Genomic DNA, 275,539 nt, shown 5'->3' on the forward strand with positions numbered 1-275,539 from the left:
TTTTAAAATTTTCTCCACCATTATTTGTAGCCAGAACTCTCAGACATCTTGCAATATAAGAAAAAACTTTATTTTTGAGGCAGGGTGTGTTGAGTTTTTTAGTTCTTTCAAGCAAAAAAATCCTAATACACACACACACACACACACACACACACACACACACAATTAGTTCACAATGTGTAAACTGTAATGTCAAGAACATCTGGGGTGAGGGGTGGGAAACCCCACAACTAGAACTATTTTCTGTTCAATTTGGCCTAAATTAAACTAGAAGTCAATTTAACCGGAGGAAGAAACATGTATGACTGTTTTACTTATAGGTAAAACTATTTACAAAGTGTTCCACAGTATTTACAAATGAAGAAGGAAACAAATGGAAACATTATTACCTTTACACAGAGGAGCGGCACTACTCCATTTGCCAGGTCCAGAACAAATAAGCTTGCTCTCTCCAACAAGTGAGTATTCATCTGATCCATTTGAAGGATTACAACTATAAGTTACTAATTCATTATATTCAAATATATTCCTGTAGCTATTGGTGTGTTTTCCATGTTTTATTTTTGGAGGTCGTCCACAAAAAATCTCTTAAAAAGGGGTAAAAAGAGAAAATAAAGGTAAAGGGAAGGTGAAAGAGTAAGACAGCATCAGTAAAGTCCTATGAACTACCTTCAATAAGTTCTTTAACATATGATTTCTAGAAGTTAGTTGTGAATCCTTTATCCATTTAGAGGAGAGTTTCCATGAGAAGATGTATTATCCCAAATTCAAATCATGTAGAAATAAACTTTTAAGAACCAAACTCATTTTCTTAAATACCTATATAAAGTACCTATATGAAATACCTATATTTATCTATAAGGACATGCTAAGTTTTGTTCTAATCATCATAAGAGATGGAAATTTAATGAGAAAATATGCTTGTGATTAAAAATAAAATTCACTGCTAGCTAAGAAATGCATATTTATAATTTATAAACATATCCATTCACTACATCCATGGTTCACAATAATACCAAGATATGGTCTTATTTCACTGTCATCCTTGTAAGTTTATGGTGAAATTTTCCAGAATCTACAAATTGTGTGATTTTGCCACAGACTGAATCCAGATGTCTTCCTTTAAGCCAGATATTGAAGAGATTTGCAAAAATGTAAAACAATGCCACTATTCCCACTGTTGGTTTGGGAAATTTTTAATTTTTTCATAAAAATATGTTGTATATATTAACATGTATTGACTTTACTGTTCCTAAAAATGATTTAATAATTAACTATTTTAAAAACTTTTGTTTTAATTCCAATATAATGAATACCAATAGACATAACCCACATAAAGAAAAGCTCTTTGGAATCGTTGTTGATTTAACAGCATAAACAGGTCCTGAAGCCAAAAAGTTTGAAAATTCCTAATCCAAATTATAAAGTGAGAATTAACTTACTTTCACAATGTGGTATCAAATCACTCCAATGCACATTATCTCCAATAAGGTTACAAGTTAGAATTTTTTTTCCTCTTAAGTAATAACTAAATGAAAAAAGAAAAGGTTACTGTTTCTTTAATAGCACATAATACTGAAAATTTTTATATGGTTGTTTTTCTGCACTACAGTAGTTTGAGGGAGAAGTTTCTTAAATGACATGATATAATGAAAGTGCTAACCAAATCTGCAATTTTAATCAAATAAAGAGTTTCTGCATGTGGACACACACTGTCCCACAGCAAAATGTCTAAATTACTATCATGCCTGTCAGTGTGGCCTCTTCACCATCTCTGGCAAATGCATCACACATTCACTTCTGTGCTTTTGCTCACACCATTCTGCTCAGCAAGGACTGAGCAGAGACATCAGGCCCTAGAGCTTGCCTGCCTGGATTCAAGTCCCAGCTCCATGAATGACTTGTTATTTAAGCTTGGGAAAGTCTCTTACTGTTTCTCTTGCTCAATTTCCTCATCTATGTAAAAGAGATAATAGTACATACTTCATGGGGTTCTTTTGAGAATAAGTTAGCATCTGACACATAGTGAGTGCTAGGTAAGTTTTAGTTCTTTTTAATATTCTTTAGATCAGAATATCTTGCCAGGAATAGCTTGGGAATACTACTTAATGAAATTTTCTCTGATGATTTAAACTCACAGTACTCTCTTCTCCTTCTGGATTCTCATTGTAATGATCATAAATAATGGTATGTATTTGGCACTTCTTATTTACTATTTTGATTTAATATATTATGTTAGTATATATTGTGTTTCTAACCAGGCTACAGCTTTTTTTTGAGAAGAGTCTATGCTTTAAGTTTTTGGTACCTTTCAAAGTGCCTAATAGGCTCTCTATATCTATAACAGGATGTTCTAATATTTTTACTTGATCAGTTTAAAAATAATCAGTGAAACTGCTTGTACAAGGTTCCAGTTGACTTTTCCATTAAGCTGTACTCATTTTCTGTATATTAGTGTTTTAGGAGAGGATTTTGGGAAGGTGGTAGAGTTGGAAGTTCTAGGAATCTGTCACCATAACTAGACAAAAACTGCAATGGCAGAATCTGTCTGATGTTACTGTTTTGGAACTCTGGAGTCTGTTGAAGGCTTGCAAGTTCTAGAGGAAAACTCAGACAGGTAAATTGCATTAATTTCAGTCAATTTCAGCTCTTAGGAAAACAGCAGCAACTTACCCCTACCCTCAGCAGTGTGGCAGGCAACTGTGCGTGTGCTTCTGAAGCAGGTTACACACAGGTTGCAGGAGGTACTATAGCCAAAAAGACTGTCTTCCAAGTACCAAGGATCTGTACTCTGATTGCTGACTGCTATTTCTGATCACAGAAAGTGGTGGCAGCCATTGTTGTCACACCTTGCCGACTCTTGCAAGCCCTATCCTTGTTGGCTGAAGTGACTTACACGGGATTTAAAGATCCAGCAACATTTGCTTCCACTTTCATTTTTCATGTTTCCACTCTCAGAAGCCAGGCACTAAAGACTAGGACATTCAAAAACAACTGCATATGTGGGGAAATTTAGAAAGTGAGTGTGCATGTTCAGGGAAAAAACACAGAAACAGCCTGAGAAGACCTTCAGTTTACATCTCAGGTGATCCCTGCCACAGAAACATGATACAAAAATCAATAAACAAAAACAATAACAAAAACTGCAATGTCTAGGGAAAGGGGAGAATCTGATTTGCAGAGTTACACATTATTAGATTCCAATATCCAATATTCCACAAAAAATCACCAGGCATACAAAGAAACAGGAAAGTATGGTCCATTCAGAATAAAAAAACAAATGAACAGAAACTGTTCCTGAAAAAATCTGATGACAGATATATTAGATAAAGACATCAAAATATCTTAAAGATGCTCAAAGACCTAAAGGAAGACTTGGAGAAAGTCAAGAAAATGATGTGTGAACAAAATGGAAGTATCATAAGGAGCTAGAAAACCTAAAAAGGAACCAAAAAGAAATTATGGAGCTTAAAAGTACAATACCTGGTATTAAAAATTCAATAGAGGGATTAAAGGCAAATTTGAGCAGCAGAAGGAAGGATCAGTGAACATGAATATAGAATGGTGGAAGTTACTGAGTCTGAGGAACAGAAAGGAAAAAAGAGTGAAGAAAAGTGAGCAGAGCCTAAAGGACCTGTGTGATATCATCAAGTGGATCAACCTACACAGTGTGGGAATCTCAGAGGGAGAAGAGAGATAGAAAGGGGCAGAGAGAATATTTTAAAAAAATAATGGTGAGCAACTTTGCAAATTTGATGAAAGACACAAATATAAACATCCAAGAAGCTCAACAACCCCCAGGTAAAATGAACTTAAAGACACCCACACTAAGTCACATAATAACCAAACTTTCAAAAGACAAAGACAGAGTGGCTAAGATGGCCGAGTAGAAGGACCCTAAGCTCACCTCCTCTCACAAGAACACCAAAATCACAACAATCTATAGAGCAATCATCATTGAAAAAGACTGAAACCTACTAGAAAAGATCCCCTACCGCTAAAGACATAAAGATGGAACCACAAGGAGACTGGTAGGAGGGGCAGCCTTGCAATATAATCAAATCCCATACCCCCCAGTGGGCACCCCACAAACTGGAGAATAATTATATTACAGAGATTCTCCCACAGGAGTGAGTTCTGAGCCCCACATGAGGCCCCACAGCCCAAGGGTCTAGCACTGGGAAGAGGAGCTCCCAGAGCATTTGGCATTGAAGGCCAGTGGGGCTTGATTGCAGGAGTTCCACAGGATTGAGGAAAACAGAGATTTCACTCTTAAAGGGTGCAAAGAAAAACCTCACACACACCAAAGGACCAAAGTTAAAAGCAGTAACTTCATAGGAGCCTGGGCCAGAGCTACCTACTCATCTTGGAGGGTCTCCTAGGGAAGTGGGGGTAGCTGTGGCTCACTCTGGGGATATAGACATTGCGGCAGATATATCAGGGAGGATTCATTTGTGTGAGTTCTCCCAGAGGCTGATATCTTGGCACCAAGACCTGGCCCCACCCAACAGCCTGTAGGCTCCAGTGCTGGGACATCTCAGGCCAAACAACAAACTGGGAGGGGATACACCCCCACCCATGAGCAGACAGGCTGCTTAAAGACTTCCTGAGTCCACAGCCACCTCTAAACACATCCCTAGACATGGCCCTGCCCACCAGAGGACCAAAACCCAGCTCCAATGGTTAGGGGGCAGACACCAGAAGCAAGAAAATTACAGTCCTGCAGCCTGCAAGCCAAGTCTGCAAACGCAGGCCAGAAACTACCCTGGGACCAGCTGGCCCCTGGCCCTTGGGTAATGAGAGGGGAGTGCACTGCTGGGATGCATAGGATGTCTCTTACAGAGGGTCACTTCTCCAAGGTCAAAAAAAAGTAACCAACCTACTACATACATAAAAATACAAATAGCAATTTAGAGAAAATGAAGCAACAGAGGAATATGTTTCAGATGAAGGAACAAGATAAAACCCCAGAAGAACTAAGTGACATGGAGATAGGCAATCTGCCCAAGAAAGAGTTCAGAGTAATGATAGTAAAGATGATCAAAGAACTCAGGTGGAGAATGGATGCACGGAATGAAAAATTAGAAGTTTTTAACAAAGAATTAGAAAATATAAAGAACAACCAAACAGAATTAAAGAATACAATAACTGAAATGAAAAATACACTAGAAGGTATCAATAGTAGAGTAAATGAGATGGAAGAACTGATTAGTGAGGTGGACGACAGAGTAGTGGAAATCACTGCCACTGAAGAGAAAAAAAAAAAGAATGAAAAGGAATGAGGACAGTTCAAGAGACTTCTGGGACAACATCAAGCATGCTAATATTTGCATTATCAGGGTCCCAGAAGGAGAAGAGAGAGAGAGAAAGGACCTGAGAAAACATTTGAAAAGATAATTGCTGAAAATTTCCCTAATCTGGGGAAGGAAACAGTCACCCAAGTCCAGGAAGTGCAGAGAGTTCCATACAGGATTAACCCACAGAGGAATACACCATGACACAGTGTAATCAAAATGATGAAAATTAAAGATAAAGAGAGAATATTAAAAGCAACAAGGGAAAAGCAACAAGTAACATACAAGAGAACTCCCATAAGGCTATCAACTGATTTTTCAGCAGAAACTCTGCAGGTCAGAAAGGAGTGGCATGATATACTTAAAGTGATGAAAGACAAAAACCTACAACTAAGAATCCTCTACCCAGCAAGGCTCCCATTCAGATTTCATGGAGAAATCAACAGCTTTACAGACAAGCAAAAGCTAAAATAATTCAGTATTACCAAACCAACTTTACAACAAATGATAAAGAACTTCTCTAGGTGGAAAAGAAAAGGCCACAAATAGAAACAAGGAAATTATAAAATGGAAAAGCTCACTGGTAAAGGCAAACTTACAAGAAAGGTAGGAAATCATCCATTAGTAGGGAGGTTAAAAGATGAAAATAGTAAAAATCATTTGTATCCACAATAAGCAGTTAAGGGATACACAAAACAATTAGATGCAAAATATAAAATCAAAAACAGTAATTGTGAGGGGAGGAGAGTACAAATGCAGGGTACCTAAAATGCATTTGAAATTAAGAGATCAGCAACTTAAAACAAGCATGTATAAATATAGGCTCTAATACAAAAACCTCATGGTAACTGTAAAACAAAAATATATAATAGATATACGTACAAAAAGAAAAAGGAATCCAAACATAACATTAAAGATAGTCATCACAAGAATAGAGAATGAAAGAAGAAAGGGGAAACAAAAAGACCTAAAAAAACAAAATTCAATTAACAAAATGGCAATAGGAACATACTTATCAATAATTACCTTAAATGTAAATAGACTAAATGCTCCAACCAAAAGACAGACTGGCTGAATGGTTACAAAAACAAGACCAATATATACACTGCCTACAAGAGACTCACTTCAGATCTGGAGACACATACAGACTGAAAGTGAGGAAATGGAAAAAGTATTCCATGCAAATGGGAATCAAAAGAAAGTCACAGTTGCAATACTTATATCAGACAAAAATAGACTTTAATAAAGACTGTTACAAGAGACAAAGACACTACATAATGAGCAAAGGATCAGTCAAAGAAAAAGATTATAACAATTGTAAATATATATGCACCCAACATAGGAGCACCTCAATATATAAGGCAAGGGCTAACAGCCATAAAGGAAAAATTGACAGTAACACAATGATAGTAGGGGACCTTAACACTCAACTCACATCAATGGACAGATCATCCAGACAGAAAATCAATAAGGAAACACAGGTAACACCTATCCTTCTGAAACTATTCCAAAAAACTGCAGAGGAAAGAACTCTTCCAAACTTGTTCTCTGAGGCCACCATCACCCTGATACCAAAACCAGACAAAAATATCACACAAAAAAAGAAATTTATAGGTCAATATCACTGATGAAAATAGATGCAAAAATCCTCAACAAAATACTAGCAAACCAACTCCAAAAATACGTTAAAAGGATCATACATCATGATCCAGTGGGATTTATCCCAGGGAGGCAAGGATTTTTCAATATTCACAAATCAATCAATGTGATACAGCATATTAACAAATTGAAGGACAAAAACCATGTGATCCTCTCAACAGATGCAGAAAAACTTTTTATAAAATTCAACATCCATTTATGATAAAAAACTCTTCAGAAAGTAGGCATAGAGGAAACATATCTCAACATAATAAAGGCCATATATGACAAACCCACAGCTAACATCATACTCAATGGTGAAAAGCTGAAAGCATTTCCTCTAAGATCAGGAACAGTACAAGGATGCTCACTCTCACCATTTTTATTCAGCATAGTTTTGGAAGTCCTAGCCACAGGAAGCAGAAAAGAAAAAAAAAATAAAGGAATCCAAATCGGAAAAGAAGTAAAACTGTCACTGTTTGCAGATGACATGATGTTATACATAGAAAATCCTAAGGACACTACCAGAAAACTACTAGAGCTCATCAATGAATCTGGTAAAGTTGCTGAATACAAAATTAATATACAGAAATCTGTTGCACTTCTATACACTAACAACGAAAGATGAGAAACAGAAATTAAGGAAACAATCCCATTTACCACTGCATCAAAAAGAATAAAATATCTAGAAATAAACCTACTTAAGGAGCAAAAGACCTGTACTCTGAAAACTGTAAGACACTGATGAAAGAATCTGAAGATGACACAAACAGATGGAGCGATTTCCCATGTTCTTGGATTGGAAGAATCAGCATTGTCAAAATGACTATACTACCCAAGGCAATCTACAGATTCAATACAATGGCATTTTTCACAGAACTAGAACAAAAAAACTTTAAATTTGTATGGAAACACAAAAGACTCCTATTAGCCAAAACACTCTTGAGAAAGAAGAATGGAGCAGGAGGAAACATGCTCCCTGATTTCAGACTATACAATAAAGCAACAGTCATCAAAACAGTATGGTACTGGCAGAAAAGCCAGACATATAAATCAATGGAGCAGGATAGAAAGCCCATAAATAAACCCATACACTGATGGTCAATTAATCTATGACAAAGGAGGCAATAATAGACAATGGAGAAAAGACAGTCAATAAGTGGTGCTGGGAAAACTGGACAGCTATAAAAGTAAAAAGAATGAAATTAGAACATTCTTTAACACCATATACAAACGTATACAAAAATAAACTCAAAATGGATTAAAGACCTAAATATAAGACAGTATATTATAATACAGAGGAAAACATAGGCAGAACACTCTTTGACATAAATTGCAGCAATATTTTATTTGGATACGTCTCCTAGAGTAATGGAGATAAAAACAAAAATAAAAACTGGGACCTAATTAAACTTAAAAGCTTTTGCACAGCAAAGGAAACCATAAACAGAATGAAAAGAAAACCTACAGACTGGGAGAAAATATTTGTAAATGATGCCACCAAGAAGGGATTAATTTCCAATACATACAGCTCATCCAGCTTAATATCAACAACAACAACATAATCAAAAAATGGGCAAAAGACCTAGGTAGACATTTCTCCAAAGAAGACATACAAATGGCCAACAGGCACATGAAAAGATGCTCAACATAACTAATTATTAGAGAAATGCAAATCAAAACTACAATGAGATATCACCTCACACCAGTCAGAATGGCCATCATTAAAAAGTCTACAAATAATAAATGCTGGAGAGGGTGTGGAGAAAAAGGAGCCCTCTTACACTGTTGGTGTCATTTCTGTGAGCCCTCCTTCAACTCTGAGAGTTGGCCATTTTTACTAGGGTGCACTGTGTTGTTAAGGATAAAGTCACCATGATTACTACATTTTCAATGCTTCCAATAGGCTTATTATCACATATAATAAGTATTTGATTTTGCTTTTCTTCAATTTAAATTCCTTTCTATTAATTACACATCATTTCATTCTCCATAAAAAGCCCAAGAGTTGTTTGGCTACAAGTGCAACTTATGACCTAGAAAGAAAAATGAAATCAACTTCAAGGGAATGATTAAGCTGAGAAGCAAAGAAAAATGGAATTCATAACATTTAACTTATTTCCTCTAAGGAGTAACTTACTTACCCCTCATTACAAGAAATGTGAGCTTCTGATTCAAACTCAAAGGTTTTATTTGGGGCATATACTTCACCATGTTTTATTTCTGGATTTGGACATGATTTTCCTAAAAGAAAATTTTCAAATTTGTTTTTTCATACCAATTTCAAAACATTTAAATCAAGATCAAAATTCTACACTGCTCTTTTCTATTGATTAAATATTATTTTCTTTCTTTAATTATTATAAGGGCAAACTTAACATTCACATTTACTGAGGAACCAATCACCAATAAAGATTCCCTGGAGATTTCTCAAAGCCTGAAAAAATGCATTGCTATCTAAAACCTAGTTTTGCATGAGAAAATCATTATTGTTGCAGTGGAACATTGACCCTAAAATGTGTAAAAATCTCTACAGAAAGCAAAAAACAACAAAAATGGTTTTGTTTCCTTACTTAAACATGCTTCTTCAATAGGGCTCCATGAGCCATTAGGCTCACAAGTAGATGCGAGGAGATAAGGCCACACATAAAAGTATCCTCTGTGACACTCATAGTCTATTCTGTCCCCAGGATAATAATGGCGTTTAATGACACCCTTGAGCTTCATACTCTCCAATACTGGTGGATCAATACAGGGACCTAGGAATAAAAATAAAAACAGAAAATTAAGGATTTAATCTCTTTCGCCAGCCACTTGTGGCCTAGCAGCAAGTAGGCAGTACAGAATAAATGGAAAGGTTCTTAGCAAGATTTTAAGTGATTGTCACATGCTTTTACCCAAGTGATGGTAGTAGCGGAGGATGTGTCTTGCTTACTTTAAATAACATCCTATTAGCTTTTAATTTGTTGAGGAATAAGCTAAATTTTCATTCAACAGTAAATTAAAGGAGACAAAATCTTTTTGGTATTGACTAAATATATATATATATAGGTACATATCCTTACATACTTTTTTCTAAATTCATTTCAAAACTCACCTCTCTTCTAAAAAGTCTTCCATTGTATATAGCACTCTGCTCAGATTACTCTTCCATAGTTTGAAACACAAGCATATGATCACTTGTCACTCAGTTTCCTCTCAGAAGGCAAGGTCTTAGAGGGCAGGGATCATATGCCTTCTTTTTCTACTACACTCTGTACACACTGGGTGCTCAAGACATGCTATGGTAAGAGGTGACTATTAAATAAACATTGTGGATTTCAAAGATCAAAATAGATATGGACTAAGTATTTCAAAGTATGACTTCATTTCATATATTTCATATTTGTGAACTAAAGAATTTTATGAATGAATAGATAACATTTAAATATCAAAATTTACCATTTTGAATAGACTTACATTGAAAAAAATTTGTTTTCTTGATATTACCTTAAATGTAATTTAATTTTTCTTCTCTGATCAATAGAGCATGCATATCCTCAGAAGCTCCCTGAGGTAGCTGTTTGGCCTATTTATCTAATATACCCCAACAGTAAAGCTACTTTATTGCTATACTTTTATAAGTTTTTATTCTTTTTTTTTTTTTGGTGGTGGGGAGTCCCTCCCTAGAAGAGTGTAATTCCTACTTCAACAATTTCTCTTCCTTTTAATTATCTGTGAGCTCGATAACCTAACAAATCTGTTAGAAAAATTATGTAAAATAATATTATGGAGACACATCAAGTCCTAAAGTGCTAAAGGAATGCAGAGGCCACACCTATAAGGTTAAGGATCTAAGGAGAAAGAAATAGCCCTATTTTGGTCCCTGAGGAACCTTTTCTTTATTACTCCCTGGATCTTGGTCTTACTGCAGATTGAGAGACTGGTCAAGAGAGAACTCTAAAGAGGTGAAATATTACCCTCCTTTCCTATCATATTCTAAACTCTAAACTCCTCTCTTGATACACCATCCAACATTTCATTTACATCATGTGCTGAAACTGTTTCAACACTTAGCAAATGTTTTCAACATTTCTACTATGCTGATCTTGTTACATGAATGCTCCTCAATTAACTGCCCAAAACAAAACAAAAGCAAAAAGCAAAAAAAAAAAAAAAAAAAAAGAAAACCAAAACCAAAACAAAAAACCCCAAAAAACAAAACAAAACAAAACCCTTTAGTATTAAAAGCATTGCTTAAAAAGAAAATTAGTTGACTTGAATTTTATTAATAATATTAAATTTACTCAATACCCTGAGCCAGACGTTCTCATTTTAACATAGGAAAAAAACAAACAAAAAACACAGGATAGAAATGCTATATAATTTCGTACTGGATACAAATGTATTACATCATTCTAGAATTTCCTGGAACCACCAAGAAAGAAATCAAGTTAACAGCATGCCCATAATTAAATTACACAAGTGTTCTTTGTTTATGCACTCAACTTCAGTAACTATCTCGAAAGTATAAAAAAGAAGAGAAAATTCCTAAAGTAACTCTCACACATAGTGCTCTGAATGGAAAAAGACATGTCAATTGGACAGTTTAATCCATTCAACTAATGAAGGATTTCTTCCTACCAATATACATCATGAAATGAGTGCTTTTAACAATGTGCAGTTTAGAATGTTTGCTTTGTCAACCAGTTGATCACAAGCTTTATACACTGTAATAATTGAGTCCAATGTCACACATTTTTATAATCAAATTTCTTCTTTTGCTCAGAACATTGAATTTTTTTCCTATGAGGATTTTGAAAGTAAATGTCCCTAGCTCCAAAAAAATAACATCTTAACTTAGTTTTTTCTAAATAGTTTACAACATAATTATTATTAGGCTGTAATGCTATACTTTAACAATGGATGCTATTACATAATAAGACAGGCTGCATTCAGAAAATTCCCCAGTGTTCCAGGTGAGTGTCAGGAAAGTGAAATAATGCTCTGCTGTGAATCAAGAAAACTGTTCACTTTCTATACACTTGCAAAAATTGTGCAAGCACTCTCTACTTGCTTGCAAAATTAAAAATAACTCCTTGACACAAGCGCACGCCACACCCCTTCCCATGTGGTTCCCTTCAGAAAATCATGGTCTCTGACCCAAACTGGAACTTCCCGAAATCTGACCACCCCTCCCCTTCTCTCAATGTCCACACAACCTATTTTTAAACTTTCTTTGCTTCTTCAAAACACAGGCTCTAACATCTAACCTATCAATTTTATTTCTCAGTTCCCACTCATTTATAAGCCACTTAAATTATTTTCAAGTCATTAAGTAGCCTCCCTCTTGGTAAATTCACCCTAACACTCTCTCCCTCAGTAATTTTAATTACCCTGTCTCAACATCTGGAGCTATTGTTCATTCTCTTTGCTCCCTTGTGCCTGAAAATCTCTTTTCCTTGGTTTCCAGGTAGCAAACCAGCCTAGTTTTCAGCCTGTCCTCTGGCTGCTCTTCCTTCTCTGCCTGATTGCATAATGTGACGTTCCTCATGGGTTATTCTACGAGCTCTCCTTATTTTCATTCTGCAAATCCCCCTGGGTCAGATGTATACTCTCATGACATCATTACAACTGATGAGAGCTGCCTCCCAAATCCCTCTCTCCATCCTAGATCTTAGCTGGGGTGCCAAGTCTGTATGTTCAACTGCCTCCCCACAGCTCCACTTGGAATGTGTCACCCTATCTCAAATAACATAATGAAGCCAGCAAACAAGATACATGGTTTCCACAACTGAAATGCCTGTTCCCTCGCTCTGTTTCCACCTTTACTTCTAATTCAAGCCACTATCATTTCTTATCTGGATTGCTATAAGAGTTTCTGAATAGGTCTCCTTACTGGTCTCCCCACCTTTCATTCAGTTCATTTTCACATTGCCACCAGAGTAATACTGATATGATACTAGCACCAAGGTCCTTCCAAGTCAGATACGTTTCAATGGCTCCCTGTTGCCCTCATGATAATGTCTAAGGCTTCCTCACATGGCTAACAGAGATTTAATGTCTGCTCACTCTTGCACAGTCTTCTAAGCCATATTCAATCCCACTAGTAGTGCCCATTAAATTACTCAACTTACTGTAGCGCTCTAGACCTCCATGCATCATATTACTTCAGCTTTGACCAGAGACCCTGCCATTCCTCTCACCCACTCATCCTTCATTTTCATCTTAGATGCCACTTCTTCCTTGAGGCTCTTGACATCTCTCACTCAAAACACTGGGTTAAGTGTCCTCATGGTGCCCCAATTTACTTCTTTCACAGCACTTTTCATACTGTAATTATTCATTGCTTACTTCCCTAGGAGACTGTAGCCTTCTTGAGGACCATGTCTCATTCATCACTGCATTTCTAGTTCCTAGTGCCAAAGCTGAAGGAGTACTGTTATCAGTTTTATACATTCTTGGGTCAAAATTCAAATTCTTTACTGTTCAGCCAAACTGCTCCAGAAATATCTTCAAATCATCACTTTTTTCACTGCTGTTTCTGTTCCTATTTTCCATTTCTTTCATTCATTTATTTACAAACATTTCACTTTATCAGAATTTTTAATTTCTTTCTTGTCAAAATATTTGTTTTAGTATTTTATTATAAACCCATTTTATATTACTTCTATGACTAGAAATAGTATTTTAACATTATTAAAAGTGAACTCCAAAGACTGTGGGTTATATTTTTTCCTAAAGATTAGCAATGAACAATTCTAGAACTTGTTTCTTAAAACAGTGGTGATATTAATCATTTTAGAAATACCAAATTAAACCTGTGCCTATCATTATTTTAGTGTTTTTTAACTAACTTATTCTTGACAATCTTCCTATGAGTTGTGTACTATTTCCCATTCTTTAAGATGAGCAATCTGAACCATGGTAAGGTGAAGTAACTTGCCCATGAATACATTCCCTGTAGGTAGCAGACCCAGGGTCAAGCCAGGAAACCCGGTTCCACTACCCACATTGCTTTCCATCACTGTCTGTCATCCAGAACCCTTGTATGGTTATGACAACAACGTTTGTCTGCAATTTAGTCCTTAAGCAATGGTATTCTACTGAGCCTGGGGAGATTAAAGCAACGTTAGTTTAGATTTGCATTGTGCTAGGGCAAACGAAAGGCCTCAAGGTGCCCAAAAAGAACAGGTAATAACATCATAGTCTGATTTTTATGATAGTAATTTTTCATTCCTAACTATCCTGCTCTTCCATAATAATTCACTCTGTGATCTACACCGCTGCCTTCCTCTTGCGTCCTTTGCCCTACTGCTGCCACACTGGGTAGCTAGGCAGTCCATGACTGCCCTGAGCCATGTCACATCTCTGAGCCTTTGCTCACACTGTTTTCTCTGCTCTGAACACCTTTCTTCCTGCTCAGGAGAACTCCTTCAACTCTTGTCTTCCTTGACTTAATTCACTCAACATCTCCTCTAGGAAGTAGTCTCTGCTTCCCTGGGGAGGCACTGACCAGTCCCCTTCTCTTGTGTAAGCAGCTTTTTGTAGGAAAGAGCTATTTGCAGGAGGTTCCTTTTGTCTTGTCACTTTAGCAAAACTATACTTTAATTAACCTCTGGCCCAAGCACACCTTTCACATCTTTAGATCACACAATACTTTGCCTAACCTGTTGGTTCTCTTAGATCAAAGAAATAGAAAGGAAGAATAATTAACAGATGATCAGATCTTTCCCCCAGCTTTCCCTTCAGTAACCTCCAGAGCAAACTGTGTGAAAGAGATAACATCTAAAGAAATATCACAAGGAGTCGACAAGTCTGCAGGCAATGAGAGATGTCAATAAATATGACTCCCTATCTCAATGATTAACTAAGATTACTTCCCCTTTTTCCCTTAAAAAACTTTCATGGCCAAGCAGAATCTTCAGAGTTAGTTCTGGGACAGGAGTCTGCCTTCTCCGCAGATGCCAGCCTTCTGATTAAGCCTTTCCATTCCTACCAGCACTTGTCTCTCAAGTATTGACTTTTTGAGCAGTGAGCAGCCAGACCTGAGTTCGGTAGCACTCGGACTCTCCTCTGCATGGATCTCTCAGCTCACCATCACATGTTTTCGTGTTTAACACATGATATTGTGGACTCCATTCAGCCATGTGGCCACAACACCTCACACAGTACATGCCTCATAGTCACTATTCAAAACACTTTGGTTCTCAAAGTTACACTGCTGTCAAACAGAAACCAATAGTAAAGAATACAGTATAATTAATCTAACATTGAAAATAATCATCTTAAAACTTTATGCACTGGAGAAAGATTTGACCACCTAATTTCTTTTGTTCTCTATCTCCCAGTATTATGGTAACCTAGCAATGGACCAATAAGGACTATTCTTCTTGCACTGTAATATGCAGAGTAAGAAACTAAGAAACTACTGTGTAAGCACTTATTCATCTTGGCTTCTTTCAAAAGAAAAGACCTAAAATAGGCAGAAGAGACCACCCATAAAAGGAAATTGTAGGCTTTGTCCCACAAAGCAGACTCATTCTGGATGAATGAGACTGGTCCCTTCTGTGATCTTCTACCATTTGGCAACTACCTCTGAGATGGCAGGACTCCCAAGGCACAACACTGCCCACTTACAAAATCTTCTCCTCATGAGCCGCTTCAGCACATGTTTATTATATTCACATACTTTCCCTGCCCAACATAGTGAGTTCTCATTTGTACCTTATCTAAGTTTCTTACCTATCCTGATTTTACCTTTCAATCTTAAACCTAACCTTGTTTTTCCTCCTCTTCATTTCTAGCTGTTATCTTCCCTGATACATCCTATTCATTTTACTTATCTATTTTCCTCTATTTTGAATAGTTTTCATCATCTCCTTCAACTTCTAGCTTTAAGCCTATTCTAAACATTATTATTCTTTAAAAAATTCCTTTTAATTTTTTGTTAGCACTGCTGTTCCATCACCCACAACTCTCTTGCAGAGAAATAAACTTTCAAAATGATCCGTAACAAGCAAGGCTGGAGTATTGAGAACCCTGAGGAGTCTACAGTCAGGAGAAGATAGATCCTTTCTGACCCCCAGCTGTCCCTGCCTTAGCTTTTTAGGCACCACAGAAAGTCCATCTTAAGCATGGCTTTTTAGAGAACCTTCCTCCTGGAAGCAAGAGAAGTTGTTCCTGGGCTCTAAGCCTCAGCCGAATGTTACTTTTAATTTTCTGGTACTTGATAGTTATACAATAATGTTGACACTGAGGCAAAAAAATGGGCATTTGAAACCACAAGTGTGACAAGACAGCCAAGATCTCTGCATTCTAGTGAGGAGAGAACAGAACACATAGTTTGGGAGGGTGACTACCAGTTGGGGGGAATTGAGCTGAAGTGTGTGTGGCTACCGGAAACAGTGGGTCAGAGAAGGTCCCTCTGAGGGGATAACATCACAACTGACTTTAAAGAATAAGAAGGAGCCAATTACGCAAGAGGCAGAAGGAGAATGTCCCAAGGCCAAGGGAACAGCAAGTACAGAAGGCAAAGTGGCAGAGTTTGGCCTGTTTGATGAGCAGAAAAGTCTTCCCTTCCACCAGTCATTTGTTAAACGCTGTCAGAGAATCATGCTCCTTTCCTCCTGGGTACTTCTCTTGGGTTATAACGTATTCATTAATATTATGTTTTGGCTACTGTCTACCACTCCCAATAAATTGTAGCAAATATTTGATTTCCTAACATGTGCCTGGCACTGGGGACCCAAGACCAGCACAGGACCTGGCATATAGAAGGCAAGTATGTATTGAATGAATGCTGCTAAGAAAAAATGCAGCATACAAACTGTATATGTAATAGATCCTAAAAATAACTTGGACATGGAAACACACGTGTATATAAAGACAGAAGGAAATATACCAAAGTATTAAATATGGTTGTCCTTTGATTGTGTATGTTTTATACAATAAGCATGCCTTTTTTTGGGCATATATTTAAAGTATTTTTTCGATTCAATGAAACACGGAAAAGAAAATAAAAAGAAGTGAATGGGCCTCAGCTCTAGTTTATGAGCTGTATGGGAAAACCAGATGAACACCATTTATAGTTCATTTTCAGGATGCTCATTTTTCACTGTGTTTGGCTACCAATGTTTTTTAGGTTTCTTTGGTAAGCCCCATACAAAGCAGCTTCCTTGTCCCACACTGGGCACCACTGGGCTGGCGACTTCCACAAAGCGTATACCAGGGTACATTCGCCCAGGCTCCCCCAGCGGGGCACAAACACCCCACACACAAGGCATCACCGGCCTAGAGAACACAAGGCAACCCCTCCCCCAGGGCACAGCACCAGACTAGCAGCATCCCCAGACACAGGGGGCACTTAAGGGCAAGCCGTCCCCACCAGCACCGGGTCCCGCTCCTGTTCCAACTTGGCTCAGTCCTGGAAACACCCTACAGACTTTTGCTAGGGACACAGCTTGGCCCGGGGTAAACCCCGGCCAAGCCCACCACCCCTCACCGCTCAGTGCCCACCACCAAGCAAGCCTTCTCCTCGGCCACTACGTGTTCTCCACCCCGGTGGGTCCCCGCACAGCAAGACCCAGGACATTCCGGCCACGCCTTCAACCCTAACTCCGCACGATCCCGGGTGGATCCAGCTTCGCGCCTCCGCCCCGAGCCAACAAGCAAAGCTCCCCCGGTCCTCGGTTCTGGCCTGCCTGCTCCCCGACCCACTCCAGTTCGCCACCAGGGCGCACACTCTCTCCAGGCTCCTACCGGAGAATATGGGCAACGGGAGCACTAAAGACAGCAAAAGAATCCCGCCGCAGCACCAAGGAAAAGGGGGACTCTCTGGGCGGCCGGGAGGCGCCCGGCGAGGCGCGCAGGACGCCGTCATTTTCGGGAAAATCAGCGGGAAACCCGAGACCAAACCAGGAGAGAACTTTTACATAGAGTTCAGTTACAGGACGCAATAATCCCCGGATTCACAGTGTCAAGTGCGGTCACGCAGGTGGGCGTGGCCTAGAACACTGCAGTGCGAAGGAGAGGGCCTTGCGGGGCCAATGGGCGGGCTGCAAGGTGGGGCCTCGGCGCCCGGGGCGGCCCTCTGGCCTGGAGAGGCGGGGCGAGGCCCTTGCGCGGGGCTAACCCTCCCGGTGGGCGGGGAGCTTTGCGCCTCCTGCTTGGACCCGGACTGTCTCTGACTCCTCAGTCTGCAGACCTGAAGGCGAGCCGCGGCGGCTTGCGGGAAATGGTTGGCCTCTACGTAAACAGACTGTTACCACCCTACGCGGGAAGGGTGGAAAGGAGTCAAGGGCTGGTGCGGTCATCACTGTCCCTTTTCCGGAAAGCTGGACTAAAGAATCAAGCGCATCGACCCGAAAATAGAAACCTAGAGCCCAGCCAGTGGGTCACTGTGGGGCAGACACCCCTCAGGACTCCACTTTGGACCTGGGGCACTCCAGATGGTCCGACACCTGGACCCTTGCTCAATCTTTAGCATTAGTCAGGCATAATTCGGGACAATAGTTGAGGTTTCCGTGGTTGAGCCTCTGCTTCTGAAGCCTCTCATGGCCTGATTTCAAAATCACGAAAGGTTTGGTCATTGCTCTCCCAACTGCTAAAGTCAATTAGCCTTCTCTGTGTTCCCAGGAAAGGACCCCTGGGAAGGTAAATTGTTAACACCGGGCCATTAGCATAATGGGTTCCAACGCTACAGGGCCTTTGTCCTTGAGCCACTAAATGTTTTATTGAAGATGAAATATACATGCATGAAAAAGGCAAGGACGGGGGTGCATTAAGTGCCAAATTTCTTGGAAGCAGTAAATGTCAGAGTTGGGAGGGGTAGGAATTGGTCAGCTGAAGTGGATAAGGGGGAGAGCTTTTCTGTTGAAACGATCTTGCAAACAATGCTGGAAAATTAACAATGAGCAAGATTTATTTGTAGAATTGTAAGTAAACCTGTATGACTAGTAAAAGAAATATAAAAGTTACCTGACTGGTATTAAAGAGCAAACAAAGGAAGTTGACATTTTCTTATTAGTTGGCAAAGAATAAGAAGGTCAACCAATGTAAGTAAACATATTTGGGGAACAAGTACCCTCAAATTTTAGTATTTAACATAACTTTTCTGTATGTCAAAAGTTTTAAAATGGACATGACTTTTAAACCACCAGTTCCATTTACAGTTTATCCCAAAGAAATCATCAGAGCTGTGAGCAAAACTGTATAGTTTTGCAAAAAAAATTTAAATCCATGTGTCTAGAAAAAATATTAAGGATTTTATGGTAGGTAGTTTATTGTTTAAAAAAAAATCAATGTGAGAAACTATGATAAATTCCTGAGTGGAAAAAGCAGACTCCAAATCAGTGTGTACTTTTTTTCATTCCTTTTATTAAAACAAAAGTAGTATATTGATACACACACAAAAAAGATTAGTTGGGAATATACCAAAATTAACCAATAGTTGATAGGATTATGCATATTTAATTTTCTTTGTGCTTTTCAGCTTTCTATACTGACACTATGTTACCTTTGGAATCAGGTAAAGAAAAATTTTATTTACATCCAACCTATATTTCAATTGCTATTTCATTCATAGAATGGTGGGGATAGAACCTGTATCACACAGAGTTAAGATATGAGAGGATGGTGAGGAAATGGAAATTCTCCGTATAAACTTCAAATGCATCATCTGGAATTACAAAACTTTATATATATATATTTTTAAATTTTTAAAATTTTTATTGGACTATAGTTGATTTATAATTTTGTGTTAGTTTCTGCTGTACAGCAAAGTGAATCAGTTATACATATACATATATCCACTCTTTTTTAGATTCTTTTCCCATATAGGTCATTACAGAGTATTGGGTAGAGTTCCCTGTACTATACAGTAGGTCCTTATTAGTTAACTATTTTATGTATAGTAGTATGTATATGTCAATCCCAACCTGCCAATTTATCCCTTTCCCCCTTTCCCCCCGGTAACCATGTTTGTTTCTTACATCTGTGACTCTATTTCTGTTTTGTAAATAAGTTCATTTGTACCATTTTTTTAGATTCCAGATATAAGCGATATCATATGATATTTGTCTTTCTCTGTCTGACTTACTTCACTCAGTATGACAATCTCTAGGTTCATCCATGTTGCTGCAAATGGCATTACTTCATTCTTTTTTATGGCTGAGTAATATTCCATTGTACCACATCTTCTTTATCCGTTCCTCTGTCAATGGACATTTAGGCTGCTTCCAACAAAACTTTATATATTTTTAAACAATTTTATATGTGAGACGTACTAAAGCTATTCTGGGATGAACAAACCATGGAATTTCCTCTTCCTCCCAGACCAATACAATTTTTTGAATTCTTGGCAGAGCATATAAAACACAAAGTGTGGATGTGATGTATAAAATACACACCTTAGTACTGGGGGTTATAAAATCCATAATTTTATAATTAAGGGGACAGTGAAAGGAAATGCAATGAGGGGGAATTATTTCTTTTAATTCTTTCAGTTATGAAGGACTGATATAACAGAAATATTCTGTGGCTCACTGTTGGCGTTTACTTATGAAAACAGAATTTATTTCTTCTGCAACTATCTGTACATAATATTGTATGTCAACTATAACAATAAGCTGAAAAAAAACTTTCCCATTTATTTTTGGGCTTGAAAGTAAGGTTTTTCTTTCTTTTTTTTTTTCTCATGAGAAAATTTAAAAGGTAGGGAAAGAAGTAGGCTAGTTTTTGCTAGATTAGATTCAAGGATTGGGGTTCTACTGGAACTTGTTTCAGTGAAATTTCTGTACCTGGGGCTCATCAAATCATCCCAAATATAATTGAAGAGTTTCACATAGATTTCTTTAACTTATTTTGATTTGACCCAACTGAGGCTCCATTTGAAAGGTTCTAAGTCTTGTTCTCTATTTTTCTGGACAAGTTCCATGAGGCAGGGATAGTTTTCTTGCTGTATCTCCAGTGCTGAGACAGTTCTAGACCTACACTAGGTGCATAATAAATACGCATTAAATACTGAATGAAATAAATGGGCGTTGCTGTCAAGTGCATTTAACATGTTTCTGCCAATCCTCCCCCAGTGCAGATTTACCAAATGTTGGGAAGGTCCTGAGAGAATTTGATTTTAGTAATTTTAGCCACTAGGAACAAAGCAGGATTTGTCTCTGAAAGGAATGTCTCCGAAAGGATTTGTCTACAACTGTCTGCAGAGAAAACTTTCCTAAATCAGACATGGCAAGCTGACCTATGAAGTGGATCTACTGTCTAACCCTTAACCTTGAGATCATTTTAGTGACTGAGTTCAAAGGGAGAGTATTGACTGTGAACTTCCTAAGGTGCTGAGAGGAATAGAACTCAAGAGTCGAGGCTGAGTGAAGTAGGGGCTTAAACACTAGTGGTTCCTCCAACTCTCCCTAAAGATTTTGTCAAGCTGCCAGTGATAAAATGAGGAGAGAATGGAGAATATGATTGTTTGTAGACCAGGTTTTGAGCTATGTAGTAGCTCTCCTGTAAGCTTTAGGAATGGCGGTAAGGTGGACGGAGATGTCTGTGGATGTCATTAAACCTAGGGGGACTTCATTGAATAAAACAATGTTAGATGATCCTTTGCCTCCTAAATTGGTATATTTACATTTTGCTGTTCAGAGGTGAGGGTAGCAGCATGAAGGGGCCTGTGAATGTTCTTAGAAGAGGCTTTCACCTGTCATGGTGCTTTACAGGTTAGGTGTTTGTGAAAACCTGAAAGAGAATGGCTAAACAGAGGATAGTTAAGCCACCTTTTTGAGGCTGGTCCTGGGAGCTCTGCCACCTCTACTTGCACCTGGTAGGCACCTGCCAGCAAATTGACCTTACTTGGCTGTTACCTCAAGAGCATTACTGTGGTGCCACTTCCAACACAGGGATTCTGAACCCAGTCAAGTACAGAAAGGAAGGCATTTCTCATAAGGATCACATATTCATTTTGTTGCCTCTTGGCTTTTGAAATCTTTACACAGTAAATATATTACAAACCATATTCTACAAGTTGATTTGGGAAGATAAAATCTCTTATTCCTTTCTTATTATAATGCTGAGACAAATTACATTTAAACATCATGTACTTTTACATCTCACATTTAACTGTACAAAAAGGCAAGTGAAACAAAACAATATTAGAATGTTAGCACTAGGAATAGCTTTGGAGATCAATTGGTCCAGCCCCTGCTTTTCAGATGAAATATATAAGGTCAGAAGTGAACAGAAGTGCTCAGTAATACAAGTTAGGCAATATAGTATTTTACCCATAATTAGTAATGTGAAGGAAAAAAATGTTGCCTGCTATTCCAGTTCTGCAAGGATTAAGCCATTAGCTACTGCAGTTGCTCATGGACAGTGCACCCCGAGGGGAATTCAAGATGGAGAAAAACAGGAAGTATGCTGTGCTTTGGATATATAGGTCCCTAGATAGTTAAGATGCATATCTAAGGAAAAATATCTTTCATACTTAGAAAAGCAATAAAATCATTAACTTGAGATGTCTGTTCTTTGGGATTAGCAGTAATCTTTTGATGTTCAACTACATGTCTGCTTTTTTTTTCCAGCAAAATATTCACGTATATCCTGACTGCTGCCTTACCTCCTCAGAGCCATTCCTCAGAGCTGAGAGACTCTTTCCTGGGCTGTAGTCCTCAGAAAGGTCCCAGAATAAAACTTAACTCACAACTTTTACCTTGTGAGTTTTTCTTTCAGTGGACAGTATATACATTATTACATAGTATATATATAGTTAATATATACATAATTTAAACATATATTTCCCATAGATAACTGATGTTTAGAGAAACGCACATATTTCTTGCAGTTAGAAAGTCACACACATCAAATACTTTTTAATCACATTGTTCACTGACATACTCCATTCTGGGGGGGGAAAAAAGAGATGAGAATTTTTTTCTTGTGATGGGAAATTTTGATTCTAAGAATGGTTGATTCCCAAGCAATTGATTTCTGTTCTCCTTTAAAATTTACTTCCTCAGAAACCCAAGAAATAATAGAGATTGCTAAAATTTTAGCTAAGCAAAACATTGAGCAACTTTTCATATTTTCAGGGGCTACTTGTCTTTCTTTTTTGTTTTGTTGACATAGGTGTATGTCCTTTGCCTGTATTTTGTGAGGTGAGCAGCAGTTGTCTTTGAATTTTCAAGTCTCAAGCCATTTACCCTTTGCCTGTGATATAAGTTGCAATTTTTTCTTTCATTTTTCTTTGCTTATACTGTTTTATTTTTCTATCTTGTATGATTTTAAATTGAAAGTCAAGTTGATGTCCAGTTCACTCTTTATATTTATCAAGGTAAATGTGGAAGAATATACTTTAAAACCCAGAATTACACAGAAATTAGCAGTAGTCTTATACAAATCTATTGTTAAATATCCAGAAAGATTTGATATTTTTTAGAGATCATTAGAGTGGCCGATAATATTATACCAAATAAAGTTTTGATCTGTAAGGATGTGGATGCATTAAAGATTCCAGGGCTACTTATTTAGAAGGTGTCAGTATATGTTTATTGTAGGGGAATAAAATGTGCCACCTGGAAATGTGTCTCATTGGCATGAGGATTATTAGGCTGATTATTATTATTTTTTAAATAAAGTTATCTATTTATTTTTGGCTGCATTGGATCTTCGTTGCTGCGCGCGGGCTTTCTCTAGTTACGGCGAGTGGGGGCTACTCTTCGTTGCGGTGCGCGGGCTTCTCATTGCGGTGGCTTCTCTTCTTGCAGAGCACGGGCTCTAGGTGCATCGGCTTCAGTAGCTGTGGCTTGCAGGCTCAGTAGCTGTGGCTCGCAGGCTCTAGAGCACAGGCTCAGCAGTTGTGGTGCACAGGCTTAGTTGCTCCACGGCATGTGGGATCTTCCCGGACCAGGGCTCGAATCCGTGTTCCCTGCGTTGGCAGGCGGATTCTTAACCACTGCACCACCAGGGAAGCCCTAGGCTGATTATTTTTAAGAAACAGAAAGCTCAGGAAGTTTTTTCTTGTTACCACCCTCTTAGCTGCTTAAAAAAAATTAGATAAAGTGATTGTTCCTGGAATAGGACTATAACCAGAGATATGTGCAAAGAATATGGGCTAAAGTGGTGGGAGTGGTGTGTGGGGGGGAACTTGGCAGGGCCTAGAGATCAGAGTCTACTCTGAGTCTCATTGTCTCTGCCTGGCCCAGCAAGCATTTTTCAAACATTTGTTTTTCCACCTCCATGTAAATTACCTTCCTCCCCTTTAAAGTCCCAAACCACTACCCCCAACATCCTCCTTCGTCTTTAGCTGAAAATGGTATTTAAGGGGAGTGCTCTGACCATTTTGGGAGTTACTCAGTTTTCCTGGGTTTCTCCCACATAAACATGTTATTAAAATTGGTTTGGTTTTCTCCTGTTAATCTGTCTGATGTCAATTTAATTCTTAGACCAGCTATAAGAATTTCCAGAGGGAAATTTTTCCTCCCTGACATTATTAGCTTGATAAATTATTAAAAGTCATGCTTTCTTAGTTAATTTAGTGTACTCTGAATTAATACAAAAGTAAGCTAGTTACTTTTATGATAAAAATTATTTTTATTTAAATTTTAGTATTTTAAAATTAATAACATAGGTCAAAGCGCTTTTGAAATAGAGCTTAGGAAATATCCAAAGCTTAATTTTTTTCCCAGCTATTTCTCTTGAATAGTCTTGACCCATCTCCCCTATAATCATTTAATACATTTATTTAAAAATTTATTTATTTATTTGGCTGTGCTGGGTCTTTAGCTGCAGCATGCAGGATCTTCATTGCCTCTTCGTTGCGGCATGCAGGATCTTTGGTTGTGGCATGCAGGCTCTTTGTTGTGGCATGCGGGATCTAGTTCCCTGACCAGGGATCCAGCCTGGGCCCCCTGCATTGGGAGCATGGAGTCTTAACCGCTGGACCACCAGGGAAGTCCCAATGCCTTTTTAATAAACAGAAATTAATTTATTTTTCTTTGAGAAAGTGAAAACTGATATACCATATATTTTTCTCCAAACTGTCTAAAATGAGTGGATTCTATTCAATAAAAAAGGAAGTATTTAAGAAAGAAAAACATATGTGTGTATAAAGAAACATATATAAAGATTAGCAGAACATGAATTAAAATATTAACAATGGTTACCACTGGGTAGTATAATTAATGTGACTTTTTTTCATATCTTCTCCCTGCATTTTCCATATTTGCCCTAATGAGCCCATTCTTATTATAAACATTTGAAAAAAAAAAACTGACCAACTTATAAACAGAAATCCTAGGCAACACTTTTTTTCCTTTAAATAGTTGAGACTATTATAAAATCCTAAGTGTAGCTTTCACCTGACTAGATAATGTGCGCTTTCCGCAGAAGAGAAGAGGGTGAAGGGGTGACTGTAATCCAAGCTAAGAAGAGGGTGCTTCACTAGGTACTGGTAGAGCTTCAGCATCTTCAAGTGCACATGTTTGCATCTCTGTGAAGTCACTTCAAAGATTTTATGAGTCTCAGATTTTATTCTGTTGAAATGAATTGGCTCCTTCCCAATCAACATTTTAATTGGAGGTGTTCTCCAGCTTTATAGTACTTTGTCAAGGAAGGACACTGAAATAACAAGATATTTTTATTTAGATGACAACGTGGTCGACAACTGAACTACCCAGAATTTATATGCTGATAATCATGATGCTAGCATTGCGCATAAATTACAAGTTTTAAAAGAAGTGTTTACTTGGACTTCCCTGGTGGCACAGTGGTTAAGAATCCACCTGCCAATGCAAGGGACACAGGTTCGAGCCCTGGTCTGGGAAGATCCCACATGCCGTGGAGCAACTAAACCCATGCACCACAACTACTGAGCCTGTGCTCTAGAGCCCGTGAACCACAACTACTGAGCCTACACACCTAGAGCTCATGCTCCACAAGAGAAGCTACCGCAATGAGAAGCCTGTGCACCACAACAAAGAGTAGCCCCCGCTCACCACAACTAGAGAAAAGCCCACATGCAGCAATGAAGACACAACACAGCCATAACAAAAATAAATAAATAAATAAAAGAAGTGTTTACCGTCCTCTGTTGTGGCTGCTGTTTTGGGCACAAAAAAGTATAGTATTGCCAACTACCAATTGGCATTTGCCATCTACCTCTAGAAGGATTAAATCATGAGCTGCTGCAGCTGCTGACTTTCAACATCCCCTGAAAGGAGTTCAGGTTGGAGATCGGGAATGAGGCACTGTGCTTTGGAAAAAGCTTGCAGAACAGGACTTCAGATAGTTAGATATTTTCAGGAGAAGATTATATGAGATTTTATTTTTATTCTTGCATCTCCTCCTATCTAGGTAAGTACTAAAAGTTTTCATGGTGATGTCTGCTCCTTGTAACTAGCAGCAACCTTCACAAGACTAGCAGCAACCTTCTGCAAAAATGTGGGCTTGACTGCATATACACCCCCACCACCAAAATCACATATATACTGATCTTCCCCCCTGCTCTTCGTAGCGATTTCTCAGAGATATCTGAATGCTGTCTCCCGGGTTATAGTCCTCATTTTGCCCCAAATAAAACTTAACTCACAACTCTCACGTTGTGCGTTTTTTTTTCAGTCGACAGCATAAATCGATAAGAGATTAACAATAACTTGACCTTTCCTTATTGATTCTTTTGTCAAAGGAAGAGTTCTCAGAATTACGCAACTGGGCTTCCCTGGTGGTGCAGTGGTTAAGAATCTGCCTTCCAATGCAGGGGACACGAGTTCAAGCCCTGGTCTGGGAAAATCCCACATGCTGTGGAGCAACTAGGCCTTGCGCCACAACTACTGAGCCTGCACTCTAGAGCCCGCGAGCCACAACTACTGAGCCCATGTGCCACAACTACTGAAACCCATGTGCCTAGAGCCCGTACTCTGCAACAAGAGAAGCCACCGCAATGAGAAGCCTGTGCACCGCAGCAAAGAGTAGGCCCTGCTCGCTGCAACTAGAGAAAGCCCACGTGCAGCAACGAAGACCCAACGCAGCCAAAACTAAAAAAAATTTTTAAAAAAGAATTGAGCAACTAAATAAAAAGAGCCTCATTTTGGAACACACACAGGTCCCTCATAACACAAAAAATGATTCCTTGCGTCTCTTTTCTGATTGATGGTTTTGTTAGAGGAAATAAACAGGAGCTCGAGGTTTGGAGGAGGGTCAGCTTCAGATAGCATGTCCTCCTCCCCTACTCGCAGTAAGATTGAAAGAAGTTACTGTAGAGTTCAAGGTATCCAAATGCTCCCTTGGCCATGCTGAAGCCTCTCCTGTTTCTCAAGGCCAGGAACACTGTTCTTGTACTGATGGACACCCCTGATGAGGCTCATCAGCTCACCTGTCACTCACAGTTATTACTGCCACTGGATCCCTCATCATTGTTCTCCTTCCACCTCACAAGACTTCCCAACATCATGTGTTACCTGCATTATTGAATATTCTCATGTCCTTTAACATGGGGCTGTGACACTGGAGATGGCTATATTGCCCTCTCTGCCCCTGCACCTGGTCTGGGTGTACAGGTCTGAAGCTTTATACAGACTCTAACTCACTCCTTGTCAACCATGTGTTGCCACAAATGATTAACCTTACTCCTGTGAAATACTATGGCCAAAATTCCAATTTTAAAAGGGAAATTTGAGACAATTTCATTAAGGAATTCCTACCTGTTTTTAAAAAGGCAGTCAACAGTCAATGTGCACAGATTGAGATGCACCTTGAGCAAATGCTTGGGTTCCAAAAGAAACAGAAAAGCTTACTATTCTCAAAGGTTCATAGCATAAATGCACAAAAGTGTAGGAAAGCTTTGAAAAGAAACTGCCTGTGCAGAGCACTGACAGTCCTCACCCCAAAAACACTGGAAACAACAATCCAAGAAGAAAACCACAAAGGCGTTTCCAGCTCCTGAAGTCCATTCCATCTCCTTTGGTATCAGTGATCCAACTAGTGCCATAGCATATTCAAATCCTACTTTCATTTTCAACATTTGAGTTGTTGAAAACGCTTTGAATTCAGTTTATGTATTAGGTACCTGATATTTTCCTGATTTGTTTGCAGAGTATGAGGATGGACACCACTGCCTTCTTTGGGATGCAAATGGATAACTGCTTCTTTCAATTTTTCATCTGTATTGTTGCTAATTTACAATGGAGAAAAATAGGAAAAAATATTTTAAATATATAACTTTCAGTGTTGAAAGAAATTAGTAGCTTTCATTTTGAAATTTAGGCCATACTTTGCTTCAAGTTTCTCAAATCTTTGAAGATATCTAAAAAGAAAAACCAAATCCCACATTTCAAGTCTAAGTAAAAACTTGCATTAGGAAATAATAATAAAACCATCCTATACATTGTGTCAGAAGATTCTAAATTGTGTCAGAAGATTCTAAATTGCTTATAGACAAGTGTCCATACTTAAAATAACACATTTCACTATTTCCAACGTAATTTTGATGAGTAAATATTGTTCACCACAATACTGTGACACTTAGGCTTCACAATGTGAATGGCTTTGCACTGCAATTTTACACAAGGCTTCTTTCTTTCCGTGTAGTGAAGATGTAAATTTTGTTTTCTGTACTGTTAATACCCACAGTTAGGAGAGCAGCAGTAGTTTTCATGAGTTTATATGAGAACTGACAGTATGCAGAAGTACTTAATTACTTTTAAATGTCAATAATAACAATCATGTGTAAATAAAAATAAATAGTTAACTTTTCTGACATTCACCATATGTGAGGCCCTGTGTTAAATGAGGTAGAATCTATTATTTTCCCTATTTTGTAGGGAAGGAAAGTAGAGTTTAGACAGGATATGTATTATCTTGTTGAGGGTCTCATAGTAGTAAGTGAGTGTGAACACAGGTCTTACCCATTGCAAAGCCCAGGGTCTTACCGGGTATGCTCCTCTGCCTTTTGGTGGGTCATTTAATCAGCACTTCATTTTACATAAATGAAATGATGAATCATACAATACCAGTACTTTTAGACTTCAAGTCTAGGTTGGTATTAGGGATTTAAGAAAGGAAGCACAAAGAGTTCAGTCACTCCACCACTTCCCAGTACTTCCTCATTATCCCTCTTTACACTCTCATGGAGGTTAGATGGTGGCACCACTTGAGACAAAGAGGAGACTGTGAGTCAGGAGCAAAGTGTCCACAGGATGAGGAAGGGCAACTTGAGATTCATGCATGAGGAAGCGTAGAGGGCTGGACAGCCACGCTGGATGGGCGTCCAAGGAGCAGTGACTAGGTGGTTAGGTGAGTAATGGCCTGAAAGTGGTATTGGATGCTGAGTGGTACATGGGGTACGATAGGATACAACCTTAGTGAGTATGTGTTCAAAGAATGGCTGTGCAAGTGGTTGATGGTGGCTAATGTGAATATAGGGTAATGCAGCGAGCCTTTCCAGAGAGCGGCCTTAATAATTTTGAACTCCATGCATAATACTAATGAAGACTTAAGGCTTTATCTGAATGTGGACAAGGGGCTGTTCTGTATAGAAATTGGAGCGAATTAGAGGCAAAAACAACAGGTAAGGATTATTGGGCTCTGAATGGAGGAATCTATTATTTCTCAGTGATCAGTGCATGACTTATCTTGCTTAACATTTGTCACAAATTATTGAGGTAGTAAATACATAGTAAAATACCAAGTGTGCAGATAAGACCTTTTTTAAAAAAAAACTAGTGAAATGTCAAGCCAGTGAGGTTATATCACAGAAAAAAACTTTGCATGAACAAATAGGAAAATTGTCACTAAACCTTAATAAGACAGAGGCCCTTACAGAAATATTATAATTCTCTTGTAGGCTAATAACTCAAAATAGAGTGAAAAATGAGAGTTTGCCTACCATTCTCTAGAAAGATACTGACTCATTATACCAGAGTAGCTAAGACAAATCCAATAAAATAGAGGGAGAAAAAAAGGATTATTGAAAGAAAGAGGAAATATTTCAACCCTGTACTATACACAGTTCTAGATACTGAAATTCAGTGATACAAAAGCAGATTCAGAAATGGGCAAAGAAAATTATCAACAGAATGTGGGAAAGGGTTCATGATTTTGCTTCAGATAACTCGGACTAGAGCCTTAACTCTTAACAACTTCCCACTGATATGATTTTAAGCAAGTCACTGAATTTCTCTGCATCTCAGAGGCTTCTCTGCTTTGGGTTAATAATATTATAGGGTCTACCTACTTCACAGAGTTGCTTTGAGGGCCAAAGAAGACCACAAATGGTAAAGCATGTTGTAAACAACGTGTTAGCTATTGCTATTCTTACTACTAGTCTTGACTACTGTAAAAGTGGAGATCAAAAGTCATTAAATAAAATTATTTTGAGTCCCTTGTAGGTGGTCCCTGTTCACAAGTAGCTCATCGTCTGGGGAAGGGCATAGTGAGGAGTGTAGTGAAGACCAAGAAGACAAGAGAGAATTTAAGGAGTGTGAGAAAGGACAATGCAGGGAGAGGCAGGAAATGGCTAGATTGTTTGCAACAAGTTCTGCTGTGATACTTTGTTTTTTTTAAAGTTTATATTGGCATCCGCTGTGCATATCAAAACTTCAATTTCTGTAAAGCTTCTTTAGGACACTGTATTTGCTGAGAACGTTTGCTATAGAAAACTCTTCATTTAAAGTTCAAACTGTTTCTCGTGGATATAGTTTGCTCATATCTCACTGATTTTGACCTCACTGATTTTGTTATAATTAAATCAACTAGTACACAAGCTGTGTATGTTCTCTTCCCAGTCAAAAACATTTCTTTATTTAGATCTGAATCCTTGCAAGGTTTTGGCAAGTTTAAAAAATAAATGGTGTTTATAAAAGATTATTATTAGTTTTATTTTATTTTATTTATTTATTTATACAACAGGTTCTTATTAGTCATCAATTTTATACACATCAGTGTATACATGTCAATCCCAATCGCCCAATTCAGCACACCACCCCCCTGACCACCCCCGCCGCTTTTCCCTCTTCGTGTGCATAAGTTTTTTCTCTACTTCTAAGTCTCAATTTCTGCTCTGCAAACCGGTTCATCTGTACCATTTTCTAGGTTCCACATATATGCGTTAATATACGTTATTTGTTTTTCTCTTTCTGACTTACTTCACTCTGTATGACAGTCTCTAGATGCATCCATGTCTCTACAAATGTCCCAATTTTGTTCCTTTTTATGGCTGAGTAATATTCCATTGTATATATGTACCACAACTTCTTTATCCACTCGTCTGTCAATGGGCATTTAGGTTGCTTCCATGACCTGGCTATTGTAAATAGTGCTGCAATGAACATTGGGGTGCATGTGTCTTTTTGAATTATGGTTTTGTCTGGGTATATGCCCAGTAGTGGGAATGATGGATCATATGGTAATTCAATTTTTGGTTTTTTAAGGAACCTCCATACTGTTCTCCATAGTGGTTGTATCAATTTACATTCCCACCAACAGTGCAAGAGGGTTCCCTTTTCTCCACACCCTCTCCAGCATTTGTTGTTTGTAGATTTTCTGATGATACCCATTCTAACTGGTGTGAGGTGATAACTCATTGTACTTTTGATTTGCATTTCTCTAACAATTAGTGATGTTGAGCAGCTTTTCATGTGCCTCTTGGCCACCTGTATGTCTTCTTTGGAGAAATGTCTATTTAGGTCTTCTGCCCATTTTTGAATTGGGTTCTTTGTTTTTTTAATATTGACCTGCATGAGCTGTTTATATAATTTGGAGATTAATCCTTTATCTGTTGATTCGTTTGCAAATATTTTCTCCCATTCTGAGGGTTGCCTTTTCGTCTTGTTTATGGTTTCCTTTGCTGTGCAAAAGCTTTGAAGTTTCATTAGGTCCCATTTGTTTATTTGTGTTTTTATTTCCATTATTCTAGGAGATGGATCAAAAAATATCTTGCTGTGATTTATGTCAAAGAGTGTTCAGCCTATGATTTCCTCTAAGAGTTTTATAGTGCCTGGTCTTACATTTAGGTCTCTAATCCATTTTGAGTTTATTTTTGTGTATGGTGTTAAGGAGTGTTCTAATTTCATTCTTTTACATGTAGCTGTCCAGTTTTCCCAGCACCACTTATTAAAGAAGCTGTCTTTTCTCCATTGTATATCCTTGCCTCCTTTGTCATAGATTAGTTGACCATAGGTGCGTGGTTTTATATCTGGGCTTTCTATCCTGTTCCATTGATCTATATTTCTGTTTTCGTGCCAGTACCATATTATCTTGATTACTGTAGCTCTGAAGTATAGTCTGAAGTCAAGGAGTCTGATTCCTCCAGCTCTGTTTTTACACTCAAGACTGCTTTGGCTATTTGGGGTCTTTGTGTCTCCATACAAATTTTAAGATTTTTCGTTCTAGTTCTGTAAAAAATGCCATTGGTAATTTGATAGGGATTGCACTGAATCTTTAGATTGCTTTGGGTAGTATAGTCATTTTCACTATATTGATTCTTCCAATCCAAGAACATGGTATATCTCTCCATCTGTTGGTATCATCTTTAATTTATTTCGTCAGTGTCTTATAGTTTTCTGCATACAGGTCTTTTGTCTCCTTAGGTAGGTTTATTCCTAGGTATTTTATTCTTTTTGTTGCAATGGTAAATGAGAGTGTTTCCTTAATTTCAGTTTCAGATTTTTCATCATTAGTGTATAGGAATGCAAGAGATTTCTGTGCATTAATTTTGTATCCTGCTACTTTACCAAATTCATTGATTAGCTCTAGTAGTTTTCTGGTGGCATCTTTAGGATTCTGTACGTATAGTATCATGTCATCTGCAAACTGTGACAGTTTTACTTCTTCTTTTCCAATTTGTATTCCTTTTATTTCTTTTTCTTCTCTGATTACCATGGCTAGGACTTCCAAAACTATGTTGAATAATAGTGGTGAGAGTGGACATCCTTGTCTTGTTCTGATCTTAGAGGAAATGCTTTCAGTTTTTCACCATTGAGAATGATGTTTGCTGTGGGTTTGTCATATATGGCCTTTATTATGTTGAGGTAGGTTCCTTCTATGCCCACTTTCCGGAGAGTTTTTATCATAAATGGGTGTTGAATTTTGTCAAAACCTTTTTCTGCATCTATTGAGATGATCATATGGTTTTTATTCTTCAATTTGTTAATATGGTGTATCACATTGATTGATTTGCATATATTGAAGAATTCTTGCATCCCTGGGATAACTCCCACTTGATCATGGTGTATGATCCTTTTAATGTGTTGTTGGATTCTGTTTGCTAGTATTTTGTTGAGGATTTTTGCATCTATATTCATCAGTCATATTGGTCTGTAATTTTCTTTTTTTGTAGTATCTTTGTCTGGTTTTGGTATCAGGGTGATGGTGGCCTCGTAGAATGAGTTTGGGAGTGTTCCTTCCTCTGCAATTTTTTGGAACAGTTTGAGAAGGATGGGTGTTAGCTCTTCTCTAAATGTTTGATAGAATTCACCTTTGAAGCCATCTGGTCCTGGACTTTTGTTTGTTGAAAGATTTTAAATCACAGTTTCAATTTCATTACTGTGATTGGTCTGTTCATATTTTCTGTTTCTTCCTGGTTCAGTCTTGGAAGGTTATACCTTTCTGAGAAATTGTCCATTTCTTCCAGGTTGTCCATTTTATTGGCATAGAGTTGCTTGTAGTAGTCTCTTAGGATGCTTTGTATTTCTGTGGTGTCTGTTGTAACTTCTCCTTTTTCATTTCTAATTTTATTGATTTGAGTCCTATCCTTCTTTTTCTTGATGAATCTGGCGAATGGTTTATCAATTTTGTTTATCTTCTCAAAGAACCAGCTTTTAGTGTTATTGATCTTTGCTATTGTTTTCTTTGTTTCTATTTCATTTATTTCTGCTCTGATCTTGATGATTTCTGTCCTTCTGCGAACTTTGTGTTCTGTTTGTTCTTCTTTCTCTAGTTCCTTTAGGTGTAAGGTTAGATTGTTTATTTGAGATTTTTCTTGTTTCTTGAGGTAGACTTGTAAAGCTATAAACTTCCCTCTTAGAACTTCTTTTGCTGCATCCCATAGGTTTTGGATTGTCGTGTTTTCATTGTCATTTGTCTGTAGGTATTTTTTGATTTCCTCTTTGATTTCTTCAGTGATCTCTTGGTTATTTAGTAACATATCGTTTAGCCTCCATGTGTTTGTGTTTTTACGTTTTTTTCCCTGTAATTGATTTCTAATCTCATAGCATTGTGGTCAGAAAAGATGCTTGATATGATTTCAATTTTCTTAAATTTACTGAGGCTTGATTTGTGACCCAAGATATGATCTTTCTTGGAGAATGTTCCGTGTGCACTTGAGAAGAAAGTGTAATCTGCTGTTTTGGGATAGAATGTCCTATAAATATCAATTAAATCTATCTGGTCTATTGTGTCATTTAAAGCTTGTGTTTCCTTATTAATTTTCTGTTTGGATGATATGTCCATTGGTGTAAATGAGGTGTTAAAGTCCCCCACTATTATTGTATTACTGTCGATTTCCTCTTTTAGAGCTGTTAGCAGTTGCCTTATGTATTGAAGTGCTCCTATGTTGGGTGCATATATATTTATAATTGTTATATCTCCTTCTTGGATTGATCCCTTGATCATTATGTAGTGTCCTTCCTTGTCTCTTGTAATATTCTTTATTTTAAAGTCTATTTTATCTGATATGAGTATTGCTACTCCAGCTTTCTTTTGATTCCCATTTGCATGGAATATCTTTTTCCATCCCCTCAGTTTCAGTTTGTATGTGTCCCTAGGTCTGAAGTGGGTCTCTTGTAGACAGCATATATATGGGTCTTGTTTTTGAATCCATTTAGCAAGCCTGTGTCTTTTGGTTGGAGCATTTAATCCATTCACGTTTAAGGTAATTATTGATATGTATGTTCCTATTTCCATTTTCTTTATTGTGTTCGGTTTGTTTTTGTAGGTCCTTTTCTTCTCTTGTGTTTCCCACTTAGAGAATTTCCTTTAGCATTTGTTGTAGAGCTGGTTTGGTGGTGCTGAATTCTCTTAGCTTTTGCTTGTCTGTAAAGCTTTTGATTTCACCATCGAATCTGAATGAGATCCTTGCTGGGTAGAGTATCTTGGTTGTAGTTTCTTCCCTTTCATCACTTTAAGTATATCATGCCACTCCCTTCTGGCTTGTAGAGTTTCTGCTGAGAAATCAGCTGTTAACCTTATGGGAGTTCCCTTGTATGTAATTTGTCATTTTTCCCTTGCTGCTTTCAATAATTTTTCTTTGTGTTTAATTCTTGCCAATTTGATTACTATGTGTCTCAGTGTGTTTCTCCTTGGGTTTATCCTGTATGGGACTCTCTGCACCTCCTGGACTTGGGTGGCTATTTCCCTTCCCATGTTAGGGAAATTTTCCACTCTAATCTCTTCAAATATTTTCTCTGGTCCTTTCTCTCTCTCTTCTCCTTCTGAGACCCCTATAATGCGAATGTTCTTGCGTTTAATGTTGTCCCAGAGGTCTCTTCAGCTGTCTTCATTTCTTTTCATTCTTTTTTCTTTATTCTCTTCTGCAGCAGTGAGTTCCACCCTTCTGTCTTCCATGTCACTTATCCATTCTTCTGCCTCAGTTATTCTGCTATTGATTCCTTCTAGTGTAGTTTTCATTTCAGTGATTGTATTGTTCATCTCTGTTTGCTTGTTCTTTAATTCTTCTAGATCTTTATTAAACATTTCTTGCGTCTTCTTGATATTTGCCTCCATTCTTTTTCCGAGGTCCTGGATCATCTTCACTAACATTATTCTGAATTCTCTTTCTGGAAGATTGCCTATCTCCATTTCATTTAGTTGTTTTTCTGGGGTTTTATCTTGTTCCTTCATCCGGTACACAGCCCTCTGCCTTTTCATCTTGTCTATCTTTCTGTGAATGTGGTTTTTGTTCCACAGGCTGCAGGATTGTAGTTCTTCTTGCTTCTGCTGTCTGCTCGCTGGTGGATGAGGATATCTAAGAGGCTTGTAGAAGTTTCCTGATGGGAGGGACTGGTGGGGGGTAGAGCTGACTGTTGCTCTGGCAGGCAGAGCTCAGTAAAATTTTAATCTTCTTGCCTGCTGATGCATGAGGCTGGGTTCCTTCCCTGTTGGTTTTTTGTTCTGAGGCGACCCAACACTGGAGCCTAGCTGGGCTCTTTGGTGGAGCTAATGGTGGACTCTGGGAGGGCTCACGCCAAGGAGTACTTCCCAGAACTTCTGCTGCCAGTGTCCTTGTCCTCATGGTGAGGCACAGCCACCCCCCGCCTCTGCAGGAGACCCTCCAACACTATCAGGTAGGTCTGGTTCAGTTTCCTATGGCGTCACTGCTCCTTCCCCTGGGTCCCAATGCACACACTACTTTGTGTGTGCCGTCCAAGAGTGGAGTCTCTGTTTCCCCCAGTCCTGTCAAAATCCTGCAATCAAATCCCGCTAGCCTTCAATGTCTGATTCTCTAGGAATTCCTCCTACCATTGCTGGACCCCCAGGTTTGGAAGCCTGACGTGGGGCTCAGAACCTTCACTCCAGTGGGTGGACTTCTGTGGTATAAGTGTTCTCCAGTTTGTGAGCCACACACCCAGCGGTTATGGGATTTGATTTTATTGTGATTGCACCCGTTCTACCATCTCATTGTGGCTTCTCCTTTGTCTTTGTATGTGGGGTATCTTTTTTGGTGAGTTCCAGTGTTCTCCTGTTGATGATTGTTCAGCAGTTAGTTGTGATTCCGGTGTTCTTGCAAGAGGGAGTGAGAGCATGTCGTTCTACTCCTCCATCTTGAACCAATCTCCAAGATTATTATTTTTTAAAAATACCCATGCAAAACCTTAATTCTTCCACACTGGCAGCCTGGGTATGTGTGCCAGTGGGACACACTTTCTAACTTCTAGTGCCCTGATAGGGTCAGTGTATAGAGGTCGGAGTCTGAAATGTTTTAGCAAAACAAGGATACCAACATTCTCATCAACACACTTTAAAAATTCCTTCTATTTTCTCTTTTGCAAAATTTGAGTCCTTCATAAATTCTAAGCTTTTAAAGAAAGTGTTCTTAGTATCATATATATTTCTTTAAAGAAAGTAACAGACCCAAAATGGAATCATTTGATCCCAAGACTTAATTGCAGTTTTGACCTTCTGCAGAAATTAATCTTAATCAACCAGTCTGAAATTTTCTGTTCAACATCAGTGAGGTAATCTGTTATGTAGGTCCTCTCCACTTCCCAGAGGAAGAAGAGGCAATCAATTTCATAAATCCTTGCTGTCTAACACCTCTGCCCTGCCCCCAAGGAAGATGTCCTGATTTTAAAATAATCCTTTTTTCCCCTAATAGCTCCTTTGCCCCACTCTTCTTCCTATGAAAACCTTCCATTTGTACAACTCCTCTGTGCATCTTTCTAGTTACTAAATGGGATGCTGCCCAATCCATGAATCTTTTAATAAAGCCAATTAGATCTTCAAATTTACCCAGCTGAATTTTGTTGTTTATAATAGTGTGAATACTTCTTTATGCCTAATATGTGTCATCAGCCTTCTTTATAAGAATTATCACCTCTGTTTATGTAGTACTCCTTTTTTGAGGTTTCCTTTGTAAAAGATTAATTCCCCAAAACCTCAAATAAATAGAGTTGGGGGACCAGAAGGGGGAGTTCTCCTGCACTGGGAAGACAACAGAGACCAGCAGGAAAAAGAAAGACTCCTCTTCTTTCCTGGCATGGGCTCAGCCAATGAAAAGCCATGGACTCTTTGTTTACTACATCCCTCCCAACTTCCTTTTCCTCCCAAGAAAAGCACTCTCCTTCCCTTGCCGTGCAGGGACTTGCATATGACTCTCCGTTGTTGCAGACCTCAAATTGCTATTCTCTGCTGATCCCAAATAAACCCATTTTTGCTGGAGAAATAACTGGCAGTCTATTTGTTTTAGGTCAACATCTTTTACATCTCTTTGGCTTCCAAGAAGCAGCAAATAGAGTTATAAACATATTCTAGGAGAATATGGCTGTACTTACCCTTTTTTGCACTTTAGAATTATCAAACAGGAAGCAATGATGGGTAAAATCAAGAGGATCATACCAAGGAACATGCCTAGGCAGTAAAACATGGTAATTAAATGCATGGAAAATACAACCTGTAGGTTTCAAACTGTGTCTTAATGAGTTTTTAAAAAGTAAGTATAAATTCTGTTTTTAAAAAACACCCCCACAGGCTTATCTTTAAGATTGCCCCTCTTTTCCTGGTTTAATCTAGCATATTAGTCTTATTACCACAGGGTTACAAATGATCAGTGAGAAAGCAGTTTGTGACCTTTGTCCAACAGCAGCATTTCAACAAGTGGGTGAGAACAAGCACTGGAGCGCCTCTGCTCAGCTTGCCATGACCCTACACACATCTCTTGTGTGAGGCACAAGGCGCGAGTTACTCTATGCAGCAGACTCTACTGAATCTCTTAGAAATTCTACCACAAAACTATTCCTCTCACATAGGCAGATCACAGAAATGGGCTTAGAAAATTGGTCTTTGTGGCTTTCAATTTATGCAAATGGGCACGACTACCATCCTGAAGACTATTCCCAGGTTATAAACTAAAGAGCAAGTTGCCTTCTCCAGACACATTAAAATAGGAAGAATGGTTCTTTTTTTATAATGGTTCAAAGATAGCATAGAAACTTTGATAAAGGACACTCACTCTATATGCATATAAGGATACCAGTTTTGCTACACTATGGCCTGAATTCATTATTCTTTTCTTTCTAATTAAAATTGCAGTCTAGGATATTTTGATCTCTCTTTTTACATTTCATTTATTATCAGTGGATACCTACTGTTAAGGATGTTTCCTCAGCAAACCCTTCATAAAACTTACCAACTATGAGATCATCACTCGTGCCTAAAAGGAAGCAAAAGCCACAAAAAACATCAGTCTGGCACACAACACGATCAAACAGGAGCTCTCAGCCAGTTATAATTCATCCTGATTTTCTTCTGTACAGATTCTTAATTTTTTTCTAATATAAAAAGCCATTGATTTTACTCACACAATCTCATATTATTTTGTGTACTCAGCAAAGTCTGTTTTTTTCTTTAAAAATTGCTGTTTTGTCATAAAAGTAGTATAATTAGAGCAGAAAGTTTATAAAACAGAACAAAAGAAAAATATCATCCATAATCCTACTATCCTGAAATAGTTTAGTACATTCCCTTCTAGTACATTTTCTCATGCATGTAAGTTTTTACATAGTTATAGAATATCTATTTAATCTTTGAACAGTTGAATTAAGTGCTCAACATATGTTAACTTTTACAACCTTTATTATTACCACAACCACCACTACTGCTACGTGTATAACACTATTAACCCTTCATTATATTTTAAACATATTTCTCATCTGTCTACTGCTTTCTTATTTACTTTTCAAAGTTCATAAGTTCTAAGTCAAATTTGTTGCCCTTTTATAATTTTCTCTATCATATCAAAAAGTTCCAAAAGTTGTTTTTCTTTTTCTAGCTGTTTTATCTTCTTTTTTTTCCTTTTCTACTTTAGCTTTCCTATGTTGACTTTTAAAACTTTTAACTATTTATTACATCTGGTATTTATTGTAAGATAAAAAGAAAGGTTCCAAATTTTTTCAGTGCTACGTATACTATTTGATCATCTTTTTCTTCCCCTTGGATTGATGATGTCTCCGTTATTAGATTGTTTTCTGTAAGATACTTTAATTTCTATTTATACTGAGCTCTATTTTATTAATATCTACTTTATTCCATTTTTAATAAAGATAAGTCTATTTTCGGTGATATAAAATGATTTATGTATTGTGACTTTCTATTTTAATATCTGGCAGGTCAGTCCCCCCAAATTATGTGAATTTTCTGTCTCTCACAGCCACATGGTTAGAATACTCAAAAGGCATTCAGATAGGCAGTGATCTTTTTTGCCAAAGAAATGAATATAATTTGATATTAAGGGAGTGTCAAGTTTATAATTCAGAAATATTATTTGTGAGTGAGCTTTGTTATTGCATTTAAGGCATTAACTGTAGAAAAATTGTATCTTGAACAATTTTGGTGTTCAACCACATATTTTAAGTAAGAGTGATAAGAATGGGGGAGAAGAGAAGGCTAAGACTAATTTAGATTAAGGAAGCTTATTCATTATTCATTTTGCCCATCTGTTACTTGATGTGTACAAGTTTAAGGTTTAGGATTTTCTATTTTACATCACCCTCTAGTTGCTAGCAGAAGGCTACCCTTCTACAGATCTCAATGACACATGATTCCTAAATCACTGTATCCAATGTACCAGGTTAAAATCCTGTAGTCTACACCAGTGCGGGAGACCGACCAGCTAGTCTCTGCAAGTTGGAAGGTGATCCTCGACTCATGCTGAAAACATTCTTGAAGGCCTGCTCTACCACAAATCTGCTACTGAATTTTAAGACCCATAGGATGTAATCAAATTATTACTGTGCAATGTATGCAGCAATAGAGTGATAATGGGCAAAAAGGTTCAGAGGGGGGCCTGAGGAGAGATGGATGGGTTAAGAAGTGTGAGGAGCAAGGCTTGCCTTATTCTCATTGCTAAGGGCTTTGGTGGAAGAATTAGGGACTCTTACTGCACTCCTTAGCTCTTAGCTAATGCACACCATATGGCACACCACTACATTCAGTGTCAGTATAGATGAATGAATGAACAGTAACCATGGCTGGGAAGGACCTACATTCCTTGCACTTGCACTTACGAGAGGTACATATGGCCAGAGGAGGGTCCCACAGGTCATCTTCCTGGCACTGACTCCAGGGACTGCCTTCCAGAGTATACCCATCTTCACACTCCAAAGTTACATTATCTCCAGAGTGATATACTTTTCTCATTTTCAATTCCTTCTGGATTCCATTCATAATCTGTGGGAGGCTACAATTTACTTCTGAAATTAGAAAAATAAAAAAAGAAATTGATATTTTATTGTTAATTGTTAGTTGAAACTTTGCTTTTAGCAAAGATGAGTCATGTCTTCCATCAAAAATTATTGATACCTCTCCTACAACATCTTATTATTTAAAATTCTCTGACTTCCCTTTTTATGTAAAGCAAGGGAATATAAATGTATTGCTTATAATTATTTTAAATTATCATACTTTAAAGTATTGTTAACTCTTCAACAGGAAAGTTGTGGAAAGGTTAGGAATTAGGATAACCATGTTCCAGCCTTGGAACCACTTGGGCCACACCATAAGAAAACAGGAATATCATTTTAACTCTCTTTAGGTATACAACTAATACGGGTATTTTGTCTCTTGAATAAATGCATATTTCTGGCTCATTTCTATACATAGAACAAAGCAATTAATAAATTATGATTCTGAATTTAAGGTATTAATTTTCTACTTAATTTTATCTCATTTACCTTGTAAAAATTAATAAATAGAAACCTTAAATTAAATAATTAAATAGAGTCTGGAGACCAGAAGGGGGAGCTTTCACACCCTGTGATGACAACAGAGCTCAACAACAAGAAGAAAGACTCCTCTTCTTTCCTGGCAGCAAATCAGCAAGGAAAAGTCATGGACTCTTTGTTTGCTAGAGCCCTTACAACTTCCTTTTCCCTTCTGTTAAAAGAGTTCTCCTTCCTTTGCTATGCTGGGACTTGCATGTGGCTCACCATGGCTGCAGACCTCAAACCACAATTCTCTGCTGATCCCAAGCAAGACCATTTCTGCTGGAGAAATAACTGGCAGTCTATTTGTTTTAGGCCAACAAGCCCATCCTTTGTTTTGCTTTCCTTCTCTGCCTTGCCACTGATACCTTCCAAGCAAAGCCTGCTTTTCAGTTGTAATGGTCTCAAAATTAGCCTAAGTTCTCTTTTTAAAATAAGAACCAACAGGGTAAAGTGGCATTTCTCAAAATATGGTCTGTGGTCCTGCTACATCAAAATATTCTGATGGGTTTGTTAAAAATAGACCTCTGGACTCTGCCTCAACATGTCAGAAAGAGAGTTCTTGGGAATGGAATTTTTTATTTTTTTTAAATTTTTGGCTGTGTTGGGTCTTCGTTTCTGTGCGAGGGTTTTCTCTAGTTGCGGCAAGCAGGGGCCACTCTTCATCGCGGTGCGCGGGCCTTTCACTGTCGCGGCCTCTCTTGTTGCAGGGCACAGGCTCCAGACGCGCGGGATCAGTAGTTGTGGCTCACGGGCTTAGTTGCTCCGCAGCATGTGGGATCTTCCCAGACCAGGGCTCGAACCCGTGTCCCCTGCATTGGCAGGCAGATTCTCAACCACTGTGCCACCAGGGAAGCCCTTGGGAATGGAATTTAAGAATCTGTCTTTTTAGGGAAAGGTGTCCAAGATGGTAGCATAGGAAGACCCTGAACTCACCTTCTCCTATGGACACACCAAAATTACAACTACTTACAGAGCAACAAACTATGAAAATGACCTGAATACTAGCAGAAAAACAAATTTCCATAACTAAAGAGATAAAGAAGGAACCATAATGAGATGAGTAGGAGAGGCAGAGATATGGTATAGTGAAGACCCACAGCCTTAGTTGGTGACCCACAAATGGGAAGAATATCACAATCATAAAGGTCCTCCCCGAGGAGTGAGGAGTCTGAGCCCTTCACTGGGCTCCCCAGCCAGGGGTCCTGCTCCAGGGAGATGAGCCCCCACAACACCTAGCTTTGAAACCTAGTGGGGCTTATGTTCGAGAGTGCCAGAGGGTTATAGGAAACAAAAATGTCACTCTTATAGGGCACGTGCAAAGTCTCATATGCTCCGAGTCCCAGCACAGAGGCAGTAGTTTGAAAAGAGCTTCAGTCCGACCTACTTGTTGATCTTGAAGAGCCTCCCAGAGAGGCAGCAGGCAACTGGGATTCCCCTTAGACACTGTTAGCAGCCATTCTGGGGAGCTCATTCTACTGAGATAACACCAGTGCTAGCAAATGCTATTTGGAAATCCTCCCTCTAGCCTATTAGTGCTGGAAGCTTACCACCACCAGTGGGCCTGTACCAGCCCAACCCAACCCAGACATGTACACAGCCATGTGGGGACCTGGCCCCACCCACCAGCAGGTCAGCACCTGCCCTGAGTCCCTCTGGGCCATGCAGACAGCCACACAGGGACCTGGTCCTGACCTCCGGTGGGCTTGCATGAGCCCTGAGCCCCCAGGGTCATGTAGACAGCCCCATGGGGACCCAGCCACTCATACCAGTGGGCCAGCACCAATGCTGAGCCCACCACCACCACCAGACAATGCAGACAGCCACACAGGGACACAGTCCTACCCTTCAGTGGGCCAGCATCAGCCCCACATCCCCCTGGGTGTGCAGCCAACCAGAAAGGAACCTTACCCAGCCCTCCAGTGGGCCCACAGCTACTGTACAAAGCATGGCCTAGCAGCCAACTTGGCTAGCTGTCAGCCTCACATACCAGTATGCCCACAGTAGTTGGTACCACCACAAAAGAAGGGCACAAGCATCGCACATAGGGGGCACCCATAGAACATATAGCTTTCATGACCAGAGGGGAGCATGCTGATGGAACCACAGGATGTTTCCTACCATGGGCACTTCTTCAAGATCAGGAAACAAAATGGACCAACTTAACACACAGATATAAACACTGAATATTGGGCAAAATGAAGAAACAGAGGTGTATGTTCCAAATGATTGAACAAGACAAAATTTCCGAAAAAGAAATAACTGAATTGGAGATAAGAAATCTACATGATAAAGAGTTCAAGGTAATGGTCATAAAAATACTCACTGAACTCAGAGGAAGAATGGATGAGCACAGTGAGAAGTTTAACAAAGGAATAGAAAATATAAAGAAGAACCAAACAAAGCGGAAGAATACAATAACTGAAATAAAAAATACACTAGAAGGAATCAACAGTAGATTAGATGATGCAGAGGAATAGATCAGTGATCTGAAAGAAAAAGTTATGGAAATCTCTTAAGCTGAACAGAAAAGAGAAAAAAGTTTTTTTAAATGGGGATAGTTTAAGAAACCTCTGGAACAATATCAAGCATACTAACATTCACATGGTGGGGGTCCCAGAAGGAGAAGACAGAGACCAAGGGGCAGAGAACTTATTTGAAGAAATAATAGTGGAAAACTTCCTTAACCTGGGGAAGGAAACAGACACCCAAGTAAGGAAGTACAGAGAATCACAAACAAGATGAACCCAAAGAGATTTGCACCAAAACACATACTATTAAAATGGCAAAAAGTGAAAGATTAAGAGGGAATATTAAAAACAGCAAGAGAAAAGCAACTAGTTGTGTACAAGGGAACCTCCATAAGAATATCAGCTGACTCTTTAACAGAAATTTTGCGGGCCAGAAGGGAATGGCACAATATAATCAAATGATAAAAGGGGAAAATCTACAAACAAGAATACTCTACTTGGCAAAGTTATCACTCATATTTGAAGGAGAGTTTTACAGACAAATAAAAACTGAAAGAGTCAGCACCACTAAACTGGTTTTACAAGAAACGTTAAAGGAACTTCTTTAAGTGGAAAAGAAAAGGCCACAATTAGAAATGTGAAAATTATGAAAGAAAATATCTCACTGGTAAAGGCAAAATAGTAGATCAACTATTTATAAAGCTAGCAGGAAGGTTAAAAGACAAAAGTAGGGAAATCATCTATATACAAAATAAGTAGCTAAGGGACACACAAAACAAAAGGATGTAAAATATGACACCAAAAATATTCAACATTGTTGGGGGGGGGAGTAAAAATGCAGGGTTTTAGAATACATTCGAACTTAAGAGATCATCAATTAATCATATATACATCTATATGTAATCATAGATGATAGATAGATAGATAGATGATAGATAGATAGATAGATAGCTATTATAGATGAACCTCATGGTGGCCACAAACCAAAACCTATAATAGATACAAACAAAAAAAGAGAGAAAGGAATCCAAACATAATGCTAAAGAAAGTCATCAAATTGCAAAAGAGGAGAGGAAAAGAAGAAAGAAGAACTACACAACAAAACAATCCCCCAAAATTAACAAAATGGCAATAAGTCCATATCTATGAATAATTACTTTAAATGTAAATGGACTAAATGCTCCAATCAAAAGACAAAGAAAGGGTGAAAAATACAAAGAACTCATACAACTCAACATCAAAAAAACAAACAATCAGATTAAAAAATGGGCAGAGGATCTGAATAGACATTTTTCCAAAGAATACATACAGATGGCCAGCAGGCATGTGAGAAGATGCTCAGCATCATTAATCATCAGAGAAATGCAAATCAAAGCCACAGTGAGCCGAGACTGAACCAGGAAGAAATAGAAAATATGAACAGACCAATCACAAGCACTGAAATTGAAACTGTGATTAAAAACCTTCCAACAAACAAAAGCCCAGGACCAGATGGCTTCACAGGTGAATTCTATCAAACATTTAGAGACGAGCTAACACCTATCCTTCTCAAACTCTTCCAAAATATTGCAGAGGGAGGAACACTCCCCAACTCATTCTACGAGGCCACCATTACCCTGATACCAAAACCAGACAAGATGTCACAAAGAAAGAACACTACAGGCCAATATCACTGATGAACATAGATGCAAAAATCCTCAACAAAATACTAGCAAACAGAATCCAACAGCACATTAAAAGGATCATACACCATGATCAACTGGGGTTTATCCCAGGAATGCAAGGATTCTTCAATATACACAAATCAATCAATGTGATACACCATATTAACTAATTGAAGGAGAAAAACCATATGATCATCTCAATAGATGCAGAGAAAGCTTTCGACAAAATTGAACACCCATTTATGATAAAAGCCCTGCAGAAAGTAGGCATAGAGGGAACTTTCCTCAACATAATAAAGGCCATATATGACAAACCCACAGCCAACATTGTTCTCAATGGTGAAAAACTGAAACCATTTCCACTAAGATCAGGAACAAGACAAGGTTGCCCAATCTCACCACTATTATTCAACATAGTTTTGGAAGTGTTAGCCACAGCAATCAGAGAAGACAAAGAAATAAAAGGAATCCAAATCGGAAAAGAAGAAGTAAAGCTGTCACTATTTGCAGATGACATGATACTATACATAAAGAATCCTAAAGATGCTACCAGAAAACTCCTAGAGCTAATCAATGAATTTGGTAAAGTAGCAGGATACAAAATAAATGCACAGAAATCTCTTGCATTGCTATACACTAATGACGAAAAATCTGAAAGTGAAATTAAGAAAACACTTCCATTTACCATTGCAACAAAAAGAATAAAATATCTAGGAATAAACCTACCTAAGGAGACAAAAGACCTGTACGCAGAAAATTATAAGACACTGATGAAAGAAATTAAAGATGATACAAATAGATGGAGAGATATACCATGTTCCTGGATTGGAAGAATCAACATTGTGAAAATGACTCTACTACCCAAAGCAATCTACAGATTCAATGCAATCCCTATCAAACTACCACTGGCATTTTTCACAGAACTAGAACAAAAAATTTCACAATTTGTATGGAAACACAAAAGACCCCGAATAGCCAAAGCAATCTTGAGAACGAAAAATGGAGCTGGGGGAATCAGGCTCCCTGACTTCAGACTATATTACAAAGCTTCAGTAATCAAGACAGTTTGGTACTGGCACAAAAACAGAAATATAGATCAATGGAACAGGATAGAAAGCCCAGAGATAAACCCACACACATATGGTCACCTTATCTTTGATAAAGGAGGCAAGCATATACAGTGGAGAAAAGACAGCCTCTTCAATAAGTGGTGCTGGGAAAATTGGACAGATACATGTAAAAGTATGAAATTGGAACACTCCCTGACACCATGCACAAAAATAAACTCAAAATGGATTAAAGACCTAAGTGTAAGGCCAGACACTATCAAACTCTTAGAGGAAAACATAGGCAGAACACTCTATGACATACATCACAGCAAGATTCTTTTTGACCCAGCTCCCAGAGAAATGGAAATAAGAACACAAATAAACAAATGGGACCTAATGAAACTTAAAAGCTTTTGCACAGCAAAGGAAACCATAAACAAGACCAAAAGACAACCATCAGAATGGGAGAAAATATTTGCAAATGAAGCAACTGACAAAGGATTAATCTCCAAGATTTACAAGCAGCTCATGCAGCTCAATAACAAAAAAACCAACAACCCAATCCAAAAATGGGCAGAAGACCTAAATAGACATTTCTCCAAAGAAGATATACAGATTGCCTACAGACACATGAAAGAATGCTCAACATCATTAATCATTAGAGAAATGCAAATCAAAACTACAATGAGATATCATCTCACACCGGTCAGAATGGCCATCATCAAAAAATCTAGAAACAATAAATGCTGGAGAGGGTGTGGAGGAAAGGGAACACTCTTGCACTGTTGGTGGGAATGTAAATTGATACAGCCACTATGGAGAATAGTATGGAGGTTCCTGAAAAAAACACAAATAGAACTACCATACGACCCAGCAATCCCAATACTGGGCATATACCCTGAGAAAACCATAGGTCAAAAAGAGTCATGTACCAAAATGTTCATTGCAGCTCTATTTAGAATACCCAGGACATGGAAGCAACCTAAATGTCCATCGACAGATGAATGGATAAAGAAGATGTGGCACATATATACAATGGAATATTACTCAGCCATAAAAAGAAATGAAATGGAGGTATTTGTAATGAGGTGGATGGAGTTAGAGTCTGTCATACAGAGTGAAGTAAGTCAGAAAGAGAAAAACAAATACAGTATGCTAACACATATATACGGAATCTAAGGGAAAAAAAAAAAGGCCATGAAGAACCTAGTGGCAAGACGGGAATAAAGACACAGACCTACTAGAGAATGGACTTGAGGATATGGGGAGGGAGAGGGGTGAGATGTGACAGGGTAAGAGAGTGTCATGGACATATATACACTACCAAATGTAAAATAGATAACTAGTGGGAAGCAGCTGCATAGCAGAGGGAGATCAGCTCGGTGCTTTGTGACCACCTAGAGGGGTGGGATGGGGAGGGTGGGAGGGAGGGAGATGCAAGAGGGAAGAGAAATGGGAACATATTGTATATGTATAACTGATTCACTTTGTTATAAAGCAGAAGCTAACACACCATTGTAAGGCAATTACACTTCAATAAAGATGTTTAAAAAAAAAAAAAGCCACAGTGAGATATCTCCTAGCACCTGTCAGCATGGCTAATAGCAAAAGAAACAAATAACAAGTGTTAGCAAGGATGTGGAGAAAAGGGAACTCTCATGCATTGTTGTTGGGAATGTAAATTGTACCCACTGTGGAAAACAGTATGAAGATTTCTCAAAAAACTAAAAACTAGGGACTTCCCTGGTGGTGCAGTGATTAAGAATCTGCTTGCCAATGCAGGGTACGTGGGTTTGAGCCCTAGTGTGGGAAGATCCCACATGCTGCAGAGCAACTAAGCCCGTGTGCCACAACAACTGAGCCTGCACTCTAGAGCCCACGAGTCACAACTACTGAGCCTGCGTGCCACAATTGCTGAAGCCCGCATGCCTAGAGCCCGTGCTCCACAGCAAGAGAAGCCACTGCAATGAGAAGCACGTGCACCACAACAAAGAGTAGCCCGTGGTCTCTACAACTAGAGAAAGCCTGCACGCAGCAACGAAGACCCAATGAAAGAAAAAATAAATTAATTAATTAATTAAAAAAAATTAAAACTAGAACTACTGCATGACAGCAATTCCACTCCTGTGCATTCATCTGAAGAAAATGAAAACACTAATTAGAAAAGATATATGCACTCCTATGTTCATTGCAGCATTATTCACAAAAGCCAAGATATGGAAGCAACCTAAATACCCATCAATAAATGAATGGAAAAAGAAGATGTGGTATACATACACAATGGAATATTACTGAGGCATAAAACGAATGATATCTTACCATTTACAACAACATGGATGGACCTCGAGGTACTATGCTAAATGACATGTCAGACAGAGAAAGGCAAGTACTACATGATTTCACTTATTGTGTAATCTAAAAAAAAAACACAAATGAACAAACATAAGAAAACAGAAACAGAGTTATAGATACCGAGAACAAACAGGTGGTTGCCAGAGGGGAGGGAAATGGGGTGAGGAAAGAAATATGTGAGGGAGATTAAGAGGTACAAACTTCCAGTTGCAAAATACATGGAAAAAAAAAGACACAGAGTGGCTGTAGATAGATAGATTAGATAGATAGATAGATAGATAGATAGATAGATAGATAGATAGATAGATAGATATAGATATAGATATATAGATAGATGCTGCCTATAGGAGACTAACTTCAGATGTAAGGACACACACAGACCAAAAGCAAGGGGATGGAAACAGATACTCCATGCTTATGGAAATGAAAAGAAAGCTGGGTGGCAATACTTATATCAGAAAATATAGACTTTAAAACAAAGACTGTAACTAGAGACAAATAAGGACATTACACAATGGTAAAGGCATCAATCCAACAAGAAGATATAACAATTGTGTATATATATATACACACACATACCACAAAGAGGAGCACCTAAATATATAAAGCAAATATTAACAAATATAAAAAGAGAAATTGACAATAATACAATAATGGGGGGGGGACTTTAGCATCCTACTTATATCAATGGACAGATTATTCAGACAAAAAATCAATAATGAAACACTGGCCTTAAATTACACATTAGGTCAGATGCAATTAATAGATATATACAGAGCATTTAATCCAAAAGTGGCAGAATACACATTCTTTTCAGGTACACGTGGAACATTCTCCAGGATACATCACACATTGTAGGTCACAAAAAAGTCTCAATAAATTTAAGAAGACTGAAGTCATATCAAGCATGTTTTCAGACCACAACACTATGAGATGAGATATCAACCATATGAAAAAAACTGCAAAAACCACAGACAGGTGGAAGCTAAACAATATGCTACCAAACAATGAATGGGTCACTGAGGAAATCAAAAAATACCTGGAGACAAATGAAAATGGAAACACAATGATCCAAAATCTATGATATATATCTAGAACTATCTAAAGAACTGCAGAAGCAGTTCTAAGATGGAAATTTAAAGCAATACATGCCTACCTCAGGAAACCAGAAAAATCTCCAATAAACAAGCTAACCTTATACCTAAAGGAACTAGAAAAAGAAAAAAGAAACAAAACCCAAAGTCAGTAGAAAAAAAGACATAATAAAGGTCAAAGCAGAAATAGATGAAATAGACATTTAAAAATATATAAAGGATTAGTGAAACTAAGAGTTGGTTCTTTGAAAAGATAGACAAAATTGATAAGCCTTTTGCCAGACCCATCCAGAAAAAAAAAAGGGCCCAAATAACTATAATCAGAAATGAAAGAGGAGTAGTTAAAACCAACAACATAGAAATACAAAGAATCATAAGAGATCACAGCAACAAATAGACACCAATAAAACGGACAACCTAGAAGAAATAAAGTTCTAGAAATGTACAATCTCCCAAGATTGAATCAGGAAGAAATAGAAACTAGGCACAGAATGATTACTAGTAATGAAATTGAATCAGTAGTCAAAATATTCCCAACAAACAAAAGTCCAGGATCAGACTGCTTCACAGGAGAGTGCTACAAAACATTTAAAGACTTAACACCTATCCTTCTCAAACTATTCCAAAAAATAGAAGAGGAAGGAATACTTTTAAATTCATTTTACAAGGTCAGCATCACCCTGATACCAAAGCCATGCAAAGATACCACAAGGAAATTAAAAGACAATATGTCCAACACACATAGATGCAAAAATCCACAACAAAATATTAGCAGACTGCATTCAACAATGCAATAAAAGGATAATTTACCATTATCAAATGGGATTTATCTCAGGGATGCAAGGATGGTTCAATCTGAAAATCAATCAAAGTGGCACACCATATTAACAAATTAAAGAGTAAATATCATATGATCATCCAATAGATGAAGAAGAGGCTTTTGACAATATCTGACATCCATTTATTAAAAAAACGCTGAACGAAGTGGGTATAGAGGGAATATACTGCAACATAACAAAGACCATATATGACAAGCTCACAGCTCACATCATACTCAATGGTGAAAAGTTGAAAGCATTTCCTCCAAGATCAGGAAGAAGACAAGGGTGCTCACTCTCATCACTTTTATTCAACATAGGTTTGAAAGTCCTAGCCTCAGTAATCAGACAAGAAAAATAAATAAAAGGTATCCAAATCAGAAAGGAAGTAGTAAAGCTGTCACTGTTTGCACATGACATGATGCTATATGTAGAAAAGTTTAAAGATGTCACCAGAAAACTATTAGGACTAATGAAAGAATTCAGTAAAGTTGCAGGATACAAAATTAATACACAGAAATCTCTTGCAATTTTATACACTAATATGAACTATCAGAAGGAGAAATTGCAAAAGCAATCCCATTTTCAATTGTGTCAAAAAGAATAAAATAAAAAGGAATAAATCTAACCAAAGAGTTAAAAACTTGTACTCTGAAAACTATAAGACATTGATCAAAGAAACTGAAGACAAAACAAACAAATGGAAAGATATACCATTCTCATGGATTGGAAGAATTAATATTGTTCAAATGACCATATTACACAAGGCAATCTACAGATTCAATGCAATCCCTATCAAAATATCAATGGCATTCTCCACAGAACTAGAACAAATAATTCTAAAATTTATATGGAAACACAATAGACCTTGAAGAGCGATGCAATTTTGAGAAAGAAGACAAAGCTGGAGGTATCATGCGCCCTGATTTCAAAAAATACTAAAAAGCTACAGTAATAAAAACAGTATGGTACTGGCACAAAAAGCAGACATATATATCAATGGAACATAATATAAAGCCAAGAAATAACCCACACTTATATAACCAATTAATTTATGACAAAGTAGGCAATAATGTACAACTGGGAAAAGTCAGTCTTTTCAGTAAATGGTGTTGGAAAAACTGGACAGCAGCATATAAAAAAATCAAACTGGACTACTTTCTTACCATATACAAAATAGACTCAAAATGGATTAAAGAATTAAGTGTAAGGCCTGAAACCATAAATCTCCTATAAGAATATATAGGCAGTACACTTTTTGACATCAGTCTTAGCAACATTTTTTTGGATATGTCTTCTCAGGCAAGGGAAACAAAAGCAAAAATAAACAAATGGGACTACAACAAACTGAAAAGCTTTTGCACAGCAAAGGAAACTATCAACAAAATGAAAAGGCAGCCTACTGAATCGGAGAAGATATTTGCAAATGATATATCTGATAAGGGGGTCAATATCTAAAATATACAAAGAACTCACACAAATCAACATAAAAATCCCCAAATAACCCAATTAAAAAATGGTCTGAGGACCTGACATACAGATGGCCAAAAGACAGATGAAAAGATGCTCAACATCACTAATCATCAGGGAGCTGTAAATCAAAACCATATTGAGATACCAATGCATACTTGTCAGAATGGCCATTGTCAAAAAGACAACAAGTAACAAGTGTTGGCGAGGATGTGGGGAAAAGGGAACTTGTACACAGTTGGTGGGAATGTAAGTTGGTGAAATCACTATGGAAAACAGTATGGAGGTTCCTCAAAAAATTAAAAATAGAACTGTCATGTGATCTAGAAATTTTATTTCTGGGTATTTACCCTAAGAAACCAAAAACACTAATTTGAAAAGATATATGCATACCCATGTTCATTGCAGCATTATTTACGATAGCCGAGATATGGAAGCAACCTGAGTGTCCATCAATGTATGAATTCTTCATCCAAAGAAGATGAGGTATACATATATACACACACACACACAATGGAGTATTCCTCAGCCATAAAAAAAGAAATCTTGCCATTTGTGACAACACAGATGGATCTAGAGGGTATTATGGTAAGTGAAATAAGCCATACAGAGAAAGACAAATATCATATGATATCACTTATATGGGGTATCTAAAAAAATAGAACAAACAAACAAAACAAAATAACAGACTCATAGATACAGAGAACAAATGGGTGGTTTCTAGAGGGGTGGGTGGGAAAGGTAAAGGGAATCAAGAGATACAAATTTCCAGTTATGAAATAAATAAGCCACAGGGATATAATACACAGCATAAGGAATATGGTCAATAATATTGTAATAAATTTGTATGGGGACATGATTACTAGATTTATTTTGATGGTCATTGAATAAAGTATGCAAATGTCAATGTAGTACATGTGAAAGTAACATAATATGGCACATCAATTACATTTCAATTTTCAAAAAAAGACTCCATATTTTTAGAAAGTTCCCTGGCTGATTTTGCTAATGATAAAGACAGAGAATGACTGCTAAAAACCATGTTTAAAGAGGACAGTTATTAAGACAAAATGAATTTTATTTACATGAGAAGAAAGCAGCTGTCAAGAGAATGGAATATTACCCTCTTATTTTCAGGAGAAGAACTATCACAGAGTCTTAATTTTTATAATTCATCTTTGAACTATTCCCTGAATCTTCATATTTCTTTATGTAACTAAAGCAAGGAGGGACGAGCTTTCCAGTTTCTGCAGAGCCATGGGGACTCTGATTTTGTGCAGTCCACTCTTGCAAATAAACACAGGAGCGTCTCTGTGGCGGGCCTAATTTTCTCTATCTCTTAAATCAGAGGGCTAGGAGGACAAGAAGGATTTAGGTTGGGGAGAGCCCTAAGATCCTATAACCACAGCAGCCATAGGACTAACTGCTCCTCAACATTAGAAACACATGCATGTCTGAAATCTCTCTTGCCTCATCCCTGACCTTAGTCTAGTATTTCTAAAAAGCAAGAATAGAAAAGAAACAAACAAAGCAAAATCACTTAACTTATAGTTTTGCAAAATCAAAAGAACTACATTTGAAAGGAGACAGTGTTCTGAAAGCAGAACGTACACCAGAATTTCGATTCTTGCCTTACAACTTTCTTCAGTGTCTGTAATTTACCACAATCTTTATTGCTGAAAACTATATAATTTTATTACCCAAAGTGTTTTAGAAAGTCATCATTTGAAAAAAGTTTTTAACTAATTAAAAATTCACCACTGTAATGCATTATGAAACACATTGAGAGAATACATTTTATAGCTAGAGTTGTTATGGCTTGTCTAACCAAGCTGTACTTTGTAATTTGCATCTTTCTGTTACAGATTTGGATAGGTCCTGGCAAATCTCGGGTTTTATTTATTTAAGTTTGAAGATGAATTAGTAAGTGGTGCAAACAATCTCTGCTGTATGTTTCCTGTGGTAACTTGCCTCAAATCCTAATTGGTGTTAATTTTGTGTATTGTAAATGCTTGAATTTAAAACTTAAAAATGCGTGTTTAAGGTTCTTTTTGTAATTATGAGATATAGTAAAGTGTGAATCCATTAAAAAAAGGAGACAGTGTTCAGTGCAGTGTTCAAATGCAGGGGCTGAGCTGGGGTCCAGTCCTAGCACCACCACTGCTGAGCTGCGGATCACGGACTAGTTACTGGATCTCTCTTAACCTCAATTTCCTCCTCTGTAAGATCACAGAAATAATAATCCCACCTCATCAGATTGTTTTGGAGACTAACACCAATAACTTTCGTAAAGACCTCAGCATCATGCCTAGTCACAGAATATTATTTTTATTTCCACACTTTGTAGCTTTTTAGAATATTGCCAACAAAGATTTTAAAGTCAGATGTCATTTTTATAAACAGACTTGCTCCAGGGAAGAGAGGAAATAAACACCTCACCTTTAGCCCTGGAGATTGTAATGAGGCTTTGTACCCAGTAATTCTAGGAATTAATTGCTTTTAACCATGCTTCAGGTTCAATATTCCGCACAACAAAGTGTGCTTCTAAGTCTCCTATTAATCTCCTAAGGGTTTTTGTGAGGACCACCTGTGATTCTCTCAGGTCCTTTAGAGCTGAAATATTTTATTAGTTAGAAGCCCATAAAGCATTTAAAATTGGTGTTTGATGTCTATTGTACTACTGGAAATTCCAAAAGTTCTTCCTACTTATTTGGGAGAGTTGAGGGTGCTTGGACAGCCTTGCTTCCTACCTTTTCTTCTGTTTTTCTCCAACTCTATTGATACTCATTTTATGATCCCCTCAGAAGTGATCTCTCAGCCTTATTAGCCTCATGCATCAGTATTTAATAAAAATCAGGCAAGAATACCAAATACCTTTGCAATAAAGATCAAACAGGCTCCAGGTTCCCTGGTGTGTACAGAAAATGAAGGCCTTTCCCACCAACTTGTAGCCTGGGTCACAGGTGTAGTTGACTGTCATCCCAGGAAGATATGGAGAGGCATGTCCTGCAATGTGGTGGCCATTGTTGATCTTGGGTGGATGTGGACAAGCTAAGAACAAATTCCCTCCAAAACACAAGAAAAGACATTCAGTTAAACTTAGAAGTATGAACACTCCAACACAACTAATAATATCTCTGTCTATTAGAATCACAAGAAAACCCAAGGCAGGCAGGTCCCAACGCACTAAATGTTTGCTGATCAGTGGGAAAACCAAGTCTCTAAAGCCAGACTTCTCAGCCTTTAAACAGGACCATCTGTAATCTCTACCTGTAAACTGCATCAGCTGGGAATACCACTGGGATCCACAAACTACCAATTCAGTGCATTCTGTCCTCACTGGAGGACGGAGCTCGTGTGGATAATCACAGCCACAAGTGCACCTGATTGTCTGGTACTGTCGTTTAAAGCCAGACTAATATGTAAAAGGAATGAGCTACAGAGGTCAAGAGCACAACCTTACATTCCACTTCTCCAGGGCATCCTGAGTTCCCTTGGCTAAAGGTGAGATGAAGGGTCAACAAAATACAGTCACATGCTGGAGCAGAACTCAGAAATAACAAAAGTAGGATAAATTCCTATATCAGAGTTTCCTTAATTATTTCTACAACATCATCAATTCTGAAATATATTACTAACATCAACATGTGCTTTTTGCTCTGCACACCCATCCATCTAGTATAAAGACAACTCAGTAGAGATGGCATAACAATGTTTTCTTTGGCATTTGTTTTCAGTGCTTTGAAAATATTCCCTATAAAATCTAGGCTTCACTGATTCTCTCCACTCTCTCCTCTCTTCACCATCCCACAATCATCACTCCAGAGGGAAGGGTCATCAGAACACCCCCAACTGGGACAGAGTGTGGCACATCTAAAGCCATCTGTTATTCACCTGGCAGGTAATTCTGTCCCATATTTATAACAAAGCTATATTCACAAGCAAAAAGGACTGTCACTACAGAAATATGGAGGTTTGGCTTAGACATACTGATCCTTCTAGGGCATGGGGAAATGTGCACTGACCATTAGGAACAGAAAGTTCACAGCGAGGGGCAGGGCCACTCCAAACCCCATTTCCCTGACTGTCACTGGTGCAGCGGATGGTGCTCTCCCCAGTGAGGCTGAAGGTCATCCTTCTGTCTGGGTGGGAGTCACATGTGTAACCAATTTCTTCTCCATAAGGAATGTCTCCCAGAGAAGTTCCTGTGTGTTTCCCATTAAGGATAGCTGGAGGATTTGGACAAAAGATTTCTAGAAAGAACACGAAAGTTTTAGGTTCCATTAGTTTCAATCAAAAGGATTATAAAATAATTATGCCCTGTGATTGTTGTATTAATACATTTTTTCTATGACAACGTACTTAAATTGGATGGAACTGAAATATGTAAGGCTTCCTCTGAGAAGGATCTAACTCAGGTGAGACAAATTACAGTTTGATATGAAAGTACAAAATGCTCTTCAGGTAGCTAAATATTTAATCCATTTGGAGTTAATTAATTTTTTTTCCAGCAACTATTTTATTGACTAATTTATGTCAGGCATCATAAGAATCCTGGGTTGACAATGGGGTACAACACAGACAAGATTTTTCCCTCAAAGATTTGAAATTCTAGGGAAATCTGGGTTAAGTTTATTAAACATGGACTATCATTTTCAGCAGATGAATATTTTTCTTGATGACTCAAGACAATTATCATCAGTACCAATACCAAATATACAACAGTGTCATCAGAATACATTGATTCCCATAGGGCTCTTTATAGCCAGATTAAAGGGCCTCAGGGAGCCTGTTTTTCTTCTTCATTTTTGTTTTTTCTTTCTTTGAAGCTATCAGCTGACATTTCTTTCTGTCAAACAGTGTATCTGTTTCTAGCAGTTCCAGCCCTGAAACTAATTTGATGCTCTTAATCTGGTACCAATTTAGGAAGAGATATCAGATCTTGTCAGAAACGTGTATAAAGTGAGGGTACACTAAAGATTGACTTCTCATATCTGGATTATAACTAGGTGCTTGTTTTTCCAGTTTACTTATATATTTATTTTCAGCTTTATGTGTCACAGGAAGGTTGAGCTTGCTTGATATCTGCGTTTAATACATATTGAATGTTCTTGTAAAGCTCCACCATAATCCCATAAGATGTTCAAACAGACTTCTAGCAAAGCATTTTAACAAAATCCAAAATAAAATGAACAATCTAGTCATCAGGAAAAGGCATTTTAAAAAGTCTTAGTAAACAGAGTAGGACAAATCAGTATTGTTTTTGTACATAGAACACTTTTATATATTTATCAATTTCTGAATCTTTATTTGAGTTTTATTGAAATTTAGGGCACCTCACCTAATCATTTCAAATATTGACTCACCTTCCTGCACCACACTAATTTATCCTAAAAATGTTTTCTTTTCTCTGTAACACTTACCACTTTTTGACATACTATTTTACATATTCTATTTTTAAATTTGTTTACTGGTTTATTTTCATTGTCTGCCTCCTTGAACAGAAAATGAACCTCGTGAGAGCAGGGATAACACTATTCAGCACTCTCTCTAGATTCAAAGTCCTGGCACATGGGAAGCCTTCCTCAATAAATACCATGAACAAAATGAGAGGCTGAATAAATAGTTCAGATATGTGAGAAGATAAAAGGACATAAAAATTTAAGAGAAATTACTCCTTGGTGATAAAACTGAAAAAGTAAATGAATAAAGAAATTTTGGTGTACTGTTATGTCATCTACTTTCTCCCCACATATTCCCCACAAAATTCAACACTGACATTAAACTAGTGACTTACAGATTAGTAATATGAACACATGATGTATAATACCTGCCAGACCTTTTTTGAAATTCTGCCAACAAAGAAGTATTTTACCAGTAATTTGTTAAATAAAGATCCAGACAACAGGTGATTCCATGAGGTGAAACATACTAGAAAAACATAAGGGGAGATATCCAGACTGCAGAGTTATTCTTTCTACTCACGTTCACACACAGGAATACTGCTGTTCCAAAGGCTCTTCATTCCAACCAAGACACAATGAGAAGCAGAGCTGCCTTTTAATCGGAACCTAAGGAAAAAAAAAAAAGGTAGCAAGTAGGGGAGAAATTCCCATTTCTCCATCTCTTCATTGATAGATGGTCAGCTTTCTCACTTCAGCCTAAATACCATTAAGTCTCAGTTCTTTAGGAACCTGAATTCAGTAGTTGCCAGAAATTCAGAAGCCAAAGTATTGTAAAGTATTACGGGGTCCTGTGACAGACAAAGCAAGCAGAACTTGTACACTTAATAGTCAAACAAACAACATAGCCCAGTGTCACCTCAAAAGTCCCTGAACAAAGAGGTGGACTCTCCCCTGTGCCCTAGACCCACACCCATCTCTCACTGACAGTCCTCTGACATTCCTCTTATCCTCATTAGTGGGTCATGAGAAAGAACAGCTCCTGATCTGGGGAAGCAAAGCAGGGAACATCTGAAAAGAACCGACACTTCTTCTTGCCACTACAGCTGTAATGGCCAGAAGGAGGCTAACAGAGGTCTCTGCCACTGAAATGCCCAGATTATTATTAGATCCTAGGGTCCTTATGAAATCTGCTCATCATTATTGGGTGGCAGACTTTGTAAAAGTCAAAGATTCCTGGAAATTATTAAAAATAACTACTATATTGCCCAGTCTTGTTACCTCCCACAGACAGTGCATTCTACTGAGAGTCCTAGATCCACATGAATAACTAATAATATTACCTGAAACAATAATATTGGCCATTATGATTCCAATGTCAAAGATTTTACTGATGCAAACAGATGTGATTGGATTAAAAATACTTGCCCATATACTATTACAAAGTCCACTATTGATTAGTTTTTAGTTTCCTAAAACAACCTTTGCCTGATTATCACATTGCAAACAATTCTTGTCTTATACATTAAACTTTTTGTTAGTAAATTTCCCACAGAACTATAATTATCTGCCTCCAAACAACTATTTCCCCATTTACTTGAAGCTCCAACCATGAATTCAAGATTAGTGTCTATATTTATGTTTGTATTCAACATTGAATTGCATGTGCCAATTTCTTTATCTCCTGATAGTGGTGCCCCTGGGTCCTGACACATTTCAAAACTGCTCAGAAGTCAGTCTCCCCAGGTACTTCTATTCCACAGGTCAGCCTTACTTTTTGGATTAACTCCTGAACCCAAGAGAGTCACTACCCAGCACTGTGTTCCTGTTCTCTATTCCAGGTCACACTTACCCCTCATTACAGATGAAGGATACTTTTGCTCCAAGCTGGAAATTAGGTGGAAAGAGCACACGTCCATTAGGAAGTTGGTCCAGGAAGTCAGCACATGATTTCACTAGGAATGAAAACACAGGAGTGAGATGTCCATGTGAGGGACAAAGAGATTGATCCGCAAACCAGATGAAAGTATAGGCACCTGCACATCTGGGAGTTTCTGGGCTCCAGTCTCCCTGGGATGTACAGTGCAGAGAAGCAGCCCCTTTGAGATCATAGCCAGGCTCACAGCTGTAGAACACTTCCTGGTCAGAGGAAAAGTCATCCTTGTGGCTTGGGATGTGCTTACCATGCAGGATTTCTGGAGGTGGTTGACATACTGAGGAAAGAACAGCAAGATACATGTCAATTATGGAGAAATATCTTTTACTATATCCTGTGCCTACCAGGGAGTTTAAAAATCTTATTTATACAGTGTGGATTTTAAAAGAAAAGATTTGCTAATTCAGTACCCACAGTTTACTGATGAGCAAACTAAGGCCACAGGGCAGAGCTATGAGTAGAATGAATCTTTCTCCAACACCTTCTCTGTTTTTTCTACTAAAACATTCCTAAGACTACAAGCAGAATGTTCCTTTTGCTTTCTAGGATTGTCCATCCAGTACAGAGCTGTGAGAGCTGGTGGACTGTTCCACTCTTACACTTCCTAGAAAGCTATCCTTTCTGGCTTCAACAAGGAATACCTTTGCCCAAGTGTCATCCAACAGACCCCACACCTAGCTTATCGTACAGTTAGTCACCCATCCCCCTTCATCTTTTTTCCCAGATCCTCCTTGAGAACTGTAAGCTTCTGCTTGGTCCCTATGTGCCAGTCTGGAATCTTCCCATTCCACTGCTAAGCCAGGCATTTCAGCATAAAAAGACAAGAGAAGCCACCAAGAACAAAATCCCCTTAAAAGAAAAAAGCCATAGACTTTTAAAAGAGAGAACATATTGTTTAGAGCATATTTTGACTCAAAAGTTTGGCTGCCTCCATCCACAGACCAATTGGTGTGTTCTCAGGGAATCAGAACACACTTGAGCCTCAATCTGAACTGTATACAGTGGAATAAAAATGAAAACATTTGCTTGGATTTGAGCAAGTCGTTTCCACTTCCTGAGCCTCAAGGTTTTCAGTAATAACATAGGGGAGTTGGAACAGAATGACTGATGTCTAAGGCTTTTTAATCTGATGCTATCATTTCGGAACCCATGGCTCATTTGCCTTCTGACCTTCTCCAATGATAGATCAATGTCATTGTTATCATACATTATTGTTCATAGTACACTTCACTACACATTATCATTGAGCTCTGCAATCAGAAAGGCTCTTGAATTCTAGGCCTTACTCTGTTATTTACTAGTTCTGTGACCTGGGTATAGTTCCCTAACATCCCTAAGACTCAGTTTTCTCAATGCAAATAGGAATAAGTATAGTTCCTACCTTATATGCTTGCTTAAGTATTAAATTAAACAATGTATATAAAATGGGTGCATTACAGATGGGACACAGTAAGCAGTACTTGACAATTATTATTATCAGAGGTAACAGATAGTACAGCTAGTATTATGTTTAGAGGGTTTATCCCAATTTCATAGGCTTGCATGCCTATACACACACATGCATACCCTTTCCTTAGTTTCAACAACTCCTACAATTTATACTCCCTACACCCCCAGCAGAGTCTCAGTGGATGAAACTCACCCCTGGAGCAGCTTGGCAGCTCAGGTACCCATGTGTTGTTGGCCCGGCATTGCACAGTGTTGGACCCTCTCATGACAAAGCCAGGCTGACAGCTAAATCTCACAATCTCATTTAAGGAAAGTGAACTCTTATTTCCCGACACTCTAATTCCATTTTCAACTTCTGGAGTTGTGCATTTATTAGCAGAAATACACTGAGGAGGAAGGCTGCTCCAAACACCAAGTTGATTGTCTTTGCTGGTACAGTATATTGACTGTTCTCCCACGAGGTCAAACAGCTTTTCTCCATCTGGCCCAGTGTGACACTGATAAGTTACCACTGTTGCATATTGATAAACGTTTCTATTGCTGCTGTAGAAGTCTCCATTGGATATGGCTGGGGGTGGTTCACAATGTATACCTGGGATAAGGGAGAGTGTGGTAAACAGCTTAACTTTTTATTTTTTAATACAACTTTTAAAGAGAAGTTTTAGTTGCAGAACAAAATTGAAAGGAAAGTACAGAGATTTCTCAAACAACTTCTGCCCCTACAAATGCATAGTCTCCCCCATTATCAACATCCCCCAGCAGAGTGGTACGTTTGTTACAATTGATGAACATACATTGACACATAATAATCACTCAACATTACAGTTTACATGAGGGTTCACTCTTGGTTTGCAAAATTTGTGGGTTTTAACAAATATGTAATGACATGTTTCTATCATTATGGTATCATGCAAAGTATTTTCATTTCCCTAAAATTCCTCAGTGCTCTGCCCATTAATCCCACCCCCAACCCATCCCCTGGCAACCACTGATGCTATTCCTGTCTCTGTTATTTTGCCTTTTCCAGAATTATTTTTTTTTACTATGAATTATTTTACTATGAATTTAAATAACAAATACAAAGAATCAAGTCACTTCCTAAACTGTAAGTAATTACAGTACTGTTCTTTTGTTCTAATATTTGCTAATATCATGTTATTTACATAGTTGAAATTTAGTTGTGTATGATTGGGTTCTGTCCATAATAATTTCATGTAAAATATCCATGTATTATTAAGGTTTACATACTTATGATTTTAAATGGATAATCTATGTGATTTTATCATAGATTCTTAAGTTATTTACTTACTGCTGGGCTATTTTTCTATTGTTTATTCAATAACATCTTTGCAGGTTAAATATATTACCTCTGCCACTACTCATCAAGTAAAGACCAAAAAGAAAAGAGTCATGTCAGTATGTATTGATACTTTTTTCTCTCCCCTTTTATTAACAATGAATTGGTCATTCATATCTGAACAAAAGTGCCTCTGCACATTACACCAGAACACCCAGGAAATTTTTATCCATGCATGCTTCAGGAAGTGGGTTGGTAGGACCTTGGATGGGGTGGGTACAGATCCACTCTCACTTGCTGTAATTGGAGAAGAAGCAAAACTGAAGAGTACAAAACAGGGTGGACATACAAGGAGACAGAGAATTTGTGGAAGTCTAACCAGCCTGATGGGAGAATCAGGCACAGTATAAGAGGAGGATAGAGATGAGTTTGGAGGCAGAGGAAAGGGATTGAGTTCCCCTGCCCCAGGTGACCCTGGCAGGGGCTGGGCTTTCCCCTCTGGTGACAATAGCAAGTTCCCTCACAGAAGAGGTGAAAAGCAAAAGTGTTGAATGATTTACTGCCTGGCTACCTAGTTGCAACTGGAGGGAGCCATTGCTCTCCAGAAGCATGAATTTCTGAGAAGGGACTTCCTTGACTTGGGGGAGGGAGAGGAAAGGGAAAGAGGTGGACATGAATAACAAAGAGCATTGAAGGAATTCTTTGCCTGCTGTCTGCTTTGAGATTTTAGCTCTACTGGAGGATCCTCTTACTGCTCAGTGGTGCTTACATAAGCCACAGTTGCTAAGCCCACACCTCTCCTCACTCTGCCACTAGCTTTTCCTATGTCATGTTTTTTGTTTGTTTGTTTGTTTGTTTGTTGTACCCTTCCTCCGAAATGCAGCCCCAGAGCCAACTCAGGTAAAAAGAAACCAAAGCTTGAGCTATAGTGCCACCTGTTGAATTGCAATAATCAAAGTAAACAACTAAGAAAAGTATGCTGTACTTCAAATGCACATTTTATCAAACATTATGAAAAGTCACAGTAATATGGTACCACAAAAACCCCAATAATTCTCTAGCAACCAAATCCAAAGGCACAGAATATTGCAATCTGACTAAAAAAGAATTCAAAATAGCTGTTATAAAGAGATTCAATGAGCTACAAGAAGATTCAGAAAGGCAATTCAGTGAACTCAGGAATAAAATTAATAAACAAGAAGAAGTTATTTACCAAAGAGACTGAAATTTTTAAAAAGAACCAGACAAACTCTGGAGATGAATAATTTAACGAATCAGATGAAGAATGCATTAGCAAGCTTAGGAAATAGGGCAAATTAGGTCAAAGAAAGAATTAGCAGCCTGGAGGATAGGAATTTAGAAATGACTCAGAAGAGGGGAGAGAACTAAGATTTGTAAAAGGTAAAGAAGACCTATGAATCAATTACAGGAAAAAAAAACTGTAAATAATACATACACAGGTAAAGAAGACCTATGAATCAATTACAGGAAAAAAACTGTAAAAAATATAAACACATGGAGGCTAAACAATAAACTACTAAATAACCAAGAGATCACTGAAGAAATCGAAGAGGGAATCAAAAAATACCTAGAAACAAATGACAGTGAAAACACGCTGAACCAAAACCTATGGGATGCAGCAAAAGCAGTTCTAAGAGGGAAGTTTATAGCAATACAATCCTACCTCAAGAAACAAGAAACAACTCAAATAAACAACCTAACCTTACACCTAAAGCAATTAGAGAAAGAACAAAAACCCCCCAAAGTTAGCAGAAGGAAAGAAATCATAAAGATCACATCAGAAATACATGAAAAAGAAATGAAGGAAATGATAGCAAAAATCAATAAAACTAAAAGGTGGTTCTTTGAGAAGATAAACAAAATTGATAAACCATTAGCCAGATTCATCAAGAAAAAAAGGGAGAAGACTCAAATCAACAGAATTAGAAATGAAAAAGGAGAAGTACCCACTGACACTGCGGAAATGCAAAGGATCATGAGAGATTACTACAAGCAACTATATGCCAATAAAATGGACAACCTGGAAGAAATGAACAAATTCTTAGAAAAGCAGAAACTTCCGAGATGGAAGCAGGAATAAACAGAAAATATAAACAGGTCAATCACAAGCACTGAAATTGAAACTGTGATTAAAAATCTTCCCACAAACAAAAGCCCAGTACCAGACGCCTTCACAGGTAAATTCTATCAAACATTTAGAGAACAGCTAACACCTATCTTTCTCAAACTCTTCCAAAATATTGTGAGGGAGGAACAGTCCCAAAATCATTCTATGAGGTCACCAGCACCCTGATACCAAAACCACTCAATGTCACAAAGAAAGAAAACTACAGGCCAATATCACTGATGAACATAGATGCAAAAATCCTCAACAAAATACTAGCAAACAGAAACCAACAGCACATTAAAAGGATCATACACCATGATCAATTGGGGTTTATCCCAGGAATGCAAGGATTCTTCAATATACACAAATCAATCAATGTGATACACCATATTAACAAATTGAAGAATAAAAACCATATGATAATCTCAATAGATGCAGAAAAAGCTTTCAACAAAATTCAACACTGATTTATGATAAAAACCCTCCAGAAAGTAGGCACAGAGGGAACTTATCGCAACATAATGAAGGCCAGATATGACAAACCCACAGCCAACATTGTTCTCAATGGTGAAAAACTGAAACCATTTCCACTAAGATCAGGAATAAGACAAGCTTGCCCACTCTCACCACTATTATTCAACATGGTTTTGGAAGTTTTAGCCACAGCAAGTAGAGAAGAAAAAGAAATAAGAGGAATCCAAATTGGAAAAGAAGTAAAACTGTCACTGTTTGCAGATGACATGATCTGCAATGACATGATCTGCAGATGACCTGAGAATCCTAAAGATGCTACTTTAGGATGCCAGAAAACTACTAGAGCTAATCAGTGAATTTAGCAAAGTAGCAGGATACAAAATTAATGCACAAAAATCTCTTGCATTCCTATACATTAATGATGAAAAATCTGAAAGAGAAATTAAGGAAACACTCCCATTTACCACTGCAACAAAAAGAATAAAATACCTAGGAATAAACCTACCTAAGGAGACAAAAGACCTGTATGCAGAAAACTATAAGACACTGATGAAAGAGATGAAAGATGACACAAACAGACGGAGAGATATACCATGTTCTTGGATTGGAAGAATCAATATTGTGAAAATGACTATACTACCGAAAACCATCTACAGATTCAATGCAATCTCTATCAAACTACCACTGGCATTTTTCACAGAACTAGAACAAAAAATTTCACAATTTGTATGGAAATACAAACGACCCTGAATAGCCAAAGCAACCTTGAGAAAGAAAAACAGAGCTGGAGGAATCAGGCTCCCTGACTTCAGACTATACTGCAAAGCTACAATAATCAGGACAGTATGGTACTGGCACAAAAACAGAAATATAGATCAATGGATCAGGATAGGAAGCCCAGAGATAAACCCACGCACATATGGTCACCTTATCTTTGATAAAGGAGGCAAGAATATGCAATGGAGAAAAGACGGCCTCTTCAATAAATGATGCTGGGAAAACTGGACAGCTACATGTAAAAGAATGAAATTAGAACACTCCCTAACACCATACACGAAAATAAACTCAAAATGGATTAAAGACCTAAATGTAAGGCCAGAGACTATAAAACTCTTAGAGGAAAAGATAGGCAGAACACTCTATGACATAAATCACAGCAAGATCCTTTTTGACCCACCTCCTAGAGAAATGGAAATAAAAACTAAAATAAACAAATGGGACCTAATGAAACTTAAAAGCTTTTGCACAGCACAGGAAACCATAAATAAGATGAAAAGACAACCCTCAGAATGGGAGAAAGTATTTGCAAATGAAGCAACTGACAAAGGATTAATCTCCAAAATATACAAGCAGCTTATGCAGCTCAATATCAAAAAAACAAAAAACCGAATCCAAAAATGGGCAGAAAACCTAAACAGACATTTCTCCAAAGAAGTTATACAGATTGCCAACAAACACATGAAAGGATACTCAACATCACTAATCATTAGAGAAATGCAAATCAAAATTACAATGAGGTCCATTCTCTGGTAGGTCTGTGTCTTTATTCCCGTCTTGCCCCTAGGTTCTTCATGACCTTTTTTTTTAGATTCCATATATATGTGTTAGCATATGGTATGTGTTTTTCTCTTTCTGACTTACTTCACTCTGTATGACAGACTATAGGTCCATCCACCTCACTACAAATAACTCAATTTCGTTTCTTTTTATGGCTGAGTAATATTCCATTGTATATATGTGCCACACCTTCTTTATCCATTCATCTGTTGATGGACACTTAGGTTGCTTCCATATCCTGGCTATTGTAAGTAGAGCTGCAATGAACATTTTGGTACATGACTCTTTTTGAATTATGGTTTTCTCAGGGTATATGCCCAGTAGTGGGATTGCTGGGTCATATGATAATTCTATTTTAACAGTAGATCCTTATTAGTTATCTCCTCACACTGGGCAGAAAGGCCACTATCAAAAAATCTACAAACAATAAACGCTGGAGAGGATGTAGAGAAAAGGGAACCCTTCTACACAGCTGGTGGGAATGTAAATTAGTGCAGCCACTGTGGAGAACAGTATGGAGGTTCCTTAAAAAACCAAAAATAGAGCTACCATATGATCCCGCAATCCCACTCCTGGCATATATTTGGAGAAAACCATAATTCAAAAAGATACGTGCACTCCACATGGAAGCAACCTAAATGTCCATCAACAGAGGAATGGATAAAGATGTAGTGGTACGTATATAAGATGGAATATTACTCAGCCATAAAAAAGAACAAAATAATGCCATTTGCAGCAACATGGATGGACTTAGAGATTGTCATACTGAGTGAAGTAAGTCAGACAGAAAAAGGCAAATATCACATGATATTGCTTATACATGGAATGTAAAAACAAAAGTGTACAAACAAACTTATCTACAAAAACAGAAATAGAGTTATAGGTGTAGAAAACAAACTTATAGTTACCAGGGAGTAAGGGGGGGAGGGAAAATTGGAAGAAAGAATGCTTTTTGAAGAGATATCTTTAGTAAATCAACACAGTCTGTTGATTTCAGAAAGCTGAGACCTAAAACCTCATTTTAATTTTAAATAAATAACACAAAGAAAAAGAAAAAAAAAAGTACAATGAGGTATCACCTCACACCAATCATAATGGCCATCATCAAAAAATCTGCAAACAATAAATGCTGGAGAGGGTATGGAGAAAAGGGAACCCTCTTGCATTATTGGTGGGAATGTAAATTGATACAGCCAATATGGAGAACAGTATGGAGGTTCCTTAAAAAACTACAAAAAGAACTACCGTATGACCCAGCAATCCCACTAATGTGCATATACCCTGAGAAAACCATAATTCAAAAAGAATCATGTACCACAATGTTCACTGCAGCACTATTTACAATAGCCAGGACATGGAAGCAACCTAAGTGTCCATCGACAGATGAATGGATAAAGATGATGTGGCACACATATACAATGGAGTATTACTCAGTCATAAAAAGAAACGAAATTGAGTTATTTGTAGTGAGGTGGATGGACCTATAGTCTGTCATACAGAGTGAAGTAAGTCAGAAAGAGAAAAACAAATATCGTATGCTAACACATATATATGGAATCTAAAAAAAAATCGTTCTGAAGAACCTAGGGGCAGGACAGGAATAAAGATGCAGATGTAGAGAATGGACTTGAGGACATGGGGAGGGGGAAGGGTAAGCTGGGACAAAGTGAGAGAGTGGCATGGACATATATACACTACCAAATGTAAACCAGATAGCTAGTGGGAAGCAGCCGCTTAGCACAGGGAGATCAGCTCCATGCTTTGTGACCACCTAGAGGGGTGGGATAGGGAGGGTGGGAGGGAGACACAAGAGGGAGGGGATATGGGGATATATGTATACGTATAGCTGATTCACTTTGTTATACAGCAGAAACTAACAGAACATTGTAAAGCAATTACATTCCAATAAAGATGTTAAAAAAATAAAAGAAGTCCTATGAGAGCTATCAGATATAATGAGAAAAACAAATGTGAGAATAATTGATCTACAAGAAAAAGAAGAGAGGGAGAAGGGAGCAGAGAGCGTATTTAGAGAAATAATAGCTGGGAACTTCTCAAACTTGGAGAAGTTACTGGAAGTCCAAGAAGCTAATAAAACACCCTATTATATCAATGCAAAAAGACCTTCTCCAAGATATATTATAATGAAACTGTCAAAAATCAATGACAAAGACAGAATCTTAAATGCAGCCTGGGAAAAAAGAAAGTAACTTACAAAGTAGCCGTGAGGCTACTAGCAGATTTCTCAGCAGAAACTCTACAGGACAGATGGAGTGGAATGACACATTCAATGTGCTGAAAGATAAAATTTGCCAGTCAAGAATACTTTATCCAGCAAAGTTATTCTTCAGCTATGAAGCAGAAGTAAAGGTTTACTGGGCAAACAAAAACTGAGAATGTTTACCATCATGAGACTTGCTTTGCAAGAAATGCTGAAAGTTCTTCAAGCTGAAATGAAAAGATGCTACTTTGTGACATAAAAGCAAATGAAAGTACACAGTACTCTAGCAAAGGTGAAAAATAAACAGTCAGAATTAGAAAACAGTACTTCAATATTAGAACAGTGGGCCAATCACTTAATTATAGTATAAAGGTTTAAGGAAAAGAGTATTAAAAAAAACTATAGCTTTCAACTAAAAAAAACTATAGCTACTATAATTTCTCAACAAGTTTATAGCTTAAAAAAAGATAAAATGTGACATCAAAAATACAAAAAGGGAGGACTAAAATGGTGGAAATTTTATAGGTGAATTAAGATAAATTCCTATCATCATAAAAAGGACGATTTTATCTATGTGATGTTTTATGTAAGCCATACAGTAATTACAAATCAAAATTCTAGAAGTCATGAAACAAAACAAGGGGAGACTGAGAAAATCACCATGGAAAACCACCACTTTACAAAGGTAGACAGAAACAGAGGGAAAAAGAAACAAAGGAGAAACAAAAAAATGATAAGACAGCAGTAGTAAGTTCTTACATATCAATAATCACTCTAAATATAAATTGATTGAATTCATCAATCAAAAGTCACAGAGTGGCTGGATAGATTTAAAAATACAACAACAAAGCCCAAGTGTATGCTGATTACAAGAAACTCATTTCAGCTCTAAAGAACACATAAGCTTAAAGTGAAGGTATGGAAGAGGATATTCCATGCAAGTGTAAAACAAAAGAAAGAGGGCATATTCATACTTATGTCAGACAAAATAGACTTCAAGTCAAAAATGATAACAAGAGACAAAGAAGGTTATTATATAATGATAAAAATGTCAGAACATCAAGAATATATAACAATCATGAATACATATGTACCCAACATCAGAGCACTGTAATATATTAGGCAAATGCTAAGAGATCTAAAGGGAGAAATAGACAACAATACAATCATAGTAGGAGACTTCAATACCTACTCTCAGCAATGGATAGATCATCCAGAAAATCAACAAGGAAACATTGGAATTGAACCGTACTCTAGAACAAATGGACTTAACATACATTTATAAAACATTCCATCCAACAGCAGCAGAATAAACATTGTTCTCGAGTGCACATGGGACATTTTCCAGGATAGATCATATGAGAAAGCACAAAACAAATCTTAGCAAATTTAAGGAGATTGAAATGACACCAATTATCTTTTCTGACCACAATTGTATAAAACTAGAAATCAACAACAAGAGGAAAGCTGGAAAATCTACAAATATGTGGAAACTAAAAAATACACTTCTGAACAACCATTGGGTTAAAGAAGAAATCAAAAGGGAATTAGAAAATTATCTCAAAACAAATGAAAATGGAAATAAGACAAATCAAAATTTATGGAATGCAGCAAAGCAATTCTGAGAGGAACGTTTACAGTGATAAACGCATATCCTAAGAAATTAGAAAGATCTCAAACAGTCAACTTAACTTTACATCTTGAAGAATTAAAAAAAAGAAGAACAAATTAAGCCCAGAGTTAGCAGAAAGAAGGACATAATAAAGATCTCTGAAGAAGTAAATGAAATAGACACCAGATAAACAATAGAAAGGATCAATGAAACTAAAGCCTGGCTCTACAAAAAGATAAACAAAATTGGAAAACCGTTAGCCAGGCTAACTATGAAAAAAGAAAACTCAAATAGATAAAATTAAAAATTAAAAAGAAGATATTACAACTGATACTACAGAAATACATAGGACTATAAGAGACTTTTATGAAAAATTATATGCCAAAAAATTAGATAACCTAGAAAAAATGGATAAATTTCTAGAAACACAAAACCTACCAAGACTGAATCAGGAAGAAACAGAAAATCTGCACAGACCAATAATGAGCAAAGTTTGGATCAGTAATCGAAAACCTCCCAACATAGAAAACCGTAGGGCCAGATGGATTCACTGGTGAATTCTACCAAAATTTAAAGAATAATTAATACCAATTTTCCTCAAATTCTTCCAAAAAATTACAGAGGTGGGAATACTTCCATATTCATTCTATGAGACCAGCATTAGATTACTTTGGTAACAAAGCCAGACAGGGACAACACAAGAAAAGAAAACTATAGACCAATATCTCTGATAAATATAAGTCCAAAAATTCTCAACAAAAAATTAGCAAAACAAATTCAAGAACACATAAAAAGGATTATACACCACAACCAAGCGGGATTTACCCCTGGGAGATGCAAGGATGGTTCAACATACCCAAATCAATAAATGTAATACATCACATTAATAAAATTAAAGATAAAAACTTATATGATCATGTCAATACATGCAGAAAAAGCATTTGACAAAATGACATTCTTCCATGATAAAAAATCTTGGCAGATTGGGTATAGAGGAATATATCTTAATATAAGAAAGGCCAGCCATAACAAATCCACAGCTAACATTATACAAAATGGAGAAAAACTTGGAAGCTTTTCCTCTAAGATCAGGGACAATACAAGGATGCCCACTCTTACAACTCTTATTCAGTATAATACTGGAAGTCCTAGCTAGAGTGAATATGCAAGATAGGGAAATAAAAGGCATCCAAATCAAGAAGGAAGAAGTAAAACTGTTGCTACTTTCAGATGATATGATTCTGTATATAGAAAATCTGAAATGCTCAACCCAAACACTGTTGGAACTAATCAATTATTTCAGTAAAGTTGCAAGATACAAAATCAATATAGATAAATCAGTTGCATTTTTATACACAAAGGATGAAACATTTGAATAAGAATAAAGAAAACTTTTCCATTCACAATAGCATGAAAAAGAATAAAATACTTAGGAATAAATTTAACCAAGGAACTGAAAGATCTGCACAACAAAACTCACAAGACTTTGCTGAAACAAATAGAACAAGATGCAAACTAATGGAAAGATACCCCATGTTCATGGGTCAAAAGAATTAATATTGTTAAAATGTCTATATTATTCAAACCCCTATATAGATTTAATGCAATCCACATCAAAATACCAATGGCACTCTTCACAGAAATAGAAAAAAAGTCTTAAAATGTATATGGAACCACAGAAGAATTTGAAGAGCCAAAGCAGTACTGATGAAAAAGAACAAAACTGGAGGTATTACAATTCCTGATTTCAAACTACACTACAAAACTACAATAATAAAAAACAGTACAGTACTAGTACAAAAATAAACACATAGACCAATGGAACAGAATAGAAAGCCCGGAATTAATCCCCTGCTTATACAGTCAATGAATATTTGATAAGGGAGGCAAGAGCACCCAATGGGAAAAGGATAGTCTCTTCAACAATTGGTGCTGGGAAAACTGGATGAACACATGCAGAGCAATGAAATTGGATCCCTATATTATATCACTCACAAAAAGTATCTTGAAGTGGATCAAAGATTTAAATATAAGACCTGATATTATAAGACTCTTAGAAGAAAGTGTAGGGAAGAGGCTCTTAACATTAGTCATGGTGATGACTTTTTCAATACAATACCAATAAAAGCACAAACAACAAAAGGAAAAATCATCAAACTTAAAACTTAAAAGCTTTTGTGCAGCAAAAGAAACAATTAGCAAAATTAAAAGGAAACCTACAGAATGGGGGGAAATTTTTGCAAACCATGTATTGGATAAGGGGTTTAATATATAAAGAACTCATACAACTTAATAACAAAAAACAAAAAATCTGATTGAAAAATGGGCACAACTAAACAATTTTCAAAAGAAAACATACAAATGGTCAACAGGTACATAAAAAGATGGTCAACATCACTAATCATCAGGGAAATGCAGATTAAAACCACAATGGGATATCACCTCACATCTGTTAGAATGGCTGTCATCAAGAAGACAAGAGATGACTAGTGGTGATGAGGATGTGGAGAAAAGGGAACACTTGTGCAAATGCGGTAGGAATGTAAATTGGTGTGGCCACTATGGAAAACATATGGAGGTTCCTAAAAAAATCTTAAAATAGATCCAGGAATTCCACCTCTGAGTATTTATCCAAAGAAAATAAAAACACTAACTCAAGAAGGTGTATGCACTCCCATGTTCATGATGGCATTAGTTACAATAGCAAAGATATGGAAACAACCTAAGTGTCCATCAATAGATGAATGGATAAAGAAAATGTGGTACATATACAATGAAATATTGAAAGATGGACATCCTACCGTTTGTGACAACATGGATGGACTTTTAGCACATTAGGCTAAGTGAGATTTGTGACAACATGGATGGAATTTTAGCACGTTATGCTAAATGAGATAAGTCAGACAGAGGAAGACAAGAACTGTAAGATACCACTTATATGTGGAATGTAAAAAAGCCAAGTTTTAAAAACAGAATAAAATGGTGATTACCAGGGGATGGGAGGACAGGATGGATGCTGTCTAAGAGTATAAGCTTACAACAAGTAGAAATATGCCCTAGAGATGCACAGATCAATGAATATACACAACGACATTATACTATAATCATAAAACTTGCTGAGAGACTAGAAACTAATTATTCCAACTACTAAAAATAAAGAATAATTATGTAACGTGATGGAGGTGATAATTATTCCTATGATGACAATCATATTACAATATACGAATGTACATCTTAAATTTACATAAAGCTATATGTCTAATATATTTCAAAAAAAAGGTTGAAAAGAAAATATAAAAGATAAGACATGAGGAAATAATCACAGATTTGGGGTAATAAAATGCTAAATGACTACTATGTTCTATCACAACATAGTAATTTAAAACATACTGGTATAATTGACTATTCATACGTTCACATGTACACACATGACCAATATTGACTCAGTTAAATGTTTATTGACCTATAAATATAGTAGAAGTGGAAACATTTTTCATTAAAGATAACCTCCTACAAAAGGTGCCAGACCTTGAAAATTGTATATAGTAAATGATAATACCTTGCTAATTTGAATTTTTTTCAGAGAATTTAATATTTTTTGGCAAGTAAAGAAGGTACCTTTTATAGTTTCTCATTTATGTCTTTGGATATCTAAAAGCCAATGTTATTTTCCGGAGGGAAAATAACCCAGTGGGAAAAGGACAGTATTTTTTGGAGGAATACCTGTGAATATAATGAACATATTCATTGTAGGAAATTTATAAAATGTGGACAAACAAAAAATGATAAGGTCCAAAAATAAATATTCTTAATAATTTAATGTATATTGTTTCAGATATGTGTGTGCACGTGCATGTGTGTCTATGGTTATAGTTTCTATGGTATATTTGGTGGCTGAATAATATTCTAGGATGTAGATATATAAATATACTATCTATTGTCACTTGGATGTGGCATCTCAATCTCTAATTCTTCATGGTATACTTTTTACCTTTCTTAAAAACTTATCATAACCATTTTTAATAGGCCTTATGTCTTCCATCAGCTATTTACAAACCATGATTTCTAACATTTTCCACTACCATAAATATTGTTGCATTGAGTGTCTTTGGATGAAAATCACGGGAAAAGTCCATGATGATTATTATCTTGGGATAAATTCTGGGAAATGGAATCGCTAGGTCAAAGGGTATTTGCATTTAAGGCTTTAGTATATATTGTTCATTAGCCTTCCAGAAGTTTGTGCCCACTTTTACTGCCATCAATTCTGCATGTGATACTGATTTCTTCACAGCCTTAATACTTTACCAATTTGCAATCATTCTTCTATCGTCCTCAAAATTTTGGAGATTCACTTTACAATATTCCATTGAAAAGATGAATGGCCAACTAATCAAGAACAAATACAACTAGGGCATGAGCTTGGAAGAATTTGAGGGAAGAATAAAAAGCAGAATAACCCGAGGCTTGGGAAAATTGCTAAGGATTGTAAGATCTTTTATGCTTCAGAGTAAGAATGATAAGGAAGGGAGTAATCTACTTCCTGGGCTTATAATGTGATATTAAGAGGTTGTAGAGACAAAATTAATTTTCTTTAGTATCTTTTAAGTTTAGTCACTAAGGAGAATGATCATTATACTGAGAGTTTATTATCAAAGTAGGAAAGTGGGGCAATTTTACCTGAGTTTAAATCCACAGTTTCAGATAAATTACCTCCTAAAGTAAAGAAAAACCAGGAGGACCATGCAGCACATGACTCCAAGTTTCACACAACTGAGAGACAACTCTGTGCAAGAAGGATTCAATTCCTTCTTCATAATTCCAGGGATAAATAAGGATAAAATGGAGGGAATTATGGGAAAAAATAATTCAACTCACTCTCACAAATAGGTGCCTTCTTATCCCAAGTGACATCAATGCCTGAAAGGAGACAAGTAGCAGAAGGGGAACCAATGAGTCGATACCTAGAAGCAAAGAATGAAAAATGATTAGACTCTACACAGATTTCCCACTTAAATCACCATGAGAAAACAATAGCAGGAGGATGTTACAAATTACAGGACAGATTAAAACATGAGAGACCTCAAGAAAGAAACCACATCTCCACCTACAAATTAGTCTTTATTCTTCAGGGCAAGCTAAAATTCTTACCTTTTTAATCCATCTCCATTCCTAGTCCCCTCACAACTCATTGCAATATTCCCGTTATTATTCATGGGATACTTCTGTACTTGGCTTAAAGGTACCTCAGAATTATTTTATCCATTTGTACTTTCAGATAAGAAATTATAAGTGCTTGATTAGGAGGGAAGATGTCTTACTGAAATATATACACTCTTCAGCACCTAGCCTAGAGACTTTCAAGCATGTGGTGCTCAAAAATATCTATTGAGTGAAGGAAAGAATGAAGGCTTTACCCTGAAGACTTAGTAAATGAGAGTCAGAGGAAACAGCTAACCATTTGACCTTTGAAATGTAGAAAGCAGGGGTACTCACCCACTGTGTCATAAAATCATTCAAAGTAGGTCACAAAATTTGAAACTTCATCATTTATTTTTTATTTATTACATCTCTATGTTGTTACTGTGAGAAATGTCACAAAAGATACTCAGCCAAGCTATTCATATGTTCCAATGTACAGCAGGGCTAAACTTAATAAAGTAAAAGGTGATGGGTGTAATGCAAAGTCACATAACAGTGAGGTAGTTACTGGAACAGTTAAGAAATCTGTCTTTTGATTACCTAGGACATGTGATCAGGGCAGTACCCATTTGTAGCAGAGACTACTGGAATCTCCAGTATCCACTTTTCTTTTCTTCATTAGTAACATGACCCTGTATTTTTAACTGGACCATTGGCCACTTTCAATAACGGCTTCATTTCTCAGCTTCCCTTACAGCCGTGTGACTATGTTCTGGCTAGAGGGATGTAAATGGAGTGTCTGGAAAGTGTCTTCACAGGGATAAGTGTTCCCTTCCTCCATTCTTGCTCTTTGCTAAATGAAGTTTGGACCATGAGTTGAGATGGACTCTCTAATGGAAGGATCCCAGGTTTCTGTGGATCTTGGAGCCACTGTATGAGCCCTGGGCCGCCATGGTTCTTAACATGAGAGATAAGTAAACTGCTATCTTGTTCAAGCTCCTGTTATTTTGTGTTTTTTCTGTCTTTTACAACTTAATCTAATCTTAACTGGTATACCAGCTCTTCCCAAAACAGTAACAAAAAGATGGTGGGAACCACGTTGGTAGAGCAATGACAGTGAATATTTTGGTAGACACGGTAAGTCACTTTTATATTTAGGTAGTGATTAAATTTTACTTATTGTTACCTTGTTTTTTATGAGCTGTGTTCTAAAATCTTTTAAGTGTGCCAACAAATATTTAATCTTCAAAACGTCTGCAAACAAACATTTTGAGAACCACTTTAGTAAGGAAAGAGGATAATCATCCCTGTACTACATGTGTGTTTCCTTCCGCCTGTCTCCTATCATACATTTAAATGTTGCCTTAGGAGCAGAGGGTCACGGGTATCCTCTGACTTTTGACCTTATAAAGGCTGCTCTTAATGTACTCACTATGACTAAACTAGAGCTTTGGAGTAAAAATGTGAAGCAGGTTCCAGCCTCTGTATGACTGTAAAAAGCAGTGAATATTTTTGAACATATTGTAAGACACTAGTATGCTGTAGTAGTGATTATGTTGTAATTTTTTTCCTGGATGGATTTCCCATCTCTGTGAATTTCTTTTACTGGAGCCCACTCAGTTCCCCTGAGCATTAGAAATCTGTATAGTTTTCTGTATAGAACAACTCTAAATTGTTGTTCAAGAGCCATGAGATTCCTTTCCCTATAAGCATCATACATACTGTGGAGAAGCATGCTGAGGCATTGGAGAGCCCATTAAGTAAGGTCAGGGATGGGAGAATCAAGGGCTAGGATGGTGTCATCTTTATCTTTTCCTATTTGTTCATGTACTTTGAACTATTTAGCAGTGGAGGGAATCTATGGAGACATTCAGTAGGCTGCAAATTACTAAAAGTAGCTCACAGATATGATTTTCAGCAGTCCTCTTTTTTTTAAAAAAAAAAAAGAAATTTAAAATTGAATTTTATTGGCTTATAAAAGTTAACATACATTCATTGTAGACATATTTGGAAGTTGTGAATAACCCAAAGATCAAAAATATCACCATCCAAGATAGCACCACTCGTAGTAGCTAATATTTTGCTATGAATCCTTCTAGCCTTTTTATCTAAAAATATATGTGTAACCCAGATGTTAACTGGGCTTAGCTACCTTTAGAAGGAAGAGCTGGTTAAATTGGACACAAGCACCAATTCTACATTTGTAAAGTACAGATTCCCATCTGCCCTCCAAACCCCTCCAAACCCCTCCAAACATTCTCAGATTTCTCAGCCCCATCAGTCCTTCAGATGACTGCAGCCCCAGTCAACATCAAAGACACTATCAAGAGAGTGAAAAGATAATCCACAGGATAAAAGAAAATATTTGGAAATCATTTATCTGAGAAGTGTTTAATATACAGAATATATAAAGAACTCCTGTAACACAACAACAAAAAGACAAACAACCCAATTGAAAAATGGGCAAATAACTTGAATGGACATTTTTCTAAAGAAGATATACAAATGTACAAAAGATATACACATGAAAAGATACTAACCATTATTAGTCATTAGGGAAATCCAAGTCAAACCCACTTCAGACCTTCCAGGATGGCTATAATAATAACTTTTTTGAGCTTTTTTTAATAATAACTTTTTAAAAATGGAAAATGAAAGCATTGGTGAAGATGTGGATAAAATGGAATGCTTGTAATTGTTGGTGGGAATGTAAAATGGTGCAGCCACTGTAGAAAACAGTTTGGCTATTCCTCAAAAAGTTAATATATAATTAACATATGGTCTAGCAATTCCAATCCTAGCTATATATCCAAAAAGACTGACAACAGAGACTCAAGTAGATACAGGTTTATCAGCTGATTTATGTATTTTTAAGTACATCCTGGAAATTGTATTTTTCCTACAAAATGGCACATTTCATGGATGTTTTCAATTTCATTAGGATAGAGAGGATATACTATTTTTATTTAGTATTGATTGAATCCCTTCAATATCTACGATATCTCCTTTCTCATTCACGTGTATTTGCAGATTTGTTTGTTTAATTGGCCACTTTAAGAAACTACTCTGAGATTTTTACTTATCGTTTCCCTTTTTCCTTTTTTTAAATTTCCTTTCTTTATTAATTTCTTAGTCCAGCTTCTTTTATATGTTCATGTTCTAGTCATTTAAAAATTCTTAGGTAAAATGTTTTGTTCATTTATTTGAAAACTTTTTGTCAGATAACAAAAGTATTGACTATTTCTCTAAGGACAGTTTTGGCATCAGCATCCCAGAAATTTTCATGAGTAATATTTGCAGCAGCATTCATAATGAACAGGCTGAATAATGTAAGGTTTACCAATATGGGCTGTTGAGGCAGACTGGCAATATTCAAATTCTAACCTCAACCTCTGTCCTGTGAGTTTTGGTAAATTGGTTCATCCCTCTGTCTTAGTTTCTCTCTTCTGTAAAATGGGGCTATGTGTAATATTCACTTCAGAGTCATTTTCAAGATTAAGTTAATTCATGTAAAGCACTAGAAGAGTTCTCAGGGCTCATGCACTCAATAATCATTCCTTATTGTTATTTGATATGTAATCTGTAATGTCTGTTTTAATTCTCTCTTTGACTAAGATCCAAAACTTGAACTTTTATTTATTCTTTTGTCATTAATTCCTAGTGTTATTTTTATTATAATAAGAGTATGTAGCTGTTTTAGTTTCTCCTATGTTCAAATCTATTGAGGTACACCCTGTGGAGTGATATGCTATCAACTCTTATAAATGGTTCCTAGAAAGAGCTTACATTCTCTGTAAGGTACAAAATTCAACACACATGTACCAAAGCAGCCTCATCCATCAATGTCTTATTTTTTGTACCTTTGCTTACCCAATCTGATGTTTTCAACTATTATTATTATTTTATCAATTTATCTTTTTACTTCTTTTTAGAACCTCCTTGGCTTGGAATAATAAAAGAAATTGAGGAAAAATAATGCTCTTTCATCTAACCATAGGTTGGCAAACTGAGTTCTGCAGGCCCCATGTATGCTGTATCACACATTCATTCATTCACTGTCTAGGGCTACTATCCCACTGCAACTGCAGAGGTGAGTAGTTAGAGATTATATGGCCCACAAAGCTGAAAGTATTTACTATCTGGGTCTTGACAGAAAAAGTTTGCCATCCCTTTGTCAAAGCAATCTACATTTTATTCGTCCAGGTTAACATCTGCTCCTTGGCTATTTGTTTATTTAAGTTTAATTTATTTCTTTTCAGTAACTTAACAACAGAAAATTACAACATATGATTTTGCTTAGAATACCATGTATTTCAGATAACCCTACTTTCTCCAAGCACATTCAAACATATATATGCATATAGAGTATCTCTTCAAAATTTGTCATTATTTTTCCAAGTTGAAAACAAACTCTACAAATTGTTTTCTCAGTCCATATCACATCATGATCATCCATCCAGATCACTGAATATAAGATCTAATTAAGTCTTTTTGATTGCTGCAAAATAGTTCATGTGTAGATACCTAACAATTTCTATAGTGGCTGCATCATTTTACATTCTCACCAGCAATGTACAAGGATTCCAATTTCTACACATTCTCACCAACACTTTTTATTTTCTGTTTATTAATAATTACTATTAAAGTCATATTAAGAGGTATGAATGGGTTTAATTTGCATTTATATAATGATTAATAATGTTTAGCATTTTTTATGTGTTTATTGGCCATTTGTATACCTCCTTTGGAGAAATGTCTTACTCAAGTCCTTGGCCCATTTTAAATTGGGTAGTCTTTTTCTTGTGGAGTTGTAGCGTTCTTTATATATTCTGTATATTTAATTTTGTCAGATATATGATTTGCAAATATTTTTTCTCATTCTATGAGTTGTCTTTTCAATCTCTTGATAGTGTATGCTATGGTCTGAATGTTTATGTCTCCCCAAAATTCATATGTTGAAATCCTAACCTCCAAAAGTGATGGCATTAATAAGTAGGGCCTTTAGGAGGTATGTCATAAAGGTGAAGTCCTCATGGGTGGGAGTAATGCTCTTATAAAAGAGACCCCACAGAGCTTCCTAACCCCTCCACCATGTGAGGACACACGAGAAGTATACACCTAGAAGAAGACCTTTGTTGACCCTGCCAACACCCTGACCTCAGACTTCCAGTTCCTGGAATGGTGAGAAATAAAGTTCTGTTGTTTATAAACTACCTAGCCTGTGATATTTTGTTATAGTAAACTGAATGAACTTGATAGTGTCTTGATGCAAAAATGTTCTTAATTTTAATGAAACCCAATTTGTCTATGTCTGCTTTTGTTGCCTGTACTTTTGGTGTCATATTTAAGAAACTATTGCCAAATTCACGGTCATGAAGATTTGTCCCTATATTTTCCTCTAAGAATTTTATAATTTTAACTTTTAACTTCAAGTCTTTGATCCATTTTGATTTAGTTTTGTATATGGTGTAAGGTGGCTTCATTGTTTTGCATGTGAATATCCAATTTTCCCAGGACCATTGTTGAAGAGAGAGTTCTTTCCGCAGTGAGTGGTCCTTGCACTCTTGCTGAAAATCAATTGACCATAAATATGCAGCTTTATTTCTGGGCTATCAGTTACTCCATTGGTCTGTGTGTCTAACTTTATGTCAGTAACATACTATTTTAATGACTATAGCTTTGTAGTAAGTGTTGAAATAAAAAGTGTGAGTCAACCAACTTTGTTCTTTTCAAGACTGTTTGGGTTTTTTGGGTCCCTTGAAATTCCATACAAAATTTAGGATGGTTTTCCATTTCTGCAAAAAATACTGTTGGGATTTTTGTAGGTATTGCATTGAATCTGTATATCACTTTAGGCAGTATTTTCATCTTACCAATACTAAGTCTTCCAATCCAAGAATATGAATGTATTTCCATTTATTAAGTCTTCTTTAATTTCTTTCAGCAATGTTTTATAGTATTAAGTGTATAAGTCTTATGTCTCCTTGGTTAAATTTATGTCTAAGGATTTTATTGTTTGATACAATTATAAATTGAATTTTTCTATTATTTTATTTTAGAAATGTGTCTTTTAATTATCATGTAGTTTGAAGTTTTTATTGACTATATTTAGAAGGCATTGTTCTTCAAAAGGGGAATTTAAGCCATTCACAGGTATTGTAATAACTTACACATTTTATCTTGCTTATAGTGTTCTTTCCTTTTATTTATTTAACAATTCCCAGGATTGGAACTCAGTACTGTATAAAACCAGCTCCATTCTTGCTCTGCTGATGCTGTTTCCAGCAAGAGAGATAGAAAGCTTTCTAGTTCTTCCTTTTCTTACCCCTCTTTTGTCATATGGACCAAGTGGTTGTGCTTTTTTGATTGCCATTGCGATTTTGAATTTATATATTTTGATTTTATACTAGTATGGAATAATATCTTCTTTCTTTATCATGTCAAGAATATGTACTTATCCGTATGTATTATAAGTTAAGCATATATATATATATATATTTATTTTACTGCATCACCAACTTCCTAGTTGTTGTGATAAAAATCTACTATTTTATATCAAGTTTACTATACTTCCTTTCATACATGAGTTCTCTTTTAAGAATTAGTTCTGCCATTATATTTAGTTTCACAACCATATTAAAAATAACAATTTTAACTCTGTTTAAATAGTTTTGTGACTCACTACTATGTCTTTGATTTCTTCTTTTAAAAATTTACTCATATTTTTGTGAGAATTATTCTTTTTTCAGGAAGCATATCTAATTGGCATATGTTTTGGGTTCTTACTCATGTAAGACTATATATCTGTGCCTTGGAGATAAATGATAGCTTGGCTGAGCACAGATATTTTATGGCATAATATTTTCTCTCAAACACTAATTTCTGCAATTTAGTGTGTGGAAGAGACTTTTGATGCCAATATGAAGTTCTTCTTTTTCTGTTTATTTTATCTCTCGATAGTTGCAGTATTTTTATTCAGTATCTGAATTTCATAAATTTCCTTCATGTAGGGGCAGTGCCTCTTACCATTAACCTTGCATTTGTTTAGTAAGCCTTAAAGATTCAAACAATCTAGTCTTTTTTATTCTGGTCTGAGAAACTATCTTCCATTATGTGCTAATTAATGCTTCACTGTTTTCTGCTTTCTTTTGTTTTTCTCATATCTAGATTGTGTGTGAGTGAATATGTGTATAATTTCCAGTTTTGTCCTGGATTAATTCTGGAGAATTTAATCTTATTTTCTAATAATCTCTTTGTTTTTTTCCTGGATTCAATCTCCTGATTATTGTTGCTTTTTAAATTCCTGTGTGCTTTATCCATAGGTAAATTTTCCTAATATCAGATCATTAAATCTTATAAATGCCTTTCATAGATTCTATGTTATAAACACACATGAGAGATTTCTAATATCCTATTTTGTAGCTTATTCCCATGTTTATTGGAATACTCTGATTTATAGAGGAATATTTTCTCTGATTTCTCAAATTGGTCTTTTTATTTTCAATTGCTGTATCTTACCTTATATTTAATGATGTTTTGGCTTGCTCACTACAGAGAGAGCTTTAGGCTTATTCCTAAGGGGAGTTGAGAAGGGACTGGTGATGAGATTGTATGGAAGTTTTTAAGTCTCCCAAGCTCAGACAAAGTGAGAAGGGGTGAATATTGATTTACCCTAGTTTAAACTTGCTGGATCATAGGTATAATAGCCTGGGCAGAATAGCATGGGGCTGATGACTAGGGACAGTTTTTGCAGGAAGATTTAATATAGATATCTTTTTTCCCTCTAAGTTATTGTGCCAAATGAAAATTAGTAAACATTCTTTAATTGCTCCCTCTAAGTTGAGGCAATGGCTTCTAGGATGTTTCCCCATTCCAGGGAAAAGTCAAGCGCAAGAACTCCCTTAAGGTCCCCACTCTGTGTGCACTTTAACACTTACATTTCCCAGAGCTGCTGTTACCTTTAATATTTATCCTCCCAAACCCTGCCCCAGGGTCCTCTAATCAGCTATGCACCCACTAACCTGTTAAGGATGTTTGCATGGTTCAACCAGCATTTTTCCTTTTGTTTATTTGACAAGCTGGTCCTTTTTATCCAGTGAATATCTTTCTCATGGACTACCTTCAGCAGAGGCATGGTGCCCTCCCCTAGTTTTAATACAGGTACACATTGCGCCTTCTTTTTTTAGATTCCTTGGTCACATGCCTATGTTGTTCAAGCTACCATCTCTACCCAGAAGTCCTATTGCTTACTTTTTGAAGTACGTACGTCAGTAGTCTGGTTTGCATGTCTTTGACTGGGTGGAAGGTTGGCATTGCTGTTCTGCAACTCACATTCCAAAGATAGTGCTCCCAACTCACCCTTTATTACATGAATAATTAACTGTTGATCCAAACTGGGTATCTGTGTTTATATGCGCCATGCCATTGAAGGGTTCTGGAGGTTTTCCACATGATTTTCCTACAGAAAAGAAGCAGAATTCGGGATGAGGTGTACAGTTCAATTTACATTTGTTTTTAAATTCAGACTGGAGTGTAGCATACTGAACAGCCTGTATACTTCTGATTGTTCTACAGAATTGACCACTTTGAGAAAACTCACCATACAAGTAGCTATAGGGCACCTGCTTTTAAAAAGATCAATGAGCATCACCCAATAAAGGTCATTTGTGGTTAAATAATCCCATCAAATCACCCAATAAAGGTCATTTGTGGTTTTCCATCCCATCAGCCTAAATCAAAGGCCTTAAATTTGGGATTTTCCTCCTATCTTAGTTAGCCAAGCGCAATTCACTGTGACCCACATAATTTTCTTGTGCCCCTGTTTTATTCATTTCATGGTTTTAGCCACCAAGGGTACCCCCAGTGAATGGAAAATTTTCCTCCAATTCCTCTTGTGAGAGCCATTCCTATGAAATGAATATCTAGTCAAGGTGTAGAAATGCAAGGTAATAAGAAGGGATGACTTACAAGTCCACCCTCCATTTAAATACCTTGGGCAAACTTAGATGTCTCACCTTCAAAATTTGAACAAATTAAATCAGATCTCACAGATTCTTTGATATACATGAATTGGCTCCCAGGAAGGGGTTACTCATATCTCTAAATATCTTGACACTTGACAAGACCGAGTTTTCTAGGCAGGTGATAGAGAACATATTTTCAAAATACCCAAGGAAGCATTCATAATTCAAAGATGTCCCAACTGGAAACTCATACTCATCAGTCAGGGTTGTAGGCTTTGTAAATGGAAACTGTTTAGGGGCTTTACAATACTTGAAGACCAAAACCACAGAAATATCAAAGTGAGCAGAGAGACTTCCACCCTATCTCCTCTTTCTCTCCAACTGAGCTGATAGATGGGATCACAGAAACAGAGACATAATAATGGCAAAAGAGTTTCTTCCCCTAAGGTAACCCCTGAAGTTACCTTAGGATGGTGCTCTACAATAGCATCTACCCATCAGGAAATTTTTACTGTTTGGAAGACTATTCACCTTTTTGGCCTTTCTGTTCAAAGCAAGAGTTTTAGCCAATAGTTTCACGTGCCAGGCCTCCTATCAGGGTGCCTTTATCTAGAGTTAAGTTAACCATTACATCCTCATTTACTGGTGTTAACATACTCATGTATATTAAGACATATTTACTGTCTCTTTTCACTTATTCCTCCCTACCTCAGTCTCAGGATGCCTACCATAAGCTGCCTCTCTGGTACTAAATAGCAGTCACCACTTGTAGTGGGGTGAATGATGTCCCCCAAAAGATACAATCATCTAAAACATTAGAATGGGAACTCATTTGGAATAAGGGTCATTTCAGATACAATTAAGGTAATGATCTTGAGATGAATTATCCTGGATTACCAGAGTGAACCCTAACTCTAGTGACTGCTGATGTCCTTTTTTTTTTTTGCCTTTATTTTTTTATTGGAGGATAATTGCTTTACAATGTTGTGTTAGTTTCTGATGTACAACAAAATGAATCAGCTATATGTATACATATATCCCCTTCCTCTTGCACCTCCCTCCCACCCCCCCATCCCACCCATCTAGAGCATCACAGAGCACCTCATTCCACCTCATCACAGAGCACCAAGCTGAGCTCCCTGTGCTTTTAAGAGAGTGGAAGTGGAGATTTGAGACACAGAGATACTGGGGAGAAGGCCATGTGAAGACAGAGGCAGGGATTTAAGTGATGTGTCCACAAGCCAAGTAATGCTAGGAGCCACCAGAAGCTGCAAGAAGGACCCTCCTTTTAGAGCCATAGGAGAGAGTGCAGCCCTGCCAACACCTTGATTTCAGACTTCCAACCCCTAGACCTGTGAGAGAACTAATTTCTGTTGTTTTAAGCTACCTAGTTCATGGTTTATGGCAGCCCTAGGATACTAATAGACCACTCTTCTCATTCTGATGCAGACATTCAAGGACAAGGACAAAATAGACTAAGTCATTCAGTAGCTTCCTCTAAGAAGCTAGGTCTTCTTTATGAGAGGGTATACTGTGTGCTGCATAATTTGAAATAGAGTCTGAACTCAACTATCTCCTCTTTGGTGGAGACTGCTTCTATTTGCCCATTCAATAAGCCTGGCTGGGGACCTAGGCATCTGCATTTAAAGAAATCTCACTGGATTCTGATATATACCACCCAGTTGGAGGGTGAGGAAGATCAAGGAAAGGTTAAATGCCTCTCATCATGTGTAGCCTTTTCTCACTGGATTGCTCTTCTATCTCAGGGCTCCCCTGCCAATGATGCAGTATTCCAAGGTTGGTGCCACACCCTCACTCTATCCCAGCTTCCATTCTTCTCTTGCCCCACTCTCCTCACCACTCCACCAGCAAGTAGAATGATTAGCATCTTACCTAGTCAAACATCTTGGCACTGCTGGAAATATCTGTTTTAGCTATGGCATGTAATTTCGACACTTCCACTTATGACAAAGTTAAACTCACAAGAAAACACCACATCTCATTATAGAAATATAAAGGATGTGGTCCAGGTGTTCTGAACCCATTTAGGGTATATAGGAGTGGGCACTGACCAACAGAACCAGAAAGTTCACAGTGAGGGTCAGGGGTCCTCCAAACCTCATTCCCTTGACTGTCACTTGTGCAGTGGATGGTGCTCTTCCTAAAGAGATTGAAAGTCATCCCTCTGTCTGGGTGGGGGTCACATGTGCAAGATATTTCTTTTCCACAGGAAATGCCTCCCAGAGAAGTTCCTGTGTGGTTCCCATCAAGGAGAGCCAGCGGATTTGGACAAAAGATTTCTAAAAGAGCTAAAAATTACATTAAAATGCTTAAATTTTAATCTGGGTCGATTCCACAATTGTGGGATTCTGTGACTGTGTTGCCAGTTCAACAACAATTAAACTCTTAGGAAGAGTACAAACTACAAAATAAATATATTAGGACACTGCCGAGATGCAGCTAAATGAAGTTACATCAAAATCAATTTTTATTATAAAAGTCTAAAAGGAACTTAAGCATCCTGAACTCTTCAGTAAGTTAAGCCTTCTGGATAATTGAGACTTAAATAAACAAAAATCTTCTTAACCACATCCATTTAACAAGGAAATCATCCATTAATTCACCAAGAAGGTTTTTTTTTTTTTTTGAGCACCTACTATACAGAAAGTACTATTTTAAGCACAAAATAGATGAGATCTTTTAACATCAAGGATCTTTATCCTAGAGAATTTTTTCCAAATATATTCCAAATATATACATTTACTATTTGTCTATCCATGATTTAATCTTTTCTTGATACCCTGAGGCTGTTATTCTCAAAAGCAAAATGAATGGTTACAGAAATGCTGCCACAGTGAAAAGAAACATTCTCCATACTCCAGTGCATGCTCCAAAGGCTCAGAAATGTTTTGACTTTTGAGATACTTATAGGTTTTACAGTTTGTTTTTCTCATTGAAGAGACACACATTTCTTCTTTTGAGCGTTATCTTTTGAGAGATGCTCCTTTCCCCTTCTGATTTGATCTGTATTTAGGAAGAGGATACTGCAGCTTGAAAGAAGTATGGATAAACTAACTATTCAAAGGGTGGAATAGCTTAACGAATGTTTACACTCTATTAAGTGATTTTAGGTATATCCTTGAGTTCATGGGAATAATTTTCTTTCTTTCTTTCATGTTTCTTAATTACATTAAGATTTTCAAATAGCCGACTTTCAAACATGAAAGATGTAACTATGGTTTCATTATATAAATCAGTACAATATGTTCAAATAACATTAAAGCAAAGTATTCATTTGAAAAAATAAATATATATCTTTCAGTCATTACAATCAGAAGATGAAGCAACATCCTGGTGATTTAGTGAAGAAATAAATGTACAGATTGGATATATTAGTAGTGTTTCTCTATTTAACAGGTTACATTTCTGTCATTAAAAAAGAAAAAGCTCCCTAATCCCACTTCCCTTTGCAGCTGTAGTCCCTTTTCTCTACCCCCTTTACATTAGAAGTCCTCTAAGATGTTGTCTATGGTCTGCCCTTCCTCCCCTTCATTCTCCCTTGAACTCATTCCAATCAGGCATTTGCCCCCACAACTCTACTGAACTGCTTTTATCGAGGTCATTCATTACCTCCAAGTCGCTAAACCCAATGATAATTTTCTGTCCTCATCTTATTTGACCTCTCTGAAGAATATAATGCAGTTTCTGAGTCTCATCTCCTTAAACAAAGTTCTCCACTTGTCTTCCAAGATACCTCATCCTCCTGATTTTTCTCTCAACGCACTGGCTGCTTCTTCTTAATCTCCTTTTCTGATTCCTTCTAATCTTTCCAACATCTTAATGTTGAATTTACAAGGCTCAGACCACGCATCTATTCTCTGGTCCCATTCACTCTCTGGGTGATCTCATTTAATCTCTATTTTAAACTCTATATCTAAACCATCAGCAAATCCTGTCATTTCTACCTTCAGAATATATCCAGAATTTGAATACTGTTTATCACCTCTCTCAGTGTTAACCTGGGCCAACATCTCTGGTTAGATTTTTGCAATAGCCTCCCAGCTTGTATCCTCAGCTCTACCCTCAGCTTTTCTTGGCTACAGGTATCTTTTGGGCCTTCAGTTGCTTTCTCAATTGAGAGTGCTGATACCACTGCTACCTCATTTCCTGACAACACTGGCTGTCTCAGCTCCCCCAAGGGTGAGATGGGCTTCTGCACAGCCTCTGCTGTACCACTGCAGTGGAGGTCACAGTAGTTTTAAATCGAGGCCAACGTGACTGGATCCATGTCCACTCTGGCTCTTTCTATCACTTCCTGGCTTAGGTGGAGTACCAGGCAACAGGTCATGGGCTCTAGTGTCCCCAGAGTCTGATCAGGGAGAGAAATAATACAACATGAAATCCAAGGACTTAATAGCCTTGGAATAAACAGAAGATGAGAGACAGGAAAGACCGAGCAGATAAGTCGTTTGTTCTTTCTCTTCTAATGGTCAGTTCTGGTTCCACAGAATCTCTCTGGAGATGTCCTATACGGCCAAACAACAAGCCGTCTTTCTTGTGAAGCTTATGGCCACTTCAATAACACAGTCTCTTTTATTTATCTGCTTTTCTTTCCTCTCCACCTCCCTTTTTGTTTTCCTTCACTCTTGCTGCCCTGGGACTATACCCTCCAGCAGAGCATTATAACTCAAGCTTTGTCTCTGGCACTGTTTTTTGGGGAATCTCAAGCTAAGAGATACCCTTTTAACTCAGCTCTCTCTAGAGTAGCCAGAGTGAAATCATTAAAAATAAGTTAGATCATGTTACTTTTCTACTCATAATACTCCAATGGCTTTTCATCTTGCTTAGAGTGAAAACCTAAATTCTTACAGAGTATAGAGTTACTACTCTCTTTTATTGTTTCTGTATACTTCTGTATTTGCTCACTGAACATCAGCCATATTGGCTTCTGAGAAATGTCAGGAGCAGGCTTTTCAAAGAAAATGCCAGGAACACTTCTGCCTTGGACCTTTGTAGTTTCTGCTCCATCTGCACGGAAAGTTCTTCCTCTATCTTTGCACATTGGTAATCAATCAATTTCCATCAATGCTCAAATGTTATTTTCTCTTTTTCTTCCTTAATCATTTTATTTTAAATGGAAACAATTTTTTTCTGGAATTCCTTTTTCCCCTTTACACAACTATTTTATGCATTACCCTGTTTTTTTCTTAATAACACTTAGTATTATTTGAAATTGTCTATTTATGTGTTTGCTTGTTTACTTGTTATATATTTATTTTTTTGCCTTTCTCCCTGCACAAGAATATAAACAACATTGGAGCAGGGACCTAGTCTGTCTTGTTTACAGGCATATTCCTAGTATCTAGAAGACTGGTTGGCACATAGTAGTTACTCAAAAAAAATCTATTGAAAGAATGTGTATATGATGGATGGATGATTGAAGAAAGGATAAAAAATGCTGAAGTGTGACGATCATTTTTAAGAAGGAAAAGGGAAAATTTGACAAAGCTTCAGGCCATAAATTTCTCCCCATCTGTGAAGCATTTCTTCCCATTTATAGCACATAGTATGTTTATAAATATTTATAGAATGACACCCAAAGCCCATGATGTTCAGGTTTATTTCCTTAAAAAACATTTTTTGTAACTATTTCAACAATAAATATTTCTATCAAAAACAAAATAAACAGAGGGGAAGACATTAGATAATTTCATGTGGTAAAATGCAATAAGAAAATGAAAAAAAAAGGAGAAAGATGCAGACCTGAACAGATATTCTTTCTACTTACGTTCACACACAGGAACACTGTTATTCCAAAGGCTTTTCGTTCCAACCAAGATACAGTAACTGGCTGAACTTCCCTTTAACTGGAACCTAAGGAACAAAGCAGTAGTGACTGGATGAGCACACCATTTCTCTCTTCCATCCACTGACAGATCTCAGCTACTTCCCTTCTGCTAAAACACAATTTAATTCCTAAGTTAAATCCCAGGTGAAAGAAAAAGCTCAGCCCATTTTGTTTCTCAGCTGATAGAGGCTCAGAAACCAAAACATTTAAAAAAATTGTTGCTTCCAGTGAGGACAAAGCAATAACACCTGTCAAAGCTCAGTAATCAGACTTGCCTGAACTAAAGAATGTACAAAAAACATAGACAGGCATTTCCTTAGTCTGGTCCTGGACTTTCAGGAGACCATCTTACCCTGACTGCTCTCTGACAAGCCCCCTTTTGTCATTAGGAGAAATTTTGTCCTCTAATGCAAAGTGTGGCATTTTCCTCTTTTAGTAGACCAGGAGGAAAACAACTCCCGATTTAAGCAAATCAGAGAACATGAGGAAAGATATCAGAGACTGTTCCTTTTGCCAATACATTTGGCATGTTCCTGAATGAGACTTCTGACATATCTGGATTACTGAAGAGTAAAGCCAAATTATCTAGGAAAAAGAAGAAACGGTGAGGAGAGAGGATTCCTTGGAGAACAATCATCCTAAAACATCTGGTTTATTGTCAGACCAGTGGCTCCTGAATTGCCTCTGGGTCTTTATTGGGTGACTGGTAATTGATGCTTGTCAAGAGTCCTTGGAATATACTGAGAACAGCTGCTCTATTGTCCATGCTTTTTACCTGCAAATTGTGTTGGAACATAATATCAAGATCATTTAGGTTCTCACAAAGAGTTAATGATGTTACTTGAAATATGAACAGCAGTCTTCATGCTCTTTCAACACAGCCTAATACTAATTAGATGATATGTAATTATTATAGATTAAAAATACTTCTGCTTACTCTTTCATTCCTATTCCAAATGCCACTAATGATTGGTTTAAAAATTTCCTGACACAATCCTTGCATGTCATCTGTCTTATAAATAACTTTCTTTCATATATATGTACATATATATATATATATATCGAACTTCTTAACCTCTGGAATATTTATCTCTTCATGCCTACAAATTACTATTTATCCATTTTATCCAAACACTTTATATTCCACCTAAATATTCATGTTCTGTTGTTATGTTTCTGCTGTTCAGTATATTTACCACTTTTCCTTTTTAAGCATCTGTTCATGGTCCATCTGGTTCTTACCATACTTCCCAATCACTGTTTGAGATATTAGTCTCTTTTAGTACTTTTTCTCCATTAGTCAGCCCCCTTTTTGGATAAAACCCAGGGCATCAGCATATCAGCATCCGGCAATATGGCCCTGGTCTCTTTTGCAGTTCACACTCACCCCTCATCACAAATGAAGGACACTTTTGCCCCAAGGTGGAAATTAAGTGGAAAGAGCACATGTCCATTAGGAAGTTGGTCCAGGAAGTCAGCACATGATTTCACTAGGAAAAAAAAACCAAGAGTAAGACTGCCATGTAAGGGACAAAGAGATTGATCTGCAAACCAGAAGAGAGTATAGGCACCTGCACATCTGGGAGCTTCCGGGCTCCAGTCTCCCTGGGGCGTACAGTGCAGAGAAGCAGCCCCTCTGAGATCATAGCCGGGCTCACAGCTGTAGAACACTTCCTGCCCAGAGGAAAAGTTGTTCTTGTGGCTTGGAGTGTGTTTACCATGTAGGACTTCTGGAGGTGGCTGACATACTGGGTAAAGAACAGTAAAGTACCTGTCAGTTATAGGGAAATACCTTTTGCTAAATTATAACCCTTCCAAGGAGTTAGAGAATCATAATTAAGGGGGTACAGGTATAACAAAGGAAGTCAAATGATACTCCAATCCCCTTGTTTTACTAATGTGCAAGTTAAGGATAGGGAAGACATGTAGCCAAAAACCTCACAGCTAGTAAGAGGTAGAGAATTAGAACCCAGTCCTTCCCAGCACAAGTTCTAAAATACATTCATTAGTCCACCAGGCACGGTGTCTCTTCTTCCACTGCTGGCTCTCTAGTATAGAGTCACTAGTACTGGTGGGCTACCCCGCTCACATATTTGCTAGAAAGGCAATAAAATTTACAGCCTCATCTTTCAGGTAATGAGAAGGTTACCTGAGCCTAAACCTGTAACAGGTTTCCCCTTATCTGTTTTTTTCACACTTCTATGATCAAAGTGTAGTAATAATCCATACTGTATCTGTTTGTCCTCCCAGCTGCCCTCTCATTGGTTGTACAAGGCTGATATGGGTTGGTGGAAAAACTGTAAGCTCCCTCTCTGTCCCTAGTATCAACCACAATATTTACCAATCCATTTCTACAGTCCTTCTTATGCCAGCTATTGTGGCATAAGAAGACAAGACCAGCCACTGAGAACAAAATCCCCTAAATAAGCCAGTCCTTGTAATGAGAGGACATATTTCTTAGAGAATATTCAACTCAAGGTGTGGCTGCCTCCATTCACAGTCCTTTTGGTGTGTGCTAGGGGCATCAGAACTCATTTGAACTTCAACTTAACCTGTATCTAACTAAAGATGAACGAAAAATCTGTTTGGCTTTGAGCAAGTTACCCGCACTTTCAATTTCAGATTTCTAATGATAAAATGTAGGAGGTGGACCAAAACAAACTCTAAAGTCTTTGTCACTATTCTGAGGCTATGATATCTTTCTTCATAAGCCAGTTTCTTTCTGTGATAGATGCTGATAAAAGTATGTCAAGAACCAGAGCATTCAGCTTTAGGGGCTGACACACTGCATTCTATTCCTGGGTATGCCACTTAGTAGCACATAATTTAGACAACTTATTTAACCTCTGAAAGACCAAGCTAACTTCACTGTCATATGGATATAAGGATAGCACTATTTCAAAGGAGTGTTGTAAAGAGTAGACAAGATTATTATACAGCTGACCAGAAAGTCCACATCATTCTTGAATACAACTGAGAGATATTGGAGCTGGTAGTTTGCCTTGAGAATTCCTCAATATGAGAGTCCCAAATGTCTCCTTCCTTGAATAATTAAACTCTTTCTTCTCAAAATGAAGGCACTTACACACAAGTGCAAAGACACATTTTCTTAATTTTGTGCTTCCTCGCCCCAAATTTACTCACACTGCTCACCACACATCGTCCCCCCAGAACCGACACTAAACTCCTGATCCTCCTACAACTCACATCATTTGTAGGCCCCTTCAAAGCCTCAGTCAGACTCACCCCTAGAGCAGCTGGGCAACTGCGGCCCCCACTTGTTTTGGGCCTGGCATTCAACAGTGGAGGGTCCTTTCATGGCAAAGCCGGGCTGACACCTAAACCTCACGCTTTCACGTAAAGAAAATAAGCTTTTGTTCTCAGACATCCTTATTCCATTTTCAATGACTGGAGGTGTGCATTTATTAGGTGTAATGCACTGAGGGGGAGGGCCACTCCAGATGCCAACTTGATTGTCTTCACTGGTGCAATATATTGACGGCTCACCCACGATGTCAAACAGCTTCTGCCTTCTCTCTCCAAGATTGCAGCGATAGGTCACCACTGTTCCGTATTGAAAGTATTCTCTGTTGGGGCTAATGAAATCTCCATTGGCGATGGCTGGGGGTGGCCCACAACGAATGCCTGGGAAAAGGGACAGCAAGTTAAAACCTCAATTTCTTAACGTTATATTCAATTATGAATTTTGGTAACAAGTTTAAAAAATGATCAGAATGTCACTATTCAGAACACTTCTGCTCTTGTCTAATGTTTGCTAATGTACAGACATGTTTTTACATGATCGCAGATTAGATAGCCACAATATTATGACCTCTGCTCTTCTCAATTAATGCTATTTCAGTAAATGTATCCATATATTATTATAGTCCACATACTTCTCATTTTAAGTGAGAATTTATATGTTATTTAACTATTTTTAATTCAATTCTTTCTCTGTAGAGGGCATTTGGATTTATTCTATTGGTTATTAATATGGTATAGCATACAATATAGTCTATCAAATAAATAAAAACCAAAAGCTCTGGTACAACTAATAAAAAATAAACAAATACACAATATTACACACAACAAACATAACAATCGCAGATTCAGAAGTAATAAAAATAGCTGAATACGTGTCTACTCTATGCTAATAATCTTGAAAATGAGGATGTTCGAAATAAAAATATACTTTGCCAAGACTGACTCAAGAAAAGGTAGCATATAGAAGAAGTGGAAAAAAATATATCAAAAACAATACTGCTAAAAAGGTATGAAGCACAGATAATTTTATCGACAAATTTAATCTAATATGCAAGTAACAGATAATTCCTAGGCAGTTTAAATCATTCCTGAGCATATAAAATATTTATATCATTTTTGGCATGAATATCAAAGTAGACACTTATTTATTTATTTATTTATTTTTGCTTAAGAAAATATTTAAGAAGATGCCTATTTATTGTAGAAAATATATAAAATATAAATAAAAATCACCTTTAAGCCCTTTATCTAGAAGGAATCACTATTAACTATTTAATGTGCAATCTTTAATACACACACACACACACACATTTTTTTTCTAAAATATCTTTGTTGCCTAAGTAATATTTCAGAGTACAAACATACTAACTGATTCCATTTGAAAGTGTTCCCTCTCTTGTCTAATGTATTCTGGCATATTTTAAACTTTTTTTTTAGAACACATTCCGTGTACCTTTATTAGATTATTATTTATTAGATTATTTAGTAGATTATTTCCAGAACACTGTTTGGAAATATGCACAATATTTAGATTCTTTTGACTTTTTCACTATCATAAAATAATAATATAGGTAACATCTGTACACCAATCCTCGCAAAAACCCATGGTGACTTTTTAAAGTCATGAACTGTAGAATTTCTGGATTAAAGGCTTGCGTACAGTTAAGGTTTTTCATACATACTGTGTACTGGCCTGTTAGAAAATTCGTTACCACTTATCCTACTACCAGTTGAGTTAGAGAGTGTTTTTTTCTTTTTTTTTTTTTTTTTAACATCTTTATTGGAGTATAATTGCTTTACATTGTTGTGTTAGCTGCTGCTGTATAACAAAGTGAATCAGCTATACGTATACATATATCCCCATATCCCCTCCCTCTTGCATCTCCCTCCAACCCTCCCTATCCCACCTCTCTGGGTGGTCACAAAGTACCGAGCTGATTTTTTTACATTATCACCAAACCCAGGGTTATATCTTTATGTTCTTTTTTAATTTGCAACTGCTCCTTTCTCTGTGCCCTGAAGTGTAGAACGTTCATATTCCAAACAACTCATGGGAAAGATGGCATGTCACTGTTCAGACAAAGAATAAGAGAGCAGGGAGGGCCCACGGCTTGAACAGATGACCTGGTATTAAGAGTTGACAGAGAGGAAGGAGGGCACTTTCACTAACCTTGTATTCATTTACTTCACTAAAGAGAGCAGTCTTCAAACTGGAAGGTGTTCAACCAACAAAAGAAGAATTCGGGTGCTCTTCTAAATGAGTTCAAAACTATTGTTTAAAATAAATTATACCCTAGGATAAGGAAAAATCAGGAGGAACTAGAAGCTTGGAACATTGTGAGCACCTTTAAGGGTAGGAGTGTTTTCTTCAAATATCAGAAGGATACTATTGCCAAAAGGGATGAAATTTATTCTTTGTAATTCTAGGGGCCAACTCTAGGATTGAGCATGGAATAAATGGGGCTAGAGATTTCAACTCACGTTCACAAATTGGTGGCTCTGAATCCCAAAAGACAGTATTGCCTGAGATAATACATTCAGCAGCTGAGTGACCAATGAGTTGATACCTGAAACCAAAAATGAAGAATAAGCCTGCTGTACACATCCCATCAACTTCCTCAGCATGCATACATGCATGGCAAATCTGAAAGAAGTTCAAGGACTAGCCTAAACTCCACCTATTTTATCTGGCTTTTCTTATTTCTCTTTTTCTATCCTCTCACTGTTGGAAGGAATATTTCCTCTCTAATTCCTCATGGCTCACTCTGCTTCTTAATTTCTTGGTTTCATTTTGGATTGTACCCAGGACCTAAATAAAACAATACTTTTGTAGAGCTGCCTGAAAATTTTCTTCTTAAAAATCTGTTTTTTCTTATATTATTATTGTTACTTAATTTTCTTTTTGCATTTTCCTGATATACATAAATATACATATTGTATATTAACACTGCTATGTCATTTTAGTTTAGGCATGTTTCTTGTAAATACAACAAGATTTGTGATGCTTTTCATCCTATTTGGAAACTTCTCTTTTTCAACAGGGATATTAAACCATTCAAATTTACTGAACTAAATAGTATGGTTGATCTTGCTTTTGTCATCACTTCATAATGTTCCTTCATAATGTTCAATGGTAAGCACATAGCAGTGAATACAAGAGATCTGCCCCAAATATAAGGGGGCTTATTTCTGGTGAATGAGATGGGTACAGTCCATGCTATTCCTTTTTCTTCCCTCTCATTTGCTACATGAACCAGATAGGTGAACCTCTTTTAGTTGCTCTAATAATTTGGAAGCTAAATAACTGATTTTTGTTCCTTCGAAATTTCATTTCATGTGTTATATATTGGGTTGGCCAAAAAGTTCGTTCGGGGTTTTCCGCTACATCCTATGGAAAAACCTAAGCGAACTTTTTGGCCAACCCAATACATACACAACACAGGTATTCAAATATATTTTCTCAATTTTGGTGTCAAAATATATACAGTCTACCCATCTCCTATGTAATAAAAGTCTAGATTATGGGTTTTTTTTTTTGCTTTCTTCCATTTTCTAGTTTTATGGATATATTTTATGACTTCTGAAATTGTTATTAGAGTATGATTACATTGTCAAGTTTCACTTTTTAACAATTAGTTCTGTCATTGTATTAAGTTTTATAACTTTGTTGAAAATATTTGAACTTTTTTTAAAATTTGTTTTTCTTTTGTTTGATTTTTGGCAATTTTCTACCTCACCAGAATTTATCATTATCCTTTAAGAAAATACTTATGGATTGCCTGAGTTTATCTTTTTCCTTCTCCCAGGAAGTATGCTTCCTGCAAAGTACACAGGTGTGATTTTTAGGTCCTTGCTTATCCTTTACTGTACATCTGTAGCCTCTAGATGTGAATACTAGCTTAGCTCATTAGAAACTCCATCTTCTGCAATTTAGTGGTGTGAAGGATCAATGTGATATCAATACAAATTAATTTCTTTCACAGCTATTATAGTTTATTAATTTCCTTTCTGCATTCTTGAGGTTTTTTTCATAATCCCTGAAATACAGATGATTCCCTAGTGATGGCTAAATATGGGCTTATTGTTTTCCCTTCTGGAATTTTTGTTACATGTAATTTGAATCCCAGTACTCTTGTATACATATCTTCTCTTTTCTCTTCTTCTTCATCCTTTTCCACTTAATTCTGGGAGAATTTGATTAATTTGTCTTCTTACCCTCTGCTTTAATTTTCTACAATATTCAGTGTGTTTATCACAGAATTTTTCTTTAGTTTGACAATTATGCTTTTCATTCATACGCAGACATTCTCTATTTCCTAACTAGTTTCACAGAAACAGCGTGCAACTGAATCTTGTTAAAGACGTAAACAGGAGATTTTTCTAAAAGTTTCTCGTATTTCTTGGAAGTAACTCTATTTTGTAAGAGGACATGTCTTCTGATTTTTCAGATTGCTCTTTTTACATAAATTTCCTGTAACATATCATAAGCTCAATGGTTTTCTACTTTATGCCATTGAGAGGTTCACTCTTATTCCATAATACAATATAAAGAGGGTACAGACAGAGAATTTATAGATTGTACTTAAAAATGCTCGGAGAAAGACAGAAGTGTTTAGCTTTACTCTAATTTCACTTTGTCAGATTGTAGGTACTATGATCTGTAAGGCCTTGGTTAGCAAATATGCTGAAGGCCACAAGTTCCTTTTCAGTGTTTATCATGGCAGTGCAAATTTAGCCCATATTCTCTAACTGGTTCAGCTGCTCCCACTGGGAGTGAGGTTGAGACTGAGCAAGGTTAAGCACCAAAAGTGTGACTGCTGCCCAGTAAACACTTTATATCTGACATTTTCACAGGGGACTCTGTTATGGGTTGAACAGTGTTCCCCAAAAAGTATGTCAAAGCCCTAGCCCCCAATCCCCATGAATGTGACCTTATTTGGAAATAGGGCCTTTGCAGATATAATCATGTTAAGATGAGGTCATTAGGGTGGGCCCTAATCCAATATGACTGGAGTCCTTATAAAAAGAGAGAACTTTGGACATAGACCCACACAGAGAGGAGAGTGCCATGTGAAGACACAGACACAGAGTGAAGATGGCTATGGGAAGACAGAGGCAAAAACGGGAGTGATGCGCCACATGCCAAGGAGGCCCTGAGGTTACCATAATCTGGAAGAGGCAAGGAGGGCTCCTCCCTCAGAGGCTTTGGAGGGAACATGTCCTGCTGACACCTTGATTTTGGACCTCTAACCTCCAGAACCTTGAGAGAATAAATTTTTGTTGCTGTTCTGAGATACTCAGTTTGTCTTACTTTGTTATGGCAGCCCTAGCAAACGAATAGTGCAGTTACCTTATAAGATCTGCTTTCTACACAGTGGCTCCGCGGCCTTCCCTTTCTTTCAGCAATGTCTGCTCTGGGCAAGGGCTGTTTGTATGGTTTGACTATGCCCTCCCCCAATCTTCTTCCTTTCTACCCGGTGAATACCTCACTTTTCTTGTATGTACTGCCCTGGTTTCCAGCAAGGAGACAGATTTCCCCTCAAATCTTATCATACCTTTGTCCATTTCAATTAGGAGTTAAACACCTATGTTCAAGCTTCTTGAGAACAGATGGTAATAGCCTAGTCCTCTTTTCCAAGATATGACCAGAAGGTAGTATCGCTGTCCTGGAACTCTTGAACCAAGAGATGTTCCTGCCTACTCACCCTCTATTACAAGAAAAATTGATTCTGGATCCGAACTGGGTGTCTGTATCTATGTGCACCACACCATTCACAGGATCTGGAGGAGTTTTACATGATTTACCTTGGGAAAGAAAGAGAATTTTGGAGCCAGGAAGAGTAATTTGAACTTTTGTTAGTGTATAACAAGTTAGTCCCCACCTGACTGTAGCTTTCTGAAGAGCGTATGCAATTCTGATGGTTCTACAGAGTTTGCCACCTTGAGGAACCTCACCAGACTGCCTCAGGATCAGCCACCCACTAAGCACCACTTTCAAAGAGACCTCCCCTCTAAATCTCTCTTATCTTTGTCTCAAATCTCTTATCAAAATATAAAGGTCATTTGTGGCCTTATATCCCACCAGTATAAAATTTTTTATTACCTGGTTATTCAAACAGTTTATGTCTCCTTACAAAAGTTTTTCCTGATCTGGAGTAATTCATTATTCACTTCCCCATAAAAAAATGGAGTTCTCCTGCAAATATTCCTTGAAACATTCTCAGGAGATAAGCTTTTCAACCAATAATTAGGGATGACCTACAAGACCAACTCTTACCTCCACCTATGTGGACATGTTTCCCAAAGTTTTCTTATCTCTAAAATTTGGAGAAATTAAATAAGATCCTATAGATACTTTGACAAACATAGGAACGCTCCAATGCAGGGCTTACTCACGTTTGCAGACATCTTTGGCACTTGACCACGTGAGGTTTTGTAGACACGTGATAGAGAATGCCTTCCTGTGGTACTCAGGGCGGCATTCATACTTTAAAGATGTCCCAATGGGAAACTCAGATTCATTGGTCTGGATTTTCAACTTGGCAAATTGAAAATGATCTGGGGTGTTACAGTGACCTAGAGACCAAAAAATCAAGAACATCAGAGTTAAAAGAAAGATACCCAATGCCATCCTTCCTTTTCTCTTTCTTGTTAGATTTAATATCAGAACAAAAGAAACTTTTAGTTGTGGAAAGATAATTTCCTTGTAATCTTTGAAGGGAAAGTTCCATTAGCATGTGCCCATTAGAAAATATACTATCCAGAAGGCTATTTTGCTATCTGGGCATTTTACTCATATCATTTACTGTAAAAGACAGTTCCAATTCAATTTTTCACATTTTTAGGGAGACAGAGGAGTGTTTCTGCCTAGGTTACACCTGGTCTGGTTCCTTTATACTTCAGTGCATCAAAACCCATGCTTACAAGCAAGAATGGAGAACTCAAGATGTTTCTTGAAACTAGGAAGCAGCCACCAACTTTCTAGGTCTGATTCCTAAGCTGGCCATTTCAACACAACAAGGAAATAAACAGCATCTCCTCAAAATAAAAACAACACCAAAACAAAAACAGAAACATTGTTTGAAGTGTATGTTGAATCAAATTCTAGCTTTAGCTCTAAGCCCCTACACCTAAAGCTCTAGGTTTGAGAAGTAAAAACTCACTTTGGATTCAAGTAGTATGAAATCAAAAAAGTGTATATGTTTGGAAAAATAGAAATCGTTTCCACTTGGTTTTGACAATAACTTCTCTTTTAGTTTCTATTCCAGCTGTCCTCCACCTCCCTTTCAATTATTTTTTCAAATAGTAAAAGCTATGCTAGAGCCAATTCTGCACCCAGATAATTCTCTGTATGAAGACTTGCAAACCAATTTCTCATTTCTTTAACATATAATTAAATGATTTTTCTCAATATGAAAATTTGGCTTATTTTCAGGCTTCACAGGAAATACATCCATCTATATTGCCTGTTTCTTTCTTTATTTTATAGCTTGAATATTAGCTATACTAGCTTCTTGTTCAAGGAGTCCCCCTTATGACTAAAATCTACTACCTAAGGCCAAATCACACATGAAGATAGTCTGGCAGGTCTCCAGTCTAAAAAATCTAGCTGATAAAACTAGGACTACCATCTCAGGATAGGGTACTGGTGAAAAAAGTCATAGAACTTAGGGGAAGATCGCCTTTCACTGCCGATTCAGTGAATCTGAACTAGGTCTCTGTATTTGTAAACAGGCTCATAGGGACACCCCAAGCTGAAGCCATGGTGTTACAGAAGGAGAGTGAGGGCAAAAATGACTTCTGAATGTCCGTTCTTGGTCCCTTTCCTTTCAGAACTGCTCTTTTATTTCCGAGTTCCTCAGCAGTCAGTATGTTATGCTGGGACTAGGGTCACTTCGACAATTTACTTTCCCCTTCCGTCTTCACTTCCTGAGTGTGGGTGTCATAGTGGTATTGGTTACCTTAGGATACCTTCTCCAGACCTTAGAAATACACACTCTATTTTGCATTTTTCCCTTGAGTTCACATTGCTTTGCTTTTTCTTTCCACCAAAGAGGGAAAACTTCAACAGCTGAAATTAGTGCGGGGCTAAGGAGCAAGTAAGCCTTATCTTAACTTAGAACTCAGCCCATACTGGCTAAAAGAATCTTTGTGTTTTGTCTACAATGCAGCCCAGTTTTCAGAGAGAACACACAGTGGTCTCTGGCCAAATAGGTAATTAAACGCGATTTTGCCAGGCTTTGTTCTCTGCTGATCTGTGCTTCTCTCCAAAACCTGTGAAGATGGTACAACTTATGCTAGTTAAGGTTCATAGGCATTTGCTTTCAATTCCTATGCTTTGAAAACATTTTCCTTCTAATTCTAATTAGAACTAGAACCGCCACCCACTTCCTCCCTCTCTTTTCACCAGCCCTCTAGAAGCAAAGATCATCAGAATCTTACATGTTGATGTATCTTAAAACCATTTATTATTGATTTGGCATTTAATTGTATCGAGTGCACAAATAAACACCACATTGTAATTACGGAATTTGGAGAGTCTGGTTTAGATATTCTGAATCCATTTGGAATGTGGGGTAGCACGCACTAACCCGGAAGTCCACAGCGAGGGGCGAGGCTGCTCCAAATTCCGTTCCCTTGACTGTCACTGGTACAGCGGATGGTGCTCTCCCCAGTGAGGCTGAAGATCATCCCTCTCTCTGGGTGCGGGTCACACGTGTAAGTTACTTCTTTTCCAAAAGGAAAGACTTCCAGAGGTTTTCCTGTGTGTCTCCCATTAAGGATATCAGGAGGATTTGGACACAAGATTTCTGGAAAGAAGGCAAAAGCTCTAAGTTTCACTGATGAGTTTTCACCAGAGGAGGTACTCTATAGTCATTGGGTGTTATGGTTGGTACTACCTAAAAACAGCAAATGGACTAAATGAAGTGAGATTTCAATCCCATTTTTTAAATTGAAAAAGTACAAAAGAATTTGCCTATCCTGAATCTTCCAGACTTTTAAGTTTTCTGGATGATAGAAACTTTACACCTTAAATTACGCACCAAAACTTTTAAAGAAGAAAAAGAATCTACTGGAGAGTAACTCATTCATTTAATCAACACATATTAATTGGGCACTTATTCTGTGTCAGCCACTTGTCAGGGCCGGCTGGATAAAATGGTGACGAGCACAGATAAAGTCTCTGTCCTCCAGGGAACTTACATTCTCAGGAAATATTTCTACAATGTATTCCATATGTACTAATCACCTAATCATATGAAACCTTTCCTTAATAACTTACCCATAGTGACCATCAATCAATTATGACAGTAGTGCTGTCACAATGAATTGAAACATATATGGTTCATTGTAAAAACTCTAAATGATCCAGACTGTTTTGTTGTTGTTGTTGTTTTTGATGCATGGGATTGCTTATTATTATTTTTATTTCTTTACTTTCCGTCAGGCTTCAAATTGTTACTTCTTTCTGGTATCTGTTTGTCTGTTTAAACAGTCATTTCCTTACTTCTATTTAGTGTTTCTTATTAGGCTTGGGATTTGGAAGAAGCTGCTTAAATTAGAAAGAGTCGTGAAAAATAAGAGAAATAGTACAATCAATAACTGAGCTCTAACCCATGCCAATGGACAGCCATTTGTCATGTTACTTCAATGAAAGTTGGGTTTCTTGGATGACAGGATCTATACAGAAGTTATGTTTTTTTTATAAAGCTTTACTATAAAATGCATCATAGGATAACTAAGCAGATTTCTTGCAACATAAACATTTTAGTAAAATTTGGATTATTTTAAAATTTGTATATTTTCCAATCTTTAGGATCAAGTGATGAGGCAAAGTCCTATCTTCTATTGGGGAAAATACAAATGGGTAGACTAGGAGAAATCAGTGGTGGCATTGCATATAGGAGACTCATTTTTTAATCAGCTTATTATTTCTGAATCTTTCAGCATAATTTATTTAGATACAAGTTTTGAGAGTTTAAGGAGTCTTAAACTGCTCACCCTGTGTAATGCTGTTCCCCACTTTCCCCTCATTTCTGCATTGCTCTGACCTATCATCTCCGTAAGATTTAATTTGTTTATTTTCTTTCTTGTACATCTCCCCACTTGAGTATATATAACATGGGACAGGGAATTTGTTCATCTTGTTCACTGCTATAACACCAGTGCCTGGAAGAACATCAAGCACATAGTATGTGCTCAATAAATAATTGGATGAATGAATGAATGAATGTTTCATATTTGTATATTAGCAAATAGGAATATTGTAGAGTGACTGCACCTTGACGGCATAAAAAAGAAAAAGAAAGAAGGAAGGAAGGAAAAAAGAAAGAAAGAAAGAAAGAAATTTGTCAAAGCTTCACATTAGCTAATCTCTGCTGATTCAGAGGCAAACTACAGCAGGATTTATCATGTAAAACAAAGAGACTGATCAGATGGTTCTGATCACAAGAAAGTGCATCACAACAAATTGATCCACAATAAAATATTATTAAAATAAGCAACTATTTATCAATAATTCAGATTAGAAAATAGAAGAACCACGGCTGGGGAGGCCATGGGTCAAATTACCAAACAGATTAAAGGGAGAGATTGGTCTGAAGTGTTATCCCTTCTACTCACGTTCACACACAGGAACGCTGCTGTTCCAAAGGCTTTCCATTCCAACCAAGACACAGTAACTAGCAGAACTGCCTTTTAATTGGAATCTAAGGAAGAAAATGGTAGTGAATATGTGAGCTGCTTCAGCCAAAATGCCATTCCATTTGCAAAAATCTCAGCATTTTGAGGATCTGAAACCAGCAGGTGGCAGAGGTTCAGAGGCCACATCAATCTGGAAAAGTCACAGCTTCCAGTGAGGGAGAACGGCAAAGCACAGTCACTTGGTCACATAATATAGTCCCAGCCTAAGTTGAAGAAGGCAGTTGTAGCATAGCTGCCATCTCCATGATCCTGGACCTAGGCTCAGAGAAATCAGTCTCTCACTGAGCATCCCATGGTAAAGCTGATAAATCTACTCATAGTCATTATTGGAATAAAACATCCTCCAAGTGATGACACTGGAACAGCTAGTAAAACAGCTCCCAGTTTGGGTTGGACAAGCAGAGAACAACTGGAAAGAGAACAAAGATTGTTCTTTTGTCTCTATATTTGTGATGGTTATGCAGAAGGCTCACAACAGCACGCTGGGCTACGGAAGAGTAAGCGTGAATATTCTGGGGGGGAAAACGAAAGGAGATTGGAAATGACTCTTGTACAAAATGCTCCAAATTTCTCAATGTATGTTGGACCCTGATGGCTCCTAAATTTTATTTGGTGCCTGTCAAGGATTCTTTGGAACATTTCGAGATCAGGTACTTTGTTGCCCATGCTTGAAACTTCCCATGTAGAGATGTGCATGCCGTGTAAGGTCAAGTGAATGACCTTACTTAGAACTTTAATATCAGCCACCATAATACCATTTCAGAGCCCTTGGCCTGTTATCAACCAGGTGATATATGATTGGATTAAAAATGCTTATTCTTATACTTTCTCTCTTATTACAAAATTCACTTTTGATGGTTAAAAAATTTTCTGAAATAATTCCTAAATGATCTTATTTTTAATAAGATTTTTGTCACATATCAAACTTTTTCTGGAACTCTCCAAATTACTCGTTTTCTTTTATGCTTGGAAAATATGATTTTTTCCCTTAATGTGTCACCTATGTATACTCTTAAACATTAGTTGTATTTGTGTTTAAGCATGCCATTTAATATACGTTTCAGTTTTTCCTTCATATCTTGTTATTAGTTCCACCTGTTCCTTACTCTTAACTTCCCATATACACTCCCCAAATTTAACATCCCTGAGTATTTCCTATTTTAAAAATCACACTAAACCTTCCCTTTTTGAATTAATCTCAATTTCAGTGTTCAGCAGGCCAGGCAAACTCACACTCACCCTTCATCACAAGCGAAGGATACTTTGGCTCCAAGCTGAAAATTAAGTGGAAAGAGTATATGTCCATTAGGTAACTGGTCCAGGAAGTCAGCACATGATTTCACTAGGAAAAAAAACACACACACACACACAGGAGTGAGATATTCCTGTGAGGGACAAAGAGACTGATCCACAAACCAGATGACAGTATAGGCACCTGCACATTTGGGGGCTGACGGGCTCCAGTCTCCCTGGGGCGTACAATGCAGAGAAGCAGCCCCTCTGAGATCATAGCCGGGCTCACAGCTGTAGAACACTTCCTGCCCAGGAGAAAAGTTGTTCTTGTGGCTTGGGGTGTGTTTACCATGCAGGACTTTTGGAGGTGGCTGACATACTAGGGAAAGAGAACCAAAGTGCTGTTAACTGTGTGAAAATGACTTTTCCTCAGTGGTAAACTGGCTAAGAGAATCATAATCATAAATCTATTTGTTTTTAAAAATCTGGTAGACTAACACCCTCTCGTTTTATTGATGGCAAAATTGAACAGAGAGAGAGAGAAACAAAGACAGAGACCGAGAGAGAGAGAGAGAGAGAGAGTCTTACGAAAAGTCATAGAACTGATACACTGCAGGACAGTGACTAGAACTGAGACATCTTCGGTTCATGGTTTTCCATCTAAAGTACACACCCAAGATGACACAACAAACAGTTCCCCTCCACAATTCTTCCTGTTACTGTTCACTTAGTATGCAGTTGTTAGATTGATGGATTTTTATTTTTATATTTTTATTTTTATTGGCATCACCAATTTATATCCACCTTTTTGGCAATAAGGAATGCTTGAGCCCAAATCTCATCCAACAGATTTCCCAATCACCTATCACACTCTGCTGTGACAAACAAGATTCATACATCTCTTCTCATCTCTTTCCAGCTTCTCTCCAGTGGTCACGCCACCTGACATGGGTTGGTGGAGAAGATAAGTCTCCTTTCTGCACTCTCCAGGGCCAGGTCCTGCTTAACCATTCACTTCATTCCAATGAGAAGATGGGAAACCATTGAATGAAATCTTCTAAGAAACCTACAGCCCTCACAATGAGAGTGCATATTCCATACCATATGTTGTAACTGAGCCTCTGTCTCTTTATACAGTTGGTTTGAACTCAGAATCAGAATGCACTTGAATCTCCTAAATTATATAAAACTGTAGTAACATGAAAAATCATTTCATTTTGGCTTAGATCAGGTCAGTTTCTCTCTCTCTGGACTTTAGCTTTCTCAAGTATAAAATGGGGCATTGGACTAGAATAAATGACCCCCTTAAGGGTTTTGTAAATACTCTGATGCTGTAACACCCAATTTCAGGGCTCATCACCCCCCTGTTTTCCTTGATTAATAAGCGCACTGTGATGTGATAATTTAAGTGCTGTGCTGGTTAAATCTCTGTTGACTCCCAGCCTTACACTTCTGCATTCTCCTTTGACTGCTGGGGCTAGAAGCCTGAAAGTACAACTGCTTATCTTCCTTGCCAGCTGGGTCCTGGTTAAGCTCTGACAATTGGAGGCACATATACTAAATTAAAAGGTAGGAAGATGATAGAAGTCATTCTTCTTGTAAAGGAGGCTCAGGAAGTGGCAATTGATGGCTCTTCCTTAGTAGCAGCAACATTAACTCTATCAATGTCAATGACTGCAGGCTCCAGCAACCTCAGCTATGTTCTGGCAGCAGCAGCAGCTTCTGCAGCATGAGCAGCTGGAGGAAATACCTGCTCAGTGAGTGCAGGTCCCTGTGCTCTAGCCCAGGAGGAATGGCAGCCCCCTGAGCTCTGGTAACACTGCCTTCCTCCTTTTGCTCTTCCTGCCCTTTTAACATCTTTATATTCTCTTACCTGCACTAAATCCCTCACTCCTTGAAATATCTAGAGTAGCTTTTTATTTCCCTGGCTCTGGAGTCAGGTAGGCTTGGGTTCTTGTCTTCACAGAGTTAGCATCTATTTAATCTTGGACAGTTATCTAACCTAAGACTCATTTTCTCTGTAAAACACGGAAAGAATAGTAACTACCTCATGTCTTTGTTTTAAGAATTAAGTGGGGCTTCCCTGGTGGCACAGTGGTTAAGAATCCGCCTGCCAATGCAGGGGACACAGGTTCGAGCCCTGGTCCAGAAAGATCCCACATGCCGCGGAGCAAGTAAGCCCATGCGCCACAACTACGGAGCCTGCAATCTACAGCCCGTGAGCCACTACTACTGAACCTGCGCACCACAACTAGTGAAGCCCGCGTGCCTAGTGCCCATGCTCCACAACAAGAGAAGCCACCGCAATGAGAAGCCCGCGCACCACAACGAAGAGTAGCCTCTTCTCACCGCAACTAGAGAAAGCCTGCGTGCAGCAAAGAAGACCCAATGCAGCCAAAAAATAAATAAATAAATTTAATAAAAAAAAAAAAAATTAAGTGAATCCATAGACTATATAGCGGTGCTTAACAAGAAGAATCAGTCATTATGTATTAGCAGTTACAATACTCAAGAGTAACTCATAAATTTTTTTAAAAAAAGATTATTTTAACTGAAAAAAAGAAAGAACTGAAAGATGATGATGTCAGTAGTGACATCCCAAGGAAATTTTACATTCTTTGCCCAGATTTATCTTTGCTTCTGAGTTTGAACACATACACATGCACACACACATATACACACACCTGCTTTATTTAATGCTTCCTCCCAAGAAAACTTACCCATCCACATTGCTCACCACACATCGTCCCCCCAGAACCGACACTAAACTCCTGATCCTCCTACAACTCACATCATTTGTAGGCCCCTTCAAAGCCTCAGTCAGACTCACCCCTAGAGCAGCTGGGCAACTGCGGCCCCCACTTGTTTTGGGCCTGGCATTCAACAGTGGAGGGTCCTTTCATGGCAAAGCCGGGCTGACACCTAAACCTCACGCTTTCACGTAAAGAAAATAAGCTTTTGTTCTCAGACATCCTTATTCCATTTTCAATGACTGGAGGTGTGCATTTATTAGGTGTAATGCACTGAGGGGGAGGGCCACTCCAGATGCCAACTTGATTGTCTTCACTGGTGCAATATATTGACGGCTCACCCACGAGGTCAAACAGCTTCTTTCTTCTCTCTCCAAGATTGCAGCGATAGGTCACCACTGTTCCGTATTGAAAGTATTCTCTGTTGGTGCTAATGAAATCTCCATTGGCGATGGCTGGGGGTGGCCCACAAGGAATGCCTGGGAAAAGGGAAAGCAGTGAATTAAAATAACTAGTGAGAGAAATCAAATGTGTCACTAAACTGTAACTATTTTTACCTTCATTTTTTGCTTTTAATCTTTGCTAATGTGTAAGTTTTTATGAAGTTGTAATTTAGGTGGGCATACCTAAGTAGAATTTGAGTATATCTGGGTAAACATGAGAATATTTATGAAACTGTAGACTACCGGATGTTAAACATTTTGAAAATCTAAACGATATAAATGGAAATATAAATTACTAATATTCATTAAAGTAGATATAGAAAGCTAGAATAGACCAAGAAACTTGTAAAAATAGAAGAAAAAATTTCACCTATAAGTTCTATCACAGTTTCAAGTAATATATACTTTTAACCGTAATTTCAGGTGTTTCACAAGAGGTAAAGGAGAGAACTTAGCAACCCATTTTATCAAGCCTAAGTTTGATATCATAATATTATACCCACGTAAAAGTGATCATATAGTACTCCACCAAAAAAAAAGCAAAATACATTTTAAAATGTAGAAGTAAGACTAGTACATAGTAGGACATAGTTAGAAAAAACTGTATTGTTCTAACACTATATAACTGGAACTAAATAACATCAACCAAAATTCCAAAAGACTTAAAATTAAAAATGAAAATTCTTTAGGAAGCTTCTGCTTCTGGTAATAGTAATCTCAATAATTCAAATCAAACATCACTCCACCCATCTCACCCCCAGAGAAAAACTAGAAATGCTGGGTAAAATATAAAACATATCAGAATGCATCAGGGTGCTAACAAACTGGTTTCATAGAAGGTTAAAATCCAGGTGAGAGCCAAGCATTTGGGCTACTTTCCCCCCTGGGAAGGTTAGTTGAACCAGGAGGGGGCATTTGATACTGAAATTAAGAATTTGGATAAGATTAGTTGCAGTTTAGACACAGTTGAAGAAAAATCAATGAATTGGAAACTAGGACAGAAAAAAATATCCAGGACAGAACACAGAGAGACAAAAGGATCATAAATAGACAAAAGAGTAACAGAGGAACCACACTTAGAAAACTGTTTAAAGCATTTATTGCCAGAAGACCTACAATACAAAAATGCTTAGAAAGAATTGTTTAGGCTGAAGGAAAATAGTGTCACATAGAACTGATAGAACTGCAATATGGAGGAAGTGTAACAGAAAGAGTTAATGTGTAGATAAATATAAATAAATACCATTTTTATAAAAACAGCAACTATACTGTCTTGTGAGATATATAATATATGTTAAAAAAAACAGTAGAAAATGGCAGGAGAGCATAAATGGAGTTAAACTGCTATGGTTCTTGCATTGTTTGGGAAGTGGTAAAAGGCATTATTTATAATAAATTAGATTATACAATTATAATAGGTTATAATTATAATAAATTAGATTATAATAAATCAAGGATCTATATTGGAGTCTCTAGGATAGCATTAATAAGAAAATAAAGTACAACTAAAATGTTCTTGAGGAGAAAAAAATAGAATAATAAAAATACTTGATTAATTTTAAAATGTGAGAAACCTATAACTAACTAACCTATAACTATAGTTAGTTTAAACCTAACTATATCAGTAACTATATTAATCTGAAATGTCCTAAACATTCTAATTAAAAGCAAAGATTTTCACACTGAATGAAACAACAAAATCTGAGTATATGATGTTTACAAGAGATAAATTTTATTTTATTTTTATTTATTTTTTGGATGTGCTGGGCGGCTTGTGGAATTTTAGTTCCCTGACCAGGGATTGAACCCAGTCTCTCGGCAGTGAAAGCACAGAGTCTTAACCACTGGACTGCCAGGGAATTTCCAGGTAAATCTTAAATATAGGACAAAGAATGGATGAAAGTAAAAGATTTGAAACATATGTAATACAAAAAGAGAAAACAAAAAAAGAAGGCTGGTGTATCTATGTTGATATCATACAAAAGAGATTTTAAGGCAAGAAATATTATGAAAGGTAAAGAGGGACATTTCATTATGATAAAAGAGTCAATTAAGCAGGAAAATATAATAACTCAAAAATTTCATGCATGTAATAACATAGCTTTTAAATTACATAAAGAAAAATCGCTAGAGCTGATAGGAGAGATAGACAAATCCAGTCATATTTGGTGATTGTAGTGGTTTAAATGGTGATTCCCTAAAAAGGTATTCCATGTCCTAACGCATGGTACCTGTGAACGTGAACTTATTTGGAAAAGAGTCTTTGAAGATATAATTAAGTTAAGGATCCTGAGATGAGATCATCTTGGATTAACAGAGTAGATCTTCAATCTAAAGACCAGAGTGTTTGTAAGAGACAGAAGGGAAGGGGACACACACAGAGGAGAAGGCAATGTGCAATGGAGGCAGATATTGGAGTGATGCATCTATAAGCCAAGGAATGCCAAGGATTGCAGCAGCCACCAGGGGTAGGAGAGAGGCATAGGACAGATTCTTTCTCCCAGGAAAAGGAACCAGCCTTGCTGACACCTTAATTTTGGACTGCTGGCCTCTGAACTATGAGAGAATAAATTTCTATTGTTTAAAGCTACTACATTTGTGGTAATTTGTTATGGCAGCCCTAGGAAACTAACACAGGTATTTTACACATTCCCATCAATAACTGGGGGAACAAGTGGAGGAAAAAAAACACAGTAAATCATATTTTCCTAAGAGACATTTGTAGAAAATGACATAAAACAACTACACCTTCTTTTCAAGGGCATATGTAACATTTTACCAAAACTCCATATTCTGGGCTATAAAACATGTTTCAATAAGTTTCAAAGGATTAAAACAAAAGAATGATAACTAAAAAATCTCCAAGTGTTTGAAAATTAAGTAACACACTTTAAAATAAACTATGGCTAGAAGAAGATATCAAAGGGAAAATTAGACAATTTTTCTGTATAGTGATAATGAAAATATAAAGATTGTGGGAAGCAAATACAGCACTTTTGGAGAAAAATTTACAGGTTTAAATATATCTGTTAGAAAAAATAAAAGCTGAAACAAAATTATCTAAGCTTCCATATTAAGAATTAATGAACAGAGAACACCAAATTAAGCTCAAAGAAAGTATCAGAAAGGAAATAATAAATCAGAAATCAATAAAATAGAAACTAGTTATACACTACAGAAAATTAAGTTAAAAGTTGTTTTTCAAAAAATCTTAGTAAAATTTATAAACGCCTAGTAAAAGTAATCCAGAGGAAGAAATTTTAAAATGTTACCATTATCAAGAATTAAAATAGAGATATCACTACAGACCCCATACACGTTAAAATATAATAAGAGGATATAATGAACAACATTATACCAATACCTTAGCAAATGTAAATGAAATACATTCCTTAAAAAGCACAACATACTAAAACTTATTAAATAAGATATTAAAAAATCTTAAAAAATATTTATAGCTATTGAAGAAATTAAATCAGTAATTAAAAACCTAACAACAAAATGTCACATCCAGATTGCTTTACTGCTGAATTACTGCAAAGATATAAAGAAAAATAATATTAATGTTACATAAATAATTCCAGAGAATAGAAAAGAATGAATACTTTCCAAAACATTTTATAAGACTAGCATAATCTTGATGCCCAAACCTGACAAGGGCATTAAAAGAAAAAAATAAATTAGAGTTCAACATCTCTTGAGAACATAAATGCAAATTTTCTAAACAAAATATTAAGAAACTGAACAGAGCATTACTTACAGAGGATGGTATAATGGTCAAAATATGACTTTGACTAATTTTTAAATATTAAACCAATCTTACAATACTTGAATAAAATGTATTAGCAATCACACACACACAAACACATACACCACACACAAGATAATCATATATAACACATCATGACCAAGATGGATTTATTCTAGTAATTCAAAGCTGGTTAGCTTTCCAAAGATCAATCAATGTAATACAAAACATCAACAAAGTAAAGGAGAAACAGATATGATTATCTCAATAGATGCAGAGTGATAAATTAGAACACATATTCATGATGAGTCTTTCAGCAAATTAGATAGCAAAAGGAATTTCCTTAATCTGATAAGGATATCTGCCAAAAATTTACAGGAAATATCATGCTTTATAATGACTATGTAAAACCAATATTATCTCTTCCATTCGACATTGTACTGGAGTTTCTAGCCAATGCAATAAAATAAAATAAATAAATAAAAGATACAGGAAAGGAAAGATTTAAAAATATGATAATTATTCACAAATAACATGATTGTTTATGCAGCATGTCAAAAAGAATAGGCAGATAAACTATTGAATTTAAAAGAAAATTTAGCAAAATTGCTGGATTCAAGGTCAAATGATTGTATGTCTAAGAAATAAACAATTAGAAAATAAAATTTTGAAAACGATATCTAGGAATAAATCTAATAAATGATATTTGAGACTTCTATAATGTAAACTGGAAAATATTAAGAGAAATTAAAGAAGACTTCAAAAATGGAGGGATGTTCATGAATTTAAAACTCAAAAATGTAAATATGTTAATGGTCCACAAATTGATCTACTGAGTCAATAGAAGCTCAATACAAATTCAAGCAGGATTTCTTTTTGTGTGTGTGTGTAAACTGACAAGCTGATTCTAAATTTTATATGGAAATGCAAAGGGCCAAGAGTTACCATGTAAATTTGAAAGTAAATGGTTAGAGGATACGAGCCACCAGATATCAGTCTTAATATAATGCTATGAAATGAAATGAAAACAGTGTAGTAAATAAACCAAAGGAACAGAACCTCTCTGGAATGAGATTCACATATCACATCACCTGACTTATGGGCATTGTGGTATACATGGAATGGTCTTTTTAAATAAATGTTATTAGATTAATTATCTATCCAACAGGGAAAAAAACCCAAAAATAGAATACTTTGACCATACTCCACACCATACAAAAAATAAATTTGAGATGAATCACAGACTTAAACATGAAAAATAAAATGATAGGCAAAGATTTTTTTAAAGTAGAACAGAGAAAGCAGTAACTAGAAAGGAAAAGACTCATGAATTAGACATTATTAAAATGTATTTCTATTACCAAGGACATCATTAAGACAGCAAAAAGACAAGTTTTAGCCTGGAAGAAAATTTTTGTGTTACATTTATTGGAAAATCTGAGAATATGTAAAGAACTTCTACAGAACAATAAAGAGACACACAAACAGGTAAACATTGGGGAAAAGTTTTAAACAGGCATTCATAAGCGTATGAAAAGGTGCTCAGCATCAGTCATTAGGAAAATGCCAATTAAAAACCACAGTGAGCCACCAGAATAGCTAATATTTAAACAATTGATCAATAACAAGTTTCCAAGCATGTGGAGCAGCTGGACCTTTCATATGCTTCTGGTGGAAGTGTAAATTTGTACAACCATTTTATAAAATCTTTTGGCAGTATCTATTAAAACTGAATACATTTATAGCCAGCAATTCCACTTATAGAAATATAAACAATTTATATAGATTTGCATGTACATAAATATGTATAGATTTGCATATGTATAAAGATTCCCAAATTTCTATAGATTTGCATATGTACCTGTAAGAAATACTGCTGATATTTAAACAGCTGAATTTACAAATTAATTAAATACAGTATAGCAATAGAAAAGGTCCAATTAATCCTACATACAACAACATGGATGAGTCTCCTAAGTATAACACTGAGCAGAAGCTGGACACAGGAATACACATTTTTTTGTTCCTTTAATATAAAATTCAGGAAGAGGCAGAGTTAATCTTTGGTGATAGAAGACAGAATAATAGTTACTTTGGGAAGATAATAACTGAGAAAGGGCAAGATGGGGAGTCTGAGGTGGTGATAATGTTCTATACCTTATCTGAGTGCTATTTACATGGGTGCGTTCACTTTGTAAAAATTCCATGAACTGAATGATTAAGATTGTGCACTTTACTATATATGTTAAACTTCAATAAAAAGTCTGCACAGTGTGAATAAATTGTTGGGAAAAAAAGACCATCTAACAAAGCAAATTCCAGGCCACAAGGCTTTATTGTTGAATTCTTTCAAATATCTAAAAAAGAATTAATGCCAATCTCACCTAAACCCTTACAGGGAAACAGATATATGGAACACTACCAGCTGGCTTTATGAGACTATCATAAATTTGATACTAAAATCTGATAAAAACATTACAAGAAAGAAAATTACAGTCTAATCTCTCTAAAAAGTATTAAGAATGGAGTAATAAAAGTGTTCTAAAATTAGTGGTGCTGGTTACACAAGTATGAATATACCAAAAATCATTGAACTGTATACTTTAAAAGGGTAATTTTATGGTATGTGAATTATATCTCAAACAAAAGCATATTAAACAACAAATAAAAATTATAAAATATTATGACCAAGCTGATCTATTTCAAGAATGTAAAATTGGAATTTGAATCAGTTTGTCTTTCAAAATTTCTTAGCAATGAAGAGCAAAAGGGAACTTCCTTAATCTAAAAATGGGTATCTACAAAAATACTTACAACAAATACCAGATTAATAGTGAAATATTTGATTGAATCTTTCCCTTTGAGATGGGGAACAAAACAAGGATGCCTTCTAGCCCCCAAGGTGAAATGTTACACTGGTGGTCTACCTAGTGAAAGAAAGAAAGGAAGAAAGAAAGAGAGGAAGGAAGGAAGGAAGGGAGGGAGGGAAGGAGGGAGGGAGGGAAGGAGGGAGGAAGGAATGAAGAGAGAGTTCCCTGGTGGTCCAGTGGTTAGGACTCAGTGCTTTCACTGCCATGGGCCCAGGTTCAATCCCTGGTTGGGGAACTAAGATCCTGGAAATCATGTGGCGTGGAAAAAACAAAAAACAAAAAAACCCAGAAAGAAAGATAGAAGGAGGAAGGAAGGGATAGAGAAAGAAAAGAAAGAAGCAGGAGTAAGAGGAGGAAGAGGGAGGGAGACAGAAAGTTTGTAGTTATCTACTGTTTTTGTACAATGTCAGCCAGGCTAAATTGGAACTAGTTTTCCCAGACTTACTTTGCCTGTATGGTTCTAGGTTGGGGTTAGAGTTTGAGAAATTGGCATGAAATGCAAGGTAGAAATGAAGCAACAGCCGTTCCACTCTGAAGGTCATCCCTGGTTAGAGGTGGCAAGGGGACAAATGCACTAAACAAACGGACAGGTTCCCATTTGTTCTTGCTCTCCTTATTTCTGCATCCAGCTGTACTTAACTGCTGGTCCTGCTTACCTACAGTGATTCCAACCCACTCTCAGATGCTTCACTGTGAGCTTACAGAAGCAGTAGTCATGAAGAGCAAAACACTTTTATAGATTTCTAACACCAGCCCTCTTCCCAGTTCTACCCCAGCAGTCAGATGTGCTTAGCTTCCTGAAAGCCCCAACTCCAAGACAGCTAGTTAGTGATTTTTCTGATCTTTGTAGAGCAGCTCCACATGCAATTGGATAAAGTTTAATTGCATAATAAATCTCTTATTTCATAATACCAATAGTAGTTCTGCTTCCATATTTGGACCAAAATTTATCCCAGAGTAACAGAAGAGTCTGGGATTGGTTCTTTGATACGATTGGATTTAAAGGAATTAACGTGGCCCATGAAAAAGGGCACACAAGTAGTTTATGGCATGTAGAGAAAGAAGATAACCTCAGTTAACACCCATAGACATCTACAATCAATAGAAGCAAAGTTTTGGGTGACCAAGTGGTTGCTGTCCTAGAACATTTTAAGGAAGGCAAATAATGGAGTTGGTTGCATACTTCTAAGTGCACCAGAGAACTTAAGAGAAAGAAAATTGTGAGTACAAATCTTTAAATTCCTGCTCAAGGTCTGGATCTGGAAGCTTCTACATCTGTCCTAAAAGAAACACTTGTATCCTGTGGCCACAGGGCCAAGATTCCTGAAAAACAAACACACCACCTAATCCTGTGGCTGAACTACAACGCAAATTGAATTCACAATTTCAGAGTCTCTTATGCTAAAGTTTGGGCATTGATTAGAAAAAGAAAAACTCTGAAAATTGAGATGGAGATATATGGAAAAATTTCTAATGAAACACAATATCTTGAACCAGGAAATTCTTCCGAGAGAGGATCTTCAAGATGGCAGAGAAGTAAGACGTGGAAAACACCTTCCTCTGTACAAATACATCAAAAATACATCTACATGTGGAACCACTCCTACAGAACACCTACTGAAGATCTGGCAGAAGACCTCAGACTTCCCAAAAGGCAAGAAAATCCCCATGCACCTGGGTTGGGCAAAAGAAAAAAGAAAAAAAACAGAGACAAAACAATAGGGATGGGACTTGTACTTCTGGGAGGGAGCTGTGAAGAAGGAAAAGTTTCCACACACTAGAAAGCCCCTTCACTGGTGGAGATGGGAGTGGGGCATGGGGGAAGCTTCAGAGCCACGGAAGAGAGTGCAGCAACAGGGGTGTAGAGGGCAAAGCGGAGAGATTCCCACACAGAGGATCAGTGCTGACCAGCACTCACCAGCCTGAGAGGCTTGTCTGCTCACCTGCCAGGGTGGGTTGGGGCTGGGAGCTGAGGCTCGAGCTTCGGAGGTCAGATCCCAGGGAGAGGACTGGGGATGGCTGCGTGAACACAGCCTGATGTGGGCCAGTGTGCCACAGCTAGCCAGGAGGGAGTGTGGAAAAAAGTCTAGACCTGCCTAAGGGGCAAGACACCATTGTTTCAGGGTACACAAGGAGAGGGGATTCCTTCCCTCTCTGCCCACAGAAGGCAGAGCACCACCTAAATGAGCTCCAGAGACAGGCATGAGCCAGGGCTATCAGCTCAGACCCCAGAGACGGGCATGAAATGCTAACACTGCTGCTGCAGTCACCAAGAATCCTGTATGCAAGCACAGGTCACTATCCACATCCCACTGGGAGCCTGTGCAACACGCCACTGCCAGGGTCCTGTGATCGAGAGACAACTTCCCCAGGAGAACACACAGTGCGCCTCAGGTTGTTGCAACACCACGCTGGCTTCTGCCGCCAGAGGCTTGCCAGGCATTCCAATTATAACTACTGTACCCCTCCCTCCCCCCTCCAGCCTCAGTGAGCCAGTGCCCCCTAATCGGCTTCCGCTTAAACCCTGTCCCGTCTGGGCAGGAACAGATGCCTGAGGGCAACCTACACGTAGAGGTAGGGGCAAAACCAAAGCTGAACTCCAGGAGCTGTGTGAACAAAGAAGAGAAAGGGAAATTGCTCTGTGCAGCCTCAGCAGCAGCGGATTAAATCCCCACAATCAACTTGAGGTACCCTGCATCTGTGGAATACCTGAATGGACAATGAATCATCCCAAAATTGAGGTGGTGGACTTTGGGAGCAACTGTAGACTTGGGGTTTGCTGTCTTTGACTGATTTGTTTCTGATTTTTATGTTTATCTTAGTATGGTTTTTAGCACTTGGTATCATTGGTGGATTTGTTTATTGGTTTCGTTGCTCTCTTCTTTTTTTAATTATTATTATTATTTTTAAAATTTTAATAATTTTTTTTTTCTTAAATTGTTTTTTCTTTCTTTTTTTCTCCCTTTTCTTCTGAGCCGTGTGGCTGACAGGGCCTTGGTGCTCCGGCCTGGCATCAGGCCTGAGCCTCTGTGGTTGAAGAGCCAAGTTCAGGATATTGGGCAACCATAGACCTCCCACCCCACATAATATCAATTGGCGAGAGCTCTCACACAGATCTCCATCTCAACAGTAAGACGCAACACCACCGAACGGCCAGCAAGCTCCAGTGCTAGATGCCCCATGCCAATCAACTAGCAAGACAGGAATACAACCCCACCCATTAGCAGAGAGGCTGCCTAAATTCATATTAAGTTCACAGACACCCCAAAACGCACCACAGGACGTGGCCCTGCCCACGAGAAAGGCAAGATCCAGCCTCCCCACCAGAACACAGGCACCAGTCCCCTCCACCAAAAAGCCTACACAAGCCACTGAACCAACCTCACCCACTGGGGGCAGACACCAAAAACAATGGGAACTACGAACCTGAAGCCTGCAAAAAGGAGACCCCAAACACAGTAACTTAAACAAAATGAGAAGACAGAGAAATATGCAGCAGATGAAGGTGCAAGGTAAAAACTCACGAGACTAAACAAATGAAGAGGAAATAGGCAGTCTACCTGAAAAAGAATTCAGAGTAACAATAGTAAAGATGATCCAAAACCTTGGAAATAGAATGGAGAAAATACAAGACGCATCTAACAAGGACCTAGAAGAACTAAAGAGCAAACAAACAATGATGAACAACACAATAAATGAAATTAAAAATTCTCAAGAAGGAATCAGTAGCAGAATAACTGAGGCAGAAAAATGGATAAGTGACCTGGAAGATAAAATAGTGAAAATAACTACCACAGAGCAGAATAAAGAAAACAAAATGAAAAGAATTGAGGACAGTCTCAGAGACCTCTGGGACAACATTAAACACACCAACATTCGAATTAGGGGTCCCAGAAGAAGAAGAGAAAAAGAAACGGACGGAGAATATATTTGAAGATATTATAGTTGAAAACTTCCCTAACATGTGAAAGGAAATAGTCAATCAAGTCTAGGAAGCACAGAAAGCCCCATACAGGATAAATCCAAGGTGAAACACGCCAACACACATATTAATCAAACTATCAAAAATTAAATACAAAGAAAAAATATTAAAAGCAGCAAAGGAAAAGCAACAAATAACACACAAGGGAACCCCCATAAGGTAAACAGCTGATCTTTCAGCAGAAACTCTGCAAGCCAGAAGGGAGTGGCAGGACATATTTAAAGTGATGAAAGGGAAAAACCTACAACCAAGATTACTCTACCTAGCAAGGATCTCATTCAAATTAAATGAGAAGAGAAATTAAAATATTTACAGACAAGCAAAAGCTAACAGAAGTCAGCACCACCAAACCAGCTTTACAACAAATGCTAAAAGAACTTCTCTAGGCAAGAAACACAAGAGAAGGAAAAGACCTACAACAACAAACCCAAAACAATTAAGAAAAAGGTAATAGGAACATACATATCACTAATCACCTTAAATGTAAATGGATTAAATGCTCCAACCAAAAGACATAGACTGGCTGAATGGATACAAAAACAAGACCCATATATATGCTGTCTACAAGAGACCCACTTCAGACCTAGGGACACATACAGACTGAAAGTGAGGGGATGGAAAACGATATTCCATGCAAACGGAAATCAAAAGAAAGCTGGAGTAGCAATTCTTATATCAGACAAAATAGACTTTAAAACAAAGACTATTACAAGAGGCAAAGAAGGACACTATATAATGATCAAGGGATCGATCCAAGAGGAAGATATAACAATTGTAAATATTTAGGCACCCAACATAGGAGCACCTCAATACATAAGGCAAATACTAACAGCCATAAAAGGGGAAATCGACAGTAACACAATCATAGTAGGGGACTTTAACACCTCACTTTCACCAATGGACAGATCATCCAAAATGAAAATACATAAGGAAACACAAGCTTTAAATGATACATTAAACAAGATGGACTTAATTGATATTTATAGGACATTCCATTCAAAAACAACAGAATACACTTTCTTCTCGAGTGCTCATGGATCATTCTACAGGATAGATCATATCTTGGGGCACAAATCAAGCCTTGGTAAATTTAAGAATATTGAAATCGCATCAAGTATCTTTTCCAAGCACAATGCTATGAGACTAGATATCAATTACAGGAAAAAAAATCTGTAAAAAATACAAACACATGGAGGCTAAACAATACACTACTAAATAACCAAGAGATCACTGAAGAAATCAAAGAGGAAATCAAAATATCTAGAAACAAACGACAATGAAAACACGATGACCCAAAACCTATGTGATACAGCAAAAGCAGTTCTAAGAGGGAAGTTTATAGCAACACAATCCTACCTCAAGAAACAAGAAACGTCTTAAATAAACAACCTAACCTTACACCTAAAGCAATTAGAGAAAGAAAAACAAAAAAAACCCCACAGTTAGCAGAAGGAAAGAAATCATAAAGATCAGATCAGAAATACATGAAAAAGAAATGAAGGAAACAATAGCAAAGATCAATTAAACTAAAAGCTGGTTCTTTGAGAAGATACACAAAATAAACCATTAGCCAGACTCATCAAAAACAAAAGGGAGAAGACTCAAATCAATAGAATTAGAAATGAAAAAGGAAAAGTAACAACTGACACTGCAGAAATACAAAGGATCATTAGAGATTACTTCAAGCAACTCTATGCCAATAAAATGGACAACCTGGAAGAAATGGACAAATTCTTAGAAAAGCACAACCTTCCGAGACTGAACCAGGAAGAAAGAGAAGATATAAGCAGACCAATCACAAGTACTGAAATTGAGACGTGATTAAAAATCTTCCAACAAACAAAAGCCCAGGACCAGATGGATTCACAGGCGAATTCATCAAACATTTAGAGAAGAGCTAACACCTATCCTTCTCAAACTCTTCCAAAATATAGCAGAGGGAGGAACAATCCCAAACTCATTGTACGAGGCCACCATCACCCTGATACAAAACCAGACAAAGATGTCACAAAGAAAGAAATCTACAGGCCAATATCACTGATGAGCATAGATGCAAAAATCCTCAACAACATACCAGCAAACAGAATCCAACAGCACATTAAAAGGATCATACACCATGATCAAGTGGGGTTTATCCCAGGAATGCAAGGATTCTTCAATATACACAAATCAATCAACGTGACACACCATATTAACAAACTTAAGGATAAAAACCATATGATCATCTCAATAGATGCAGAAAAAGCTTTCAACAAAATTCAACACCAATTTATGATAAAAACCCTCCAGAAAGTAGGCATACAGGGAACTTACCTCAACATAATAAAAGCCATATATGACAAACCAACAGCCAGCATCGTTCTCAATGGTGAAAAACTGAAACCATTTCCTCTAAGATCAGGAACAAGACAATGTTGCCCACTCTCACCACTATTATTCAACATAGTTTTGGAAGTTTTAGCCACAGCAATCAGAGAAGAAAAAGAAACAAAAGGAATCCAAATCAGAAAAGAAGAAGTAAAATGGTCACTGTTTGCAGATGACATGATACTATACATAGAGAATCCTAAAGATGCTACCAGAAAACTACTAGAGCTAATCAATGAAGTTGGTAAAGTAGCAGGATACAAAATTAATGCACAGAAATCTCTGGCATTCCTATACACTAATGATGAAAAATCTGAAAGAGAAATTAAGGAAACACTCCCATTTATCACTGCAACAAAAAGAATAAAATACCTAGGAATAAACCTACCTAAGGAAACAAAAGACCTGTATGCAGAAAACTATGACACTGATGAAAGAAATTAAAGATGATACAAACAGATGGAGAGATATACCATGTTCTTGGACTGGAAGAATCAGCATTGTGAAAATGACTCTACTACCCAAAGCAATCTACAGATTCAATGCAATCCCTATCAAACTACCAATGGCATTTTTCACAGAAGTAGAACAAAAAATTACACAATTTGTATGGAAACACAAAGGACTCCGAATAGCCAAAGCAATCGTGAGAAAAAAAAAAAAACAAAAAAACGGAGGTGGAGGAATCAGGCTCCCTGATTTCAGACTATTCTACAAAGCTCCAGTAATCAAGATAGTATGGTACCGGCACAAAAACAGAAATATAGATCAATGGAACAGGACGGAGAGCCCAGACATAAACCCACACACATATGGTCACCTCATTTTTGATAAAGGAGGCAAGAATATACAATGGGGAAAAGACAGCCTCTTCAATAAATGGTGCTGGGAAAACTGGACAGCTACATGTAAAAGAATGAAATTAGAACAGTCCCTAACACCATACACAAAAGTAAACTCAAAATGGATTAAAGACTTAAATGTAAGGCCAGACACTATAAAACTCCTAACTGAAAACATAGGGAGAACACTCTATGACATAAATCACAGCAATATCCTTTTTGACCCACCTGCTAGAGAAATGGAAATAAAAAGAAAAATAAACAAATGGGACCTAATGAAACTTAAAAGCTTTTGCACAGCAAAAGAAACCTTAAACAAGATGAAAAGACAACCCTCAGAATGGGAGAAAATATTTGCAAATGAAGCAACTGACAAAGGATTAATCTCCAAAATATACAAACAGCTCATGCAGGTCAATATCAGAAAAACAAACAACCCAATCCAAAAATGGGCAGAAGACCTAAATAGACATTTTTCCAAAGAAGAGATACAGATTGCCAACAAACACATGAAAGGATGCTCAACATCACTAATCATTAGAGAAATGCAAATCAAAACGACAATGAGGTATCACCTCACACCAGTCAGAATGGTCATCATCAAAAAATCTATAAACAATAAATGCTGGAGAGGGTGTGGAGAAAAGGGAACCCTCTTGCACTGTTGGTGGGAATGTAAATTGATACAGCCACTATGGAGAACAGTATGGAGGTTCCTTAACAAAACTAAAAATAGAACTACCATATGATCCAGCAATCGCACTAAGGGGCATATACCCTGAGAACACCATAATTCAAAAAGAGTCATTTACCACAATGTTCACTGCAGCTCTATTTACAATAGCTGGGACATGGAAACAACCTAAGTGTCCACCAACAGATGAATGAATAAAGAACATGTGGCACATATATACAATGGAATATTACTCAGCCATGAAAAGAAATGAAATTGAGTTATTTGTAGTGAGGTGGATGGACCTAGAGTCTGTCATACAGAGTGGTGTAAGTGAGAAACAGAAAAACAAATACTGTATGCTAACACATATATATGGAATCTAAAAAAAAAAAAAAAGGTTCTGAAGAACCTAGGAGCAGGACAGGAATAAAGACAGAGACGTAGAGAATGCACTTGAGTACACGGTAAGTGGGAAGGGTAAGCTGGGATGAAGTGAGAGAGTAGCATTGACATATATACACTACCAAATATAAAATAGATAGCTAGTGGGAAACAGATGCATAGCACAGGGAGGTCAGCTCAGTGCTTTGTGACCACCTAGAGGGGTGGCATAGGGAGGGTGGGATTGAGATGCAAGAGGGAGGGGATATGGGGATATATGTATGCAGACAGTTGATTTGCTTTTTTATACAGCAGAAACTAACACAACATTATAAAGCAATTATACCCCAATAAAGATGTTAAAAAAAATTGTAACCACAAAGAAAAGTAAATAATTCTAAATACAAAAAAAAAAAAAAAAAAAAAGGAAGAAGATACACAGATGGCAAAGAAGAAAAAAAGAAATTCTGCCAAGCCTGCTTTGCCAGAAGGAGAGCCTTCCTCCCTGGTCTGAGGAGAAAAGCATCCTCTTGCCTGAAGAAACTAACGACTCTCATGAAGTAGCTGTCCTGATAGGACTGCTGTGGAAAATACAGAATGCTCAGTTAAATTTGAATTTCAGAAAAAAAAGAAAATTTCTAAGTATATCCCAAATATTGCATGGCACACATTTATTCTACAGAAATATTTGTTGCTTCTCTGAATTCAAATTTAATTGGGCATCTTGCATTTTTATTTACTAAGTCTGGCCACCCAAATTGCAGGGACTGCTGATTTTCCTCAGGACCTATCCCTACCACCTTGCATTGTTTCTAGTCCTCTAACCAGATTCAAGCCCTGACAGGACCAGGGAGATCTGGGGAAATAAAACTTATGACCTGTGAGAAAGTATAAAATACAGCAAAAGAATTGAGATTCTGAATTCAATGTGTTAGTTTGAGTGTGGCCTAACAGAATGAAGTTCAAAAGCAGAAGATTATTAGTGTACTGCAGAGGAAAACATCCTGTGGCCTAGGGACTTAGGAATGCTAGAGTGGATTTATTATGTAAGACCTGTTCATCTACTCCCTAATTATCTCCATGGTGCACATAGGTTGAAAGTGAGACCTTTTACCCAAGGCTTTGAGAAATACATTTATGCAGAAGTTTCAGCATCCTTGAAGAACTCTGTGATGGTTATTCTCCATAGGCCAGGAATGACAGTGGGAATGGTAGCTATTAAATGGGGTTACCTGAATCCAATGGGGATGAAAGGACCTCAGGGTCACAGAGGCCAAGTGGTAGCACTTAACTGTCAGAGACAACTGAAGCAGAAATCAGAATGATTTTCCTGCAAAGATCTTTGTCATTGGCTCATTGATCATGGAATCGCTAAAACTGAAGCAGATGGATAGTGGTCTAAAGTTTTAGTTGATTTGTATTAGCAGAGAAGATCTAGGTCTAGTGAACAGGTCTGACTTGAATCACTACAGAAGAGAGTTGTGGTTATTTATCAACCAATTCTAAGACTTGAGAACCAGTTTAGAGACCCAGAGCAGCTTCAATAAAACAGGAGACTGGCTCTTCTTGAGGAAGAGGAAGCAACTGCTGCACAGCCAAAATGTATACTGTAAGTTTCCTCCCTACCCTTTACCAAGGAGGCTTAAAGCCATTTGCCAGGGTTGGATACAGAAAAGGTTACAAAATTATAGATAGAGACAAAAATATGGAAATATGTCAAGGTGTATTATTTTTAATATAATGAGATCTTGTATAGTCTTGTATAAATTGTGTATAAAACATACCATTTTGTCATCTGATTTTCTTCACAGAAATATATATAACAATCATCTTTATAAATATTAAGTGTTTTTCCATAATATCTTTTTATGGCTGAATAAATTTCCAATGTATGGATGTATTTCTTCTAATTCTGCATGGCTATTTTATGCTTCTTAGGGAATTCTCAGTAGTCACTTTTAACATGTCTTTTTGCTTCCAATAGGTTATTTGCAAACCATATTAGGAACCATGCAGTGCATTTAGGTTAGTTTAACATGTTTGCCATTATAAAGTATGCTGCAATAAAAAGTTTACAATCTGTTTATTTCCTAAGTATAAATTCTAAGAAGCGGGTCAAAATATAAGCCCAATTTTGAGGCTTATATTACATAATGACTTTCAAGAGAGTGTGTTGAACCATTGGCACATGAAAGTGTGAATTCCTCCACAGCTTCATCAAACCTCAAAGAGTATCACTTTAAAAATCTTTACTAATTTTCTAAGCAGGATGGTTATTATACTGGGGATGGCAGAACCAACATAATTCCAAATTAACTGAGGTAAAAATAAAGTTTGAAGACTTTTATGCATTTAAGTCCCCAGGTTCAGAAAAGGCACAACCCAGGATAAAGAAGAACTTAAGAAAACAGTTGCCAGGACCCCACATGTATTTTTGAGACCATTATAGCTGTCTTCAGCCATCTGAATGACAGAATGAAAAAAATCAATCAAGATTTTTATAACTCCAGGGGGAAAGTGAGAACTTATTGGTAAAGGTGATAGAAAATAATATTCCAACTCACTCTCACAAATAGGTGGGTCATTATCCCAGATGACAGAGTTGCCAGAGATGATGCATGCAGCAGAGGATTGACCGATGAGTCGGTATCTAGAGGCAAAGAATAATGAATGTTATATTCTAAATAAACACTTAATCCTGCTTAAATTGCTGCTTACAAGAGATTACAATCTGGGAGAATTCAGAAGGACAATTTCCATTTGTCAAAGTACTATTGCTTTCCCAACTTTTGTGTCTTTATTTGGACTTTAAAATTATCTTCTTCATGCCTTCTAAATTAGATGAGATCTCTCTCCTTTATTAGGTTAAGGCACATTTTTTTATATACATCTAAGATAAATAAGATTAATCAAACTATAACCAAAGGAAATCCAAGCAAGACAAACACAGTTGAACACTTATTTCATATTATAAATGTTAAAGGCAGAAATTCTCAATTAGTATGCCACAAGCTGTTCAAAGTTTGCTATACAATTTGGAAAAACTGATGACATTTATTTTTACTTCAGCTGAAATTTTCTATAGTCATGGCATGTTGGGCTGAACCATTCATGAAAATTGGTGGAGAGTAAGGCCGAACTTGATACTACTACAGGTTAAGACGAATAGTGTCAAATAACCGTCAAGTGTTATTTGGTATAGCTGAGAACACTGCCTTATGAATATATAAGAAACTATGGCAGCACAAACTTTATTCAAACATCAAAATGGGTCAAATGGAGATCAAATGAAAAGAGCTGTGGATGTTCTTGAAGAAACCTGAAGCACTGTTACATTGAAGCAGTGGTTATGTTGTATTTATTAATGCCTTCAGTATTGTTTTCAGGTTTTTAATGCCTTCCAGTACACCATCAAAAATGAAAATATTCTAAATTGCACTGCAAACACACATACACACAAATAGACAACAAATGGAGTAAAGGAAAGCTGCAGTCTTTCCACTATGTGTGCACCTCTTCCTTCCTGTTTGCCATAGGAGTGGAGAATCATGGAGACTCCTCTGGTTTTTGACTTCATAAAGATTATTTCTTAAAGTGCTCTTTTTGATGTTTTAATCGTAAGGATTGGGATAAAAATGGTGAAGCAAGTTCTAACTTGAGTCAGCAATTCTTCTGAAACGTTTTGTTTTGTTTTATTTTTTTGCATGTTGCCACATGATAGAAGAATGATTTATTAGAACAAATTCCATGACAAATCATATAAAATAACCATTTTCTGAAAGACATCCATAAGACCACTTCAGGACAAATGCACAGAGGTGCCTCCAAGAAGCCAGACAAATAAGTTACCAATCCCATGTCTGGTGTGAGTGGAGGAGCCCTCCTGATGCTATCTTGAAGTCTAGGTCTCACCAACCAGGCTCTGCTGATGCTGCCATTGCAGGCAGAATAAGGCTCACATGCTGGGGCATGAGATATGTCAGCGCACCCAGGTTCCGCTATTGATACAGCTGCTGGTGGACTGGGACCTGCTGCTTCCCATGGGTGTGTGACATGGGAAGGATAGACTTCCCTCATCCCCAATTTCTCCCTATGCTGCTAATTTAGGCAGATTCGGCCACCACTATCACTAAGTGTGGGTCTCCCTACTACATCCTTGCTGAGCTTTCCCTTCCCCAGTCCTTTAACAGGAGAGTAGGCTTCTCTCTCTCTCTGCTTGTTGACTGTTCTGGCTTACAGTCTTCTATAGCACCCATCCTGAGAGATAAAAAGAAAACCCAGGGAACTCACTGCAGGGTCATTCTTTAAGTTCTGGGGTCCCTAGCCAGTCCACTTTCTTTCTACCTTTTGTGGTCCTTTTATGGTTGTATGTTGAACAACTTCTAGGGTATTTAGTTATATATAGAGAGAGAAGCAGGGAAAAGTGAATCTGGAACTGGAAGTTCAGTAACAGCTGTTTAAAAGCCGATTATAAAAGTTAATACTCAGTCATTGTAGAAAAAAAGTGAAAGATACAGAAAATTCCAGTAATGGAATATAGTTAATGGTTTAGAGAAGTGCTTCTCCAAAGTTTTATTTGCATAGAAATCACCAGGGCGTCTTGTGAAAATATGATTCTGATTCAGTGGGTATGAAAATTCTGCATTTCTAACAAGCTCCCAGGAGATGCTGACCTTGCTGGTCTGTGCACCATACTCTGGGTCAAGAACTTACAGAAAATTCTTTCAGTTTCTTACATGAAGAGATATACATGTAACATGGATGTCAGCTGTCAAGTAGGTGTGGTTAAACTGGCCAGGACCTATATTTCACAGCTGTGTGAGAGTCCTCTTCCACACACATGATTACTGTGTGTCTTAGGGCTAATTTCCCCATACTTCTCTCTGCTTTCACTTTCCTGTGTCCCTCCCTGCTGGCTTTGGGCTCTGCACAACATTTTATCTAGCAGCAATGCCCAGGATTTTTGTGGGTTTCTCCCCCAAATCCACTTGCTCAAAGCATTTGTTGTTGCATTTGGGGGAAGTTTTAGGGAGTGTTACACTGGGAAGTGAATGCCATTAGGCATTTTATTCCATCCCTCACTTGTCTTTCTCCTTCTTCTCTGGAAAAACAAGCAACTTCCTCTCCTTGCCTTGCACAGAACAGGCCCTTTGGGGTCTCACCTTCTTTAAATATAACATCTATCCTAAAACTGTTTTCATTATATACAATATTGTTGGGTAGGACACCTACATTTGCTTTTCAGGTTTCCTTTTGGGGGCTTATTGAGATTGACAGTCCTGGGTTCTCTGTTTACCCCTACCTAACCATCATGAGTTCTCAGACTGGTGAGTTTGGGAGAAGGAATAGGGCAATTCATCTCAAAATTCTGCATTCCCACTCTTCATGCCTGCAGAGAGGATGTATTCTAGTTTATTCTCTGCTATGTGCTAAGGGGCCTCTCCTACTCCTGTGGTGAGTGGGCGTGGGGATGGGATGGATGCAGGAAGCTTACAGTTGTCCAGCTGTGTCTGAGAACAGGTAATTACATTTAATAATGGGATTTTAAAAATTAGGTCATTTAGCCCTGACCTAAAGTTATATTCTCTACTAATCTCTTTCAGCAATAAAGATATAATTTGATCTTCATCTGTCTGATTCCTCAGCTGGTCCAGAAATTTGGTGGTGAAGACACATGTATTGTTTATTGGAATCCCTCAAACCCCAGCAAATATATTATAATCAATCCCCAATATTTTTATTGGCAGAATAATATTCCATCACATGAATGGACCCTAATTTACTCAAATAATCCCCTGTTGTTGAACATTAAGATGTTTTCCATTCCAACCTTTCCAAGCCTTTAGAGTCTAAAAGACTTCAAAAAGGAAGACTGTTAAGTTTGACTTCTTGGCAAAAGTGCATTGCCTAAATTGTGTTAAATGGTATAAATTTGTATCAATTTATACTGCTACTAGGAGATTATGTCAATGCCCATTACCCTGAACTTCAAAACTACCAGCTATACAGAGGGATTTTTGTGTGTTTTGTTTCTTGCTATATCTCCAGCTTCCAGAATAGTACCTATTCTTAGTATTTGTGGGCTCTGAATAAATACTTTTGGATTGAATAAGTGGTCAAAGTAGCATATTATTGTTATTTTCATTTGTATTAATTTTATTAATAGCAAGGCCAGACACTTCCACATGTATTTACAATTTGTACCTTTTTCTTTTGTTAATTGCCACTTTGTATCTTTTGATCATTTCTCTATTTAGGTGTTCATATTTTGTTTGTAAGGGCTATTTATATATTTTTGTGGTTTTTCATTTGTACTTTATTTGTTTTTAGTATTTGTATATGTGTCAATTCTATTAACCTCTCTGTGGATTCTGCCTTTGCTTGAAATGAACCCATTGACTTGGAATGTTCCTAAATCTGATACATATTTATTATTTTTTATTTTATTTTATTTAGGTGTCACATATAACATGTAATTCTTTGGTCAATATGAAATTTATTGTGGTGCATAAAATGTGCTAATTATTTAACATAAATAAAAAATACTAGTTTGCTTACTGCTTTGAAATGCTGCGTGATACCTTCATATAATACCCTCTTTTACAAATTTGGGTCTGTTTCTGGACTTCCTATTCTACTCTTTTGAGCTCTGTATTTTATAATATACCATTATAATATACTTAAAATTACTTTAACTTAATAATATGCTTTGAAGTAAAGATGTTGAAGATTTGAATAATATAAACCGAAGCCCTTTTAATAGATTGGTTTTCAACTTTGTTCTCTACGGTGAGAGAATGTACTTTTAAATTCTATAGGTTATTCAAGCAAAGTAATAGATATACTAGGTAGAAAATCTTCATGTAGAAAATCAATAAATTTCTTTTACATCCTGATTACAATGAACATGATCTCATTTTTATAAAATAAATTTCTAAAAGGAAAAAACAAAAATACCCCAATTGTGACCCCAACTTATATGAAGAAAGTATAACATTTTCTTCCCTCTATTTTGCTACATGGATTAATTTGTCTACTTTTGTTCAGTTGGAAATTATTTTTTACCCGACCAGGGTAACATCCATTAAAAATACATATGAATTTGTTTTCTCCATTTTTTGAGGTCAAGAATGAGACACTGACTATAAGTCTAGCACTTTAAAATTTTCTTAATTTCAAGATTTCTTTTTATACTCTGTGATTTTAGATATAATTATGTTCTTAAGTCCTTCTCTAAAAATAATCTTCCTTTACATCAATGAAACACCCACGTTAAAACTAAATCATCTGATAACTTGTATCCTGAAATCTTGATGAACTATTTATTAGCTATAATATGTTTGTGTGTGTGTGTGTGTGTCTGTGTGTACATTCCTTAGTATTTTCTATACCAGATATGTAATTTGCAAACAGAGAGGTTGTTTTCTTTTTCTTTTTTTGATTGAACTATAGTTGGCATACAATATTGTATTAATTTCAGATGTACAATATGGTGATTTGACATATTATATATATACATATATATGTATATATATGTATATATTGAATTGATCACCACAATAAGCCTAGTAACCATCTGTCATAATGCAAAGTTATTACAATATTACTGCCTATATTCTCTATGCTGTACATTACATCCTGTGATTTATTTACTTTATAACTGGAAGTTTATACCTCTTGATCTCCTTCACCTGTTTCACCCAACCCCCTATTCCCCTTCCCTTTGATGACCACCAGTTTGTTCTCTGTATCTGTGAGTCCATTTCTGCTTTGCTTTGTTTTGTTTGTTCATTTGTTTTGTTTTTTAGATTCCACATATAAGTGAAATCATATTTGTCTTTCTTTGTCTAACTTATTTCACTTAACATAATGCCCTCTAGGTCCGTTCATGTTGTCACAAATGACAAGATTTCATTCTTTTTTATGGCTGAGTGATATTGTTTTGTATATATACTCTATCTTCTTTATCCATTTACCTATCAATGACACTTAGGTTGCTTCCATATCTTGACTATTGTACATAGATCTATTTATGTTATGTCCTCTTCTTGGATTTATCCCTTTATCATTATGTTATGTCCTTCTTTGTCTTTTGTTACAGTCTTTGTTTTAAAGTGTATTTTGTCTAATATAAGTCTTGCTGTTCCAGCTTTCTTTTTGTTTACATTTGTGTGGAATATCTTTTTCTATGCTTTCACTTTCAGTCTGTGTGTGTCTTTAGATTTGAAGTGAGTCTCTTTGTAGACAGCATATATATGGGTCTTGTTTTCTTAATCCATTCAGCCATCCTGTATCTTTTTTTTTAATTGGGGTATAGTTGCTTTACAATGTTGCATTGGTTTCTGCTGTACAACAAAGTGAATCAGCTATATGTATACACATATCCCCTCCCTCTCAGACCTCCCTCCCACCGCCCTCCATCCCACCCATCTAGGTCACCACAGAGCACCGAGCTGAGCTCCCTGTGCCATACCGCAGTTTCCAACTAGCTATCTATTTTACACATGGTAGTGTATATATGTCAGTCCCAATCTCCCAAATTCATCCCACCTCCCCTTCCCCCCATGTCAACACGTCTGTTCTCTATGTCTACGTCTCTATTCCTGCTCTGCAAATATGTACCTGTACCATTTTTCTAGAGTCCACATATATGCGTTAATATACAATATTTGTTTTTCTCTTTCTGACTTACTTCACTTTGTATGAGAGACTCTAGGTCTATGCATATCTCTATAAATGACCCAATTTCATTCCTTTTTATGGCTGAGTAATATTCCATTGTATATATGTACCACATCTTCTTTATCCATTCATCGGTCGATGGACATTTATGGTGTTTCCATGTCCTGGTATTGTAGATAGTGTTGCAATGAATATTGGGGTGCATGTGTCTTTTTGAATTATGGTTTTCTCAGGGTATATGCCCCTTAGTGCGATTGCTGGATCATATGGTAGTTCTATTTTTAGTTTTGTTAAGGAACCTCCATACTGTTCTCCATAGTGGCTGTATCAATTTACATTCCCACCAACAGTGCAAGAGGGTTCCCTTTTCTCCACACCCTCTCCAGCATTTATTGTTTATAGATTTTTTGATGATGACCATTCTGACTGGTGTGAGGTGATACCTCATTGTAGTTTTGATTTGCATTTCTCTAATAATTAGTGATGTTGAGCAGCTTTTCATGTGCGTCTTGGCCATCTGTGTGTCTTCTTTGGAGAAATGTCTGTTTAGGTCTTCTGCCCATTTTTGGATTGGGTTGTTTGTTTTTTTTGGTATTGAGCTGCATCAGCTGCTTGTATATTTTGGAGATTAATCCTTTGTCGGTTGCTTCATTTGAAAATATTTTCTCCTATTCTGAGGGTTGTCTTTTCATCTTGTTTATGGTTTACTTTGCTGTGCAAAAGCTTTTAAGTTTCATTTGGTCCCATTTGTATATTTTTGGTTTTATTTTCATTTCTCTAGGATGTGGGTCATAAAAGATCTTGCTGTGATTTATGTCAAAGAGTGTTCTGCCTGTTTTCCTCTAAGAGTTTTATAGTTTCTGGCCTTACATTTAGGTCTTTAACCCATTTTGAGTTTATTTTTGCGTGTGGTGTTAGGGAGTCTTCTAATTTCATTCTTTTCCCAGCACCACTTAATGAAGAGACTGTCTTTTCTCCATTGTATATTCTTGCCTCCTTTGTCATAGATTAGGTGAACATAGCTGTATGGCTTTATCTCTGGGCTTTCTATCCTGTACCATTGATCTATATTTCTGTTCTTGTGCCAGTACCATATTGTCTTGATTACTATAGCTTTGTATTATAGTCTGAAATCAGGAAGCCTGATTCCTCCAGCTCTGTTTTTCTTTCTCAAGATTGCTTTGGCTATTTGGGGTCTTTTGTGTTTCCATACAAATTGTTAAATTTTTTGTTCTAGTTCTGTGAAAAATGCCATTTGTAATTTGATAGGGATTGCATTGAATCTTTAGATTGCTTTGGGTAGTATAGTCATTTTCACAATATTGATTCTTCCAATCCAAGAACATTGTATCTTTTGATTAGAGTATTTCGTTCATTTACATGTAAAGTAATTACTGATAGGTAAGTACTTTTTGCCATATTGTTAATTGTTTTATGGTTGTTTTTGTAGTTCTGCTCTGTCCCTTTCTTCTTCTCTTGTTCTCTTCCTGTGTGATTGGATGACTCTCTCTAGCTTTATGTCTGTATTCTTTTCTCTTTATATTTTGTGCTATAGGTTTTTGGTTTGTAGTTACCATGAGATTTACATATAGCAACCTATGTATATAGCAGCCTATTTTAATTTGATGGTTGCTTAAGTTGGAGCACATTCTAAAAGCACTGCATTTTTACTCCTTCCCCCATTTTATGTTTTTGACATCATATTTTACATCCTTTCATTCTGTGTATTGCTTAACTAATTATTTTAGATTTAGATGGATTTTACTACCTTTGTCTTTTAAACTTCATACTAGCTTTATAAGTGGTAGATCCACTACGTTAACTCTGTGTTTGCCTTTACTAGTGAGATATTTTTCCTTTCATAGTTTTTTTTGTTTCTAGTTATGGCCTTTTCTTTTCCATTCGAAGAAGTTCCTTTAACATTTCCTGTAAAGCTGGTTTAGTGGTGATGAACTTTTAGCTTTTGCTTGTCTGGGAGGCTCCAGCTCTCTTTCAATTCTGAATGATAACTTTGCTGGGTATTCTTATAAGTTTTTTTCCTTTCAGCACTTTGAAAATATTGTGCCAGTCCCTTCTGGCCTGTAAAGTTTCTGCCTAAAAATCAGTTGATAGTCTTATGGAGGTTTCCTTGTACATAACTTTTTTCTTTCTTGTTCCTTTTAAGATTCTCTCTTTATCTTTAACTTTTGACATTTTAATTGTAATGTGTCTTCGTGTGGGTCTCTTTGGCTTCATCTTGTTTGGGACTCTCTGTGCTTCCTGGATTTTAATGTCTGTTTCCTTTGCCAGGTTAGGGAAGTTTCCAGCTATTATCTTTTCAAATAGGCTTTCTGTCCCTTTCTTTCTCTTTTCTCCTTCTGGGCCCCCTCTAATGAAAATGTTAGTATGCTTGATGTAGTCTCAGAGGTTCCTAAGGCTATCTTCATTTTTTAATTCCTTTTTTTTTCTTTTTGCTGTTCCAATTGGGTGATTTCCACTACTCTGTCTTCCAGATCACTGATCTGTTCTTCTGTATCCTCTATTCTGTAATTGATTCCCTCTAATGTATTTTTCATTTCATTTATTGTATTCTTCAGTTCTGATTGGTTCTCCTTTGTATTCTCTATCTCTTTGTTGACGTTCTTACTGTGTTCATCCATTCTTCTCCTGAGTTTGATGAGCATCTTTATGACTATTACTTTGAACGTTTTATCTTATAAATTGCTTATCTCCATCTTGTATAGTTCTTTTTCTGGGGTTTTATCTTGTTCTTTCACTGGGAAGGTATTCCTTTGTCTCCTATTTTGCCTAACTCTCGGTGTTTGTTTTTATACATTAGGTACATCAGCTACATCTCCCAACTTTAAAAGAGTGGCCTTATGTAGATAGTTTTATGTAGAGCCCAGTGGCATAATCCCCCCTGGTCACCCAAGCCAGGTGCTCAAGGCTATCCCCTGCATGGGCTGCCTGCATCCTCCTGTTGTGTTTAGGCCATGACTTCTACAAGACACTCTGGTAGGCAGGGCTGATCCCCAGCCCAGCTGTCTGTGAGGCCTGGTTGCAACTTCTGTGGGCTTGCTGGTAGGAAGGGCTAGGTCCCCCAGAATGTGAGCCACTTTGGAGGATCACTGGTCCTGGGCAGAACCATGTACCAGGTAGGATGGGGTGGGAGCTTCTTTAGAGGGACTGGTTGAGGCAGGTGGGTTGGGTTGGGCAGGTACTTAGGGGAACATTGGGGTGGGGCACGTAGTGTTACCTATGTTGATGAAGAGTGACAGAAAGGCACCTACCAGTACTGGGCCAGCTAGGTGTAAGGAGAGAAAAAAAATGGCACCTACCAGCACTTCCATCCCCTGGTACCTGCCCCAGAATTAATCAATAAATCTCCTCCTCATAAAGCCAAGGCATTTTTAAAGTTGCTGCTCTGTCTGTGCTGGGACTCAGAGCAAGTGAGCCCTTCAAGAGCAGTCTCCCGCTGTCCTCTGGCTCCCCTGAAAGATAAGCCTGCTGGTTTTCAAAGCCAGACACTATGGTGGTTTGTCTTCCCGGTGCAGGTGCCCCAGGCTGGGGAGCCCAGTGTGGGTCTTGGACCCCTCACTCCTCAGGGGGGACCCCCATGGTTGTGATTTTCTTCTGGCTTGTGGGTCACTGCATTGGGGGGGAGGTGTTCTGACCAGACCACATCTCTTCCCCTCCTCTTCATCTCAATGTGGCCTTTTCTTTATATCCTTAGTTGTAGAAAATCTGTTCTTCTAGTCTTCAGGTCACTTTCAGAGATAGTTATTCTATATGTAGCTGTAGTTTTCGTATGTCTGTGGGAGAAGGCTAGGATTTTTCTACTCCACCCTCTTGATCTGGCCTCCAAACAGAGACTGTTTTAATTCCAAACAGAGACTGTTTTAATTCTCCTTTCCAATCTGGATGCCTTTTATTTCTTTTTCTTGACTAATTTCCTGGCTAGAATTTCCAGTATAATGGTAAATATTTGTGTGACAATTTTAATTTATATAAATGTGTATGTGATGTGGTATACATGTGTGTCTGTTTATGTGTGTGTGTATGTGCTGTAGAAATATATTTCTTAATTGTTGATCATGGTAAAATAAGTTTGAAAACCACTGTCCTAGAGAAACTTTTGCCCATATGTACTAGGAGACATGTATGAGTATCTTTATATCAGGGATGCTTATAATAGCGAAAACAAAACAAAGCAAAACAAACTAGAAATAATCCAAATATCTAACGACAACAAAAAAAAGAAATAAATTCTTCTGTATCCAGACAAGAGAACACTATCCTAAATGAAAATGAATTAACAACAACAACATGAATGAATGTCAGAAACAAACTATTAAATCAAAAGCAATTTGCAAAGATGTTCATATAAAATCATGTCATTTATATAAAGTTCAAAATATGTATAACTAAAAATATAATGATTAGGACTATGTATGGGAGAAAATGGAAAAGAAATGCAAGGGATCGACAAAATTCAGGATGGTGGTTACTTCTGGAGAAGTTTTGGAGGTGAAGGAATGGAAATTGGGAAAAGCACATAGTCAGCATCAAAGGTACTAGTGACGGTTTTTAAGGTGGGTGGCATATGCACTGAAATTAATTTTATTGTTATTACTATTTTTATGTTTCACTTATGTTATTTTGCATGTATTGTAAGTAATAATAAGTAATAAAAACAGAACAAAAGTTAAGATATAAGGTGTACCTATTTCTTTTCTAAATTGGTTGTCTCCCCTAAGGATAAGCCAAGAGTATGCCCACAGCAAGATTCCTGTATTGTGTACACTTCTGGAGAGGTGCTATAACAATTAAGATTTACCCATCCACCACATCTACTCCATCATCCCAAATAAACAACTCTTTCCTACTTTTTCCTGAGTCCAACATTTCTAGCTCTTATTGCTTTGAGTTAAGAATATATGTGTGTTTGTTCCACTTACTTCTTTAGAATGCTGGTCCTTCTCATCTAGTAAATGCTTCACTTGGCTTTAGGTGCATTAATTTGGTGTGAAAACACTACCCTCACCCCTCCAATTTCTAGCATGGATACAGGTTTTTTCCTATTTTTTCAAATATTTGTTTAGTCATTGCAAGGGTAGTTAAATGCCTGGATTCAAGGCACAACTTCTACTTAGAAATATTATTGCTATGTTTTAAATGGACAGGTAGTTTGACTTTCCTTTCTGAGACTACTGTTTAGAGACTAGTGTTACAATTCTAGAACTGTCATCCCAAACAAAGCTACTGCCAACTCACCCTTCATTACAAAAATAATTAACAGTTGATCCAAACTGGGTGTCTTTGTTGATGTCCATTTTGCCATTTATGAGCTCTGGAAGAGATCCACATGATTTACCTATGGGAAAGAAGCAGAATGTGGGGACTGGGTGTAGAATACTCTGAACGTCTGTTAATACATAAGGTCCCAAACTGGCCATAGCTCTTGTAGTTCCATAGATTTGCCACCTTGAGGAAACTCACAAGACTGCCTCAGGATCAGCCACCTACTAAGCACCACTTTCAAAAAGACCTCCCTTCCAGATCTCATCCCCATATTTTTTGCCTCTTAGAAAGATGTAAACTTTGCTTTATTACTAAAATGCTTACTCTGTAATTCAACCAGTGTACATCAAAAGTCTTGAAGTTTGGGATTCTCTCCCCACCTACACTTTTCTTTCCTTTCCTGAGTCATTCATTACTTAGTTTCAGTTGTAAAAATGGGACACCCCTAGTGAATGGAGATTTTCCCTCAATCGTGCCTTGTGATGGTCATTTCTCATGAAATGAACTTGTAATGAAAGTGCTAGGAACTCAAAGCAGTAGGAAGATATGACCTACAAGAATAACTCTCACATCTTTTTATACCTTAGGCAAAGTTACCAAGACACGTGTCTTTGTTTCAAAATTTGAACGACTGATCAGATCTTAAGGATTATTGACACAGAGGAGTCCTCAGTCCAGAGTTACTTACGCCTACAGTTGTTTTCAGGGCTTGACCAGACAGAGTTTTGCAGGCAGGTGATAGAGAACACTCTTCCGTAGTAACCAAGGCGGCATTTATACTTCACAGATGTCCCAACAGGAAACTCATCTTTGTCAATCGGTTCTGTAGGCATGGCGAATGTAAGGCGCACCGGGGATTGGCACTGACCTGGAGAGCAAGACCACAGGGACGTCAAAGTTAGTGGAGAGGCCCTCCGCTCCCACAGCTACGGGAGCTCGGCCACCCGCGCCGGGCGGGCTCCGCCCGAGCCTTCGGGGCCCAGGGGCAAGCAGCGTGCTGCCGAGCCCCTGACGTTCCACGTGCCCTGGAAGCGGCTCCTGCTCCGCGACTTTCCTGAGGAGCCGGCGCGGCTACGGCTTTGGATCCCGCCGCCGAGGGTTTCGCATTCCGGGCAGCCCCTCAGCATCCCGGAGCTGCCCCGAAAGCGTAAAATCGACGCGGGGGGTATGACTGAGGCTTCGGTTTCGCCCAGCAAGCGCCGCGACAGCGGGGACACTGTCGCCCCGGACGGCGCGGAGCTTGAGGGTCGCGGCCTGGAGAGTGGCGATCCGCCGCTGCCGCAGCCGCCCGTGCGGCCCCGCGGGCCAGGGGAGGGGCGGTGGCGACGACGGGGCGGGTCGCGCAGAGTCCCTGCGGGGAGACTGGGGGGCCGCGCTGCGCCAGCTCAATGAAGAATTTTGGCAGTAAAACAGCTTCCAGTGCTGGAGGGATCCTTTACCACCTAATGATCTGGCAGACATTGAAGATGTAAGTGAAGACAACCCGACAAAAACAACACTTCCGGCCAAGAATGCAGTGGTTGAGATTAATATGGAGTCCTGACAGAAGGAGCTGAAGAAATGGGTTTTTCTGAATTTGAGGAGACATCTCTAAGTGAATTTATGTCTTCTTAAGGAAAAAAGTTATTTTCCATACTTGATGTGATATCATTCCCAAACCTGAAAAATGAGGAAAAATTGTTTTAAAGATAAATGCCTGCAGCCACTACTGTACCTCCCAATAGGGATTTGTCAAGGATATAGTGCAGTTACAGAAGAAGTATTTTATGTATGCATTCTTAAGAAAAATTTATGTTTAGGTTCTAAATTTGAAGATATCAATCTTATACAAAGGAATTCTGACAGTTTTAGAAATAGACGGGAAACATTCAGATATTCCTCTTGTTGCACCAAAAAGTTAATTTGTGCTACATGAAATGAATATTGTTTTATAATAACTTATTAATAAAATGCTTTCTAATACATTTCATCGACTCTTCTTCGTTGAACAAATAGCTGACTTAAACATCTATGCAAACTTAAAATGTGAGGGATTCTTTCTGAAACCTGGTATTGTTTTTGTTTTGTTTTGTTTTATTTATTTATTTTGGCTGCACGCAGGTTTTCTCTACTTGCGATGAGCGGTGGCTACTCTTCTTTGCGGTACACGGCTTCTCATTGTGGTGGCTCCTCTTGTTGCAGAGCACGGGCTCTAGGCGCAAGGGCTTCAGTAGTTGTGACACACGGCTCAGTAGTTGTGGCTCACAGGCTCTAGAGCGCAGGCTCAGTAGTTGTGGTGCACGGGCTCAGTTGCTCTGCGGCATGTGGGATCTTCCCAGACCAGGGCTCGAACCCGTGTCCCCTGCATTGGCAGGGGGATTCTTAACCACTGCAGCACCAGGGAATTCCCCCTGGTATTGTTTTTTTTTTTTCCTTCCCTTAGTTTATGATTATTATTATTTTTTAAATTGTTATTGGTATAGTTGATTTACAGTGTTGTTTTAGTTTCTGCTGTACAGCAAAGTGAAACAGTTATACATATACATATATCCACTCTTTTCTAGATTCTTTGCCCATATAGGTCATTACAGAGTATTAAGTAGAGCTCCCTGTGCTATACAGTAGGTCCTTATCCATGATCTATTTTATTTTATTTTTTTAAATTTAATTTAATTTAATTTAATTTTTTAATTTTTAAAAATTTTTAACATCTTTATTGGAGTATAATTGCTTTACAATGGTGTGTTAGTTTCTGCTTTATAACAAAGTGAATCAGTTATACATATACATATGTCCCCATATCTCTTCCCTCTTATGTCTGCCTGACTCCCACCCTCCCTATCCCACCCCTCTAGGTGGTCACAAAGCACCGAGCTAATCTCCCTGTGCTATGCGGCTGCTTCCTACTAGCTATCTATTTTACATTTGGTAGTGTATATATATCCATGCCACTCTCTCACTTTGTCCCAGCTTAGCCTTCCCCCTTCCCCGTGTCCTCAAGTCAATTCTCTAGTAGGTCTGCGTCTTTATTCCCATCTTGCCCCTAGGTTCTTCATGACCATTTTTTTTTTTTGGATTCCATATATATGTGTTAGCATACAGTATATGTTTTTCTCTTTCTGACTTACTTCACTCTGTATGATAGACTCTAGCTCCATCCACTTCACTACAAATAACTCCATTTCATTTCTTTTTATGGCTGAGTAATATTCCATTGTATATATGTGCCACATCTTCTTTATGCATTCATCTGATGATGGACACTTTGGTTGCTTCCATGTTCTGGCTATTGTAAATAGAGCTACAATGAGCATTGTGGTACATGACTCTTTTTGAATTATGGTGTTCTCAGGGTATATGCCCAGCAGTGGGATTGCTGGGTGGTAAGGTAGTTCTCTTTTTAGTTTTTTCAGGAACCTCCATACTGTTCTCCAGAGTGGCTGTATCAATTTACATCCCACCAACAGTGCAAGAGTGTTCCCTTTTCTCCACACCCTCTCCAGCATTTATTGTTTGTAGAGTTTTTGATGATGGCAATTCTGACTGGTGTGAGATGATATCTCATTGTAGTTTTGATTTGCATTTCTCTAATGATTAATGACGTTGAGCATTCTTTCATGTTTTTGCTGGCAATCTGTATATCTTCTTTGGAAAAATGTCTATTAAGTCTTCTGCCCATTTTTGGATTGGGTTGTTTGTTTTTTTGATATTGAGTTGCATGAGCTGCTTGTAAATTTTGCAGATTAATCCTTTGTCAGTTGCTTCATTTACAAATATTTTCTCCCATTCTGAGGGTTGTCTTTTCATCTTGTTTAAGGCTTCCTTTGCTGTGCAAAAGCTTTTAAGTTTCATTAGGTCCCATTTGTTTATTTTTCTTTTTCTTTCCATTTCTCTAGGAGGTGGATCAAAAAGGATCTTGCTGTGATTTATGTCATAGAGTGTTCTGCCTAGGTTTTCCTCTAAGAGTTTTATAGTGTCTGGCCTTACATTTAGGTCTTTAATCCACTTTGAGCTTATTTTTGTGTATGGTGTTAGGGAGTGTTCTATTTTCTTTCTTTTACATATAGCTGTCCAGTTTTCCCAGCACCACTTATTGAAGAGGCTGCCTTTTCTCCATTGAATATTCTTGCCTCCTTTATCAAAGATAAGGTGACCATACGTGCGTGGCCTTATCTCTGGGCTTTCTATCCTGTTCCATTGATCTATATTTCTGTTTTTGTGCCAGTACCATACTGCCTTGATTACTGTAGCTTTGTAGTATAGTCTGAAGTCAGGGAGCCCGATTCCTCCAGCTCCGCTTTTCTTTCTCAAGATTGCTTTGGCTATTCGGGGTCTTTTGTGTTTCCATACAAATCGTGAAATTTCTTGTTCTAGTTCTGTGAAAAATGCCTGTAGTAGTATGATAGGGATTGCATTGAATCTGTAGATTGCTTTGAGCAATATAGTCATTTTCACAATGTTGATTCTTCCACTCCAAGAACATGGTATATCTCTCCATCTATTTCTATCATCTTTAATTTCTTTCATCAGTGTCTTATAGTTTTCTGCATACAGGTCTTTTGTCTCCTTAGGTAGGTTTATTCCTAGGTATTTTATTCTTTTTGTTGAAATGGTAAATGGAAGTGTTTTCTTAATTTCACTTTCAGATTTTTCATCATTAGTGTATAGGAATGCAAGAGATTTCTGTGCATTAATTTTGTATCCTGCTACTTTACCAAATTCATTGATTAGCTCTAGTAGTTTTCTGGTAGCATCTTTAGGATTCTCTATGTATAGTATCATGTCATCTGCAAACAGTGACAGCTTTACTTCTTTTCCAATTTGGATTATTTTATTTCTTTTTCTTCTCTGATTGCTGTGGCTAAAACTTCCAAAACTATGTTGAATAATAGTGGTGAGAGTGGACAACCTCGTCTTGTTCCTGATCTTAGTGGAAATGGTTACAGTTTTTCACCATTGAGAACAATGTTGGCTGTGGGTTTTTCCTATATGGCCTTCATTATGTTGAGGTAAGTTCCCTCTGTGCCTACTTTCTGGAGGGTTTTTATCATCAATGGGTGTTGAATTTTGTCGAAAGCTTTTTCTGCATCTATTGAGATGACCATATGGCTTATATTTTTCATTTTGTTAATATGGTGTATCACATTGATTGACTGCGTATATTGAAATATACTTGCATTCCTGGGATAATCCCGAGTTGATCATGGTGTATGATCCTTTTAATGTGCTGTTGGATTCTGTTTGCTAGTATTTTGTTGAGGATTTTTGCGTCTATGTTCATCAGTGATATTGGCCTGTAGTTTTCTTTCTTTGTGACATCTTTGTCCGGTTTTGGTATCAGGGTGATGGTGGCTTCATAGAATGAGTTTGGTATTGTTCCTCCCTCTGCTATATTTTGGAAGAGTTTGAGAAGGATAGGTGTTAGCTCTTCTCTAAGTGTTTGATAGAATTCGCCTCTGAAGCCATCTGGGCCTGGGCTTTTGTTTGTTGGGAGATTTTTAATCACAGTTTCAATTGCACTGCTTGTGATTGGTCTGTTTGTATTTTCTATTTCTTCCTGGTTCAGTCTCGGAAGGTTGTGCTTTTCTAAGAATTTGTCCATTTCTTCCAGGTTGTCCATTTTATTGGCATAGAGTTGTTTGTATTAATCTCTCATGATCCTTTGTATTTCTGCAGTGTCAGTTGTTACTTCTCCTTTTTCATTTCTAATTCTATTGATTTGAGTCTTCTCCCTTTTTTTCTTGATGAGTCTGGCTAATGGTTTATCAATTTTTTTTTATCTTCTCAAAGAACCAGCTTTTAGTTTTATTGATCTTTGCTATTGTTTCCTTCATTTCTTTTTCATGTATTTCTGATCTGATCTTTATGATTTCTTTCCTTCTGCTAACTTTGGGGTTTTCTTGTTCTTCTTTCTCTAATTGCTTTAGGTGTAAGGTTAGGTTGTTTATTTGAGAAGTTTCTTGTTTCTTAAGGTAGGATTGTATTGCTATAAACTTCCCTCTTAGAACTGCTTTTGCTGAAGCCCATAGGTTTTGGGTCGTCGTGTTTTCATTTTCATTTGTTTCTAGGTTTTTTTTATTTCTTCTTTGATTTCTTCAGTGATCTCTTGGTTATTAAGTAGTGTATTGTTTAGCCTCCATGTGTTAGTGTTTTTTACAGATATTTTCCTGTAATTGATATCTAGTCTCATAGCGTTGTTGTCGGGAAATATACTTGATACGATTTCAATTTTCTTAAATTTACCAATGTTTGATTTGCGACCCATGATTTGATCTATCCTGGAGAATGTTCCATGAGCACTTGAGAAGAAAGTGTATTCTGTTGTTTTTGGATGGAATGTCCTATAAATATCAATTAAGTCCATCTTGTTTAATGTATCATTTAAAGCTTGTGTTTCCTTATTTATTTTCATTTTGGATGATCTGTCCATTGGTGAAAGTGAGGTGTTAAAGTCCCCTACTATGATTGTGTTACTGTCGATTTCCTCTTTTATGGCTGTTAGCATTTGCCTTATGTATTGAAGTGCTCCTATGTTGGGTGCCTAAATATTTACAATTGTTACATCATCTTCTTGGATTGATCCCTTGATCATTATGTAGTGTCCTTCTTTGCCTCTTGTAATAGTCTTTGTTTTAAAGTCTATTTTGTCTGATATAAGAATTGCTACTCCAGCTTTCTTTTGATTTCCGTTTGCATGGAATATCGTTTTCCATCCCCTCACTTTCAGTCTGTATGTGTCCCTAGGTCTGAAGTGGGTCTCTTGTAGACAGCATATATACGGGTCTTGTTTTTGTATCTATTCAGCCAGTCTATGTCTTTTGGTTGGAGCATTTAATCCATTTACATTTAAGGTAATTATTGATATGTATGTTCCTATTACCATTTTCTTAATTGTTTTTGGTTTGTTGTTGTAGGTCTTTTCCTTCTCTTGTGTTTCCTGCCTAGAGAAGTTCTTTTAGCATTTGTTGTAAAGCTGGTTTGGTGGTGCTGACTTCTGTTAGCTTTTGCTTGTCTGTAAATATTTTAATTTCTCTTCTCATTTAATGTGAATGAGATCCTTGCTAGGTAGAGTAATCTTGGTTGTAGGTTTTTCCCTTTCATCACTTTAAATATGTCCTGCCACTCCCTTCTGGCTTGCAGAGTTTCTGCTGAAAGATCAGCTGTTAACCTTATGGGGATTCTCTTGTATGTTATTTGTTGTTTTGCCCATGCTGCTTTTAATATTTTTTCTTTGTTTTAATATTTGATAGTTTGATTAATATGTGTCTTGGCATGTTTCTCCTTGATTTATCATGTATGGGACTCTCTGTGCTTCCTGGACTTGATTAACAATTTCCTTTCTCATATTAGGGAAGTTTTCAACTATAATCTCTTCAAATATTTTCTCAGTCCCTTTCTTTTTCTCTTCTTCTTCTGGGACCCCTATAATTCAAATGTTGGTGTGTTTAATATTGTCCCATAGGTCTCTGAGACTGTCCTCAATTCTTTTCATTCTTTTTTCTTTATTCTGCTGTACAGTAGTTATTTCCACTCGTTTATCTTCTGGGTCACTTATCCATTCTTCTGCCTCAGTTATTCTGCTATTGATTCTTTCTAGAGAATTTTAAATTTCATTTATTGTGTTGTTCATTATTGTTTGTTTGCTCCTTAGTCCTTCTAGGTCCTTGTTAACGTTTCTTTTATTTTCTCCATTCTATTTCCAAGATTTTGGATCATCTTTACTATCATTATTCTGAATAGTTTTTCAGGTAGACTGCCTATTTCCTCTTCATTTGTTAGGTCTGGTGGGTTTTTACCTTGCTCCTTCATCTGCTGTGTGTTTCTCTGTCTTCTTATTTTGCTTAACTTACTGTGTTTGGGGTGTCCTTTTTGCAGGCTGCAGGTTCATAGTTCTCGTTGTTTTTGGTGTCTGTCCCCAGTGGCTAATGTTGGTTCAGTGGGTTGTGTAGGCTTCCTGGTGGAGGGGACTAGTGCCTGTGTTCTGGTGGATGAGTCTGGATCTTGTCTTTCTGGTGGGCAGGTCCACATCTGGTGTGCGTTTTGGGGTGTCTGTGAACTTAGTACGAATTTAGGCAGCCTCTCTGCTAATGGGTGGGGTTGTATTCCTGTCTTGCTAGTTGTTTGGCATAGGGTGTCCAGCACTTTAGCTTGCTGGTCGTTTAGTGGAGTTACGTCTTGGTGTTGAGATGGAGATCTCTGGGAGTTTTTCACCGTTTGATATTACATGGATCTGGGAGGTCTCTGGTGGACCAATGTCCTGAACTTGACTCTCCCACTTCAGAGGCACAGCCCTGACACTCGGTTGGAGCACAGAGACCCTTTTTGGGAGTTCTGAGGTCTTCTGCCAGCGTTCAGTAGGTGTTCTGTAGGAGTTGTTCCACATGTAGATGTATTTCTGATGTATTTGTAGGGAGGGAGGTCTCTCCACGTCTTACTCTTCTGCCATCTTGAAGCTCCTTCCCCCTTGTATTGTTTTAAAAGAGCTTTCTAGATGTAAAGTAGTGAAAATTTTAATTGGGTAGGATATTTGCATAAGTTCCAATATTTAACATTTGTTAAACTTGACTTTGGGCAATCAAAATTGGATAAAAAAGAAAGAGAAATGAGTAGGTGCTTCCTTCCCCCTTTTCCCAGGATAAGAGGAAAGAAATTTATCATATTTCTTTTTCTTTTTCTTTTTTTTTTAATTTCTTGGTTTTGGATTGCTTTGAGGGTATGGTGTTTAATGCTTATTACTTTAGACTTGTAGTTGTAAACGCTGACAACACTTCAAAAAGTTTTGAATGGGCCCCACTCCTGAGAGATTCTCATGTAATTGTTCTGAGGTGGGCTTTGGGTGTAGCTATTTCTTTTAAGCACCAGTTCTCCTTCCTCCCATTCCTCAAATGAGCAGGCCTGTTCGAGAACCACTAGACTAATGATAGTTTTTCCTGTTTAAAGGAGACAAGTAACTTGAGCTGAAGCTCTGCCTCCTTAATTACCTTTGTTCTTATTTTGCTCTGTTGAGGGCTTTGTTACAACTAAATTATTGTGTCATTATTACTGTTTTATTGTTAAAGAAATAAAGTAAACAATTTGTGTTTGAGTTTAAAAAAAAAGCTAGTGGAGAAATTTCTATGCTACTTTCTCTTTTTTTCTCCAATATGTTTCATAGTTGTAGCAGTAACCACTGTTGGAAGTCTGTTGCCAAGTCAGCAAAAAGAAATTTCAGCACATGATTTGTAGACAAAGCTCAACAACTATGAAAGCATATTTTTAAATGCATATTTTAAATATTAGACTCAGCTACTACCCCTTAAGACCTCATAGGTTTAAGTTAAAGTAATAAAAATACCATTTAGAGTCAATCAATATGTAATCAAGAAGAAATATCTGCTGGAAATATACCATTTTACTTTAGTTTTAAAAATCTCTTTTTTTTTTTTTTTTTTTAAATCTGTTGTTCCTCCCCACACTCCCTACTAATTAATTCAAATAATGGAGGATAGATCGAAACCAATCAATTAACTGGTCAATTTTTTTAGTCTTCAAAGAACCAGCTTTTGGCTTTGTTGATTTATGTTTATCTTCATTTTATTTTTACTAAAAGTTTCTTGAGTTTATTTGGTGTTCTTTTTTAAAAAATGAATTTCTTGAGATAATTACTTAGAATTTTTTTATTTTCAGCTTATGATAGTCTAAAAAAAGCTTCAGACTATTATTTTTATTCTAAGCATAGATTTAGCTGTATTCCACAAGTTTTAATGTGTCGTATTTTCTTTTTTTTTTCAGTTTAAAATATTTGATAATGACCATTGTAGTTTCTTCAATGACCCATGGTTTACTTAGAAATGTTTTTCAGAATTTACAACCATTTGAGGAATGTTTCTAGCTGTATATTTATTATCAAGTTTTGAGATTGAGTTTGTTTTATGGCTCAGCGTATGATCAACTGAGATAACTGTATGTGTATGTATTTGTAAAAAATATGTGTCTGTCGTAGAGGGTGCAGTGCCCTGGGTATATCAGTGAGGCACAATCTGTTAATATTTGTTTAAATCTTCTACACACTTACTGATTTGTTGGGGGTCTGCTTATTCTACCAGATAATGTTCCATCTATTGTACATTTGTCTTATTTCTTTTTCTAACTCTGTCCATTTTTTTACTTTTATATATTAATATATACATATTTTTAACATTTTTATTTAGGTACAGTAATGTACCTTTATATATTTTAAAATTATATTTTCTAGTAGATAGACTCTTTTATAATTAGAACATATCTCTCTTTATCTCTAGTAATGAATCTTGCCTCAAATTCTATTTTGTCTGCTTTATTTATAAGGCAATTAAGAAACAAATAACAAGTTTGTAGATTTAGTCCTCAATATATCTATAACTATTTTAAATATAAACACACAATGATAATTTAAAGACAAAGATTGTCATAATGCCACATTTGTCAAATCAGCTTTCTTTTGGTTCATTTTTGCATAATGTGTTTTCCATCTTTTTATATTCATTCATTCTGTCTCTGAACATGTATATTATTTGTTTTGTATGGAACACATAGTTTTTATTTTTACTTTTATTTATTCTTTTATTTATATATTTATTTATTTAGGCTGCACAGCACAGCTTGCAGGATCTTAGTTCCCTGACCAGGGATTGAACCTGGGCCCTGGCAGTGAAAGCATGGAGTGCTAACCACTTGGCAACCAGGGAATTCCCTGTAGTTTTTATTTTTAATTAATTATGATAGAGGTTCCCAAACTAAGTTCACAGTGCTCTTGAGGTCTTAGTAATTCTTTCACGTCATTCCTAGCCAAAAAAGAAATACTTAACAGTTTTATTTATTAAATAACTGGACCCAAACAGCTTAATAAGTCTTGTGCCCACCATAATTCTTAATAATAGAATGTTAGACACTGCTCAACTTCTCAAACCTTGGAATCAGATTGTAAACTGCCACTTAATTTCCTATACCATTAATTTTCATTTGGTACTTTTTCTTTATCACAGTCACTGCTGAAAATCCAGCTTTGCAAAGATTTGATGTCACCAAGCGGAACTTTCTGCAACCTAATGCAACTGGGAGCTACTCTGAGCTAGCAGTTTGCAAAATACGTGAGAGCTATCAAATATTGCTGTGTTTCCACTGAAAATTTAGAATATTCCTTAGGTCTCCTGTGAATTTATGAAGGCCCCCAGGGCACCTCAACCCACAGTTTGGGAAATGCAGTAGTATGACAATCTTTGTATTTAAAGTGGAATTGTCTGTTTATATTTAATGTAATTGTTGATGTCTTTGGGATTCAATCAATCATCTTACTATTTGTTTTTTATTTATCCTATGTTTTCTATGTGCTTTATTCTCTTCTATTTTGCCTTCTTATTGATTATCAATTATACTTATTATTTTACTTATTTATTTTTATTAGATTATTATGAACATAATAATAATCTACTTTTATTGTTCCTTTAAAGATAATGTGCATCCTTAACATAGTAACAGGTAATTAACAATTATATCTTCCCCAACAATGCAAGAATCATAGAAAATGCTAACTCCATTTACTTCCCTCCTCTCTTTTGTTCTATCATTATCATGTACTTAAATTCTACATACATTTTAAAACTAACACTAGTCATAATCAACGTACACACTGCAGGCTGTTTGCTGGGCTGTAACCATTTGCTGCTAACCTGGATCCTAATGACAATGGATTCCCTCAGCAGGCTCAGCTAAAATTTTGAAAATCTGTGTGGAAATATGTGGTAGGCTAGATAATGAGCTCCCAAAACATCCATGCCCTAATCCTTGGAAACTGTGAATGTTACATAAGATGGCAACAGCGCTTTGCAGATGTGATTCGCTTAAAAACCTTGAAATGGGAAGATCATCCTGCATTATTTGGATGGACCCTAAATTTAATCACAAAGGTCCTTATAGGAAAGAAGCAAAGGATCAAAGGAGACCGAAGAAGATTTGAAAATGGTGCACTGCTGACTTTGAAAGTAGAGAAAGGGGACCATGAGCCAAAGGATGTATGCTGCCTCTGGAAGGTAGAAAGAGCAAGGAAACCTACACTCCACTTGAGCATCCAGAAAGAACACAACCCTATGGACCCATTGTAGATTTTGACCTCCAGAACTTTAAGAGAATAAATTTCTGTTGTTTTAAGCCACTGAGTTTGTGGTAATTTGTTATAACAGCAATAAGAAACTAACACAAAAGATAATGGCACATGGTGTTAAAACGTTTGAATTTGTAGAGACCTGGCCTTGAATCCAATGTCTTCTACTTACTAGCTGTGGGGTCTTAGATGAGCTGCTTAAATTTCTCTGAGCCTCAGTTTCACTTTCATAAAAGTGATAATAATATTTACCTAGTACTTTCGCTGAGAGGGTCAAAGATGCAAAGCATTTAGTAGCATCTTATACATAGAAAGCACTTAATAAATTGTCGTTATAGTTATCATCCATAGAGAAAGGTAGATGCTAACAGGTAGATTCGAATATTCTGCAAAAGTGGGCATGCTCACTTTGCTTCCAAGAGCTTATTTTCTACCTAGGTGTACAGAGCTAGTTTAGAATAAACTTATCTAGTTGGAAAAGCCCTGAAGGACCTCAGTGACCAGTGATCTCAGAAGTTCTCCTGAATGAGTGTGTCCCAGATTCAGACTGGGATTTAATCTCTGCAACCCATGAGTTCTATCATGGTTCCCACCGGACCACTGACAGACATGAGAATTCCTGAAGAAACTGGATCCAACTATCCATTAGGCCTGCAGAGTTGCTAAGTTGCTTCTTCCTGTTTAATGGCTTTAATCAGAATTAGGGGACTTAATCTGTGTACCCTACTTAAGCAAAGGATGGTGACCCAAGAAAGCTCATATTTCTTACTTATTTTTTCCTAATATTAGACAGTCTTATATCTATCACTACACATTCTCTTTATTAAACCAGCAGTTGTTAAGCATGAGTGCCCTTGCCTGTGTTTCTTTCCTCATCTTGTACCACTGTCTCCTCTGACTGAGCTGTAGTCCTTCCCCGCCACAACCCATTCTCCCCCTTCTTTAAGATATATGTTCTTTCTTCTTTCTGTGATATTCCCTCCATGTGATTACTTTTATCTTCATTCTGACTTTCACTCTTCTTCCAGGTCTCTGCTAAAATGCTGCTTCCCTTTTGAAGCCTTCCCTGACCCTCCCAGGGATTTTGAATCTGGACTACTTCCCTCTGCCCACCCCCATAATAATTTCTAATTGGACCCTTTACTTTTCCTTTTATATCACTTACTATAAGTTGTGCTTTTTATATTTATGTGCTTTTAAAAATATCTATTTCTCTCAATAGGTATTAGACATGCATATTAGACATGCATAATATGAAGGCAAAGAAACCCCATGATTTTTGCTCCTCTAAACTAATACCTAGTCCAGGTGCCTAGCACTCAATTATAAGTAGTCTGTGCATATTTGTTGCAATGAATAGATGAATGATGAATTACCTACAAAACTTTAAAAAATCAAGAGTCTGGGCTATATCCCTAAAAGCTCTAATTTAGTGGTTGTGGGTTACAGCCCACGAAACTATCTTTTTAAAAAGCTTCACAGGTGATTTTGATAGACAACAGCACTTTGAGAACCACCGTGACAAACAGGAAAAAGCTACCAAATAAAAAACAACTCCTGTGATTTCAAATATTACGCCTTCACCCTTTCTTTAGTTGATATGTGGGATGAGTGTAATTTTGATATTCGTCTCATCCATTGATGCTGGACAAGGGAAGAGATTCCAAATGGACCTTCTGGTGCCAAAAGTTTTACTAGGAGAGGCTGAATGTCACAGCAAAGCTCACAAGGAGAAGACAGAGATCTAAAACAAAAAAGCAAATGGAATGGATAGTTCTTGGAATGGCATTACTTTCCTTTAATTACCTAAAATTCTTACCTGAGTTCTGGGTATAGTATATAGAATAATTAAAAATTCAAATTTGGATAATATCCCAAATAAAAAGGAATATATGAAACTTCACCTGAGAAAGTTTGATCTAGTCTCTTTTTCCTCCTTCATTGCCAATCCCTCAAATTATGGCTGCTTCCTATGATAACTATATTAATATGAACTCTGTAAACTCAAGATCTACAAGAGTTTACAAAAAAACTTTTTGTATAGCTTTATTAAGATATATTAAATACAGTAAGTGTACAATTTGATGACTCTTGACATATGTATGCACCATGAAATGATCACCATAATCAAGACAACAAACATTTCCATCACACTCCCTACAGTTTCCTAATGTTTCTTTGTAATCCATCCATCTCTCTATCTCCTTCTCTAGTCAACCTCCAACCTGCTTCCTCTTACACAGATTGATCTGACTTCTAGAATTTCATATAAACTGAATCACTCAGTTTGTACTTTTTATTTTTGTCTAGCTTTCACATAGCATAATTATTTTGAGAATAATCCAGGTGTTGCATATAAAAATTTGCATGGTTTTGTTTTGTTTTGTTTGCTGAATAACATTCAGTTGCAAAAATACACCTTAATTTAGTTTACCCTTTCAGCTGTTGAAGGACTTTTGAATTGTTTCCAGTTGTTGGCTGTTACAAATAAAGCCGCTATAAAAATTCATGAACAAGTCTTTATGAGGACATATGCTTTCATTTCTCTTGAGTAAATACCTAGGAGTGAAATGCTTAGATACATGTGTGTTTAACCTTTTAAGAAACTGCCAAAACTCTGTTTCCAAAGTGGTTGTATCATTTTACCAATGAGCAATGCATGATAATTCTAGTTACTTCACCTTATATCCAATATTTGGCATGGTCAGTTTTTAAAATTTTAGCCATTCTGGTGGATGTATAGTGTCATCTCATTGTGATTTTTGTCTTGGATGACACAGTCCACTTTGAAATACACCTGACTCAAAACTTCTACTCAAGGCAGGTTGATTTATTCTATACTATAAGTACAAACTATCCATTATTTCTTCCATGTCTGTTCAAACATGAGCTGACAACCTGGAGTATGCTCTGCTCCCCATACTGCATATTCTGCTCTTTATTGAAGGGACCTGAGAATGTTTTGCTTAAGTGACTCTGTAAGTTAAAGAAAAAAAGAGCATGCACTTTTAAATTTTTTATATATTTTATATTTAAATATTTAAATATATTTATATATTTTGTGATATATATTAAATGTTATATATTTGGTGTATTATATATTATATAATATTATGTACTACATACTTTGTTATAATGTATAATATACATTAGATTTTCTATATGGCATAATATAATATATACTTTGGTATAGTTGGTATTAAATAATATATAATATTTAATATGCACATTATTATATAGGTTAATATATATTATATATAATCTATACAAACTATAAGAAGTTAATATTAGATATTACATTATAATATATATTACATAACTTAATAAAGCTATTATATATAATTATATGTTTGCAATATACAATGTAATCATACATGCTATATTATATAAGAGCATAAATATAGCATATGTTTTATAATATAAATATAACAATTTATGTATATAAAACAGTATGTTATATTACAGAATATAACATAATTATATTGTTAATTTATATGTAACATGTTTTATTATGTATATTTAAATGTTAAATATATTTAAACATGTATATTTAATAATTTTAGGTATATACCAATATATATTATATATAAATTGAACTTTAAAGAATATGAAACAGATGAAAAACATTTTAAATGCTTTGTTAATCATGATGACTTAATATGATCATATTGGAACAAATGGAATCACAGTAAGTTTCTCTGTTAACAGTAGTGAATATAAAGCTACATTTCAACTTGTCTTCTTGATACTTTCTAGATATTTTTTTGTTTTTGTCAACTTTTGGTCAGTTATGATTAAACCGACAGGGTTTCTTCCTCTTAATGGCTGTGTGTGTGGAGGAGATTGTCAGCTATGCCGTTCAATTGTTTGCTTGAGTTGGCCCTATTAGAATTATTGTTTCTATGCAGGAAAATTTTGAAGTTACTTGTCCCATTGTGAAGGTTATATTAGATAAAGCTAGGTAACATAAATCTACTCATCTGAGCATATGTAAACTGAAATAGGTCACAAATTACAGAAAGCCAACTGGAATGCCCCTCCTTTCTACCTTGCATCTTTCCACACCAGGGTAACAGTGAGATCTGACCCGAGGACCCAGTGAGGGTGCCAGAGTCTGCTCTATGTTCAAAGTGGTCCTAGTAATGCTTAACTAGTGTGCTAACTTTTATGTAAAATAAATATATCTGTGAAACATGCTTTACAATCTTTTTTGGGGGGGATTCACTCCTCTAGTGCTGTTAAAGCCATGCTGCTTCCACTCAGGTGAAGATCACTGGAGCTGTCTCCCTTTTCAATCACCCCATGGCCTTCAGGCTCTTGTGTGACTTCCTAGTCATGGTTTTGTAGATCCCCATGGGGATTTTCAGGTTATAAAACCCTGTCACGTACACTACCTTATCTGATTTTTACAATAACCCTCTCAGATAGCAGAATGTCAATTATGTTTATTTTATATGTGTGGACCCTCAAGATCAGGAATGTTAATTGACTTGCTGGGTTCAAGGCTCCCAGCTAGTAAGTAGCAGAGGCTGGACAAACCAAAACCCTGGCCTCCTAATTAAGGAGATTTCATAAAAACCCACCACCATACCACCCTGTATGCATACACCTTGGAGGCATAGCTCTCTCTTACATTTCTTTCAAACTCCAAAGTGCTGTGCACACTGTCAGCATTCCATCAGCATTTTCTTTAGCTAAATTACTTTGGCAAGTAAATTACTAGATAGTTTAGTTTAGGCTGTTTCACATTTTGAAGTTATTATGATGACCTTAGGAAATTTTTTTTTGTAATTAATAGTGTCTGGCGGGGAGGGGGAAGGGTAAGCTGGGACGAAGTGAGAGAGTAGCACTGACATATATACACTACCAAATGTAAAATAGATAGCTAGTGGGAAGAAGCTGCCTCGCACAGGGAGATCAGTTCGGAGCTTTGTGACCACCTAGAGGGATGAGATAGGGAGGGTGGGAGGGAGATGCAAGAGGAAGGGGATATGAGGGTATATGTATACATATAGCTGATTCACTTTGTTATGCAGCAGAAACTAACACAACATTGTAAAGCAATTATACTCTAATAAAGATGTTAAAAAAATTAGCTCCATAAATTGAACAAATGTTACATTAAAAATAAAGAGATAAATTGACATTGAAAAAAAATATTGTCTGGGATTGTACTATAATAGTAATTTAATAAACACGGACAGGCTACAACAACATTCCAGTAAGAAGGGGGCCAGATACCCACAAAGTCCACAAAAATTATAAGCACAGATTGCTTAATTTACTTGGCATGCTTTGCCTCTGAAAATAAAGCTTTAGGTTTTATCTCATTTCTTCACTGAACAGGTTCTTTTATGACATCTAAGGAGATAAGATATTAATAACAATTTCTTTGGAAACTTGGTTTCCCTTTTCCTATTAGAAGAGAAGGCACAATCAAATAATGAATGCAAAACATCTAGTGACAGCAAAGAACAAACTGCGTTGTCAAGAGGCTGGACAAAAAAAGACTGTCACTTCAACCAAGATGTTGACACAAGTCTAAGCAACTAAGAAGACTTCTAGGAAAGTAAAAAATAAGAAGAGAAGGGCTCTAATCTCTGTTTACCTGTTTGAAGCTAACGGAAGGAAGGGAGGATGCCACGTCAAAATTTTCATGATAGTTTTGTTCTAAACAATTGACTAAAATGGGACAATATGTAAACATCTCTACACTTTCCTTCTACTGGTAACCGTTACACTGAGGGTTCTGCGGCTTAGCTAGCTCTTCTAACCCCAAGCACCTGGGATCTGTAATGATGGCAGTGGTTGTTTGGGGTGTGGGTGGGGTGAATATAGCCAGATGCAGGGCACTTTTCGGGTGATAACTGCAACCCCTGGACTGCTTGTCCAAACACCCTCGTGAACAAAGAGCTGAAGTAATGACGATAGAAATCAAGTGGCAGGCCCTGTGTTAGACCTTTGACACGCCTTATGCCATTTAGGTACCAACCCCATGAGGTACAGAGATCAGTATTCGCATTGACAGACGACGAAACACGTGTAGTAACTTTCCTCACAATTAATATGTTTCTAGGATTAGAACCCAAGTTTGTCGAATTTCCAACCCCCCTTTCTTTCCCTGTGATCAGCGCCACACTGCTATAAGCCAGTCTCTGTATTAACACAAAGGCAAGCAATTCCGTGCAGCACCTGTTCATCGTCTGCGCTGAGCACAACAGAAGGCCCCCGAAGAGAGGAATTCGACCAGTGCCACCAGGGTCCCGGGACACAGAGGGAATCCCGGAGCCGACTTGCCTTCTCGCGCGCTTAACGCATGTTAAGAGACACTTCGGACGCGAGGGCCAACGAGGTAGTGCCCGCCGCGCCCGCTCCCACGCCCGCCCGCATCTCACCCCAGGCCGCCGGCAGCGCGAGCAGCACCAGAACCGCCAGGAGGGCTCCTCCGGGACAGGAGGTAGGCAGCGCTGGCGGCAGGAGAGGCTCCTGGCTCCTCGGAGAAGTGGCTCGCATCCTCCCCAAGGGCCTCTAGTAACCAGATGCGATCTCGGAGAAAATCGAAGTCAGGGGAAAGTGCAGCCGAGAGAAGTACCACACACCCGGTTCCGCTCCCAGGGTCTGGGAAGCGTGGCGGAGGTTCCGGGACAAAAACCTTTTGACCACAACTTCCCCTTGGTGAGCAAGGTCTTGTTTACTCCCAGTTTGCATTGCTTCTAACAAGTATCACTCCCAAAGACCAGCTTAGAGATCCAGATACAGGAGGAAAATCTGGCAGCGCTTTCAGCTCCTTGATATATTCCGCGTGGGAGGATGGGCAGTTCCAGACAAAGGCGGTGGATTCTCACAAGTTCGCTTTTATACACCCCTGCACGACTTTTCCCCTTCTCAAGAATCCACGTGGGTAGGTCACCTAAAGAAATGCCTGCTCTCTCTGTTGAAGCAACAGTTGCAGGCAGCATGCACAGTGTACAGGGAATATGAAGAACCAATTTCTTTATGTTGAATTGAGATACACTAAGCCACTGAAAGATTTTTTAAAAGAGAGTGACTAAATCAAATTTGCATTTTAAAAAGTATGATTCTGTCTATAGTATAGAGACTGGATAGGAATAAGGCAATAGCAGAGACCAGCAAGGAGGCTTTTGCCATCATCTGGGTGGGATTTGGTGGCAACTGTGACTGGGGATAAAGTAGACAATTAAGAAAGATATTGGAGATGAACAAAATTTGCTCAAGCATTGGATTTTGGTTAATTTCTTTCTTAAAGTTAGTAGTGAGAAAAAGAAGGGAATCAATAGTTAGCCCGAGGATTCAAAATGAATGGTAGTGCTATTTATTGAAATAAGAAGTATGGGGGAGGGAAAGGTAAGAATTCAAAGATGAGAGAAATGGGGGTGTGTGGTAGGCAGAATAATGGCCCCCAAGATGTCCCCATCCTATTCCCCACGACGTGTGATATGTCACCTTATGTGGCAAGAGGGATTTTGCAGGTGTGATTAAATTAAGGAGTTTGAGGTGGGGAGATTATCCTGTATTATCTGGGTGGGCATCATAAGAGGAAGGCAACAGAACAAGTGGGAAAAGGCAATGTCTGAAGCAGAGATTGGAGTGATGCTGCCATAAGCCAAGGAATGCCAGCTACCTCTAGAAGCTGGAAGAGGCAAGGAACAGATTCTTTTCTGGAGCTTTCAGAAGGAGTCAGTCCCACCAACACCTTGGTCCTGCCCTGTAATACTCATTTTAGACTTCTGACCTCCAGAATTGTTAAAACAAAAATCTGTGTTGTTTTAAGATTCAAGGTAATTTGTTATAGCAGTAACAGGAAATTAATATGGAGGAGGGAGGGTAGCCTGATCAAGGGAGAATGTCAAACGCTATTTGGATTTTTAACTGAGAAAGTTATGGTCATGGGACAAATGGAGTTTCGTGACAGCCAGGAGGTGTGGGAATGTTCTAGGAAAAGTTTGGGAATATAGGTAGTTTGTTGATTATGAAGCTCGACTTCTAGTAAGGCCCATAAAGAGGACTTCTGAAAAGGAAATGGGTGGAAGAGGGTTAAAAATCTCAGGAATTGTTGGGTCTGCTAAGGGAGAACATGTACAATAAACAATAGAAAGATAAGGATTCATCTAGAGGTTTTAAAAATTTTTTGTTGAAGTATAGTTGATGTACAATATTAGTTTCAGTTGTACAACATAGTGATTCAAAATTTTTATTGATTATATTCCATTTAAAGTTATTATAAAATATTGGCTATATTCCCTGTGCTGTATGATATACCCTTGTACCTTATTTATTAATACATAGTAGTTTGTACCTCTTAGTCCCCTACCCCTATCTTGTCCCTCACCCCCTCCCTCTCCCTACTGGTAACCACTAGTTTGTTCCTTATATCTGTGAGTCTGTTTCTGTTCTGTTATATTCATTCATTTTTTAAAAATTAATTCATTTATTTGTTTTTATTTTTGGCTGTGTTGGGTCTTCATTGCTGCACACGGGCTTTCTCTAGTTGCAGTAAGTGGGGGCTACTCTCCGTTGCGGTACGTGGGCTTCTCACTGCCGTGGTTTCTCTTGTTGCAGAGCATGGGCTCTAGGCATGCAGGCTTCAGTAGTTGTGGCATGTGGGCTCAGTAGTTGTGGCTCGAGGGCTCTAGAGCACAGGCTCAGTAATTGTGGCGCATGGGCTTAGTTGCTCTGCGACATGTGGGATCTTCTGGGACCAGGGCGCAAACACGTGTCCCCTGCATTGGCAGGCGGGTTCTTAACCACTGCACCACCAGGGAAGCCCTATATTAATTCTTTTGTTTTATTTTTTAGATTCCACATACAAATGATAACATACAGCATTTGTCTTTTTCTGTCTGACTTATCAACCAGAGGTTTTTAACATTTTTGTTCTTCTCAGAATTATTTTTTAGATGTAAAAAATAAAGTACATAGGATTACAAAGAAAACTGGTTATACTGAAATACAGTTCTAGCCACGAATTTTTGGAGGTCTGTGGTTCCTAAGACAAGAACTCCAGATTTAAAAATTAGTAGAAACAAGAGCCACTCATTTCTAAAGCAAGAGTTGGAACAAGTCGTATGGAGAGTGGAGTAATTCCAAATATCAAATGCTGTAGAGAGGAGAGATGGATGAGGGTTGAAAAGATATTGTAGCAGATATTTCAGTAAATATGCTAGCTCTTTTCTCCTCCATGCATAGATATGATTCATGGTGGAGTAAAGACACTCAAGGTTGAAAACTATCTCTACTCAGTGTACTTTCACTGTTGGAAACCCATGTACACACAGTCCAGCAAACCTATATCACTCAACATGTACAGTCATAGCTCACACAAACAGTCCAGAATACTGTCTTACTTCATTTGTCCCTTTTATTCAAGTCTCACTTCCTACCCTCACTAGTTGAGAAAGGGCAGTGTCCCAAAGGCCAGATATGTTCTTAATTTTCCATTCGTTTCCATTAGACTCTCTCCCAAGACTCTACTGCAAGAAACATCTACTTTGATCACATCACTTACCACACCTCCTTTTTAATACTTTAATACCACTCTATCAAGGATTTGATATTATCCTTTCAAGATATTCTCAACAGAGCAATGGAAAAAGAAGCCAGATCATGGTAGGCCGTGGAAAACGGAATAGAAGATTCAATTCCCCAGGCTTACCTCACATGCTATCAGAATATGCCACTCATTACCACTTCTTTTTACACTAATCTCCTAACATCTGCTTTTTTCCCTCATATCTTGAAGGTTTTAGCTCCTAGCTCATGGCAAACTCCTCTATTGTTACTCCTGTCATAGTCCTCAGTGATTTGATATTCACAGTGATGGTATTTTCCAAATACCTGGCCTTTCGGCACCTTGACCTCTTCTCTGCCAACGATCTTGTTCTTCCTTCTACTCTGCCACTTATGCCCATGGCCATACCTTAGACCCTGTCACCAACAATTACTATGATCCCTTCATAATTTTGGCCATCCCACTGTCTAACCACCAATCCTATCCTTCTATTTCACCTCTAGTACCCTGATCCCAACAATCTTTGTATCTCTCAGTACCTACAGTCCACTGATCTTACCACCATCTTTCAATCTCAAACCCCCTTAGTGTCCTCACTTTCATCCTTACCAGGTTAAATTCCATGGTCGATCATTATAATCACTATCTTGCATACAACCTCGGCTTCCTTACCCTTCTCCCACTTTATCATATTTATTAAATGAACAGTCTTGGTTAGATTCATTTCTCCATAATTTTGCCCCTGTACCCATGAAACTGAACGTGGTTGGAGAAAAACACATATCCATGAGAACTAGTCTGTTCAATGACAACTCATTTCAAATGGACCTTTGTAATGCTGCCTGGTGTTCTTACTATAGTTACCTAGTCCATTTACTCTCTCATTCTTCCAAGTGACTATTTCAAATTTTTTATTTTGACATTGAACTCTGACTTCTCCTCCATCATTCTTAGTCTCTGTTTATAGCTTCACTTCTTTTTTTTTTCCAGAAAAAATAGAAAAAAATCAAAGAAAACTTCCACAAACTTCTCTCATTACTTAATCCCAATACCTCTATCTGGTTTATATAGTTTCCTTATCTCCTCTTAGTATGGTTATATTGTTCACACCCTTATCAAAGGCTAACTTCTCCACTAGTGCACTAGATTCAATTTGTTCTTACTTGCTCAAAGACATCACTCCAGGAATTCCCCTCTTTCTCCAGAATCATTATTTCCCCCCTTTCTACTGGATTTTACCATAAGCATGCAAACAAATTTCTCCAAATGCAGCAGACATAGTCCCTCTTTGATTTTTTTTGGTTGGTTTGTTTGTTTTTTGTTTTTGTTTGTTCTGCTGTTTTTTTGTTTTCACCTAATGTTTCTTTTGCTTGGAACACTTTCTGACCAGATATCTATCTGCATGGCTACCTCCGTCATCTCCTTGAGTTTTTTTGCTTAAATGTGATCTTCTCAGTGAAGCCTTCTCTGACCACTATTTACAATTGCATGTCCATTCAGAACTTCCTTTCCTCTTTCTCTGCTTCATATAATTTTTAAAATTTTACTTACTTTTTCATTTTATTTCCATCTGACAATCTGCTTGTTGTCTGCCTTTCTTCACTAGAATAAAAGCTACATGAGAGAACATGTCCATTTATCACTGCTATATCCCACAACCTAAAACATTGCTTAGCACACAAGAATGATTTCTACAATTGTTTTTTAAGTGAATAAATGAAATGAGTAAATCAGCTAAGGTCAACCCCTTTTTCAGAAAATTTGGTGGTAAAGAGAAGGGAGATAGTTTAAGAGAGAAAGCATGGATGGTTTGGGGAGGATTTGTTTTCAGGTTTGGCGGTGGATATTTGTTGCTTTAACTGGGCCCCTTCTTCTGGAATTAGGCCCCTGATTTTTCCTCTTTTCCACAGTTCCATGTGGTTCAGGTGGGCCACGGTTTCTCAAATACAACACTATTGACACGTTGAACAGACAATTCTTTGTTTTGGGGGCTGTCCTGTGCACTGTAAGATGTTTAGCAGCATCTCTGACTTCTACCCACTAGATGCCAGTAGCACTCCCCTCCTCCAGCTGTAACAATCACAAATGTCTATAGACATTGCCAAATGTCCTCTGTGGGGAAGAGGTGTGAGTGCCCCACTTGAGAACAACTGAGGTAGATCAATCCTATCCGTAGCTCTAAGCCTGGACAAGCAGCCTAGGCCTTGTCATCTGCTTATTTCACTGCTCTCATCCTAGTAAGTGGTTGAAATGGGGACATGTGACCCTAGTTGGACAAATCAGAGGTAATTAATGCACTTTTGCAGGAGCTATTGGACAAGAGAAGTTCGCTGTGCTGGAATGCTAAGCTGACGAGATGTGCGCTTGGCATCGTCAACAAACATTTTGCCAGTTTTTAGGGAGTGTCTATCAGAGAATGAGTCCAGCAAGAAAAAACAGAACCAGGGAATGGAACAGAGTCCTGAGGATATGATTTGAATAGTTAATTCCCATTTTGACTGAAGCCAGCTGCACGCTTGACCTTTTCTCTTATGTGACATAATAAAATTCCTTTTTGGTTTAAGCCAGTGTGAGATGGATTTCTGTCACTTACAGCTGAATGGGTACTGGCTTGAACATATTTGTAGGTGGAAAGAAGAAGCCAGTGATGAGAGATGGTATTACTGAGGGAGCAATATCCTGGAAGAAACAGAAAGGGATGAGAAGAGAACTGTATAGTCTGTAAAAAGTGGTAGGTGGAAATGAGAATAAGGATGAGTGGGTATAGATAAGCTTGGAGGTGAAGGGAAAGGAAATAGAGTTATCCTGTGATATTTTCATCCTCTGCTATGATAAGGAAGGAGAATAGAGTAGAGATGAAGGTATAATAGAGCAGATGGCTTGAGGTGCATGAACAGATGAGTTGTAGAAATGAAAACGGTACTGACTGTGAATGAATAAGATACCAAACAGCATACTACTTCTGGGTACATATCCAAAAGAACTGAAAACAATGTCTGGAAGAGATATCCACACACCCATGTTCATAGCAGCATTACAACCTAAATGTCCACTGATGGATGAATGGATAAAAAAATATTGTATATACATACAGTGAAATATTTTTCAGTCTGAAGAAAAATTCTGACACATGCTACAACATAGATGGACCTTGAAGACACTATACTAAGTGAAATAAACCTGTCACAAAAAGACAAATACTGTATGGTTCCACTTATATGAGGTATCTAAAGTAGTCAAATTCATAGAAATGGAAAGTAGAATGGTGGTTGGCAGGGGCTGAAGGATGAAGGGAACGTGGAGTTACTGTTTAATGGATAAAGAGCTTCAGTTTTGTAAGATGAAAGAGTTCTGGAGATCTGTTGCATAGCAATGTGAATATACTTACTTCTATACTTCTGAACTGTACACTAAAAATGGTTAAGATCGTAAATTTTATGTTACATGTTTTTTTAAACCACAATTTAAAAAAAAAGATGTCAAACAGCATACACAGTCTAAGAGAAAATGGGGAGAGTAAGTCTGTGGTAGCCAATGAGCAAGATTTTATTTTCTCAATAATTGAAATGCTGGAACAGAGAAAACTGACAGCTGGATTTAGAGTGTGGAAGGAGAGAATGAGTGACCTGGGGGAAAGTATTGGCTGGATAAGTCTTGAGGATGAGGGAACTGAGTTTGGGGGTTGAGAGTTTGGCTAACATGATGAAGTGGTGGGATCCAGAATGCATAAACGTTAAATCAGGAACTCTAAAAACCGTAAGACTATGTCTGTTATTCAAGAGTTCATTGACTCCAGAAAAAAAAAAAAAATCACATAAGGCAAGTGTTTTTCTTTAAAGACAACATTTATTTGAATGATGAATGTACACATTATCAAATGACATTTTACAGGCAACTACAGTTACTTCAGAATTAAACTTCAGAATTAAAACTTGACTCCCATGATTTAAAAAAATTGTGCAAATTGGAATTACTGAGTGATTATGCAAAGGTAAAGTATATACGATGAGAAAAACTTAAACCAAGCAGAAATAAAAGTGAAACGTTTAACTATATCAGAGAAAGATACTCCTATTAAAATAAAATCAGACTTCCCAAAAAAATGTATGCCCATCATAACCACAGGATATGCTTCATACTTTGCTTAAATAATTAAAACTACACTATAACCAAAAGTATATGGTAACAGTAAGTACGCTGATTATAAAAAGAAGAGTCTAGACATGAGGACAGCTCTTTTTAGTGCCTTCCTAAAAAATGTGACAATTTTCAGAGCTATGTAACTGTTTATATCCATAGCCTGGCTCCAAGTATGTCACAGGTGAGGCTTCAAAAAGTCCTTGAAGAGCACGTAGCAGTAAAACTGGGCTCCCATCTTTATCATCAAGCAAACTTTCTTGTTTTGCTTGAGGCTAAGTGCATGTAGGAGTTAAAACTTATGAAATAATCTCACTGATGTTGAGACCATACCAATAGACTTGCTGATATTAGGTTTCTCTCCAACCGATGTTCAGTTGGGTTCCAAGCAGCAAGGCATACTGAAATAGATGAATTTCTATTTAGGAGACAGCATGAAAGGCAGTGGTATAACTCAAAGTTTAAATATGAGCGTTAACATTCTCTCTATATATACCAATTACAAGTGCTATAAATAATGGAGCATCAAGCCTATGAGAAGGTATCATTCAATTAGGTGGTCCTTCTTCATATAACATGAAGTAAAGCAAATAATAATTAAATTGTATACTGATAAATATGAATAAAAATAAATGAGGGAGAAATTGAAGCAATGGTTTCATTCTCACTCATTCAAATATTCATTCAACAAACATTTAGGTAATAACTTTACTTTGGGCCCCCATGGCTTTGGATTTAGATATCACTCTGGTAGTCTCTCCTGTTCTCTTCTTCCCTTTGGCTATGACTCACTAGCAACAAGGAAGCTTTTCTTCCTCAACTGCCACAGCAATTGTTCTGTATCTTGTTTATAGCACTTAATCTTACACTATGATATGTATATGTCTTATTTTTGTTACTAAAATAAGTTCCAAGAGGGCAGAGGTGGTATCTTTATTTTATATCTTATAGATTATGTAGGAGAAAGCAGCTTGAAGTCAGATTGGAGCTTGAATTCTACCTTTGCTAAATACTGACCCCCAAGTCTTTGGCCAAGAGAGCCTTTTCGCCTTGGTTTTCTCAGCTGGGATATTATATGCTCACCTAGGTATTATCTTGGAATAATACACACCTTTTAAAGTTATAGTGAGGGCTAAATGAGATAAGGCATGAAAGAGCCTCAGCGTACAGCCTGGGCTTAGCAAACTGTCAAATGTTCACCCCCTTTTTCTCCTGGGAACCTCAGGGGGACTCTTCATGTTGCCTGTCAACCTTTCTATACTCCCTATCACTCAGGTTTCAACTCTCATGGTGACTATTTAATACCTTCTCGTTTCTCCTTAAATCTCTAACATCTCCTTTCCTAATCTCCCTCTCAGCTGATCATTTTTCTTTTTATTCACTGAAAAAACAGAAGCATCAGAAGAGAACTTCCACATGTGCTTTCACCATCACACCTCCCCACCTACCTTCATCTGCACCCATATATTCTACCTTCCCTCCTGTTATTAAGGCCATGCACCTATCTAAGGTCTACTCCTCTGCTTAAGTCCTGGATCCCACTCCTTACCCAGATGTTGCTCCAGCAATTCTTCCTTTTCTTTCCTGCCATCATTTTCCCCCTTCCTACTAAATATTCTCTTCAGCTTACAGGAATAACAGCTATTCCTCCACTCTTAAAAATACTTCCCTTTACTTCTTATTCTTGCCATTACTCTACTTATCTGCTCCTCTTTATAGAAAAACTCCTTGAAAGAGTTAATATCTCCAATTTCTCTCCTTTCACTCTCTCTTAAGGCCACTTCAATCAGCTCTAATTTGCCTCTTTCCTCTACACCAAAACTGCACTTGTCAAGTTCACCAGCAAATCTTGTGCTGCTAAACACAATGGTCAGTTTTCACGACTAATCTTTCTCGATCTCTCAGCAGCATTTGACAGGGTCTGTCACTCCATCCTCATTAAAGTTCTCTCTTTGCATGACTCTAGAACACCACACTCTGGGGTTCTCTCCTGAATCAGAGCTGCTTCTTCACCCCTGTGTTGGCTCCTCCCCACTCCATGGCTCCTAATGTTGGAGGATCCAGGGCTCAGCACTTGGACCTTTCCTCTTCGCTAGCCTCTTTCACCCCCTTGCTGATCTTACTCGGTTTCATTATTCTGTACATCCATACACTGACAAGGCCCAAATTTGTATGCCAAGCCTGGTCCTATTCCCTAAGCGCTGACCTGTACATCCAGCTACCTCTTCGACACTTGTACGTGGATATCTATTAGATATCTAACACTTAACATCTCCAAGGTGGAACTCATTTTTCTTCCCAGTCTTGCTTTCCATTCTCAGTTGTCTTAATTAATGGCAATTCTGTCCTTCCAGTTACTCAGGCCAAAAAACCCAGGCATCATCATCGACTCCTCCCTTTCTCTCATATCCTGATACAAACTGTCAGCAAACTCTACTGTCGCTATCTCAGAAATGCATGCAGAATCTGAATTCTTCTCACCAGCTTGTTGGTGGCCCCTCACAATTTATTGGAGTTCTGTGATAGGGTCCACAGGGATTCCCCATCTTCCACCCGTGGCTACATACACTCTCTTCTTAACACAGCAGTTAAAGTGATCATTTGCTTCTCTGCTTAAAACCCTCCAGTTGTTCCCATCTCAGAATAAACACTAAGCTCATTACGATGACCTAGCATACTCTGTAGGGTCGACCATCCTCACCCTCCTCCTGTACCTCTCTGGTTTTGTCTCTGCTGCTCTCTCCCTTGGTCAGTCCATGCAAGGCCACACTGCGGCAGGAACACTCCACCTTATTATGATCTTTGCACTTACTGTTCTTTCTTCCTGGAATGCTCTTTCCTTTACAAGGCTAGCTCCTTACTTCACATTAGTCTTTGCTCAAATGTCATTTTCTTAGTGAGGACTTCTCTTCCAACTACCCTGGCCTATCTATCCCCTTTCCTGCTTTCTTTTTCTCCACAATACTTAATCATGTTCTTATTTATCTTATTCTTAATTATTTTGCTATTTATTTAAATATTTGTTGAATAGATGAATAAATTTTAACAAAAACAGGGACATAGTTGGCAATGTGAAATAGATAAGCTAACAATTTTTGTGCATGATTAGTAAAGATGTGCAACAGAACCATATATATTTAGTACTATGCTTATTGATAAATTTAAATTGAAGGAAATTTTGACATAAATTAATAAGAATATTTAAAATTTCATTAGATACCAGTTTTTCTTCTGATTAGTTTGCTAGGTTGTATGGATCAACAGAATATACTTCCAGTGTTTCTAAATGAATGTCTTCTTTACGGCTTGTATTTGTATAGTAATTGCTAAATGGAAGAAAAAAGAAAAAAGAAATTCTTTACTCATTGGCCATGATTATTATAAAGGTGTAAAAGTTGTTTCCTTTCCATAATTCCCAACACCAAGTAAGTACTTTTCATGGATGATTTCATTTTATTGTCTTAAATATCCTATGAAGTAACCCCCATTTTTTGGAAAGACCCATAAAAATAACTTGCTAAGCTGCTAAGTATCCAAGACAGAAGTTGATATTAGGCAGGACTCTTAATGACTAATAACTATGACTCCCAGATTGAAAAAAAGTCATAAGCTTTCATTTTATAATATGATCATAAATTTACCTTTGGAGAACCAATCTTCCAATCTAACTTAAAAAGAAATTTTTTAGATTTGATGTTTAATTCAAAATCCTTACATAGTCATGCAGCGCTAAAAGCTTTAAATGATTTTGAAGACATTTTTACTTTTATTCTCTGAAAACACATGTACTTTGCTGTGCTTCTAAAACTCTTTGCCAAAATTAGCAAAGGACAATAAAATGTGATTGTACTATCATGTAGAACTCTGAGATAAAGTAATACAAAATTATTGGGGAAAAAAGATTACTGTTGAGAGTACTTACAGCCTGTCACTCACTATCACATTTAAGAGGTCAACTTACATATTTAAGGGGAAGGTACATTAAAATTATTATAAAATGGTAACTTTTAGGTTAATGTGAGATTTAGGTTTTATTAAAATATCTTAGAAGACAAGAAAAAAAAATAACATACTCTCTTCTTCACATGTTTGGATGACTTTTAAAAATATTTAATTTTGTTACTAGACATCAATTTTCGAATGATTCATTACTCATCTTACTTACAAAAAGTATTCAAGGCAACTCAAATGTCTACATCAAGTATCAGAAACTAAATTGAAGTCAGTTAGAAAATGGAAATAAAACAAGTGAGTGATGCTTAAGAATTTAGTTTAACATATACGTTTGGTTCATATCAACTGAGGCACTTACATATAGTATTTGATAAAAACATGTTAATAACCTTAATAATCAGACTGGAACATTATGAATTATTTGAGCTTGTAGGCATTCCCAAAGTTTGCAAATTTTCCTACACATGTAATGCTCTGATAGCAAACTTAGTAGCAGGAAGGAAGGAGATAGAGACCACATTTCTATTTTACTTAAACTTCTATTTAAATTACACTTGGCTAAAATTATCTTCTAACTTCCTGTGAGGAAAGCCATGCAAATGACATCCCTAGTTTTGTTTTCTTGAGACCTTTTTCTGTCTTGAATTCTGTGAAACTATTTTCCCCTTTCATCTTACTTCTGACTGTTCCTTCCCCTCCTGCCTCTTAAGCATTACTGTCCTTTTGAGATCTGTTCTCATCCCTATTTTAATCTTCTATGTTCTGTTTAGTACCAAGGCTTCAATTGTGATTTAAATGTCATCTACCTGAGTCCAGTCCTCTCTCTTGAGTCCTACCTCATGGGTGCCTGGAAGTAGCAGGTCAGAACTGAACTCATCATCTTTCCCCACAAACATGTCCCTCTCTTCTTTTGATGAACCGTTGGGCCCACCCAGTGACATCTGCTTGACTCATTCTTTGTGTCCCCTTCTCCCCACATTCATCAATTCACTAAATCCTGGAAAGCCTATCTTCTTCATAGTGAAGGCATTTCTTACATCTATTCCATCCTCTTGAGCCCCACCACTGCTGCTTTTGTTGACAGCCCAGTACCGCCCCTTCTTTTGAAAATGCAAATCTGAACGTATTGCTTCACTTAAGATTCTACAGGATAAACACCAATTCCTTGTCATCACATGCAAGGCTTTTGATGATCTAGCTCTTGACCATCTTTCCAGATTTCCCCAAGACTGTTAAATTAAACATTAGTTCAATGGGATGTTAAAAGCCTTATATGAGAAAAAAAAAAAGTTCTGCAGTCCAACTAGTTTGAGAGATTAGTTTTTAAAAAATTAAACAGGCATCTTTATTGTAGAACTTTAAATATTCTCATGGTCATTGTGAATCTCCATGAGAAAAATGTAGTATGAAGTATTTCCCAATCTTTTTTGGTCAGAGAACACTGTTTCTCCTGAAATCATTCACAAAACCAGGGTTATGTGATACATACTCTGATAAACACTACTGCCTAAAGTACATCTCAAATGTAAACCCTTGCAAGACCAACTGTGCTCAGGCCCTCCCAGGCTTAGGGCAAACTATTCAGGTTCAAAGATGCCACTATTACATAGTTTCAATGTAACCCCTTCATGTCTGATGCCTGCACTAGGCATTATAGAACTGTGAACAGTGTAATCAGATCATTTAGATAGATCCAAGTGACTTGGCATGTTAAAGTAATTTTGCTGGAGTTTGTGGGTGACATTTTTAGGGTGACATGACTTGATCATCCCCCACTGGAAGTTACCTGAGATTTGGTAAGACTTCACATGATTATCCTCCCTAACACTAGCATGTATGGAGACTTAAGAACCTGAGCACACGGAACATTTCCAGGCTGATACCTGATGATATCATTTGCTAAAAATGTATCCTTTGCACCTATCATAATATTCTGTAATTTCCACAAGATGTATGTGGTCAGAGGGGTCTTTTATGTCACTCCTCCACATAAACCTATGCCACCTTCACCTTCAATCACCATCACACATACTATTTTCCCAGTCATGTCAACTGCTTATGTAGTTCTCATAATATATGATGGAATGACAAGCCTCTGGGTCTTTGCTCAAACTGCTCCTTCTACCTGGAATACCTTTCTCCCCTTGTTTACACTCTCTTGAGGTGCACCTGAAATATCTTCTCCACTATGGAAACTTTTCTAATCAAAATTCCCAAGCACTGCTCATTTGATTGTGTCCTCACCAAATATCACATGACCCACTATGGCAACATTACTTTATGGATACAAATGTTTTTTAAAAAGAATAAATTAAAAATAAAATGTAAAAGTGTGTCTAATTTCTGGATAATAAAACATAACAAAATATAGAAACCTAGTCGTATATTTAAGGAGTCATGAAAACAACCAAGCGAGAGAAAACATTACTTGAACAGATAGAAAGGCCTAGTAAATTTCTGAATGGGAATGCATTACAGAAAATGTGCCAGTTCTCAACAGTTAATCTATAAACTTAAATGCAATCACAACATATCTGTTTTTAGAAAATGACAAATCATCTAAAACTCCTGTAAGAACAAACAGAAGAGAGAGGAAAAGCTTAAAAAATTATAGTGAGGGGATTCTTGCTTTATCAGATATTATAATAGTAGAAAGCTATACTATTTAAACACAAAGTGGTTTGTGATAGAATAGACAGATCAATACAACAACAACAACAAAAGAATCCAGAAACACAATACATCCAGATAGATTAATTATTTGACATATGATCAAGTTAGAACTAACCTTCTAGAAAGTCATTTGGCTATATTTACTAAGCATCTAAATGTTCATACACTTATCCCTAGCAATTCTAGGAATCTAGGCTAAGGAAATAAGGAGATGTGGAAAAAGTTTCTTTAAAGGTGTTTCTCATATCTTTATTTATTATCAAAATAAATGTGGAAGCAACCTAAAATTTCAACAATATAGATACATATAACAGAAAAATATGCAATTAAGTAGGTAAAAAGAAAACATGATTTAATAAAAAAAAAAATCTGTACCTGAGGCTAAATGAAAAAAAAAAATTAAGGCAGGAGACTATAAGGCCAAAATTTCAGTTTTAAAAGGAAAAAGAGAAATAATATAAGGAAAATGATCATACCTGTATAGGAACGTACCAAATATCTGCAGTTGTTATGACTGGGATTTTTTTCTATTTTCTAGATTTTTTATTACATATAAATAAACATAATCTGATCTGAATAAACACCATTCAAATAAAATTAGTTTGTTATCTTTTAAGTTCTTACAGAAAGGGCCTTCTATTTAACACAAGATACCTTATTCCAGTTATCCCATTGCAGTATTTATTTCATTTAACTTGTCCTTCTGTGTTTAGTTTCAGGCAAGAAGTCAAAACCTTTTGTGCGTTTTGGTCAAGCATGCGTTGAACTTACCTTTCTCTGTGTTTTAATATCATGCGTAAGGTGATAGCACCCAAGCAGAAAAGAGCTACTACCCCTGCAGAAAAACCTAGAAAACAAAACAGAGTATCAAATGCTAGAAAAATGTGACCTACCTTGATTTGAAGTGACTGTGGGCCTATTCCTAGTGGTGGGGAAAATGTTATGTGACTTTTCTACTTGTTCTTCTTCAACCATATAAATACTGAATTCCTAAATCATCATATGTGGGCCTAACGTTTTGGATTCAATCCAGTCCATATTTAATCTAAAGGACCAAGCATTTGACCACAGGGTTCCAGTCAAGTTTCTGTTGAGCTTTTCTGTTCTTTTCAGTTTTATCAGTAATATTCTTGTCACTGGGGTGAAATTAGGAGCTCAGGACACCAGGATCCCATGACTTTGCATAGCAACATTAAACTCTCAGTTGTGAAATATATTTTGTTACTGCAGAATAAGCCAGTCTATTTTGATAGTAACCAAATCATGCAAAAGACCAAGAGTTAAACTAAATTTTTGGTAAACTTAACTTTCAATTTAAAAACTGGGAATAGCTGTTCAAGTCATTTATTACATTCTATCCAAAAGTGACAGTTTGTGATGTGAAGTACACATTAAAAGATCCTTAAAACACTAAAAAGAAGATAACTTCTTATGAGTTAAAGTGAAAAAAAAAATTAACAGTCAGGATATATGGCCTCAAATGTTACATACATTTTTATAAATCACCATTAGAAGTTTTCTTCGAGTATTTAAGAAAACTTACCGCAAATAAGAGGAACAAGTGAGCCTAAGGAGAATACAAAATCATGAAAATATTAGTCTAGTTGCATGGTTCCACATAGTTCTAAGTCCCATGGTAATGTCCCAGAAATTAATCTCAGCTCCCTCCTCTCTAAGTCTACTTAAAAAGAGGTATTGGAACCCTGAATTATACCCACTCTTTCTTTCTCTTTTTTTTTTTTTTTAAATAAATATATGTATTTATTTATTTATTTATGGCTGCATTGGGTCTTCGTCGCTGCATGCAGGTTTTCTCTAGTTGAGGCGAGCGGGGGCTACTCTTCGTGGTGGTGCGCAGGCTTCTCATTGCAGTGGCTTCTCTTGTTGCAGAGCATGGACTCTAGGCGCATGGGCTTCAGTAGTTGTGGCTCGCGGGCTCCATAACACAGGCTCAGTAGTTGTGGAGCACGGGCTTAGTTGTTCCGTGGTGTGTGGGATCTTCCCAGACGAGGACTCGAACCTGTGTCCCCTGCATTGGCAGGTGGATTCTTAACCACTGCACCACCAGGGAAGTCCCTACCCACTCTTTCTTCATTTCTTATGTAACAACTTCATTGGCCTTTAAATTTTGTTTCCACGTTAATTAAGTAGGGGTAGTTCATTCATGAAAAAAACCAATAAACTCAACTTTATAATCAGGGATTTCTCAGGTCAGAATGCAAACATTAACTGTTACAACAGGTTGGTTAACATATTTTTGGAGGCCCCTGTCATATTGCTAAGCACTTATAAATCAAGATTCAGCAATAACAGAAGTCTCAGCAGCAAGTCCTTTCAAAATACAGTCTGTCCTCTGTATCTGTGGATTCAACCAACCACAGATCAAAAATATTCGAAAAAGCAAAAAATTTCAGAAAGTTCCAAAAAGCAAAACTCACACTGCGAGCCCAACAACCATTTACATAACATTTACATTATATTAGGTATTATAAGTAATCTAGAAATGATTTAAAGTATACAGGAGGATATGCACAGGTTATATGCAAGTACTATGCCATTTTTTATAAGGGACTTGAGTATCTGCAGATTTTGGTATTCAAGGGGGTCCTGGAACCAATCCCCCTGAGGATACCAAAGGACAACTCTATAAGGTTGTTAGTTTTGCACCTTTTAAATTAGTGCTCTCCTCTCTTTATTTCCTTTCTTTACTTTCCCCATTCTCTGAAAGTCTCACTTTTACTACAGTAGACCACCAACTTCAAATTCATCTGTTACTATACCACTGGTCACAGACCTATGTCAGTTTAAAACCCAGGAGTCCCTAACATTGAGGGATACCACTCACTCTCTTCTTTCCAGCGAAACAAGTAGGAGCTGCAGTGAAGCCCTTTGTACTTACTTGGGGATTTGCAAACAGCCAGGGGAGGGTTCCATCCGTGATCTTCCTGACACTGGCTCTGGGGACTGCCTTCTAGGGTATACCCATCTTCACATTCTAAAGTGATGACAGCTCCATACTGATACATTTTTCCAGGCTCCAGCCCACTCTGGATTCCATTTATATGCTCTGGGAAGCTACAGTTCACCTCTGAAATTAAAGGAATCTAATTGAAGCTGAGTCATATTTTGACATTTTACCAAGAACGTAGATACTGCCCTTAATGGAAAGGTTTATGAAACCAATTTAGTTTATTCTCAGTTAGTAAAACTTCACTGAAATAACACAAAATGATGTCCTAGGCATAGCCTTTTAGTGTCAGCCATCTACCTCAGGAACGTACAGGTAATCATACCAGATTACTTTCCTTTTTTGTGCTTTAGTTTCTAAACCAATAATGTTGAATAATTTTTGTGGCTTCTTAGAGAAATGATGAGGGCTGAATGAGTAACATTAAGACTTCTGAATTTTTGTTTCATCAACTTTGACTCTTATTCTCCAATTCTTCTTACATGTAAATGCTTCCTCATTTCTTCTTTCATCTTTTCAGTGTAGGGGCCAATAGTGTGAGATTTTGGATTTGAACCTGACTCTAGGATTTTCTAGCTGTGGGACTTTGTGTAAGTTACAAATCTCTCCATTCTACTGGGACCTCATCTATAATACAGGGATAATGGCACCAATCACTGATATGGTTCTCACGAGGATTAAATGAGATAATGCATGCAAAGTGCTGTGCACAGTATCTGGCATATGGTAAGAAGTGCTTAACTAATATTCAGTATTAATTCATTACTCATATTTCATATGCACTGCTTATGATAATGAAGATGACATTCTGAAACTTTTATAAAAATATACCTATAATCCTACCACCACTTAGAGGAAACATACTCAAAAGATAACTTTACTTTTTATGAGTATTTTGTCAAATGCACACTTATAATAACTGTAACCACAGTGTAAATTCAATCTGTACTTTAGTTGTTTGATTTACATAAAGACTTCAACTTTCCATATATAAATGACTACATAAGTGATAGCTCAGATAGAGCCTCAGACACTTTTCTTATTTTGCAGTATTTAGATGACTTCATCTATTAATCCAATTAAATGCATTTAATTAAATGATCCAATTAATGCATTTATTTGGCTATTTTAAGTTGAAAGTACCTAACTGAATATATCTATTTCGGACAAATTTTATTTAAAAAATAAGAAAACAAATAAACAACACACCTTTGCAATAAGGGACAGGTCCGTTCCAGGTTCCCTCATGTGTGCAAAGAAGGAGTGCATCTCCTACAAGCAGGTAGCCTTGGTTGCAGCTATACAGGATTGACATTCCGGGAGAAAATCGAGCTATGTCTCCACCAGTATGATTTCCGTGGGGGATCTTAAATGGATGTTGACATCCTAAGAAAGCTTAGACACCAATTTAAAAAGATCTTTAATTTAGCACAGAGGAACACATAGCCAGCAAATGGGTGATAGCAATACAGAAAGAAGGCAGGCAACAAGCCAACTAGTCAGTATCCAAAAATATTCATTTAGCCCAAACCAAACAGTACAGAACAGAGATTTGCATTTCCTACCTATATCATATATGATCTGAAGACAAATGTCAAATGGAAGACAATGAAACATCAGTGGTTACAGCACACAATTGTAATCTATCAGAGAATAGTAATCTTTTCTTTTCTCTTTAAATGGTAAAAAGGCTGTAGTCAACGGTCACACCCTCAAATATCTACAGGAGCCAGGAAGTGAAGCCACCAGATATGGTAAGTCACAGAGCACCTGTCCTTCTAAAAATGGCAGCCACTGCCCAATTCAAGATACTGGTACCTTGCAGGAAAGCAGAGGGGGCCCTCACTGTATCACAGGTTCACTGTTTGCCTTGGGTGGTGGAGATGGGTTTCACTTAAAATAAGACTACTGTGCTAGCCAAAGAAAACAGTTTTGAACTCAGTTCTTGGTCACCAGTTGGCAGCCTCTGTTGTAGATAGCCACTGATAGGGATACAACTACCGATGATAACTAAAATTACAAGACAATTCAGTGAGTTTTAAGGCCAGCTCCACTCTCCAGAATACTCAAAGATCCCTTTCTGGCTTGTATCACAGCCTTACATATCAAATTATCAAGCAATATTACTGCCAAACATTTGCCCAAAATGGTATGTGCATTTTCCCCATTCTAAAGTAATAAAAATAATAAACTTGGGAGACTCCATCAGTTTCGAAGTTAACCATTATCCTTTCATGTACCTTTTTTCAACAAGCTTAGAAAGAAAAGGGAAAAAAAGAATGAGCTGAGAAGATAAGGCAAGGCAGGTATTTTGTAAAATAATATGACTGCCTTAGCTTTTATTTGCTTTTCTTTAGGCAGAATGGCAAGTGCAGATTCAAAACCCTTTTTCTTTATTCTGTGCAACATCTCATATTTTAGTCCTGAAAATATCTTACCCTTTTTGATACAAGTTGGTACAGCTGGCACCCATTTGTTGTCAGTATGACACCTAATCAAGTGACTCCCATTCATGATGAAGCCGGGATCACAGGCAACATGTACTATGTCATTGTGGGAATATGAAGAACGAGTTTTATTTAGCTTGTATCCATGTAGGACCTCTGGATTAGGGCAGTGAGTCACAGGAGGAGATTTTATGCACTGTGGGGGAGGTCCACTCCAAGATCCACGTCCTTTAGAATCACTTAGGCACCGTATACTTTTCTCTCCCAGAAGATAGAATCCTTGGTCACATTCATAAGAGATTTCATTTCCATACAGAAAGTGTTCTGCCATCACATCCCTGTGCCTCCCATTGTTAATCACTGGTGGAGGTTGACAGTGGATAACTGCAGAAGAGATTAGGAAAGTCTACTTCAGCTAGTACACCATGGTGGACAGTTTTCAATCAGATACTATAAAACTAAATAATAAAACTATGCAACTGCATGTAGTGCACATAGCTATTAAGTTATTTAAATTTTAGATGCTGGATTATGCTTTCTTTTAAAAAGCTTTATTAAATTTTTGACTACATGAATAATACACACTCATTCCAAAAATGATTCAGAAAATACAGTAAAGTATTAAGAAAGGAATAAATACAGCTATGTTCTCATGAAATAGAGAAATAGTCTCTTTTTGTTATTTTTTAAATTTTGAGCAATTAGCAGGTATATGGCAAATACAGTCATTCCTCAGTATCCACAGGGGATTGGTTCCAGAATCCCCCATCAATACCAAATTCTGAGGATGCTCAAGCCCCTTATATAAAATAGCATAGTGTTTGCATATAACCTACGCCCAACCTCCTATATACTTTAAATCATCTCTAGATGACTTATAATACCTAATACAATGTCAACGCTGTGTAAATAGTTGTAAGTAAAATGTAAATGCTAGGTAAATAGTAGCCAGCACATAGCAAATTCAAGTTTAGCTTTTGGAAGCTTTCAGGATTTTTAAAAAAATATTTTTGATCTGCAGTCGATTGACTCCATGGATTTGAAACCTTCAGATACAGAGGGCCAACTGTATTCATTTCCTACTTGACAATTTTGTTTCCCAATGCTAGTACCATCCAAACACTAAAACATGTTTCTTATGTACACTGAGCTAGAACACATCGACTGTTAAGGTATAGATTAGTTCTGTAGTGACCTGTTCTCTTTAAACCCCTACAACCCACTGACAACTTTTTTTTTAAACTTACCTTTACAAAGTGGAATCTTTTGGAACCAAACCCTATTCTTATCACCTTGACATTTCCGATAAGCATGTCCAGTCAACTGGTACCTAGAGAGAGATTATAATACGTTTTCTCTTCCTAAAAATCACATCTCTGAAACCTAGCCTCTTCAAACCACTAATACAGAGGCACTTCTAAATAAGAAATTTGGCAGAAAGGAGTCAAAACTCCTGGCCCTTCAAGTAAGCAAACTACTTTAGACTTAGAGTTACTCCCAACAAAGCCATTTCCATGTCAAGAAAGGACTGAAAAGTTAGAGATGCTACTTAGACCTTTGGAACCTCACAATCTCTGTTAGTGTGACAACGAGGAACCTCTAGAGGGAGTCACCAAGACAAACTGAGGCTAGAATTAATGCACAAAGCAAGGTGGAGACCCTTTCTGAGAATGAATCATACTTACCCATCTTGGCAGGACATATTAACTGGTACCACAGGTGAACCAAGTGGAAGCTCTTGAAGACCTTCCTTCAAAGGTTGGCATGGTGCTTCTAGAGGAGCAAAGTTGGAATTACTTATACATGCCTGATATAAAAGAGAAAGACAACTCAGGAACTGAAAGTACCTTCACACCGAGGGGCAGAAGGACTCCAATTTCCTGAAGGCATACAGTGAATGGATCTGTTTCCCACAAGCAAGTAGCCAGGATCACAGGTGTAGTCTACAGTCATCCCAGAGACAAAGAGGACCCTATTTCCACCTGTATGCCGACCATGGTGGAGCCCAGAAGGTGGCTGACAGCCTAAAGAAAAAACTTCCCACATAAATACCAACAAAAACTCAAGAACACTAAGTATACAACATTTGACAATAGACAGTCTGAAACTTTTAAGCCAAAGATCATCAAGCTCTTATTCATTACTGAGTGCTTTCTGCTCTTTTGAAGGAACCTGGAACCTTAAAAAAGATCCTCTCAATTATTTACCCTGACTGTATCCCAGATCCAAGGGAGCATTTGCACAAAGAATATATACAACAGCACACATAAACTGTTTTGTTACAGAATGGAAGAATTGGGACAGTAATCTATGCCCCCTTGCTTTTTTCCATAACTCTAGCTTTGGGTGGGAGATAACAAACAAGAATAAACAAGTGAATACCTCATTTTTCTCTCCACTGAGTTTTTACCTTTTTCACAAACTGGTATTTCAGGATCCCAGGTGTTATTGGCTTTGCAACGAACCTGACTGCTGCCCTTCAAAGTAAATCCATTATTACACTTGAATATCACACTGTCATTGTAGAAATATGGGGCTTCCTTGCTAGATATCTTGTATCCATTTGCAACGTGGACATGTGAGCACTGAACAGCAGGGAGGGAAAGTTTACAGAGAGGAGCGGGTCCACTCCAGATGCCCATCTCTTGATCGTTGCTTGTACAACGGATGGTGCTCTCCCCAATGAGGTTGAACTTCACTCCTCTCTCTGGCCCGGGGTTACATGTGTAAGTGACTGTGGTACCATATAGGACATCTGAGGAACTCCCTGTGTGTACTCCATTGTAGATAACAGGGGGTGGTGGGCAGGTGATATCTGGAGAGATGAAAAGTTACTGTACAATTCTGTTCCAGTATTAAACACCAAAGAAGAGAAATGAGGCTGGTTATGAATCTTTTGTTATCAGGTTTCTTGAAGCATATGGGTGAGATGTGATGATATGCATTCTATCAAAGCTCATTATTATGCAAAATTCAGTTTAAAAGATTTCATAGGAAAGATTTTTGTAATGTGTTAAAAGTGAAGATGTAGATCAATATCATATTGTGAGGCAGTAAAGTCTGATAGCAAATTATTAATTAAGAGAAGAATTCTTTTTTTAATAACCAATAGGTCAATAAAAGGCACAGGGGAATAGAATTAAACTTTTTTGAGATGGTACATCGTTTTGCTGTGGTGATATGATAGGCTAGCCAAGAATATTTATTGTTGATTGAACATCTACTTTTTGACAGGCAATTGTCTCATCTGCAAAGGAGGGATGGGATAGTACCATTTAATTATAATAACTTTGAGGTCTGCAGTCTGATGCTAATGTTACAGATAAGAGGCTAGAGTTCAGAGAAGTTACATAAATTGCCCCCGGTTAATAAGCAGTAGAAATAGAATCCGAGTTCAGATCCCACACCAGTTCCCTTTCTCTCCACTAAACTACAGTGTACCCAAAATTAAGGATGGTGGCTCATATACTCACTGACCTCATTACTCTTATTATCCCATATCACAAAAGAGAATCAGTAACTAAATGCATTTAAATTAAGTGATTGCTAGGCTTTGAAGTAAAAGAAAGCAAAACTGTGCAACTATAACTGTTGACAAAGTGAATAGAACAGAATCTAATATTTTTATTCCCATAACATGCCTAAAACAGAAATCTCACAGGATTCTAGACCCTCTGTTATTCATATTTATAGATCTCACATTATTCAAGATCCTTTGTTATTTTTCTACTCACCTTTACAGAGACGAATCTCCATAAACCAAGGAATTGTGCCTTGACACTGCTGATAAACACTCTCGCCTAGCCGGTACCTAGGGACAAAGAGTCATGACATTTTGCCGTCTGGTGACCACTAACCTAAGCAAGAGCTATTGACTCAATAGCAGACACATTACTTTCAGTACAGGAATCAATAGGAACAAAAACGTAGCCAGCATCAACACAACCCACCCATTGCACAGCATAGTTTCCATTAATGGAAAAATAGAGTGATCACACTTCCATGAACACGTGACGGGGGGGGGGGTCTTTGAGATTAACTCCTACACAGAGCTTGCAATGTAACTGATAAGCCAGACCTAGTTCAGACTGAGACAGTCCTCACTAACCCTTCGTCACAAGAAGAGTTGACATCTGGTCTGATAAGTTGGTTCTTGGGTTTTTTAAAGACTTGTTTTCCTATAGGTTCACATTCTGCCACTAAAAAAAGAGAGGAGAATGAGAAGTCAACTCAAGGCAATCTCAAAACCAAAAAACATCGACATTCAAAGCCTGGAACCTTTGCATGTGGGGGCAGTGGGTATCCACACTCCCTCAGAGGTACAATGTATGGATTCTTCTCCCACCAGCACATAGCCAGGGTCGCAGCTATATTTTATGGATGTTCCAGGGTCAAAGCGAATCATGTGTCTATATTCCTTTTGCCCATGGAGGATTTTAGGAGGAGCTTGACAATCTAAAGGAAAGACACAGAATTTTTCTTATGTAAACAATGATAGAAAGAAACTGAGCCAAAGAAAGTGACATTTATGCTACAATTCCACTCTGGTGGCAGCTGTACAGTACAGAAGTAATCTTGCAGCCCAATTTTGGATAATTTTAGACCAGTGGTTGTCAATTTTTTTTCTGCATTTAGGCAGCTGCAGATTTTTTTTTTTCCATTCCCACTGGGTGCTCCAATTCCTCTGTTGTACAAGGAATCATCTTGTACATTTCAAATGGGAGATTCTGACCTATCTGTAGGGTTATTTTGCTGAAGTCAAAATCACTTTCCTTTTAAGAAATCACTGTTAAGACAAACATTTTTTTCCCAGTTGTTTTCCCTTTAAAGAAATAGGCAACTTAGTGGTCCCTAATGATTTTTCCCCCCAAGGATAATCCTACAAAATGAATGGGAGACAGTGTTTAAAAAGCCTTCTATATAATTTATCTTCACTATATTTTGTAAAATTGAGGGGACTGGAAGTTGGACAAGGCCCTGCTGAACTCCATAACCCCTTCTCTAATGCTTCAGAAGGATGAATCAGTGGCACCTGTTCCAAGCATTGGAATACTCACCCTTTTCACAGACTGGTACCGATGGTTCCCATGTGCCTTGGGCATTACATCGGATTCCCTTGCTGCCCTTCATGGTGAAGCCAAATACGCAAGCAAATACCACAGTGTCATTATAGGAATATTGATCTTTCTGCCCGGATGATATTTGGCCTCTTAGGATCTGGGGAGGTGGACACCGAACCTCAGAAACAGAAAGTTCACAGCGTGGGGCAGGGCCGCTCCAGGTCCCAGTCTTCTGACTATCAGTGGTACAATGGATAGTTCTCTCCCCAGTGAGGATGAAGTTCACTCCTTGCTCTGGGCCCCGGTCACAGGTATAAGTGACTGTGCTTCCATACCGAACATTCACTGAAGAGCTGCCCGTATGTCTTCCATTGAGAATAGAAGGAGGTGGTGGGCAAAGAATTTCTAGGAAATTACAGAGAGAGATGACAAGATTCCAACTGTACTACAAACAAAGAATGTCTCGGGTATTGCTACATGCCACTCTCACATCCTGGGTTCAGGGACAGTAATATTGGAATCTGTAATGAATCTGTCAAAGCGGCTATAGCAATATAATTCAGAAAGTATGATTTAAAGCTTTATTCCTTAATATATCTACTTTGCTGATCCTTTGATTTCTTTTACCAAGTATATAATCTCCTTTATGTGCATGGCCTGGCTGGCAAATGTACATAGCTTTCAGAGAAAGAAAAGCTTAGAAACCCTGTTTTACTTGAGTAAGCAAAGGACAAAGAGGTAATTCAAGGATGTTTCAGTGAAGAACATATCCCTTAAAGATCTAAAGATCTCTGGGGGAGATCCTTGTTCTATAAGATCCTGTATAGTAACAACTGGAGGAAACGCTTTCAGTTAAGCTGAGAATGTGGTGTCCTGTTGAACCTCTGGCCAAGGAACTAGTTGCAAACCACAGTCACTTAACATACCTTCACATACTGGCATCTTGGTCCAAAAAGTACGCTGTCCAACAATTACACACTGGCTAGAAGGTTGGCCTTGTAATCGATACCTGGAGACAAAGGGAGGTCATTCAGAACTATTAGGCAGAACAAAACCCTCTATTTAAAATCCAAATTCACTTAATTTGTGGGCACCAACTCCTTTTATTGGCATTATCTCTCACAACCTTAAGCTGTCCATCGACCGTCACAGAGAAGCCTTCTGCAGGTTTCACAGTTCACACCATGCACACATAAGTCAAATGAATTAAATCTCATAGGCTCTCTAGACACTCACCCTTCACTACAGGAAAAGTTCACAGTTGCACCAACCCGAAGACTTGTGGGCCTCTTTAACTGCCCATTGAGAAATGGTCCTGGAGGTTCACACTGTGCCTCTAAGAAAACAAGCCAAAGATGAGCAAAGTGTGGCAAGTAACATAATAGCCCAAATTCTTAACATTGATTGTAAATTTAGGGTACCTTTACATGTGGGAGTGACAGCACTCCAGTCTCCCGAAGACAAACAGCGAATGGTCTTTTCTCCAAGAAGCAAGTAACCAGGTTCACAGCTGTAGGTCACAGACAATCCTGGGGCAAAGGAATCAACACTCTCCCCTGTGTGATGCCCATTGGCGATTGTGGGAAGTGATGGACACTCCAGGGGGATATCTTTACACACACACATTAGGAAAAAGGTCATCAGATAGCTCCTTCACAGTCTGTATTTTGACTTAGTACATACATCCAAATAAATGATACATGGTCTATGCTAAGCAGTTGTCATTAATTTTCGACTCAGTCTTTTAAAGATCAAACAGGTATGGTTTAATTATATCCATTTTATACCGCAAATAGTACATTATTTTTTATTTTTAGTTACACTTTATGAATCACATTTGCAGTGTGAAAAACTTCAATTACCAAAAAAAAGTCCATTTTCACTCGTACTCTCATTCTACCCTTAAGCCTATTTTCTGCTCCAAAAGTAGCATGTTGTTATTTATGGGGTTATCCTGCCAGATACTAGTAATATAGTGTTTTTGGATCCTATACGTGATATATCTATACACATATTTTGGGTGTGTATGTATACTCAATACGTATTATTCTAGGCCCTGCTTTATTTGCTTAATAATCTATATCTTTCCATGTCATTACATATAGGCCTATCTAAATCTTTATAATCTTTAATCCTATCTATAATCTTTAATTGTTTTTCATGGTCACCCCATTTGAGACTATCTTCAGATCTTCCCTTCCTCCAAGATTATATATCTGTTTACAGATAGATAGAATCATATTTTTCTAATAGTAATTTTTTCAACTCTTTAATCAATTTAGAATTTATCAATATTGTTCTTTATTAAGAAAATAAATACCTTATTTCGATGGTATAATTTTTGTCAAGTATTGCCAGTTCCCATAATTACATCACTGAAATTCAGATTTAGAGTTCAGCAGCAACATAAACCACACCAAATAATAAGGAAAGGAAGAGTTTACAGTACTTCTTATTTTCAAAGTTACTTGATTTGAAATGTTATGGCTTAGGACATGAGTTTGAAAAATAGTGGATCACTCAGAAAGTATTTATAGAGGCCAAAGAGAGCAGCACATCATTTCTGCCAGACTATACTAACAGCTTTTGTAGATCAATTTTAAATCCACTCATTGTGTTTTTGCTATTAGAGCCCACATTTCTTCTCATTTTAACAATAACCCAGATATGCAGTTGAAAACTGTGAAACCCAATTCCCGCAGTCCAAACAAATTCTGGCCCCCATCCTTGTGGGACTTATTCCATTCAATTATTAGGTGTGTTTAGTTAGATTTTCCCATTATACTTTAAAATTCTTTGCTCTACTGATGTTTGTTGAATGAATATTTATATCCCTCTACAACCAAGGAAAAGCCAGGAAACCATAATTTTCACCCTTTCCGTTGCTTCCTCCCTCCACCCTTACCACTCACACATCCACACTGTTCTTCCTTCAGAATGATACCAAACTTAATCTGTACAGAAATGCGAGGCTCCAAGCTCCTGAATCAGTTTTATTTTCATTCTACTCACCACTTTCACAGGTTGGTAGTGGTGTTGGCCCCCATGTTTTATTTGCTTGGCACCAAACAGTTTTGTTTCCTTTCATGGTGAAGTTGGTATTACAGGTAAATGTCACAGAATCACCATGTCTGTATGGTGGTCTAGACATTTTATTTCTGTATCCACCTGGTACTATGGGCTCAGAGCAAATAGAATTTTTATTGTAATATTCACATATAGGAGCAGCTTTATCCCAGATTCCATTCACTTTGTCTTTAGTTATACAAAAAAGAATACTTTCTCCAATGAGGCGGAAGGCACCCAAACAACTGTACCTCACCACAGCGTTAACAGCTATGGAACCAGAATGATAACTATTCCGCCCATTTTTGATAGGAGGAGGAGGGTCACAAAAAATCCCTGCAAAGTAGAAAAGAAAATATGTGGTCATACTGATCATGACAATAAGATTCAAATTTAGATAAAAGTCCAAATATAGGTCATGTCACTTTTTCAGAAATAGGCTTAGAAATTTGTATAGTTTATTTCTTACTCATAGTCCCTGCCTGTCCCCAAGTTCCTAAATTCTTACCTTTCTCTTGATCCTCAGCAAACAAAGCAATATAGGACTATAAGCCATCTTGACCAAACAATAACAATGAAACAGAATTTATTGAATAGTTCTGTGTCTAATCAACTTTAATAATGAAACAAAAGGCAAACAGTCCATGAAAATAATATATTAATGACATACTAATCACACGTGGAGAGGCACCATGGACTAATGAAATCTGGGCTCATTAGTCCTGGTTTCAAATCCCCACAGTCATTCAATAGCTGTGTGACCTTAGGCAAGTCTCACCCTCTTTAAGCCTCGGTTTCCTAGTCTAGTATAATTCAAGGTTGTAATGAGAATCCAGTGACATAAAAGTACCTGAAAGGGGCAAGTACAATACCTGGAACATACTAATTATGCAGTGCCTGTTTCAAAAACACAGCTGGGGCTATAAGTAGTGAGACCACATTCTGTCCCGTTACAAAAGATACTGCAGCCTCACTGCAAGTCATTTGTCATCCTTTGATGCTGGTCCCATTTGAAAGACCCACAGGAAGTGATCAGAGGTTTGGAATAGTGACCTCATATCTTTTATTTATTTGTCCTAATAGACATGAAGAATATTAATTGTTTATAGCTGCATTGGTATATGCACACCTTTCCTGAGTGAGTCTTAGAATAAAGGAAAACTTGCCAACCTCCAAAACTTCTGGTTGATTTCCATTTAGCTCCAAGAATTGCTCATCAGATGAGGAAATGGCATAAGAAGACACAGCCAAACCATTTCAGCACATCAGTGCTATTCATTTTCAGTAGGGGTAATTTTTGAGAGCCTTTATCCTTATACACATAGAATACTCAATACCATATGTAGTCAACTGAATAAATTTAGTTTTTGTCTGCATTCTAGAACATATAGAAGAGTGGCATATATATGTTCATATTGATAAGATTTTATAATTGATAAATGCATGAGAATACACCAAAAATCAAGAGGCACGATCCATACTTGATTATTTTTGCTTTCTACTCACGTTCACAGACAGGAAACTTATTATTCCAGAGTACTCTCATTCCTTCTGAGACACACTGACTAGAAGATTGGCCATGTAACCGGTACCTTAAACAATAAGGGGTAGCAAATCATCACCAGAACAAACTAATTCTCGGTTGCATGGAATTCATCACTTCTCTCAAGTATATGGTATTAATAGCCTCTATTTTTGTAAGCATTTCTGGCTTAAGGAAAATGTCTAAGATTGTGAATCAGCTAAGCTATGTGAGGCCTTCAGACCAGCTGAAAACACAGAGAAAACAGTCCTAATGATCTGTTCTTTTCTTGAATTCTCTCTTTCCTCTTTGGCATCCAAATGTCAAGATTTTCTTGACAATTAGAAGGAAATAACCTAAGTTCCTAGTAAAGAAAACATCAGAGACTTTGTTCCCTAAGCTCACTTTAAAGAGTCCATCTTACTGAACCCCCAACATCTATTCAGACTCCAAAATAGAAGCCTTAACTTCAGAGCCCAAACTTTGCTTTTGCAAATGATGAAAGGATAATTCTCAGCTTTGGCTGGCCATGCACAATTTACACATTTGGGGAAAATCAATGGAATTTGCTTAATAACAGAATTCTTAATCATAAAGGGTAAAGAAAAGGAGAGAAAAAAATTTTAACTACCTTTAAAGATCACACTTTGCAATGCTTAGCTATGGATCATAGGCCCCAAGTCAGGCCCCATCACCTTGCACTCACCCCTTATCACAAACAAATGCAACCTCTGCCCCAAGCCGGAGATTAGGAGGAGCTACCACATGACCGTTGAGAAGTTGGTTTGGAATGGCATCACATGATTTTGCTAGGAAAAAAGAGACAAGGCTGGCACATGAAGAGTCAGGAAACAGCTAAGTTTCCTTGAGATGGAATAGACCTTTAGGCACCTTCACATTTGGGGGCTGGATGGCTCCAGGTTCCCAAGGATGTACACTGCATAGGGTTAGTTCCAATGAGAGTATAGCCAGGCTCACAGCTGTAGGACACTTCCTGTCCAACTGCAAAGAATTCCTCATCCAATTTGTTATAATTACCATGGTAGATATGTGGAGGTGGTAGACACCCTGAGAAAAGAACAGGACCAGAGTCCTTTTATTTCTGAAATAAGAACTTTCTTCTCTACAACCTAAGCCAACTTGAGGTTGGCAGGAGTCGGATGAAGGTGGTCATGTCAATTCTCCAAAGTATAAGGCAGACACTCTTTTGGGTGAGCTGCAGTGGGGCTAACATGTGTTTCATATTTTAGACACGATCAGCCTTGCATCTATCTTCCTTCTGTACCTTGATCTATGCCAAGAAACATTATTCCCATTCATCATTTTCCCATTTCATTTAAATGGATATACTCTCTCACTAATGTTGTAGCCAAAGGAATCAAACTATTATAATGCATTTTTACCACCAAAAATCTCCTCTTTCTTCCTGCTTCCCAAACCACTGATGAAGTTTCTGAGCCTTGTTGGGGGGGCTCCCAATGTTGCCAGGTTTTTAATAAGTCAGGCACTTCTCAATAAGAGTAGGGGAAAAAGGGGGAATGGGGGAAGTGACTTGATCTTAACTCTAGCCTTATTCCATAAAGCCTACATTTTTCAATAGGAGAATGTATAATACCTATAGTAATTTGAATCAAATTCTGATCAGCCCATTTCCCCCATTGGCCTGGCCAATAGGATTGAGAGTTTATTTTATCCTCATTTAAATAAAATCTAATCACATATGATTTTTTTAACATCTTTATTGGAGTATAATTGCTTTTCAATGGTGTGTTAGTTTCTGCTTTATAACAAAGTGAATCAGTTATACGTATACATATGTCCCCATATCTCTTCCCTCTTGCACCTCCCTCCCTCCCACCCTCCCTATCCCACCCCTCTAGGTGGTCACAAAGCACTGAGCTGATCTCCCTGTGCTATGCATCTGCCTCCCACTAGCTATCTATTTTACTTTTGGTAGTGTATATATGTCCATGCCACTCTCTCACTTTGTCCCAGCTTACCCTTCCCCCTCCCTGTATCCTCAAGTCCATTCTCTAGTAGGTCTGTGTCTTTATTCCCGTCTTGCCTCTAGGTTCTTCATGACCATTTTTTTTTTTAGATTCCATATATATGTGTTAGCATACGGTATTTGTTTTTCTCTTTCTGACCTACTTCACTCTCTATGATAGACTCTAGGTCCATCCACCTCACTACAAATAACTCAATTTCGTTTCTTTTTATGACTGAGTAATATTCCATTGTATATATGTGCCACATCTTCTTTATCCATTCATCTGTTGATGGACACTTAGGTTGCTTCCATGTCCTGGCTATTGTAAATAGAGCTGCAATGAACATTTTGGTACATGACTCTTTTTGAATTATGGTTTTCTCAGGGTGTATGCCCAGTAGTAGAATTGCTGGGTCACATGGTAGTTCTATTTTTAGTTTTTTAAGGAACCTCCATACTGTTCTCCATAGTGGCTGTATCAATTTACATTCCCACCAACAGTGCAAGAGGGTTCCCTTCTCTCCACACCCTCTCCAGCATTTATTGTTTGTAGATTTTTTGATGATGGCCATTCTGACTGGTGTGAGATGATATCTCATTGTAGTTTTGATTTGCATTTCTCTAAAGGTTAATGATATTGAGCATTCTTTCATGTGTTTGTTGGCAATCTCATGTGTTTTTTGGCAATCACATATGATTTTAATCATATAAAAATCTCTGATCATTAGCTCTGGTACTACCTGTTTTTTTTTTTTTTAAGTGTCTTCTAATTTCCCCTACATTAATGCATATCTAGCACTGTCCCAGAATATAGTAAATTTCCCAACTCTTCTACATTTAGATACTACTTTCAAAGTTTACTTTTAAATTCTTTAACCAGGATACCCAACTACATACACTCACTGTCTTTATCTTCCTCTTCTCATAGGTACCATATATCTATTCCTCCCAAAGTCTCAATTTATTTCTAGATCCCCAAAGTTTCAGCCCAACTCACCCTTGAAGCACCTTGGCAGTGGAGGGTTCCATTTGCTGTTTGGTTGGCACCATACTGTGTTGCTGCCTTTCATGGTAAAGCCAGGCTTACACTTAAACATCACAGAGTCATTTAAGGAAAATGAGCGTCTAAATCCAGATTCCGTAATTCCATTTTCAACTTCTGGAATTGGGCATTTGACTACATGAATACACCGAGGGGGAGGGCTGCTCCAGATGCCAACTCGATTGTCTTTGCTGGTGCAATATATTGACTTCTCACCCACGAGGTCAAACAGCTTTTTCCCATTCGGTCCAACATGGCACTTATAAGTAACCACCATTCCATAGTAAAAGTCCTCTCTACTGCTGCTGTAAAAGTCTCCATTGGAGATGGCTGGGGGTGACTCACAAGGAATAGCTTGGGGAGGATGGGGTAGATAGGAAAAGAGAGAAGGCATTTAAATGTTATACCTTCTGGGAATTTTGTCTTAACTCTTGCAAACCAAACTTCCACTTAGCCTACAATTAACCCCTATTATTGAAATTCTGTATCCTCATCTCAAAGATGGTTCTAAATGGGAAGTAGCAAGGTAGGAAGATACATGGAACTGGCCTGATAAAAACCCACAAAAATATGATCTGGTCACCAGTCCTGACCCCCAGAGTACAGATAAACTGTTACAAAAGGCACCTAGGGTGGTGTACATTTTGCATGGAATAAAATTGGCAGTGTGTAATCTTGTGGCATATTTTAGATTTGAGCACTTATTCACTATGAGATAATGTACCATCAAAGGACAGTAAGCAAAGCAAAGTGTAATGGGATTGGGGGCATAGAAGAAGATAAACCACAGATCTGTGTCCAGAACTACTCAAGCCAAGTGTAACCCACCTGAGTACTTATTTTGATGTGTAGATGCTCACTTTCCCTTTGGAGGGTGACAAGAGGAATTACCTAGGTGCAATAAAGGGAAAATTCTACTCACATTCACAAAAAGGCATGTCCTTATCCCAGGTTACAATATTGTCTGAGATAATACATGTGGCAGAGGAGTCACCAATGAGTCGATATCTAAAGACAAAGAGATGAGTGATCATCTCCCAGCTGGACATTTTAGGAAAGCTTAGTTCTTTTTCCACTGAAAGAATGGCAAAGAATAGAATATCATATATGACAAATAATGGTGACAGATTAAGGACTCATACAAAAGATTCAACAATCTAAAGACAAATGAAATTTGACCTCCTGGTCAGTAACACTGAAGATTTAAAATTGGAAGAAGAATAGCCCAAACTTTTTTCTCTTCTAGGGATCCTCTCTAGTGGGTAATCCTGAAGAGTTGCCTCTGGAGCAGATCAGAGAAGTGATTCTCTTTTTACTTATCTATGGTTAAGGGTGGGTGGCAATTACTCAGCTCTCTTTTGGAAGATGGGTGATTTCTGGTTGAAACTAGTGTTCCAATATCCATGTACTCTGGAGATGTCTCCTGGTGACTCACCCTTTATCACAAGAATATGTAATTGTTGACCCAAACACGATACCCCTGGGTGCAAGGACAAAGCCATGGAGGAGTTCTCTAGGACTTACACATGATTTACCTATAAGGGAAAACAAGACAAAACAGGATTTGGGACTGGGATTTGGGGGATGTTTTGTGTTTTACATTAAATTCCAACCTGACTGGACTTGCTGAGTAGTTTACTTATGTTTATTCAAAGAAATTTGGGGCATTTACAGAACTTCTATCTTCCAAAGGATCAGTCAACTCCATAACACTATTTGTTTAATGCATGTAGTCTATATTTCTGAGCATGGATGCAAACATTATTTGTAGTCAACCATAATTTATAATCTCTATTTCCCCTTTTTATACTCTGTCAGTTGATGGCAACATCTACCAAGTCCTATGGCTTAAAACAAACAAACAAACAAACAAAAAAAAACCTCACAGTCATCATTTCCTATCTGTAACTCATTTTCTCTACCCCCTGCCCTTAATTCAATAGATCACCAAGTTTTCATGACTGGATTCCAGAAATCTCTCTCCAAACCAACTATTTTGCCACCACTATAATCTCTCATTGGATCATCGAGTAATAAAATTTACTTTTCTAATGCTGGTCGCCATTGGTCCAGCACATCTTCTATGCTGCTGCACACATTATCTTTCAGAAGTATAAAGGTGGTCATGCCACTCCCCACATTCAAAAACTTACACTGACTTACCATTGTTTATTGGAAAAGAATGCATGGCCTACCACACTTAAACTCCAATCCACTTAATCAACTACTATTCCTCACCAGGCACCTTATATTCTAACCACTCTGAATTTTCCTATTTTCCAGAGACGTCATGTTCTTCCATACCTTTATGCGTTGGCATATGCTGTTTCCTCTGTCTGTAGTGCCTAGATTTCTCTATTCTCCTAGATAACACTTATTATTTACTTCTCTATGATATCATAAAATTTTATCTCTATAAATAAAAGCAATTACACCATAGTACAGTATTTGTTCAAAAACCAGTCTTTACAAATACTATAGGACTTCCTCAATGACAGAGACTAGCAGGTTAATTTTTACGTCTCTTCCAAGCCCCACCATCTAGCCTAATGCTTCATACCCAGTGGTTACTCAAAAATATTTCTTGAATTGAGTTGGGTGAAAACTAATATGAGGTGAAACTAATATTCCTTGTATACTAACTTCTAAGATCACTGTAACACAGTACAGAGACCATAGAACAAGGTCATGAAGATTATAGGATAAACAGGGTTGGCCAGCTGTGTGACTTAACCCCAATACATGATACTTAATACCCTTAGGAGTAAAAGAAAACATGGAGAACCTAGCAGCCCCCTTCATTTGAGATTACTTACTTTCTCATCTTTTATCTTGAAAATAATAGGTTAGCCCATAGAGACATGCTATAGACCCAAAGATTCTTCTATTACTGATTACTCACGTTTACAGATTGGCTGAGCATCTGACCACTTGGAGGTCTCTAGGCAGGTGATAAAGAATGACCTCTTGACATACCCAGGAAGGCATTCATATTCCCAAGTTGTCCCAACAGCAAACTCAGACTGATCACTCTGAATTTTAGGCTTAGCAAAAGGATACCTTGGCAGGAACTTACACTGACCTAAAGACAAAGACCACAGGAATATCAAAACTAAGAGAGGCTAAAATCTCTATTCAGCTTGTTTTGTCACCAGTTACAATAACTTTGATCTTTAGACAGTAAACCCAAGATGTCAATATTTCCTGGGTCAAAGAAGATATATCTTGCAGTATGAATGCATATACAGAGAAATAAGCTCGGGAGTTCAAAGGCTTTTTAGGATAGACTTCAGAAGAAGAGCTGGAGAAAATCATTTTTTAATAAAATTCCATAAAGACCCTGGAGTTGTTCTATCTTCTTACAACCTCATAAATAAAAACTAAAACCTTATAAGTAAAAACTTTTCTGGGATAGCACAGGAAACAAGTATATCAAGTATATCAGACCTTGAAAGCTCATCACATGTATGATCCTCTAAAATTACTTTAATGAATTAACATTACTATCTTAGTCATTAAACCCTTAGGTCCTAGCAAGAAGAAAATAGGGTTGTTTTTATTCTTCATTATTTTATTCCATTAACTTAGTAGAGTAATATACCCCCAAAAGAGTTTAGTAAATACTTCCTGATGGGTACCAGATAAAAGGAGCCAGTTTTTTCAAGACACTTCTCTTTGACTTAAAATAATTATGATGATGATTATGATGATGAAGATGAAACAAACCTTATTCTAGGAGATGGGTAAGAAACTGTAACACCCAGATACTTGAGGATGTACCTGGAAAAGAATTTTTCTAGGTATGAAAGAGAGTTCAAGTTTCAACTCCAGAATGGTGATATATTTGAATATCAAATTTATAAATCTCCTTTTTCAAACAAATCTGAAACTGATACAGGTGCAAGTCAAAGAACAAACATGGACTAACTGACACAAAGGCAAACACAGAACTCCCAAAGTTGTGGCCAGACCCAACCTTTTTGTAGCCCAACACTTCTGTTGGAGAAGTCATATGGACAGGATCTAAGAATAGCCATTACTCTTGGGACCCAGATCCCACTGTAGGTCTCCTATTTCTTTCCTCAACTCCTTTGGTGTCCTCCATTAACACCTACAAATGTTTCCAAATGCATACTTTCGCAAAACAGCAAGACTCTATAGGGAAAGTCAGGGTTTGACCTCAATGAAGACCAACTTCACGACCCTGCCGTTATTTGTACCAATTCACCCTAATCAAATGATTTAACCTGTAATTATCCAATGTGGATAAGGGCAATCCTAAATAATTTTCCACAATCTGAAAACCAATTTGAGTTTACAAGATTTAATCATTAGTGATGACATGGACTGAGAAGTAACCAAGATCTTGAAGCAAAAAAAGTAGAAGGTGAAAGGAGATAAGAATCATACTTTCTGGATGAGAAACAATGGGAAATTTTTATCTTCAATGAGACTTAGGGACACCTGTCTCTTGGGGGATGCCAGCTCTTATTAGTAATGATTTTGCCAAAATCCCAGGTCACAGGACAGAATTTCCAGCAATCATGTTCTCTTTCGTATCAGAAAAGGGAAAGTTAGCCTATGAACCATCAAGTAACATTAATTCTCTTAAGGGTCATTGGACCCTCTTCACATTTTTTTTTTCTCTTCACATCTTTTTAAAATCAGGAGTAAACATCAGTGTAGATCATGACTGGATATAAAATAGAATATAGTGACAAAACATTGACATACACATCCCTTGAACCATATTAAAACTAACTAGGCAAAGGCCTTTCTAGAGAACAGAAATACATTTAACTCTTTATCTGTGTCTAAGGGGATTTACCTGGACTGGCTTAGAAATCCATTTGAAATGAATGAAGAACAAATATACAAGATGATCAAAATAACCCTGAAATTTAGGTCACACAGCAGGTAGAAGGAAAAATTATTATTGATAATGAGAATTATTATGATCACATAACATAACTCTGGGTTTCCTGGCTATCTGATCATTTTTGAATGATGGGTGTGCATATCAACCAAGATACTGTCTTAAGCACAGAATATGCATCAGTGAACATTAGACACAAGGCTCTCACATTCATGGAATTTATATTCCAATAGAGGGAGAGAGACCATAAATAAATACCAATAAATAAATAGATCGTAGGTAAAGGAAATAAACAGAGTGATGTATCAAAATGTAATGCACTGGAAAAAAGAGGGGACAGGATGGCATATGACTTCAGTTATGATGGTTAAAGAAGGCTTATGAAGAGGAGACATTTGAGTTATGACTGAAGGATAAGAAGGTGCCAGCCAGACAGGTAAAGTGCTGGGTAAAAGCATGTTAGGCAGAAGCCTAACAGCAGGGATGGATTTACTATGCTTTAGGGATAAAACAAAATGCAAGTGTGGCTGGAACTTAGTGATCAGAGTGAAATGGAATCGAGTTAAAAAGCCCAGAAGGAAGGATTACACAGGGCTTCTTAGTCCACAGGAGGATGTCCCCGTGTTATTCTGGGTAGGAGTCACTGGAGAGTTCAAGCAAGAGAGTCACATGGCCTGATTTAACTTTTTAAAAACATAGTCTAGCAATTGGATGGCGAATGGACTGGACTTTTACTTTCAGAAGTAGGGAGTGTAGTCTGGAAGGTATTATAGTAGCTTAGACCAAAAAAATGAAGCTTGAGCACAAGGAGACAGTGAGAAGTGGGTGACTCTGTTGTACTTAAATGTGGGGCTAAGGGAATGGGAGGATTCAGTAATGGCTTCTAGGCTTTTGACTTGAGCTCTTGGTTGATGGTAATACCATGTACTGAGATTCATCAGGCAATAAAGACAGATAAAGGCCTTGATCTCATGGCACTTGTATACCAGTGAGGGAACAAACAAGTAAATAAATAAGAAGGTTTTATATGATGATAGGTGCTCTGTGGAAAATAAAACATGGTTATGTGATAGAGAGTGACCTGGGGTATAGACTACTTCAGGTAAGAGTCAGAGCATCACAGAAAAGTGTCAGTGGAGCTGAGACCTGAATGTTGAGGAGACAGGTAAGGGATGACCCATAGAAGAGCATTTTAAGAGAGGAACACCTAGTGCACCTGTTAAACAAACATGACTCCATTTAAGGAATAGAAAGAAGGCCAGTGTGGCTGGAGAAGAGTCAGTGAGGGAGGAGTACAGAGAACTTCAGAGAAGCAGAGGCCTGGAGTTGAGGTTAAGGAGCATGGATTTTGTCCTAATGTGATGGGTAGCCCTTGGCATGTTTTAACCAGAGGAGAGAAAAAATCTGATCTCAGATGGAGGTAGATGATTGGAAAATAAGGGAATTCCTACTTAATGATTTTATTTTCTTAGTGTTGGTTAAGGTGAGGCAGTCAGTCAAGGCAAGAGTGAAATTTAACAGCGCAGGAAATTTGAATTGGTTTATGCAAATAGATAAAAGGAGAAAAATGAAAACACTCTGAGAGGGAAATTTGCTCTTTAAGATACTTGCTTCAGAATTTTCCAGAGCGCTTGTTAAATCTCAGCTTCCTGGGCCACCCCCCACCCCCCACAAACATATGAATCTCTGGAAGGTGAGATGGAACCCAGAAACCTGTATTTTAAAAAGGCACCACGATTCCTCAAAAAATTAACGATAGAACTACCATATGATCCAGCAATTCCACATCTGGGGATATATACAAAGGAAATGAAAATACTAACTTGAAAAGATAACTACACCCCCATGTTCACAGTGACATTATTTACAAATGGAAACATAGCCAACTCATGGAAACAGCCTAAGTGTCCATCAATAGATGAATGGATAAAGAAGTTGTGGATGAATATATACAATGGAATATTATTCAGCCATTAAAAAAACAAGGGAATCCTACCACTTGCAACAACATGGATGGACCTTGAAGGCATTATACTAAGTGAAATAAGTCACACAGAGACATACAAGTAATGTATGATCTCACTTTTACGTGGAATCTAAAAACAAAAAGACAAAATTCAGAAAAAAGAGATCAGATTTGTGGTTATTGGAGGCAGGGAGTGGGAGGAGAGAGAATTGGAGGAAGGTGGTCAAAAGATTCAAACTTCCAGTTATAAGAAAAATAAGTACTAGTGAGTCCAACATGATAACTATAGTTAACATGGTTTTACGATACGTAGGAAAATTGTTAATAGAGTAGATCCTAAGAGTTCTCATCACAAGGAGAAAAATTTTCTTTTCTTTGTATTGTATCTATATGAGGTGATGGATGTTAACTAAACTTACTATGGTAATCATTCCACAATATATGCAAATCAAACCATCCTGCAAAAGTCAGGAGGGGGCGTGGGTATAGCCTGAGCAAAGGACCTTGGGGTGTCGGTCAGGCAAGAAGATGAGCGGTGCATTTGTGATAGGAAGCAGTGGGGAATCAGGAGGGGCATGCTTAGGTGAGATCCAAATACCAAAGGCTTGAAAGGCTGAAGACAGATTTTTTTTTTTTTAATTCCACAGGCAGTAGGAAGCCCTTTTAGATTTTTGAGCAAGGGAGTGGAATAATGAAAAAAAAAGTTTTTAAATTTTAGTTTTCACCATTGGAAAAGTTAAAGACTAGTATCAGAATAACCTGTAAGAGAGGAGGTTGTTACAAAGGTAATCATAATAAATATGATTAAAATATTGGTGTAAGAATAAGACAAACAACAGAAGCACGTTAGCTGTGACAGTCGACAGAAAGGTAGACCTGGCCTTTCGTGCGTCTGGAGTTAAATGACCGAAAGGATGGTCCTGCTCTGGTACTGGAAGGCGATGCTCTGGCATCCTTGTAGGGTACAATGAATTGACAGGGCTGGAAAAGAAGTTGATTTTCAATTGATAATATCCTCTCTGAAATTTAGAAAAAGGAATGGAATGCTGGCAAGAAGTCAGGTCGGGAACTGTGACACATGGGAGGTGTTAGAGAATGCTGTGAAAGTGCGTTTGTTCAAAGAGTTAATATGTAGGAGAGAGAGAGATGAAGATCATGGTTTGGGGAAATGTTCAGTTAAGGGTCAGGATAAAGTTGAATGTCAGGAAGCAGACAAAGTGAACTGTGATAGAACAAACGTATGCACTATCCCTTAACAAGCTGGGAGTGGTCAAGCTTAAATGCTGACTCCATCAAAACAGGTCCAGACAGTCGTCTTATTACTGGCATCTAGTAGTAACATCCAACATTTAACTTTCATTTGCCTAATTTCATCTGATATTCAGGGCAGCCGAGTAAGTGTAGGGCTGCCTATCTCTAGTTTCATTTTACCGATGAAGAAACTGAGGCTAGGGAGCGAAATGACTTGCCAAAAGTCACGCAGGTATTGAGGTCTGTACACAGTAAACTTCTTAATAAACTGGGAATCCAATGTACTCTGAAAATTATTAAAAAGTTATACCTATCTTATCACCTAGAGACTCCAATCTTAAAAAATTACAATTCTTCTTTAAAATTAAGCCAATCTGGAGGAAGAAAATTATAATAAACGTTTAATGACACCTTCTGGAGCCCTTGCCATTACAGAAGGTAAATAACACAAAGAACTGCAATTTTTATTCACGTATCAACTTTTCTAAATAACTCCAGATGTTTATCGTTTAGAACCACGCCTGGGGATCAGACATTATTCTTATTCTGGGAAGGCAGCAGGAGGCTGTGCTGCTTTTACCAGGCAGGAGGGAGTTCAGTGTGCGCAGAAACTCCCGCGCCTAGCGGAGCATGCAACCGAGTCGCATGCACTCAGCACGAGTAGGTTTCGGATATGTGTCCGGGCGTTAGAGCTCGCAGACCTCCAGACCCAGAGCGCTGAGCACATGCTGAGTCCCGGGGGCGGGGAGCCCGGAGAGCACAGAGCGGGCACGCCACGCCACAAGCCACACTGGGCAGATCACATAGTGCGTCTCTGATGCAGCCTGCAATTCTGGTGGTCCCAGCCCAGGAGGAGCGAGCAAGGACATTCAGGACCAAGAGATCTCGGGGTCCCCCAAAGCGAGCGAGGCATGCAAGACTGCCCCGCCTTCTAACTTTTGACTGTCTCCTTTGCATCGCGGCACAGAGGCCGTCCCGGCCCCAGACGCGTCCCTACCTCCGAGCTCCCATTCCCAGCTCACCGAGGACCCCTGGCACGGCGAGAGCCAAGAAAACCCAGAGCGGACCCGCGGCGCCCATGCCAAGGCTGCAGCCCCAGCGGCTGGATGCGTCTGAGACCCGCGAGCCTCCGGCAGCTCCGGAATGACAGGGCTGGAGAAGGGGGCAGCTGCAAGCAGGGGAAGGTGGGCCCTTAAGTAGTGTCTGGCACCACGTGCTAGCTTGAGCGCACACCTGCTGGCTGCTGGGGGCGGGACCACGCGGTGAGGGCTGCAGAGGGGGCGAGGGGTTGGCCGGGGGCGGGTGGGCGGAAGAACTCTGATTCAGTCTTTGGCTCAGATTCTACTCGTCAGTGCAGTGGCTTTCCAACGTTTTTGACCACGCCACCCAGTGCATCCACTTTTGTCTCTCTGGAGAACTGAAACAAAATAGTACTGGCTTTACTAATCTACAACGCTCGCTCCCGTTCTATTCTATTCTGTTCTATTCTATTATCATCTCCTCTCCTTTCCTCTCCTCCCCTTTCCTCCCATTCCCTCCCTTCCCCTTCACTCCCCTCCACTCTCTCTCTTGAAAATTCTGGTTTGGATTCGCTAAGTTCATTTCAAAAGTTATTAACCCTCCGTTTGAAAACCGTTTATTTGCAAAGGAAACTTAGGAACAGTAACCAGCTCTGCTGTTCTTTTCTTTTTATTTTGAAGTAATTACTACAGAAAAGTTGCAAAAATAATACAAAGAATCTCTATACACCCATCACTCAGATTCTCCAAATGTTAACATTTTACTGTATTTTCTTTATCATTCTCCATCTCTATTTCTAGATAAATAGCTATGGTATAGCTATATAGAGAGAGATCTAGATATATACACATATACTTTATATGTGTATATAAGTATAATTATATAATTTTTTACTTTGGAACTCTTTGAGATGAGTTACAAGCATGATACCCCTCTAAATACTTTAGTATGTATTTCCTAAAAACAAAAGCATAGTCTTACACAATTTCAGTACAATGATCAAAAAGAGGAAATTAACATATTACATAAGGGACAGATTGTACAGATTTCTCCAATCAGCTAATATTTCTTATTATAGCAAACACGTGCGGGCGGGCGGGTGCCCGCACGTGCACACACACGAACACACCCCCCCCCCCTTTTTTGTCTGGCCCAGGATCATTCTAGGATCATGCATTGCACTTGATTGTCCTTTTTCTCATTTAATCTGGTAAAGATTCTAAGTCTTTTCTGTTTTCCTGACCTTGACATTTTTGAAGAGTACACAGCAATTATTTTTGTAGAATGACTTTTAAATCAGTTATCTATTACATAGGAACAAATTACCCTAAACTTATTAATTTAAAGCAAGAATAAACAAGTATTATCTCACACAGTTTCTGGGTGTCAGGAATTTAAAAGCAGCTAAGCAAGGTGGTTCTGGCTTGGGATCTTTCAGGAGGTTGCAGTGCAGACATTGGCCAGAATTGCAGTCATCTGAAAGTTTGACTGGGACTGGAGGATCCAAGTCTAAGATGACTCACTGTCATGGTTGTGGACTGGAGGCCGGATATCCTCACCAGGAGGACCTTGCCCTAAGACTATTTGAGTGTCTTGTGACATGGCAGCTGGCTTCCTGTAGAACAAGAGAGAAAGGCAGAAGCCGCAGTGTCATTTAAAACCTATTCTCAGAACTCACACTGTATTACTTCCACAATATCCTGTTGGATACTGTGATGGTTAATTTTATGTCAACTTGACTGGGCTATGAGTGCCCAGATATATGGTCAAAAATTATTCTGAGAGTTTCTGTAAGGGTGTTTATGGATGAGATTAATTTTTTTGGGTAACTGATATATTTATTTTAATTCTTTCCAGTTTTATTGAGATATAGTTGATATACAACATTGTATTAGTTTAAGGTATACAGCATAATGATTTGATATATGTACATATTGCAAATGACTAGCACAGTAAGTTTAGTTAACATCCATCTCCTCACATAGTTACAATTTTTTTCTTATAATAACTTTTAAGATCTATTCTCTCAGCAACTTTCAAATATACAATACAGTATTGTTAACTATAGTCATTCTGCTGTACATTGTATACCCAGAACTTAGTTATCTTATAACTGGAAGTTTGTGCCTTTTAATCACTTTCACTCATTTCCTCCGATTCCCACCCCCCCACCTCTGGCAACCACCAGTCTGTTCTGTTTTTATGAGTTCAGTTTTTTTAGATTCCACATATAAATGAGATCATACAGTATTTGTCTCTCCCTGCTTGACTTGTTTCACTTAGTATAATGCCTTCAAAGTTCATCCATGGTATCAAAAATGGCAAGATTCATTCTTTTTTATGGCTGAATATATATATATATATATATATATGGCACATTTTCCTTATTCATTCATCCATCTCTTCAAGATAGTGATTCTTTTCCTTCTGATATATACCCAGAAGTGAAATTGCTGGATTATATAGCAGTTCTATTTTTCATTTTTTGAGGAACTACTCTTTTTCCATAGTAGGTGCACCAGTTTATAATTTATATGAGTTCCTTTTTATCCACATCCTCTCCAATATTTGCTTTCCCTTATCTTTTTTGATAATAACCATTCTAACAGGTGTGAGGTGATACCTCATTTTGGTTTTGGTTTGCATTTCTTTGACAGTTAATGATATTGAGCATTTTTTCATGTTTGCTATGCAGAAGCTTTTTAGTTTGATGTGGTCATAGTTGTTTATTTTTGCTTATGTTGCCTTTGCTTTTGGTGTCAAATAAAAAAAAAAAAATTGCCAAGACCAATGTCAAGGAGCTGAGCCCCTATGCTTTCTTCTAGGAATTTAATTGTTTCAGGTCTTATGTTCACGTCTTTAATCCATTTTGAGTTGATTTTTGTGTATGGTGTAAGATAGGGGTTCAGTTTCATTCTTTTGCATGTGGCTGTTCAGTTTTACCAACAACCTTTATTGAAGAGACTGTCCTCTCCCCATTGTACATTCTTGGCTCCTTTGTTGTAAATTAATTAAGCATATATGTGTGGGTATATTTCTGAGTGCTCTATTCTATTCCATTACTCTATGTTTGTTTTTCTGCAAATACTGTACTGTTTTGATTTTTATAGCTTTGTAATATAGTTCATAGGAGATACTATAAAATATATATGTTGGTCTCTGCCCCCTGTTCTTGGCACAGACCTCCTAAAACCCTTGAAATTGTCTAACTGTTAAGAGTACTAGGAAGATCTCTTGTTCTGATATTTGTCTTTGACACCATCCCTGACACAGGGCTCATAAAACCCTAGTAAATTCCCATGATAAGAGCACGAGGAACATCTTTTGTTCCCTTGAGATGACTCTGGGTGGGCTCCGGATTGAGGCTGGTCACCAGAAAGACCAAGCCATGATTAGAAGCTTGGAAGTTTTGCCTCCCCTCGCATCCTCCAGAGAGGATGGACATGGAGTTAATAATTAACCATAGCTACATGAGGAAGCCTTCATAAAATCCCAATAGCATGACATTACAGAGCTTCCAGGCTGATGAACACATCCACACCAGGAGGGTGACACACTCCAACTCCATGTGGACAGAAGCTCCTGCACTTGGGACCTTCCCAGACCTTGCCCTATGTATCTCTTCATCTGGCTGTTTATCTGTATCTTCTATTATATCCTTTAATAAACTGGTAAATGTAAGGAAGTGTTTCCCTTAGTTTTGTGAGCTGCTCTAGCAAATTGATCAAACTCAAGGAGGGGGTCTTTGTAACCTCCAATCTATAGTCAGTTGGTCACGGCCACAGGAAATAAACTGGGCTTCTGACTGGCCTCTGAATTGAGGTGAGGGGGCAGTTTTGTGGTACTGAGCCCCTAACCTGTGAGATCTAATGCAATCTCTGTGTAGGTAGTGTCAGAATTGTAGTGTAGGACCTCAGCAGGTGTTGCAGAGAATTGCTTGATGTGAGGAAAATCCTCCACACATTTGGTCACCAGAAGTGTCAGAAGGAGTGTTCTATTAAAAGTAAAGGAGACACACAGGAAAGAAAAACATAGTTGGGAAGAATTGGGTTTTTCCCTACACAGGAAAGAAAAAAGCTGAATTTTTCTCTTTATAGTTTGAAATTAGGAAGTGTGATGCCTCCAGCTTTGTTTTTCTTTCTCAAGATTGCTTTGGCTATTAGGGGTATTTTGTGGCTTCATACGAATTTTAGGATTATTTTTGCTATTTATGTTGAAACTACCATTGGAATTTTAATTAGGATTGCATTGAATCTGTGGATCACTTTTGGTAGTATGGATATTGTAGCAATATTAAGTCTTGTAATTCATGAGCACAGAATATCTTTGCATTTTTGTGTGTCTTGTAAAGTTATTTTTCATTTTACTTTATTCTATTTTATTTTTATTGAAGTATAGTTGATTTACAATATTATATTAGTTTCAGGTGTATGGCATAGTGATTCAATATTTTTATAGATTATATTCCGTTTAAAGTTATTACAAAATAATGGCTACATTTTCCTGTGCTATACAATGTATCCTCGTAGGTTATTTATTTTGTACGTGATAGTTTGTGTCTCTTAATCCCATACCCCTATCTCACCCCTCCCCCCCCCACCCTCTCCCCACTGGTAACCATTATTTTGTTCTGTATATGTATGAGTCTGTTTCTGTTTTGTTATATACATTAGTTTCATTTTTTAGATTCCACATATAAGTGATGACATAGGGTAATTGTCTTTCTCTGTGTGACTTGTTTCACTAAGCATAATACCCTCTAGGTCCATCCACATTGCTGCAAATGACTGAATTTCATTCTTCTTTATGGTTGAGTAATATTCCATTGCATATTACTCAGCTTCTTTATCCATTCATCTGTTATTTTTTCTTAGAAAATCAGTTTATTGCAAATCCATATGTTTTCTGCAAGAAATGCATTATAAAGACAAAGATAGGTAAAATAATTGAAAAGTTATAACATGCAAACAGTAACCACAAGAAAACTGGCATGTCTACATTAATATCAGACAAAGTAGATTTCAAGGCAAAGAATTTTACAAGAGCATAAGAGGGACAATACATAATATTAAAAGAAACAATCTTCAGGAAAACAAACATTCTAAATGTGCATGCATTTAATGAAAAGCACAAAAGTGAAAACAAAGAACACAACACCAAACAACTGCTAAATAACCCAACTGCAATGAATCAATTCTTTTTTTTCAGCATACATGTACCACTTGCCAAGATAAACCACATGTTTATCCATAAAGTAGGTCTCAAAAAGTCAAATAATTGATACCTTATAAAATATATTCTCTGATCACAATGAAATTAAACTGGAAATCAATAAATATTAGATACCCAGAAAATCTCCAAATGTTTAGATACCTATAAAAAATACTTATAAATAACCCATGTGTCAAAGAAAAAAATCTCAAGAGAAATTTAAAATTTTCAAACTGAATGATAATAAAAGCATAATATACAAAAATTTGTAGGATGGAACTAGAGCAGCATGTATAGAGAAATTTATGGCATTAAATGTTTGAAATGATATCCATTAATCTGTTGATAGGCACTTCCATATCTTGGCTATTGTAAATAATGCTGCTATGAACATTGGGGTGCATGTATCTTTTTTAATTAGTGTGTTCATTTTCTTCACATCGATACCCAACAGTGGAATTGCTAAATCATATGGCAATTCTATTTTTAGTTTTTTGAGGAATCTCCGTACTGTTTTCCACAGTGGCTGCACCAATTTACAATCTCAACAGTTTACTAGGGTTCCCTTTTCTCCACATAATTGCCAACCTTTGTTACTTGTAGATTTTTTGACAGGTGTGAGGTGATTTCTCATTGTGGTTTTGATGTGCATTTCTCTGATGATTAGTGATGTTGAGCATCTTATCATGTGCCTGTTGGCCATCTGTACATCTTCTTTGGCAAAATGTCTATTCAGGTCTTCTGCCCATTTTGTGATTGGGTTTTTTTTTTTAATATCGTGTTGTATAAATTGTTTATATATTTTGGATATTAACTTCTTATTGGTCATATTATTTGCAAATATTTTATCCCATTCAGTAGGCTGTCCTTTCATTTTGTCGATTTTTTTTTTTTTTTTTTGCTGTGCAAAAGGTTTAATTAGGTCTCATTTGTTTATTTTTGCTTTTATTTCTTTTGTCTTAGGAGACAGATCCAAAAAACATATCACTCCAATTTATGTCAAAGAGTGTTCTGCCTATGTTTTCTTCTAGTTTTATGGTTTTAGGTCTTACATTTAGGTGTTTAATCCACTTTGAGTATATTTCGTATATGGGGTCAGGAAATGTTCTATTCTCATTGTTTTATAGGTAGCTGTCCAATTTTCCCAACACACTTGTTGAAAAGACTGTCTTTTCCCCATTGTATATTCTTGCTTCCTTTGTTGTAGATTAATTGACCATATGTGTGTGGGTTTATTTCTGGACTCTGTATTCTGTTCCACTGACCTATGTGTCTGTTTTAGTGCCAGTACCATGCAGTTTTGATTACTGTAGCTTTTTAGTATAGTCTGAAGTCAGGGAGCATGAGACCTCCAGCTTTGTTCTTTTTTCTCAAGATTTGGCATATAATTTTTTTTTAAGATTTTTTTTCTAGTTCTGTGAAAAATGTCATGGGTATTTTGATAGGGATTACATTCAATCTGTAGATTACTCTGGGTAGCATGGACATTTTAACAATATTAATTCTTTTAATCCAAGAACATGGGACATCTTTCCATTTCCTTGTATCATTTTCAAATTTCTTCATGAATGTTTTATTGTTCTTAGAGTATGGGTCTTCCTCCTCCTTGGTTAAGATTATTCCTGGCTATTTTATTCTTTTTCTTGCAATTGTAAATGGGATTGTTTCCTTATTTTTTCTGATAGTTCATTATTAGTATATAGAAAAGCAACAAATTTCTGTATATAAATCTTGTATTCTGAAACTCTACCAAATTCATTTATTAGCGCTAATAGTTTTTGGTGGAGATGTTAGAGTTTTCTATATAAAGTATCATGTCATCTGCAAATAGTGACAGTTTTACTTTTTCCCTTCCAATTTGGATGCCTTTTATTTCTTTTTCTTGTCTGATTGCTGTAGCTGTTGCTAAACAAATAATATGTTTAAATAGGAGTGGCAAGAGTGGGCATCCTTGTCTTGTTCCCAATTTTAGAGGAAATACTTTCAATTTCACAATTGAGTATGAAGTTAGCTGTGGGTTTGCCATAAATGACCTTTATTATGTTGAAATATATACCAACATATATGAGATATATACCTCTATACCAACTTTGATGAGAGTTTTTGTCATGAATGGAAGTTAAATTTTGTCAGATGCTTTTTCTGCATCTATTGTGGTGATAATGTGATTATTCTTCCTTGTGTTAATGTGGTGTATCACATTGACTGATTTATGAATATTGAAGCATCCTTGCATCCCTGAAATAAATCCCACTTGATAATGGTGTATGATCCTTTTTATATATTGTTGAGTTCGGTTTGCTAATATTTTGCTGAGATTTTCTCATCTATATTCATCAAAGATATTGCCTGTAATTTTCTTTTTTGTGGTGTCTTTGTCTGGTTTTGGTATCAGGGTCATGGTGACCTCATAGAATGAACTTGGGAGTGCCCTGTCCTCTGCAATTTTTTGGAATATTTTGAGGAGGGTAGGTATTTATATATTTGGTAGCATTCCCCTGTGAAGCCGTCTGCTGGAAGTTATTTTAAATTACAAATTCAATTTCACCACTAGCGATTGGCATGTTCAGATTTTCTGTTTCTTTCTGATTCAGTTTTGGAAGGTTGTATGTTTCTAAAAATGTGTCAACTTCTAAGTTGTCCAATTTGTTGGCATATAACTCTTTGTAGTATTCTCTTATGATATTTGTATCTCTGTGGTATTCGTTATTATTTCTCCACTTTCATTTCTTATTTTATTTATTTGGGTCCTCTCTATTTTCTTTATGAGCCTGGCTAAAGGCTTATCAATTTTTTTAATCTTTTCAGAAAACAGTTATTGGTTTCAATGATCTTTTCTAGTTTTTGTTTTGTCTCTCTTTTATTTATTTCCTTTCTGATATTTATTATTGCCTTCCTTCTGCTGACTTTGAGCTGTGTTTGTTCTTTTTCTAATTCGTTGATGTGTAGGTTAGATTGTTTATTTGAGATCTTTCTTCTTGATATAGGCATTTATCACTATGAACTTCCCTCTCAGAACTGCACTTACTGCATCCTATAAGTTTTGGTATTTTGATTTCCATTTTCATTTGCCTCAAGATATTTTTTAATTTCCATTTTGATTTTTTCTTTGACCCACTGGTTGTTCAGTAGCATGTTTAATTTACACATACCTATGGAATTTTCAGTTTTTCTTCTTGTAATTGATTTCTGGTTTCATGTCTTTGTGGTCAGAAAAGATGTTTGATATCAATTCAATCTTCTTAAATTTATTAACTTGTTCTTGGCCTACATATGATCTATCCTGGGAGATGTTCCATCTTGAGAAGAAAGTGTATTCTGCTGCTGTTACATGGAATGTAATATAAATTTCCGTTGAGTCCATCAGGTCTAACGTCGTTTAAGTATAATGTTTCTTTGCTGATTTTCTGTCTGGATGATTTATACACTGCTGAAAGTGCAGTTTTGAAATCCCCTACCATTACTGTATTGTTTGTTTCTCCCTTCAGCTCTGTTAATCTTTGCTTTATATATTCTGGTGCTCCTATGTTAGGGACATAAATATTTACAAATATTATGTTCTCTTGTTGGATTGAACTCTTTATCATTATATATTGACCATCTGTCTCTTTTTACAGTCTCTGACTAAAAATATATTTTGTCTAATATAAGTATAGCTACCCCTGCTTTCTTTTAGTTTCCATTTGCATGGAATATTTTTTTTCATTCATTTCCTTCACTGTGTATGTGCCCTTAAAGCTGATATGAGTCTCTTGTAGGCAGCATAGAGTTGGCTCTTTTTTTTTTCCCCATTCAGACACTCTATGTCTTTTGATTGAAGAATTTAGTCAATTTACATTTAAAGTAATTATTGTTAAGTATGGACTTACTATTGTCATTTTAATTATTTTCTGACTGTTTTGTAATTCCTTTGTGCCTTTCTTCTCTGTATCTCTTCCTTTGTGATTTGATGGCTTTCTGTAGTGTTATGCTTAGATTTCTTTCTCTTTACCTTTTGTACATCTGTTATAGGTATTTGTGCTGTGGTTACCACAAGGCTTGTATAAAACATCTTGTATTTATAATAGCCTATTTTAAACTCATAACAGTTTAAGATTGAGCATGTACTAAGGCTCTATATTTTCACACTCTCCCACCCATATGTTTTGTTTTTGATATCACAATTCACACCTTTTATATCCATTAACAAATTATTGTAGTTATAGTTATTTATACTACTTTTATCTTTTAACCTTCATACTAGATTTATAAGTGATTTATCCACCACCATTACAACATTAGAGTATTCTGAATTTAATTAGATATTTATCTTTTCCAGTGAGATTGATACCTTTATATGTTTTTCTGTTACTAATTTGCACCCTTTTATTTCAGGTTGAGAAAGTCCCTTTAACATTTCTTATAACGCTGTTCTTGTGGTGATGAATTTCTTCCACTTTTACTTATCTGGAAAACTTTTCATTTCTCCTTAAATTCTCAAGGACAACTTTGTTGGACACAATATTCTTAATCAGCCATTGAATATATCATGCCATTCCTTTCTGGCCTGCAAAGTTTCTGCTGAAAAATCTGCTGCTAGTCTTACGAGGGTTCCCTTATACATAATACATTGCTTTTCTCTTTCTGCTTTTAAGTGTTTCTCCTTGTCTTTAACTTTTGACCATTCAGTTATGATGTATTTTGGTATAAGTCTCTTTGGATTAATCTAACTGGAACTCTCTGGGATCCCTGGATCTGGATGTCGGTTTTCTTCCCCAGGTTAGGGAAGTTTTCAGCTATCATTTCTTTGAATAAGCTTTCTGTCCCTTTCTCCCACTTTTTCCTTTCTGGGACACCTATAATGTGAATATTGATCCACTTGATGGTGTTCCACAGATCCCTTAATTTTTCTTTGTTCTTTCCCATTCTTTTTTCTCTTTACTCATTGCATGAATTGCTTTTAGTTTACTGATCCTTTCTTCTGCTTGATCTAGCCTGATGTTGAACCACTCTGTTGAATTTTTCATATCAGTTATTGTATTCTTCAACTCTGTGATTTTTGTTTTGTTCTTTCATATATTTTCTCTTTCTTTGTTGAGATTCTCACTTTGTTCAGGCATTGTTCTTCTGATCTCAGCGAGCATCTTTATGATCGTTATTTTTAACTCTTTTCCAGGTAAATCACTTATATCCCTTTCATTAAGGTCTGTTTCTGGAGTTTTATCTTATTCTTTTGTTTATAAAATATTCCTGTTCCTTTGTCTTCTTTATTCTCTCTGTTGATTTCTGTGCATTAGAGAAAACAGGTACCTCTTCCAGTCTTGACAGAGTGGTTTTATGTAGAAAATGAATCATATTGTTCATGCCAGCCCTAGCTCTTGGTTGTTTCTCAAACTTTTTGCCCAAGCCACCTCTTTGTTCTCAGAGGCTCCCAATAGATGTGGGTGTGTCAAGATCTGTCAGTGTCCCAAAGGGAAGGATCTCAGTCAGCACCTAGAAGCATGCTGATTGGAAGCTGGAACCTCAGGAATCAGCTGTTAAAGTGTGTATGTAGACCTCTTTCAAGGGAAGACTGGGAGCTGGGCATTTCTGTCTGCTCCCCCTGCACTGAGCCCTGGGGAGATAGCTGGTTAAGAACTGTTTCATTGTTTGCTACAGCCTGTGGTAACATGAACACAAGCCCTGCTTTCCACCAGAAGCAGGTGATAAAAGGCCCCTGGGTGGCAGCCACAAAATCCAGGGTGACAGACATGTGTTTAAACTCATTCCAGGTAGTCACTGGTGACCTGAAGCAAGCCAGAGGGAGAACATGGAGATGACACTTGCTAACGTCCCTGGTCTCCAGGGAGGATCACAGTCTAATAGATGTCTGCTATATTAGAAGCCTGACACTGGGCAGCACCTTTTAAAGCAGGCAAATAGACCTCTTTTAGGGAAAGACTAGGAGATGGCCATTTCTGTCTGCTCCTTGTGGACTAAGCCTGGAGGGTTGGGGTAGGGATAGCTGATTAAGAAGTGTTTCTTTGTTCATTACAGTCCTGTTGAACTGGACCTCAAGCAGCGCTGGCCACCAGAACCAGGCTATCCAAGAGGTACATCCCCTGGATGGCCGTAGCAAAAGCCAGGATGCCAGATGTGTACATAAGCTCCTTCCAGGGTGACGCCGGCAACCTGGTGCTGGTCACGGGGAGAACATGAAGATAGTGCCTGCAAGTGTCCCCGGTCTCTGGAGAGGATTGCAATCCACCTCGAGATATGTGTTAAAATAGAAGCTTGACCTTCAGGCTATATCTTTTAAGATATGGAAATAGACCTCTTTCAGAGAAAGACAGGGAGATGAGTGTTTTGGCATGTCCATGGGAGGAGGTAAGTTCAGGAGCTTCCCAGGTCATGATCTTGGACTGGAATCCTTGAAATTAACATGTAATATCAGTAGACTAAGTAAAGCACATTGTCCTGCCTAATGTGCCTTATCCAATCAGTTAAAGGTCTGAATAGAAGAAAAGGCTGACCATTCCTTGAGTAAGAGAGAATTCCTCCTGTGTGACTACCCTCAGACTGGGACATTGGCTTTTTTGTTGCCTTCAGACTCGAACTGAAAATCAGCTCTTCCAGAGGTTCAAGCCTGCTGGCCTTTGGACTAGAGCTACACTGTTGGCTCTTGTGGGTCGCTAGCTTGCCAACTCACCTTGCAGATCTTGGGGATTATGAGCCTCCATAATTGTGTGAGCCAGTTATTTATTATAAATCTCTGTTTCTGCCTCTGACTCTCTTTCTTTGTCACTTTTTCTGTCTCTGCCTCTCTCCCTCTGTGTGTATGAGTCTCTGTGTCTCTGTCTCTATATCTCTTTCTCTGTGGAGAACCTTGACTAATACAGACACACAGATAAGCCCTTTTCAGTGTGAGAAGGCATTATACATGGATGAGAATAACAGGAAGCAGGGATCACTCAGAGCCATCCTGGAGGCTGGCGAGCACTTGCCTCAATTTGGTTTTGTCTGATGTTTCTTCATCAGATTAGATTCTGATTATGCATTTTTTTTCAGGAACATCACAGAAGGGGTAGTATGTCCTTTTCAGTACATTATATCAGGAGGTATATATTATCTATTTGTCTTGTTACTGATGGTGTTAATTTTGATCACTTAGTTAAAGTGGTGTCTGATCAGTTGTTCTAGTGTAAAGTTAATATTTTCCTTTTGTAATGAATAAGCATTTTATGAAGAGATTCTTTAAAACTATGTAGATATCTCATTTTTCATCAAATTTTCACCCACTAATTTTAGTTTTAGTATTTTTATGATTCTTGCCTGAATCGATTATTACCATGATGGTTGCCAAACTGTATTTTTTTCTCATTCAGTCATTACTTCTATATTTATTGTTGACATTGTACTATAAAGAAAAGATTTCCCTTCTCTCCCATTTATTTGTATCAACACAGACTCAATATCTATATCAATATAGACTTCATTTATTTAATGAGTCATAATCTATTACTATCATTATTTATTTTGATTGCCCTTGATATGGCTGGGGGAGCCCTCAAAGTAGCTCCTGTGTCACTTTGACTGGTTGTCCTCATTCTTTGAACATTTCTTTTCTGGAAAAACAAGATGTCCCAGGCTCACCTTGTGTTTTTCCAGACCCAGCACTAGAACTTGCCATTTCTCCAGATTCTAAAGGAACCAGAATCTGGTTCCTTTAGTAGGGAAAGGTATTTGAAAACCATGATCTGGATACTAAGTGTGTTCATTGCCATTGGAGTAACATTGCTTCTAGACTCTCTCAGAAAGCAGAGCTGGGAAATATATGTTTGTATATATATCCCTATACCTATTTAAATCTATTTCTATTCATATTTATGTCTAAGTCATGAATTCTTATCAGTTCTTCACACTCAAGGCCAATACCATGGATGTTATTTTAACCTTCCCTCTTTCCTTATTTGTAACTAACTCCCTTTCCAACAGTGAGATACCTAGTTCACATTATCCACAATCTATTAACTTATTTATTCAGTCTTAGAATACACAGAAAGAAGTTTTGGAATTGCTAATCCTATACCATGGTGGAAATCAAACCTATAGTTTAAAATTTTTTTGTTTTGCCTTTAGCCTGAGAGCATAAAAATAACATTGCTTTGTCCAAAAATTGCGTAGATTAATTACCTCCTCCCTGCAGTGTGGGTATGTTATACAGATAGATGTATTTGTTTTTCTTTGTATTCCATTTTAGTTTTTTCCACATCCTTTTTTATTTTTTTATTTTTTGTATCAGTAAACATTAATATAGTTTTAAATGTCAGAACTATATAAAAAGATATGATAAGCGACATGTTCCTTTTGTCCACCACTTCTACTCTGTCCTCTTCCTTTCCACCCACTTTTTATGGGTACCCAATTTCAGCAGTTTCTGGCTTATCTATCTTTTAAATTTTGCCCAAATGGGCAGACCGCGTATGTCTTCTTATCTCTCTTTATTACATAAAAAAAGCATAGTTTAGGCACTTTTCCCCCCACTTAAGAGATATGCTGGAATTCATAAGTTCAGAGATATTCCTCATTCTTTCATAGCTTACAGGACCTCATGTAGATCACCATAGTTTATTCAAGCATTTTCCTATATATAGGCATTTAGGTTGTATTTAATGTTTTGCAATTCTGTATAATGCTATAAAAAATAACTTTGTACATATTTATTTTTCTACTATTGGGAGTTCATCTTCAGTGCAAATTCCTCGAAGTGGGATTCTTGGTTTAAAAAGAAAACAAATATTTTGTTTTGTTAGATATTGCCAAATTCTCTCAATAAGAGTTGTATCAATTTACATTTCTACCTGGGTTGCATAAGAGCACTCTATTTCCCCACAGTCTCATTAAACAAATATGTTGTCATCATAGTTTTTAATTTTAGCCGAACTAATGGGTGAGAAATTGTATCTCAGTGTACTCTGAATTTGCATTTCTCTTTTTATGAGTATGAACATATCTTGATAGGTTTAATAGCAATTTTAATTTTTTGTTCTTTTGTGAATTCTCTGTTTATGCTTTTGTCCACTTTTCTATCAGTTTTTGCAGATATTTTCTCCCAGTTAGTCAGTAATATTTTGACTTTGTTTATTTATTTTTTTACGGTTGAATGGGGTGAAACTTCAGGCTAACTTGGATTCACTCTTCAGCCCTTGTAGGATAAGATGGATTTTCATCCTTGAGAAAACCAGTAGCGATACTCCTCAGCCTACAAGTCTCCATCCTGTCTCTGGAAATGGCACAGGGAACTCTGTGAAAACTTCATTGAATTCTAGGCTGGTGAAGCATTTATTCTTGTTCATTCTTTTGAGGGTTTTTATCATGCCCTAATTCAAGGCAGTGTGATCTTAGGCAATTACCTTGTCTTCTTTCTCCATCTCACTTGGGGTGGGGTAGGGGAAAGCTCAGGTGTATACATTTGAGTTAGTCATGCTCTTCAGCATCATTGGTCCCTGAAAGACCCTTCTCTGATTTTATTTAATTGATTATTCCCTGTATTAATCAGAATAGGCTAGGACTATGCTGTAGTAACAAACACCCCCAAATCCCAGAATTTTAAAACAGCAAAAGTATATCTTTCACTAAAACTACCTGTCCAATGCATGTTAGTGGGTTAGGAGCTGGAGGAGTGCTCAGCTCCTTGTATTCACTCAGAGATCCAGGCTGATGGAAGTTTCTTCTCAATGTGTGCTTTCATGATTATTTGCAGTAGGGGACTAGAGCACTTGATGATCTCCCTCCGGAAATTAAATGCTCTGGTCTAGAACTGGCACACATGAATTCCACCTACAATTCTTAAGATAGAACTAACCCCATGACATTGCCCAAGTAAAGGGTGGAGGGGGGCAGGGAAGTGCTATCCTCCCATACATTTAGGAGGAAAGGAGAATTACCTATAGGTGAGCCTCAGAAGACTCCGGGACATTTGCTTTTATTTCCCTTCTTCACTCTCATGCTTCTTCTTCCTCTCCATAAATAACCATTCTAATGTGTTTGATGTGTATCCCTTTATTTGCATATGTTCTCGCAAAATATATAGTTTTATGGGTATCTGCTTTTAATTTACATAGATGCTATCATCCTATAGGCCTTGTTCTATTTATTTTCTTCAATCAACACTATGTTTTTAATATCCACCTATTTTGCTAAATGTGCATCTAATCTGTTACTTCTGACTGCTGCATGTACCACATTTCACTTACCTACTCCCTGTGATGTTGGGCACCTAGACTGCCTTTAACTCTCTGCTATTACGATGCCATTAGGAACATCCTTATATATGTACCATATGGAATTATAAAAGAATTTCATTGGGAAATTTACCTCGGAGCAGAGTTACTGGGTTACAGTGTGCCTGTATTATTTGACCATACACACTGCTACCATTGGCCCCCCTGCATTGGTCTGCAGTCCTACCAACAGCTGAATCAGGCTTCTTCTGTCTCCATATCCCTGCCAGTCTTAGACATTATCCAGCTTCCTAATTTTTGCCCTTCTGAGGGGTGTGCAAGTGATGTCTGTTTATGTTGGTTTTGCCTTGTAAACATTTTCTTTTACTTTTATGTAGTCAAGTTGATCAATCTTTTCTTTTATTGTATCTGGATTATGAGCCATAGTGAGAAAGCTTTATGTACAATACACCCAGGTTATAAAGTAATTCATCTATGTGTTCTTGCACTTGTATCATTTTCTTGATTTTACAGGTAAATCCATGATAAATTTGGTGTTTACTCTTGTGCTCATTCCTGGATTTCCAAAGTATATTCTTTTGCAAATAAACACCTCTCACCAACACCAAAACCCAAGTTCTCAGCTGGTAAGTGTGCCGAGTGTCTAGTGTTTTGCAGTGATTCTATTTAAACCTTTGGCAGAAAAAAAATTACTTCTTCCTGCTCCAAACCCTCCAATAATTTCCTGTCTCATTCAAAGTAAAAACGATATGGCCCTATATGATCTGGTTCCCTTTAACCTCTTTGAGTACATCTTCTGCTAACTTCCCTTTCTTTCTCCCCTCTGATCGCAAAGACTTCTGCTGTTCTAGAATAGACGCTTCATGCTCTAACTAAGGTCCTGTGACGACAGAGTGTCTTGTGTTCTCTGCCCAGAAGACTCTTCTCCTGAATATCCCAATGGCCAGCTGCCTCATTTCTTTCTAGTCTTACTCTAAGACACCTTCTCAGTCTGGTCTTCCCTGGATAGCCTATCTCACTTTTTTACCTACTTTTCCATTCATATTCCCTTTGATTTATTTATTTTTTCTCCTTAGTACTTAACCCTATTGAATGCTTTATATATTTTACAATGATCTTGTTTATCTGTGTTTATAATGTAAGACCCATGAAGGCAGGATTTCTTTTGTCTCTCTGTTTTTCCATGACCAAACCCCCTAGTTCCAAGAATATTGTCTGGTACATAGTGGACACTCAATAGAAATTTGTTGAATTTAAAAAATATATGAATCCAATGGAGGAATGAGGATGCTGCACAGGGTTTTCCTCCTGTACTACAGTTAAGACACTAGGTATGCATTGGGAGGATTTTCTAATTATTATTAATAAACAAAATCCAGAATACATATGTTTTTGCCTGTGGGGCCAATTTAAAAAATCTAAATGGAACTGAAACTGTAACAGTGAATTATAGGCATTCACAAAAGGCAGGTTCCCTGAGAGCAAATGTCAAGTTTTACTGAAATCAAGAGACTAAGGTTTGAGTGTAGGGATTTGCACAAGGTAGATAATTTGATCTAATATTCTTTTTTTAAAAATGTTTATTTATTTATTTATTTATTTGGCTGCAATGGGTCTTAGTCGCGGCATGCGGGATTTTCACTGTGGCATGCTGGATCTTTTGTTGTGGCGTGCTTTCCTCTCTACTTGTGGCACACAGGCTCCAGAGAGCGTGGGCTCAGTAGTTGCAGCACACGAGCTTAGTTGCCCCGCGGTATGTGGGATCTTAATTCCCCAACCAGGGATCTAACCCATGTCCCCTGCACTGGAAGGCCGATTCTTAACCACTGGACCACCAGGGAAGGCCCCATCTAAAATTCTTGAATTAAGCTGAGTAACCTAAAAGGGGGTTATTGTGTTCCTCCAGCTTCTGACTGAAGGAAACACATTCCTTCAGAGGAAGCATACTTGATGGAGGCTATCAGATTTTTCAGAGATTAAGATCAACCAAATATAAACTCACAATCAAAGTATTTAATAAAATTTAAGTTATATATATATTTTAAAACCCTCTTAAATAAATCAGAATTGAGAGGAACTCCCTTAGCCAGATAAAGGTATTTGCAAAAAACCTACAGTTAATACCATCTTTTATGGTGAACTATTAGAAGTATCCCATTTTAAATCCAAAGAAGACAAGACGCTTACTACGTTTAGCAAAATATGTGAAGAATCTTTTTGAAGAAAATTATAGAATGTTATTCAGAGAAGTTGAATATGCCCTAAATAAGTGGATAAGTAAGCCCATCCATGGGTAGGAAAACTTGATAAAGAAAATGTATCAGCTCTCTACAAACTGATCTATAGATTAAATGCAATTATAGTCAAAAGTTAACAACAGTTTTCAAGGAATTTGGTAATGTAATTCTAAAATATATAAGAAAAGCAAAATGACAGAAACAGTTAATGTAGCACTTGGTGAAACTTGTTCTATTAGGTATCAAGACATAAATTCTTAATATTTAGGACAGTGTGGTATTTATAAATACACAGACAAATTAATGAGAAAAAAAGAAAAAGACGTCATATATAGAAGAGAGCTATATGACACAGGTGGCACTGTAGATCACTGGTGAAAGATGGGACTGTTCAATAAATACTGTTAGGACAGTCAGTTACACATAATGAAATAATGAAATTGAATCCCAACCTCACAGACTAAATCTATTCCAAATGGATAAAGGCTTAAATGTGAAAGACATTAAAACATTTAAAAGAAAATATATGGCAGTATTTTTATGACCTTGGGGTAAAGAAGTATTTCTTATAATAGACATACAAATGAAAACCCTAAAGGAAAAGATTGATGAATTCAACTATATTAAAATTAAGAATTTTGTTCATTAAAAGACAGTATTAAGAGTAAATTAAGATAAACTACATAAGACATTTACAACACATATAACTAAAATTAAGATTATTATGCAGAATATGTAAAGAACTCCTACATATCAATCATAAAAAAGTCCCAATAAAAAATGGACAAAATAACAAAGTTCTACTTTCAGTTATATTATGTCCTAGGTAAATTAGACAAATCATTCTACTGAAAACAATTCTAAGTGCTAGAGTGTGTGTGTGTATATGTATGGATATGGATCTATTTATCTATTTAGAAAAACCATAGTATATGTAATCAGAATATGTAAGTGAAATTATCAGGGCAAAATAAAAGAGAAAGAGGGAAGCCAGTTAGGTGTGGGAGAATTTGAGCTTTGATTCTGAAAGTTTCTTGAGCCACGGAGAACAGAAATCAAGGCTCACAAGGATGACTAAAATAACAAAATCAGATAACAAAAGTGTTTTAAAAATATGGAGAAATCAGAACTCTCTTACACCACTGGTGGGAATATAAAATTGTGCAGTTATTTGGAAAACAGTTTGGGAATTTCTCAAATGATTAAGCCCAGCAATTCCACTCCTTGGTAAATACCCTAGAAAATGAAAACATGTGTTCATAATAAAACTTGTAAACGAATGTTTACAGTAGCATTGTTCTTAATAGCCACAAGGTGGGAATAATCCAAATGTCAATCAACTGATGAATGGATAAGCAACCCATACAATGGAATATTATTCTGCCATAAAAAGAATGAAGTACTGATACATGTTACAAGTTGGATGAACCTTGAAAACATGCTAAGCAAAAGAAACCAGTCACAAAATTTCACACATTATATGATCCATTCATATGAAAATCCACAATAGAGAAATCTATAGGGTCATTACTGCAGATGGATCAAGAAGTCATGCTAAGTTTGTTGAATAAATCAACCCAGAACTCCCTCGCAAAATGCCTCCCAGTCTGTGATTTACCCAAAGATATTTATCTATGACTATGATCAGTTTTGGAACTTTCAAACTTCTGATGAATTATAAAGGAGATTGATTTCAAGTCATCATAAACAATCTCCAGTCCCCCTTTCCTATGACAAAATTATATTTACGCTTAGGTTACCATAGGTTGTGGATGGGCACCTGGTTCCAGCATGGAGCAATTGCCATTATAAGAGTGGGGCTACCACATCTGCATATTGTGATGTTCAGTGGTGACAGGATCTGGGACGCAAACCTCCTGGGGTATTGCCAAGAACACATATGTATACTGGGTGTATAGGCATGGTAGAGAGCACCCAGATAACTACAAGAGAGGAAAATCATTCTCCATGAAATTTAATTTTTCCCAACTTAAAATAAATAGTGTTAAAAAAAAATCTATCATGACACTAATCCTATCATGACATTAATATGGAGTTTTAAAAGAACTGCAATGTTTTTACCATCTAATTAATTAACATTAACATTAACATTGCTTGGAATGTGGTCTCTTGAATACAACAAAAAGTAATGTGTGAAAGAAAGAAAGAATCCCTAGGGATTTCTTGGGGAAAAAAGATATGGTCAATTCATTTAAAAAGCAGAAGAGGAACTGCTCCTTTGGGGAGTTTCCACACTGGCTTGGGTGTGTGGAATGCTGGACCTCAATAGTTAAATAAGTTCATTCAGGAGTCACATAAGGAAGAATGTTCTTTCCTTTTTGGAAAGCAGAATGAATGTAGTTTCAGACTGAGTAGAATCAGTGCCTAGATTCTGGCTAGGACAATTCCTTCCCCCTCCCAAACTGCTTGATTATTTCAGTGAGTGGTCAGTTTAAAACAAGCGCCTCCTATACTAAGTTGCTTCAGAATACTTCTATCACATAATGTTAATCAATGAATGAACAGTCCATGAAAGTGGTCAAACATCAATTTCTAATTCAGAACCTTGAGGCCAGGTAGTGGTGCTAGTGGTGATAATGGTGTGGGGAGGTCAGGAGGCTAGGGGACAGGGACATTTACAGGGGCTTTGCAGGCTACCTAACTCTTTATAGACATTCATTTCATCACCATTTCTGTTTTCATTCCTTTAAAGTCAAGGCAGAAGAGATTTTGCTACCATTTGGATCTACCTACCTGCAAAACTCATGAATTTGCATATCATATTTTTCTATATTTAACTTATATCCTGTGATCCTGTGTTTATAGGTTACTGAAGCAAAGGCTTGACCAATTACAGTTTTCAGAAGTGCAGAACCCCTGAATGTTCCTCGTGAAGGCCCTATGAAAGGAGACTGACTGCTGTCCTTTTTGGCATCCTATCTTGCCTCCTGAGGAGCCCTGATTAAGAAGAGCAGCGAGGGGACAGTAAGTAGTGGAGGAAGGTGTCCTTTCACACTCCTTCCAGACTTCTCCAACCTTCTTAATGGTTCCTTTGTTTCTCTTACTTGGGGTTTATCCAAATTTTCATTTAAACAAAGATCTTTGGTTTCAAGAAGACACACAGGACTCTCACCGCTCATTGTCTCCCATTTCTGCCTGACATGTGAAGAAATCCTCAGTTGATGTTCCTTGCAGAGAGTTCACTTTAAAAAGAACTTTAACAGACTAATTTACTGATAACACTAATTTAAATTCCAAACACTTAAGACATAATTTTATTTTTCAAAAAATCACTTTCCCTAATTCAGTCAGCAATCAAGTATATTTTTTAAACTTTTTGTTGAAGATTTGAAGATTGAGGAAAGACAGTGCCAAATTATACAGTTTATCAGTAGTTAGTTGAAATATATATACAAGCTTACAAAGAACAAAGAACAAAGTATGAGTTTAAAAAGGCATCTTTATAAGCCCAAGAGTATTTGGTATTCTAAGCAAATTTTTATAAGTTGGAGTTCAGTTTGTGTATTAAGAGGAAGTAGAAGGAATTATTCTTAACTTTGGAAATAAGACAAAGAGTAATCAAGTGAAGTAGTTTTGAATTTCCATCAAAATCTATAATCTGTAAAATTAGTAATTAATATGACAAATAGTATAACTAACCCAGTGAAAATTTTAATTTGTTCATGACAAAAATACTGATATACATAAAAAGTTGATAAGCTTATTACAGCAATTTTAACACCTCTGTAAAAGCTCTAAATCAGTATGTTCACTTGAGTTCATAGGATCTGAAAATTAAAATAAAAGCAATGCCTCTAAACTCAAAAACAATAAAAAGCAACAGCAACAATAAACATGATAAAACCTTAATTTTATAAACAATTTGAAAGATCTCCTTTTTAATTTAATTTTATTTTATATTGGAGTAAATTTGATTTACAATGTTGTGTTAGTTTCAGGTATACAGCAAAGTGATTCAGTTATACATATACATATATCCATTCTTTTTCAGATTCATTTACTATATAGGTTATGACAGATTATTGAGTAGAGTTCCCTGTGTTATACAGTAGGTCCTTGTTGATTATTTTATATGTAATACTGTGTATGTGTTAATCCAAAACTCCTAATTTATCCCTCCCCCAACCTTTCCCCTTCGGTAACCATAAGTTTGCTTTTGAAGTCTGTGAGTCTGTTTCTGTTTTGTAAACAAATTCATTTGCATCATTTCTTTAGGTTTCACGTATAAGTGATATCATGTGATATTTGTCTTTCTCTGTCTGACTTATTTCACTTAGTATGATAATCTCTAGGTCCATCCATGTTGCTGCAAATGGCAAAGCTACAGTAATCAAAACAGTATGGTACTGGTACAAAAACAGAAATATAGATCAATGGAACAGAATAGAAAGCCCAAAAATAAACCTACGCACCTATGGTCAATTAATCTACAACAAAGGAGGCAAGAATATACAATGGAGAAAAGACAGTCCCTTCAATAAATGGTGCTGGGAAAAGTAGACAGCTACATGTAAAAGGATGAAACTAAAACATCCTCTAAGACCACACACAAAAATAAACTCAAAATAGACTAAAGACATAAATGTAAGACCGGATACTATAAAACTCTTAGAGGAAAACATAGGCAGAATACTCTTTGACATAAATTGCAGAAATATCTTTTTGGATCCACTATCTAGAGTAATGAAAATAAAAACAAAAATAAAGAAATGGGACCAAATTAAACTTAAAAGCTTTTGTATAGAAAAGGAAGTCATAAACAAAATGGAAAGATAACTCACAGAATGGGAGAAAATATTTGCAAATGAAGCAACTGACAAGAGATTAATCTCCAAAATATACAAACAGCTCATACAGCTCAGTATCAAAAAACAAACAACCCAATTAAAAAATTGGCAGAAGACCTAAACAGACATTTTTCCAAGGAAGACATACAGATGGCCAAAAAGCACATGAAAATATGCTCAACATTGTTAATTATTAGAGAAATGCAAATCAAAACTACAATGAGGTATTACCACACACCAGTCAGAATGGTCATCATGAAAAAGTCTACAAACAATAAATGCTGAAGAGGGTGTGGAGAAAAGGGGACCTTCTTGCACTGTTGGTGAATGTAATTTGATATAGCCACTATGGAGAACAGTACGGAGATTCCTTAAAAAACTAAAAATAGAACTGCCATATGATCCAGAAATCCCACTACTGGGCATATATCCAGAAAAAAACATATTTCAAAAAGATACATGCATCCCAATGTTCATTGAAGCACTATTTATAATAACCAAGACATGGAGGCAGCATAAATATCCATCAACAGAGGAATGGATAATGAAGATGTGGTACGTATATCAATGGAATATTAGCCATAAAAAAGAATGAAATAATGCCATTGGCATGGACCTAGAGATTATGAAAAATTCCTTTTTAAACTTCTTAGATCATTGGGTAATACAAAACAATTTGGGATTATGGCATTTTTATACATATTTGGTAGAAATAGATAGCTAACACCTGCACATATAGCAAGTAGATGAAAAAGTCAAAGTTCATAAAGGGTCTACAACTTGTAATCACAAGACAATAGAGTCAATATACTAAAGCACACAATGTATACAATCTCACTTTTGATTCTGGTTTTTATTGAACAAAGATCCATAAAATCAGCAGTGACAGCAAATAGGAAACTTAGACAATCTGTCATTCCCCAAACTGTAAATCTCCCAGAAAGTCTATAAATTCTTGCCAGTTAACCTATAATTTTAACTGGTAATTAGTAGTCATTTCAAGTTCCACTGTATATAGAGCAAATAAAAGAAAATAAAATTTTTCTTCCTTCAGAAGTTTTAGAGGACAGTTCATGCAACAATATTAAATACTGCATGAAAATATTAATGAACAAAACTGCATCTAGGCATATTCCCTCCTCCTCTTAGTAACCATTTATCTTTTAGCATCTTGGATATTTTCAGCCACCTTAAGTTATAGATAATAATTCCCTGGTCTACTGTAAATCATACATCTAAAATTTTACTTTCCAAAACACTTTGAGAAGTAGAATAAGTGATAAAATATGAGCTTGTGCAAAGTGATTAGACATGCAGTTTTTCCTCTTGGGATCCTTTGCTACTTCTTTGGTTGGTGATTTTGAAAGTTTAACAGCAGTCATGAAAATGTGTTAACATATTTTGTACCACTCTAGGCAAAAAGAGCCCTGTGCTGGGGAACGTGGCTTGGACCAGACTTCAGCCTCTACTTTAGCTTTGAGTGGAGCAAACTGCACAATCACATGCTGGAACTGTTTTAAGCCTCAGTAAATGGTTTTGTTGTGGTGGTGGTTGCTTGTTTGCTTGTTTATCTCTCCCTTCTATTGCATTCATTCAGAATTGCTCCTGCATTGCATCACTCTCTCCTTGGACCTTTAACATTAACCTTTAACCTATAACATTAATTTCTTCAACTCTTAAAAATTCATTTGATTGTGAGTAAATTTTGTCATGATTCTCCCACTTCATTGAAGTCTGTTTGGAAAAATAAAGACACTTCTTCCACTGAGTCAGAAGTTGGTTCCCTAGTTTCAACATGTAATAATACCTCACATGGTTTCTTCCTTCCATAACATCTTTTCTCATGGCTAACATGCTTTCAGTTCTTTTCTCCTGGGTCTGTATTTATTGTATTTACTGTTTGTATTTACTGTTTATGAACTATTTCTACCAGTATTAACATATTACAGAAGAGAAAGTCTTGAAGAATTTTGAGTAGTTATCAAGGAACTTAATGTTTTGCTGTAGAATTGATAAAATGAAAGGATAACAATGGTGCCGTAGCATTTACCTTTCCAGGGGTGTGGACAGTGGTGGAGAATAAGGCTGCTAGTATCTAGGCTGCAGTTTCTTTGAAAACATAGTGGCCATTGCTTCTCTATAGTAAGACTTCCTAAAGAGACTTCTGTTTTGTGAAAAATCTACATACAAACGCTATCTTCATGTTAAGTGTAATTCAGTTTATCTTGTACTTATCTTGGCTTTTCTGATAGTTGAAGGGGCTATAAGTCCTTAGAGGTTTAAGAGTTTTAAATGCCGAGTCTCCAAGAAAACTGGTCAACCCCACTATCACATACAGTTCCCTTCTGCTGCCATTAAAAAGCCATGTTCCTGTGGGTTCTGACATAGAGATAGAATTTATTTTTGGAAAGAAATCACAGGCAAGGACAATGATATCTTTACAAGTTAGCATCAATTTATTCATTTACTTTGTCATTCTTTCACTCATCCATCCAACAAATGCTTATTGAACAAATGGTGTGGGCCAGGCATTATTCTAATTGCTAGACAAAACAGGCAAAAATCTCATTCTTGTGTTATTAGAAATGATCCCAAAGGATAGCTTTAAATATCTATGAATAACAAAATGAACCTACACATGTTTTAGCTCCCAAAAGATTTCAGTATTACTGAAACCTCCTCTCCTTTCTAGGAAGCACTACGTCTTGTTGAAAGTGATAGTGCACATCCCCTGTATTTACCTGATCCATAATGAGACTGAATTTTCTGGTAGATAAAATGTGGGGTTCATAAAACCAATGAAAGGTCAATCTTCTTTGCCAATGAGATAGAGGAATTCTTCCTTTAAATAATTTCCATTGTATTATACCTATCCTTTTCTTTCATAAAGCATTTAATTACATATTGTTCCACTTTCTGCTTTTATACGACAATATACTATTTATATATTTCTCCTATAATTCTGTTATTTGTAATAATTCATGACCAAATGGGTATTTTATTCTACACTTCCACTGATGAACATATTTTTGAAATATTTTCTCCTAAAGAATATCATTAAGTTTTTCTATGCTGGATAAAAATATTTGACTCTTGTTTCCTAACAAAGGAAAACTGTATAGCCAATATATATGAAAAGATGATCAATCTCACTAGTAATAAAGGAATTACAAATTAAAACCCATATTATTTTACACTTATTAGATTGGCAAAATTTTAAAGTTGGTATTGGCAACAATATCTAGCATTGATAAGGCTGTGATGCAAATGGAACTTTCATACCCGGCTGGTCGGTGACTAAATTAGAACTTCTTTGGAGAATAATTTAGTTACATCAAGGAAAGTTAAAGGTGCATATATATATATTGACCCAGTAATTCCACTTCTAGATATATACCCAAGAGAAACTCTAGCATGGAAGCTACATTTATATAAATTCATATAGTTTATACATCAGTGAAAATGGTTGAATTGAAGTTAAATGTATTAAAATAAATAATTCTCCAAAACATACTCTTGATCAATGATGGAAAATTGCAGGCTACATGAAGGATGATGCCATTTATATAAAAATTACAAGTACACAAAACAGTTCTTTTTTTTGCATCCGTTTAAAAATGCATCCATTTTTGGTAAAAGGATATGCTTAGAAATAATGAATACCACTTTAACGATCATGGTTACCTCTAAGCAGAGAAGGAGGAAAATTGGATTGGACAAGGGTGTATAGGGGACTAAAATTCATATCTGTAATTTTACAAAAAATCTGAAGCAAATGTACAAAATAGTTAGATTTGACAAAGTTTGGTTTTGGATTCACAGTTATTCATTATTCTATTTTCTATTCTAGTCTATGTTTGAAATATTTTAAAGTGAAAAAGAAAGTATATGTCAATGGAACAGAGGTGGTTTGCAACAGAAGCTAGAAAACCTGGGGTCAGAGACAAGTTGTCAGTATGTATCCTGTCTTGTCCAGTGAGCAAACACTGAATTTGGCAGGGTGTGAACATCTACTCAGTACAGGAGTTGTCTCATCAAGTTATACCAGGGCCTAGGTCAATGGCTGTGCATTAGAATCATGTGAGAGGTTTACAAAAGTAAATTGGGGCTCACTCTTGGAGATTCTGATTTAATTGGGCTAAAAGGGACATCAATAATTTAAAAAAAAAAACCTCCCTGAATTATTCTAATGTACAGTCAGGGTTGAGAGCTGCAGGCTGGGGTAAAATATCCCTCAATATATTTGACTTGTCTCTTTTCTCTGATTCTAAATTATGAAGTAACTTTCTGAGGTCCAGACTTAGATACAGAGAAAGGAGGTGATATTCCGTGTAGGAGACGTGAATATACTGGTCACTGGAAAATTTATATAATTGATAGAAAAAGTTCCTTGGAAGTTCTGTTAGTGTGAGACTATCCACCAAGGAACAATCCATTCTCCTTATGCTGATGAAAGCCAATATCTGAAACTCTGAAGTCAAAGATTAGACCTTGGAATGTGGAGATACAAATAGTAACCATGAGAAACCTTGTCTGGGTGGCCATCCAGTCAGATTTTCTCAACACCTCACTCTTTCCTTCTAACTGATCACATGGCTCCATATAAAATCTTTGACTCATCATTTTCCTCAAGTAAAGTCCAAATATTTTAACAAGACCTGTAAGACTTATGAGTAGGGTCCTTTGGGCTTTTTGCTCTTGTCTTCACTTCCACACTACTGAATCACTTGCCTTACCACCTTAAGTTGCCAAATCTCTGAGCTTTCATCCTTGAACAAGGTATTCCCTTGCCTAGGATATTTTTCCAACTCCTTTTCCACAATTATTACCACTTTCCCTCTTTTGGACAACTACTCATCTCTCAGCTTTCAAACTTAGAGCTCACATCCCCTGGGGATCCTTCTCTTTTACTGCTTAACTATTCTCAATGTTATTGGAGCTAGAAGGAAGTGCATAATGCATAGGAAGGAAATGCACTTTTAAAAGTTTGCAATCACATTTCTATCTATTGGAATGAATAGTTTTCTTTTATTATCAGTGTTATTCATCTCAGATGGAGATTCATCCCTTTTCTATCCATACAATGTTACTACCATTTGCCCAAATGTAAAGTGACTTCTCTGAAAACACTGAGTCCCCTATATATTTTTATCTCTGCCTGAAGTGTTTTTTCCTTATTCACACATTTGGCAAACATTAATTGGGAATTTGCTCTAGGCCCTGAGCTGAGTCTTGGGAAAACAGCCTTGACAAGGATCATTAACTTCTACTCATCCTTTGGTCTCAATTCAGGCCTTACTTCTTCCAAGGAGCATTCCTGACTCCTCACACCCAGGCGTATGCCCCTCCAGCATCTCCCACAGCACTCTGGACTGTCCCGTATCCCAGGGCTTTTCACACCCTAAAATCACCTGTTTGTTTGACTATATACCTCTCTTCATCTTCAGGCTTTAAAATCTGCGAAGACAAATTTAGTTTATTTATTGGCATATCCCCACTACCTAGGCAATGCCTGGCACCATAGCTAGGGCTCAGAAAATATTTGTGGATACTTGTTGATGGTGATATCCAAATGTATTTATGCTATCAACAGCCAGGGATGTGGAACCAGGGTTTGAGGGAAAGACAGAATGTGAAATACAGATTAAAATTTTGCAACACAGAAAAGGTGTAAAGTGATAAGTAACAATTAGGTCTCTGAGTAAATTCATATATAGAGAGAAGGGCAGAAGCACAGAGACTCTTCTTGAGGGATATCTTTTGTCCTATATGAAAAGGTCTGTAGCAGATGATGCTATAGCTAGAGGTCCCCTTGTTGTTTTACCTCTACACACCTAAGGCTGTTTACTGTAAACACTGGGATCCTCTGTCTATGGACTTTTTTCTCACTATGAAGGAATATTGGGCCCAAAGAGGGCAAGTCAGAACTGTTTGAAAGCCATGTTCCCCTAAGCAATTCTCAACTAATGACAAATTGGGAGTTGATGGAGAAGCATCCCACCCTCTCTGCCCCTCGGTTGGGATAAATTTGAGGTGGGTTCTTCACTGTTGGAGTTCCCCAGTGGACTGGAGTGTGATAATGCTCCCTTTTGGTTTCTTCCTTCCATGTCTCATCTTCTCATACTCCTATTAGTATTTCCTGGAGTTGCCTCCCTTTCAGACTACTTGTACTCAGATTTGCTTCTGGGGCAACACAAATCAAGATGAGGGCTAATGAAAGAAGCAGGTAATTTTAAAAACTTGAAACATCAAGATGTCTGTGACTTAGAGAAGCATTTTTAAAAAGAGAATGTCCTTAGTCATCTCCAAGCTGCATAGGGTTTTTATGGTAGAATTAAGACAATCCAGATACTTCTGTTTGAGTGCTAACTGTGGTAGGATTCAGGTGAGATGAGGACAGAAGACTTCTTTTAGCTAAATCAAGAATGCATACAGACTTCTTTCCTTGTGATTCTGACACCACCTGTTTGGGAAGTTGCCATTTATCCCACACAAAACTCTGGATCTTGTCATTTATTTGGCAGATTTTCCAAACCAGTTTGGAGTTTGGGGGTCAACTTTGTTGTCCCAGTCATTAGCTATCTGGTCCACTTTCTAATTCTATACTGTGAAAATGTTTCACTAAAAAATTCTACAATTCCTTCACTTTCGATAAGATCATTATAAGTGCAGTACATGATTTCTTTGAGTGTTTCCTCCTAAAGCTTTTATGGTTTGATAAAACTAAATTTTATCCATTAATTTCCATCTATGAAGCCCCTGAAGTTTACATTATATGTGAGTTCTCACTTTTGGTAAAGAATTTAATTTAACTGTTTAAAACAAAAGCTTATTATTTGAACAATTTTATGAAAAATTAGGACCATTCTTCTTAAAAAAACAGCTATATATATTCTATGGTCTTTTAAAATCTTTATCCAAATGCAAAATATTTTTCCTGTAGTCATAATAATGATATTTTATATTTAATGCCATTTTACTGTTTAAAATTACTATCATCAATTATTTATTTTAATCCTCACAATAAACCTGTGATATATGTTTCACTTATCCTAGGCCTTACATTTAAAAGAATTATTTCTAAAATTTTCATATGTGTCACTTTAATAGTCACATAATATTCACCAAACATATTCCAAAATTTACTTAACCATTTATCCAATTTAACTATGACTCCACACTCCTATCCAAAAAGATTGAATGAGAGCTGGTTAAGTTTTAGGTTTGTAGCATTTCTACAAAGTCTCATTTTATAATACCTGATTGTTTTCCAATTTGATAGGTGAATCAAAATCCTAACTTCCTTCTAGAATATTCTTTCTTAATATTCCCGCCTAGACACTAATTTATTTGAAGATCCTTCTAACATTTACCTCATTTTTAATTTTAAAATTGCTCTAGAACTGTATTTTAGTGTGAATGGTGTGATACTACTGTGGTGGTACAGGGAACTCCAATGCTTTCTCTCTAGATGTTATCTCTCCCACTCCAGCCCCAAAGAATCCACAGTGTGTTGTATGCATCTAATTCTCTTTCTTTGCAGGATTGTATTCTTTGTACTCTTACGTTTCTGGTTCTCTTTCTATTTCTCATGTTCTATTTATGAATATTTTATAAATGCTAATCCAGAGATCCCAGATTAAATTTTCATCCCAATAACCTGAATTTAGCCTGCAGTTCTTTTCTTTGGCTGGCTTTTAAATTACCACAATTATTGATTGCCCCTTATTGTCATCCTATTTACCTGCCTTCTGCATGCAGAGCAAATCACTATCCAGTTCTGGTTGTCAGCACAGAGCATATCAAGTGTTAATTACATCTCCCATCACGACTTCTCCATTTATATGGGGCTCCTTTTCCTCAGAGTGGCATCTTGGATTTTATTTTTCAACAGGCCTGAGACTGGAGATTCAGATTCCAGTCCCAGTTCTATTACTATCTAAGGGAAAGAATTAGGTCAAGTCACAGTCCTTCTCTGGATCTGTTTTCTTGTTTTTAAAGGGGGTTGCACTCTATACTGTTTAAGGGCTGTTTCAACTCTTGTGTGTTATGATTTTTAAGTCTCTTAGCACTTTCAGGACTGAACTATTGAAAATAGGTCTACGGCCTCACCCATAAGACTCTGCTTTTATCCCAGCCTTTTCAGTTCAGGTATCCTTGTTCTGAGGAAACAAATTACTGTCCAAGGTCCTGGTTGCCACATGTTTGAGTACACACAGTGGGACAAGAATCCAGGAGTAGAAAACAGATATTGCAGAAACAATTTCTAAGTGTTACTGGCTTATGTTCATGCTGACTAAAGAACATTTGTGCTTTGTGAAACTTTTAATCATAACAGCTTTCTTTCTAATATGTTTTTTAAATGAGCAGCGATAGTAGACAATACAGTTGACTATTTGGACAAAAGATCCCTTGCTCCCTTTTGGAAAACCCCTACATCAAACTAAGAAAGACTGGTGCTTTCTGCAGGATTGCAAAGGAGTATTATATTTGACTCCAAGGCTTCCACGACATCTAACAAACATCTATGTTCTTAAATGATCTAGTGGAATGACTAGATAGCAAAAAAAAAACTAGTGTTTGGTTTTGCTTCTTAATTCTTCCAAATTCTCTTTCAGGTCATGTTTATTTAGGACATTCATATATGTTAACCAATGACAAATTAATAAATATAAATTAAATCTTAACCTCACTGAATATCTCATTAGATCATTTGGCCAATAGTATGATCTTTTTTAAGTATTTGGAATTATAGAATTTAAGAGCTGAAATAGACTTTTGGAAAAAATATGATTCAGTGGTTTCCAAACATGGCTGTTCATCACAATCACCCAAGAGCATGTTAAAGATCCGGATTCCTGTGCCACAATCCAATTAAGTCCAAATAACTTAGAAGCCCCAGGTGAAGAATCTAGAACTTTTGTTTTTAATGATCTCCCAGGTGATTGTTTGCATGTAGTCAGTTTAGCACCAATATTTGAACAATTTTTGAAGGCCGCTGAACGTTTTATTCTTATACCTTATGCAAGACTTTCTGTGTTAGTATTATCCCCAAAAAGCTTTACTAGTTCCCTCTTGGCTTGAAATTTGTTAAGCCATTCTCTTCTTACTTATTTTGGCAGACAGACAAAATTTGCTTACTTGCTCTTTTCACCCATTGGCCTTTCTGAGTCCTGCCACTTGGAACTACACAGAATGAATCTAATGCTACTTCACATATTTGACACCAGCTATGTCTTTCTCTTATATAAGGCAAGTATTTTGCTTCTTTAATTAATGATATTATGGATTCAAGTTCTAGTACCATTGTCTTCACTCGCAGTTGGATACAATCCTGAAGTTAATATGTGCTGCTCTTAAGTCATGTTAGTTCCCATACTGAACTTATACATTTGAACATTTGGAGATGCTTTAAAAATTAAGTACCAGTATTTATAGTTATATTTACAATATTCTTCATGCTTCATTTGGCCTAAACTATTCCTAGGTCAATATTATTTTGGATCCTCATCCTTTCAACTAGCTCTGGCTGTTCATTCTTACTTCATATCAATCACACATTTTATACACAAGCCATAAGTAATTCTTCCAAGTCACCCAGAGAGCCAAAGTCATGCTTCTGTTTAGAATGAACTATCAATTGAAAGGAATAATAATTTTGTAAGGATTAAGGTAAAAATAAAATGAGTTTAACTTAAGCACAACCTCATAGATCATGCATATGCTTCCCTGTAGTGTTGAACTCTATTTCCTTACATGTGGACTTTAAAAGGGTTTAATTTCCTCCACCTGGAGTTGGTGAGTCTTGTTACTGTTTTATTCTAGCTGTTCTCTGGTGATCTGACTTGCATAATTAAGTTCACTTCCTCCTTTCCCCCACGGGTTTTAGCTTAAACTCTCATAAGACTTCCCATAGGAAATAGGAACCAAGGTACATTGCACTTGTTTCTCAATTCTTCTTTTTCTGGTCCTTCTTAAATTGGAAGAGTTAAGAGTGTTTGTGGCAACTTTGAAAGTTGGTTTTAAGTCTCTGTTTTTGGTTAAAAAAATAAGCTAATATTAGGAATAATCGTGTAATTTGAAATAAGACAAAGGTACAATCTTTAAACCAAAATAAAGACGCTTTCTACTTTGTGGCACTTAAAGATATAACTCATACAAAGTTAGTTTTAGAACTCCAGTAGAAATCTGAATGAACTATCCCTAATCCCAAATTGTCTCTATACTAGCTCATAAATCACTTTCAACTTTTTGTCTTCTTTGGATTCATTTTGCTACTTTTGTAGATTCCATCACCATTATCTCTAATGTAGTCTTCTACAACAGCTTCCCAAGTCCTCTCTCCTTTTTCAGTCTCCAAAAATCAGATATGGAGGGGAATATTTTAAAAAAGAAAACTTTGAAATCGATATCACAAATAATTATACCATTTTACAGTAAAGTCTATCACACTGTTATTATACAGTAATGTTACAATAAAATTATTATCTGGGTATTACTCTTATAATAGAGAAATTGTGAAATATCCCCTTCCCCTTACTTAAAGACAACCAGAAGGCAAAATTACAGAATGTCTTAATATTTTAAATTATTCAAAATACATAAATTAGCTCCATGAAATGTAAATTTTGGCTCCATTATTTTAAAGTCTGTGGAATTCCACCTGGTTCCCTTGACATGTCTAGCTCCAGAAGTTTGTATTGAGGAGTTGATAAGTCAGAGGCAGAATACTTCCCCCATCCCACAGGGCAATGGTTGCCATCCCTGGCGAATTGTCAGAATTACTTGGGTAGCTTTTGTTTAATATACAGATTCCCACACCCCACCTGAGAACTACTGAATCTGGTTAACCTTGGGCAGGCTGGGAATTTATGAATTTAAAAAACTCCACAGGTGATACTGATGATCAGCCAAGGTTGTGAAACCACAGACTTAGGAAACTCTGGTAAATGGGTAAGAGAAATTTGAATGCCATGGAGAGGAAGTATGCCCTCTAAATATAAAATTTTACAGTTGCTAGCAGGTGAAGACATGTAAATGAAGTCTATGAGAATGGATTCAGAGATTGACCATGCAGAGCTATCCCTAGTGGATTTATTATATTTTTATAATATAAACCCCAAATGTCAGGGTTAAAAATGATAATTGTCATTATATTGACTTTGAAGAGTGAGGTTAAAATTTAGTGTGGTTTCAAGTAGATTCTCCCAACAAATTACTTCCTTGGTAATACACTAGACCTTGTTACATCATAATACTGCACCTCAATATTGCACACAAAATTGCTAATTCGAACATCCTGTTCTCTGTCCATAATCTCCTCTATATTCAGCTTACTTATTTCACTCTTGACCTTTGTTTGACCTCATCAGGACTTTCTGTTGCCCTTCCCTATTCTCCTAATCCACTTGCCCACTCTTTCTCCAGTTCCTTAATCAGTCTAGAGATTACAAAGCTCAAATTCAATAGCACTCCTGCCAATAACAAATGCTCCTTTGCCTCTTCGCTTTCTTATTTTAAGTGTTTAGAAAGCCCCAAACCTGGATCAGCCCTATTTTCCTCTTTCTCTGAATGTTCTCCTTCAACTGCAGGTTGCAATGGCAGATAAATTTAGGGTAACCAATTTCAAATCGGTTTTCCACCTTGCATAGCAACCTTACAATTATTTTTTTCTTCTTAATTCACTTTCTCAGTGATTACTTTGTATCTTCTTTATACCCCTCACCCTTCCAAACATACTGCCTCTTTCCTGCTTTCTCACTTGGAAGCCATCAGAAATACATTTTCCCAATTTCCTGCTACCAGTTCTATGAACCTCCATCTGCACTCATCTTTTCCTTCTCTCTTGTCTCTACTCCTATTTAAGGTCAATCTTTTCACCTGAGTCTTGGATTCTACTCTTTCCTGATTTTTCATAAACATTACACAACCAAATAATTCCTCTCTCTTTTCTGCATGTTAAAGTGATTCCTAACATTGGATCATTCCCAATGACATTTAAACATGCATAAATATGTTTTAAAGTCTATTTTTTACCTCAATACTCAGACCCCATTCTGGCTATCACCTCACTTTCCACCTTTCTCCTCACTTTCAGAGCCAAATGTTTTAACCTCTTAAAAGAGTTATAGATTCCCTGTTCTTTTCAACACTTTGACTGATGTTCAATCTTCTTTAATTTGGCCTCTGAGGTTAGCAATCACCTCCATACTACCAAACCCAATGGACACTTTTCAGTTCTTGGCAGATTTTGACATTATTAACCTCACTTTTCTTCTTGGAACAATCCCGCTGGTTTCCATGGGTAGTATTATTTACTGGTTTTCTACCTAGCTCTCTGGCCATACTAACTTTCTATAATTAAAAAAAAAAAATTTCTGCAGATTATTCCTCCTCTACTTGTTAATTAAATGTTGGACTTTCTCAAGACTCAAGCCTGGTCTCTCTTCACATTCTATTACATATCTACAGGCAAATACATCTATTACCAAGTGTATGTACATAACTTTAACAATTCTAAATATAGTTCACATCTCTCTCTAAGCCTAAGAGTCTACTAAACCTAATAAGCCTACTATATATCTTATTTCACATCTCCATATGTATGCTTCAGTCTCAGTATGTCAAACACCAAACTCCTTCCAAAGTTTATTTTTCTCTGCAATATTTCTAATGTCATTGAATAGTTACACAAAACAGACAGATGCATAACTTAAAAATCTCAGATTCATCCATGATACTGGACTCTTTTCACACTCCAAAAGTTAATCCTTCTTTGAGATTCATCTATTCTTTATTCTTTTCTATCAATTCACATTTTCCATATCTTCTGTCACCATATTCTAAGCCACCACCATCTCTAACCTGAATTAACATACTAGTCATTTAATTAATTTCCCCTCAGTTCCTGTGCTTCACCATTCTAATCCATTTTTGACAAGATACTGAGTGGTCTCTTCAAAATGCAATTCTCATGTTCTTCTCAGCTAGAATAAGTTTCTTATTGTTATTGAATAACAATTTTAAAAGAATGTTGCCATCTTTTATCAATCCCTCAAGCTTTAAAATCTTTAAAGACTTCCCATTGTGTTTAATCTAAAGACCAAAATCCTTAACATTCTTGAAATCCTCTAAAAGAAGCTGAATTGTCTGGCCCTTGCCAATCTTCCGAGCCTTGCCTTCTACCACTATCCTCCTAGCTTTCTCTTTGTTCCTAAGTTATGCCACAGGGCTGTAATATTCTTTGGAATGGAGAGATGATCAAGATCCCTACGGACTAGGTTAAGACAGAAGGATTGAGAGTTGATGTAATAATAAGTAGAACAGAAAAGGTGTATCGATGGCATTTCCAGGTGAAAGCAAACTACTTCTGGTGGTTTTTACTAACAGGTAAAAAGAAAAATATTTTCTGGATCAACAACTACATAGCAGATAGGATGGACTGTGTTGACTGGCACCATCAACTGGAGTCATCATCTTATTAAGTTAATAATAAACCAATATCCTTTTCATGACCATTTCTCTTCTGCATAGGCCAAACAGGTGAGTTGAATGATGATGAAGAAATCATAATCTCCAGTTCTTTCAATTCTCTGATGGTTGCATTAATCTCTGCAATTTCTTCAAGGAAAGTGAGATTGCTTTGGTTTACTCTTTTGATAATAGTAGTAGTTCTAGGGGTTTCCACTAGTCATTTCTCTGGTTTTCTTTTCAGAATAACCCTCAATATGCCAATTAAAGAAACAATATTTGGATTCTGCCAGTTGTTGAGTATGTGTATTGCAACTATGCATTCAAGAATTGGAAAATATCTATGAAATGTGTCCAGGGACCACATGAGCTCCCTTTGAAATAGACCTGAGTCAAAAACTCCACTCATCATTCACCTATATCAGTTAAAGGGACAACCTTAATCAATTAGCCAAAGCCAAGGACATCTGTGGGTCAACCATTCTTATTACAGCTTTGACATTGATTTTAATTATAATAACCACCTTGTCTCTGTTGAATAAGAGATACCACTTGGTCCTTACCACTTCAGGATTCAATTACCCCCACTGAATTCAAAGAGACACTTCAGGATGCTGCCATTGAAAAATGGCAGAATTTCCTACTGTCATCTCCGGCTGTCGAAGAAAATGTAGTACAGAGGACTTAAAGAATCTTGAAATTCCTCTCACCAATGTATTTCTCAAACTCTTGGGAAAGTATTTTCCTCTGGATTCTCCCATGGGATGTAATAGGTGACAGATGAATAGCTTGTACATAATCCATTTCAGAATTCCAATATCCCTTAGTATTTGAATAATAGGAGAAAACTGACATATTTACAAATGTATTACCATTCTGGTGCTTTTCATTCCTTTGTATAGGTCAATATTTCCATTTGCTATTTTCCTTCTGCCTAAAGAATTTCTTTTCATATTTCTTGTAGTGTAAGTCTGCTGGTGATGAATTTTTGCAGCTTCTGTATGTCTGAAAAAGCTTTTATTTTTCACTATATTTTCACTGGGTATAGAAATCTAGATTGATGGTTTTTCTTTCAGTATTTCAAAGACATTGCTGTGCCATATTCTTGCTTGCATTGTCTCTGACAGTAAATCTGCTGTCAGCCTTACCATGATTTCTCTGTACATAAGGTGTTTGTCTCTGACTACTTTTAAGATTTTCTTTTTATAATTGGTTTTGAGTAATTTGATTATGATGTGCCTTGGTGTGGTTTTCTTCCCCATATTTCTTGTGCTTGGGATTCATTGAGCTTATCTGATATATGCATTATGTTTTTCATAAAATTAGTAAAATTTCTGACTATTATTTCTTCAAATATTTCTTTTCTGTCCTCCTTTCCTCTCCTCTTTGAAGACTCAAATTACATGTATATTAGGTCACTTGAAGTTATCCCACAGCTTAAACATACTCTGTCCCCCTTTTATTCCTTTTTCTGTATTTCATTAGGATAGCTGTGATTGCTGTCTTCATATTTACTAATCACTTCTGCAATGTTTAATCTACTGTTAATCTTATCCACTATATTTTTCATTTCAGATATAGTTTTCACCTCCAGCAGTTCAGCTTGGGTCTTTTTAAAAAAATACCTTCCATACCTTTGTTTAACTTTTAGTACATATGAAATACGGCTATTATAATAACTGTTTTACTGTCCTTGTCTGCTCATTCTAACATCTGCATCAATTCTGTGTATGTTTCAATTAGTTGATTTGTTTCTTTGTTATGGACTGTTTTTCTTGCTTTTTGCATAGCTGGTAATTTTTTATTAGATGCTAGAAATCATGAATTTTACCTTGTTGGGTGGCAGATATTTTTGTACTTCTTTATATTCTTGAGCTTTGTTCTTGGGTGCAATTCACTTACTTAAAAACCATTTGATGCTTTTGCATCTTATTTTTAAGGTTTTTTTAGATGGGACCAGAGCAGTGCTCAATTCAGGGCTAAAAGCACTCTGGTACTTTACATAATGCCCCATGAATTTTGAGGTTCAAAATTCAAGCCTTTGAGAACAGACACTGTTCCTGTCCTTTTGTGAACAGCAGGCCCTGTTACAGCTAATTTTGGGGGGTGGATTTTTCCTTGGAGACAGGTACTTTTCTCACATGCATATATTGATTGTTACTCAGCTGAACACTCAAGGTGACCCTCTTAAGATATCTAGAGTTCTCTTTTTGTGTATTTCTCTCCTCTTTGTCTCTGTCCTATGAACTCTACCATCCTTGGTCCCATGGTCTCCTGAAACTCGATATTATCTCCTCAACTCATGGAGTTCATTGCGCTCCACCTCACAGGGATCACTGTTCTTTGTTCTGTGATATCCAATGTCTTCCAAATTATTATTTTATATATTTTATCCATTTTTGATTGTCAGAGATGGAAGGGTAAATCCGGTTCCTATTCTTCTGTCTTTGTTGGAAGCAGAAATGTCCTTAGTGTTTAGACACCTTCCTCTACAATAGACCAAGGAAATTCTAGCATTTCAATTTTATCCAGCATAGGCCACCTTTGAGTCTAGGTTTAAGTCAACCAATGGAGCAAACTGTTAGAGCCACTCCCAGTTGCCTAGGTGAATACGTCAAATTCAGCATTTCTTGTTAGTGCATCAATGTGAAATCTGGCAAAATATTACATTATATTTTTTCCACCCTGAACCAACAGTGTTAGGACACACTCCCATTCATATTTCCCAGGTGTCTGTGAATATAAATTAGAAAAAACTTGAAATTCTTTCCATGCATATGGTACCTCCTCCCAGGTCACACATTTACCCAAGCCCTGAGAACTCATAGAATTTAGAAATGGTTATAGGTCTAGAAGAAATGAGGGCTGATAGAGGTGGGTCTTGATGAGAATCATCATGTATAATTTCTCTGGGAATTTCATTAGAACTTCTTCAAAATAAATGTTTCTTATTACACTGTAACTTGGCTACCCTTAGAATTTGATTGTAGGTTTGTTTTTCAGAAATTTTGACTCTTTGGCTATAAAAGATAACATTTTTCATGGCATTCAAAATATTTTTCATGTTCCTATATTAACCTTGAATTGAGAATGTAAAACCTTTAACTTATCATTTTCTTCCTTCATGCTCTTCAGTGCATTTAGAATCAATCAATGGACGATACAGTCCTTAGAGTTCCTTCATTTCCATTAAAATTAGATCCATGGGCTAATGAAAAAATAGAAATATATTTATTTCCTTCATAGTTGCAAGAGGCACATGTTATGTTTGTTTATAGATCTCCTAAGCTTGGAGTTGTTTAGTTTTGGTCAGTGTATGCTGAGCAGCTGGAGCCTGCAGCAAAGTTACCCAGGTATTACCTTGTGGACAGTTACTATTGTGCCCCAGTGGTAAAACCTTTAAGAATATGCATTTGAAAATCATCACAGTGACTCTTGCCTGGGGTTTAAAAGCTGAATTCCACAAGATTTTGGAACTATAAAGTTAATGTCTTGAGTTATAATATGTTAGTCTCGTTTAGGTAAGATTAGTTTATATTTTGGTCTTGGTTGTATAATAAAAAGTTCTTTAGTCATGGTAAAGGTTTTGTCCTTTGAGTTTTCTAGAATCAGAGCTGTAAGTTCCAGCTAGAACTCCTGACTCTAGAACATTTTGGAAACCTTGTTACTGAATGCAAACCATAATAAGAAAAGTACATTAGTTGGTTAACACTGCAATAAATGATATGTAACTACCTATCCTAAAAGTCATTGCCATTTTAAACAGTATTTTTTTCTCATGCTCATGCTTCTGCAGGTAGACTGTAGTTTGGTTGATCTAGGATGGGCTCAGCCGGCTGGCTCTGCTTTAGAAGGAGTCAGCTGGGCTGGTACTAAGCTATGGGCTGGATTCAAGGGCCAAGTATGAAGGTCAGTTGCTACACAGAGTGTGCTCTTTTCATGGCAGATTATTGAAGTGCAAGAGGGCAAACCCAACTGCTGAAACACATTTAAGGTTTCTGCTTGTGTCACATGTACTAAAGTTTCATTGGCCAAAGCAAGTAGCTTGGCCAAACCCAACATCAATGGAGGTGGGGTGGGTGGTGTGGAGCATAGGGCTGTAAACTCATCTACAGTGGGAGGGTAGTGAATATTTGCTAAATTATTCTGGATCAAATAATTCTCCTTCTAAAAACCTAGGTCAGAGAAATCATCATAAGTATGTGCAAAATTTACTAATTTCTGCATGTGTAATAAGATTAAAACAAGCCAATAAAATACCTAAGTATCCAACAACAGATAGCTAAGTAAAGGATATAGCCAAGGAATATTACAGACATCTACCAAAATAATTATGAAAATACTTATGAAATATTGAGAAGTGAAACAAGCAGCATGAAGCAGAAAGAAAAATTGTCAGTTATAAAAACAAATTTCCCAGTGGCTGCTTCAGCATTTTAGAAGAATGGCAAAATTCTTAGGGAACAACTACTCTTTTGCTTAGGAAATTTTGATAAAGGAGACTCTCTGGGTCTGAAAGAGAAGGCCATGGGCCAGTCTATATATGTAGAGGTTTAGAAATCAGGAGCTAAATTGTTCAGCATATTATGTAACAGGAGTTTTAAGTTTGTGCATTGGCAGCCTAAAAGAAAGTTGGAGCACTTACTCAGGAAAGAGAGGAGAAGGAAAAAGAAGGTCAGCACAATAGCAGCAGGCCAGGGACTAAGGAAAAGTTGCTTTTGTAATAAAAATGAACATCTAATTTCATAAGAATACTTGATCTTAATTTTTTTAATAAATTTATTTATTTTATTTATTTATTTTTGGCTGCTATGGGTCTTCACTGTTGCACGCGGGCTTTCTCTAGCTGTGGGGAGTGGGGGCTACTCTTCGTTGTGGTGCACGGGCTTCTCATTATGGTGGCTTCTCTTGTTGTGGAGCACGGGCTCTAGGCACGCGGGCTTCATTAGTTGTGGCGAGTTGTGGCTAGCGGGCTCTAGAGTGTAGGCTCAGTAGTTGTGGCGCACAGGCTTAGTTGCTCTGCGGCATGTGGGATCTTCCCGGAATAGGGCTCGAACCTGTGCCCCCTGCATTGGCAGGTGGATTCTTAGCGACTGCGCCACCAGGGAAGTCCCGATCTTAATTTTTAACTTTACATCGTATATATTTATATTTACATACAGTTTTTAATTAGAAGAGAATAATAAATACTCAAAACCAGTTAACATTTGGATTAAAAGATGATGATGATTTACCCATCAGTTGCAGAACTGATTAACTAGTTGGTTGGTTAACTAGTTGCCTGGATTTATACACTGGGCCTGCAGGTTAGTGAACTTGAGCAACAGTGACACCCATTATTTGGTTTTAAGTTATTTTCTTATCTTTTGCAATAGTATTCCTCTGAAATTACTAAACTTTTATAAATATACTTTTTTTTTTTTTTTTTACATCCAGCAGCAATGTGTTTTTGGTGTTCTGGGGAATGTGGGAGTGAGAGCTAGGTGATGAGAGGAAATGGTAGCAGTTGCAGGGGAGAAGTCAGATGAGTTAGTTGATCCTGAGCAGTGCTGTCCGATAAAACTTTCCGCAGTGATGAAATGCTCTAGGTCTGTGTTAATACAATAGCCACTAGCCACATGTGCTTATTGAATATTTGCAATGTGGCTAGTGTGACTGGGGAACTGAAATTTCAGTTTATTTAAATTTAACTAATTTAAATGTAAGTAGCCACATGTGGGTAGTGGTTATCATATTGGACAACACATAGTGTTTAGATAAAACCAGAAATAGTGGGTGAAAAATAAATGACCAGAAGCAGGTTCTCTGTCATTCAGAAATCTCAGAACTAGTAGATAGGGCACTAGATTTCTGGAAATCATGTGAAATAGAAGCTTAACGTATTTTATTTATTTATTTAAGAAACGGTGACTAATATGTTGAAAGGTAACATATATACTGTATGAACTTAAAATTGTAAAGCACATTTCTATGTTTAGAGAAAAGATTGGAAGATTATTTTTCAAAATGTTAACTTTAGGTGCTATGATTATAAATAATTTGTATTTTTTCTTTCTATTTACTGAATTTCTCAAATTTTCTCCATGAGTATGTATAAGTGTTTATTTTTGTTTTAAATCTAAATGTTTATTTGTCTGGATAATACTTTGAAGTATTAATGATGCCCCCATCCCCCAAATCTCCCTATTTCCTTCCCCTATTCAATTGATCAGGTAACGGACTGACCCTGGGTTTCTTTGCTTCTGGGAAAGTATGTGGTTGGCAGGAAAGCAGAAGTTATATGCAGGATTTCCGGTCTTTCATTTGAAGGTGTAAAGTTTGCAAATTTTTTAAGAGAAACTGGGGATTTGGAAGAAACAAAAGGAGGGGATGAAACTTGCTCCCAGAGAGCAAAATGAAGTCTAGAGATTGAAAGAGAGGATCTGTGCATTTCAGAGTACCAGGCACCACGATGGGCTTTCTGATAATGCTGGGGTCTTGTGCGACCTCAGAGGGAAATGTCTGCATGCTATATATAGGGAGAAGAACTTATAGACCCTGGGATTCCCTGCCTTCCAAGAATGCCCCATGTCGTAAAGGTGGTGGAAGTGACAGAAAGCTGCCAACCTTGAAGGTATCAGTCAGCAGCAAAGAACATTTCAGTGACATAAGGGCCCAAACCCCTACACCCTGTCTCCCTTGGACTTCAATACAGCCCTGGGGTGGGTGTGGAGGGTACAGGAAGAAATGAAGAGGAATTTTCAACCAGCTGCGATGGGAAGATTTAAAAATTAAATTGACTTAAGTAGTTTTTAAGAAGAATGTGAAGAAAACGGAACCCTTATGCATTGCTGATGATGATGAAAAATGGTACAGCCCCTGTGGAAAACAGTTTGGCAGTTCCTCAAAAAAGTAAACATAGAATTATCATAGGATGTAGAAATTCCACTTCTAGGGACACACCCCCCAAAAAATTGAAAACAGGAACTCCAATATACATTTGTACACCAATGTTTATTGCAGTATTATTCACCATAGCCAAAATGTGGAAACAATCCAAATGGTCATTAACAGAAAATGATATTTTTAAAAAGCAGTGTATACATACAACAGAGTATTATACAGCCTTAAGAAAGAATGGAATTCCGAAACATGCCACAATGGATGAACCTTGAAGACATTATGCTAAGTGAAAATGCTACACATGAGAAGACAAATACTGTATGATTCCACTTATATGATGTACCTAGAATAGGCAACTTCATAGAGACAGAATATAGAATAGAGGTTACCAAGGGCTAGAGGGAAGGGAGAATGGGGAGTTATTGTTTAATGGGTACAGAGTTTCAGTTTGGGATGATGAATATTTTCTAAAAATGGATAGTGGTGATAGTTATGGAACTGAGCAGAAACGTGCAGCTCCTTCCCCAAGTAAAAAGATCCCTCTATATCCCCTGTCTCTTGTTTGTAGAAAAGCTGAAGTCTCCCAGGCCCCCCAGACTCACAAAACAGCAGGCTCAAGCAGTTAATAATTAGGACAATAGAGTCACAGACTCTGCACATTCTTGAGTTGTTTTACAGATACTGTAACTGCCATAAGATGAAAAAAGCTAACTGCATGATGACCAGACTCTAACCATGACATAAGCCACTCCATCTATGGCTAGCAAAATGCCAAGAACTGACCTCAAGAGAATGAAATTAACCTTATTGTTCATAATAATCTATATTTTTGTGGGCATCAAAATAATTGTAGCTTGCTCTGCCCATGTATGTAAGTGGGCAACTGAAACTGTCAGCAAAGAGATGCTACAGACCCATGTTGACATTTTCCATTTCTGTTCCCCTTAAACCTTAATTATAAAACTGGGATTGACATATACACACTACTATATATAAAACAGATAACTAATAAAGACCTACTGTATAGCACAGGGAACTCTACTCAATACTCTGTAATGACCTATATAGGAAAGAATATTTTAAAAAGTATATGTATAACTGATTCACTTTGCTATACAGCAGAAACTAACACAACATTGTAAATCAACTATACTCCAATAAAAAAATTTTAAAAGCATTTAAAAAAAAAACCCTGAGATCAATAGGTAACATTTACCCTAACTCCTGACTTATGCTCTACTAAATGCACACAATACTTTTCCTAACCTGCTGATTTTTTCCCTAGATTAAAAGAAGTAGGAATGAAGAATTAAGTAGTTCTCTCTACCCCCAGCAGCCACCTTAGCAATCCTGCAGGCAGACCACTCAGATGAGACATCTGAAGAAAGATCATGAGGAGTCAGCCAGCCTGTACACAATGGAAGATGATGCAGATCTTGACCGCCTGCCTTGATGATTCACTGAGATTCTTCCCCCTCCTTCCCTTTAAAAATGGTCATGGTTGAGCAGAATCTTTGGTCTAGGGACATGAGTCCACCTACTCCCTAGGTTGCCAGCTTTTCTGAATAAAACAACTTTCCTTTCTACCAACACTTGCCCCTTGATTATTGGCTTTTGAGTGGCAAGCAGCTGAACCTGAGTTTGGTAACAGTCACACAATATGGTGAATGTGTGTGTACAATGCCACTGAATTGTACACTTAAATGTGGTTAAAATGGTAAATCTTGTGTCATGTATATTTTACCACAATAAAAAAAATCCTAAAAAGAAACATTAGTTTTTTGGTTTTTCTTTTTTTCCCTGTTCCTAAAGTTTGTTAACTTGATTCAGAACAGTCTTTACTCAAGTTAATTTGTCCTTAACGGTAAGGCAATAATACACTTTCAGGTTTCTACCTGATGGCCCATGTGTTGAGGTTTTTCCAGTGAGAACACAAATTATCCCCAGTCTGTTGAGCTTCGAGAATGTTCTGCCTTTGTCTTTCTGGTGTTGTTTCTCTGGTCTCAGATAATTTGTTATACATGTGTAGCTAGCACTCAGCCAAATACTTGAGAGTACCCCTCTGTAGATTTCTTTGCAGCTCTTTTTCTGTCTGATACTTGACCCTGCAAATCCTAGCTGCCTTGCCCACACCAAACTCCAGTCTCTGCCTGTCAACCAGTGAGACTGCTGGCTCCCAGTACTGTAGCCTGGCAACCATCTCCAGGTAGCAAGCTGTTCCTGTGGGGAAGCTCACCTTGTCCCTTTCCCTTCTCTCAAGGATCACAGTCCTATGTTGCTTCTTCTACAATGTCTGATGCAAGGTGATGCTTAGGGAATTTATGGAGCTCTTTCTGTGTGTGCTCTCTTCACTCTTCTCAGAAAAATCCTGTCACTTCAACCTCCCTGAACCCTGACTTCTTCTCTTAAATTCTCTGAGCTAACTGTGCTCTGCTTGGGCGTTCCCTCTCTCTGTTGTGATCCAAAATATGTCACCACATAGAAGCCAGAGCAATTGTAGGGGTCAGCTAATTTGTTCCTGTTTTCTCAGGCTGTAATTTAATGTCTAAAAACAATTGTTCTCTATATTTTATTCAACTTACTTGTTGTTTATGTAGCAGCGTAAGTCTGGTACTAGTTATTCTCTCTGGCCAGATATGGAAGTACGAATTATTATATTTTTAATTTTTAGAATTTCTGTTTTGCTCTTTTTTAAACATGTCTGATCCTCTTCATTATGTCTTGTTCTTGCAATACAATTTCTACTCCTTACCTCTCATTGAACATCATAAATATTCTTAGCTTAGGGCATGCTCACATTTTTCTATTATCTGGGATAGACAATACATGGGATTTCTCTAGTTCATTGCTCTCTCTCGCTCTCTCTCTCTCTCTTTCTCTCTCTCTCTCTCTCTCTCTTGCTTTCCCTCTCTCCCTCCCCCCCCCCACCACCCTCACCCCTAGTTCTTTGTCTCCTCTAGTGAGTCATACATTTTTACTAGGAACTCTTCTTCAGTGGGAGTTGTTTCCACAGTAATGCAGTGTACTACTTTGTGGTTTCCCTGTGGGACAGGAGCATATTTGACTTTGCCAAGGCCCCACGGGTTTCAGTGTTTATAAGAATTTATCAGTTGGGGTTTTCCATATAGACAAGAAAATGCAAATTCATACGGCACTCTAAGGTTTAGAGGCAGGTTTTCTATTTCTTTTTTTCCTCCCTTTTGCTTCTTTGCTGCCTCACTCACTTGGTGGGCAGGGTATTCTACTTTCCATTTTATAGACTGGCTCTCAGATGTATGAAAGGGCCCAGTTCTAGGTGCCAGTGTTGTCTGGGATTTTGGGCTCAAGTCCAGAATCCTGGTAAGTGTTAAAACCATGGTCCCCATAGGGATTTACTTCATTCTATCTCCTCTATGGGTCACTGGGTTTAGCTCTTGCTCACTACATTGATTTTGAATATTCTATTCATTTCTTCTACCTAGGGATCTCTCGTTCTTAACTCCAAGTTCAGCTATGTATTTTCAAAGCTAATTTGCACTTATTGTACCCAGTTTTTCTAATTATTTTGTATGGGATGAGAAGGTGCAAAAGTCAGTCCCATCTACCATATCACCTTGATGTACGCGGAGTATTAAGAAGAGCATCATACCCCCTCTCAATTTCCAGAATCATAGCTTTTAACTCTTGATGAAAGTATATTTATCCCATGCTTTGTTCCAAAAATAATGTTAGATGCTAGTGCATGAATTTATTATCTCCTTATTTGATTATAAGTTACTTAAATGGCATGGAGCATGTTATTTCAATTTGTACACTCTAAGACTCCTAATGCAACACCCGCCGAATACAGTGTGGAATAAGTATCTATTGAAAAGAACACAAGAGAGCTTTCTAAAAGTTTATTAAAAACTTGTATGTATTAAGTTCAATTTCTTTAAAATGAAATTTTATTGTTTTTATTTGACTCAAGATTCCTGTTAATTAGTTAAGTACATAAATGATCCCTAAACTAGTAGCTATTTTTAAAGTTTTCTCTATTAAGCTGGTAAGAAAATATAGCACTAGAAAAAGCTCAGTAAGAAATAGTATCTCCTCATAGAAGCAATGTTTCAATTCACTAAGGTAGAAGGTGACAAAATAGATCCAATCCTCTGAAATTTTTTTGATTATCATTAAGTAATTCAGATATACAAAGATACATAGAGAATGATAAAATAAACATCTAGTAAACAGCATAAGAAACAAAACTTTGCAAATGGGGGTGGGGGATCAGGAAGGAGTGGTGGCACCCTTGGGAACCTGTCATTGGACCACTCAGGGACAGCCTCAGGATCTGGAGCCAGAGCAGAATGGGATGCAGAGGCAGGGGACTCTTCTGTGAGGAGGAGGCAAGAGCTGTAGGAGCTTTGAAGTCTCACACTTGCCTGTAGCTCCACAAGGGGTGGGGTCTCCCAGAGGGCTTATGCAGTGCAGGACTGAAAGGGCCTCCAGTTGACCTCCTAGCTGGAGACTTCAGTAGTTAGAGGTACCCCATTCCTCTTTGCTTAAAGAAAATCCCTAGAGACACTTAGCTGGTAACTAATGCAATTGAGTTGCTCCAGACTTCCCTTAAGGAAGAAGGAACTTTTTGCTGCTTTCTGCAAAAAAATGAATCATTTGGAAAATTTGGGACTCTGGATAATTTTTTAGACAATTTACCTAAAGAGGATACAGAGAGAATTGGGGGCAGGGGGCATGATAGGAATTTGAGAAACTTTAGGAGCACAGCAGGGGTGTGATTTATTTGCGTGCCTGATTCCTATATCAGGATCTTAGGAAACCTCTCTCCATCCAGAAGGATCCAGGATCCCTCGAGGGGCAAGTAGTAAGGAGTAAGGGCAGGTTTTAGGAGCGAGGCAGCCCCAGTACTAAGCATGACAGACTTGATGGGCCTGTTGCCAAATTGAGAGCAGAGGGCCATGTTTCATTCCACAGGTGACTCCTCTTTCAGAGAGGGAATCTAGAAGAGCCCTTAAAGAAAAAATTCAGCTGATATTGGAAAAAAGCTAAATGCAATCAAATATCTGTGATTTACATGTAATTTTAAAATTTAATTTAGAGTTTATTAAGAAAGAGGAAAAGCAGCAATGATGACAGTGATTCTCCAAAGTCAGATAAAGACATCCCTGAACTTGAGTCTATCCTTTTGGCACTTATAAAAATAGATTATAAACTTATGAAGTTTATAATAGATTATAAACTTATAAAAATTAGGTTAACTTTGCTGACAAATAAAATGTTAAACGTAAAGGAAAGGAAGGATCCTGTTTTGGAAGAACTCATACCAAGCTTGCTTCAGTTATTTTTACAGCAGATTCTCTGCAAGGATTGCTAAGAGAATTGACTCACTCCAGTACCAGGGGCTTTTGAAGCAAATGTCAGGCAGGGATTCATTTCCAGCTCTCTATTAAACACTAGAATCAGCTTACTAATGCTCGAAGAAAGTTTTGAGAGTCTTTAGTTTAACTCATTCAATTTGCAAGAGAAGGCATTAAGGTCCGGAAAGGTAGGTGAGCACAAGTCAGGGACAGCTGGGGCTGGAACCAGATTTCCTGACACCTAGTTAATGTCCTTTCCAGATACAACCAACAGCTCCTCTGGGCTGGAGAACATGCTCCGAGTTGGCCTATGTGTGAAAGACAAGATAATATTAACTTCTGGTTGAGAAGTCATTTGTCCAGACATAATGGGACCTTTCCAAGGGCAGAAAAAATGTGAGCTAGCCTGTACTTATTACCTGTGATAGGAAGGAGGAAAGTCTAGGTTTCCAAACTCAATTTTAGTCCTAAAATAAAAATCTGTGATTGGCTTTGAGCATGCCTGGTTGGATTATTAGGGCCACAAGTAATTCCAGTCCCCTCTGTTTTCAGAAATGGCTGACAAGAAGGACTGAGCTTGAGATTGGATCTTTGGGTTTTGCATCTCATTATCTCTAAAAGGAACAAGGGGTGGGAAGGAGGGGGCCAGGAGGCAGAAGTTAAGAGAAATTGAGGTTGCAATTCAGTTACCCTTCTACGTGGAGTATGTACTCAGAATCTACTTTTCTACAACCACATACAGCAGGTTCCTAAGGTACCACTAAGTACAAGGACCTCCAAGTGAATTTGGAGACTAGCTGTTCAGACTAGTTGTTCCCATGAAACTTGATGGGAACAGAAAAAGATGTGACTCAGCTTTTATCTCTCTCCTCCATTTCTATTGTCACATACTTGTATATAAGTCACAATTCCCTTGATGGGAATAGAGTGAAATGTGAAAGGGAAGTATAGGAGGAAGGAAACAAGAACTTTTTCAAGAGAAAGAACCTGACCTTACTCTTCTCTACAGCCAGCCTCCAGTCCCCACATGCACACTTCTTACATACAGTGCCTTATATATACAATCAACACTTAGCTTGTTTCCTTTTCTTTTTCTTTTTCTTTTTCTCTTCTCTTCTTTCTTTCTTTTCTTTCTTTCTTCCTTCTTTCTTTCTTTTGTTCTTTCTTTTGTTCTTTCTTTCTTTCTTTTTTCTATTATAAACAAATATCTACTGAGCTATATAGCATCTTCTCCTAGTCACTCTTCCAATTTATGGCAGAAATCTTAACCTACCAGTAATCCACGCAACAGAATTTTAAGAAGATGGTTATAGGAAAAGAGTGGGGTGGTAGAAAAATATATATTTGTATAAATTATATGTATTAAAAGCTTCTCAAATTTCTGGAGATTTTTTAATTTTAATGGTCAGTTCAATTCAACTTGACATATATACTTTTATGAAGTATTTTTCTATCTTATCTGCCCATAACCTTCTTACATTCAGGGACCTCATCATTCTCTTTATTATGTAATTTTACAATAACTTATGTTCCTATTGGGCTTAAGCATTTGTATGAATATTATTTCACTTAGTCATTATAATTGTCAAGTGGGGAGAGGTCTTGTAAAAAGTACTGAATTTTGAATCTGGAAATCTACCATAAATTTCCATCTCTGCCATTACCTGTTTATTGAGGTTGGATAAGTTATAAGACCTCTTTGCACCACATTTTCTTCATCATAAGACAGAGTCATAAACACCTTTCCTACCCCCCTGGCAAAGTTGTAGGAAGGGTTGAGGACGTGTGTGTAAATGCAGGAAGTACTGTAGGTTTGTCAAGTGTTTATTTACATTGTTATGGGTAAAGAAATGAAGGCTCAGAAAGATTCAGTTGGTAAATGAGGGAGAGTCATTACAAAAGTATTTAAATTTTATACCTGGAACTTTTTATTTTTAAGAAAAGTGTTAATAACAAACCTTAGCTCTAAAGGTTAGGACAAGGCAGAGCTGATACAATGGCCATATACCTAATTGACTTCATCACATAAATAAGAAGTGCCAGCATCTTTACTATATGTTTTTAGATTAGAATTTTACATATTTTAGGGAAACACCTTGTGAATATTTCAAAAACTTGATGCTACTATTTGAATGGAAGAAAGTAAAATTTAAATAAAGATATCACTCAGCAGAAAATAGTATTTCCTCCCTTATAACAGCAAGAGAAATTGTGGAGACCCTAATGATATGTACCCAATAACAACCACAGTAATTCTTATTTATTCAGCACTGCAGATGTCTCACAGTGTGGAAATATAGGAAATAAGGATAAGATGTTTCCTTATTGTCCAAGTACTTGAAATATATTTCCACCACTAGATGGAGACATAATCATAACTGACAAAATTCACTTTCCTCTTCAAAAGAAGGAAAAAAGGACATCACCCTCTAATAACTGCATATGGAAAAGAACATATGCATTAGCTATACAATATGATAATTTGAAAAATCTTGTTTTAAATAATTACATAAAGATATAAAACAATGACTTGTGAAAATTACAATAATTCTCAAATTCAGTATAATTCCTGTACTTCTGATGATGAAGATAAATAATTTCACTTGTTCCTCTTTCTGAGGCATCAAAAAAGATAAATTATAAATTTATCAGAAATTATAAGTCTAGATGATTCCTAGTTTTCCTAAAACCTAAAGACAACACAGTGCTTTTTGTCTCAATAATTTTTCTACAATGAATAGTTCTTTTGTCTTGATTTACATTGGGTTTTTTTTTTTTTTTCTCCCCTTCAGCAAATAATTCTGTTTTCTTGGGAGCAGTGTGGCATACTGTCCTATCACAAATTACCTAAACTTAGTGAAAGGCCTTTTTCTCTGAGTGGGACTTTCAGTAGGGGAAAGCCTGGACTGGCTGCTTAACTGGAAGCCAACCTGGTTAAAATGTATTTCCCATCAGCTCTCCTACAAAGACTCTCAGAACCATATTATATAAAAGTCATCCTATGGTTTGTAACATATCCCCTGAAAGTATGGGCTTCTGATTGGTTATTTTAATAATGTTAGCCCTGGTTATAATATTCAAATTCATGTATCTGTTTTATCAAAGATATAGGTACTTGTGAGTCCTTTTTTTTTTTTTTTAATTTTATTTATTTATTTATGGCTGTGTTGGGTCTTTGTTTCTGTGCGAGGGCTTTCTCCAGTTGCGGCAAGTGGGGGCTACTCTTCATCGCGGCCTCTCACTATCGCGGCCTCTCTTGTTGCGGAGCACAGGCTCCAGATGCGCAGGCTCAGTAATTGTGGCTCACGGGCCTAGTTGCTCCACGGCATGTGGGATCTTCCCAGACCAGGGCTCGAACCCGTGTCCCCTGCATTGGCAGGCAGATTCTCAACCACTGCGCCACCAGGGAAGCCCGTGAGTCTTATTTTTAAGGAAGAGCTTTGAAATTTTGTTTATTCCTATTATTCAAAAGACAAAGTAAAATCCAGAGTTTTGTTGAATTCCTCATTCAAGAAGAGAATTAAGAGTCTATGTCTCTTTTAAATTACCAACTGTTTGAGGGTTGAGTGATTAAGCTGAGGTGGGGTGTATGCTGACAAAGGTAAGATCAACCTCCATCTGGGGCTCAGAGGGAAGGCTGTCTGCTTCCATCGCTCCCTGTTGCTGTTTGTTACTGAGTTTGGATCCAGTTGGATTTTTTTTTTTTTTTTTTAATGACATGATGAAGTCTACAAGCCTTCGAACTTGAGGATGGGTTATTAAATTCCTAAGTTTTGCATTTCTGGTGGGATAGTTCACCTGATTTGAACCCTAGTCTGATTAAAGGCAGGCAACAGGTTTCTTTGGGCAAAGTGAGGGCCCAGAACAGAGGTTTTGTTTTTGCAGTGTGAGTGGACAGCAGTGGAGCTCTGGAGCTCTGTAGACTAACCTCTGACATCCCCAGATACTTTGCTTAGTAGCAGGACACTGCCACCCCCTGGTGGATAAATATCAAGTGTTATGTTCTAGTTCCCCAAAGCTCACTCCTGGCAGTGATTAGGAACCTGTGGATAGAACAGTCCTCTGCAACGCCAGCCTCTACTTGCCCAGTTTCAGAGTTTGTTATCTCTTTCCCTTTTTTTCTTTGGGCAAAAGGATAACCATAACCTCCACTTTGCACAAGCATTTGATGGAATTCTATCACTGAAGATGATTGTTTTTTCTTCCCTGAATTAAAAGGTGGGGAATGGGGTATCCAAGTGAAATTCATGATTTCTAAATAGGGGCTCTAGTCTTTTAGAAACAGATTAGTTTCAGGATCTGCATATTTCCTGAGAAGTGAAAAGAGTATATTGAAGATAACCCTGATGTATTCTGAATACGACCCAGGGAAAGTTGATCAAGATCAGCTTATATGCCTATTTCTTTAATAGAAAGGCAATAATGCCTCTTGAATACGATGGAATTTCCATAGTATTAGTATAAAAAAGAGGACTAAATGCATATGTAAATCTGGGAGGAGTCCCTAAAATTCAAAAAAAATTTAAAAATCAAGATAACATTCCTAATATTTTAAACGTGCTATCTCTAAAACTACAGCAATAAAACTACAGCAAAACCCTCTGTAGAAGAGATGAAAATGTTAAGTACATGCATTGCAGCCACTGTGTTTGCAAAGACAGCCATTATTTATATAGGATCAAGAAATTAGTACTCAGACGAGCAAGTCTTAAAATATTTTCTCTATTTGAAAATGTTGCCTTCCAAGTAAAAATACTGACTTATTAAATGGTGTTATAGCATCACTGGCTAAAGAAATAGTACACTTTGATGAAAGGAGAAATAAAATACATACACATAGCTGTGTAGAAAAACCTAAATTATTAATGAGAATGTTTTTCTGTCCTAGTATAAATGCTTTCTATCCTTTAAGAAAGATGAGGAAGAGGGAAATCTATAGTTAAAGGCCTCTGTGTCATTGCTGAATTACAACATAAAGAAAACAACATATTAATTAGCAGCAATCCAGTAATTAATAGTCATGAAAAGGCCAAAGGAGAAAAACATTGGAGGCATTAGGCCTAAACTTTTCTGCAGTAAAAAGATAACATTTAATCAAGTAACATACATATAAATAACTTTAGAAATGTGCTTTATTTTTATTATATTTATTTTGATATAGTTATAGCTTATTATGTCCCAGGCACTATTTTAAGCAGTCTACAAATATTGACAAATTTAATACTCATAAAAATCCTGTGAGGTTCTACTATAAGATTTCTAGATGAGGGAACAGAGAGGTTAAATACCTTGCACAAAGTAACACTGCTAAGGATCTCAACATACAGTTGACCCTTGAACAACTTGGGGATCCTCCACGCACTTGAAAATCCTTATATAACTTTACAGCCAACCCTCCGGATCTGAGGTTCTGCACCCAAGGATTCAAACAACTGCAGATCGTGTAGCATGATAGTATGTATTTTGTGAAAAAAACACACACATAAGTGGACCCACACAGTTCAAACTCATGTTGTTTAAGGGTCAACTGTACTTTTCAGTTTAAAAATTAATATATAAAATGCCCTTTTAAAATATACTTAAAGTGAATTTATCTAGTCGTCTATAAACTAATACAGTATAAACAGTAAATACTATACTTAGCCGTTGTATTAGCTTGAGCTGCCATAACAAAATGCCATAGACTGAGTTGCTTAAACAACAGAAATTAATTTTCTTACCTTTCTAGAAGGTAGAAGCCAAAGTCAGAGTGCCATCCAGCATGGTCAGTTTTTGGTGAGGGCCCTCTTCCTGGCTTGTAGATGGCCACCTTCTCACTGTGTCCTCATACAGTAAAGAGGGAGTGAGGGAAGCAGAAAGAGAGAGAGAGAGGGAGGTTCATGCTCTCTGGGGTTTCATATTGTAAGGATACTAATCGCACATGAGGGCTCTGCCTTCATGACCTCATCTCAACCTCATTACCTCCCAAAGGCCCTATCTGTAAATATCATCTCATTTGGGGTTGGGAATTTGGTGAGGACAAAACCAGTCCATAGCAGCCATCTTACAAGTGATCATTTGACACTCCCACAGGGAAATGACCATTGAGATGCTACTAAATCCTGCAACTCCTCCTTAATCAGTAAAGATCCAATTATTTTTGGTATAGTTTTTATGTAACTATTTTTTTCAATAACACTGCATTAAAGAAGCTGAGCCTGTGTTATTTTTTGTATTAGATCTATTGGAGATTATTTATATATTTCCAGTTTAGAGTTCTGGGCTACCAACTACCACCAACCCTGCAGCTTATGAATGTGTATGGGACCCTGTGACAGCTCTCACCTATTTGTTCCAACCTCTGGAATATGGCACCTGAGGGTGGTGAGAGTGGTAGCCAATGTCCTTTATCCTCTGTTCCCCCCTTTATGGCATCCAGAACAGTCACCCACTTCCTCCACTGGTCCATGTGTAAGGCATTATTCAGGGGTGGCCACTTCCATCTTTCCCTCAGAACTTTCTAGATTATTGCTCCACAAAGCCAATGAGATCTTCTTCTCAATTCTCTCTCTTGCATCCAACCCATATAGAGATATTGTGCTATCCTTGGACAGTCTTAGGCCATTCTGGAGAAGAGATAGGCATTCTTATAGGAATAGGCTGCTTTTTCACTTCTCCCACTCCAGCTGATGGAAGGCAGGGATGCAGTCCACATTAAAAAAGATCCCATTCTAAGAACGCAGTGATTATGGCGTAAAAAGTCCAAGGCTAAGACATATAATAAATTCCAAATGCTAAATATAGCACAACTAGAAAATGAAGTATTATTTACATTTTTCCTGGCTGGATAACACTTGCATTTGTAGTTATCATCAATGAAGCCAATATTATAAGGTTGATGACCTTGGAAAGTCATTGAAAGCCAGTGTTCATTGAGAAATGGAATATTTCCCGCCATATCAGTAAATAAAGGATGTCACAGTCATCAGCAATTGCAGCCCTCCAACGTGAGCAGAAACTCAGGAAGGAAAGAATACCTGCCATCTAGCAGCCATCAGACTTCAGCCACTTCCTACAGTGAGCCCTGAGGAAACTCAGGATGTGAAAATATAGGATACTGGCCCCAGATATTTGAGGTGCATATCAAAGGAATGATTTTGGTGAGCCCAGACTCTTGCATCTTCCCATACATAGAAAAGCACTAAATTCCTTAACTTGGGATATCTGGTTTTCTTTAATTTACAATAATCTTTTGATGTTCCTCACTACCTGCCCTTTGTTGCAAAACTATATAATCTAGTTCCCCCCATTGGCCTCCTCGGAGCAGTTCTCTCAGGGTTACTTGAGATACTGCCTCCCAGGCTTGAAGTCTTAAAATTCCTGCTGAATAAAACATAACTCTCAACTTTTAGGTTTTAAGTCTACATCATGGATAGTACAATGGATAACCAATGTAATGAATAATGATATAATTAACAATGAATAAATGATATTAGGGAAACACAGGGATAAGAAGATCTATATCAATATAAACAGGTTCTAAAGAGCCATTGCACTGGGAGTAGTAACAATGTTGCCATCTTTTTCTGCCACTAGGAGATATGAAATTACCCAAGAATAGCATAGTAGGCATATTCGGCAATAAAAAATTGTGGAGAATCTAGGAGTAAACAGATGGAGAGAAATCTTCTTCAAATCATTGAATATTCTGAAAGTAAATGTAACATGGTTAAAGTTTTATGTCTAAAAGTTAATTCAGCATCAATGTGTGCATTAAATAATGAAATAGTGCCTGAAACTTAAAAAAAAAAAAATACCCTTTATCCACATGCATTAAGTTGGCTTTGGAAATGACACCTATTACATCTTCTGCCCAGCAATCCTCTTCCCTGGAAACTGACATAGCTGATCCGCAAAGTCACCAGGTTGGATGTTGTGATGAAATATTGTTGCATCACGACCTCATGTCTCTGGCCAAAGAGACTGACCTAAGGGTTGATTGGCCCTTGACTGACCAGTGCCTGCATCTGTTCCCTAAAATTTGGTTGGGTCGAAGAGATTCCACCTTCAGTCTGGGTGTGTCTCCTGAAACAAATGCCAAACCTGGGAACTGTTGGTTGTTGTGTCTCCTGCCATATATGGGCAAAGTAGCAGGAGGATCTGTGCTAAGACAAAAAAAAAAAAAAAAAAAGCAGGCACACAGGAGAGTTGGAGAGAGAGCTCTGGCTGCTTTTCCAGTACCAGATCCCACTGTTTGAAGACAGCTATATGATTGTCAATGGGGTCCATGTGACCCCTAACCCTTACAATATCCCCTCACACACATGAGCTCAATTGTTTTTAAGTTTCATTGAGTTGATTTCTGTAACTTACCAAAAATGGGTCTTAACAAAACCACAACTAAAACAATCAAAATCACCTATTAAGCTTCTTTTATTATAAGAAGAAGTCAGGAAAAATAAAACCCAATAATTGTAAAGCATTGGTGTTATATGTAAATTTCTGATGTAATTTCTTCTTGGGTTTTTAAATATTAAAAACTATATGATTGAAATACTATTTTTATTTATTATTTCATTAAGATTTTAAGCAAACTAATAAATGTAAGATTTTAGAAAATAGCCTATTTCAATTAAAGTGACATTTTACTCAAATTTTGATTGTGGTTTATTGAATGAATTTGCTTAAGATGATATTTTCTTCTATGCCACTTAGCTAGGAGTATCCAAGTTAAAAACAAAATTGCAAAAGTTTGGCGAGAAAGAATTCTGCAGAAACTAGAGAAATAGGAAACTCATAAGGGAAATAATCTAGAAAAATATAAATTAAATAAATTTGGTTTCAAACTCAATTATAGTAACTTCATAAATACTAATGTACTATAATTCAGCATCTTGTACCCAGAGACTGGGGTAGATGGACCCTTGGTGTATGTACCAGAATATTTCAGACTTTAACAGAAGACACTTAAACATCTAGCTACTCATTCTGTACATATATTAATACTTATGTCTAAAACAGTGGTTCTTATACTTGGCTATGTGTAAGAGTCACCTGTGATCTTTTACAAATTCAGATTCTGTTCCTCACCACCACTGGAAAATCTAATTCAAGTTATCTGAATCTATAACAAGGCATCAGTATTTCTGACGCGGTGGGTTTCATAACAGCCAACTTATGGAATTACTGAGTACCTTACAGCAGGGGTCCCCAACTCCCAGGCCATGGACCTCTACCAGGCTACCGATCCTCGGCCTGTTAGAAACCTTAGAACCCGGGCTGCACAGCAGGAGGTGAACGGTGGGCGAGTGAGTGAAGCTTCATCTGCCACTCGCCACTCCCTATTGCTCGCATTACTGCCTGAACCATATCCCTCCCCCGCCCCCAGTCTGTGGAAAAATTGTCTTCCACAAAACAGGTCCCTGGTGCCAAAAAAGTTGGGGACCACTGCCTTACAGAATCCTTTGTCACTGTCTGATAATTTTGTAAATATACAAGCATTATGTGTAAAAAGAAAATATTAGCAATTGATTCTATTTGGTTTTTTATTAAATATAAAAGTAATGGGTATACTAGGACATCTATAGGAAATCTGCTGTAAAGCTGGAGGATTATTTGCCACTATGTGATAAAAGGAAAGAGAGTTTGAGATAAAACCTCCACAGAAGTTTCAAATGGGCTTTGAACATTCTTATTATGTTGTGTTCCTTTAAATGTAATTTATAAAGTGCATCTCAGTGATATTTTTAATGAGAACTATCTCATCTTCTAAAGTAGAATATTTCTAAAAGCTAGGAAGAAACAAAAATGTCTTCTTTAATAGCTCTGTGAGCACTTCATTTGAATCCTCATCAATTGTTTGATTGATTCTGCCCTCTAGATTAACACTTAATACTAGCAGAGGAAGAGAGGAAATCTGAGGAAAAAATTGTAAAAGAAGCATGATAACCCTAAAAATAAAGCAAGAAACATTTATCAGGAAACCAGCAGTAGAATTCAGAACCTATAACTGTTTATAACTAACAAAACTAGCTTATAAAATAGTTTATAACTCACAAAACTAGCTTATAAAATAGTTATTCTTACCATTGTAAGAATTTAAATAGACTAATAATTTCAACCATAAAACTATCATTTTCAGTCAACAATAAAGCAGGATAAATATCACATCACAAATATATATATATATGTTCATTTTGTCATTATTTGCTTATTTTTCTTAAATAAATATATATTAAGCACCTTTAATGGACCAGTACATTGAAAGGGGTGGAAATGCAATGCTCAGTAGTATAAATATGGTTCCTGCTTTCATGGAGTTTACAGTTGAGTGATAAGACATAAAATTAAGCAAAACATACAATTACAATAACAAAGAATGATAAGTTGTATGGAACAGTGCGTGGGGGATGTGAAAGTGTGCTTTTGATGCAGCATAAATTAAGAGACAGAGAGAAGTGAAAGGTGTGGGTAGAACAGAGGGGCAGGCAGGCAGATCATAAAAGGTCTCTGTTTTGTTTGGGTGAGAGGCAAATTATGCTCAGAGACTGAGATCGTTTTTTTGCCAATAGTTTAACACAGGTTCACTGCGGGAATTTCACAAGCCAGTAGCATACAATAATAAGTCAATCAAGAAATAACATACTCCAAACCAATGATAAATTCATCACACTATTGTTCCAGGCAAGGGGAGATGAGAGGAATAAAGTCCAAATTTAGTTCGAGAGTTTTGGTTTCTAACCGAGAACCGACGTCCAGCGGCCAGAGCAAAAATAAAAGTCCTTTGTTGCTAGAGCACTGTTGCTAGGGAACCGACGCGCCAGTGTTGGCAGGCCCCCTAAGTTGCTTCCAGGGTTTTCACTGGGACCTGTCACAGGGCTTGAGCCACTGCCTAAGTGCCTCGCCGGGCAGGAACAGATGTCCTTTCTCTCCCTGAAACGGTTGCATGGTTTACTACCACTGCCCACCAAAAGTAGCCTGGTCACAGCAGAAGCAAATGTCTCAAGATCTTCAGAGAGCTAGATCAGCAAAGGGTAGCTTTGTCCTGACCCAAAGTTTAGGATACTCCTCACAAAATCTCTGTATCTTCAGTCTAAATGTACCCTCGTCAAAGTTGCTTCCCCACACTTTCTTCTTAAGCCCCCAGAGGGGCCCCTCAACATCTGACCTGCAAGTGCTTATCAACGACAACAGAAAGGATGATGACATCCTGACCTCATGCTTATAACAAAACAACTTTACTTCTAAAAACGACTTTTTTTTGTATTTGTCATAAACAAGTGGATTAAAACAACTCCACTTAAGTTATAAATAAGTGGATTTGAAATTATATAAAACCAGTACAGGACAGTCATTAAGACTGAAATCTACAGAATAAAACTAGCATCTTGTGTGAAGGCTCTTTGGAGGAAAAGAAGTGAGAGAAAATGTCACTCAAAAGTTTTGTCTTTAAAAATGAAATACTCATATATTTCATCAAAACGGGACTAAAATGTTCTGTTAAAACTCATGCTCAGAGAAAAGTTGTGATCATCAAAAAGAAAAATTAAAAACACATATTAAATAAATTCTACCTTAAAATATTTGAAATAACAAAATTTCTGAAAAAATACTTTATTTCAGTATGTGGATAAAATAAATGAAACAAGTTAAAATAAACCATCATAACTCTATGACTAAATAGAAAAAATACTGAAGCATTTTCAGGTAAAATGTTTAATACAGTTTCAAAAAAAATATTGATATGATCTTATCATTGCTACCCAGGTTTATGGAACACTTATCACAGCACATATTCTACTAAAATGAGAATATAAATCTTAGGAAAAATTACAAAGCAACATTATTGTTTCGATCAGTCGACCATTGTTGCAGCATTATTAATTTAATAAACCACATTTTCCACACCATAATATATGATACCTTAATCATATATTAAGATCCCTCGTAGAACCGAGTCTATTCCTAAATTTTATTTGACATAAATATAATTTGTATTTTATTTAATTACTTCAAATGTAAAATTCCTTATAATTTAATAATTTTGGTAGAATTAGAATTAACATAACATAAAATTTTATATTTATTTCTTGATAAAAATGGTTTCCATTAGAAACATCTATTTGAAAATTCACTAAAATCTGGACAGATAATACCAGTATAATGCTAGGGAAAATGTCTGGAACTTATTAGCCAAAATTTGAGAAAATTTCCAGATGTTTGAATTTGCCACTAAAAGACAACAAATTTAATTATCTTGAAATGATCTAATACAAGATTTAAATCAAGCGAATCTCTTCAAATCATTTCTCAATAAACTTGTATTCACTTCTACACATCAAATAGACAATAAAAAAAATAAATAAGAAAATAAAGTGATGGAATATATAAATAATGAAACCTCAAAGAGTCATACATTGGTGGGCAGGCTCTAATAATGCTAGAGGTGCGAAAGCAGTTCAGAAGTCATTCATGCTTTTTCTATTCACTTTGATACAAATTTGTAATGAGAATAGTTAAGCATCTGAAATGAATTCTTATGAGACTTAGCTTAAATGCATAAAAGCAATGTTAAGAATTTCTTTCTCCTTATGAGAAAAATACGTTATTAAAATGAAAGATTAATTCAATAGAAATACACATATACAATGAAATATATAAAATTATGAAAAGTGAAAGCTATTGGTGAAAGAAATAATCATGATATATTCTTAAACAGAATGCACTAATCTTGTTTGCTTCTTAAGATCTATGTATCTATTTTTCCAGGGACAAGTGGACGGTATAGTGGACAAAAATATATAATTTTAAAACTTCTGTTGGAAGATACATACATGTTTAAAAGTTGGTCAGGAAAATGTTTAAAATATGTGTGTGTGATAATTTAAAAGACTGTAAGCTTCGTCATTTTTAAGATGGTACCTAATTCACAAATATGCTAAATTACCAAGATCTATTACCAACTAAAAAGATACTTAAGTGGATTGTAGTTTTTGCTAATTTATTTTAGTCATAATTTATGAGATGATATTATTGGACTAGAACAAATAAAATATTGACTACCCATGCCAATATTTAGATAATAATTATTGTTTTCTTTCTCTTTTAAAATGAATTTAAAATCTTGATAGTGGCCACAACTTTGAACTTCTGTAGAGAAAAAAGAGGGTAGAAACTAGGAGTTACTTTTAGAGGCAGCAGAGCATGATGATAAGTAGCACTGCTATAAAGTATCCCATTTCTACCTCTTTTTTGTGGAACCATAGGAAAGCCCTTATGTTACAGAACCAATCTTGGTGTCCTCTTGCCTGTATGAAGTAAAGCCAATATACTGACACCAGGTTGTGGTGAAGGGAAGTGAAACATTTATTGCAAAGTGCCAGGCAAGGAGTCTGGGCAGCTCAAAACCTCAAACTCCCGATGGGTTTTAAGAAAACATTTTTAAAGGCAAGCTGAGGGAAGGGAGTCAGAGGGTGTGTGATTAGCTTGTGCACAATTCTGTGTTTGGCTGATAGTGAAGTGACAGAATAGTGTCACAGGCATTAACATTATCAATCTTCAGGCTCTAGTAGGTCTGAGGACTACTTGCTCATGGTCATCAAGTAGTTAACATCATCCATTTGGTGGGGGTTTTAGCATTAATTCTCCTGGCCCAACTGTTATTTTTGTCACTACATGTTCACATCCCTTGAATCGTTAATTCTTGAGCCAGGCTTTTGTGACTTAGGGAAGGCCTGGGAGACTATAGCTTTAGATTCTTTATTCAAACACAGATTTTTAAAAGTCTTTGTCTTGTTTCCATTAAAAAATAACAATTGGTATTTTGAAGCAGAGGACAAAACCCAGTGGGAATGCTTTTAAAAGAACCTGCCTTCCTCTACCTTTTCACTGTAAACTCTTCTGAACCACCTTAAATGAGGTATCTGCTGAGAAAATCTATGGATACCATGCTGTGGGAAAGCAGAAGCACTGAGAGATTGTATTTTTGTAGCTTCTGCCCATTTTACTTGTAGGGAACCACAGTATAGATGGATTCAGCATGTAATTGTTAATTAATTTATTGCTTTACTTAATGAAGTCCTAGGGGAGCAAAGTTCACTACCCCAAATTGTCTCTTTGGCATAAGGATTAATCTAGGCTGATTGTTTTTGAGGCCCAAAAGTCTCAGGAAGAATTTTGACCTTCCCCTTAACTGCTTAAAAGAATGTAGATAGAGGGCCTGTTCCAGGAAGGGAGCTATTACCATAGATAACTATGGTATGTACTAGGCATGATAGACAGGGAGGAACCTAGCAACGTCTGTTTGTTAAAATTCCTCTCTGTGTCCCATTATCTTTGCCTGGCCCAGCAAACATTTGCTTTTCCATCCCCACTAAATTGCCTTCCCTCCCCACTCCCCCCTTGAAGCCCCAAACCCCTACCCCAACATCCTCTTTGACCTTTAGCTGAAGATGGTATTTAAGATGAGGGTCAGGCATTTTAGTGAGTTACTCAGTTTTTCTGGGTCTCTCCCAGGTATATATGCTACTAAACTTTTGTGTGATTTTCTCCTGTTAATCTGTCTCATGTCAATTTAATTCTTAGACCAGCCAGAAAAAAGTAGAAGGATGGAGAAAATTTTCTTTCTCCCCAACAAAGTGAAAGAGATCTGCTAGCATCAGGATAAGAGAAAGAGTGTTTAATGTCTGTCTTTTAGGAATAGATATTTCTGTGTTTGAGAGCTGATTAGGTTAGAATTATCTACTTCAGGGCAAGAAGTTTGTTCCTTTGTGAGACCTATAGCTTCAGGAGACAAAGTTTTCTAGCACTACAGGTAGACTAGGAGTACAGAGCTGAAGCTCTGGTGAACTCCTATCTTTAGTAGGAGGCTGTTCCTCACCACAAGAAACTGCCACCGTCTGGAGAGTGAGAATGCAACGCAGGTGAAGATCTGGTTAGCAGAAGTGGAAGCTCAGGGGAGCTGCGTAAAAGGAAAGCTGTGTGTATTTTTTCTTCTGAATGTGTGCTTCACTCTTGAACCTGTGTCAAGCAGGCAAGCAGAAAGATGACCTTTTATCTGCTTACCTAAACTTGTTCTGAATATATACAGTTCTTGCTTTTCTGTGGAAAAAAAGTGTAGTCACTGTGTAAGGGTCATTTCCTCTCTACCCTTTGTGAAAGCCAACATGAATGGAGATGGGGAGTGGCCAGAGGAAGACTTATGCTTGAAGCTGATAAAAGATATTTTCACATATTGAGGTATGGGGAAGACATTCTGGATTATACGTGAGTTAACTTGAATTTTATGCCAACTAAAACAGCCAGGTTGTGGCCTATCAAACATGTATTGTAATCTGCTTTAATTATTAGGAAAAAGGCACATTGACCAGAAATAATGTCCATGTTAAAGGTTAAATGCCCTTTTTCCTGGGATGCCAAGGCAAGTACTCCTTCAATGATAAGACTCCCTTTCCAGGTGCCAAGGCCGTATTGACTTGCTGTGTGTACATACTGATCTGTTCTGTTTTTTTGTTTCTGTTTTTTGTTTTTGAAACCTTGAAGGAATGTATCCCTGACTTGTGTAATGTTCTTTGTTCTGACAAGATACAAAACTGCTAAAAACCATGCTTCTCTGGAGCAGTTCCTCAGAGTTATCTGAGAGGCTGTCTTCCAGGCTATAGTCCTCAGTTTGGCTCAAATAAAACTCTTTTCTATTTTTATTATAGATTGTTTATGGACTATTTTCATCAATTACGCTAATGCTCAGGGGTCTTTCCTTGCATGACCCTTTCCAAGGTGGTAGTAACTACATTTGAATTCACAGTTTTGTATCCTTTTTCTTAAAAAGCATCACTCCTTCCAACAGTTGTATATCTTTTATTCCCAGCAAAACCAAATCCACCCTGAGGAATGGGAGATTCCCAGAACACCAAAAAAGAGATTCCTGCCTTTGATGATGAAGCACTATGGCTGTCTGTGTTTCTCAAGAAATGAAATAATTCCAGTTTACAGGTTTTGACTGGAAGATTTCATTTTATCTAGACTGGTATGTGTGTTTTAAATAATTCTGAAATTTAAAGACAAAATATTCCCTTAAACAACAGAATCTCTATTTTAATTGGTATTAAAAGTCACTAAGTAGTTATCTAAAGATAACTATAAACTAAGTTACATATAACTTTATAGATATTTATTATATATATTACATAAACATTTATAACTGTAAACTAAGTTATAAACTAAGATGACTATAAAAACTTGAAAAAAATAAGAAATTAAGAAATTAGGGAGATTTGTTCAAGATGGCAGAGTAGAAGGACGTGCTCTCATTCCCTCTTACAAGAACACCATAATCACAACTAACTGCTGAACAATCAACGAGAGGAAGACACCGGAACTCACCAAAAAAGATACCCCACATCCAAAGACAAAAGAGAAGCCACAATGAGATGGTAGGAGGGGTGCAATCACAATAAAATCAAATCCCATAACTGCTGGGTGGGTGACTCACAAACTGGAGAACACTTATACCACTGTAGTGAAGGTTCTGAGCCCCACGTCAGGCTTCCCAATCTAGGGATCCAGCAATGGGAGGAGGAATTCCTAGAGAATCAGACTTTGAAGGCTAGCGGGATTCAATTGCAGGACTTTGACAGGACTGAGGGAAACAGAGACTCCACTCCTGGAGGGCACACACAAAGTAGTGTGCTCATCAGGACCCAGGGGAATGAGCAGTGACCCCATAAGAGACTGAACCAGACCTCCCTGCTAGCATTGGAGGGTCTCCTGCAGAGGCGTGGGGTGGCTGTGTGTCACCGTGAGGACAAGGACACTGGCAGCAGAAGTTCTGGGAAGAACTCCTTGGCATGAGCCCTCCCAGAGTCTGCCATTAGCTCCACCAAACACCCCAGGTAGGCTCCAGTGTTGGGTCGCCTCAGGCCAAACAACAAACAGGGAGGGAACCAAACCCCACCCATCAGCAGACAAATGCATTAAAGTTTTACTGAGCTCTGCCCACCAAAGCAACAGCCAGCTCTACCCACCACCAGTCCCTCCCATCAGGAAACTTGCACAAGCCTCTTAGATTGCCTCATCCACCAGAGGGCAGACAGCAAGAAGAACTACAATCCTGCAGCCTGTGGAACAAAAACCATATTCAAAGAAACATAGACAAGATGAAAAGGCAGAGGGCTCTGTACCAGATGAAGGAACAAGATAAAATGCCAGAAAAACAATTAAATGAAGTGGACATACACAACCTTCCAGAAAAAGAATTCAGAATAATGATAGTGAAGATGATCCAAGACCTCAGAAAAAGAATGGAGGCAAAGATCGAGAAGATGCAAGAAATGTTTAACAAAGATCTAGAAGAATTAAAGAACAAACAAACAGAGATGAACAACACAATAACTGAAATGAAAAAACACTAGAAGGAATCAATAGCAGAATAACTGAGGCAGAAGAATGGATAAGTGACCTGGAAGACAGAATGGTGGAATTCACAGCTGCGGAACAGAATAAAGAAAAAAGAATGAAAAGAAATGAAGACAGCCTAAGAGACCTCTGGGACAATATTAAACGCAACAACATTTGCATTATAGGGGTCCCAGAAGGAGAAGAGAGAGAGAAAGGACCCGAGAAAATATTTGAAGAGATTATAGTTAAAAACTTCCCTAACATGGGAAAGGAAATAGCCACCCAAGTCCAGGAAGCGCAGAGAGTCCCATACAGTATAAACCCAAAGAGAAACACGCTGAGACACATAGTAATTAAATTGGCAAAAATTAAAGACAAAGAAAAATTATTGAAAGAAGCAAGGGAAAAACGACAAATAACACACAAAGGAACTCCCATAAGGTTAACAGCTGATTTCTCAGCAGAAACTCTACAAGCCAGAAGGGAGTGGCATGATATACTTAAAGTGATGAAAGGGAAGAACCTACAACCAAGATTACTCTACCCGGCAATGATCTCATTCAGATTTGATGGAGAAATCAAAAGCTTTACAGACAAGCAAAAGCTAAGAGAATTCAGCACCACCAAACCAGCTCTACAACAAATGCTAAAGGAACTTCTCTAAGTGGGAAACACAAGAAAAGAAAAGGATCTACAAAAACAAACCCAAAACAATTAAGAAAATGGTCATAGGAACATACATATCGATAATTACCTTAAACATGAATGGCTTAAGTGCTCCAACCAAAAGACACAGGCTTGCTGAATGGATACAAAAACAAGACCCATATATATGCTGTCTACAAGAGACCCACTTCAGACTGAGGGACACATTCAGTCTGAAAGTGAGGGGATGGAAAAAGATATTCCATGCAAATGGAAATCAAAAGAAAGCTGGAGTAGCAATAGTCATATCAGATAAAGTAGACTTAAAATAAAGAATGTTATAATAGACAAGAAAAGCCACAACATAATGATCAAGGGATCAATCCAAGAAGAAGATAGAACAATTATAAAATATATGCACCCAACATAGGAGCACCTCAATACATAAGGCAACTGCTAAAAGCTATAACAGAGGAAATCGACAGTAACACAATAATAGTGGGGGACTTTAACACCTCACTTACACCAATGGACAGATCATCTAAACAGAAAATTAATAAGGAAACACAAGCTTTAAATGACACAACAGACCAGATAGATTTAATTGATATTTATAGGACATTCCTTCCAAATACCGCAGATTGCACTTTCTTCTCACGTGCGCAGAGAACATTCTCCAAGATAGATCACATCTTGGGTCACAAATAAAGCCTCAGTAAATTTAAGAAAATTGAAATCATATCAAGCATCTTTTCTGACCACAACGTTATGAGATTAGAAATGAATTACAAGGGGAAAAAGGTAAAAAACACAAACACGTGGAGGCTAAACACTACGTTAAAAAATAACCAAGAGATCACTGAAGAAATCAAAAAATACCTAGAGACAAATGACAATGAAAACACGATGATCCAAAACCTATGGGATGCAGCAAAAGCAGTTCCAAGAGGGAAGTTTATAGCTATACAAGCCTACCTCAAGAAACCAGAAAAATCTCAAATAAACAATCTAACCTTACACCTAAAGGCAATAGAGAAAGAAGAACAAACAAAACCCAAAGTTAGCAGAAAGAAAGAAATCATAAAGATCAGAGCAGAAATAAATGAAATATAAACAAAGAAAACAAAAGCAAAGATCAATAAAACTAAAAGCTGATTCTTTGAGGAGATAAACAAAACCGATAAACCATTAGCCAGACTCATCAAGAAAAAGAAGGAGAGGACTCAAATCAATAAAATTAGAAATGAAAAAGGAGAAATCACAACTGACACTGCAGAAATACAAAGGATTATAAGAGATTACTACAAACAACTATATGCCAGTAAAATGGACAACCTGGAAGAAATGGACAAATTCTTAGAAAGGTATAACCTTCCACGAATGAACCAGGAAGAAATAGAAAATATGAACACACCAATCACAAGCACTGAAATTGAAACTATGATTTAAAATCTTCCAACAAACAAAAGTCCAGGACCAGATGGCTTCACAGGTGAATTCTATCAAACATTTAGAGAAGGGCTAACACCCATCCTTCTCAAACTCTTCCAAAAAATTGCAGAGGAAGGAAAACTCCCAAACTCATTCTATGAGGCCACCATCACCCTGATACCAAAACCAGACAAAGATACCACAAAAAAAGAAAATTACAGGCCAATATCACTGATGAACATAGATGCAAAAATCCTCAACAATATACTAGAAAACAGAATGCAACAACACATTAAAAAGATCATACACCATGATCAAGTGGGATTTATCACAGGAATGCAAGGATTCTACAATATACACAAATCAATCAATGTGATACACCATATTGACAAACTGAAGAAGAAAAACCATATGATCATCTCCATAGGTGAAGAAAAAGCTTTTGACCAAATTCAACACCCATTTATGATAAAAACTCTCCAGAAAGTGGGCATAGAAGGAACCTACCTCAACACAATAAAGGCCATATAAAACAAACCCACAGCAAACATCATTCTCAATTGTGAAAAACTGAAAGCATTTCCTCTAAGATCAGGAACAAGACAAGGATAGCCACTCTCGCCACTCGTATTCAACATAGTTTTGGAAGTCTTAGCCACGGCAATCAGAGAAGAAAAAGAAATAAAACGAATACAAATTGGAAAAGAAGAAGTAAAACTGTCACTGTTTGCAGATGACATGATACTATACATAGAGAATCCTAAAGATGCCACCAGAAAACTACTAGAGCTAATCAATGAATTTGGTAAAGTTGCAGGATACAAAATTAATGCACAGAAATCTCTTGCATTCCTATACAGTAATGATGAAAAATCTGAAAGAGAAATTAAGGAAACACTCCCATTTACCATTGCAACAAAAAGAATAAAATACCTAGGAATAAACCTACCCAGGGAGACAAAAGACCTGTATGCAGAAAACTATAAGACACGGTTGAAAGAAATTAAAGATGATACCAACAGATGGAGAGATATTCCACGTTCTTGGATTGGAAGAATCAATACTGTGAAAATGACTATACTACCCAAAGCAGTCTACAGATTCAATGCAATCCCTATCAAATGACCAATGGCATTTTTTACAGAACTAGAGCAAAGAATCTTAAAATTTGTATGGAGACGCAAAAGACCCCGAATAGCCAAAGCAGTCTTGAGGGAAAAAAATGGAGCTGGAGGAATCAGACTCCCTGACTTCAGACTATACTACAAAGCTACAGTAATCAAGACAATATGGTACTGGCACAAAAACAGAAATATAAACCAATGCAACAGGATAGAAAGCCCAGAGATAAACCCACGCACCTATGGTCAACTACTCTATGAGAAAGGAGGCAAGGATACACAATGGAGAAAAGACAGTCTCTTCAATAAAGTGGTGCTGGGAAAACTGGACAGCTACATGTAAAAGAATGAAATTAGAACACTCCCTAACACCATACACAAAAATAAACTCAAAATGGATTAGAGACCTAAATGTGGGACCAGACACTATAAAACTCTTAGAGGAAAACATAGGAAGAACACTCTTTGACATAAATCACAGCAAGATCTTTTTTGATCCACCTCCTAGAGTAATGGAAATAAAAACAAAAATAAACAAATGGGACCCAATTAAAACTTAAAAGCTTTTGCAAAGCAAAGGAAACTACAAACAAGATGAAAAGACAACCCTCAGAATTGGAAAAATGTTTGCAAACGAATCAACGGACAAAGGATTAATCTCCAAAATATACAAACAGCTCATGCAGCTCAGTATTAAAAAAACAAACAACCCAATCCAAAAATGGGCAGAAGACCTAAATAGACATTTCTCCAAAGAGGACATACAGATGGTCAAGAAGCAAATGAAAAGCTGCTCAACATCACTAATTATTAGAGAAGTGCAAATCAAAACTATAATGAGGTATCACCTCACACCAGTTAGAATGGGCTTCATCAGAAAATCTACAAACAACAAATGCTGGAGAGGGTGTAGAGAAAAGGGAACCCTCTTGCACTGTTGGTGGGAATGTAAGTTGATACAGCCAGTATGGAGAACAGTATAGAGGTTCCTTAAAAAACTAAAAATAGAATTACCATATGACCCAGCAGTCCCACTACTAGGCATATACCCATAGAAAACCATAATTCAAAAAGACACATGCACCGCAATGTTCATTTCTGTGCTATTTACAATAGCTAGGTCATGGAAGCAACCTAAATGCCCATTGACAGATGAATGGATAAAGAAGATGTGGTACATATATACAATGGAATATTACTCAGCCATAAAAAGGAAGGAAATTGGGTCATTTGTAGAGACATGGATGAATCTAGAGACTGTCACACAGAGTGAAGTAAGTCAGAAAGAGAAAAACAAATATCGTATATTAACGCATATGTGTGGAACCTAGAAAAATGGTACAGGTGAGCCAGTTTGCAGGGCAGAAATAGAGACACAGACGTAGAGAACAAATGTATGGACACTAAGGGGAGAAAGCAGTGGTGGGGGGGGTGACGAATTGGGAGATTGGGATTGACATGTATACACTGATGTGTCTGAAATGGATGACTAATAAGAACCTGTTGCATAAAAAAATTTTTTTAAATAAAGAAAAAATAAAGAAATTAGGCAAGACTTTCTTAGTCTTTCTATGTTACATTCCTATAAGAAAACTCACATACTGGGGAATAGTCAAGGTTCTGCAATCACCTGGTCACTGTAATCTTCATATATGAAATAGGATAATGAATTTAATAATCAGAGAATTTTATCTCGAAGCTGCTTTCTCCTTGGAAATCATACCTTCCAAATTTATTCAAAAAAGTTGTTATTCAATTGAGTGTTAAACCTTTTAGTTAACGGTATCTAGCTAAAGGTAGATAACACACCTTTGACAAGAAAAAAGGAAAATACCCAGAGTATGCATAAAATATCTAAATGGCAAATCAAAAAGTTGTTTTCTAGAATTAAAACTTCTTCTATTTTTTAAAAAGTATCTGAATAAGGAAAAGGGAAATCTAATTTTGTTTTAATGGCTTCATTGTCTGTACATAGTAACAAGATTAAAAAGATAAAGATATCAAAAAGACAATAGCCAATAAATGTTCAACCATGAAAATGTCTAAGGGGAAAATATCCTTTTTTTCTGTAAAAGAAAAGAAGTTAAATTTTAACCTAAATTTATGTATTTAAAGGCTTTGAAAACTTCTGAAATAAGTGTTTTAAAGCAAGAATTATGATCCAAGTTCATTAATACACTAAAGGTAAACTCTTCGATAAATAAATTATTTTGTGAATTTGGAATAAGAAAAAAAAGCTACATATCTTCTCTCTGATGCTTCACAGTGTAAAATCATGCAAACATGGCATTTTACTCAGTGCTGGCTTCGTTGACATGCAACCTATACAGTTGCACAGGGAAGTGTGCTCAGAAGGGTCTCACACTTGGTTTAATGCTCTGCTATAACCATCCTGGAATTCTTAATAACTTTTGAACAAGAAGCTCTGAATTTTCATTTTCCCCAGGGCTCTGCAAATTGTATAGTTGGTCCTGATTTTAGTATATGCCAAGGCTTTTTTCTTTAATTAAAAAAAGGCTAAATTAAATAAAGCTTATAGATCTTTGATAAGTTATCTATAATACTATCTGAATTTCCGTAGATGTTACCATAAGTGCTCAACTAAACTAATTAATAATTTACATAACCAGTATCTTTCTAAATTGTGTCCTGTGAATCTTAGACCATATTACAAATTAAGTAGCTCTAACGTATTACTCCAATTACAATATCTGGGTACAATGTCATATGCCAATGTAAATTGAAAATTAATGTTAGTTCATAAATTACATCAATTTATGTAATGACTCAGCAATGTACTTACTAGCTTCATTTCTAAAAGTTACTTTGTTTGGAGAAATAACAAAATTTAGTATAATTTCTTGGAGTTAAAAATAACAACCTTATCTGGTAAAGCTTATTATTAAAAAGCTGATTTTGATACTTTTCCTGAAATAATAAATTTTCCTCAGATGATTAATAATACAATAATTTATTTCACACATACAAAGCTTGATTATCTTTTCCAGTCCAGTTCAACAAAAACTTCATTGAAAATTTATTTGGGATTGCATTTATTTTACTTTTAAATTTGTGAAGACTTCTTAATTTTTAGATAGTTTTGTGGAGGGAATGATTTATCTTCATTTTTTCAATTTTTTATAATTTTTAATGAAATGTTAACAGTTGCTTCACATAGTCCTGAATCTTTCTGGGTACCCACATTCTTAGATATTTTAGAATAATTGCCACTCTTATGTGTGGCATTATTTTTGCATTTTCACATCTATTAATAACTTGTTATTGTCAATATTTACCTAATATCAAGTCCATTATTTAATCCAATATACTTTAGTAAAGTTTAATTGGATTGTCTAGGTATGTTCTCATGTAATTTGTAAATTTAAAATGTGCCTTCATTTCTAGTGTTTATTCTAATTCCTCACACCCTTGCCAAAGTAGTTATCATGTCACTTCTTATTTTTGCCAATCCCGTAGGTATGAAGTGTTGTTATTCTAATTTTCTTTACTTTGACTACTAGTGAATTTGAGCATCTTTTCATGTGTTCTTGATCAATTTAATTTGCTTTGCTAAAGATTTCCTATTTGTATGCTTTTCCATTCCATTGGGTTTCATGTCATTTCCTTGTCAATTTCTACAAGCTTTTCCTGGCTTATAGACACTAACCATTTATACATCATTTATGTAACAAAGAATTATCCCCTATTGTTTTTCTATTGAGTTTGTTCATTAAATCTATTTTAATTTTCCCATTGTCAAAAATGTCTGTATTCATTGTGTAACTCTTAGGATTCTAATCTTTACCTTAAAGTTTTCTATTGTTCTTAGATTGAGGCCATAGTTTTTATTTAATATTGCTTTATATCTATCTTCACTAAAATGTTATACTTTCTTTATTAATTCCTTCTCCTGTTAACTTCTGGTTTAGTTTGCTGTCCTTTGTTTAATTTTTACAGAGGAATTCTGAGTTTGTTTGTTTGTTTGTTTATTTAGGCTTAAACAACAGAAATTTATTGTCTTATAGTTCTGGAGCCTAGAAGTCCAGGATCAAGGTGTTGGCAAGATAGATTTTATCTGAGGACTGTGAGGGAAGAATCTCTTCCAGGCCTCTCTTCTTGGCTTGTAGATGGCCAGCTTCTCCCTGTGTCTTCTCTCCTGTTGCTGTGTCTAAACTTTGCATTTTGATTTAGCACACCAGTCATACTGGATTAGGTTCCACCGTAATGACCTTACCTCTAAATAAGGTCACACTGAGGTACTGGGGTTTAGGACTTCAATATATAAGTTATAAGGGAACACATTTCAACCCATAACAATACTTTTTTCTCTTAGAACTTCTAGGCTACTCTTTTCTGGTGTAAAGGGTAGCTGTGAAGAAGTTTGAAGCCAGCCTGATTTTCCTCCTTATACATAATTTGCTTTTCTTCCTAATTGCCTAAAATGTTCATCTTAACTTGAAATCATTTTACCAGAATGTCTCATGGAATTGATTAGGCTTATAATATTCTTCCTGGGACACAGTTTGCCCTTTTGATTTTCAGACTAGTTTTTATTTTAGGGTTTCTTTTTTTCCTGTTAAACCTTTGGAAAAAAGTTTACTCCTGTTCTGTTTCTTCTTCTGCAACAACAAGTATGCATATGTTAGATCTCTTTTTGTCTTTCATGTCTATCATCTCTCACGTACTGTTTTTCAATCACAGTACCTTTTTTATGACCTTTTTATGTTGTTTTACATGCCTTTTCAAGTCTAGCTACTATTACAATTATGACTGTATTTTTCATTGTGTTTAGTCCACTTTTTATTATGACTAAAGAAGCTTTCATTTCTATTTATCTCCTTTTTTACCCAAAGCTCTGTCATTTTGCTTATATCATTCTCTGTAAATGTTGTCTCTTGGCTTAAAAATCTCTTTTTTGAGCTCTCTTTCAGAGATCACGTTATAATTTCTTTAAGATTCAAAAGAATTATATTTATCTGAACTTTTCCACTATTTTCTTGATCTTTCTTTGATGGAGTTGGAGGGCTTAGGTTGCTTGCTTTTCCTTTCCATCTTTACTAATCTTTTTTTTTTTTTTTTCCTAGTTTCGGCCGCACCGCGCGGTGTGCAGGATCTTAATTCCCTGACCAGGGATCGAACCTACACCCCCTGCAGTGGAAGCATGGAGTCTTAACCACTGGACTGCTAGGGAGATCCTGTCCATCTTTAAATGAGGCCAGCTATTTGTCAAAATATAAGGTGGGAGGAGCAGGCTGTTGTCTCACACAGCCTACCACAATGTTTGTTATGTCCCCTGCCTGAGATGCTCTTCCCTCAGTTTTTAGCATGATGGAGATCATGGTGGCTACTAAAGTCTTTTTGTTTTTTCACAGTTTCCTGTATTGGGATATAGTAATTGTTACTTTGCTTTCCACTTTCATCCTGCTTCACCTCTAGCAGTGTTACTTAGTAGATTACTGGTTTATTATAGGAGGGTATAACTCAGGAACAGCTCGATGGGAGAGAAGCATGGACAAGGGATGGTGAAAGGGTAAGGAGCTTCCATGCCCTCTCCAGGTGAGCCACTCTCCCCGCATTACCAAACGTTCACCAACTTTAACTTTAATCTATCCTTTTTCTTAATAACAAAGGCCTGCAAAAACAGTTTTCTCTGTGTTCTACATGGTTTGGTGAAAATTGTTCTTCTTTTCACTGTTTTTTAAATTGTTCATTTTTCAATTTTATCTTTAATATAAGGGTGATCTAAGAGTGTGTTTCTTTATTTCCAGGTAAAGATTTTGCTGATCACCTTCTTTCTTCTTATCATTTCATATTTATTATTGTAACCTTTTTAAAAAGTTAACACACTTCGTGACCAACTATATGATGTCCATGTACAAAAGTTTTATGGACATATGAAAAACAAAAACATTTTTTTATTCTGAAACATATTTTCTCTCACATTTTTACCTCTCTGGAACTGAGGTGCAACTCCTTATGGCTGTCAGCCCATAGCAATGGTGATGCAATTGTGTAAAACGCTCAGTTCACACATTCTGCTAAGATCAAGAAGTCAAGAAAACACCAGCATCAAAGTGTCTTAGAGTAAAGGAAAACCATCACATTCTCTCTTTGAGTGATATAAGGTTCTTTTTCTATGCCCTTGGTCTCTTTCTGTCTATTATATCTGATTCTGGCAGAGGTATATTGAAATCTCATTATAATTGTATTTTATCAAATTTAGTGAATTACTAATAATTTTGTTTATATATTTAGACAGCTGCTATGTAGTTTGATATCTACATATTTATGAGTGTTTTTTTCATAAAATGTTCCTATTATATCGATATTTTATATTTGCCCATCTTTTTATATTCCACCTTTCTTTACTGATTTAACCATGTCCCTGGTAGACAAGTTTTGTTTTCTAGCCCAGACCATCAGTCTTTGTGCTTTAATGGAAGGATAAGATAGTCCATTCACATTTTATATAATGCCTGTAACTTATTTTTGTTGTTACCTATTTTATTTCATTATTTCCTTTTTTAACTTTTTCTTTTCTTTTCTTTCTTTTTTTTTTTTTTTGTATAAATTCATCTCACTTGTTCTTTCAAAGATTAGTTGTGTGTTTTCATCCCTTTCATTGTTCACGTGATGCTCTGAAGATCAGAAATATATGATTTGTATCTTTCTCCATACAGCTGCATTAGCCCAAATTTCTTCTTACATAAACTAGATGAGATCTCTGGAACACTTCTTTTTCTTTCTTCTTCCTTCTTTTATTCTCTGTCCTTCTCTGCTGATGAGACTTTTGGGAATAATGTTACTTTGTTCTTTTGCAGATTTCCTCAATCCTTAAAGTCTCACAAAGTCAGTATTTAAAACTTACATTCCAAAAGAGTCTATATTTATTGAGAGTCAGGGAAGATTCAGCCTACCTCCTTAGTGCCTTCTTGACCTTTTGGGGATCTAAAGAGTCTAGAAAAATCACATGGAGTAAATATCAGTCTTCCTAAGGAAGTTCATTAGATCAGCGGTCCCCAACCTTTTTGGCACCAGGGACTGGTTTCATGGAAGACAATTTTTCCACAGATGGGGGGGGGATGGTTTCAGGGTGATTTAAGCACATTACATTTATTGTGCACTTTATTTCTGTTACTATTACACTGTAATATATAATGAAATAATTATACAACTCACCATAATGCTGACAGGAGGCAGAGCTCTGGCAGTAATGTGAACGATGGGGAGTGGTTGTAAATACAGATGAAGCTTCGCTAGCCCATCCGCCGCTCACCTCCTGCTGTGTGGACTGGTAATGGTCAGGGGCCCAGGGCTTGGGGACCCCTGCATTAGATCACTGAACATCACATTTTTCCTTGGGTTTTATGGCTTTTGTTCCTTTGTCTCAAGGCACCAAATATCTTCTTCAATACCTTGCTCAAGACAGGGAATAAAGGTTTATAATATATCTCTAGCTAAAACCTCAAGCAATCACAAGTTCAGAAAATAATTAACTGTTTGGAGCTTACAGTAGCCATTGGCTCAAGCGAGGCAACTAGGTTGGAGTTGGGAAGGAAGAGGGAGAAAGCCCAGTGAAGGTCTCCAAATCCCCAGATTTTCCAGTGGTTTGTTTTGAGAGATTTCATATTATTGAACCATCCTTGATGCCCCAGAATAATCCATGTTTGATCATGATTGAGCTTTCTTTTAATACAGTGTAGAATTAAATATGCTAATTTCATCTGTATTTATACCATTTTGTACTTATATTAATAATGTTTATTCTATTTTAATAATGTTTTGCATTTTTATTCATAAGTAAAATTACAATTGCAGGGATTTTTTTCATGCAATATTAATGATGTGTTGGTTGTCTTTTGTTAACTTTATAAAATGAAATGATAAGCTTTCCAAATTTATATGATTGGAATATTTTGAATAATAGAATGAATATCTTATAAAAACTCACTTAAAAAACGATCCAGTCTTGAAACTGGTGCCTTTTGAAATTACAGATCTTTAACAATGTTTCTGATTAATTTTTTGGCATTTTTGAGGCATTCTGTCCTCTTGGGTCAATTTTAGTCATTTATACTTTACTGAAATCTTTTCCTAAAATTTCAAATTTGCATTTCCAAAGAGTTCATTTTTTAAGCTGATGTGTGTTGAGTGATAATACGTGTCAGGCTCCATCTATGCAATGGACATATAATGAAAAACAGTACAATGCCCCCATAAAGCTTATATTTTAGTGAGTCTGGAGCAGAAAGAAAGCAATCATGCCATTGTGTGATTGTGCAAGGGTGATATTTTGTCCATCACATACAGTTATATGACAGTGTTCTTTCCACAAATATTTAATTATGTAAAATATATTGTATAGTTTCATTAATGACAAATATCAAGTTTTCTCTAATTGTGTTACACAAGGTAAAATATTACATTTTTACAAACTTACACTTGGATAACAGGAGAGGATAATGTATCTTTAGTAAATTATTAATTTTTATAAACCTTGATGATTGGTTTATGTTCTTCATGTATAAGCAGTAGACGTCAGTGAAAGGGTCACAGTGGTGACATTATAACAAGGATCTGAGGAATGCATATGTCAGTGATGCATATCTCCTAAAGAATAAATAATTTCAAGTATTAACACTACTTTTGGGACTTCTGCACTCCCAATGCAAGAGGCCAGAGTTCAATCCCTGGTCAGGGAACTAGATCCCATGCATGCCGCAACTAAGAGTTCACATGCCACAACTAAGAAGCCCGCCTGCCACAATTAAGGAGCCCACATGCTGCAACTAAGGAGCCAGTGGGCTGCAACTAAGATCCGGTGCAACAAAATAAATTAATAAATAAAAATTAATTAATTAATTTAAAAAACACTACTTTTTACTACCATATGTAACTGCTAAGTTTATTAATAAAATTTAAATTTATTTAAAAGAGAAAAAATTATTTGATCACCAGGTAAAGTGGTATCAAGACTTCAGAAGCCTCACAATCCCCTACCAAATTCCCATTAAAACAATGAAAAAAAAAGGACAAGACCCTAAAAATTCTGTATTATCAGATGGGTGAGAATGAAGCATAGCTACAGATTGTCATACATAATGGCAAGTATATGATGACTCCCCCTTCAAAATGAGAAAATAAAGCTTGACTCAGATTTAAGGTAGAAATATACCCATATATAATGGATGGGTATAAATCTTTAAAATGTCTGTAAATGTATCATTAAAGTATTTTGCAATCCACAAAACTCTTATCTATGTCACATAGGTGTACATTTGTGTTCTCACAAATCTTGAACTTAAGTATAATTTTTGGAATGGAAACAGAATCAACTAATTTTATTCTCTTTGGAGAAGAACTGTGTATAGAAAAGGAAGACGACTTGCCTGGCCAAGATTAGAAGAAAATCAAAGATCTTGGAAATATTCATCCAAACTCAGTAAAGAGCTCCATGGCACAGAGATTATTCTTCCACATTCTGTAACAAATTTATCACCACTGTGAACTTTATATCTAATTCCACTTCCTTATTATGAAAATTAGTAATGGACATTGTGTTTTAGGAAAGCTTAATGAAAATAAACCACATACGGTGACGTTATTTTCAAATTTGCTGAGTAAAAAAAACATACTATAAACATCCAGGCAAACTGATTGGGTTATCCTCCAATAATCAAATTTCAAAACAAATTACCCCTTTGCAACTCTAAACACAGTAAAATAATAGCGT

The 275,539-nt window shown here is 37.0% G+C and overlaps 2 protein-coding genes across 2 annotated transcripts; both read right to left on the reverse strand.

Annotated features, from left to right (window-relative positions):
• Positions 1-389: 389 nt before the first annotated feature.
• On the reverse strand, positions 390-17,793 carry LOC137758349 (membrane cofactor protein-like; the record flags this gene model as incomplete). Its single annotated transcript, XM_068534454.1, has 5 exons — positions 17,673-17,793; positions 9,506-9,691; positions 9,077-9,176; positions 1,443-1,528; positions 390-587 (listed from the first exon to the last, which is right to left on the reverse strand). Coding segments are annotated over exons 1-5 (691 nt in total), but the record flags the coding sequence as incomplete, so codon positions are not given.
• A 671-nt stretch (positions 17,794-18,464) lies between these two features.
• Positions 18,465-195,772, reverse strand: LOC137758350 (complement receptor type 1-like). The gene is made up of 57 exons (XM_068534455.1): positions 195,727-195,772; positions 190,880-191,059; positions 189,413-189,512; positions 188,900-188,985; positions 187,933-188,331; positions 185,837-186,013; positions 185,652-185,754; positions 184,930-185,015; positions 183,637-183,759; positions 181,779-181,967; positions 181,594-181,693; positions 181,284-181,366; positions 180,355-180,762; positions 179,582-179,752; positions 179,406-179,496; positions 179,032-179,108; positions 177,708-178,112; positions 177,145-177,321; positions 176,983-177,070; positions 176,545-176,627; positions 175,289-175,681; positions 172,782-172,970; positions 170,654-170,729; positions 164,931-165,112; positions 155,985-156,207; positions 139,129-139,151; positions 138,463-138,876; positions 138,181-138,360; positions 137,466-137,565; positions 126,095-126,180; positions 108,302-108,700; positions 105,674-105,850; positions 105,478-105,580; positions 104,158-104,243; positions 102,126-102,344; positions 99,931-100,110; positions 99,240-99,339; positions 96,016-96,101; positions 93,517-93,915; positions 91,842-92,018; positions 91,658-91,760; positions 90,211-90,296; positions 86,492-86,722; positions 84,551-84,730; positions 83,818-83,917; positions 75,196-75,281; positions 61,222-61,620; positions 59,680-59,856; positions 59,496-59,598; positions 58,227-58,312; positions 56,267-56,494; positions 55,116-55,292; positions 40,628-40,813; positions 38,752-38,775; positions 37,898-37,973; positions 27,979-28,083; positions 18,465-18,558 (listed from the first exon to the last, which is right to left on the reverse strand). The coding sequence occupies exons 1-57, from the start codon at positions 195,770-195,772 to the stop codon at positions 18,465-18,467; spliced, it is 9,405 nt and encodes a 3,134-aa protein (XP_068390556.1).
• Between the last annotated feature and the right edge of the window lie 79,767 nt (positions 195,773-275,539).

The sequence above is a fragment of the Eschrichtius robustus genome, unplaced genomic scaffold, assembly GCF_028021215.1.
Source record: "Eschrichtius robustus isolate mEscRob2 unplaced genomic scaffold, mEscRob2.pri scaffold_81, whole genome shotgun sequence".
Classification (NCBI taxonomy): Eukaryota; Metazoa; Chordata; class Mammalia; order Artiodactyla; family Eschrichtiidae; genus Eschrichtius; species Eschrichtius robustus.

What these genes read in the sequence shown, in the direction of transcription:
- LOC137758350 (XM_068534455.1), bottom strand. Translation starts at nt 195,772, where the DNA reads ATGCCAGAGCATCGCCTTCCAGTACCAGAGCAGGACCATCCTTTCG. An exon ending in AACTCTTCTTGTGACGAAGG is followed by an intron (nt 179,109 to 179,405) that starts GTTAGTGAGGAC and finishes CTTTGTCCCTAG; the next exon opens with GTACCGGCTAGGCGAGAGTG. An exon ending in GAAGGCACCTATTTGTGAGA is followed by an intron (nt 61,621 to 75,195) that starts GTGAGTTGAATT and finishes CCCTTATCCCAG; the next exon opens with GTATACATTGTGAACCACCC.